Genomic DNA, 281999 nt, shown 5'->3' on the forward strand with positions numbered 1-281999 from the left:
ACAGCTTTGCCTCTATCATTAGTTGTCTGCTAGTATAGAAACTAAAAACAGTAATACGTGCAAAGCCCTGTCAGGTCCAAGCTCCCTCCTCATGCCCACCCACTGTGACACTGAACAAGTTTTGCCTGCAGTTAAGAATGGTGAGACTGCAGAGTAAATCCAGAAGAGGGTGCTACAGTACAAGTTTCCATAGGGATCCCAGCTGTTGCTCCCAGTTGCTTTCAAAATGGGAGAATTGTTGTCTGTCACAGTGGCTCCTCTAGAGCATTAGGAGACAAGACTGACTGATAGGGATGTTGTATTCTGGTCAGTAGGAGATGAATGGCTACTACCAGCTAGAAAAAAAATGAACAGACCAGAAAGAACGACTGAGATTTCCAGGAAGCATACTTGAGCTTCTTGCCAATGGGGAGAGCTAGAATTGAGCTAGGGTTTGGAAAAGTACATAGCTGGACCTGCTGTTATGGAGTCTTGAATGCAGCAGCTTGGTGAGTGATCCTGTTGCCCAGGAAAACCCAGGAAAAGCCCAGTAGGCGGGCGGGCAGTTTTTATCCAAGTCCAAAGCTGGTTTCTCTTGCTAGGGACCTAATGAGAGGGGGCAGCTCCAATTACAACAAAGATCTGAAGGAGGTTCCAAGGCCTGATGGGTTTACTATACCTACGTTCTGGATTGTACACGGAGAGGGGGTGCTCTGGTTTTAAACCCCCAGCTTCCTAGTGGACTTTTACTGGACTGCCTCAATATATTTTTAGCGCTCAAGGTCAAAAATCTCAACTTACATACACTAAAATGGGGCACAATGCAGCCAGACATTCACTTGTGCAACCTAAGAGAAATGAATTGGCACTAACATGCTCTTGGAACTATTCTAATTGCAAAGAGACTTACGTTGGAAAAACTTCCTGCTGCATTGTACCCCACAACTTGGATCTCCTCCTTAACGGCATTTAAAATCCACCACCAAGGGCAGCCACTTTCCTTGTCTCGTGGTAAGGCTGCCTCTCCTGCCACTACAACAGATAGTAGGATCCAATCAAAGTTTTATTCCTTCAGCCTATTAAGTGGGAATAATGGTGAGGGTCTCATGGGGGGGAGTATACATAGACAACTACATAAACTTAGAATTCAACCTTTCACCTTACATGCTGTTTTCTGTATCCAGAGGGGTTTTCTTTTATATAGGGGAGTGATCTCCCCCACAGCTACAATATGAAATGGTACAGTCGTTTTACCACCTCATTTCGCTCTTTGCATCAACCATAGGTTCAAGGTCTCTGCATTTTATCATGGTGCTCCTAGTTGCCTGTTTGCGGCAGAGAGTGAAAAGGATGCCAGCAAAAAGTGAGTAAACCCCAACAGTAACAGGCAACACTAACTCTCATGGCTATGTGAAGATCTGCTGATGAAATTCCAAAGCTCCAAAGGCATTTTGAGACGGCTGCCGGTCACTATGCCAGTCCAACTTGTGGAGGAGCATGCACAAAGGCTCTGTCCCGTCATCTGCCAACAAACCAATGAGCCGAGAGTTGTTCTTCATCCATCCGTGTTCTATTTATTGACCAAGTAACACAGTAGAGCAATGATTATCAAAATATTTTTTTACTTAAATCTCAACATTTTTTATATATTTATATATATATATAGTACATCAAAAATATACATTGAACCATCAGAGGGTGGAGTGGGGACAACATACTGGCCAAGTCCCTACATTTGCCTTGAGTTTTTCTTTCACGTTTATTTTAAAGGATTAAACATAGTTGCACATTACTCCCTTTAAAAAAAAATTACATTGGGGGTAGGGTGGGGCACGCACACTACTGAGAGCTATGGCCTATGCGCCCTACCTACCACCTGGAGTACATTATATGCTATTTTTAAAGGCATTAATGCTTTGGATACAAAGGAAAAGGACTATAGAAGAAAGCATCCACTGTGTTCCTAAAGCAGCCTCTTGCTATGTTATTATTAGCAGAAGGAATGGCTTCAAGGGGTTAAAGTGCTGAGTGTATCAAAACACCAGCGCCAGAGCAGCAGCGGAGTGCTGCTGCCTTTAGGCCAAGAGTCTGATTGGAAGGTCTTATGGCTTCACACAGTGGTAAGATAACACATGAAGCTGTAGGCAGCACCGCTTGGATCCAAAGTGTGCTCAACACTTGGTATGTGACTCCCTACATTTCCTAGGCCTACCAATGTGAGCAGGGCAATGAAGAGCGGAGGCAGGACAAACAATCCATGAGGCTAGGGTTGAAGGATTTTCAAAGAGAAGAAAAGGAAGCACAGGCATAGGAACAACTGGTTGGCAAGCCTAGGACTACTCAGGAAGAGAGGCACAGTGATGAGCTGCTACAGTCAGCTCAGAATCATGAGGAAGGGAAGCATGTTGATAAACCAACTGGAAGTGAACCTAAAACTATAAAGAAAGGTAAGGACAAATGATGGGCCGAACCCAGAACACTTTTTCAGGGAAGAAAATGGCTTAAAGGCCAGAGATTTTTGCCTCACTTCAATTTTATCTCCAATGCCGTATTTTATAAATGCTGACTGCTCTGTAAGATGCGTGCTATCAGAGGTGTAAATTTCTTCAGCTATTTTTGCAATCTAGCTTTATAAATAGCCCATCATGGGTAATTCTAGTCTGTAAATAGCTTAATACCAGGAATGCAAACATTTGACTTATTTGTGATCTACATGCTCTCTATTTGCCTGATGAATTATTTGAAACTCAGAAAGTTTGCATATTCCTGTACCAACCTAGGGATGCCTTCACATGTAAGATGGCAACAAGTGTGTGGAGACACACAGTAGGAAGCCCAAGCGAACTGTGTACCTGTATCATACACCCTGTTAAATATGTGTTTGTCAATGCATGCATTACAGGTACCTGTAAAAAATCTTCGGTGTGCACACTACAAATGTAGTGAGAAGTGACCCTAGGTTGGCTCAATAAAAGATACAATTTTACCTATTTTGTATCTCCAGAAAGGGAAGCACAGTGATGTACCATTGTAAAACTTGGAATAGAAAGCACAGTGATAGGCCAAATGTCAGGAGGGTTGAGACTTATACAGGAAAATAAACGGTAATGGGCTTATCTTAGGAGAGCCCTGAATTAAAAAGAAACAGTGACAGGCCAATGGGTTGGTGAAATTAGAGCCATACAAGGAGGGTGGCATCAGCTAAATCGACAACCTTACAGAAAGTTAGTGTTCAGGAACATACACGGGCCATTGTAAAAGGGAACCTACAACAGAAAGGCATCAGAAACTGAAGCTGATGCAACAGGAAATCAAGAATGTTGGGGAGTGTAGCAGCTGGGGATTATGTTTTCAATCAATTTGGCGTTTTGAGAGTATCATGCCACTGGTCACACTATAGAAACATAATACATTAATACCCTCCAAGTTTAGCAGGAGACCTTCTAGTTCTACCCGTGAGTTTTCCTCTCCTAAATTAAGTTAGACCCATTCTCTTAGTGAGGGCAATGCAATGCCATAGGGTGAAGCTGGCTTTCTTTCTTCATGCTATGTTATGGGCAGAGGGGTGGCATCTCATGACTGTGGTTAGAGTGTTGGACTATGACCTGGGAGACCAGGGTTCAAATCCCCACACAGCCATGAAGCGCATTGGATGACTTTGGGCCAGTCACTGCCTCAGCCTTAGAGGAAGGCAATGGTAAACCACCTCTGAATACCACTTACCATGAAAACCCAATTCATAGGGTTGCCACAAGTCGGGATCGACTTGAAAACAGCCCATCCAAACATCGCATAAATGAAGCAAGACTTCTGATCCCTGAATGTAGCAAAAATTTACAGACATAATTTTCTTTTGTGTTTTGCAACGTTTCCCTACAATAGTCACTGGGTGAGAAAATAAAACAAAAACATTTTATAAAGGCAAACACACAAAATAAAGACACTTTCTTTTTTTGTAGCAAGCTTGCCATGGCTGCAGAAATGGGTAGGTGGCGAACACCACAAAAATAGTATCCACACCCATAAGACTGTTTGGAGAGTTCACTGAATCATTATAGTATTGGCATCAAGGTACCAGTTCTCATGGACAACATTCCCACCATCACCACCACCTCCAATACTACTCTTCCCCTAGTAGATGGATCAGCTTCTTTGCACAAGTGGGTAAACTAGAGGTGGCTACCTAATGTAACATCAAAACAGACTCAATCCCCAAACAAATTAGGTGAAAATGTTTTATGCATTTACCTGTCATAGCTCTTCAAACTTTCTAGGGCTGGGGATAAGCTCTCCCAGTACTGAATTTAGTAGTTCTCTCTGCTTTCTTAGAAAATCTGCTAGCCCTCTATCTCCAACTCTGCTTTCTTCACCCTCTTCTGATGGGATGAGTAATCTCCAGCCTAATAAGGCCCAGCACAGGTCCCAATTGGGTCTGTGGGTCCATTTCCCCCATACCACACCCACCTGCTGCACACCTAGAGTTGTGAAGGCCTGGGAAAAAACCTTTCCCGCTCCAGTTTCCCTCCAAAATGTTCCAGCCCAAAAAAACAATAGAAAAATTGGAAAAAAACTATTTCCCGATTTCCCCCCATTTTTTTCTAGGCCTTCATACCTCTATCCACACCTGACACCTTATGTGACATCAGGTGTGGGGCAAGTGGAAATGTGGCTGCCAAGGAACAACTGGGAGTCTTCAAGTGCTTCCTATTGCTCCTTGGCAAAGGAGGATTGCTGTCAGTGCTGATCAACCGATCTGCGATAAAAGCAAGCCTGCATTCATTGGCTGCATAAGGGAGTTCCCCATCAGGAACTTCATAGCATACCTAGAGGGCTTCCTGTAAGTAAGTATGTTTGGTGCTTACAGGAAGCCTTCTGGGATCTGCACTTACAGCAAGCCCCAAAGCATAAATAACCCTTTGCCTGACTAGAATTGAAGCTGCCAATGCAAAGATCTTCATTCTAGGTACGGCTGAAGCCGTGGCCACACAGGATTTGGGGGTGGGGTGACACTTGGTGTTATTGTGATGTCAGACTGATAGGCCCCGCCTACCCGACAAAATGGCCCATGAGGGATCAGGGCGGTTAGGATTTGGCCCACAAGCCAGATCCTATTCCCCACCCCTGCTCCAACCCAACTATACAACTTTCTTTGTCCTATCAGTTTCTTTCTCTTGTATAGGATGAAGCATTGAGTTCTTTTGTACACTAGGGCAGCTACTGAGGGTTTGTCCACATGGAAACTCCCTCTGTTCTTGGATGAGCATTGCAGACACTTCATTCATGCCAACTGACACAATACAATACCAACATTGTTGATACATGTATCAGGAAAATCTGTATTCTTAGATGTACGGATTTTTCAGACTAAGGCATTAATCTGATCCTTTGTTGCCGGGTAGAGTGGGCTCATATCTGGTATTACATGCTGCATCTATTGCTGGAAGCAGAATCCGAAAGCCTCGTGGAATCTTCTGCAATGCCAGTGGGCCACTAAGGAGTGCCCCTTTAACTAGCCACCCTTCTCATCCAATTTACTGATTTTGCCTGTCCATATATAACCTATATAAGTCATCTGTGGCACTTTCACAATCTAGGAGTTTAATGTCCTAATTTACATTTTGCTTCCCTGGCCACCTGAAAGTGATTCTTACTTGACACTGGTGAGCAGGTGTGACTATTTAAAGGTATCTATTAAGTGTGACATGAAACTGTATGCCATCCTGGGATAATCTTGTGAGCAGCAGCTAAAAAAGGTAAAATTTTCACATCACACTTCACAGGGACAATGCACATATTTTCTCTTATATGGAGAAGGCGCAACTCTAGGTCTGCCACCCAATTAAAGAAAATTTAAGTCAAATATCAATTAAAAACACACACATTTGTGTGTGACACAATAGTTCTGAAGCAAAAAGCTGATTTTTTCCCTTAGATGATATACGTCTTGTAACAAACATAACCTTAGAAAGGGCATTCTCTCCTGTGTCTGAGAGAATGAGAAATACCTGTTCTAAAATGATGGCTGCCTTACAAATGGGTTTTTGTAAGCAGGGCCAGCCCGCCTATTAGACAAGGTGAGCCCCTTGCTGCAGGTAGCAGATTGGGAGGGGTGGTAGATCAATGTCCCCTGGCTTACCTGCCACTAGTGTCTTTGCCCACACACAGAGCCAGCCACTGCTGTTTTGCAGGCTGGCCAGCTGACTGTTATTGCTGTGATGACTGCTTAAGATTCTAGGAGTGCTACCACTATTTTGCCACTGCAGCCTGTCTTGGTCACCTGTGACTTGGTCTGAGGCAGGATCCTTCCTCAGAATGAGGCACTATGGGTGAGGTGGAGTGCCTGTTTAAAGTTTCACAATTTATTATTGTGAAAACTTTAAAAACTGTATTTGCTGATGTCACAGCAAAAACAGCAAAACTTTAAACAGTATTTGCCATTGCAAAGGTGCTCTCCAAGGCCACTTTGCCTACACCATATCACTGAGGGCGGATCTTATGTTCTTCAGAGTGAGACCAAAGGCAGCAGCAGCAGCAGCAGCAGCAGCGGATGCTGGAGGAGACTGTCATGATGCACACGGAGGCGGCAGCAGCTAGTGCACCTTGCCTCAGGCTGTGAAATGTATTCCACCATTAGTATAGTAACTTTTAAATCATTAACCTTACATGCCTTCTTCTCGATGTAGAGGAAAGCATGTCATGTATGGGACAGCACTCTTGATAAATACTGGAATGGTCTAGTCTGCAATAACTCAGGGCATTCCAGAGTATTGGCTGGGATGCTGGAGCAATGATGGCTCTATGTCAGTGGGGCAGTGGAATCCACGCTAGGTTTAGTCCAAACTTTCAAAGAGCTGCTTTGTTCAGACTAAAACACAGAGCGGATTCCACTGCCCCACTGACATGGAGCCATCAGCTGCCACTGTGTTGGAAGTGAATCTTTCATAAATACTACACTCCTCTACACTTGTTTAGGCTATCTTCCCAGCTACTACCGTTCTTGTTGCAACCTCCTATGTTTAATCTACCATATCCAGTGGCCCTGATCCAAGTAAAGTTAGTCATCATCACCAAGCCTGCAATCCTAAACAAAATTACTAGGAAGTAAGCCCCACTGAATACACTGTGACTTTCTTCTGAGTAAACATGCATAGTGTCATGCTAATTGAAACCAACAGAAACAGTTAGTTGTAAACAGCGATGGTTTTCAATTGGAATAACACATTGGATAGAACAGGGAATCTGGATCCAGAAAGAATGCATGGCTATGAACATACCGGGAAGGGGGGGTGTTCTATAAGGAGCTGCCACAGGATCCTCAGAACAAAAGTGTGATTTTATCCACCACTTTTTTTTAGGGGGAGTAGAGATTGAGAGGAATGCTTGAAATTAGCTGGAAGGATCTGGATGACTGCAAACTTTCTGCAGTCCCTATCTCTGTGTCTCTTTACCACCACACAGGTATGGTCTGCCCAAGGTTCACTGTATTCCACCCTAACCCAACTGTGACAAGATGCTGGTACTACAAAGAAACAACAGACAAACGCAAAGATCTAGACCCTGAGACTTCAAATGTGCTTCCTATAGCAACCATAACTCCATCTGGAGTCAAGCGAACCTGTCCCGGTTTCTTGAGCGAACATGTTTTAATTGTTTTTAATTCAGTGTGTCACAAATGGAAATTATTTTAGTGTCCTCCTGGGGGGACATTTTGCACCTGCAACAAGGATGTCACTACAGCAGGGAGACTATGGCCTTTTGCATATATGTATCTGCCACAGCCTCCCTCCTTGTCACCTGGGTAGAAACAAGCACAGTGCAGGAATCAGAAAAAGGTGTAGAAGCCAAAGAAGAAGTGAGCCACTCCATTAGTATTTTGCATAGATTGGAATGGTTCATTGCTTTATTGTGGCGTTCCAGCGGTGTCCATGAATATCCTTGGGGGGCAGCTGCTGGGTGTTTGCAGCAAGGGGTGACCTCAAGTTAATGGGTTTGTAAGACAAGTTTGTTGACACATCTTTCAAACACTGTCAAATAAAATACCGCTATTGTCCTCAAAAAATGTCATTGCATTGGATGACCCAGCACAGCAGACTCTTCAGAATTTCCACAGTGGCCAGGCCAGATGCCTTTGGAAAGTTCATAGGCAGGACATGAAGGTCAGGGTCATCCACACTTATTGTTTATCCTCAGTGTCTGGTATCCCCAGGGTCTAAATTAAGGACAGTCTTTAGGATTTATGGCACCCAAAGCAAGAAAGAGATTTTTCAGAAGAGTCAGTTTCAGTCAGGAGGACTGCCCAGCACTTGAGTGCTGCTGGCTTGTGGAGTGGGGCCATAGCTTAAGTGTGAAGCCCATGCTTGCTAAGTGTAATGTGCCAAGTTCATTCTGCCATCTCTAATTAAAGGAGCTTGAGTGGACCTCTGTCCGAGACTAGGGAGAGTTTGGAGAGCTGAGTGGCCAGTCACAGGAGACAGGGCTAGGCTAAGTGAGGAGGTAGACAGAGAGCATAGCAGGAGGGGATCTACCACTTGGCTGGGAAGTGGGTGGATGGGGAAGATGCAGTGACAAGGTGGGGTAGGGCTTGGGCGCAGAGGGAGGCTGCAGGACCAGGTGGATAGGACTGCTGGAACCCCATAGCTTTGGGTCTGGTCTCTTGATTCACCTGTCAGTTTGTGGCACAAGTACCACTTTTTGCTCTTCAACAAGGTCTGCTGATGCTCCAATCAAGGGGAAGAGACTATATATATATCTGTATGTGCAAGTTTGTGTGTGTGTTTTAGGGCTCTCTCTCTCTTTACTACAGGATTGTCTGGCTAATTGAAAAGGATTTCTGATACTGTTCATGTCCCTGTATTTTGTAGGATGAATACAGTTTACCAAGTGGTAATTTTACTATGATGTGCTTGTCATCAGTTGGTATAGTGGTTGCTTGTATTGTCCTGCCAAGTGGTGGGGAAAATTTACCAAGCCCTCTCCTGTTTCCAAGATCCGATGGAGAAACGTGCCAAGTGCTAAGATGATACAGACAACCAACCATTAACCAAGTGGTTACATGCACACTGTTGTACCTTGTACATGGTCACTTGTATTCATCCATATTGACTTCAAAAAGGATCTTACATTTTTTCACATGGCCCCCTTAAATAAGATTATTTTTCCTGCCTTGCTTTTCCAGGAGTATCTGAAAGCAATCTTGCAGAAATCCAGAAAATAATGCACAGTATCTTCTCAAACTGCCAAACAGACCTGTGCAAGGGGAAAAAGAACAAATTAAGACTGATTCCAATGTAATGCTTAGTGTCCATTCCCCCAAACCTGTGCACTGCCAATACAATATATATTTTTCTATTTTCCTTTGGGCATTAGCTTACAACTAAAAGCAGGCAACCAACATTTCCTTCCTCAGCAGATGGATTTTGTTCTTGCTTTGTACTTTCTGATTGCCGTAATTTCGGCACACACACCCAGGTCAAATTGCTATTGATTCTGGAGGGTTCTCCCTTCGCCTTCCTGACAGCATATGGTCTGCTTCACTTGCTAAAATAATCTGGAGCTTTGTGCTTTATAGGTACCTAATTCCAGTTTATGGTATGGATTGTGCAGGCTGATGTCCTACCTTGTGGCACAGAATCAATCTTATGATTCTATGCATGGCCGGTGCCAGGCATGCTGAGGCCCTTGGGCACCAGTCTACCCCGGGCCCTGGCACCTGCATGCATGCCCCACCTACCTTTCCCTTGAAGTGAATGCTGCCCACGCTGTGCGTTTCCCTAAGGGGCTGATGCCTCTGCCGCCATGTTGGTTGATGGCACGCATGTGTGCTACGTGCATTGCGGGTCTGCGTGGTAGTAGGGGGTACCTGGGAGCTCCCTCTCTGCGATCTGCAGCAGGGTCGGGAGCTGACGCTGCCACAGATTGTGGGAGCGCTACCCACCCACACCTAAGGAGGGGCCCTTCAGGGGCCCCTCGGCCAGGGCCCAACCTGGCCACCCTCTGGCGCCAGCCCTGATTCTATGAACTCACTGGCTGATGTTTACAGTGAGCCTGAAGTATCCAGGGATCTGACTTCAGCTCCCAGGATTTTCTAGGAATAAGCTGTATGAGTCACCCATTTGTGTTAAGTGTTTTCAAGCATGTTGAAGGAATTGCTTTATTTCTTTATTATTAAATTTATATCCCATGCTTCCTCCCAGAGGGAGCCCAAAAAAGATCTATGAAGGATACAAAAACATTACATTGGAACTGGTTCTTGGTAAGGTGTTCCCAAGAGTAGCCTTCTATTCACTGGACTCTGCAAACAAAAGCAGAGATCCAGGTATCCCCATACGTCAACAATATCTGCTACTTAAAATGCTCCCTGACATTCATCTTTCAACCAAACCTCCTTCCCCAGCTAAGTGGTGTCCAACTAGACCCCACTAGGGGGCTGATCCACATTACACTGGCATTAATATGCAAAACATCCAAGGGGAAACTAGCATCTCCAAGCACTCAAGGACATGTGGTAGACATTTATGGCTCCCTGGTATACATTCACTGTGTGTTTACAGGCCTTTATGTTCCCTACACGTTCTGCAATGCTCACCACAGTTAACACTGTTGTATGTGTGACAAACGTGACTGCCACGTAAAGTAAGAATGGGCCTAACTGCTGAGAAGATCCTGGCTCTGGATCCCTCTCTCCCAAAACATATCTAAATCCAACTCTCTTTCGAAAGCTGTGGATACATTAAAAAAGCCAGTTTTGGCTTACCTTGCCCCTACAACTTACGCAATACTCCTCTCTCTCTCTCACTCGCACATACATACACACACACGCACACTAACCCAGAGCAGAAAGCAGAATCTTGGATTTCCAGCTCCTCAGCTGAAAATCATTTGGTCATTTTAAAACTTTTTTTAAAAAGGTTTTTTCCACCTGGGGTTGAACATTAAGGCTTGAGATGGTGGAGAGGATTAACTCATGCTACTTTTGTGTGTATGTGTGTCAATAACTTCATCGGTATGGGAGGTACCTTCTTTGTGCACACCCTCAATTCTTCTTTGTCTTTCTACTCACGAACCAGCTTCCTTCACTACTATAGGAATATTTTGGCACCTCTCTTTGAAAGGAGAAAATTAAATCTTGAAGAGCCTCAGGGCCAAATAGATATGACATGGGAGTTATGTGACCGGAACTCCTGGAGTCTTTTTAATTTCAGAAAGCAGCAGTGGGGGCAGGAAGCGACCTGGATCAGGGTCATGGCATGGAGAGAGCAGAACTAGCACTCCCCTTCCCCAATCTAAAGCTGACCTCCCCACAGTAGCTTTTTGAAAAAGTCAGGCGTTCCAATCCCACATCACAACTTCTCTGGCCCTCTAGTTATCTACATCTCAGTTATCCACTCTCAAATTCCCAGTTACTGGAACTCTCGTGGCTCCTGAATCACAAAAGCCCTCTGTAAATGGCACTTCAAGGTGTCCAGACTTCTAATTTCCCAAATGTTTTTGACATGTTCCCCACCCAGCCATCTGGACAAGTGGGACTGTGCTCTGGGGTGAATGACAAATGCCAGAAAGCCTGGTGCATTGTAGGACTGCCTGAAATGAGGAGGGATGAGAGCTTGGATGGGTGGAGGGGGATTCTCTCTCACTCCAAAGTGTAATTGAGATAATGACACAGGTGGAAACCCAGATAAAAATAATGGTGCTTAAAAGAAGGTTTTTGGATTTGCCTTTGCTCAGAGGACAGTCCGATTAAGACACCTTCCCTCCACAATTTCCCCTGTACTGCTTTCCCTTGATCTTTACCACATTGGTTAACTAACTGAACCAAAAACAGTGCTGAGGTTCTCTAATAGGGGGCAAAGACGATGGGGCCTGTAGCTGCTCGCACAGGGCCTGGAGGGGTTCGGAAAAGCGCTGGTCCAAAGATGGGAGCTTGGAAGAGGGTAGCGGCGGCTGGTCGGAGTGTAAGCGGACTGGGCAGAGCACACATGGTGGCTGGGGTGAGGGGGCCCGGCAGGAACCGTGCAGCCAAAGTCTTCGTAAGGTGCTTCTGCAGAGCCAGTTTGGACTGTGGGAGGAAGAGAAGGAGGGAGGGTGCAGAGACACAGAGAGAGAGATACACACACTACGTGAACCAGCAAACTGCAAAGGAGAGGGGAAACACAGACTATTATGGCTTTAAATCTCTGATTATGTTCAGCTAGGCCAAGGTAGGCCTCAAGACCAGAATCTGTTTTGAAAGCCCTGGCTCAGCCCTGGAAGATGTGAACTAACAATAAAGCCAAGAGTGTTCCTGAGCACATACAGAGATCAATTCTGCCATACTGAGCAAAAGGGAAAACCCTCACCACATATGAGACTGTGGACTTGGCTTCCAATTCTATGCTGTAACGTCTGAAGCAAAGTCTCAAGCCCTGACAAAACTCTCTTTAGGTTCCTAAAAACCTAGTAAATTACTGAGAATTTACTCGCAATCTCATTGTTGCCCTGGACCCCGGATTCAGGTTATAGTCAATACATCCCAGCCAATAACATTGGATCCCTCCACCCCCTGCAATTCAAACAAACGTGGATAAAATGTGCCTTCCTACAATTTGATATCTAACATTTAATTTGTGATTTAAAAATCTGATTTTAATCAAAGATTAAAGCAAAGAGTCTCAAACATCCAAGAGTTGGTATGCTTCTTTACTTTTAAAGGCAGACTTCACTGTTACTCCTGCAAAGTTGTAACTTCTAAAGTGGTCAAGAATAAAAATTATCCACCTGCTGTGTTTCTGCATGTGTTGCTTCCTACTCTAGGCTTGACTGCTGTACAGGAGGGGACAAGCCCAGAGCAGCAACTCATGTAGAGATATAATAGGCAGCCCCGTCTAAAGGCATGTACTTCTGCTGCATCTCTGCACAGAATGATACAATCACGGCAAGAACTGAGGAACTGAGTTGTCAAACCTCAATGACAGAGCACATGCTTTGCGTGCACAAGGTCTCAGGTTCAATCCCTGGCATCTCCAAATACGGTTCCAGGGAAAGGCTCCTGCCTGAAACCCTGCGGAGCTGCTGCCAGTCAGTGTGGACAATAATGAGCTTGCTGGACCAGTCATCTGACTTGGTATAAGGCAGCCTCCTGTGTTCTTAGCAGTTATTGCAGTTTGGGGAATGCTGAGTGGAATGAGGCAAGGCCAGAGCAGTAAATCTTCCAGAGATGGAGCAGGCAGTGGTTGGGCATTTTGGGCTCACGTGAGCTTTTCATTATCTAATACGTTTCTTACTTGCGGCCCACTAGCAGTTGTTTTACTGCATGCTAGTGGCTCCCAAACATTGCTTGAGAATGCCTGGGTTAGATATCATTGTTATATGATCTTCTAATTTCCCCGCTGGATCAGACCAAACACAGCCCAGTTAGTACAGTGCTCTGTCTCCAACCATAAAGAAGCCACGTGCAAAGGCCAGGTGGGGTGGGGGCAAGGCTCCTGTATCTTTAACAGCTAAGGAAACAAGGGAATTTCAGCAGATGCAGCTCTCCTTAACCTTGTAGAACATGCTGTATCTGCTGAGATTTCCCACTTCCGCACAGCTATTACAGCTTCTACCCAGAGATGCTCAGACGGTGGCAACAAGAGAATGGGCCTTTTCTGCCCAGTTATGGAATGCTTGGTCCAGGGAAGGTTGCCTGGCACTGACTCTGACATCGTTTTAGCATCAGGTGAAACTGTGCATTTTTCTGGGCATTTGAACAATATTAATGGCCCAGCTTTTAGTGGCTGTTTCTGGTGTAGTGTTTGTTTTTGTGTTGGATGGCTGGATATTCTGATTTTCAGTTGATTTTGGATGAACACTTTTATTTGTATTGTTTTTATAGCTATTATGTATTTTTGAATTTTACTTTTCTTCTAAATTACTTTGTGACTCCTTTTGGTTGTGTGAAGCAATATATAAAAGTAATGAACCAAACGAAAACTATTTTAGATACTGAAACCGTGTCATTTTTTTTTAAAAAAAGCAGAGCACAATGTAGGTATCCACCCTTTTGCTATTGGTTCCCAGCAGTATCCTCTCTCTTAAACATGAAAGTTCTACTATTAGATAGCCACTAATGGTTTTATCCTCCCTGAAGTTGTCTAATCGTTTTAAAACAGCCATCAGTGCTGGTGGCCATCACCAGGCCAGGCACCAGCAGACAGCCAAGTTGAGCACTGCCCAAGGGCTCCTGCAACTGAGAGGGGCCCTTGCTGCTCAGGCTTGGTAGGTGTAGCTCCCGCTCCACGCTAGGATAGGGTTGTGGAGCATGTACCCCACAACACGATGCTGGAGCGGATTACTAAGTGGGAGCCACATTCCTAGGCAACACTATGCCGCCACCTGGCCGTGCTATTTCCCGCATCAGCGTGCTACGCATGCAAGCTTGCCATAACCCAAGAAGGCAACTGGGGCATCAACCCCCCCCCCCATCTTGGGTGATGGCAGGTGTGTGTGCACAGCTGGTTAGTGTGCTGACACAACCAGGCCTATTCAAGCCCTTGGCAGTGGCAGTTGCGTCACTGTGTTGTTGCCACCTTCGAGGCCCTGCTGCATTCTGGTACCCAAGGGCTCACTGTAGTCTGGTGCTGGCCCAGGCCATCAAAACATCCTGCTGCAATTAATTCCATTAAATTCTTTATGCACTGCTAGAAGACAGAGAAAAGGAAAAGGGTACACTGGGATTTGTAACTCGTTGGCCTGTTGTCAAGCGCTCTATTGCTGAACTAGTGCCCTCCTCTCATGTATACTGTTCTCTCTCTCTAATTCCAAATGTTTCTACTGGCAATACCTGCAGTTTCGCTGTAGCCTGTTCAGCACCTAGACCTAATTCTCAACAGACCAAGAAGGTGCTTAGGCTCCCCAGATTAAATCAGCACCCAGGGGAAACTCCACCCTCTCTTTAAGAGATCTCCAATAAGCCATGCAGTTGGCTGGCACCTTTGTTGATAAGTACCTTCAGAATACTCACTGCCAGGGCCGTGTTCTTCTGCAGCTTGCTGTACGGGCTGTATTTGGGCTTTGGTGGCTTTCCTGCCAGCCTGTCCTTGTGCCGCCTGCTGTTCATATGCTATGGGTGGAGAAATAAAAACTCTCAGAGTTACTAATTAAATAGTAGGCCTAGGATCCTGTCAGCCTATCCTTGTGCCGCCTGCTCTTCATGTGCTATGGGTGGAGAAATAAAAACTCTCAGTTCCTAATTAAATTGCAGGCCTAGAATTTCCCTCCGAAAGTGTAATCTAGTTCAGAGTTGGATAGAAGATCAACTGAGGTCCATTGTTAGACCACTCATCAGTGCAGAACCTGTGGCCCTGCAAATATTGTTGGGCTTCAACCCCCCCATAGTCCCTAAAGTTGTATTGGAATTGCTTTATAAGATGTTGTTAAAGCTTAGTTTTAAAGATGCTTTTAAAGATGTTTTAATATGTTTTTAAAGATGTTTTGTTTTAATATATTTTAAAGTTTGTATTTAAGATGTTTTAGAGTTGTTTTTAGTGTTTTGTTTGCAGCCATGGGCTCCTTCTGGGAGGAAGGGCGGGATATACACATGTACAATATTAGAAGAAATTCACACTAAAATGCTGAATTTCATTAGGACATCTTTTTTAAAAAATCGGAAACTGGAAATGTGGAGAACTGAACTTCAGAGTGGAAAAATGGAAGTGAAACCAGAAACGATGGATTGTTCCAATCCCAGTTGCATGTACCATTAACCCTAACAACCCTTCTTGGACTGGAAAGGCCATTCTTGGGGTGTTTTCTAGAGAGCAAATATGCATTTGAAACCGCAATGGGGAAAAGTTGCTTTAGCGGCTATTTGAAGTACAGAAATGCAGGGTGGGAAAATGAGTGTTCTTCTTTGGCAATCCTGATTGCACCTCCAAAAACAGCTTTTCTTGTGTAAAGCAGATCAGAAGGTTGATATTTTATGTATCTGCATGTAACTTTCTGTTTGGTACCAATTCAAATGGGTTAAATCTATGGATGGGGGAGAAATTTAATTCAGTTTGCATTTAAAGCCAAATCCATCAAATCCATGTTTTCCAGAACAATATGAGAACCAAAACAAAGCCATCCTTCAAAATTTGCACTTATCTGAATTTTGTGATGCAGTTCTCCAACCAAAAGGTGTTTACAAATATACATATATTAGGGGGAATAGTGCACAAAAATGAACATATTCATGAAAACAACATACCAAAATGCATTATATTAGGAGACATTTCTGACAAAAAATGTGTACATTAATCAAAACTGCATACAAAAATGTGTTTATTAGGAAAAAAATGCACTAAAATGCTGAAGAATTTCCATGAGGATTTTTTTTTTAATTGTCAATTGCTACAGAAATGAGAACTGAATTTCAGATTGGAAAAATGAGAGAGACCTGAAACTGACAGATTCTTCTGTCCCTAGTTAAATCTAATGAAATTTCAGCTTACAGTGACATTTCACCTCTAACTTCACTGAGCATCGGAATTAGGGCTCAGCCAAAACTGGAGAAAGATGCACTTTTTGCAGACTCTTCTGGCAATAGCTAAAATGCTCCCTTTGTGAGTTTTGGGGAGTAACATCTAAGGAGGTCAAAAGTGCTTTCACATTTGAGTGACAACCATGAGATGCAGAATCATTGCTTTAACACTGAAATACCTTTGTTTTCTTCAGGGGAAGTTATGAAATGGCTATGTAGAGTGCTGATGTTTACATGATCCCCAACTGGCTGGAATCACTCAAGGAACCCTAAAATAACGGAAGCAAAGCAGCCACGGGGGGGGGGGTAGCAATGGCTGTGAATAGCCCTGAATAGCCAAGAAGAAAGTTTCATTTGTGGATTTTTTTTCCAGGCAAGATATTTGGGTCCCCTAAATATGCTTCTCACAGCCCTCATCATAAAACTATGGCCAATCAGACCAGCTGAAGGAGAAAGCCTTTCCTACTTAGACCATTCTGCTTGCTTACCTGATTGAGCTGGGTTTCTGAGTTGACAAAGATCTCGCACACCTGGCATTGGAAGGCCTTGTTTTGGATGCTAAGTCTGCCTTTGCTGCCAATCCGCTTAGGCTTGTGCCCCACTCGAGAGAGGATCTTCCCCCTGCCTCGCCTTGGCAAAACTGCCTGGCCTTCTAGCATAGACTTGTGCTTTGCTCCTGAGAAAGAAAGAGAAGATGAGTTAAAGCAGCAGCAGCAGTGACCACTTGGCTCTTGCATACTGCTAAGTGTGAGGGTTTGGAGGATAAGAGGTAAGTATGGTGTCAAAGGGTATCAGAATAAATGCAGCTGTATAGGAAAAAAAAATCTCCCCACTGCTGCTGCAGTGGAAATGTTAGCCCTAGTCAGTGCTTTCTTAGCCAGTCTCCTAGGGTTATCGACTAACTCTCATTGGCTCTGCATAGCAGTGAATGCATTACGGTCTGAAAATTAAGGGTGCAATCAAATCTGTTTGTCCTTTGTTATTCCATTGAGAGAAAGGTCTGCACAGAATTTAAAAGCAACTTATCGACTAAGAAATCACAAAGAAGCAAGCAAGCAAGCTTTCCAAGTTCATAAAAATTCTTCATCAGGCTAGACACAGCGAAAAAAAAAAGAAAAAGAGAATGGTGGTGGAAGAAGAAACAGATGTTACTAACCATGACAAAAAGCCCAGGTCTGCAGCATGGAATAGTTTTAGACAGTGGAGGCTGGACTGCTAGGGCGAATGGGGCACTGACCCACCAATCTCAGTTTGCCCTCAGCCAGCCCTCACCCACCTTTTTTACTTACAAGCAGACCAGGGGGTGGAATTGCCTGTCAGCTTTCTTAGTCTCATTGTTGCCTTTTGTAGAAGTCAGCAGGGAGGAGGATGTGGCAAAACGAGAATTAGTTAGCTCTGTCTGTCATTGGCTCTGGCTCCACCTACCGTTGGCCTCCCTGCCTTCCGCCCTATCAGTCCCAATGGGCACCAGCCACCACTGGTTTTAGATGGAATGGAGATGGTGTTAAAAGAGACCTACAGCTTGTTGCAAGAAGATCTCAGGTTGCACAGTAGGCTACAGGAAAAGAAAAGCATAGCTACTCTTTCTCATATTCAAAATATAAATGTCAGACGTTTTTGTCTGATTAGAATCTGGAATTCCAACTTGAATCTCCAGTCATCAAAGAGCTATTGGTTATGAAGATATTTGAAAATATGTAAGTGGCAGTCTTGCAAATAAGTCCTCAAAAGTTACTAGTCAACCCACACTTACCCATGAAGTTATCTGTGGCTAAAAATGAAAAAGAACCAGTTGCTATCAAGTTTCCCTACCTAGTCACCTGGAGGCAACTCTTACTCACCTGAGGCAAATTGGTGAGTGGCTATTTCGAAGCCTGGGAGGCAGCACAGCAAAAGACTGCTGTGTTCAAGGCAGGAGGTTTCTGTGCTCTTTTCCACTCTCACAGCTTTCATGTCACATTTTCCACTCCAAATACAACCTACTGAGTTTCTCCGTATGTAACATTAAACCATAGTTTAAAATAAACTATGGTTTAACAAGCCCAAGCACTTTGCTCTTCCTCTGTGCCACCCAGGGGAGGAAACAAGCCAGGAACAAGACAGAGTCTGGCGTGATGTTACACATCAACTCAGTCTTGTGGTTTGTTTATCTCCAAAAAAACCACAAGTAGAAGCCAAAGTTTGTTCTTATGTTTGTCAAACCATAGTTTATTTTAAAGGTTGTATACGAACTGGACAGTTGTCTGCTAACATCCCCAAATCTTCTTCTGCACTGCTGCATGCCCCAAAATTGTAAACTGAGCCAAACTAACTTTCTGAACAGAATACACAGTTATTGATGAGGCTATTTGCCTAAAATTATGTAAATCAGAATCCTTTAATTTTAGCACAAAAGCTGGGTTTCCTTGATGTAAAATTTGGTGAATAGTTTTTGTTTTTAGTGGGGAAATCTGGAAAAATATGGGCTTAAAGATAGGTCTACATTTTTACCAACCTCAGATATCACAGTAAACTGATAGCAATATGCTATACCCTCAGGCTGTGTACAGATAATTATTTTTGTGCAGCAAGAAGAATAACTCCCCTCCTCTACTGCTACCATGGCACTCACTCTTTTAACATCAGTAGCTAGATAACTATACAAACACATTTGGCTGTGAATCCTCATGGACTGCATGCAATAGGCTCCAAACACACAAGAGTATATTATGGCAGTGCTGGCTATACTTTGCATAGCTAGTTTGAGCTTTTCCAGGATTTAGCTTGATGCAAGCCCATGGAGAGCTTCCTTACCAGAGTTGTGAGCATCAAGCTGAGAGGCAGAGTTGACTGTCACCTTGCAAGTGGGACAGTATAAGTGCTGTTTGTTTTTCTTCCCCTCTTTCTCCATGTCTGATACTGAGCTGATAGGTCTGTCCGATTCAGTGGCTGGAGTTTCTGCTCCAGGTGCTGCAGAGGATGATGCCACACTTGCAGTGTCTGGAGCTCCTTCCGAGGGCTCTGAAGCGGGTGGGGAGACCAGGGAAAGAATGCCACTACGTAGCTCTGCAGTTGACTCCTCTACAGGGGACATCAGCATGAGGCTGCAGGGCTCTGCCGTTGGCTGGTTCAATCCCAGCAGGCCCTTGGATGGTGCTAACAAAAAGAACAAATGTTTTATTTTTGTTTGAAGGATGTTGCTGTTTCTGCAGATCATCAAAGCCTTCAGATGACTAACATTTACTTCCATTACAGGAACACCTTAACTGAGATTACTCTTCCACAATACTGCATGCATTCGGTCCCCAGCACCTTACCAATTCTTCTGGCTTGCAAATGGCAGCTGCTATCCATACTGCAAAGCTCATTTGGTGATCCCTCTCTTCCTGTCCCAAGAACAACTGCTACCTTCTCTAGATGGGATCTTGGCCACTAAAGAGTCAGGAACACAGAAAGCTGCCCTATACTGAGTCAGACCATTTGCCCATCTAGCTCAGTACTGCCCACACTTTCTGGCCGCTGCTCTTCAGGGTTTCAGACTGGGGACATTCCCAGTCTTACCTGGAGATGTTGGGGACTGAACCTGGGACCTTCTGCATGCAAAGCAGATGCTCTACCACTGAGCTATGATCCTTCCCTACAGTGTCCTCTTCTCAGCTGATCATCTTCAGAGGCCCAGGTCCTCCTGAAGTTGGTGAGTGATGAAAGAGGGGCTTTTTCATCCATATCTGGAATGACCTCCTCATAGGAGACCTGTCTAGCATTAAGTGTGATGTCCTTTCAGTGCCAGCTGACATCAATTTATTTGCTCTGGCCTTTGCCTTCTTCTCTGTGACAGCCCTTCAGGTATCAGGAGGCCTGATGTCATTCATTCATTCATTCTCTCTCTCACACACACACCTTTAAAGTGGCAGATAAGGACCAGATTGGGACTGTGGATGGTTGGGCTAACGGGGAAAAGGTTTGCCTACGCCATTTTCCGACTGAAAAAATCATCTCTCTTTCAGAGCTGCTATTTGTAGCTTCCAAGGGCAAACCTCCCGCTAGAAGTGGTTAGCAGCTTGCGGGGAGGGATTTTCAGTGGAAAAATGGTGCCCTCACTCATTGTATTTCTGATCCAAAAAGGGGGTGGGGATACACAAGAGATAAAGTGATGTGTTCAATGTCATGTCTAGTTTGACTAAAACTAACTAAATAATCCTCATATACCATCTTATGTTGCCTTAAAAATGCAGCCAGATTCTGACTCAATCCATTTTTCAAGTGGAGAGACTTTCCACAATCTCAGAGTGCCTCCTCGTAGGCCAAAAAGCAGCACTTTGCAGGCAGCCACTGACCTGCATTGCCGTTGCTGGTGTCTCCGCTGAGGTCAAGTGTGGTGTTAAAGTCTGCAGCTGGTTTGTCTTGGCTGCTGCTGCGACTGTCAGCTGTCTTTTGCTTGCTTTTCACTGCTTCAATGGCTTTGAGTCTCCGGGCATGCTTATGGCCTCTGTAATGTGCCTCAGCTTGATTCTGAGAGATACAAATACGGGGATGGTGTGTGAAAAGAGGGAAGAGTGGTATTAAAAGGCCATTCTACATTTTGTAATATCAAAGAAAGGCTGTGACACAAAGTCCACTTTTTAGCTGGTGGAACTGCACTTCAAAGATGGGTTTATCTTGCTGTTGCTATAGTAGCTATCTCTCTACCACCTTGCCGTCTCCCCCCCATTTATTCTGAGGTGTTGAAGAACACCACAGCAGAAGAAAATTTGGATTTTTACCCCCTGCATCAGTTTGTGTGCACAGTCCCTTCCCAACCCTGGAAGGAAACGTCCTTGGAAAAAGCAAGAAGGGTCCAGGCCATTCAGCAGGTGGAACAACAAAACTGACCATGTCAAATTCTCCAAAAGTGAACGTGACCTAGACTTGCTTTTTAAGCGCAATGAGGATAAAATGTGGCGTTAGGGATTCTTCCCACAGTCTAAAGACATTTCCCCAAGGGAAAAAAAAGTGATGGAAAATTAGTGCTGGGAAGAGTTCCACATGCCTACCTCCTCATTCTGTGTGCACTGCAAGGGGTCTGCAGCCCCCTCTCCCTCAAACATTATGCAAGCTAAGATGAACTGCTGAGTAGCACCCTCATTTTAATTCAGACTGGATTTAAGTTTCCATGAATTTGCCGCAGAGCTATTCATTCTAGCGACAATGGGGAGAATTGTCTCTGACTGCTAAACACACAAGCGTTGGGGAGGGGGGCACTCAGCATTCTTTTGTATAATTTTTTAAAAAAAATTATCAGCATTGCACAGGCAGGGGACATGAAGTGTGTGTGTTAATTTATTCAACCTTCCCACAGAAAGGTGGAGAAGGATAAACACACACACACGAGGCCTGCCTGCCTGTGAACATACATGGCATGTTAGACATATACCCTGGGGAGTGACAATAATAGATAGTTAAGTCCTTCTCCTCCACCACCACCTAAAGGATATATATTTAGCTATATTATTTTATTTTATATGGTGAAGCTGTCCGCTGTATGCATTCTGTTTGAAGCGTCACATTTTTATTTTCTTTTGCCCAAAAGCTCCTTTTGAAACAAGCAATGGGTTGCATTTAATCAGAGACAACGTGCCTTATCTCCACTTTGCCAGGCAACGAACAATGCCAGGAATTGAATTATATGGGTGTGCAGTGAGAGGGAGGGAGAGGGTGAAAATTGTCAGAGTATAACATGGGAAGCTTATAGCAAAAAAAGCAGGGGATGGAGGGGCAGCGGGGTGGAGCCAAGAAAGACACACTGCTTTGCAGGATGACCACAGTATAGCATATAGCAGAGAACTGAAGGTCACCTAGCCTGATTGTGAGGCCCGGGTCCTGAACAGTCTAGGGCAGGGCAAGGCAACAAGAAGAGGAGTAGCAATGCAAAAGCTGATTTGTATCTTAGAAGATGAGAAGGGAGCGAGTCTGAACCAGAAGCTTTTACAGGGGCAAAAGAGCATTGCTATATGCACTGTGGCCTATTGGCAGTAAGAAGCTTCCTTGGCTAGCTCTCTGCTGCAGTTCCTTCCTTTTGCCAGAGCCAAGTAATGCCACCCAGGCTGAAAAGAACATGAGAGTGTGACTACACAAGCATCCTTGCCAGTGGTGGCTGGTGGCTCCATGTCAGTGGGGCAGTGGGATCCACTCTAGATTTTAGCCCAAACTTTCAAGAAGCTGTTCAAGGTGCTGTGCATCCTTTCCATCAGCATTTTCTTTGCTTGAATTTGAATTTGAAGGATTGGTATGTGGGGTGAGTCTCCTTCTCTCCTGACACATCCAAGTTGCCCACCCACCTGCCTATCCCAGCTCCAGAGGGGTAAGTCTTACCGCAGAGTTGAATCTGAGGTGGCAAATATTGCAAGAGATGAACTGCTTCTTCTTGAGTAGATTGGGGACACCAAAAGTGTGGTTGATGACTGCTTTCTGTACTGGATCCATCTGGAAAGGAGTGTTTGGAGAAAAACAGACTTGAATTAACCCTATGCTTCAGAGAGAACGAAGACTAGATCAATGGATTTAAAAAATGTTCTGCATGAGGGCACCCATTCCACATTTACCTTTTTGCCTAGGATTACATGCACACCTGCCACAGAACCCCTGTGCATTGAAGAGGACTATCGAGGGGGGGATGTTTTAAGATGCACACCGTTCTTGCAAGGTGCTGGCCCAGCTTATTGGGCCTTATTGTTGCCCCATATGAGCTGAAAATGCACCCTAGAACATCCTCAACAGTCTCCCAGCTGCGTGTTTTTGAGGAAACAAGGGGAGCTTGCCATCCATTACTGATCTTCTAAAGGAGCAACAACAGATAAACTCCTTTTGGACTATAATACCCACCCAGTGAAATGAAGAAACAGATCAACAAGGTCAGATTAGTGCCCAGGTATAATCTATTCCAGGACAGACCTAGAAGAGAAAATGACAGAACACCATCTGCCACCTATAGCTCCTACCTATAACCATGTCAACGTATCATCAAGGATCTCCAGCCCATCCTGGGTAATGATGCTTCCCTCTCATAGTCCTTGGGTGGTAGTAGGCCAGTCCTTGCTTACAGGCAGTCCCCTAACCTAAAACACTTACCTACCAGAAACAATAGGCCATATAACATTCACACAAACACAGGGATCAGATCATGTTGCAAACCAGATTCCAATGGCTTCCCCAAGCCACACTATTACTGGGCCTAACAATATTAGCCACAGCATCATGGTTTCATTCATCCACTTATCTTCCAATGAGACATTATCTATCTGCCAGCAATGTCCTTCTACATAAGACAAACAGGCCGGTCTCTATGTGAGATGGATATAAATCTAACATCAGAAATGGCAGTTATTCGAGAATCAGTGGGGGAACATTTCAATCTCTCCAGGGCACCCTGGCTCTGACCTTCAGGAGGCTCTTCTTGAACAAAAGAATTTCAAAAGGGACAACCACACCACATGAGCAGCTGAATTACAATTCATCATTCAGTTTTAACACCTGTGGCCTGAATTAGGATAACAGGTTTTTGTCACGCTAAACCTGTTAATTAGCTTACTATTGCCAGGATGTTTGTGCTATCACCAAAATTGTGAATGGTCACTGTTAATAACATAATTGCCAAAGTCTGTACTTTTATTTTTTGTATTCTTACATTTATAAGCTACCTTTCTTCCATCATCAAATCCAATGTGGTGCATATGCCATTTCATTTCCCTCTGACATCACTGTATTCAATCCCCTCCCCCCCACTATGTGTACAGTAGGGCCCCGCTTTACAGCGATTTGCTTTACAGTGATTCACTAATACAGCGGTCTCAATTAGACGCAATTAGACTAAAGCCCCACTCATACAGCCCTTGTTCCGCTTTTACGGCGGTTTTCGGGCATCGCGCACCATTCTATTCAATGGGTTCCGCTTTACAGCGGTTTTCACTTTACAGCAGGGGTCCAGAACGTAACCCGCCATATGAGTGGGGCCCTACTGTATATATGCCAGCAACTAAGGACACCATTTTACACATCTGATGAGGTGGATTGTAGTCCATGAAATTTATCTCAAAATAAATGTGTTGGTCTTTAAAGTGCCACAAGTGTATATAGGGGAGAACCTCAGTTCAGTCTGCATTTTAATGTGAACCTACCTAATTTGCCTTTCCTGAAACAAAATGCAAATGGAACATAAGAACCTACTGGATCAGGACAGTGGCCCATCTAATCCAGCATCCTGTTCTCACAGATGCCAACCAGATGCCCACGGGAAGCCTGCAAGCAGGACCTTAGTGCAACAGCACTCCTTCCTCCTGTGGCTTCCAGCAACTGGTTTTCAGAAGCATACTGCCTCTGACTATGGAAGCAGAGGACAGCCATCATGGATAGTAGCCACTGATAGCCTTATCCTCCATAAATTTGTCTACCCTTCTTTTAAAGCTATCCAAGTTGGTGGCCTTCACTGCCTCTTGCGGGAGCAAATTCCACAGTTTAACTATGCACTGCGCATCTATCTTTCAAAATCCACACTTCTACAAATTCTGTGATGTAATTTTCCAACCAAAAAATGTGCAAAGAAATTTGTATATTGGGGAAAGTGTGCACAAAAATGCATATCTTAGTGAAAATATACAACAATGCTGCTTGCAATAATGTGTACATGAGGTAAAATTTCATACAAAATGTGTATATTAGGATAAATACACCCTACAGTACTGACTTTTAAAAAATCACAAACTCATGTGGATATATGGTGAACTGAACTTCATTTCATTCCTTTGGTTTTTTCTCTTAGAAGGTGTTCAAACATCCGCAATACGTTCAAACAAAATGGTTGCATTAAGTAACACAAAAACAGATTAGAGCAGGGAACAGAGAGGTGAAAGGGGGGAAGGGGAAAAAAAGCTAGTATAAAAAATAATGTGTGTGTTTGAGCACAACCATTATAATACAAGTATTGTTCTCTTAGCCCTGTGGCTCTGGAAGATTATCTTATCCGAGGCTGGCTGTCAGGAAGAGGGAAAAGAGATTGAGGTTTGAAGGCGATCGTATTTCTCAACAAAGCTATTTAGTTGTCCAGACAGGTGCATCGGTCTAGCAGGCAAAGTGTGCAGACAAGGGAATCATTATCTGGACCCCTAAATTCCATCCCCAAAGGGAGTAGAACTGGCAACAGAAAGTGATTAATGAAGTGGTGCCTTCCCATGCTCGTGATGAAATTTTTACTCACTCATCTGGAATAAAAGTGAAGAGGCATATGCAGAGTCTGAGGCAGGAAGAATGGTGGTGATGGTTGTGGGTCAGAGGGTGGTATGCTCAGAACAACATCCACCTGGTGCAGGGATGCAGTACGAGTTGGAGGCAGGCCCATTATCTGATCATGGGAGGGAAAAGGGAGAAGGGGGGGAGGAGAAGGAATCTGTGCAAGCAATCTCTTTCTCTGGGCCTTGAGGACATATATTCCATTTCTCAATTTGTTACTGATTCTTTTCTCCAATTAAAAAGCAACCATATAGGACACAATCAGAAAATAAGAGCTGTCACTTGCTGGACAGATTAGCTCAGCAACATCTTTCCAAAAGCAGCCAACCAGGTGGCCCCTGGAAAGTTAATAAGCAGGGCACGTATGTGATGGCTTTACCCTGTTTTTCACCAGCACCAGCCATTCTGAGGCAGGTATGCCACTTCTGTACACGGAGGCTCCATTTAAAGCATGGCTGATAATATGCATGAATTTGTCTAATCCTTTTCAAAAGTTATCTTTAAATTATAAGCCTGTAGTCAGGGTTTGTTCTAGGTCTCTGATGCTAAAATCCTAAATGTGTTTGCTTCAGAAGTAAGCTACTCCTGGATAAGCGTGCACAGCCTAATTTTGGTACAGTGCCTTAATCTGGGAAAGGGTGCTGATGACAATAATTACCATTGTTATCACAGCAAGTAGCTATCACCACATCTTGGGGCCATGATTGCCACAATTTATTTATATTTAATTTATTTATAAAATGTTATCAATCGACTTTCCACAAAATGAGATGTACAATTTCCCCATTCTAAAGTCAATCAGTTACGACACAGTAAAGCAATAAAATAAATGAATAACAAATTGGCAAACAGCAGCAACAATAATTCAAGCAATTCAACATAAAAGCCACAGGGTGAGTTAGGAGGCTTTTAAAACTTGAAATGTAACAGTGAGCGGGCCTGACAGATTTTCCTGGGGAGCTGGATCTAAAGCAGCAATGCTACACATAGAAGGAGCCATTCCACAAGCCCGCCCTCTAAGACTATAGCGTATGAAGCACCAGTGCCTGGAGAAAGGCCTTAGCAGCTATTATCAAATATAGGATACACCTTTTGCTGTTGCTTTTGAACCTACTGCCAATTTTAGGTTATGTTCTAACATCAGATATCCACTGGGATCAACTGGACCAACCCAATGTACCAACAAGATAGGGGATGCTGATCAAAAAGGATGCTCATAGCCAGCCCTAAAGGTGTCCAAATTCTGCACCCAAACAAAGATTTCCAAATATAAACAGCCTATCAATGGGGTCATGCAGGCTCCTGAGATTTTCTAGCCTTACTCCTTTACCCTAAAGGTAAGATCCTTCATGAACTAGCTTACTGTCCCCTGCCTGCTCTTTGGAGTAGAAATGGTTAAGCCAATGGATCCTGAGCACTGCTGACATTTTGGAGTTGCTTGAGAATCCCAACACTTCCATTTTCAAAACCATGCAGGCAGACAGTTACACTTTCCCTTCCTATCGATATATGCAAAATCCCAATTAAAGAAGACAAAACACATGTTCTAATTCTCCTCTAAGAGAAAAACTAAAAACCTCCATTGCAATTCTGATAAACTGTAGCTGCATCTCCTTTCCTTAAAACGGTACTTACCTACTAATTCCTCCTATTCTTGATGTATTGTTCCAGAGAGTTTGCTGGAAAGATCTTTCTGCCCCACCCTACAGCTCAGGGAGCAAACTGTCAGAAAACCGAAGAGCATATTTTGCGGAAAGAGGATTCCAAGAGTAAAAAACAAAAACAAAAAAACTCCACTTTATAACTAATTTGTGTTGACTCAAATTACTTGTTTTATCCCTGGGATGTTCCCACTGACATATAAATAGAGACTGTTGTATTAAACTTCCTATCAAAACTGGAGGTCAGTGATGGATAAGCAAACAGAGACATGGGAGAGGCTCAAACCATGCCTTTTTGGAAGTTGCCGTTAAATCTTCCAGTTATTTGCACATTTGAGAGGACTTCAGGATACTTTCCAAGCGTGGAATTGTTTGGATAGGAACAGTTTCCACAGAATCACTGAACTGAAAGGGTTATGTAGGCCAGCAGTTTTCAACTGGAGAGTCAGGAGAATCTATATATGGATTTGCATATCAAGCTGGGGGGGGGGGTTGTAAAGAAAAAGGGAAATATGGAGGAGAAAAGGTAAACTAATGCCAACATGGTCTGAAATACAAACTTCCCAGTTTGGAACTTCTGGGTTACTTAGGAATCAAGGCCAAAATTCAGGCTCAGCTCAAAACTAGCTTAGTTCCAGCCCTTTCTCTGAACCTCACTGTGTCCTTGAATATATCAGCAGCAGTAAGACTGGAAAGAGCCAAATCTGAGTTTTATACATGAGAAGGGTCCAGCTGGATTAGGCCACAGGCTTATATAGTCCAGCATCCTGTTTCTCACAGTGGCCAACCAGATGCCCATGGGAAGCCCGTGAGGGCAAAAAATAGCCCTCTCATACTGTTTTTCCCCAGCAACTGGTAAATAGGAAGACAGGAAGCTGTCTTATACTGGGCCAGACCATTGTTCCATCTGGCTCACTATTGTCCTCACTGACTGGCAGCAGCTCTCCGGGATTTCAGATACGGGTCTCCCCTAGCCCTATCTGGAAATGCCAAAAGATGAACCTGGCACCGTCTACATGCCTTATCCATCAAAAAACAACAGAAAAGAAGTGACAAAGAGGTTTATAAATTACAGTAACAACAATATTGGCACTGTTACATTACATTAAAATACAGCATATCAGACAAAATATAAACACCGTAAAACAAATCAGCATCAGAGAAACCAGTTTTTTTTAACACAGCCATTTCTAAAGAAAAAAAATACATCTTTACTTAATGCTGAAACACTGTGAATGAAGGAGTCAAATCAAATCTTTATTACCGTCAATGACCAGTGTTAAAGTAGGAGACAGCTGTATCTCAAATGGGAATGAGATCCACAGCCGGGGTGCCATAAAAGAGAAGGCCCTCGTTCATGTTGTCACACAAGCCTCAGCTGTCAAGGGACTAAAAGCATGGCCTCCTCCTCTTCACCTCTTAGGGCACAGGTTGGCAGATTGTGGGAGAGGCATTCCTTCAAATACTTAGATCCAAAGGCATATAACACTTTATATACCTTAAACTGGGTCTCACAGCGAACAGGCAACCAGTGTAACTCACTGAAGATTGATGAAACATGATCCCATTTAGTGGCACCACCAGTCAATAACCTGGTAGCCAGATTCTGCACCAGTTACAATGTCCGGATCGTCTTCAAGGGCAGCCCTACTACATAGAGTGCATCAGAATGGTCTAAACACGAGGTTACTAGAGCATGTACTACTACAGCTAGACTATGTAGGAAGTTCAATAGCTGCCTAACCACATATAGTGGAAATAAGACACTCCTTGCCACTAAGGCTACCTGGGTCTCAAGTGACAACAATGACTCTTGGAGCCCCCCCAAGCTATGAACCTGTTCCTTAAGGGAGAGAGCAACTCCATCCAGAACAGGTAATCTACTCCACTCCTGGACCTGGGAACTACCCACCACCAGCACCTCCATCTTGTTGGGATTCAGTCTCAGTTTATTGACCCTCATCCAGATACTGCCTCTAGATACTGTTCAAACGACTGAATAGCCTCTCCTGATTCTGACGGAACTGAGAGAAAGAGTTGGGTATTATCCACGCATTGATGACACTGTTCTCCAAATCCCCAAATGACAACTCCCAATGGCTTCATATAGCTATTTAAAAGCATGGGGGACATGATGGCACCCGGTGGAACCCCACAACTGAAATGCCAGGGGGCTGGGCAGAAATCTCCCAATGCCACTGTCTGATATTCATCCTGCAGACAGGAGTGGAACCATTGCAGTATAGTGCCATCAATTCCCAATCCACAGTCTAGAACAGCCTTCACCTACAGCTCCCATCAGCCCCAGACAACACAGCTGATGGGAGTTGGAAAAGGCTGGACTAGATAATCCACTTCCTCCAGACATACCTGAAGCTGACCAGCTTCCACCTTCTCAATCACCTTACCCAGAAACGAGACATTTCTGTCCAGGTGGTGGCTGTCTGATAGATGGCCACAAAAGCTAACAAAAATAAAAAGGAGCCTTGCTGTGCAGGCTGAAGTCGAAGCTGGGTCGCAGGTCTGAAAAGATAGAAGACTACTAATCTAGCCTGACATGCTTTGCTTATCTGAACCCTCACTGGAACTAAGGAAGATTATTTGACACAAAAAGTACCTCAAATGTTTCTGTAACTTTATCAGGTCATGATGGGCTATAAGTACTTGCACGCAAATGTAGACAGATGTGGGTGTCTCTCTAGCTGGGGATCCCTGACATCAGAGGCTTGAGTTGGAAGGTGAACGCTGGGAGCAGAAGGTACTGACTTGCCAGTGGTGGCTGGTGGCGCCATGTCAGTGGAATCTGCCCTGTGTTTTAATCCAAATTTTTAAGGAATTTTCTTGAAAGTCCGGACTAAACCCCAGGGTGGATTCCATTGCCCCATTGACATGGAAGCCACCAGCCGCCACTGTTGACTGCTCTGTTCACTAGGCAAGAGCAAAAGGCTTAGCTCTTAACGTGGGGCCAGCAAATCCAGAGGGTGCGCACTGTCTGCCAATTTCAGAGACTGGTGCAGCACATCATAATTCCCTTCCACACTTGAAAGGGGCTTTGAGGCCTAATTAGACACAGCCCACAGCAGCTCACTAGATTTATGTCCCAGCCCCAGGACCTCAAGGTCCCTGGTTCAATCTCCAGGCTTTTCCCTGGGAAGAAGATGCTACACCCCCCGCAGAAAGCTTATTCAGTTGCTTTGGAAACAGATGATGCAGGGCAACACCACGGATCCCTAATTGAAATAAAATGCTGAAGTTGGTTCTTTTACATGTAGATTATATGTAAGTCACCTGGCACCATAATCCAAATGGGAGAATTTACTATGATGAGCACAAGTTCTGGGGATGACGTCCTAGAAGGCCTTAAAATACAACTTATTTTTTATTAGTTTGGAATGTTTTTGCAAAGCAAACTACTCAGAACTATGAGAGGTTTCGTTTATTTGGCTTAGTCTGGAATAGGTATTCTGCCTTGAGGCATGGCAAGTTGAAAAGGTGATTCTGCAGGAGCCTTCTTCCAATTTTCTGATTTTGTATGCAGTAGTAACATAGCACTGCCTAAGGACATAATATTGTTACCTTAAGATCTAGGTAGGAGCTCCAGCTGCCAGAAAGAATCTCCAGTAAGTCCTTGTAGCAGATTAGGCAGAGGAAGAAAGTAAAATGAACACAGTTCAGATTTCTAGAAGTCAACCAAGCAAGGATGTTGTGACCCTCAGTCTCCTGTTAAGCAACATTTCCCTTTCTTTTGTCTTTCTTTCTAACTTTTATCCCACTTTCTCATTCAGAAAAAGGAAAGCGAGTAAGAGCTCCTCCAGAAGCCCTTACTGAGCCTTCATCCTGCTTTCCTTCCACAAAGCTTATGCATAGGTTAGATTATATCAGGCCTTTACTGAACATTTTGTTCAGATTTGTATGCAGCTTTATGATAATGATAATTCATCCTGCATTGATCCTGCTTTGCTTGTGGGGTGTTTACACATCTTTCAGTTAATAATTTCTTCACCCCACATTTTTTTCAGTGCATTTCCCCATCACTTTCTATACTGCAAAGAGCCTGTTTCTTCTTAAAAGTGGGTTTGTTGTGCTAGGATAACAGAGTGCTTTAATTGCGTAAACCAAAATTTATGGTATGCACTTGAATTCCTCCCGTAAAATAGTGACAGCCTGGAGGCACCCTAACAAAATGAAAATCAACAACAAAACAATAACTAATTCTCAAAACATGAACAGAAAAACATCACATCCGCAGGCAAATCAATAAAAGGTAGGCACAGCCCCCAATGCCACAACAAGGAAGGAAACAGAACCAGCAGCCAGCCAATACCAAAGTCCTCTAGAAAAAGCCAGGTTTCAGCCAGGTGCCTAAAAGCTCAGCACTGGGTCTAGGTGAACTTCTGTAGAAAGGTCATTCTATAGCTGCTGGCACAACCAAAGAGGCTCTGCTCTTTGTGAACACCTGCTGTGCTACATTTGATGAGGAATCACAGAACAGGACCTCAGATCTTGAATGGAGTATACGGAGGGTGGGTGGTGGAGGACTCTGTATTTCTTAAGGTACCCATGCCTCAAGCCATGTAGGCTTTAAAGGGAAGAACCAACACCTCAAATTGCATTTGGGAACAAATAAGAAACCAGTGCAGATTGAACAGCACCAGAGTAACGTGCTCTGACTGTCAAACCCCAGACGTTAGTCTGGACTGGAGGCAGCATCTTGCACTAGTTTAAGTTTCCATATGCTTTTAAGGGCAGCTCCACATAGCCCTGTCTGGAGATTACTAAGTGTGAATGACCATAGCCAGATCTTACTTTTCCAGGAAATCACACTAGCCAAAGCTGGTAAAAATGTACTAGTAGTCACTGCCGCCACCTGAGCATCCAAAAGCAGTGCTTGAGAAAGTAACATCCCAGGTTGTAAACCTGTATTTTAAGGGGCAATGCAGACTGACGGATCCAGACTGATGATGCTGTAGGATTACCGCTAACAGCCTGTATGCTTACTTCTGTGCCACAACATAATACCTGCTCAACCTGTTGTTATGTGCCTTCAAGTCCATTATGACTTATGGAGACCCCATGAATCAGCAACCTCCAACAGCATCTGTCGTGAACCAGCTCAACCTGTAGGACTGTAAATAAGCAGGACTACTACAAAGATACAGTTTCCAGCCCTCTGTCTTCTAAAGGGAAATGATTCTGTGAAGGCTGGAGCCTTAGGTTCCCCAAAGCTCAGGAAACAAAAAATGCAAGTGTGAAACGCATGACTAAGTTCAGCAAGCATGAAGTTTCACAAAGTAATACCCTTTCGCTACCTTCATTTGATTTCTTTTTCATCAGTTTGTGTAGTTTGGACAAAAGCAATGTAGGTTTGATTGGTTAAAGGGTGTCCAGGTAACCAATTCACAATAATGAATTGTTCCCAGCCTAACATGTCATATGGCAAGGGAGAGACACATGCGGCCCTCCACGTGCTGCTGAAGTACAACTCCTGTCATCCTTGGCCACTGGCCATGTTGGCAGGGACTGATGGAAGTTTTAGTTCAGCAACCTCTGGAGGGCCAAAGGTTTGTCCCCCTGTCGTATGGGACCTTATTTGTGCAGATTTTAAAAAATGAGAAATTCTGAACCCTTAAGTGTAGAACTTTGGAAATATGAGGGGCCACCACCAAAAATAGCAGCCCCATGTTGAGTTCCCTGCTTCCTCTTTGTAACATCAAGTACAACTCTCCCCATGCCCTGACATCATTATGTAGTACATTTCCCCATCACCACCAGCAGAAGCCAATGGTGTGGAGCAGAATATGTGGAAAGTTGTACTGCATATAGGGGTGCCTCTGCACAATATGTCTCATCCTGCAGAATTGTAAACGAGGGGTGGGACTCATCACAGGGCTCTCCTTTGCAGAAAAAGCACCATACATGTTGTAATATTTAGTTCTATCCAATGTTAGGGAGGAAAGAAACCTGATAAACACTGTTGTGAATTATCTGGCCATTCTTCTAGTTAAGGGCCAATCCACATTTAGAAGTCCTCCAGAAGTGATGTAAAAAAATTCTTAAGCTGAAATTTGGGGCTTTCTAGTTTAGAAAAAGACAACTGGGGGTGGGGAAGGCATAACAAGGTGTTAATAAAATATGTATTATGTTGGAAATTGGATAGAGAGAAATGTTTCTCCTCTAACAACATGAGAAATTAGGGTCACCCAATAAGATTGGGTCAATTCAGTAGAGGCAAAAAAGTACTTTTTATGCAACAGTTATGGAATTTGCTACCACAAGATGTGGTGATTTAAAACTGGAGCAGACAAATTAATGGGGGACAGATCTACAGTGGCTATCAGCCATGATCGCAAAATGGAACCTCTATGCTCAGAGGCAGCATATCACTGATTATCAGATACTAGGGTCAGAAACAGGAGAGGACTGTCAATTTCATGCCTTGCTTGTAGACTTTTTGAGAACATCTGGCCAATGTGGGAAACAGGCTACCTGACTGGCTGGACCCTTGGAATGGTTCAGCAGAGCTGCTGCTTCTGTTCTTATGAAAGGCAACCAAGAGAATGATACCACAGCACTCCTTGGAGAACATCTTCCCCATAATTTTAGACTCTCTGAGGACTGATAATCCAGCTATTATTTCTCCCTTCCATAATGCAAGAAAAGCTAAATTTGCAAAGGAATCAAAGTAAAATTTCCAGGAAATGAATGGAAGAGGAACGTCAGCTGAATACCCCTTCCTGGGAATCCCCAGCTATCTCCTGACTACCAAAGACCACCCAACAGCGACAACCTTATCAAATTGACCATTCCCATGGTACCATAACAATCCTCAGTGACCTTCATGTCCCTTGTTAACTGTAGTCAGACAGCTCAAGCTTTCCATCTGTAACAAAAGAAGGCTGGTATAACTTGATGAGCATGAGCGGGTGTGTGAAGGCATCCTGCACTTGCAGTATTTCTATAGATACCACACATAACTCCAGCCCTGAGCATGTGCATTCTGGGTGACCTTGAAGTCAGCAGATCAACAGGAGAAATTATGAAATGAATGAACAGAGAGGGCTGGAAGGAAGCAGTGGCACATCAGCGATAACGTTGTGGGGCAAGGGATGGCTCCATCTCACATTTTAACCCAGGAGATGAGGGGGTTTTGCAGTTAGCTGATCCTAATTGGCTGACTAGGGTACCGCTCTGCAGGGGGGAAAGCACTTTGGGCTGTCTCTCTTCTCTGATTGGAAGATGCCTTCCACTCAATGACATTTACAGCAGGTCAATGAGGTCAAGACAAACTCACCGTATTGAAGTTGGGGAAGAGGTTAAGCGGGGGCGCCCCATTGAGGCGGAAGGTCAGAAAATGCTTGATGTCCAGTGGCGAATGTAAAGACCGACCTGGGATGGGCAGCGATGTCAAGAGAGAGCTATTGTGACTGGCTGGACCTAAGGGCCAAAAAGAGAAGGGAGATGAGAATTATTGCTGGTTTATAAAAGGAAACAGATTGGAAGGAGAAAGAGACTGGCTTATCTTGCATTCCAAAGCATAAATGACGTGCTGCGAGAATGGCTAGTGAAATAAGTAAGCCCAAAATATATACCTCACAGCAGAGAAAGCTGCTCATCGCATGTGTTTTTTCTGTTATGCCATTTGTAATCGTATTTTCATTGATTTATTGCTGTGTGTCCCCAGTGCAGACACACAGCAGAATAATTACCCACCCCAGCAAATGAGAGAATTCAGTCACTCCCAAAACCAGGGATGCAACATAAATACCAGTCCACACATGAGGCTGACTACTACATCCATGTATGAGTCACCACTCTGGACTTGCTTGCTTTTAGTCATGAGGTACACCCAGATCAGAGACTCACGCAGATGTATGAGAGATATTCACTCTGAGGGCAGGTCATTATTACCCTTGCACAGTCTTTAGCTAAGTCTTTTCACATGTGAGAGTGTAAGCATGCCTACAATTTTGATTTTTTTAAAAAGGGCACTTCAGAAGTTTGAGAAGCACTGCTTTAATTATTCATTTCATACAGAAATGGGCTGGGCTTTGTCCCTGGCCATGATGCAGCAAGCAGATTTTCTAAAGGCATAATGGTCCAGCCATGCTGATGCTAATTATTGGCCCTAAAAGTGCCCATCACTTTGGTCCTCTACAAAGAAAAACATCAAATGAATGCCAGCTATGGGGACCGAAAGTGATCACTTGGTGGATTACAGACTCCGTAGGGAAAGAAAAGCAGTAACTGGAGGAATGTATTAGCTATCTTGGGTAGAAATATACAAAAACTATTCATATCATGCAGCAAAAGGGAAAGTGTGAGCAGCTGTTTTTCCCTTACTTTTTAACTAGTATCTATTCCCATAATTGAAAATGGCCAGCATAATCTCTTACTATATTTCTTTCCTCTAGACTGGCCATACCCAGCTCCTCTGGCTTTCCCTTAAAACAGTTTGCTTTCTTAGATCCATGTTGTCCCCCTTTAAGTTCCCCTCTGAACCTTTTCTAGTAGTTGATCCCTTGTAAAACACAAATTTTTGGTGATCTCTGCACCACAAAAAGATCACTGCGTGCAAGGTTATTTCAGTGTATTTTCTTGCCCTAAATGACATTTACTTTGGCTGTCCTTGCCCCAACATTTTGTTGTGGGGGGCAGTTGTGTGGTCCTCTCAAGGCCTTTCCTAATTGTTGCTCCTTTTCTGTCTTCCACAGAAATGAATACTTCTTTTACCTGTGGAGGGGCTTTTCTGAATGGTGGGGGGAGCAGCAATGATTATACACTTTCTAATTTTGTGTTATGCCATGCCCCCATGGCAGTCATTTTGTGACTGGCACCTACATCACTTCCTCAAAATTAAAAATGTGCCCACTGGTGCAAAAAGATTGGCGACCCTTGAAATAGAGTGAAGGGAAGGGGCTGCAATTTAGGAAAACCTATACCTGGAACAGCAATCTGGATTAGGGAGGAAAAAATCCTTCTCAAGAGTTTAACTTTGTTTCCTTTTTCCTGCCCTATACAAACGTTGTTATTACTATGACTTACTTACTTAATTAGATTTATATCTTGCCCTTCCTCCCAGTAGGAGCCCAGGGTGGCTACTTAATTTTTTATATCCCACTCTTTCTCCCAGTGCAGCTAACATCCGTAAAATACAATCAACATACAAGCAATAACTAAAATAAACATCAATCTATACCGACTATAAAAATATAACACAGACAATTATAATTTGACTATTGAGCTCTACTCTGGTTATATTCAAAAAGACTGAGCAAACAAAAGTGTTTTAAATTGTTACCTGAATGACAGCAATCTAGGGGACAACTGTACAGGGAGTAAATTCCATAGACAGAGTGCCACCCCTGAAAAGATCCTGTCTTGTATCATTGCCCACTGGCCATATGTGGTGGAAGTACTATGAGCAGGGCCTACCCTGTCAATCTCAGAGCAAAGGCCAGCAGGTACTGGGAAGGCACTCCTAAGTACTTGGGCCCAACCTGTTCAGGAATTTTATACACCAATACTCCCTACCCACTCATTCATGAAGTTAACTGGGGGACCTTGGGCCAGTCACTGTTTCTCAGCCTAACCTACCTCACGGTGGTTGTGAGGATAACCATGTTTGTATGCCACCCTGAGCTACTTAGAGGAAAGGTGGAACATGAATGTAATAATAACATAAATATAGTAAATAGTATCAATGCTTTGAATTGGGCCCAGTAGCTCACTGTCCACCAGTGCAGTGCTTTACAGACCAGCTTCATATGATTAGGGATGGGATCCATTGGGCAGTGCTAGTTCAAAAGCATTCCATTGACCTAACACGATGGTATCGATTTGAGTTTGTTCTTTGTCCTAGCCACTGCTTTTACCATTCTTTTTTTCCCCTCGCAAAAAATAATGATATTAATGTAAATATTTTGAAAGGAAATATTGATACTTTTAAAGGAAATATTGATATTTTGAAAGGAAATATTGACAAATGAAAGGAAATATTGACAAATGAAAGGAAATATTGACAAATGAAAGGAAATATTGACAAAATTATCTTTCTTAATATTAATATTTTAAAGGTGGATTTAAAAAAACTAATAATTCTGTTTTCAAAAACAGTTGTGGAAAATCGCTACATAAAAATTGGATCCACAATGATAAGCAAATTAATGGAAAATTCGGTACCAAATCCAAATTGGGTGGAATTCTAGCACATCCCTACATATGATTCCTTCTTGCTGCCCCATATAGCAACTTGCCAGTGGCATTCTGCATTAACTGCAGCTTCTGGACTGTTTTCAAGGGCAGTCCTATGTAGAGCACATTGTAACAGCCCAATTGAGAGATTTGCATTTATTTAATTATTTAAATATTTATATATCACTTTTTACAAAATGTATCAAAGATGCTTACAACAATGTAAAACAAAACACCATAAAATCACACAAGAAATATGCACATCACACATATAATAGACCAAAAATAAATGACACCACAGATATGAAAAAGTCACAGCTACAGTGATGATGTCCTAGGTGAGGCAATGGGGCAAAGTTAATCCAAAGATACTGCCCATCACCAGAAATCTTCAGCTAGTCGCTATCCTATTTCATATGCATAGGGAATGCTTCTGATATTCTCTTCATCCGCATTTCTCTTTAGGTTCTGGAGTTACCTGGCTGTTTTCAAAGTGAGACAAGGAGATTAGTAATTCTCCATTGGCTCTGGCTTTTCCTTCCACGTTTTGTACAGAGAACTGTGTATGTGCAGTTTACTGAATAGTTTAGATTACTGACTCACTCTGACAACATTACCAATCCATATGTGAGCATTGATAGGGCAGTGTTATGCAGTATTTTACTGATGTGTATATGTACTTCTGTCTTGATAAAAACTTCACGAAAAAGTAAATTGACACAGTAGTATCAACATTCTCTGTGCATGGTGTTTTCTCAACGTGCAGGAATGCACACATACATCAGTAAAACACTGCAGAGACAGGAATTGTGATGCAACCACACTGTGGTGCAGCTAGGGCTGGACCTTGGGCCAAAATCCAGGGCAGTGCAGCTCCCCCCATGACTCCAGAGAGAGCAGCAGATGATGGGGGGTATGGCAAACGGGCCCCATGTCGGCACACTTTTGTCTTGTGCTCTAACAAGGTAACAATGAGGAGAGGAGTAATATTAATTGCATGCTTCTCAACTGAAGTGATACATATGGCTGTCTAAAGCCTCCCCCCCGAGACCGTTGAGTCCAGGTTTAAGGTACCAAGGGCTGTGAGCACATCAGTTGCCTACAGCAAAGTGTTTCCATTGGCCACTCCTGGAGGGGCAACGGGTTGCTCTGCTGATTAGTTGCAAAATCTGTATGAAGCAGGGTTGCCACATCAGAGACTCCAGTTTTTGGAGGTCCTCCCTAGTTCTCTGGGTGAGTCACCTTAATCTCTAGATTCTTACCTTTCATTTTAAAAAAAAATAAGTTTCTAGGTGGTCTGGTTCAAGAGATATACACCAAAATGTCAGCTCCACCCCCCCACACAACTTGTTAGAAGTCAGCTGCTCCAATCCCCACCTTTTCAGGTTTTTAGCCAATAAGTGAAGTCAGGGTTGTGACTGACCTCCAGACAATAGCTAGAACCCGTTGCAAATCTTGAAAACAGTTTCCTTTTCCTGTTTGTCTGCACATCAGAAGCTGAGTGAGTGTATAATACGTTATACTTTTCTAATTATAGGAGTCGAACAAGTTAAAAATTTACTAAGTTGTTCAAGAGGGCAGTTTATCTAATTCATAGCCTGTTTTGAAAACCTTCCCAATATGAAATTTTAATTCATTACCCACTTTTCTGGGAGTAAAGCTGCAATGCTAATCCCACATACTTGGGAGTAAATCCCACTGAATTCAGTAGGGCTTACTTTTGAGTAGACATGGTTAGAATTGTGATATAAATCAATGAGACTTTTGAGGGAACATAGCAAAGGATTGCTATGTTCTCTCATCCTCCAATGCTTTTTTTGTTTTTAAAGCAACTAGGCAAGGCTTACTTAGAATTATTATTAGAATTAGAATGTATTATGTGCTCTTCACCCAAAGGTCAATTCTTTTATTTGGTAGGAAACTAATACTGATTTTTTTTAAAAAAAATGCAATGACCAACTGGTTTTGACAATAAACTATTATATAGTATGTATGTATCTCTACATCTCCAGTGTGTGTGAACATGGAATCTTTCCAACAACCTTGTGAGGTAGGGTTGGAAACCAAGGCAGCTTACAACAAGAACTAAATTCATTTAAACTCCGATAACCATTAAACAAGTATAAAACAGTTGCAAAACAGCTTTAGGTGGCATGATTCTGAATTTTGGGTTGGGTGAGTGAAGTTCCTTATCATTTGAGGTTGCAGTCCTGTACATGATTCCCTGTTTGAATACGTTGAATACACTGAGATTTGCTTCTGAGCAAACCTGCAGAGGATTGCACTATAAATATCTTTACAGGCTGTGTAAATAATAAGTATCTTTGACATGCATATTTATATAAATATTTCTTCATACTATGTCTCAATATGTATCTGATTTCACACTATGGTTGTACATTATTATTTCCTCTACATTTAAGTGTGCCCTTCTTGCTTGGGGTGGTCATGGTACCCCTCCATTGCTTTCACCCTGAGGGACAGATTAGGCTGAGAGATAGTGAGCAGCCCATGGTCACCAAGTAAACTTGGTAGCTGATTTCCATTTTAAAAAATAATTAAAATGATTTATATGCAGGCAAAGTTTATGAAGTAATGCAGATCCACATAATACATTTAAAGCACATCCAACTCACATTTAAAGCGTATAACTTCCCCTCAAAGAATCCTGGGAAGTATAATTTCCCCCTCAGTTATAGTTCCCACTACCCTTAACAAACTACAATTCCCATGATTCTGTGGTGGGATTTATATGCTTCAAAAGTATGTTGAATGTGCTTTAAATGCATGGTGTCAATCTGCCCTAGGTATGGTGCGCATTGATTAGTGAATTGAAAAGAGCAATTTTAAAAGATAATTTTTAAACAAGGGAAGGGCTGTAGCTCAGTGGTATGGCACATACCTTGCATGCAAAGGTCCAAAATCCAATCTCTGGAAAAAACTATTAGGAATCTTGAAAAGCCAATGCTAGTCCATGTCATCTGTACTAGCTAGATAGTACCAACTGGCCTAAGGCAAATTCCTTTGTTCCTTAAAGAGGAAAGAGACCCAAGAGCACAGTCACTCTGAAATTTATTTATGTATTTTACTTACAACATTTATATACCACTTTATTGTAAAAAACCTCAAAGCAGTTTACAGAAGGAATTAAAATTAAAAGATAGCTATTTTCTCCTCTTGGACCACATAGTTCTGGATGAAGTGGGGATTGTAACACACACAACAAATTGCAGAGCAAACACATACTATACAGATTGTGACACAAGTTTCCATAAACTAGAGCCCACTCATCTTACCCACAAAAGCTCATGCCACAACCAGTTCTATAAACAATTATTGTATAACATTATTATTATTGCATCAAAAGTTTGTATAGGACAAGAGAAGTTTCTAAATAAAAATAGGATTGTACACACATCTGCTTTTTAAAGGACCACAAGCCTCTTGTACATTTGTTGAGCCAGAACAGGGATTATGACAGCAGAAACAGGGTCAGGTAATTCCTCACACATTACTTAATATGATGTATGAGTTTAGGATTTTATACACCACAGCAGTTACCCGTTCTCCCAGTCCCAGATCAGTCACACCCATACGCTATTATTTTTAGCATTAACAGCTTGTACGCCTTTTTAAAAAAAGCAGTGTGTGTGTGTGTGTGTGTGTGTGTGTGTGTGTGTGTGTGTGTGTGTGTGAGAGAGAGAGAGAGAGAGAGAGAGAGAGAGAGAGAGAGAGAGAGAGAGAGAGAGAGAGAGAGTCGCTCCCTTTTCCAAATACAACACACTCATTTACATGCTCCAGGGGCCTTCCCTTTTCCTACCCGTCCCTGACAGTGTCCTCCTACGTACACACACACCAAACATACAGACGCTCCTTCACACTCACCCGGCCTCCCGCCTGGCTGCGGAACATGTTGTAATCGTGCCCGGCATGCTCACCTTGGTGAAAGCACTCGGCGCAGAGGCTCATGCATGGCGAGATGCCGCAGGTTCGGCAGCAGTAGGCCGCAGAGCGTGGCCGAGTCATAGGCCCTCACCCCCTGCACGAAGCTGTCCCAGGGCTCGCCGCCCGCCAGCAGGCAACAGCACCAAGTCAGCGCCTCAGACACCGCCTCACTACTGCTGCCCCCATGCAAGTTGCTAAATATATTTATGCAATACAACAGAAATGTAAGGGCCTCTCCCAGCACTAATCTTCAAATTCTGTTAACAACAGCCTTCCTAAAGTTATATTATATGCTCATCATTATGTACTATCTTTCTTTTGTATCACCCTCTCCTATGGGTCTATCGACTGTAAATAAAGATTTGAAATTGTGTAAACACTACTGCTGCCTGCTGAAGGGCTCGGCACCTGCTCCAAGAGCGCCTGAAGTTCCCCGGCAGCCTCACTGTCCTCAGCAGCGCTGAAGCTGAGGGCCGCTTTCAGGCACGCTGCTGTTGCCTGCTTCTCCTGGACACTTGCTCCAGCTCCGACCCATTTCCAGGCTTAGGGGCGCCTGTGGCGCCCCTCAAGCATTGCGCCCTCCTGCCACACTTACTTTGCTTTACTGTGTTACGCTGGCCCTGGCCAGGCTGCTCGGGTGCCATCTCCTAGCAACCGCGCCTGGCCCTGCCCGCTCCCGAGACGGTGCCCAAGCGGCCTGGGAGCCTCAGCAGGAGCCACGAAGAGGCGGTGCGGAGGCCGGGCCGGGCCGGGCCAGCTCCTCAGCCCCGGACTCCCCCTGGAGCTGGAGCGCCGACGAGCTAAGCGGCTGGGTTGGGGAGGAATCGGCCGCTCAGCTGACCTGCTTCCCGGTGCCTAGGGGCAGGGCGGCTCTGGTGTCACCCCTCTCATGGTGTCACCCGGGTGCAGCCCGCACCCTCCACACCCCCTTAGTGATGCCCCTGGTGTGAAACAAGGATGCCTTTTGGCTCCCACCCTTTTTAATATTTATGATTTGGTGCCTTGGATAGCTCGAGCAGATTCCCCTTCCCCAGTAATTAGGAACAGAAAGATCTTTATCCTGATGTATGAGGACGATTTGGTGCTCATCTCCCTTTCTCGCTTGGGCCTTAAAAACCTTTTGGATGCATTTAGCGCTTACTGTAAACTTGAACATCTAGCAATAAATTACTCTAAGACTAAAAGTATGGTCTTTGGTAAACACAGTCCAAGGTACAAATGGACTTTAGATCAACAGGTCATAGAGCAAGTCCGTTCATTTAGATATTTGGACATCATCTCCAGCGAGTCCCTCTCATGGAAGTGGCACAGAGAGGTGACGAAACTGAAAGCAGAGAAAATGATAGGAGCATTGATGAAGTTCTATTACAACAAGGGAGGACAGTTGATTGAACTTGCCTTAAAAAATTTATGTAGTAAAGTGATTACACAACTGCTTTACGGTGCAGAAATATGAGGGTTTGATATTGATTTTATTTATTTGTTTTATTTATTTGTTGAATTTCTATACCGCCCGACTAGCATAGCTCTCTGGGCGGTGTACAACAGAAAAAATATAAATATATACAATAAAATCCTATAATTCAGTGCGAGGAACACGTAAGTAAAAATCCACAAATCTAAAATAAATTAAAACATACTTAAAAGACTAAAATGCCTGAGAAAAGAGGAAGGTTTTAACTTGGTGCCGAAAAGATAACAACGTCGGCGCCAAGCGCACCTCATCGGGAAGACTATTCCACAGTTTGGGGGCCACCACTGAGAAGGCCCTAGTTCTTGTTACCATCCTCCGAGCTTCCCCATGAGTCGGAACTCGGAGGAGGGCCTTCGATGTTGATCGTAGTGTACGGGCAGGTTCATATCGGGAGAGGCGTTCCAGCAGGTATTGTGGTCCTGCACCGTATAAGGCTTTATAGGTTAAAACCAGCACTTTAAATTTGGAAACATATTGGTAGCCAGTGCAAGCGGGCCAGAACAGGTGTTATATGTTCAGACCGCCTGGTCCTCGTAATCAGTCTGGCTGCCGCATTCTGCACAAGCTGTAGCTTCCGAACCATCTTTAAAGGCAGCCCTACATAGAGCACATTGCAGTAATCCAGTCGAGAGGTTACCAGAGCATGGACAACTGAGGTGAGGTCCTCCCTGTCCAGATATGGACGTAGCTGGGCTACCAATCGAAGTTGGTAGAACGCATTCCGTGCCACCGAGGCTACTTGAGCCTCGAATGACAGGGAAGGGTCTAAAAATACTCCCAAACTACGAACCCGCTCCTTCAGGGGGAGTGTAACCCCGTCCAGAACAGGGTGAATATCCACCATCTGATCAGAGAAACCCCCCACCAACAGCATCTCAGTCCTGTCTGGATTGAGCCTCAGTTTATTAGCTCTCATCCAGTCCATTATCGCAGCCAGGCAACGGTTCAGGACATTGACAGCCTCACCTGAAGAGGATGAAAAGGAGAAGTAGAGCTGCGTGTCATCAGCGTACTGATGGCGGCGCACTCCAAAACTCCTGATGACCGCACCCAGCGGCTTCATGTAGATGTTAAAAAGCATGGGAGACAAAACCGACCCCTGCGGGACTCCACATTGGAGAGCCCACAGTGTCGAGCAATGTTCCCCCAGCACTACCTTCTGGAGACGACCCGCCAAGTAGGAGCGGAACCACTGCCAAGCTGTGCCCCCAACTCCCAACTCCACGAGCCTCTCCAGAAGGATACCATGGTCGATGGTATCAAAAGCCGCTGAGAGATCAAGGAGAATCAACAGAGTAACACTCCCTCCGTTCCTCTCCCGACATAGGTCATCGTACAGGGCGACCAAGGCTGTCTCAGTACCGAAACCAGGCCTAAAACCCGATTGAAATGGATCTAGATAATCGGTTTCATCCAATAGCACCTGGAGCTGGCCAGCAACCACTCGTTCCAAGATCTTGCCCAGGAATGGAACATTCGCGACTGGTCTATAACTATTAAGATTTTCAGGGTCCAAGGAGGATTTTTTCAGGAGTGGTCTCACTACCGCCTCTTTCAGACGGCCAGGGACCACTCCCTCTCATAAAGAGGCATTTATCACTTCCCTGGCCCAGACAGCTGTTCCATCCCTGCTAGTTTTTATAAGCCAAGAGGGGCAAGGATCTAGAACAGAAGTGGTTGCACGGACCTGTCCAAGCACCTTGTCCACGTCCTCGAGCTGAACCAACTGAAACTCATCCAATAAAACATGACAGGACTGTGCTCCGGACACCTCATTCGGATCAACTGTTATAAACTGGGAGTCTAAGTCCCGGCGGATGCATAGGATCTTATTCTGGAAGTGCCCAGCAAACTCATTACAGCGGGCTACTGATGATACTATCGAGTCCTTAGGGCCTGAATGAAGTAGCCCCCGGACAACTCTAAAGAGCTCCACTGGTCGGCAAAGAGATGACTTAATAGTGGCAGCAAAATATTGTTTTTTCGCCACCCTCACCGCTCCTAAGTACAACTTAATAGAGGCACTTACCAGTGCATAATTGCATCCGTCGGGAGTTCGCCTCCACCTCCGCTCAAGCCACCTCCTATCTTGCTTCATCGCTCTCAGCTCTGGGGTGTACCATGGAGCTGTATGAGCTCTGCACAGGAGAGGGTGCGCAGGAGCAATCGTGTCAACAGCCCGGGTCATCTCCGCATTCCACAGTTCAACCAGGGCGTCGACAGGAGCGCCAGTCTTATCAGCTGGAAAATCCCCCAGAGCCCTTTGAAAACCTTCCAGATTCATTAGTCTCTGGGGGCAGGCCAATTTAATAGGTCCCCCACCCTTGCAGAGGGGAAAAGCCGCTGTAAGTCTGAACTTCAACAAGCGGTGATCTGTCCATGACAAAGGGAGAGATGTAAAACTCCCCACATCCAGATCACCATCTCCATGTCCAGTAGCAAAAATAAGATCTAGAGTACGCCCCGACACGTGAGTTGGGTCACTAACATATTGGGACAGCCCCATGGTTGTCATGGAGACCATGAAGTCCTGAGCCGCCCCAGACAAAGTAGCCTCGGCATGGATGTTGACATCCCCCAGTACCAATGGTCTGGGGGATCTCAGCAATACCTCCGAGACCACTTCCGTCAGCTCAGTTAGGGAAGCTGTTGGGCAGCAGGGTGGGCGGTACACCAACAAGATTCCCAGTCTGTCCCTTTGACCCAACACAAGGTGCAAACACTCCAGGCCAGTAGCTACATGAACATGGTGCTTGATGAGAGGGATGGAACTCCTATAGACCACAGCAACCCCACCTCCCCGACCCTCGGATCTACCATGGTGCTGAACCAGGTACCCAGGTGGGCAGAGCTGGGAGAGACTGGCTCCTCCCTGCTCACCCACCCAGGTCTCGGTTATGCATGCCAGATCGGCTGCCTCATCCACAATCAAATCATGGACAAGGGAGATTTTATTATGTACCGATCTGTCATTTAAGAGCAGCAACTGGAGATCCGAGAGTTGGCTGAGAGGGCAACCAACAACCCTGCGGATGTGAGAAGGACCGGAACAAGGCACAGCCACTACTTGTCTGGGCCGCGTTCCCCTTACCTGGCATGTCCTTGACACAGCGCCATACCTCCCTCTGCCCGTCACTACACTAATTGGGGCCCCGACAAGTCCTCCCGTTTGGTGGAAAAACCTCTTTCCCAGTCACATAATAAAAATTTTAGATATACAAACTCACGTATTCACTCGCAGCAAACACAATCACAGATACACACCCACACATTCCTTCACAACCAAACACACAAAACACAATCCCACACTTTATACAAGCAGGCACTGACGTCCGATGATGTTAAAAATGTTGGAAATGCGTCAATATTCTCTTCGGAGCAGGCAGCGTCGTCACCAGCAGGAATCAAGCTCTTATTAAAGATAGTCCAATTTCTGCTCCCATCCACCACATAGAGCAGAGGAGGCGTAGATAGCAAGTAGCGAGTCACCGCAGACTCATCCACCGCCTCATCCACAAGCCCCAGACTGAACCGAAGCAACACACCAGGTATCAAGTCCAAGCCGCAACGCCAAGCCCCAGAAATCCACGCAAGGGCGGTGCCAAGCGGCCCAGCACAACGCCAACAGTCAACAGAAACAAGGCGCCTACGCCCCCAGAACAGCAACTCGTCCACTGAAACCAGCGTCTCCTCGAGCCGAGACGAACAAGCTGGGGGGGGAGGACACCTCACCACCCCCTGAACAGCGTACCCGACCCGACCAAGCAGCAAGGACGGGGCCAGCGAGCCGCCGAGCAGAAACTCCCAAACAAAAGCTCACGCCGCAGACGAGCCAGCCTCTCCCGACCAGCACCAAGATCACAAACAAAGCACCGCAGCCGCCAAGGAAACGCCGAGGAAGCACAGAGACGTTATAAAATAGCTGCAGTATTGCCATGTATGTTTCTATCAGCTTCTTTCAGTTTCGTTCAGTTCCGTTCAGTTCTTTCTTTCTTTCTAATTAACGGCGTGTATAACTGCATTTAACTAAGTCAGTATCAGAGAGCTCCTTGACTTAGCATCCTGCTCCGACGCCATCTTCATCATGGGTTCTGCAGGAGCTAATGATACCATTAAAACCCTGGAAACTGTACAGAATAAATTTTTCTGAAAACTTTACTCTCTTCCATCAGGAACTCCGGCAGCTTTCTTGCGAACTGAATCTGGTTGGCCATCAATAAAGACTAGAGTGGAGTGGGTACAGTTAAAGTATTTTAAACGAATAGCCACTGTATTAAATGAATGCCTTCCAGCATTGTGCTATATGGAATTGAATAACAATCAAAATTGGAAGTTAACTTCCCACAGGCTCTTATACAGTTACTACCTCCCTGAGCTGAACTCTCTCTTGGGTATGGATAAGAGGCATTTAAGGGACTGGCTTTTTTGGATAGATGCTGGAAGGGACTTACAATTAATTAAGATTTCCAGATTTTCCCCATGGTTCTCTTCGGTGAAAACTGAACATTTTAGAGCCAGTTATTTGACAAAATTAATGCCAGTTTCCCTAAGAAATGCTTTTATGGAACTATGTTTCCAAGTCATGCCAACTGCAGTACTAGATAGACGCTACAAAAAGGTGCCATTTGAAAATAGATTGTGTATTTGCGACCAAGGTCAGGTGGAGGACATTGTTCATTATATGTTAATTTGTCCCCTGTATATGGGCACCCAAGTGAGAGATTCTTGAAACCTTTGTTGTTGTCTCAGGGAAGTGGGAATGCCCTTGTAGAATCAGTACAATTCCTCCTGAGCGATAATGATGGTTATGTGACATACAAAGTGGCTCCTTTTGCGCTTGCTGTGAAAAAGATTAGAAAGAAAGAACTAGATAAAATTGCTACAAATTGTTTTCTTGTATATTATTGGTTGCAACAACAATTTGTTCGCTGCATACGTTTATATACCTCTATGTTTTTATGTTTTTAATATATTTGTCATGGCCTTTGGCTAGTCCAGTAAATTGATTGATTAATTAAAGCAAAAAATGACAATGAAAAACAAGGACAGCAGGGCTACAATTATTTACTTAATATATGGAATGTAGCCTTTTCTTTCTTTCCTTTTTTTTAACTTTTAGAAGCAAGTTTCTAGACCTCAAGGTTATGGAGGAAGCCATCCAAAAATGTACTGACAGTTTTTGAAAATTGCTTAGAAGCCCAGAGCATGGGTGGACCAGGAGCAGGTAATCTCACCAGACTACCACTGGAACCGATGAGAGCTTTTTGCCATACTGGGGACAGGGGTGGTGGTCCACAATAATTGCAGAGAAGGGTTAAACTTCCCCATCCCGTATGCTATGGTCTTAATTGAGTTTGTGCACCCCCTGCTTAGTTTTAACTCTTTCAAAACCCCTGACATTGCTTCAAGTGGTACATTTTATTATTATATTATTATTATTAATTAAATTTATATCTCGCCCTTCTTCCCAGAAGGAGCCCAGGGCAGCAATAAAAAACACTGAAAACAACTTTAAAATATCTTAAAAACAAAACACCTTTAAAAAACTAATGAATAGTTAAGGCCCAAGTGTAAAAATGCTCTGTTCTCAGAGGAGCACCTGCACCAACCAGCACCCTACTACATGAAATACTCATCTAGGTTTGGTTCCTAATTGGATAGAATAATAACCTAGAACAGTGACTCATGCAGATATACAGCAAACAACTCTGACAGCAGGTAATCTTTCTACACCTCTGCATCAGAAGCATCCAGTAATAGCCAATAATGAGGTGCAGCAAAATTAATTAACCTTTCACAGTTGAGACTGATTCGACGCGGAGGAGACTGGAACAGTGAATCTTTCAGAGATGCAATAAGAAAGTCTCTGTTCCAGTTGGGTACTTCGGGCTCGCAGGAGATTTATTTCTTGTAGCAAACTAGTATTTCTTTCATGGAACACAGTTTTGAAATTACTGCTCTCCAGAGTGGCAGTTTTATTACATATTTGTGGCAATGCATATGGTATTGGAATCAATATGGTGGAGATTTGGATAAGTTAACCTAGACTTAAAACAGTGTGATCTTCTTTATATTAATATCTTTTATTGCCCAAACCCCTTTCCCCCAGGATGCAAGTGCTGCCGAAGTACAAGGCTTCTGCATCCTGACAATCAACTTTTTTCATTTTACAAAGAAAATTTCCTGTGCCTTGCTTATGAAAAGAAGGCTTGAAAGTGCGCAAGTCTTGTCCCAGATCCTTCTGGCAGGGACCTTAATCCAGATTTGCTTGCTCTGGAAGTCACACGGCACCTGGATACACTGGAGACAGAAAGCAGGTTTCCTTCCAGACTGGTGTTACTGAGGGTGTAATAAGAGCTTGGAAAAGTTACTTTTTTGAACTACAACTCCCATCAGCCCAATCCAGTGGCCATGCTGGCTGGGGCTGATGGGAGTTGTAGTTCAAAAAAGTAACTTTTCCAAGATAATTCATGCTGCAGAACATGCAATAATAGTGTATTAGTGGTGGATTTATACTGGGTTATCCACACATAATTCTGCTTTATCAGTTGTTCTGTGATGCTTCCCTAATATTACCATATTAGTGCCATCTGCCAGAGCACTCTTGCACTCTAGGCAGGACAACCCCCCCCCACAATATTTGTGGTATAAAAAGTTATAGGATTTTAGCAGGAAACTATAAAACATGCATCTATTGCAAATGAAGCAGTATGTGCACCCTGAAACCTTTGCAGGCCCAAACAGTATTGAATGTGGGATTGAAGATAACTGCCCCAATACCATCATGAGCATAATCTGGAGGGGCGCCTCTCTCCACTTCCTCCACACTTATCTGAGGCAGTTTGTTTGCTTATAGCCACCAGTGGAGAAAGCAAAGGGGCAGAATTTGAGGACATTCAACAGTGCCAAGCATATAACTCTAAACCAAAGTGCCATCTTCTTTAAATTCCTCATACCTCCATTTGATGAGCAGGGCATGGGAACTTCAGAGATGCTAGTACCAGTACCTGGCCTGGGCCATTTTGAAGTAACATCTGTGAACCCTGGGAGCTCTTCTGAGGTCTTGATTCTGACCTGGAAACCTGCTATGTGGTATGACCTACCCGTTCTCTGCATCTTGTTACCTGTTTGTGATCACTGTCTGCTCTCTTTGGGTATTATTGCCCAGCGTTCCACAGGTCTCCAGAAAAGGGCAATGTTCTCTCGATCAAAGGTTCCCAAGCCAGAGACTTGCTAAACAGCATTTCCAATGATTTGTGCAGCTCCTTATCCAATTCCCAGGATTAACAAGTGTACAATTAGGTAAAATAAACACCCATACGCAAAACTCTGCTCAATTTACACAATTCATAGAAGCAGGAGACTACTGCACTTCTTCCCCTAGAATCTGGGGTGACACTGGTGTAATGAGGTTTGGGGTTTTTTCTTAATGCAGAGAACACACCACTTGGTCTGTTCCCACATTTTAGTACAGCTCCCAACTCTTTCTTCACAGTTCCCACAAGGGTGAAGTGAGGAAATAGAGACTACAAAATTCCAAGTTCTGCATGTTCTACCAAAGCATCCAAAATATTGTTAGTGATAAAGCAAATTATCTGAGCAAATAATATATCTGTTTGCAACATTTAGTCCAACTGGAGAAATGCCATGGCAGAATTAGAAATCTGACTGCAGGACTCCTGCACTACACAAAGCAAGTTTTTGTATCCCCCTCCCTGATTTGTTGCTCACTCAAAGGTTTTGCTGTTGTCTTCTTTTGTATGTAAATATTTGAGCAAGCAACACTTATTACTGCCATTATTACTGCCATATGTAAATAAATATGTAAATATTTGATTGATTGATTGATTGATTGTCTTGCATATGGACTATCACCCACACCGGTCTTTGTGCTACGGTAGGAAGACTCACATCAGGTGTTTCCATCTGAAGGCGCACTTTTTGGACTATACAGACGAGAAGCCTTATTGTAACTGAGTTAGTCTCTGTGTTATTGTTTAGCTTTCTTGCTTAGTGTTTTGGGGGTTTTGATGTTTTATATGTTTTTTGCTTTGTACGTCGCTCAGAGTGGCTGGGTAGCCAGCCAGATGAGCGACTAAGAAACCGAATAAATAAATAAAATAAAAATTGACTGATTGACTGGGTTTATTTATATGCCACCTTTCCACAGTGACCTGCGCCCAAAGTGGCTTACAACAAGCACTCAAAATAAAAGCACTGGGGTAGGGGAGAGAAGTCAGTTCACAAAACATAGCAATACATTCAAATCAGACAAAAATAAACAATTTATTTTTATTTGAGCAAGCAACACTTATTACTGCCATTGAGAACATCTTGCAGCGTAGGCTGGCAAACATGATTTGATTCTCTGTATTAAAACAAACCTTATTACATTCCCAATTGTTAGAATATTGCCAATGTAACAACATCTCTTCCCAACCCATTCATTTATGCCATGGAATTACTGTGCACAGTTTTCTGAACAAAAAATGAGTATTAGTGGGCAAGATTCTTTATGGGATGAGACTACAGCAGGTTCTAAAGCTGGAGCCTAACACATTATCAGGCAGGAATTCAGCCTGTACACCACAAAAAAGCTGTAGACGAAGTACAGGGTAACATAAGTCAAACCATTAAATAAGGCAGTTGGAACAGCAATAGGCCAAAGTAGGTCAGGTGGTAAAGCTGATCTCTATAAGAGCTTTTACTTCAGATTTGGGCTACATAAGCACTCTGTTCTATTATTTCTTCCAACAGATCACTCTTGCCTTATGTCACCACACTCAAATTTGCCTTGTTCCTAGGACCTTGCCTCCTGTCATGAGATCCAGATCTGGCATTCTTTCCCATGACATTAAGGGGAAGAGATTTGTCTGTGATGAGGATCGTAGTGTGAGCAGATGGAGCACAACTAAAAATGTAAAATGGCCCTCATAGGGCGTCTGGACAGCTCTGGGAGAACCAAGAGTGTAGCAAAACAATTTTCATTGGGTGGGCAGACACAAAAAATGGGGGGGGGACAGAAGGGTTGGAGCACTGGTGACTAGAAAAGAGGTTTCTGGGGGAAAATTTTCATAGGCAATGACAAAAATAAACCCCAGTTTATGCATTTTAATTAGGAACTATGACTTGTGAAGTTTACAAAAAAGCAAATCAATTTATAATACAATATTCTCCACATGCAAAATAGTTGTGTAAATTAAACAGTGACTAGGAAGGAAATGTATATTGTGCAAGTCATCCTACCATAATGATCTGAACTATTAATAAAGTCTAATGTGCTGTGATTCTCTGCAAACTTGCAGAGGAACTGTTCACTTGAAATTCCTTCAAATATGTTACTTTCAAAAGCCAAGATTACTATGTTTGCTTTTCTCGGATGAACCACTGAATGCCTGTATGGTGTCAACATGTGTGTCAAAGTTGAGAATGAATTTTCACACACAGCTGTAGATACAAAAAAAGGGGAGTCCTGCAACATACAAAGTGCACATGTGTGGAAAGGCTTCCTTGTACCGGTACAATGTTTTAGTAAGCTTTTGAACTGTTAGTTCAGTTCTCCTGAGGCTGCTGCTTCCCGGAATTAACTACCCTGGTGTCCTTTGCCATGCCAAGAAAGCAGTTAAGAGAACTTTCACTTTAAAAATTAAATTAATACCTGTAATCACTTTTCGTAAGGAAATGCTTGACAGCACGCTGTAAAGGAACTATACGTCTCTCTGAACTACAGGTGCTAGAATCAACTGTACAAGCACACAATCTCTGTTCTATAGAAAGGCCCTGGGCCAGCCAGCTAACACTGCTTCTGATGGCTCTACCAGAAAATCTCACACATCCTATTTTGGTAGTACATGCATGAGAAAAGTTAAATAAGGTGAATTATTTATAATGATAATTTGCACAGTTGGGTAGAGATCTAAAACTGGCACCTAAGGCTCTAGTCACATTATATTCTTCAAAACCATTTTGAAATGGAGCCAGCTTTAAAGGATTGAAAGGATATATTTTTCAACTTTTTACATAAACTAGAGAAGAAATGTCCCCAGAGATGCACACACACACACACAATATTCCAGCTCCCCATTGCCTGGGCTAAGTTAGTGAGGTCTCATTAGGCTTCCTGGGCTTTGGAGAGCCAGCTCACTCACCTCTTTGCTTCTTCTCAAGTCCTGCCCTGGACTAGGTTAGGCTGCTGCATAGTCTTGGCCCAAAGGCCTAGGCACACCCATGCACTAATAACCACCTACAGAGGCTGGCTGGGAACTACGGGGAGGGGGAGATGCTCTGCAGTGCATAACAATACCATCCTTCCCACTTTTCCTTCCTCCAACTGCAAACCCTTAGATTTGCCAACTCCGTCCCCCATCCGTCAAGATTTGTGTTCACTTCATCCACACTTTAACTCTTGTATTTGCTGTGTTCACATTTCCTTGGTAATTTTGCCCTGCCCCTCTCTTTGGATGCCTAAACTGTATTTGTAAAAGCTCAACTGACATTTCAAATTACTGCAATGCTAGAAATTTGGGGACTGAAGGAAAATTTCATTTGGGGGAGGAATTATCATTTGGAGGCCAATGCCCTCATTCCCCCTCCCCCAATCGCTATACTCCTGGGGAGAACCCATTTTTGTAATTTAGAATCTTGCTTAGAAGATTCTACATGGTATTATCTTGCCTGCCTCTTCTCATTGCTTTTATAGTCCTGCACCTGCATCATGAAGCACCTCAGTCTCTCTATAAATGTATTAGCCAGATGATGATATTTCTCCCACTCTCATAATACTAACACCTGGGGGTCATCCAATGAAGCTGAAAGCTGGAAGATTCAGGAGAGACAAAAGAAAGCACTTCTTCACACAGCACATAGTGAAACTGTGGCATTTGCTCCCACCAGATACAGCAAATGGCCACCAATACAGCAATCGTTTAAAAGATTAGACAAGTTCACTGAGAACAGGGCTATCTAAGCTATGCCTCCACAGTTGGAGGCAGAATGCCTCTTTATACCAGTTGATGGGAATCACAAGTGGGGAGAGGGCTCTTACACTCAGGGTCCTGCTTACAGGCTTTCCATAGGCATCTAGTTGGCCACTACGAGAGCAGAATGCTGTAGTAGAGGGGCGTTTAAGAAGAATCCTGCTTGATCAGACTATGTTCTTATTTAAAGGGGCTCAGAAGTGCCACCTCTCCCTTAATCCCAGCTGAGTAACCGTGCACCCCCAAGGCCCTCCTACCTCACCATTTTGGGTAGTGCCAGGGACTTACCTCTTCACTAGTGGTTTCCCTTTCCTTTTCTTCTACTTCAGATTTTGCTTTCCTTAAGAGTGTTCCTTTTCCCCTCAGTCCCAACACTCAGCCTATTAAGGCATCCCTTCAGGCCGATGGGGTACCACCGGCTATCCTGTTGTGCTTGCCAGGGTCCCCTCAACTGCTCGTCCTTTTCCTCTTCTGATTCATTTGCCTGCCTGCCATTTAGTCCTGGAGTAATGTTGATATTCCCCTGGGACATGCAGAAGGCATCCGCATGTCAGCAATGCTACATCACATCTACCGTGTCTGTGCTTATGTTCTGCCAAGTTTGTTGCCCTGTGGAGCTGCCAAGGAGCGACATGTTTCCCAATATTAGCATTAGAAACCACCAATAGGTATGCAGTGAGGAGCAGATTTGATTCTTGATGGCACCTATTTTCTATGTGATAACAGTCTTAGACAGACAACTGAGAGGGGGGATAAACCTACCCACTAAAAAAGATGCCAGGGTCTCCATAGGTAGAGAGCTAGTATACCCCACCCGCATCCCAATGATGTACCTGGATGCATTCCTTTTATTTTCTCCGTTACCATTCACAACTATGGGGAAATGCAACATATATTATTGCTAGTAAGGGCAAAACTTATGGGATCTGAGTGGGGATGTGCTCGAATTCCGCCCAATTTGAATTTTCCATTAATCTGCTTATTCTCTATCATTGCAGATTGGATTTTTATGTAGTGATTTTCCACGGATATTTTCAAAAATGATTTTTAACATAAAAATCCACCTCTAAACTATCGATATAAAGAATAATAATTTTATCTATATTTCTTTTCATTTATCAGAATGTCCTTTCAAACTATCAATATTTCTATTAAAAATATCAATTATTAATATATATTTTTTGTGAGGGAAAAAGGATTATTAAAAGCAGCAGCTAACTAACAAAAAATGAACTCAATTTGATACCGGCCTGTTGGTCAACAGAATACTTTTGAACCAACAAATCCCATCCCTAGACCAAAGTGACTGAGCTGTGCAATGTATCTCTCCGAGCTCAAACACAGGCATGGTGTAGAATGCACCATTTTATATTCAGATGTGGTAACTGTATTCATTTTTAAAACGATTACAGCACACATCTTGGTTCCCCAAAATATGCAGCATTTACTATTTTGGACTCTGGCACATATCAGCATGGTCATGAGAGTCAGTCCCAGTTCCTAATAAACCAGACAGTATTATGCTACCCCAAAGATGCATGCATCTAATGAACAAGCTCCAAGCAGAAAATGTTAAGACGTCAAGACAAAATAAATACCTCAGTTATTCAATAAGATGTGCTTGGAGGGTAGATATGATTGGGGAGTACCTTGACTACATAGATGGACTGTGGTCTACTTCTCAAGGTAGGCTGCTGACCTCAAAGTTACCTGCTTCAACAAAAGCTGAAGTGCCACCTCAAAGGGAGGCAAGAACAGAATTCAATTTGATTCCATTGAATTCAGACGTATGCAATAAGTGATTGGCTTTGGGTGTCAAATTAGAATATTTATAAAGATTGTATTATCATCAATTACTGCTGCTGTGAATGAGACACTCTCTTACCTTGCTTTCGGCCTTCACGTAGAAATGTGACCAATTTACTGCAACATCACATTTCATGCCCTTTTGATCAAGTATGCACTGATGGCGCACTTTCCCTGTCCTCATGCGTGTATATATAGAGATATTCACGTGCATTATGTATATATTCACTAATACGCAAAAAACCTTGCGGTTTAAGAATGTACCTATAGCCCACAGATATTTCTACCAGACTTTAAAAAGCAGGGAAATTGGGCAGTTATAGTGAATGCACCAGGGGAGCAGGAGACCTGACCTCCTCTCTGAGATATTGTACTGCCCTACAAAGTTGTCAAAATGCAAACACAATTTGGGTTGGTCTTTCACAGTCCAATCCACTTGCTGTGTAGCTTGGAAGAATTTGGTAACATGTGCCTCTGAGCATATGGTGAGTGGTGGCAACATCTGTCATCTCCAAAGATGGAGAATTATATTTTTGTATGTTTGTTGGTGTTCTTCTTACTTTGCTTCTTTCCTGTGTTACTAATGTTTCTACAGAGAATCTAAACCAGAAAATTTCCCCCCTCCTTATTCATCCTAGAAATCTGCGTCAAATGTATTTTTATTAATTTCAAAGCCTTTTTATTGGTCACTGTCATGTGATGGTGAAGACAGCCTTTTGTGTTTTATATTGGAGGTTATGTTATATTTCTATTTTGGGTGCATTAACAGTTGAATCTGAAACTGCAGTTTGATGTAAAATCAGACTGATCACAATATGTTGCTACTTCAGCAATGACTCTAGCTGTTGGAAAAAAGAGGATGCATGTTTTCAGCCTGCTATGTTTAAACCACTTTATTTAAGGCAAGGTGTTCACGATCAATTAAAAACATAGAGCACATCTAGAATTTTGCTAGAATATATTTCACCTTCCACTGTCTTATCTTGTGCAAATTGAGATACTTCTGAGGTCCACTGGAGACTATTTTGCAGATGTCAGTGCCATTATTCCACAATTACGTTTGGAGTTTTTTTAGTATATATTTTGCAAAGTGTTGCTGTACTTCACATATTCATAGAAACAAAAGCAAAAGAAAATGATTTCCTATAGGAAACTTCACTAAAATTACAGAGTAAATCAGACATATTTAAAGTGACCATCTCAACTATATCAACTGTCTTAATAATGTTGCTTCCTCCCTGCTAAAACAAGATCAGCACAGGACATATCTTCTTTCTATTATTTGGGCTGATTACAGGTGTTGCCACCACTCACCATATGCTCAGAGGCACATGTTACCAAATTCTTCCAAGCTACACAGCAAGTGGATTGAACTGTGAAAGACCAACCCAAATTGTGTTTGCATTTTGACAACTTTGTAGGGCAGTACAATATCTCAGAGAGGAGTTCAGGTCTCCTGCTCCCCTGGTGCATTCACTATATCTGCCCAATTTCCCTGCTTTTTAAAGTTTGGTAGAAATATCTGTGGGCTATAGGTACATTCTTAAACCGCAAGGTTTTTTGCGTATTAGTGAATTTCCTTGCTTTTTAATCCAGGAGGTAAGAAATGGGATCCTGCACAAGTTTGCTGAGAATGGATTGATCATTTGCATGCTTATTGAGTTAAGTGGGATTTACACACACACACACAAACACACACACACACACACGTCAATCATGCTTAGGATAGGTGAAACTGACCACAGGGGATGGGGAAGGGAGGAGGGGGAGGAGTGGAAAGGCAGAGGGGAGGACTGGGATGGGAGCAGGCAGGAGGGGGAGGGGAGAAGAAGGACAGATGTGGTCATTTGCATGTTTATTGAGTTCAGTGGGATTTACTCCCTTGCAATCATGCTTAGGATAGGTAAAACTGACCAGGCTGGGCCTGGCAACCAAGATGTCTTCTGTATCTTTCAAAGTTGGGGAAGGGAGAATTCTACCTTGTGGTTTTTCCCATTACATTGTTGCAAGAACACCTGCACTTGGCTGACTTTCTCTTCCACTAAAGATACAGGATCAGTCTCAGGCCCTGAACCTGGCAACCCTACCTCCCACCCAAATTTAAAACAAAGCTGTCCCTGGCCACATCCACACCGGGCCTCTATTACACTTTGGACAATCATTATTTATTTATCTATTTATTTAGTGTATTTATATACTGCCCCATAGCCGAAGCTCTCTGGGTGGTTTACAATAACTAAAAACATTAAAAACAAATATACAAATTTAAAAACACATCTTTTAAAAACAATTTAAAAGAATTTATCATGGCTTCTCTCAAAGCCATGGCTCAAAGCCAATCATGGCTTCTCTCAAAGAATCCTGAGAAGTGTAGTTAGGGAAGGGTGCTGAGAGTTGCTAGGAGACGCCCTGTTCCTCTCACAGACCTTCAATCAGAGTGGCTGACTGTTAACCATTCTCTCAGGGGAATAGGAGTCTCCTCTCAGCACCCTTCACAAACTACACTTCCCAGGATTCTTTGAGGGAAGCCCTGACTGTCTCAAGTGAAATCAAGTCTGGTATGGGTGTGGCCCTCTTATTAGCCAAGCCCAGTAGCTGTGAGGCTTTTAGAACACTGACAGTTGGTCCTTACTGAGCATGCTCCGCGTTATAATAGGCTTCCAGCCAAAATTTCTTAAATTAATTAAAAACCAACCAGGCATTTTTTTAACTTTTAAACTGCAGTAGATGAAGGTCAGAGTATGGGGCAAGGTCAGTATTAGGATTACAGGTACTCTGTGAACATGGCTGATTTTTAATGAATTTCAACAGATTATGAGAACTCTGGCAGAAAAAAGTCCAAAAGGGCTGTGAGGTTTTTCTCTCTCTTTTTAGACTTTGAACTCTCGATTCTCTCTGACTGTTTTGTGTATTGCCATGGAAATTGACAGGGTTGTTAAGCAAGTGTTTCTGAGTTCAGAACTATAAGTTTTGTAAGGTTTTGTTTTGAAATGAGCTTATGGGAAGCATCAGAATGGCATGCAGGGGTATTTTCTATTTAACATGGTGGAATGTGAAAAATCCATGCTGGCTATAGTATACAGCCACTCTCGTGGCTGTATAAAAACCTTTCAGTTTAGGGGGAAAATGGGCTCTTGTCCTGAAAAAGCTTACACCACACACAAAAAAAGTATGTTCTTTGAGGTGCTACAAAACTCTTGTTTCTTCTTCACAAAGTGGTTGGGAAGCTACCAAGACTTTTCTAATCACCTTGGAGGAAGAGTTGAACATATTAAAAAACAGAATAAGCCATTCTGCCTCTGGGCTTGGCTGTTAGACAATCCTCTAGTTCCTAGATCTTGGTTTCATTCAAAATAAGGGTATTATTCTTATTTATTTGATTGTTACATTAGGCTAGGGTTGCCAGGTCAGAAGCATCCCAAACCCTGAGATTTCAGAGGCGGATCCTAGAGATGTCATGGGGGCATGCCCTGGTGATGTCATAGGGGATGTGTCCTAGTGACGTCATTAAGCATGATACATTAAGCATCAACCACACTTGCTTGGAGCATACCACTCAAAAATTTTAAAAAAATCTCTGATTGGAAATTACGATAGAAAGTTAAATGAGGATGTTTCCAGGTCCAGCTGAAGTGATGGGATCATTCCTTATTACCTGCTTAGATATCCTGGGTAAGGAACATTTAAATTAGCCTACTTGCTTCTGGCAATAAGGGTTCAAGTGCCCTCAGGCCAGGCCGGTCACAAGAACGCCGTTGTAGGAAGAAAGTCTAGTGTTGTAGAGATGTTAGATGGGAGCACTCAGGAGTAAAGATGGATGCCCCTGAAGGCTGCAATTCTAAAAGCACTAAGGGAGTAAGCCCCATAGAATTCAACAGGACTTACTTCTGTGTAGATATTGCTAGGATTGTGCTGTTGGTAAGTCTTGACTAGGAATCCTCTGCAATGATATCCATATCAAAGCAGGGTTGGCAACCCCCTGCCTGACGTTTAACATGGCTGCTCCAAACCTCTTTACAGACTTGACCCTTCACTGCAGAGAGACATCTGAGAAATGAGTAAGAGTGAAGAAGATTCTCTACTCTTTCCTGCCTACTCTGCGGGCTGCTATAAACTCAGTTTGACAGCCAACATAATTCCAGTGAGTAATAATTGACAGAGAGAAAATACACATGGTTTGGTCTACCTTCACAGGCAGTAGAAGCCACATTTCCCAATATATGAATTCTCTTTTACCACTATTGGACAAGAAACAAACGATCATGCAAATAACAAGGTGCATCATCAGTGGGTTTAAGGGGGTTGAGCTGAGCAAATGGAACCACTGCTGTTGCTTCTATGGATGTAAGTGAGAAAGGTCTGAGGTAAATGAAATGCAAAAAGAAAATGAAAAACAAAAGACAGTGATGATTTCCTAAATGCAGTACCATACCAACCACAATAAGATTCCTATGAGTAAAACAGAAAACTCAGCATTCCACAACCAGTCAGGGTTCCTAACCAAAGCTAAAAAAAATCCTGGCAGCCAGTCAGCTGAGGTCACAGAAATCCCCATGCAGTACAGCCTGACCCCAGGGCTGCAGTTCATGCAGAATGCTGTGGCACAATTGCTGACATGAGTGAAACCCTGTCAGCACATAATATCTCTGCACCGAAATCTGCACTGATTGTCCATTTGCTACCAGGCCAAGTTCAGAGTGTGCTCTTCCATGTTACGGGTTCCACATAGTACTTGTTCTGCTCTTGTAAGAAATCGATCCTTTAGTGTGGCAGTACCTACACTTTGGAACTCCCTGCCTATTTACATTAGGCAAGTGCCTTCATTGTACTCTTTTTGGCATCTGCTAAAGACATTTTTGTTTAGGCAAGCCTACCCAGGCATGTAGAAGCTATTATGTTTTTTTTTCTGTTTTTAACTCATTGTTGGTTTTATTATTTTGAATGTTTTTAAATATCTGTCTAACTGTTCTTGCCAATATTTTTATTGTTTCTATACACCACTTTTTACAATAAAGCAGTATATAAATGTTGTAAATAAAATATATAAATAAATTTCTGAGTCACTGTGACCCTTGGTTCTCTTTCCTCTTTTATACTTAGTCAGGCCACTTGGTACCATCTAGCTCAGTACTGCTGACATGGACTAGCATTGGCTCTCCAGGATTCCAGGCAATAGTCTCTTCCAGAGATTGAATTTTGGACCTTTGCATGCAAAGCATGTGCCCTACCACTGAGCTACAGCCCTGTTTAAAAAAGTATATTTTAAAATTGTTCTTTTAATTTCACTAATGAATGCACAGCATACAAGGGCAGATCCACATAATACATATAAAGCACATGAATCCCACCACAGAATCCTGGGAATTGTAGTTTGTTAAGGGAGGTGGGAACTATAACTGTAAGAGGGAAACTACACTTCCCAGGATTCTTTGGGGACATCATGCACTTTATATGTGGGTTGGATGTGCTTTAAATGCGTTATGTGGATCTGCATTACTTCATAAACTTTGCCTGCACATAGATCTTTTTAATTAAATTTTAAAATGGAACTAAGATGCAAAGTGTTCTGGGTGACCATGGGCTATGCACCATCCCTCAGTCTAATCTGCTCCTCAGGGTGAAAGCTGCAATCCTATGCATGTTTACTCAATGTATTCAATGGGGCTTACTCAGACAATGAAGCATGCACAGGACTGCAATTCAGTGATAAGGAACTTCACTCACCCAATCCAAAATTCAGAATCGTGTCACGTTAAGCTGTTTTGCAACTGTTTTATACTTGTTTTATGGGATTTTAAATTTATTTCTGGTTGTGAGCTGCCTTGGTTTCCAACCCTATCTCACAGGGTCGTTTGCAAGGCTCCATATACACACACACTGGAGATGTAAAAATACATACACCCCATATAATAGTTTATTATTAAAACCAGTTGGCCATTTCAGAACATTTTTTTTAAAAAAACAAGTATTTGTTTCCTGCCAAATAAAAGCAGTGACACCTAAGTAAGCCCTCCCTAATTGCTTAAAAAAAAGGATCGGAGGGGGAGAGAAAGATTTACAATTCAGTCCTTTTCTGTGTTCACTCAAAATTCCAACTGATTTTCAGCACAATCCTAACCACGTCTACTCAAAAGTAAGTCCTACTGAATTCAATGGGGTTAGCTCCCAGGTATGTGGAATTAGCACTGCAGCTTTACTCCCAGAAAAGCTTCATACTGGGAAGGTTTTCAAAACAGGTTATGAATAAGACAAATAAACTGTCGTCTTCCAGTAAAATTTAAACTCGTTTGACTCCTTAATTAGAAAAGTATAACACTCCTGCATGTACGCTTTTAAAAACTTCTGTTCAAAATATATTTGAAAGATAAAATGTATAATATACCATTTCTGCAAGTAATTAAAAAACCCTGCATGTATACTTTTATGCCTGGAAGATCCTGCTGTGATATTCTGTTGTAGTGCAAGCCTATGCATGTTTACTCAGAAGCAAGTCCCAATCCTATACAGAGAAAATACTCTTTATGCTGCTGAAAGCTATATATTTACTGAATTCCTTATGTGAGATAAGCAGGAAAAGGAAACTGTGAGTTTAGCTATTGCCTGGGGTCAACAAATCTTGTCAATCACAACCCTGACTTCACTTATTGGCTAAAAACCTGAAGGGATTAGAGCAGCCGGTAGTAACAGAAGTTGCGGGCGTGGGTGTGACATTTTGGTTTGTATCTTTTGAACCAGACCACCTAGAAACTTAATTTTTTTTAAATGAAAGCTAAGAGTCCAGATTAGATTAAGATGAGTCACCCAGAGAGGACCCCCAAAAACCAAAGTCTCCTGGCGAAAACCAAACACCTGGCAACCCTAGATTAGGCTAACCTTTTGGGTTATTTTTTAAACAGGCCTGTACTTAGCCTGTCCTCTCCTCTCTCTCCTTCCCTGAATGCAATTTCTTGTCAGTGATATTCATATACAGCAGCTGTGGGATGTATTTTTAGCAGTTAATTTAGACACTTAATTAAAAGGATTTGCTTCAACAAGAACGGGGAGGTCTTTGGAGACCTAGATAGAATGACACAATCTTAGTGGAGACGAACCACTTCCTTGCTCAGCCACAAGGAAGGAAGGCACTTGCTGGGTAAAGAGGTTTATATTAGGAGAAACCATCCTTTTCTTGATTTATTGCAAGCTGGGCAGGATGACAGATGAAGGGGAACAAGGCTAGGAGCGAACGCAGCACAAGTGTTTGGACTGATATTTTTGTTCCAGGAAGACATAGGGTTAGATCAAAAGATTCACTTGTGGGAGGGGGTGTAGATAGTGACTTTCCTAGCCCCTCCCCTGCCTGGCAGCTCCCCCTCCCCAAAAGCTCCCTCTGCTGCCATTCATGTTTATGTTGAAAGCTGGAGGTGAATATACTAAGTTGCATCTAGAGATTCACCTGCAGAAGGGGGTAAGCTGAAAGTGACTTTCTCACCGCACCTCTCCCTGACAGCGCCCCAAAAAGGCTCTCCTGAGGGCTGGGGAATCCTGATGAATGGACTGGGCCATGTCATGAGAGCTGAGGGGAAAGGGGAAGATTGCAGAAAATTGAGGAGAGGCCACTCATAGGTGCCTCCACCTGATGTCCCAACAATTTCCCCCTTTCTCTTCCGTCTCCCACCAGTACAGCCCAACCCATTCATAGCATCTTGTATTTGGAATGTCCTCCTTAGAGTAACTCACCAGGTCACAAATGTTTTTTGGTTTGTTTTTTGGTGGCAATTGAAACCTTTTAAAAATTTGCCCAGGATGTTTTGTAACTGGTTTTAGTATTGTCTTTACAGCTTTATTGGATTTTATTAATTGTGCGGCTGCTACTCTTGAGCTTTTATTGCCCTATATTTATTTATTAAATTTTTTTTAATATTTATTATTTTAATTTGTCTCATCTCTCTGTTAGTGAGTCTGTGAAGTTGAGAGACGCAGTCTACGTCTGTAGCTGAGTATGAAGAATTTTCAAAGAAGAATTTTTGAAGATCTTTTCATTTTGCTGTTATACTGAAGATATGAGAGAAATGGCTCTCTCTTACCTATCCTTAAGGCAGGATTGAAATAACTATTTTTTATTATTATTTGCAGTTGGAAGCTAGGATTAATGCACTGGGCAAAATTCTGATCCTTTAACTGAAGTCAATGGCACAACTCCCTTTAATTTTAAATGAAGCAGGATTGCAGCCTTCATTTCCTACAGCAGGCAGTGTTGGCAGGAAGAGTTCTTATATGGCATTTAAAGCGTGGTTACTGTTTGCCTGGGAAAGAAATGGGTTAGTTGGTGATCTACAATTTTTGACACAAGGACTCCAGCAGCAGGATCCAAGTCCCCTACTCTACATCACCATGACACCCTACTCCACAAAAAGAGATGCTGGCCTTCTTTCTGTCTGATCTAGCTTCTCAGCAAAGACTAAGATGCTCTTCAATTTCCCATCCCTGTGTGCCTACTTGCCTATATATCACCAGGCCTTGAGAGGCAATGGATGTGTCATTCTCAGCTGATCAATGGGCCACACATAGGAACACAAGGGAAACTCTCATGCATATAGGGCAGTGTGTCTTCTCTCCCACTACCCAACCCTGCTACCTTGTTCCAGAGAGCAGAAATCTTGTTCTTTTCTTCCCAGACAGCAAACATTGTATGGAAAGCAATGCAGCACCTCTTACTTTCACCCGTATCCTGGACACATACACAGCACCTTCCTCTTTGGGACAGCATGCAACATCATCTGGAGTTCCCTGGACATCATGTTATGAGCAAGCAGAACCCAAAAGGTCCTATATAGTCTCTCCTGCATTCTCTAAACCACCCCTAGGAACTGCATTTCCTCCCAGCCTTCTCCCTCCATTCCCAGTAAAACTTTTTGAGCTACGGTCTGATTGACTATGCTGGCATACCCCACCAAGAAAGGGGCTGGAATGGCAGCAAAAGGAGGACAGGATGTGGCCAAATTGATCAGAGGCACTGAAGGATTTGCAAGATGAATGGTAAGAGATTAGGTTATCTTCTCTATTTGTGTTCTGCCAGAAATAAAGAACATTCTCTTTAAGCAAGGTTTTGATCCTGTTGTTCCTTAATTTAATTTATTGACTGTTAGCTTGGTTCTTTGTGCTCTTGCTCTCTGATGCAATTGTGCTGTAATGATATATTGCTACTTTTGTGCTTGTTTTTATATTTTGCAATTATATTGGAGCAGCTTCTTTTTTTAGGGGGAAAAGATAGGGTTTTTTGCATAAACATAAATTAATATAATACAGTATAAATTAATATAATATAATAAATAATGAATATATATATATATAAATAAATATACATTTTTGTATGAATAAATATAAAAAGAATTGGAAAGGCAGTGTTTGCCTTGGGGAGGGGGAGGATTCCCAGTCCTAGAGAACACACAGTAGAACTGAGGCCAGAGGACCAGAACTATACAGACTAGAGGAATTTCCAGACAACCTGTTTATTGAGCATTCATCCCAATTTGCTTGCAGGGAGATTAGATGACATGTGGCTATTTACTGAGCATTCACTCCAATTTGTTTGTGGTGAGGTTAGGTGATGATGCAATAAATTAAGTGTTATCTCACACTTTCTGCTGCATTTTTCCATCACTTAGCTTGTCGCAAAAAGCCTGATCTTTGAGGGAATTGGATTTGTTGAACAAGATCTCGCAATCATCTATAATTGCGCAACCTGAATTTGCCATTATGTGACTGAATCCAACTGGAAAATAGCAACAAATCTGGAAGCGCTCAAGGGCTCAGCACCAAATAGATCAGTGACAATTATAGAATAGTCGGTACATAGTGTATTCTCCTTCTCCACCCACACCTAGAAGAGTCTGTGGTGTCCCTTTCCTTTCCCAGAATGCCGCAGAAGCAATACCCGATATCTCTGCTCTCCAATATGGGAACCGATTTATTTACCAGTTATACCAAGTTGCTACATACACAGTAAAGAGTAAGCTCAGAAGAAAAGTGACAGGAGAACTTGGATAAAATAGAAGACACATCCTTCCCTCTTTTTCAGATACAACAAATCTTTCTCAAATGCAAGAAACTCGTGTTAGGACTTGTTATACACATAATTTGGGAACCTGAAATTCACTGTAGTTAAGGATGGAACAAGATGATTGTTTGATGCTTAGGGTGGCAGGAAGAAGAAGAGCACCTCAGTCTTTAAAGTCTTTAGTTAAAATGTAAGGCATCCCCCCTCTCTCCCCCAGCCCTCAGTCTAGTAATCTCAGCAAACACTGTTTTCAGTTCAAATTGTGTTCTTCATGTCCCTTTCTAAATCTTACTTGACATGTGCTGTTATAAAGTCCATTTCTCTCATGCTGATATAATATTAAATGGCTAAAGTAAAATCAAACAAATTGAGGGTTGGTCCATCAATGACAATTTTCACGATGCTGGACAATTCCTGGTTTTCTTTATATCCTACCCTTCATCACTTTTGTGATTCCACAGTGGGTAATGACAATTTGAAAAATTAACACAAAAGCATAATGATAATTTTGTTGGTTGGTTTAAATTGTACACTATCCTGGGAGTCTTCCACTGAAGGATAGTCCATAAATAGATGATTAACAAAATGTTGCAGTTAGCTGATTAAGGCTACATACTACCCGTTTGAAGAAGGGGAAATCATTCAGTGCCTGCTTGCTTCCCACCACACAGGAATACATCTGCAAAAGGAAGTTCAGTTCATCCACACCATAGCTTCCAATTTCATCTAAAGAGCGAGAATAGCACTTGGGATTAAATAAAGTAGAGAAAGAGTTGACCACTTCCAGAGAACTGCTAGGGAATATATCCTTCAGTTTGCACTGGAGACTGTCTAGATAAGTGTCCTTGAAATGTTCAAAGTTTGTCAAGTGTATCTTGGAACAGTCACTCAGTTCCACCCCTTTGTAGCAGAACCTACTCCCTACATCCTGGTACTCAAAGTGGTACTGTTCACTGAGCTTGTTAAGGAAGTCTTTGAAGTTGTGGCCATTGGCTTTCTTCTGGTTTTGGAGGCTGATGGTGGTGGCAGACAACAGGCTTCAATATGGAGAGATCAAAGTCCTCTAACTGGAAGAATCAGTTTAGTTTCTGGAAGATGGGCAAGGTGTCCAGAAGTAGTTTAGTGAAAGCAACAAAATGGAATTTCTTCAGCTCCTCACAGAGATCAAATGCCGATGGAGATCTCTCTGACTCTCCAGCTGAAGCAACAAGGCTGACAGAGAGAAAATACACATGGTTTGGTCTACCTTCACAGGCAGTAGAAGCCACATTTCCCAATATATGAATTCTCTTTTACCACTATTGGACAAGAAACAAACGATCATGCAAATAACAAGGTGCATCATCAGTGGGTTTAAGGGGGTTGAGCTGTGTAAATATAGGGAATATAGGGCTCTGAACCTGCCAGAAATACCCCCCGAATATAAGAGCTTAAAACAGAATTATAAAAACCTGATTAAACGGAAAAAGATGGAGGCTTAGTCTCAATACTGGCAGCACCAGATTATGGCGTCTAGGTGTAAAAACACTTCCCTTTTTTGGAAGTTAGTTGCCAGAGGGTGGCCCAACTCTCAAAATATTTTAGATTTTCACATACTGGTGAATGTGTGGGAATCCCATTTTTATAAAATCTATTCTAGTGGCCAAAATAAATCAAACTATCCTGAGATCCCTCTAAGAGATCTCCCAAGCTGGCCCCCAGTCACTGAGAGAGAAGTGACCTTTTTAATGGCCAGCATGAGGACAGGCAAAGCTCCGGGATCTGACAACATCATGGCCGAAATGTTTAAAGCCGATCCAAAATGGTGGGCCCCCATATTGGCAACACTGTTTACAAGTATCGATCAGACAGCCATTATTCCAGAGGACTGGGGCTTGGCCATCATTGTCCCTATATTTAAGAAAGGAAATAGAGCGGACCCGGCAAATTATAGACCTATAAGCCTATTAAGTGTAGTCAGTAAATTATATGCGAAGCACTTGCTCGAGAAACTTCAATCTTGGCTTGAACAAAATAACATTCTCGAGGATGAGCAAGCCGGCTTTAGAGCAAACCGCTCTACTACAGATCACCTTTTAGTTTTAAACCATCTTATAGATAAATATTCAAAGAACCCTGGGGGTGCTTTATTTGCGGCATTTATAGATTTTAAGTCTGCGTTCGATCTCATTCCCAGGGACAAACTGTGGGCAAAATTGGAAAGTACAAACATTGATCGGAGACTTTTAGTTCTGATATGACGGCTTTATCAAAAAACTCAGATTCGTGTTAGATGCAACAGGGCAGGAAATTTAACAGGACCAATATCCACAGAAAACGGTGTTAAACAAGGCTGCATATTAGCCCCTACTTTATTTAATTTTTATGTGAACTCCCTAATTAGGAAATTAGCCGAAATACCATCGCACCATCCTACATTATCAAACAGACCAATAACATCATTGATGTATGCAGATGATGCCGTATTAATTTCTCTCTCCCGCGTCGGGCTCAAACGTCTTCTTGTAGCCCTGGACAATTATTGTAAGAACGAATCCCTGGTTCTTAATTATGAAAAAACCAAGGTGTTAGTTTTTACAAGAAAGCGGAGGAAACATAATTGGTGCCTTGATGGCAATGCAATAGAACAAGTATCTTCCTATAGATACTTAGGCATCACCTTGCATTCTACGGGCAAGTGGCATAATCAGATGGAAAATGCACAAATTAAAGCCCAAAGATGCGTAAAAGCCCTTCTTTCTTTTTATTATAACAAGGGAGGGCAGCATATATCATCAATCATAAAGGTATTTACGGCCAAAATTGTTTCTCAAATACTTTATGGAGCCCAGGCCGGCACGTACTCAAATTTTACCTTACTGGAAACCGTGCAAACTAAATTTCTTAGAACTATCCTGGGCATCCCCCTGTGCCTCCCAAACAACATTTTGCGTCTGGAAGCCAGACTTCCCAAAATTGAAACCTGTATTTGGATCTTGAAGCTTAAATATTGGCTAAAGTTAGTATTTCTTCCGACTGGATTGGCTCCTCTTGTTCTTACTGATTCTTTTCAATCTGACTGGAAGAAATCTATAGAGACAAAAATCACTTCTTTGGGTTTATCTCCATCTGTTCTGCTCTCAGTAGGATATCATCAAGCTAGCCTATTAATCACACAAAGAAATCTAGACATGGATGTTCAAACCCAGCAGGCTAATGTTAATTTCAATGTAGATTCATATGTCATACCCTATATGCTAGCTAACCATCTGAAGAGCTTAGAAAATCCCAGAACCAGAAAAGCTTTTACATTGGCCAAATATAATATGCTACCTTCAGCCATATTAGAAGGTAGATATAAGAATATCCCATTATTGGAACGTGTGTGCCCTTGTGACACTGGAGCCTTAGAAAATGTTGGCCACGTTTTATTGGAATGCAAATTTTATAATGAGACAAGACAGCGTCTTATCTTTCCCCTTATTCAGAAATTCCCCGGTCGGGATTCTGCGTTTTTAACAAAATACCTTTTAGCAGATGTGGATCCCAGGGTTACGCTTGCGACTGCGAGATTTTGCGCTGCAGCTATAAAACAGCGTGCCTGGGTGCTTGCACAAGGTCCTTTCTAAGTATATTTTTAACTTTCATATCAAATAATACTGTATTTCTTTTAAATTAGAGTCATTGCACTGTTTTGTATTACACTGTACTCTATGATATTGCTTTGCTGGTCTCGGACCGTTACAATAAATACTTACTTACTTACTTATCTTAAACCATGCCACAGGGTCATGTGTCCATGTTGCCTTCCATTTGATAGGTCTTGTCCACTTGCTTAGGGTAACAATTATAATTGTCAGCTAAGTCATCATTGGTTTGTGTCAGTTATATCTGGCAGAGGATGAACATCTCTCTGCAGTCACAGAAACACTGCTTCAGGTGTACAGTGATCCCTATTGGGCAAGGCATATATCACCCCAATTTTGTGATCCATACAGCAGACATTAGGATACATTATTCCTCCCACTTTCCCCAATATACTGATCTTTATTTAATAGGGTCGGAATATCCAGGTGTGATATGGATATTTTAGAAATTGGGGGGGGGGGTTGCTTTCTAAAGGCACATCTGCCTTGTACATCTGACTACCATGCAAAAGCAGGATTGTCCAATTTTGCATGAACTTGCCTCCATTTGCATACTAAAGACTGTTTTTGCTCATTTATAATTTCATCATTTCCTTCCAAGCAGCACTGCTACAAAGCCTGGATGCATTTCATTCCATTTTGTTGAAATATTTTAATCACTAACCCCACCCCAATCCCCTCACTCCCTTTTTAAAGAAAGCAAATTCTCAGAGAGAGAATGTATGTGTATGTGTGTGTGTGTATGTGAAAAAGAGAGATAACATGAGAGAGAAATCTAATTAGCATGTTTATCTGCCATAAAACAGAGACCCTTATTTATGCAAAACAACTGGTAAATGCTCAAGATCAGGCAAACAAATTAATTTGATTTTAATAGGCATGAAATGCTGGTAAAATGAAAAGAGTTTCCCGCTCCTTCTTCTTACTCTGAGCTCTCATTGCTTTGGCCGGGTGGCTGTATTTATGGACCAGCTTAGAACGTGGAAAAAGCATTTGATTTTAACAGGAAACCTCCCAAAGAGAGTTGTCTAATATGCTAATTTAAGTTGCTTTTCTTTATTATATGGCTCAGTATTTCACTATCATGGGCCTTTTATTTAAAAAGAAAAAAAGTATAAATTTTAAAGACTCTTTAGAGTTAGTGATTTCACTATGATGCCACTGAAAAGACATGAAGTAGGCACACACATTTATCCATGATAAACAATTAAGATTTATGTTAACTGTGTGTTAAACGGGGGGAGGGGTATTGAATCATACCAGACCACAATCTACACTTAAAACAACACATCACATTGGAATGACAATTTTGTGAGTATGCTGCATTTCTTTCTACATACCCCAGAATTCCTTGTTTTGGGCAACTGAACACATTTGAATCTAGTTTCAAATGCTTATATGGATTTATTGTGTAACCACCTCCCAACTTTGTTTGAGCCCTATTTTTATTCCCTATTTCTCTGACCCTTCTAGCAACATAAACTAAACTCTGTATCTTCCCATTCCTCTCTAGCAGTGGAAAGGCTAACATAGGATACCGTCTAAGAATATGGGGATAATTCTGGCCTAACCTTATGAGGCCGTTACAAGGATTACTGAAATCAAGGTATTCAACATATACTAATACTCCAAATGCTATATAAATGCTGAAATGTGATAATTACGCCTCTCCCGATACAAACCCACCAGTACACTACGCTCAACATCTAAGGCCCTCCTCCAGGTGCCTACTCCAAGGGAAGCTCGGAGGGTGGCAACAAGGGAGAGGGCCTTCTCAGCGGTGGCCCCCAAATTATGGAACGATATTTTGCGACAAGGTGCGCCTGGCGCCATCACTGTTATCTTTTCTCTTCTCCCAGGCATTTTAGCATGTGTTTTAAATTGTTTTAAATTTTCTAATTCTGTTTTAAATTGTTTTTAAAAGATGTGTTTTAAATTTGTATATTTGTTTTTAATGTTTTTAGTTACTGTAAACCGGCCAGAAAACTTCATCTATGGGGCGGTATACAAATACAATAAATAAATAAATATTACCAGCACTCTCTTTTCTGTACATACACATGCACACAGAGAGCACTTGAGGCAACACACACACAGAGGCATGCACTACCAGATACACACCTGCATGGATGCTGCTGGAATGGCAGTATCAGCTGTGCTCAGAGGTCAGCAGCGCTGGGCAGAAATTGAACCTCTGCAACTCAAGCAGAAAGAGGAGCATTTCTCATCTGGAAACTCCTCCTTGGCCATGAGTAGATGGTGGTGAAGATGGCTATTTTGATAGGGTTGACTTCCATTTTGACATCTGAATTCAGCACCTGGTGGTTTTGCACCTGTGCTTCAAAGGCCAACTGCTCTCTATTGACTGCCAGGGTCTGCTGGTGAGCCCCTGAGGTGACATAAGAGGGCATGGTGCTGGAAGTTATCCGTGCCCACAGTAAAGGCATTCTCAGCTTTGCCATGTTGTTTCTCACAAGGGCCTGGTGGCACTCGTTGCAGAACATGAGCTTCTGTTCAGAGTCAAATTCCAACCAGGTGAATTCATCCTTCCAGTGCTCATTGAAATACTGCTTACACTTCTTATTTGAATTGCAAGTTTCCCCAGCAGGCTTTTTCCCAGGGAGCACCATAGCTTGTTCCTGGGCTGGGGAACCAAACACTATGGAGGAGAAACAGAATTTTTGTTTCCCTCGCAGGAGGAGAAGCATCCTTTTACATATAATTTAGAAAGGAAGGTCTATTTACCACTTCCCTGGTTTGACAGGAGACGAAAGAGACAATGGGGAAAAAGGGGTTAGGAAACTGACAGATCTTGCCCAACTTCTCTAGTTAGCTATTTGTTTTAATGGTTAAAGGCATAAAAGAGAGACAACTACGCACTGTGAACAAAACTTAAGATGCCCTCAGTGCTAAAGCTTTTCACAGGGGAAGCAGATCTGTGCTAAGATGTTCCTCTGTACTTAAGCCATATCATTAACCTCTACTTTCTTTGGCATTTTTTGTCCATCAGGTTTGCTGCTCTGTGCTCTCTGAAACATGCAAAACCAGATTTTTGGCAGCCAGGGCAGGGGTGGAGAGACCAGGAAGAGTGAACCATTGTAGGCAGAATCTAGTGAAATATTCTGTGCAAACCCTGTTGAAATGAATGGGAGTCATGCAAGAGACTAACAGTGTCCTTGAGCAGTGGGACATCCTGCTAGGTTGTATCCCATGGAAGCATCTGAACAATTCTGAAAACTAAGCTAGCCAACAAAACGTGTGCACGTCTGAACCTCCAGGGATTTGAGTACAGCTGTAATGTTAAATTTTGCATGGAGCAGGAATGAAGAAACTGAACTAAATTTTATTCTGTGTCTGAGCAATCACACATAAATCTTTGTGCCAAGAGCTCAAAACCTACTACTGGCCAGTATGCATTTGAAGAACAGGATCCCACCCTGAAACAATCAAAAGCACCTCACAGGCGGCATCATTACCTGCTTACATTTCAAAACTGAGAAGATGTGGATTAGGCTGCTTCCAGACTCCACCCTCCTCTGGTTATGGTAGCATTTCTGTGGGGTGTGCAAAACAGTGGCAGTAGCTAACCTTCTCATTTGCACTAATTATTAGTGACTCCTGCCTTGACTTTGAAGCTTCCATACGATTTACCTCTTCCACCAGTTACACTCACCAAATCCTAACCCAAAAAATGGGTTTGTGTCATATTTCCACTCACTGAGAACATATTTCTAAAAATATGTATAACATCAAGACCCTTCATACTGCTATGAAGAAACAGATTTTCAATTCTATTCCATCTATGCAAGTGGCATCCTAGGGCCAAATGACACATGATTAATGTGTTTAAACTTACATGCTTAACTTGGCTGCACTTTTCTCTTGAAGAGAAAGCAACCATGGGGCCATTTCAGAACATGCTCCTGATCTGAATCGGGGCCCACACCTACTTTCTGCTGAAAATCACTCCCTCTTGGTTGTATCAACTTGGAAGGAACACGTTACATTCCCTGCCCACTATTCAAGACTGTGGATGCCTCAGTTCTACCATACAGGTGCAGAAATTTGGCACCGTGCAAAAAATTCAGCATCCCAAGAATCTCAGCTTTAATTCATTCTCTTTTTTTAAAAGCAAGGTTGTAGCTTTCATGACTACAAATATCTAAGCTAAAGTACAAAGGCAAAGCAGAGCAGTGGGGGTGAACAAGAATGCCAATAGTTGCCTTTTCCCGTAACTTTTTAAAACTCAATTATCTGCTGAACACAACATCTGAAGAGGCTGTGGCATCCCAACAAGACATCAATAATAGCAAAAGCACAATAGAGTATATAAAACACCAAAACCACAGATTACACACAGTTCGCAGATTACAGATTTTCTTGAGTGCAGATTTTTGCTTCTGTATTGTGAAGCACACAACTCCTCCTGTAAGACCTATTTCAGACAGGAGCAACTGAAAAAGATCCTAACAAGAGGAAGGAATTATCCTCTTCAACTGGAGGTAAGGATGCACAAAGTTACAGAAAATGTCTTACTTTATTGTATGTTCCAGGGTGAGCCTTAGAACTGAAAGCAAGGCTGTTGGGCTCAGTTCCTAAAGTCCCACATCCCTGCTGCAAAGAACTCTCAGAAAAGGGAACTGAGCACTCCAATGATCTTTCCAAATGAAAAGCAGGAAAGATTGGAGGACAAATCAGGGTGGACCATAAACTGCTGTGTAAGAAGGCTTGCAAGTAGGTACGAGATGATCACATTCATTAGACTGTTAAAAATGTTATATATACTACAGAAAAATTAAATATCAGTTTCGCCCTTCAAGCAGTATCTCAGGGTCAAACTTACACATGAAGCTAGAATATCTTTGATCAAGAACTCCTTTTTTGTTTGGGGGGGAGGGATACGTGCAAATACTGCCATGGGACTAGGAGGGATGGGGAACCATAGCCCTTTCTCCACAGGCTCTTCTTGTGACCATAAAACATACACACACACACCTGCAGCCTTACCACCACCCATATAGGGGGGAGGGGGAGGATACAGGTAAGTGTTGGAAAGTGGCTGTGGGAGCAGTTGATTACAAAACAGCCCACAGGAGGAGGAGTTAAACTGCCTACAATGCTGTTGCAATCCAATCGGCACCCTACACCCACCCCAGCCTTCCATCCTTAAAACAAAACAAAATGCCTGCCCTGGAGATCAATTATGGATCTCCTCATGTCACATGTTGTTTAGCCCCACAACCCCTCCCCCTATATCTGTCTACAAGACTTAGAATCTGGACAGAATCTCCCTTCTCCAATAAGTGTCTCTTTGTGAAACAGCTCAGGTAAAGTCTGCTAACATGCTGCATATTGTCCTTATAAAAACACATTTTTAATATCCTTCTGGTGCCTGATATTGCTATATCAGTTTTGGGTGAGGGGACATGCAACACTCTCAATTCCCCAACCTGTAACAATTGCCCCTCTTTAAAAAGGATCTGCAAACTCTCCCCCCCCCGCTTGTCCAATATGCCTCCTTAATGATGGATACATACTTTCCCCCCCCCTTAGCTGCCACTGGAAAACTTCACTGATTTTTTAAAAAAGATTTAGTTACCTGGAACAAGGCAAGGCAAAAGTCACACTAAAAAGACATACACCCAAATTTCATCCACTTCCATCACAGGCATATTTCCAGTGATTCAGTTTGTAAAACCTGCAAAGGAATGTCAACCTTCTTCCCCCAGCCCGCTGGCACCTTCACTCCTCCAGTTTTTCTCTGCTGAAAATAAATCAGAGGATTTATACTCCTCTGTCTCTCAACCACAGACACACAGACCCCTCTATCGGGCTACAGAAGCAGCCATTTTTTGACTCTGTTTCTGGTGCTCACTGGCAGCTGTAGCGACCACTAGTGGAGAGTAGGCAATTTATGGTGAGGGTGGTCACAAAGAGAACTTGGAAGATATCATCGACTGTGTGGAAACATTTAAAAAGGCATTGTTTCCGAGAAAGAAAAGTAACACACTATGTAAGACTGTGGAGACTTCAGTCTGAGCATCACTGTTTCCAAGAAGATGCTGACAATCAAGCAACGATTGCGATAAAAGCCTTCAGAACATGAAAACACTGAGGAAAAAAATCCACAGCAGAGAGGGCGAACAAGAGAAAATAAAAGTAGCAATCCTGTATGTGTCTCGTCAGAGGTGCAGGCCTGGTGTCAGCACTTTTGGGCAGCTGCCAAGGGCTCGGCACTTTAGCGGGGCCGACTCCCAAGGCATACCCTGGGCCCTTTGAGCAGTGTCAAGTAGCAAGCTGCCATTTATATTTCCCATAATGCCTCGGACATGGCACCATTCTGGGCCACTGTTTAAAGTTTGAAATGGTGACTTGATGCCCAGCACTGACCGGAATACAGGAAGCTGCCTTCTGCATTCAAAGCAGACTGGAGAACTGCCATGGTTGCCACCAGGTAAGCTCACTGACATAAAAGGGGATTCATCAGAGGATACTTTGCCAAAGACCCCCTTAAACCTGGAGGTGGCCTTGCTCTCATGTATTGCTTGTGGAATTCCCAGGGTTGGCCAGGTGTACTAGATGGGCTAGTGTTCTGAGCAAGCAGGGCTCTTCTGTTTATTCTGTTTTGCGACTGTCACTTTATGTACCACAACAGAAAAATTTGAAAATGTGGCACTTCACACACACACCCCTTGAAACTTGGGACGTGAAGCGGCAAAGTAGTTCGGCACTTAATGTCAAGGTATAGATGGGGCAAAAATTAATGTTTCATACCTTCACAATCTTCAACCAGCCTTGTATTGGGAGAGAGGGGTTTGCTATGGTTTGCTATGGTTGCTACTTATATACATATACCTATACATACAATATTCTATTATAGACAACAGCTGGTCCCTTGGAACATTTGTCAGCTGATGGGGGGGATCCCGGCTCTAGCCTCATATTTTCCTCAGCATTTGCTTCTTTAAAAAGACTTAAGTTCATAACCTTGTTGAATAGAAGGAAAAAACAATTCAGACAATGATAACCTGATGTCTCATGTGTATGAAAAACTGATCATGAAAGGGGTGAGAGAAAATGGTGTCTGTAAGGAGGGATGGGGCACAACTTTCCTCATTTGTCCGTCCATCCGTCCCTCTCTCTCTCTCTCACACACACACAGACAGACACGTATGTGGGGAGATGTGGGAGTCTTGTCTCCTACACTTGTATGATAGACCCTCAAGCCCTCTGTCACATAAGTCTATTTATTTAAAGACATCCTACATATTTTAGGGTGATTTGTCCCTCAGTTCCTTAGGAGTACCAAGAGGTATGAAGACAGGACAAATATATAGCAGGGAATGGGAGATCCTCGGTATAGACACCCACACATAGCACTGGGCAAGGGGCTCCTAACCTATATTTCTTGGAACTGAGAAGGGAGAGCTTGCATCTCTACTTGGGCGTTAAAGAGGATACATAAATATAAAAAGAGTTTCCGGAGGTCAGCAAAAAGGAGCAGGGCAGAGAGGGTTAGGGATTAGGAGAACACAAAAAGAGGATTTCTGAGAGAGGCAAATGCTCGGAAACAAAACAGGCAAAGACAGCAATTAAACCCAGAGGTAACAAAGCCAAAACCCAGAACTGGATGTAGAAAGAGAAAGAAGTGGAGTTCAATTAGAGCAGACCACATCCACGCAATACATTTAAAGCATTCTTTTACCACTTTAAGGCTACATGCACACAATACATTTAAAGCACATGACTTCCCCCCAAAGAATCCTGGGAACTGTAGTGTGTTACGGGTACTGGGATCTGTAGCTCTGTAAGAGATAAACTACAGTTCCCAGGATCCTTTTGGGGAAGCCATGTGCTTTAAATGTACACTCTCCACCCCAAGAATCTTGGGAACTGTAGTTTGTTAAAAGGTACAGAGAGTTGTTAGAAGAACTCTCAAAGAGCTACAATTTCGAGCACCTTTAACAAACTATAGTCCACAAGATTCTTTGGGTAAGTCATGACAGTTCAGGTGGTATCTGGAGTGCTTTAAATGTGTGGTGTAGATGTGACCACAAATGAAATGGAAAGGGTACCCCTGAGTCAGATAGTCCATCCCCATGAGGTGCTCACTGCCTAGTTTTGAGCATTCTGCAAGACAGGCGTAGGGAGGGAATAGTGAATATATATCTCACCTGCCACTGCCTGGCTACCACATCTGGAAAAAATTGGTTGTGGCTATTGTTACTAATACTCTTATGGCATTGCTAATTATTTTTGCATAATACATTAAGCAATGGAATGCATAATGAACTTGTGGAAGTCATTGCCATAAAGTGCGTACTCATGAATAGTTACTTTGTTACAGGACTTTAAAACGGAAGATTAGACAAATTTGTAGAAGGCGGATCCTTCAATAGCTTCAGGCCATGATGGAACCTCTACATTCAGAGGATGTATAAACACCAGGGGGATAGATATTTCCATTATGCCCTGCTTGTTTGCTTCTTAGTTGCCTCTGGCTGGTGCATGCTGCATACAGAGCTGGATGTGTGGTCCAGCCAGGCGATTCTTAGAATTTTGTGGCTGCTGTTTCACAGTATAGTATGTGCAGTACAGATTATTGAATCAACAGGGGCTATGTCTAGAGTGTATCTACAATTATGCTAGGTGGTCATGAAAGAGGCAAGAAGCAGAGGATAGACAAAAAAATTCTAGAGTCCTACTCATCAAGGACTTCACCAGAGAGCTCCTTCATAATCATAATCCTTCACAAATTAAAAAAAAGTAAACTGGGTGTATCCATATTCTTGCTATGAAGACACAGACTGAATCTCTTTTCTGATTTTGGGTGCCCTTGTACCAATACCAGTCTCACTATAGCAGTTTGTTTCAAAGGGTCTCTATAATTTTAGGTATAGTGTATTTTAGGTATATAATAAAAAACAGCATTCTTCTATTTTTGAAGGTCACAAAAAAAGTTTAATGAAAACAGGCACAGCAAGGCTAATCATGGAACTGCTGCTAGGGACATGTGCACACACCCTTTTCCAGATCAAGGGCAAGCTGGGTGTCCCCTCCTGTTTGAATAATGGAACAACCAACCATATCTCCTAAATTTTCAGACCATTCCTGGAAATTGTGTAATGCACCTTGAATACTGGGGAACAGATTTTTGGTGCCTTCATTTATGTCGGCTTCATAGAGGCGGGAGATGCTGTTAGCCTGCATCACGCGGTCCCAAGCAGAGAGCCAGTTGCAGCAGGCTCAGTGATCCGTGATGGTGAGAGCAACTTCAGGGTAGCTACAGGAGCTGCTGGCCATATTCTGTCAAGCTAGATAGAAGATGTTGTTCTGAAATAAAGAATGCTTCTGACAAGGATCCTCCATTCTAACTGCATTCCCACCGTCCCAACCCCTGGAAGGACTTCGCTGACTTTTTCTCAAACAGAAACAGCAAGAAGGAACATAGGAAGCTGCCTTATATCGAGTCAAGCCATTGGTTCATCCAGCTCAGTGCTGCCTACACTGCCTGGCAAGGGCATCAGACCAGGATCTTTCCCAGCACTACCTGAAGATGCCAAGGACCAAACCTGGGACCTTTTGTCCTGCAAAGCACATCCTCCATCACTATTGTAAAAGTGTACTAGAAGAACAGAGACTGGGAAAAATTATTATTGAGTTCCAGAATAACAATGCATGCACTTTCTGCACTGAAATAGTAGTGTGTGGGTGCATGTGTAAATGCAAATTATAACCTGCTTTTCCCCTCCAAACTGAGCTGCTCAGGACAACCAACAAATATAAAAACATAAGACAACAAATATCAATAATATAGAAAGAACAGCAATATCAATAATATAGAAAGAACAGGTGGTGGGCTGGATGACGGCCAATAAACTGAGTCTGAATCCTAGCAAGATGGAGGCACTGTGGGTTGGTGGTTCCCAAGTTTGGATAATTGGTCAGCTGCCCGCTTTGGATGGGGTCATACTCCCTCTGAAAGAGCAGGTCCCTAGTCTAGGGGTGCTCCTGGATCCATCTTTGTCACTAGAGGCCCAAGTGACCTCAGTGGCTAGGAGTACCTTTTACCAGCTTTAGCTGGTAAGACAGCTGCGGCCATTTCTGGACCGGGATAGCCTGACCACTGTTGTCCACGCACTGGTAACCTCCAGGCTGGATTACTGTAATGCGCTCTATGTGGGGCTGCCCTTGAGGTTGGTCCAGAAGCTGAAGCTGATGCAAAATGCAGCGGTGACACTGCTCACTGGGACAGGGTATTGCCAACATGTCACCCGCTGCTGAAAGAATTGCACTGGCTACCCATATGCTACTGGGCCAAGTTCAAGGTTTCAGTTTTGGTGTACAAAGTCCTATACAACTCGGGATCAGGATACCTGAAAGACCGTCTTACCCCTTATATACCCCGTCGATCACTACGCTGTGCAAGTGAGGGCCTTCTGCAGATACCATCTTATCAGGAGGTTCATTCTGCACAAAATAGGAAACAGACCTTTAGCGTGGCAGCACCTACCCTCCGGAATTCCCTCCCCTTAAATATTAGGCAGGCACAATCTCTGCTATCTTTTCGGCACCTTTTGAAGACTTTCCTCTTTCAACAAGCCTTTTGAGACCTATCCCAGTCTGCGTCTGTGTTAGAATTGCTTTTTAATACGTTTTTTTAAATAATATGTTTTTAACCCTTTTTAAAAAAGATGTTTTTAAAGCTTTTTTAAAAATGTTTTTCGTGTTGTTCTGTTTTAATGTATTTTATGATGTTTTAAAGTGTTTTTAGTGTTTCTGTTTGCCGCCATGGGCTCCTGCTGGGAGGAAGGGAGGCATATAAATAAATAAATAAATAAATAAAACATCAACAAACAACGGAACAGCCAGAGTAAGGCAGAAGAACCTAAGCAGCTGTTCTAAAACATTTTTTTACACAAGGCATAATTAACACATGAAATTAATTACTACAGTGTTTCTCTTTTTCTTTTTTTATATTATTTTTGAGAAGTTTTAGAACAAACATGAACAGTGATTACAAATTAAACCACATCCAAATGTACAAACAGATCACACAACCCACAGGTAAGGTAAGTGTCCCTTCATTTTTTCTACCGGTGTTTCTCAATCAGTGGGCTGGAACTCACCAGTGGGCCCTGGGCAACTTTTAAGGTGAGTCTCAGTGCCACAGCCTGCCCAGTGCTTCCTCACTTGCCTTCCCACATCCTAGCTGTGTGTGCAATCGCCTTTTGACTGGACCAATGCCAACATCAGCAACTATTTGCATGCTGAGTAAAGGTGGCTGAACGAGAGGCGAAGGGGTGGTGGCAGCAGGAGAAGGAAGTTTCCCCTCCTCTGATGGGAAAGGACCAGAAGAGATGCTGAATGAAACTAGAAAGTGAGATACTGTACAAAGTTAATATTTTTTTATTATTAATACAATCTGGGAAATTAAAAAACAAACAGAGGTTAGAAAAGAAGGGGATAAGAGAAGAAAGCTGTTATAAGAAGTAGTGAATATAAAAGGGCCGGGAAGGAGTGAAGAAAGAAACTGGCAGTTGGAGGAGGGGAACTCAGGTACAAGAGCATGAAAAGAGAATGGGAGAAGAAAGTATGGGGGATGGGTAAAGGCATTTGGGAGTGGAAAGCGAAAAGTATGGACAAAAAAAGCTTTCTCCGCTTAGAATCTCTGGATCAGCAAATTCTGCCTAAAATAGGGAGGCCAAGTCACAATATCTCCAGAACAATTGTCTATACTTGAGCTTGAGGAAAGCGGGGCTATGTGATTCCTTGCCAAAAGGAAAGCACTGTGGTAAATTACTAATTTCCAAAGAAGGATTAGGTATCATTAGAAAATATTAGTAATCTACTGAAACTCTGCTTTCATCCGCCACAATTTTATGACTGGTGGACCTCTGTAATTTTCAGATGCTTCCAGTGGGCCCTAGGGGTAGAAGGTTTGAGAATCCCTGCACCACAATATGTGAGGATGGGTTAGGTGACTTGAACAATTATTAAAAAGGGGAGGAATCCTACCTTCTTTGAATTTGCCTATGAACAGCCATGATAGTTAAATGGAATCTCCATATGCAGAAGCAGCATATCTGTAAATGCTGGGGGGGGGGACACTGAGGGAACATTGCCCTACTGGAAAAAGGATGCTAGAATAGATAGATCTTTAAGTTTGGTCCACCAGGGCTCTTCATATGTTCTGTCTAGTATAACTTTATGCAAATTCCAGCAACAGCATATAATATATATCCTTACTGGATCCCAGAGAGAAAAGGCTCCCATGGAATCTGAATCCCTAAAGGATTGTGCAAGCTGAGAAATAAGAGTTAGGATGCATGCCTACAAAGACTTAGATTGGTTTAATAGTACTATAACATCTCTCTAAGGAAGATAGATGGTGGGGAATCTTTTAAAGATGGATTTCAGCACCATTGCCAATCTATAATTCCCAAGAAACTTGGGGAAAGTCCATAACAATAAAATGGTATAAAAATGTAAGTTTGTACTGCAGATATGCTGAGTTTAAGAAGAGCTTGAGTACTTTGAGTACATGCAAGAGGGATCTTGGAATTATTGTTGATCACAAATTGAATATGAGTCAACAGTGCAATGTGGCTGCAAAAAAGGCAAATGCTATTTTAGGCTGCATTAACAGAAGTATAGTTTGCAGATTGCATGAAGTACTAGTTCCCCTCTATTCAGCACGGGTTAGGCCTCATCTTGAGTACTGCATCCAGTTCTAGACACCGCAGTTTTAGAAGGATGCAGACAAACTGGAACAGATTCAGATGAGGGCAGTAAGGATGATCAGGGGACTGAAAACAAAGTCCTATGAGGACAGACTGAAAGAATGGGGCATGTTTGGCCCTGAGAAGAAAAGACTGAGGGAAGATATGATAGCACTCTTCAAGCAGTTGAAAGGTTGTCACACACGGGAGGGCCAGGATCTCTTCTCAATCATCCCAGAGTGCAGGACACGGAATAATGGGCTCAAGTTGCAGGAAGCCAGATTTCAGCTGAACTTCAGGAAAAACTTCCTTACTTTTATAGCCGTACAACAATGGAATCAATGACCTAGGGAGGTGGTGGGCTCTCCAACACTGGAGGTGTTCAAGAGGCAGCTGGACAGCCACCTGTCAGGTATGCTTTAAGAAGGATTGCAGCAGTTGGAATCGATGGCGTTATAGGCCTTTCCAACTCTACTGTTCTATGATTCTACCCTTTTAATGTGTGGGTCCAAAATCTGTTGCCTTTTTGGGGACAATGACTGAAGTGAAGCCCTTGCCCCCAACGTATCTTCTACAGAAAAGGTAACAACCATAAGGTTGCAGGTCTGAAATCAGTGGCCCTAACTGAAAAGTGTAATCAACAGCACAATTCTTTTAAGCATACCCAGAAGTAAATCTCGAGTACAATGGAACTTGCTCCAAGGTGAGTGGGTGTAGGATTGCAGCTTCAGAAGCACATTCCAGTGATAAGCTCCCCACCTACAACAAGACAAATAAGGCAGATAGCGCTTGGAAAAAAATCTTGAAGAATCTGAGCCGTGCCCCAGGATTTGAAGGAGATTTGTGTCCTTGATAGGCCCAACACATTGCTAAAACCTTCATCATTCACAGGAACCAGCAGACCAAAAATCTGACTTATCTGTGCTGAAGAATGCATCTCTGTGACAGGTACATAATATGGAACCCATCAGAAGAGGGGAGCAAGCTTAATCTTCACCTGAGGGCAGAAGAACAAGGAAGCTCAAGGAAAAAAAAGAAGGTAATTGTCCAATTCCAGCTCTGTCTCTTCTAACCCCTGCAGCAATATGGGTCTCTGCCTTCCCATCCCCACAAAAACAAACTGGGGAAAACAAAGAGGAAGCAACTGTGCTCCATGAGAAAATAAAAGAGACACCCTTCCTTCCCAGGGTCAAAGACAGAGGATACAACTCCCATACTGGGAAGGGTTTAATCTGTAAATTATAAACTGAGTTTGTTACAGCCAAAAGAGTTACTGGATGGAAAGAGAAGAAAAGGCAAAAGACAGGCAAAAGATACTTAGCAATGACACAGCAAAATAACTGGCGCAGATTAGACATAGTTTCTGTACTGGGGTTGTTGGTAATCCAAAGGAATGCCAATAAAAGTAACCAATCAAAGACTCTAACACTTAGATACTATGGCTGTTGCTTTTAGGTTGTATTATTAGTACTGGTAGTGGCATTATTTGCTCCATGTGAGAAAGGTGATTGCTACAAACTACACACTCAAGTCAACAGATTTATGAAACACCTTTTCTCAGGATGCCTGCTACTAGCAACCAGATGTTCACGCTGAAACATTTCAAATAGATATTCCCTTTGGAGTTTTAACAAAAGGAGAAAATCCCACACTAAGCTAAAATAGGGACTTCCGGGAAGGGTGACTTAGCCTGTGCCTGCTTTTGAGACGGGCTCCTGCCTCAAAAGAAGCTTATTCAGATATATCAGTCAGATTTTTTCTTTTTTTGACTGATTAAACTTCTCCCGGGTAGGGAGAAACGAAGAGATTAACCTCAAAGCCTATTTTTGTTGGGACGACCAGATCTCATTAATTTATGGGACGAGGTCCAGCCGACGAAGGTGAGACGGATTTTTAACAACAAGCTCTATCTGGAAAAGCGAACGTTCATCTTATCTTCTAAGAGAGAACGCACTAACAGGCAAGCACCCTTCTTTCTATATTTTTCTTTTACTTGACTTAAATTGTTGCTGTTTAAAAGAGATTTGCCAGATTGATCGGTTTTTGACATCTCACTGGGGAGCCATAACTTCTCTCTGCTACTCACTAATTAATAGCTTATCTCTGTTTTTGTTGCAAAAAGCTGTCCTGGATTTGCATTCTAAAGATATACACAGAAGAGGGATTTCTATTCCAGATTTTTATTTTGAAGAATATTATATTGTTTGAGACTACTCTCTTTTTGGTCTATTTTATTTTGACGAATCTGTTTTCTGACGACCGCCATTAATTGTTTCGATCCTGGGAACTGCATTTTGTTTACTTAAGCATGGAGAGATAAGGCTGTCTGCTCTGTTTATACTGTGATGTCACCAAGTTTGGAGTATTAACCCAATTGTTGCTGAAATAAGAAGTGGTTTTCCTATATTTTTCTTTTAAAATGGCAATTAAGAAAGTGGCTGAGAAGCTGGAAATAACTATGTTTCAGAAAATAATGGATGAGATTGAGATAACGAAACAAAACCTGCGACAGGGTTGTAAGGAGCTGAAAATTGAATTGAGTAAAATGAAGCAGGAGATTAAAGATATAGGGGTCCCTGTGAGAGAGGTGACCCTGGAAGGGGTCCCTGTGAGAGAGGAGACCCCGGAGATTGGAACAAACGTGGAACAGGAAAAAGATTTGGAGTCTATGGACTTTAGAAACAAAATTTATTGTTTGGAGACACAGGAGATTAAAGACATAGGGGTCCTTGTGAGAGAGGAGACCCTGGAGACTGGAACAGGGGTCCCTGTGAGAGAGGAGACCCTGGAGACTGGAACAGGGGTCCCTGTGAGAGAGGAGATCCCGGAGATTGGAACAAACGTGGAACAGGAACAAGATTTGGAGTCTATGGACTTTAGAAATAAAATCTATTGTTTGGAACTCAATGTTATCTCTGAAGAAATTAATGAAGATTCTAGAGATAAAGTTATCAATGGCATGGATAATCTTCTGGACTGGAATGATGTGATGGAGCCCAATATAGAGAAAATCTATGGAATTAACTGCAGCCATGTGACAATGGAAAAACTTTCAAGAGATGACCCAGTGTATTTTGAAAAAAAGAACAGAGATATGATTTTACAGCAGTATTTCAGCAACCTATTCAGAATGGATGGCAAGAAAATATTTGGGATAGAGGTAATTCCCATCAGACTCTTACTATATGACTATGGCTTTGACAGCAAGATTATTATGGAATACTGACAATGGAAGATTGGATACTGAAATTACTGGACTTAACAAGACTACTGAAGATGGAAGATGGAAAATGGAACTAATAGGGATAATAGAACAATGGCTACTGAAATTACTGAACCTAACAGATTCTGATGTGATGGATTAATTGAAATGTTTATTTTGACTATGGTTATGACAACAAGATTATCATAATTAGTAATGAGATGGATTAATCGATATGCTTATCTGGAAAAAAAAAATTGATAGATATATTTCTTAAAGAATTGAAACCTCTCTTTGACTTTTTGTGGAAAGAATAAAGTAATGTTTATGAGATTTGATGATTAAGTAAGATAACTATTGGAGGAAAGTGATTTTATAATATGACTTAAGAGACAGGATTGTTATATATTATAGACTTATAACTGATTTGATCTTTGACAAATGGGAAGTCAATATTTTACTCTTTATTTTTTATTTTTGTTTTTTTTTTTCTTTTTTTCTTTTTGTTTAACTATTTTTGATTTTGTTTTTTGTCTTTGAATGTTTTATGATTTTGTCTTGTATGTTTTATGAAAATCTGAATAAAAATTATTGAAAAATAAAAACTAAGCTAAAATAGGGATCTTTCCTGAGACTTCTTAGCTACAGTTGTTAAGATGATTATTAAATGTATAACCTGTCCCAATTAAGACTCAGGATCAGTGCATTAAATGGACATACAAAATCCCATTATAACAGAGTAATACTTTAAATCGGGTTAGGATGCAAATGATCTTCCCTAAAATCTCTGACAATCTTAACCCCCACCACACCCAATAACCTCTCTTTCCTTCTCTTTCTCTGTCATTTGCTGGAAACAATAATTCTCTAAATTACCATTCCAGCAATTCAAAGATTCAAAAGAAGGGAGATTTCTTTGGCATAATGCTAGAAAGTTTTGAATATTCTCCTTGTTTGGACAGCAGGAATTGTTCTCCTGTTCTACCAAACCATCTCTGTAGATAAGGTCATTTGATGCTCAATGGCTAGCAAAGCAGCTCAAAACTTATTTTTGCCAAACATACAACTTCATCATTGTGGACTTAACTCCAACATTTCAGAGAATGCTAGAGGGTGACAATCTGGAAGAATGGTTAATTTTAACACTATTATGGGGAAAGCAAAAAAAGTTATATAATGTCTTTTTACAAGAGAGTAGAATTACACTAATTTCCTAGACCTGCTGCTCCACAGAAGAAATCTACCCAAATGCTAGGGGGGAGTTTCCGATTTAGCTGGGGAGGACTGGTTGCGGTATGTAGGATTGAGTTTGAAGGTCCCAATCTTACAGGCCAGAATTGCTATGAATGTCTCCTTTTCTTTCTTGCTGTATACAAAAGGAAAAGTTACTACCTTCTGAGATTTTCCAGAATGTCAGCCTCTGGGAACATGACAGAGCACTTGCACAACCAGCTCAGTCCATGAAAGAGAGAGAGAAACAAAGAGAATAAACTTATGGTTGAAATCAGCCATGTCTCAAATAATAATTTTGAATCTTAAAATTAAGTTTTCTGCCGTTTGAACTAAAGGTATGGCTTTGCAGACCACTGATGATGATAGACCTAAGACTCCATATTGTAAATCTACAAAGAGCTACACATTACACTGGGACACCAAAGCTCTGGGCTTTCTGTATAACAGCAGTTGTGCATGTGCTACAAACATGCTAAGTTATCTGTCCCAGGCCAGGGTCTTTAGCACAGTCAAATACATATAAGCCATCAGCACTGGCTCTCTGCCAACAGATGGCAGCCACACCATAAGTGGAATCAGCATAAATGGCATAATCCAAACAAGTTAAGGCAGGCACCAGCTCTGCTATCTTTTTGGTGCCTTTTGAAGACTTTCCTCTTTCAACAAGCCTTTTAAGTTGAGACCTATCCCAGTCTGCATCTGTGTCAGAATTGTTTAATTTTTTTTAATAATGTTTTTAACCCTTTTTTAAGGTTGTTTTTTTAAAATGTTTTTAATGCTGTTTTGTTTTAATGTATTTTAAGATCTGTTTTTATGATGTTTTAAGTTGTTTTAGTGCTTTGTTTGCTGCCCTGGGCTCCTGCTGGGAGGAAGGGCGGGATACAAATTAATTAAATAAATAAATAAGTTAAAATCGTATGCAATTTAATACCTTACTATTTTGCAAGTGCTGCCACATGGACGTGTCATGAACAATTACAAAACCGGAGGTTGTTCAGACCCAATCTACAGCAATTTAAAAGATGTCGGAAAGTAGCCCAATGCACACTGAAGGAAGGGCTTCCACCATAACCTCTACTGGCAGCAACATCCTCTCTCCCTACTCCATTTTTATTGTAATGGTGGTTTTTTAACATCCAGGCTGACAAAGAGTTCTCTGAAATTCAATAACTAGTTCATTACTTTGTGACTTTTGGCTGGTCCTAGTAAGATATTATACTACTATTACTGTTAAGCATCTAAAATGAAACTTTGCAAACATGCAGAAACCAGTATATTTTGAGAGCCAGTGTGGTGGGCTTCAGATTCCCATTCTGCAATTAAACTGATGTGATGGCCTTGAGTAAGTCACTATTTCACACCCTAACAGGATTGTTGCAAGGATACTATTGAGGAAGGGCACAAATGTGATAGGTAACAGTACAGGAAATATTTAATTTCAGTGTGAATTCCATTCCCAAAATACAGTTCAGCATTAGTCAGACTATTGGAGCACTTCACATAGCCACTCCAGCAACCATCTCCCCCTCTCATCAGAACATAAGCCTAAAAGTTCAACACGGGTAATATGGGGTATTTTAAGAGCAGACACGTAAGATATTTTGAGTTTAATGAACATTTTTTAAAAAATGGAACTTTGATCCTAACACATATATAATTAAGTAAATGTAGAAATACACTCTTACACCAAAAATAAAATCATAAACCAGCAGTTAAAATGTATATAAAGTGTAAGGTTCAGACTGAGATCTTGATTTGTTAGTTCTCCATGCAAAATGCCATTTTGAACAGTTGCAGAATGGACATGGTTTCAGGATGTCTTGGCAGCTGCCTCTGTATTCTGGAATTCCTCACAAATTGGCCTGAGCAGTTTCCAGGAGATCCTTCATATTAGTCAGTTCTTAAATTGTCTTCCCTGCTTCCCCACTAAGGTTCCCAAAAGCAGCTTAACAATTATAAAAGAACAAAACAACACACTACAATGCAATAAATCAATTTAGCAGATAAAGAGCCTTTAAAACTGTTTATTTAGAAGTGGTTACCTTTCCATTTCACCAGCATGGCTTGGGAAAACATTGCCAAGAAGGGATTAAGGGAAGATACAAACTCTAGCCAGGCCTGCCGTTTGGAATAAACCTAAACGTTGCCAAGTCTCCTGAGATGCAGAGTGTGGAGCCTTGGAGATCAAAGGGAGTGCGTGGCGGACCTGGGGGGTTACAGCCCTGTTGGGGTGTGACAAGAGCTTAGTGGTACCTGGTCAGCACAGAAAACAGCACATGTTGGGTGGGGAGAAGAATCTGTCCATGCTTTGGTGCCTCAAACAGAGAGAGAGAGAAAGAGAGAGAGAGCTGGGTGGGTTGGTGCGTGCAGAGAAGAATCTGTCCAGAGAGAGAAAGAATGAAATGGATAGCAAGAGCTCTACAGCTGAGCAGAAAGTAACCCTAAATCTTCAAGTCAAACTCAGAGTCATTGCAATCCTAACACTGGATCCATGAAGCAAGGAGGGGGCCCTTTCCCCAAGACTGTGCGCCACTCATATGACTTCCATCAACTATCCCTAGAGATGTAAAAGTGCCAGAAATGTTGAAGCTGTGGAATAAAACCATCCTTTCCCTAATGTTTCCAGGGTTTTTTTTCTGGGCCTTCACATCTCTAACTATCCCTCCTCACCATGACTCTCAGGCATACAGGAGGCCAACAGCTAAAATAGATTAAAGGACATGGAAGTAATCAACCACTCACTGAGGGAGGGCAGGTTTAAAAAAAAGCCCAGATCTGGCCCATTGTGGAGATTAAATGGACCACAGAAAGTGAAGAAGAGAGGTTTAACTGACCTTTCTTTTCGTATAAACTGTATATATAATAGGCAGTGGAATGCAGCTTTGATTCCAACCCAAAGAAGAGACAAACCAGGTAAAAGGATATTTTTTATTAGTGCAGCGTAGGTAGGCATGAGGAAGCTTTTGAGTTTAACTCTGGCCCCTCCAGACATTCTATTTATCAAGCATTCGTTATGATTTGTGCTCACAACGCTATCAGGGCGGTCATACACGATCCCACTTTCAATACTATTTATGCCTGCAAAGATTTAGGGGCAGTCATACTCCTTTATTTCCAATCGGTGCATATTCTGTAACTTGCTGCTAAAATCCCATAGCTTTTCATACAAACCATTGGGGATGGGGGGGGGGCTGTCCTGCTTGTGTTGCACTACAGCTCCTCTGGGCAGCAAAAATGTGATTACATTGGGGAAGCATCACAGAACAACTAATGGTGCAGAATAAATTCACCACTAATACACTATTATTGTGCCAACAACATGTTGCAGAATGCACCTCCAATAAAACAGCAGTCTGGAGGGGTCCTTCCTCAGGCATATTCTTCAGTATGGAGAGAAGCTGGATTACAGGTGACTAAAATGTGTGCAGCAACTGGTAGCAAAACCGTACAAGTAGCCTACTGCCAATAATGCATAAGCTTGTGACTATGCAGACAACCTTTTATTCTGCAGTGCACATTTGTAAGGTTGAAAAAGCAAGATTACCAACCCAGAATAAACAGTTAGGCAAGAAATCCTGAAGCAAAAATATTATTAGCCAAGATAAGGTCAAGCAAAAATATCTGCTAGAATTTAAAAGCTAAATAATATAAGGAAAATTTAATCAAATACCAAGTAGTGCCTCTGAAGGAAAAGAAGACAAGAAAGCTGGTTGTTGTCTCAGAGAAATTGATTAGTTTATTGTTATTAGTTCATCATTAGACAACAAGCAAGAATTGAGACCATTTTAACATTACAATCAAAATATGCAGACAAAGAAAACAGATCTGGGGACTCATTTTAAATCAAAATCTATAACAATAAACTGAAAAGATTTATGCTGTAATGTTGTGCACAATTATTTGAGAGTAATTCCCACTGAGTATAATGGGGCTAACCTCTGAGTAAACTTGTATAAGGGCAGATTAATCCAATAGGCTTTATGACAAACTCTAAAATTAATATTAATCAAACATTCAGGTCTATTCAGACCTTTCAGCAAAAAAATTAAGAAAACAAACTTTTAATATTTTCCACTGCAATTTAATCACAAAATTAAATTTCAATTCTGCTTTACATCTAAATGAATTATTTTTCATTTCACTTAGTCTCACACAGTTAAGTTTCATACTGACATTTATTTCTGGAAAAGATTACGAAAGCTGATAATATTGGGAACCAAACTGACAACTAATGATTACAATGCATGGGCATGAGAAGATTTTAATGTCAGTTATGTTTTGGGTATTTTGGCATCTTGTAATAGTGAACTGTACAGAAGATATTGGATTCTTACCTAAAAATTATGCAACATGGCTTTCCCATCCTCTCCTCCCACCACAGCCTCCTGCACCCCCTCTCCCTGGGGGTTGAGGGACCCCTCAGGAAAGGCCTGTGATGATGAGGCTACAGAGCAAGAGAAGAGTCTCCAAAAAGCAAGCAGAGCTCCCACTCATGCAAGATATCTCTTCCCAATTTCCTTTGATTCCCACCTTCCACTGCAGATCCAGAGGTTTCATCCTAGGCCTTTCATGAGTGTCCTCTGACTAGTGGTGGTGGGGTTGAGAAACCTTTCACTCATGTTACTTTTTTGCAAACACTTAATTTGACATCGATGTATCACTAGACGTATACATGGATTGAGCTACCTAACTACATTTAATCTGAATGTCTCATTTACACATGGTGAAATTTATTCATTTTATCATTTTCTTTCTGGAAGAGCTTCTTTGTGTTGTAAAAAAAACTGCATACATAATTTTTTATTGCTTAAATTTTTTTAATCACAATTCACATATATACACACAGAGAGAGGTTTCTGCTACCTTACTATTCTAACAGAAGAGTTCAATCAAACTTAAGCTTTCACAACGATGTAGTAGGCTGGCCTGATTAAAAATGCAGTTTTGTCTACTTCATTCCTTTCATTCATTTAGTGCAGTTTATATTAATTTGTTAAACCATTTCATTGAACCCATGTTGTATAGTCCATTTTTGCTGTTCTTTCCACAGATTTCTCAGCTTTTTTGAGAGAGGCTAATCAGATCTGCAGCATTATTCTAAACATGGACGCACCACTGGTCTACACAAGGCCATCAGTATAGTTTTCTACAATGTTCTGTACCTCTTGCTCTTTTAGCAACTTCAGCATAGCACATTACAAACTTTTATATTTGGGCATGACACAATATGATTGTTGTGATCAAGAGAACAGAAGACTGGATGCATCATGCCACTGTATTTGTGCTTGGTGTACAAGCTAGGGGTGGCACACAGATCCATGCTGGGGAATATAGGTTTCCACAGGGATGACTATGGAAATAATCAGATCCTCCCCCTGCTCCCTATCACAGAATTTGAGCACTCAGCACAGCAAATCCGTGTTTGAAAATATTTTATTGTACATGTAGACTGGAGAGAAGGTATCCAAAAGCTATTTTTCAATTTTAAGTAATTATGAAAGAAAATTACAGTCTGTTTCTTTTGTTTGTGTGTGCACGTATGTCATAAAGTACAAGCCTTTTGTTCCAATATAAGACTATCTTTTAAAGCACTTACCACAAATCAGTTTTTTTCAGACAAAGATCATTAATGCTACCTTGTGATCTTTTCATTTTTTAAAAATCTAATACAACAGGGAGGGAGGTGAATTCCCAGTTTTTGGTTTTGTCATTTCAACAAGGGAAAATATGAACCCTCTCCAGGTTCCTTCCCACTTTTCTTCAAAAGATCCGAGATGTCTGTTTTTCTGATATGTTTTCCTACAACAAGGGAGCAAACTGAAAGCCAAAGCAAGTAGGACCTAGCAAATATTTCCAGATATATTATCTCAGCAATGGTTACATGTGCTAGGACTCCAAGGAAAGGCTGCTTCATGTGAGACAAGGGCGGGCAGCACCGATTATTCAAAACATTTAAGCGGTTCATGCGAGACAGCTGACATGCAACGCTACCTATGAAAAATAGTGCCATCTAAAAGGGCCCAAATGAAGAAGATGGCTGACTTTCTTACACTTAATGATCTTATAAAACACACACACAAAAACAACTGGACAGATCCGGGCAGAAGGCATTAAGAATGGTACAGCATGAGCTCATGCAGTCAGAGGGAGGGCCAGAAGAATTTTATATCACTTTGTCTATATAACATATACAGAACACACATAATGCTGTTCAGAATGGCCATTGCCTCTCATGAACAGCAAGGAGATGACTGAAATCTCATATTCTGAAAGCCACATCAGCTTCATAAGTGAAAGCTAATGATGTGCAAAGCCTGCTAAACAATCCCCCACTGGCACATATATGGGGGAGAGGACACCTTAGTTCTTTGAGATGCTGCCCTTTCAGCAGGATTTATTTGGACACCAAAGGCAGAGGAATCTAAAACTCAGAGCAAGACCTCAAGCTGCTTAATTATGTTTTTGCTACCCATGCTTCATCTCCTTCCAGGTTTTTGGTGTGCGTGCATGTGCGCACATGCACACACACACAAATTCCTGCTGCAGAGTTGCATTCCATTCCAGGTCAACTAATCAATAAATAATTGCAGTTACCATCACCAAAATATAACATCCCCCACCTAGAAAAAGGCCAGAAAATGCTTCAAATGTGCAGAAAAAAGAGAGAGCAAAGAGTAGCCGGTGACTGCTATCTGCTTTCGTGTTGATTTCTCTAGCAGGGGTAGGATCTATGTTAGCCAAACAAAAGCCCCCACTCAATCCATACTTGTAAATGTAAGATGTAAAAAGATGAAGAGTGTATAAATGTGTTTTCCACTGAAGAGGAATTTGGAAATGAGGATTCATCAAAAGTGACATGGCTCACTCTGTTTTATGGAAAAAAGCAGGCATGTTATTAAATGGAGGGACATGAAGGCAGTCAAGAGATTCCTATGCTCTCCATCCCAGAATTCTTTTTGTTCGTGTTGGGGGGGGGAATCAGTTATTTTCTGTAATTCCCTCTTAGATTTTTTAAAATATTTGAACTCATTGTAAATGATAGGAAAACTGTATTTCTAAATCTGGCATGGGTGATTACATTAATAGTTGATCTTATTTTAATTTAGAACCAATGCAAATAATGTTTTGATGAAATGGCAATATTTTTAAACATATTGCACACATTTTCTAATGCAAATATTTCCTCATCCTCTTCCATTCTATTATGGAGTCTGTTCCCTGTACTAATATGCTAGCTTAAAAAGGAGGAAAGAAAAGGGGGAAAGAAATTACTGGGGCCAGGGGGCATGAAGAAAGGAAAGAGAACAAGGATCAAAAAGGCAGAGAGGAATAGGAAAGAAAAACAGGAGAGAAAAGGTACATAAAAATGGATACTAAAGAGTGTCCAAGGTGCTCACAACCTCTGTGAGGATCAACTGAACAATGACAATCAGATGCGTCAAAACAGCAAGTTGCATTTTTTTAGTGGATCTAACATGCCGACCATCTAATCCATGTTTTCACCTGTACTTGGATTAAAATTTCATTACATGCCGCAATCAATCGACTTGCATAAGGTTTTTTTTAAAGGAACTGGCAATTTGCCATCTACAGAGATGCAGGAACGTTCACAAAATTGATGCAAGACAGCAGCAGTCATTGGGAAAGTCAACTTGGGTTGTCCTTAATATGTAAAGAATGGCTGCATGAATTACACAAAAGGTACGTTCAAGGAGGACACACACACACCCCTCTTAGAAGTGGAGAACTCCTAGACTTTGTCAAACAGTTCAGGGAAAGATACTCATTTGCTAATGACAGCCAATATCCTCTTCTGTTCTTCTGCCTAAGATTCTTAACAGACGGAGGAGCTACACCTTGATTTAACTGTATATTTAGCAACTACAATGTCCTAGCTTTGAAAACTCTATGAAAGTGCTCTCTCTTGCTCTCTGTAAGTGACTGAAAACCTTCATACTCACTGCCTACAAGACGCCAGCCATGCCTTTCATACAGACACTCCAGGACTCTCCTTTAGCTTTTGCCTATGTAACATCCCACTGGTTCAGTCACCTTCTCAGCAATAAGGCAAGGCAGGTGAAAACATCAATGCCTTCCTGTGCTGCCAGACCTCTACATCACACACACCATGGAAAGAAAAACAATCCTCTTCTAAATTAATGTGCACTACTTTCCATTGTTTTGTTGGGGGCAGGAGCGGCGGCTCAGAGAGAGAAGAAACACATACAATTCATAAATTTTTCATCCAAAATGGGAAAGCAGAAGGCAGTGAAAGAAAGTTGTGTGGCACTCACCTAGAAGCATTGCAACAGAGCTGGCGTCCCTCCAGAGCTAGCCGCTTCTTCGTATTTGGCAATACTGTGTGCAAACGAGGTCTTGCTTCTTCCCAAAGCCCTCCGTGCGCCGTGCAAGTGCTGCGCCAGCCCTCACCCCGCCACCAACCACTGTGCCTCCCCCTTGAGCCGATACACTTACACCTCAATTAAAAGCTTAACGCTCGGCTGATCAGTGCCCTAAAGGAGGTAACAGCAGCCACGCTTTCCCAGTCATTGGCCCAAGCAGGACAGATGGAAAAATTAGCCTCCCTAACTGCTCTCAGCAGAGGTCCATGCAAACAAAGATGAGGTATTAACATCAAAATTGGATGGGGAAAAGGGGGGAGAGAAGGGGGGAACATCCACCACTCTTTTTGCTGTTCAAAGCCTAAAGAACACACAAGCAGTGTTCCACTGCCACTAAAACAAATCTGGCTAGAAACGCTGCCAAAAGCAAATAAACTTTCAGTCAGACATACACACCCCTCCCACTCAAAGTATCTCACATGCCCTTGCAATTTTTTAAACATTCCCTGACACTTTAGTATTGGACATTTCAACTGGACACCGGCTAGCAGCTGTTGATGACTTCTCTTCCCTCCCCTGCCAGCACAACTTGCTTAACCTTTTATTGTTGCTTTCATTAATGGAGATCATGTGGCAATGAGTTCCATGCATAATGAACAGCAGTGTCTTTGATCCCACGGCTTATGTGAGAACTGATGTAATCCCACAGAGTAACCAAAAGCCTGCCTGTTTTACCCTCACATAGCACCTCAGTTTCCTCTCCAGCTGTGAAATGGGAATATCAGTTAAGAGTTCTGGAGAACTCAAAACCTTGCATACTATTTTGTGGTATTTTGGATGGACTAATAAAGGTATCTAATATAGATGTTGGAGCCTCCTGCAGGGTTGATCCAAGGATGAATGAGATAAAAACAATAAAGCCTTGCACATTCAGCATGTGTCCTATAAAATTATGTAAAGAAAATTTCAGTTCAGGTCAGAACACCAGTCCACTGACTGACTTATTTGAAAATGTAACCAAAGTGTGGGTCAACCTGGCACAGCAAATGGAGTTTTAGATTAGGTCAAATAGTATCTTGGTTCAAATCCCTGCTCCAAATGGCCTTGACTCTCAGTTTAACCTCACATCATAGGGTTGCTATTAGGATTATAGGAGATATCCCTTAATTATGCCACCCTAGTTTAGCACCACTCCAGTGGTGTTTCCAAATCTACTTCTTTAATTTCTCACATACAAATGAATGGCTGCCATTCACTCCTAATGCACTTGGGGCAAAAATCTGCCTAGCCAACTGGGTGGCCCAGCCTACACTAACAGAATCCACTCTGGTGGAAGAGCACACAGATGTACTTGAGTACCACAGAGTCTTTGCAATATGGAGGTCCTCCCTACCCACACACAGAATTCTCATCATGATTCCAGCAAGTTATAACAGATGTCAAAAGAAATTATTTTAAACATACAGCATCATAATGCCCACAGTGTTAAAAGGCATAACAGCAGCAGGTTTGTTGAGAGAGGGAGGGAATTTTAATAATGAAACACAGGAAGCTGCCTTATACTGAGTCAAGACCATTGATTGGTCCATCTAGTTCAGTATTGTCTACACTGACTAGCTGTGACTCTCCAGGGTTTCAGACAGGAGTCTTTCCCAGCTCTACCTGGAGACACCAGATATTGAATCGGGGACCTTCTGAAGACAGAACATGTGTTCTACCACTGGGGTACTGCTCCTGTGGCTTTAACAGTAACCTGACATGGACACCTTTAACAGGTTATGCTTTGTCCATCCATCACCTTGTCTCTATGCCCGGAAAAGCATAGCCTGCTATATTTCTGTGTTATCAGGCTGATACTCAAGGCAAAAGGTAAGTAAAGGTGCTGTGCCCAAGCTTTGCCTTGCACTATAGCAACCTATGTGGAACAGTCCCAATAAAGGGGATGTATGAGGAAACTGGAAACATATCAAGATCCTACTAGATACCCAACATTGTACCCTAAAATTTGGAATCTGCTTGTGTTTTTTGCTGAACAGGCTTAAAGTGTCCATAAGTATTTTTCATAGAGTTGTTTTTTTAAATTGCCACTCAGGAATTTTTGCTGTCAAGACCCTCCTGCGTCTCCCTCCCCCCTTTCTTAGGACCTCTTTAACAAATCTGTCTGGAGCAGACTAAGGCTATGGACACACATCTAGTTATACTGGTGTCAGTGCATCTCCACCTCTGTGTTGTGAATCTAGGGACACCCAAAATCAGTGAAACTCTGCCCCTTTTTTACTCAAAATCTGGGATTTTTGAGATCGGATGTGTTTCCCATCAATCCAGCTTCACACCGACTTCAAAACTGTTTGGTCAATCAAGCCATTGCGACTCTAAGGTGTGTCCAATGAAAGCAGTTTGCTGTGGGCAGGCTTAAATGGTCACGGACCAGTAGTGGAGCTGGGTGTATTCCAATCTAACAATAAAGATATGTACAGCTGGGTGCAGATTCGCTTCAAGTTGCACCCAGACAAAGCAGTCTTGTTGCTTTTTAAGGAAACTGTGTGCACATAGCTTAACTGATTGATCCGGGGGGGGGGGGAGGAGAGAAAATATTTCTCCTAATTCTTGGCTCAACCAAGACCACTAGCTTCTCTATGCAAATTTTCTTTCCTTAGTAATTCTAGGGGCCATAGGAAGGAGAGCAGGATGATGGGGAAGAAGATTAGGATCCAAATTAATAAAGCTGAAAGAAATGTCTCTCTTACTCTCCCCCCCCTTAGCTAGCGCTGTAACTGGAGAATATGTAATCAGAATAAAGACTCAGGTGTTAAACTGGGCTGGGGAAGATATTCTGTCTTTCATCATGGAAAGGCCAAGGAGTCAGCCTCTGCTTTTTAAAAGTATACAAATGTCAAGGGATGTATGCATAGTATTTCTTTTAAAAAAAAAAACTACTGAAGACAAACTATAGAGCAGAAAGCAGAGGTATGGCCCTGTCTTTCATCGTCACATACTTTACATATTGATTCAGAAATACTATCCCCATGCTTAAATATTACAGCTGTCAACCAACTGAATTAAGTTAAGAGTTTTGCAGCATAATCCTAATCACGTCTACTTAGAAGTAAATCCTACTGAATTTAATGAGGCTTACTCCTAGGTAAGTGGGGTCAGGATTACAGTTTTAATCAATTTGTGTTTGAGTAACATAATAGCTTTGAAAAAGGCATATTTTCATTAAAAAATATATGCATGCATATACTGTAACAGACATCACCAATATGGTTTTTTTTAACTACTTGTATTAGATTTTTTAAAATTGTTTCCTGGTTAATCTAATTGAATAAAAGGTTGTTAGGCTGCAATCCAATGCATACTTAGCTGGGACTAAGCTCCAATGACCACAGCAGGGCTCACTTTCAAGTAAACATGTTTAGGATTGTGTTAGATAGTTATTAATCTAATAGCTAAACACGTTTCTGCAAACAGATTTGCTGTATCAGGGGCCCAAAAGCATTCTGTACAGCATAACTGGTAGGAGGGGCGTAGTCATCCAGGGTCTTGGGGAGGTCTTAGACCCCTTACTTTTTTCAGAGCAGGGTCTCAGAAGGGTTCCAGTGTCTCCAGCATCCTATGAGACAATCGGCATGAAAGGAAGACTGCATGAGTCACCAATAAGAGTCTTCTAACCAGCTTCCTTGTCCTTTCCTGCTGATTGGACCCAACCAAAGTGAAAGGTGAGTCAGCCAATGAGAAGACTCTTCTCAGCAGCTAACACGCTCCCCTTTCACGCTGATTGGCTCCTAGGGATATCTGTTCTTGTGGGAGAAGGTTTAAAAAGGATCTCATTCTTAACCCAGCAGCAAAAGGGGGGGCATGGTTGTGAGTAACATGAAGGGACCCTGCACTTCTGAATTTGCAGCTACTCTACTGACTGGGAGAAGGAAGTGTCAGAACGGGCACAAGCTGCTAAGGGAATTCTTTACACATTTAAATCTTGAATGTTAGGCAGTGCAAGCCCTTTGAACAAAAATGCAACGTGTGATAGCAAACATACACTTTTCACTTTGGAATCCATGTTTTCCTTTTGCTTAGCTTTAAAAGAAAACAATGGGAAGGAAAGGAATATCTGCTTAAATTTAAAGTACACATGACTGTGCATAAGCAAAGAAGGCTCTGCTCTCTGATGGAGGGGCGATTTTTTTTTTAAACAGAAGCACTGACTTCTCTGTTATCAGATGAAAACCACTGGCCCATCCAGTGCCCCCTTCCCCTAATCATGCAGGCACCCAACCAGCTAACGGATGTGGAGCAGGTTGATGAAAGGCAAACATTCCTTAGCTATGAATGAGCTACCTGTGTGGCTAAGACAGAGGAGACTTGCAAGAAGTCAGGCAGGGCCAGTTTCCACCTCAGTGAGAATTTCTACTCTGTATTTTGCTCTATATTATTAATTGACATGATGGATTTCTCCCCCACGACAGTTGTAAAATTAGCATATCAAAGCTAGGATTTATCACCAGGTACTGCTGTTGTGAATGGTAACTGTGCTTATCTTGTATACATTTGAGATTTTTACAAATATCTCATAGACCTACAGTGCCTCTTCTTTTTGCGCTGCTGTTTCACAACTCACTCACCCAACATATATGTCTTTATGTGTGTGATACTCTCTCTCTCTCACACACACTATTTTATACTTATATATACACACATACATACACACACTTATGCATGTATATATCTGCCCAAATGAAAGCAATACTCCATATATTGGTGAGTATCTGAGCATCTGGGTGCTTGCTACTCACTCCTTTGGGTCCCTCGAGACAGCTGAAGTCCCTAGTAAGTGCTGCAAGGACTGGGACCCCTGCCTGACCCTGGCTAGAGAGAGGCTGCAGTTAATCTTGCAGCCTCTTGCATCAGCTGCTGGCTGGGGCAGAAGGCATAAAAGCCCAGCTGCCCTTGGGTGGTGGGTCTGCCACCAAAGGGGGTTGCCCTTTGGGGAGCCCCCTAGGGAGTCCCGAGGGCAAGGGCACTACCCCTCTTCTATTACCTTTTCTTTTTTCTTTTTAATTTGTTTTCTTTTAAACCAATCTAGAGGAGACTGGTGATGGGGAGGGTGTGTGGTGCATGTATAGTTCCTGCACAGGGTAGGAACCGGTGCAGTGAACTGAATGATAAAAGAAAGTCGCCAGATGCCTTCAGAGTGAGAGTCTGTAAATGGCAGCAGGCTGGCCCTCCCAGAGTGTGGGACAGGAGAGGAAGTAGATGGGCCCTGTGTGAAAAAGTCTGAATGGGTATGACTGTTCCCAATTCTTGCAGATGCCTACTGGGATAATTGGCTCCGGCAGGCTTTGTTGGTGGGCTCGTGTTGAGTCCGTATCAGGTGTTTAGGAGGAGTATTAGTACAGAGAAACATGGGTGATGCCACCCCAATTTCAGTGATTACGGGTAGAGGGAAATATAGCCATGGGGAGGTGGTGAATTACCACAGAAGACGAGGGCAAGGCTATCTATGTCTTGTTCTTCACTCCCACTGCTCTCATGGATGGGTTCCTCATTGCTCATCTGCTGTGCCCACTGGCCTGTGTGTGTTGTTGTTTAACGTCAGATCGGCACACAATAAGACCACACTCATCCATGATTTGATTGTGGATGAAGGTGCTGATTTGGTGTGCACTACCAAGACCTGGGTGGGTGAGCTTGGAGGAGTTGATCTGACCCAACGTTGCCCACCTGGATACTCGATGCAACACCAGCACAGGCTGCAGGGACGGGGGGAAGGAGTTGCTGTGGTCTACAGAACTTCCATCTCTGTCACCAGGAAACCACTCTGTCTTGGAGCTGGCTGTGATGGCCTGCACCTGGTGTTGGGCCAAGTAGACAGTAAACTAGGGTTGCTGCTGGTGTATTGTCCACCCTGCTGCCCGGCAGCTTCTCTCACTGAGCTGGCAGAAGCCGTCTTGGCTGTGGTGTTGGAGGAGCCCAGAACGATAGTGCTGGGTGCTTTCAATGTCCATGCTGAGGCTTCCTCTAGTGTTCTGGCTTGGGACTTCATGGCCTCCATGACGACCATGGGGCTGTCTCAAGTTGTTACTGGCCCAACACATAGTGCAGGGCACACCCTCGACTTGGTTTTTGCTCCAGATGGAGGAAGGGGTGGTCTGGAGGTAGGGTGGTGGTGGATGTCACCCCACTGTCATGGTCAGATCACTTCCTGGTGAAGTTTAGACTTATGGCTCTGATCCTTCCCTGCAGGGGTGGTGGACAGGTTAAGATAGTCTGCCCCCGGAGCCTAATGGAATCCACAGGATTCCTGAATGCCCTGGGGGAGTTCCCAGTAGATACAGCAGGTGACCCTGTTGAAGCCCTTGTCACGCTGTGCAACAGCAAGACACGTCGGGCTCTTGACGTGGTTGCCCCTGAGCACCCTCTCTAGCATTGTGGAGCCTGACTTGCAACTTGGTAAACCAGTGAGCTAAGGGCAATGAAACAGGCTGGATGACGACTACAGTGCAAGTGGCAAAAGACATGCTGTGAGGCTGATCAGGCACGAGTAAAACATCATAACTGTGCCTACTGTGTGGCGGTGAGGGCGACGAAGAAGGCCCACTTCTCTGCCTCTATCACATCCTCAAGCAGCCATCCGGTGGAGCTTTTCCTTATTGTCAGGGGTCTGTTGACATCAACTCCAGGAAATGGAGTTTTAGACCCTTCAGAGGCCCACTGTGAATTATTTGCAAGGCACTTTGAGGGTAAAGTTGCTCACCTCCGTAGCAGTCTTGATGCCCCATCCACATCTACTGTAGTCCCCAATCAGGTGTCCAGTGCAACGACTGCTGCAACTTCTTGGGAACGGTTTCAGTTGATGCGGCCTGATGACGTAGACAAGGTGCTTGCGATGATGCGGCCAGCAACGTGTCCTCTTGACCCTTGCCCTTCTTGGCTTATTAACGCTTGCCGAGGGGGCCTGAGCGAGTGGATCCAGGGTGTAGTCAATGCATCATTGTGGGACAGAGTGATTCCGGCTGCCTTGAAAGAGACGGTGATCTGACCACTCCTGAAGAAGCCCACCCTGGACCCACTGGTTTGTGACAACTACCGACCAGTTGCAAATACCCCCTTTTTAGGGAAGGTGATTGAGAGGGTTGTGGCGCAACAATTGCAAATACTCTTGGATGAAACAGATTATCTTGACCCATCCCAGTCTGAGTTCAGGCCTGGTTATGGGACTGAATTGGCCTTGGTCGCCCTGATGGATGACCTTTATCGGGAGAAGGACAGGGGAGTGTGACCCTGTTATTCTTACTTGATCTCTCAGCGGCTTTTGATACCATTGACCATGGTATCCTTCTGGGTCGACTTGGTGAGATGGGTACTGGAGGCACTGTTTTACAGTGGTTCCGATCCTATCTCCAGGGTCGCTCTCAGAGAATAGCATTGGGTGACTGTCTTTCGGCCCCCTGGCAGTTGCGATGATTGGTTCAATTTTCCCGGGCTTATTCTTGCACATGCGCAAAAGTGCAGATACGTGATTGGCTGGAATGAGGAGAAGGGGCAAGGGGAAACGCCCAAGAACCGCCCATCAGCTGTAAAGTCCGCGGTATTGCATCCTAACTCCTGAATGCACAGCGGATGATTCCCGATATTAAACAGCAAATCGCATTTTTGCCGGTATGGCAAGGAGCGGATTTAACCCGCGAAAATGCGTAACAGCGCAAGACGTCATTTGGACGACCGAAAAATAATGAACACACATAGCGGGCGTGTCACACATTTTGCAGTTGTCTGGATGAGCCCTGAGACTGGGCCAAAGGAGAAGTTAACAACCACTAATTCTCCCTGCTTTGCTCATCTGGAACCAGCTGTGGTTGTCGAAAAGCAGTCAAACAGACTGAACCAGGTAACCGAAAGTATTTAATAGCCTGTCCACATTAGACAGGCTGGTGCTGCAATTTGGTTTTATTACAAAACAACTGTCACTAATCATGAACGGGGGAGGGGGGCACAGGATGACAACACAAAAAACCACTGGACTGCAACAGCCTGACAATTTTGTCTGGCTGAACTGTAAAAAGTGAGTTAACAAAGGATAACAATTCCAGAGAAAAGGGCTGGTGTGGAAGAACCTCGAAAGCTGCAAGGCGGGTTGCTTCTGTTGCAACAGACTAAGACTGCGTACACACTAACCCATTTGTAGCACAAAAATGTAGTTTCTCTCAATCTTGAATCATTCATGCTCATCTTCAACATGCTGCTTTCAATTTATTTTATTTATTAAATTTATATCCTGCCCCTTCTCCCAATAGGAGCCCAGACTGATTCTAGATCCTGCTGTCCACAAGAGTCGGTGTGGTTACTTACCATGTGCTTGAAACCCCTCTCCTTGATTAGGTTATCCGTACCTTTTCCTCTCATATGCCCCAGGTGAATGAAGAAGAAAGTTGTGATTGCGATCCTGGCACACACCCATACACAAAGTCACTGGGCAAGTATGGCTACATCCCCATTGCTGGGGTTGCCTACATCTGTTGAATCTGTTTTCAAATGAACATACTGTGGCAGGGGACAACCTTTTTGGACCAGGGGACTCATTTCAAAATGTGAGAGTGTGCGGAGGGTGCCAAACATAAAATGGCTGCCATGGGGGGGCATAACACAAAATTGGAGAGAGTACAATCATCACTCCCTCCTTCCTCCAACGATCTCATGTTTGCCATGGGAAGTCAGCTATCTTCTGCTGGTCCTCTGTGGAGATAAAGCTGTTATAGACAGAAGAATCCTATTTTCCCCATTGACAATCCTAAATGAAAGCCTAGGCTGCCATCCTATACCCACTTACCTGGGAGTAAGCTCCATTAAACACAAAGATTACTACAGAAGCAGACATGTATACCACTGCACTGTAAGTTAACTATACAGTAATTTCTTAATGTGTGCCTGGAAATCAACTCCTGCATAGCCAGGCCTATCCCTTTGCAAACTTTTCACATTTGAATTTGCCATTTAGGAAGGGGATTCTTTAGCATCCACCCACAATTACTTTGCAGAAGTATTTGCTGCAACAACAAAAACCTCTTGGAATGACCTGATCTAAGATGAACCCGCCATAGGAAAGATGAATCCTGGTTGCTAGGGGAAAAAAGGAAGAACAAATTACAGAGATCCTACTAGAAAATAAGACAGAAGCAGGAAAAGTACACTAAGGGGGAGGAGGAAAACAGAAACTCTTTAGGACTCCAAGGATTCCTCTTACCTGGTGTCCAAACAACTCACATATCAATCACAGTTCAGACTACACTCATTGGCTAAAAACAATGACAGGTGGGAGCACCAAGGCTGGCTCATTTCACAGAAATCACTTACAAAGGTACCTGCATATTTTGCTTCATAACTTTCTTTCTATTAGGACTAGATACTCACTTTTTAAAATAAATAAAAGCACAGAGTCCACGGTTCCTGTGAGGGGTGCCAATGAAGGCCTTAGCAAGAACCACAGTTCCCAGGGGCACCAGGCTGGTGACCCCACACTGTGAGGTAATGCAGAATCAATCTACAATGACCCTTTCATTTCAGAATGAAACCAGTTTCTCAAAAAGTGCTTTTCAGTGGCAAAGTATATACAATAGATCTAGGTTGTATGTTGACTATGTTTAAAAAACCGCACACAGTCTCCATTGATTCTAGAACAAAATGTTGTGTTTATAGTCCTTGGGAATTCACACTTATGGTAACATATTCACCCCAATCACATAAGCAGTGGCCATTTCCACTGTCTTCCTATTTTTTAAGTCTCCGATGCTCACCAAACTGTTTGATTTTATTCTGATCAAATTAATCAAAAGCATCCCGTGTGTCCATGTTTTAGGAAGAAAAGTGGGAACCTGCCTATGCCGCAGTCCCACAAGTTCCATTTATATGGTGCCTATGTCCCTCCACCCCACATGGCAAAGGTCCTGAGTTGAGGATTGGCTAACATTTCATACAGTAAAATGCTATACAAGTGATAAAACAGGAATAAGCATCCATAAAAAATTCCATTCAGGTAAATGTGAGTGTACAGACAACTAGAGTCTGGTAAGAAGTAATAAATGGGAATAGAGCAACTAATAATTTAATCCAGGTTAACAGCTATGGAACTTGATCCATACACAAACCACCTCTACCAGAAAAATCTCTCCTCTATTTCTCATTGAGAAACCAAGTAGAGATGCTGCCTTCACATCCACAGGGAATATAAACAGCTCTGATCTAAGTGTGTGTAATTAGCACTCATTATAATCACACTAGCCCTTAACAGGTATCAAGGGTCAGTTAAGCAAGGGGCTTTTTAATCCATCTCATTTCAATGGTATCTGCTCTGCTGAACAGGTTGGCATGGAAACCGCTCGGGATGATAACCGATTTCCATTCCATTAGCTAGACATGGAGTGGGCTGCTCCTCCAAAGCACTTCTCTATGGTCTGTAGATTCTTAATGGATTCCCAAGCATACCAACACCATTTTTTTCAAAGACAGGGTTCTAGTCCTCATGACTATGGGTAGATGTCCTACCTAACAAAAACAGTTTTTATTACTTACTTTATTAAGAGGAATACATCCATTATCTGTAATGTGGTATTATCTGGTTTATTAAAATTCCACACAAAAATTTGGTGCCTCAGCTATAGTGCAATGTGGCGCTTTTTTCCTCCCTCCTTTCCTCTGGAGCAACAAGGACTTCTACAATCAGAGACAGCATGTCACATGATGTAGAGTTTTGCCCAAAATACATTTCTCTTGTTAAGCATGTATGCATCCGAAGCACCTACACACTAGTTCCTTTGCATGTATGCTCAGGCCAACCTGGCAGATCATAGCTTGTGACTGTTTTTGATGGTGGTATTGTCCTATTTTTAGATATGCCTTACCTGTGTGTCACAGAAAGCTCACCTATGTTGGGTAGTATGTCCTACAGAAATGGGGGCCAAGTTAACAAAGAAATCTTAAGGGACCAGAATTAAATTCCACAAGGGTCATCACTCCCGTTTGTTTTCATTTGCTGCTTGCATTTCTGTGTCTTCTAACAAGTCATTCCAAATCATGGAAATATCCTTTCCTTCTATAATCTGCTCAGATCCCCTGCTTCAGTACTCTATGCTAAAAAAATTAAATTCTGTGCCAAGAAAAGGGAATTCTGCAACTAATATACATCATGCAAGTACAACAAATTTGCATGATATATCTTATCTGCATGATTTGTTCTGGATTGTTCTGGAGTAAATATCTATGCAAAGCACAGAGGCCCCACCAGGAACTACTGGAAATCTTTTTCAGCCACCACTTTGGCTGAAATTTCAGCAGCCACAGCCACACTTTAAGCATATTGTCACAGCCTTAAGATATTGCTTTATTAAAAAATAAAGAGATTCTCAGGGAGCTGAAATCTGTACCCTCCATCACATTCTGTAGGTTTTTTTCTATCCTTGTGGAATCACAGCACGCACCTAACCCAATACTCACTCTTTCAGTACAATCTTTTCTGAACCACTTCAGTCTCACAGACTGGCTTGCTCCTTTGCTATCTCTTGAAGGATACTTCATGCTACAGTATTCTGCAATAGAGTGAAGCTCATGTGTAAGGTTTTCATGTCCACTAATAGCACCCATGACATTTTCCTCTCCAAATGCTACACATGAGTTTTTCTTTCCTTGTGTCCTTTCTGAGGAATTGCATCCAATCACTATCCATCCATCATTTACCCTTCATAAATCACTTTAAGGTTTAAAAGGTGATGAATCTCTGCTTGAAGGCTGACATTTTGAGTGCAGTTTTCCAGCATATATACAGAAAGAAAAAAATTACATATAAGGATTCACATTTTTCCTCGACTCTCACCAATGCCATCTCCGCTAGAAAGGTACAGTAGCACAGTGGTTCAGAAACTGAACCAGGAATCAGAAAGTCCCCAATTCAGACCTCATATTTACCATAAACACATTGGGTTGTCTTAGACAAGCCACTCTCTCTCTCTCACTATTGCAATACTCTGTCCCAGGAGTGGAGAACCTATTGTCCTCCAGATATTATTGGGATAAACCCCCCATCATTCCTGGCTATTGGCCATCCCAGCTGGGGCTGATGGGAGGTGGAATATGAGACATCTGGGAGGCAACAGGTTCCCTGCCCCTGCTCTGTCCCATCTGTAAAGTAGGGACAATATCAACCTACCTTATAGGGTTGTCATATGGATTCAATGGCCTGGTTCAGATGTTAACATTAAAGAATATTTGTTATGGGGAAAAGCTTTCACAAGCCATGAGTTGAGTGCTCCTGCTGTCCTTCACGGTTTGTTCCTGGCTTGCTTTAACTAACTTTAGTCGGCACAAACCAGTTTCCTAAGTTTGGACGTAATCAGAATTTTCTAAAACAAAAGCTTTCTATCACCTCACATTCACCGAGGGGAAGTGTGTGACCACAAGGCTTGTGCAGGTTTATTCCTGTAATGTTAAGCTATGGTTTTGTGTTATGTCTAAACCAGCTTAATGTATATGAAGCTTTGATCATATTATTATTATTTATCAATCCTGTAATATCTCTCCTCCATCTCTGCATGTCCATTAAACACTGATTGATATTCTAGCAAGAGCAGGGTAAAGAGTCTGCCCATCCTTAAGAGCAGACCATCCTATTTTCATATCTCATGCCTCTCCTGGTTTGAGCCCTTTAGCTTTTTAAAATTACTATACAAGGCTAAGATTGGTAGGGACCCTAGAACATAAGAAGACCCCTGCTGGTGCTGGATCAGGCCAATGGCCCATCTAGTCCAGCATCCTGTTCTCACTGTGGCCAGCCAGATGCCCGTGGGAAACCTGCAAGCAGGACCGGAGCGCAACAACATGCTCCCCACCTGCGATTCCCAGCAACTGGCATTCACCTCTGACCATGAAGGTAGAACATGGGCCATCCAAGTTGGTGGCCATCGCTCCATCTTGGAGGAGTGGATTCCAGAGGTTAACTATGCGCTGAATCTTCCAGCATTCAGCTTCATTAGATGTCCTCAAATTCTAGGGTTATAAGAGAGGGAGAAAAACTTTTCTGTGTCGAAAAAACTTTTCTCTGTCCGCTTTCCTCACACCATGCATAACTTTATACACCTCTATAATGTCCTCTCTTATTCACCTCTTCTCGAAATGTAAAAGCCTCAAATGTTGTAATCTTTCCTCACAGAGAAGTTGCTACATCCCTTTGATTATTTTGGTTGCCTTTTTCTGAACCCTTTCTAGCCCCACAACATCCTTTTTGGGGTGAGGTAACCAGAACTATTCACAGTATTCTACGTTCGGTCGCACTATAGATTTATTTTCAGTTCCTTTCCTAAAGACTCCTAGTGTGGAATTGGCCTTTTTGGTAGCAGCCTTTTTGGTAGATAAGGTCCAGCCAACAATGCCGGACGGACTTCCGAACAAGCTCTATCTGTATAAGCGATACGTTTATCTTTTCTTTAAAGAGAGAACGGACTAACAGGCAAGCACCCTTCTTTCTATTATTTTTTTTACTTGGTTTAAATTGTTGCAGCAAAAGGAGATTTGTCAGATTGATCGGCTTTGGAAAACTTCTGGGTGAGCTATAACTCTTCTCTGTTATTCACGAAATTAACAGCTTATCTCTGTTTCTGTCGCAAAAAGCTGTCCTGGAAGTGCATTCTAAAGATAATAAACAGAAGAGGGATTTCTATTCCTGATTTCTATTCCGAGGAATATTATATTGTCTGGGACTATTCTCTTTTTGGTCTATTTTATTTTGACGAATCTGCTTCTTCACGACGCCACTAACTGTTTTGATGCTGGGAACTAAATTTGTTTTGCATTCTTGAACATAGAGAGATAAGGCAGGTTGCTCTGTTTATACTGTGATGTCATCAAGCCTGGAATATTAACCCAATTGTTGCTGAAATAAGAAGTGGTTCTTCTTTATTTTTGTTTTGCTTTGTTTTCGTGGTTTTAAAAATGGCAATCAAGAAAGTGGCTGAGAATCTGGAAGTAACTATGTTTCAGAAAATAATGGATGAGATTGAGATAACGAAACAAACCCTGCGACAGGGTAGTAAGGAGCTGAAAATTGAACTGAGCAAAATGACGCAGGAGCTTAAAGAAATAGGGGATCCTGTGAGAGAGGAGAATGAGATCAGAGATGAGAAAAGAAAAAATAAAGGGAAGATACAAGCCCTGGAGATTGGAACAAATGTGGAATTGGAAAAAGATCTGGAGTTTATGGATTTTAGAAATAAAATCTACTGTTTGGAATTTAACGTTATCTTTGAAGAAATTAATGAAGATATTAGAGATAAAGTTATCAATGGCTTGGATAATCTTCTGGACTGGAATGATGTGATGGAGCTTGATATAGAGAAAATCTATGGAATTAACTGCAGCCATGTGACAATGGAAAAACTCTCAAGAGATGAGCCAGTGCATTTTGTAAAAAAGAAGAACACAGATATGACTTTACAACAGTATTTCAGCAACTTATTCAGAATGGATGGCAAGAAAATATTTGGGATAGAGGAAATTCCCATCAGACTCTTATTATATGACTATGGCTACAACAGCAAGATTATTATGGAATACTGATAATGGAAGATTGGACACTGAAATTACTGGACTTAACAGGACTATTGAAGATGGAAGATGGAACTAATAGGGATAATGGAATAATGGCTATTGAAATTATTGGACCTAACAGATTCTGATGAGATGGATTAATCGAAATGTTTATTTGTACTATGGTTATGACAATAAGATTATTATAATTATTAACGAGATGGATTAATTGACATGTTTATTTGGAGAAAAATTGATAGATATATTTCTTAAAGAATTGAAACCTCTCTTTGACTTTCTGTGGAAAGAATAAAGTAATGTTTATGAGATTTGATGATTAATTAAGATAACTACTGGAGGAAAGTGATTTTATAATATGATTTAAGAGACAGGATTGTTATATATTGTAGACCTATAACTGATTTGATATGTGACAAATGGGAAGTCAACATTTTTTTTTGTTTAATCATTTTTGTTTTGTTTTGTTTTTTGTCTTTGAATGTTTTATGATTTTGTTTTCTATGTTTTATGAAAATTTGAATAAAAATTATTGTAAAAAAAAATAAAACAAAAGCTTTCTATCACCTCACATTCACCGAGGGGAAGTGTGTGACCACAAGGCTTGTGCAGGTTTATTCCTGTAATGTTAAGCTATGGTTTTGTGTTATGTCTAAACCAGCTTAATGTATATGAAGCTTTGATCATATTATTATTATTTATCAATCCTGTAATATCTCTCCTCCATCTCTGCATGTCCATTAAACACTGATTGATATTCTAGCAAGAGCAGGGTAAAGAGTCTGCCCATCCTTAAGAGCAGACCATCCTATTTTCATATCTCATGCCTCTCCTGGTTTGAGCCCTTTAGCTTTTTAAAATTACTATACAAGGCTAAGATTGGTAGGGACCCTAGAACATAAGAAGACCCCTGCTGGTGCTGGATCAGGCCAATGGCCCATCTAGTCCAGCATCCTGTTCTCACTGTGGCCAGCCAGATGCCCGTGGGAAACCTGCAAGCAGGACCGGAGCGCAACAACATGCTCCCCACCTGCGATTCCCAGCAACTGGCATTCACCTCTGACCATGAAGGTAGAACATGGGCCATCCAAGTTGGTGGCCATCGCTCCATCTTGGAGGAGTGGATTCCAGAGGTTAACTATGCGCTGAATCTTCCAGCATTCAGCTTCATTAGATGTCCTCAAATTCTAGGGTTATAAGAGAGGGAGAAAAACTTTTCTGTGTCGAAAAAACTTTTCTCTGTCCGCTTTCCTCACACCATGCATAACTTTATACACCTCTATAATGTCCTCTCTTATTCACCTCTTCTCGAAATGTAAAAGCCTCAAATGTTGTAATCTTTCCTCACAGAGAAGTTGCTACATCCCTTTGATTATTTTGGTTGCCTTTTTCTGAACCCTTTCTAGCCCCACAACATCCTTTTTGGGGTGAGGTAACCAGAACTATTCACAGTATTCTACGTTCGGTCGCACTATAGATTTATTTTCAGTTCCTTTCCTAAAGACTCCTAGTGTGGAATTGGCCTTTTTGGTAGCAGCCTCTTGCTATTTTCAGCTTGGCTAAAACTGCTTTGCTTTTCTGCCTGCTCATTATGCTCCACTTCTGAGGCAGCAGGAACAGCCAGGCTCTTCCTCTGCTCCACCAGGTCCCATCCTCTGCCCGCTCTCCCCAGCCAGGCACCTCTGCTCTACCAGACTCCACCCCTTGATCAATCAGGAATCACCTTTTAGTTCCCAGACCCTGAACCTTAGGACACCTGGTTAACTCTAGTGTCTGGTTCAGATGACTATATATCCTAGCTATTCTGCAGCATAAAGCAATGTTGTTGTGATGGGGGGAGGATGCAATTTTAACACAGCCCCCAGCAGTTTCAACAACCCTGTGACGTAGGCTGGGCTGAGAGACTATGACTAGCCCAAGGTCACCCAGTGAGCTTCATGGCTGAGTGGGGCTTTAAACCATGGTCTCCCAGGTCCTAGTCCAACAATATAACTACTACACTACACTGGCCTTTACTTGTGAATACATTCTCTAGACTATGGGTTGTTCAAACTGTTTAGGTCTCCAATTGCAGCAACATCACTGGAAGACACAGGGCAGCTGGGCCATATGACTGCCTGACCTAAAGTGTATTTTTAAGGAGGAGGCGAGGAGAGAGGTTTCCACTGAATGCTTCCAAAGGGCTTTCAAACAGCCCAGCTCTGTGCTTTGAAGTCCTGATTGTTGGACTTCCCATCACCAGACATCACTAACATGTCAAGTGATTGAAAGTGGGTGGCCCTGTCTGTCAAATTTGGACTGCCAAGGGGTGGGGAGATCATGATCTGACCTGCCTACCAGAAATTAACTCAAGGGTGGGGAACTTTTCTGATAGGCAGGTCAGATCATGATCTCCCCACCAATTTTTAAAAAGGGATCCAGAGGGGATTTGGGAAATTACAGGCTGGTTAACTTAATGTCTCTTCTAGGAAAACTGGTGGAAAACATTATTAAAGATAGAATTGCCAAGTATATAGAAGAACAAAACTTGCTGAAGTAAAACCAGCATGGCTTCTTCAAGGGTAAGACCTGACATTAACCCAAGGGTGGGGAACTTGAGTCAGGTCTTACCCTTGAAGAAGCCATGCTGGTTTTACTTCAGCAAGATTTGTTCTTCTATATACTTGGTAATTCTATCTTTAATAATGCTTTCCACCAGTTTTCCTAGAAGAGACATTAAGCTAACCAGCCTGTAATTTCCCAAATCCCCTCTGGATCCCTTTTTAAAAATTGGTCTTATGTTGGCTACTTTCCAGTCCTTGGGGATGCAGGTTGAGCTTAGGGTCAAGTTACGTACTGCACTGTATTTTTGGTAGAAGATCAGTAATTTCACATTTGAGTTCGTTAAGAACTCTTGGGCAGATGCAGGAGGATCCCTCCGCCTGTGCTGCCTCTGAGACGGGCTCCCGTCTTGGATGAAACTTATCCAGTTTTAAATTCAGTCAGAAGGGTTTTTTCTGACTGGGGATGATTTCTTCCGGATAAGGAAGAAGCGTGAGATCTGCCACATAGTTTTGTTTTGATTGTTGGAGCCTGGAATTCGTCAGAATTGTCTGTCTTCCAGCAGTTCAGACAGAGCGAGGATTTTATGCTAGCTCAGCTGGATAAGTGACCCGTTTTTTTTTTAACGGACTAGCAGGCAAACCTCCTGTCTACATTTATCACTTTCTTATCTATATAGCTAAAGATATTTGTCAAAGTAACAGCAATTAAGATAACCTAGATGAGGTAAGACTTTCCTTCTTTATTTACGGAACTAAGGGGGAAGAAAATATAAATAGCTTATCTTTTTTTTTTATTATTGCAAAAAGCTGACATGGAAAATTGCGTTTTAAAGATTACAACGGATGAGAGCTTTCTGATTGGGAGAGATAAGAAATCTTTTTGATTTACAAGACTTTTGTGTAATATATATAAGGGACTATTTTTTCTGATCTACTTTTTTGTTGTTGTTGTTGACGAATCTGCTCATTCTCTCTGCTACTAGTTATTTGAACGCTGTGAACTAAAAGCTGTTTTTGCACTTCTGGACATTTAAGAGATAAGGACTGTCTAGCGTGTGACGTTAGTTGGTTGGAAAGATTAACTCCTTTGTAACTGGATAAAGAAATAAACTGCTCTTTGCTTGGGACATTGAAAATTGAAGGAGTTTTGTTCTTTTGGTTTTAAGAATGGCAATTAAGAAGATCATGGATGTACAAGAAGGGACTTTATTTCTAGACATGCTTCAGAAAATAATGGATGGGATTAACTCAATAAAACAAGAACTGAGAAATAATAGACAAGCGTGGAGAACTGAATTTCATGAAATGAGACAGGAGCTGAAAGAAACTCAGGATTCTATGAGAAAGGAGAATAAAGATAGATCTGGAAAACAAAAAAAGGATGAAAGAGAAATTAAAGGCAAGGTTCAATCTATGGAGATTGGCTTAAATATGGACATGAAAAAAGATTTGGATTTCCTGGTTGTGACGGATCCTGGAGATAAATATTACAGTTTGGAATACAGCGCTGTCTCTGAAGGAATTGAAGAGATTGGAGATAAAGATATTATCGGTTCAAAAAAATTCCTGGACTGGAAGGATTTGATGGAACTTGAAATGGAGAAAGTTAATAGAATTAATCCCTGTTTTGTGTCAATGGAAAAACCTTCAAGAAATGTACTAGTGTATCATGTGGAAAAGAGGAGCAGAGATGCGGCTTTGAAACAATACTTCAGTGTTACGTTTGGATTTGATGGTAAGAAAATATCTGTGATGGAGGAAATTCCTATCAGACTTTTATTATATGACTATGACAGCAAGATTTTTGGGTGCGTAAAGATGGAAGATGGACCCAATATGGATAATGACAGAAGAGCGATTTGAAACTACTGGACTCAGTAGATTTGATGAGTTGGATTAATTGACATGTTTATTTAGAAAAAAAAATTGATTGACATATATCTCAAGGATTGGAAACTTCTCTTTGACTTTTTGTGGAAGATTAAAATGATATGATGTTAATGAGATTTGAAACCAACTAAGATAACTGCTGGAGGAAGGTGATTTTATAATCTATTAAGAGATAGGTCTGTTATATATTATAGATTTATAGTTGAATTATAGTGTTTTGAAATTACTGGATTTAGTAGATTTGATGAGCTGGATTAATTGGCATGTTTATTTAGAAAAAAATGGATTGATATATATCTCAAGGATTGGAAACTTCTCTTTGACTTTTTGTGGAATATTAAAATGATATGATGTTAATGAGATTTGAAACCAACTAAGATAACCGCTGGAGGAAGGTGATTTTATAATCTATTAAGAGATAGGTTTGTTATATATTATAGATTTATAGCTGAACTATGACAAATCGGAAGTCAATATTTTTATATATATGTATTTTTTTTGTATTGTATTAGTTATTGATTTGTGTTGTTTTCTTTTTGTATTATTTTGGTTTTGAAAATTAGAATAAAAATTAATTGAAAAAAAAAAAGAACTCTTGGGCAGATGCCAGTTTTTATTTTGTCATTAAGGTCTAAATCTTTGTCTCTTGACACCATTTGCCTCATTTCCTCAGACACCCTTCCTGAGAAAGTTACGCAACAGGATCTGCTCTACATCATCTCCAACACAAACACAAGAAACCCTTGACCCTCCCTCCCTTGAGCGCTTTGCTTATGCCAGATGACTTAAATGGGGTGCAGATAGCAGCAAGGACAAAATGGTGCTTTACTAGAAAGCCAAACTGGTATCTGGAGAACCCTGGAAAGAGATGATGTTGTGTGGTGTATAGGGATGTGCTAAAATTCCACCTAATTCAGATTTGGTACTGAATTTTCCGATAATTTGCTTATTCTTTATCATTGCCGATTGGATTTTCCATTGCTTTTACACGATTAAGTTTTCCATGGCTAGTTTCAAAAATGATTTTTTTAAAAAGACCTGCCTTTAAAATATTGATATTCCGACAAATCGGAAGTCAACTATTTTATTTTCATTTTTTGTTGATGTATTGTTATGTTTTTTTGACTTTGTTTTGTTTGTTTTTGGAAAAATTTGAATAAAAATTATTAAAAACAAGAATGATAATTTTATTGATATTTCCTTTCATTTTTCAATACTTCCTTTCAAAAACTTGATATTTCTTTTCAAAATATAGATATTAATATCTCTCTATATATTTTGTGGGGGGAAACAGATCAGTAAAGGCAGCAGCTAACGAACTCAAATCGATATAGGCCTGTTGGGTTGATGGAATGTTTTCAAACCAACACTGGTCAATGGATCCCATCCCTAGTGGTTCTTGACAGGATTTTAATCTCATATTGTATCACTGAACTCCATAAATGGTTTTCAGCACTGAGGCTATTTTAGGCACTGAGGCCATTTTATTTTATTCTTAAAAATATATATTCACATTAGTGCATTATATGTAAACAAGTAAAACAACAACAACAAAAACTAGTCAAGAAAAACAAAAGATCCGTGTATGGAGAAAAGAGCTACAGTCTTTAATTCTGGAATGCTTTTGATGGCCAAGCTGAAAAGGGGTCTCCTTTTGGCAATTTTTCATGCACCCCTGGGAAAGGAAGTGAACAGGTGTTCATGAGGTCAGACATCCTGGAGGAGCGCACATCCCAACCACTGAGGCAACCAATCCAATTCTATTTTATGGTGCTGAACTGCAGCAATGAAACGGCTGTAGCACAGCATGACCAAACAGAAAGTGCTGGCCTGTTTTTTTGGCAATAGGATCACGCTCCCTCCTCCCCACCCCCAAATGAGGGCATTGCTACTTTGTTCGCCATCAGTGACATCATCATGTAGCCAATCTAAGCGGCTACTGCATGCTGCGATGTCATCATATTGCCTACAAGATTTCTGATTGGCTAAGATCACTCAAGGGGAGATGAAATAAAGTGGGGGTGAGAGAATGACCCTGAAGTAATGGCTCAAACAACTGTAAACAGTTACAAAAAAACAGAACTGGGGGATTTGGAGGGAGGTTCAAAGGCAAACATTTGTTATAGCCCCAATTCTGCTTCAATTTCAAACTTTCTGATTTCAAACTTTCTGATTACACCAAATGCAGCCAAATATTATCTGCAATACCTGATTAGTTATGATGGCTGAAATGGTCTAAGAATCAAGCTCCCAAAAAAGGTTGTGAAATCAAGGCAGTTGGTATCTCCAAGCTGATGACTGGGAATGAGCAGAAAGTAATCCCCAGAATGTGTTGGGATTCTAGCAGCTCAGTCCCAAGACAGGTTTCTTATCCAGCCCTCCCCCCATCCTCCACTCATCCTGTACCCTTTATCATTATACTATGTATTTCTCTGCCCCACTAGCAGCAGCCACTGATGAGAAAACATGAGCTGAAGTTGTACTACACATTAAGAAGTGTGAGGAGGGACCATGGCTTGAAGGCTGCTTGTTTTAGCAGAGGCACCATATTCCTTTAGTTCTGCAGCACTAAGATGCACCTCTACATCAGAGATTTTAATTCTTCAAGTTATTCATTGTTTGACGTTCATATAATACTGTTGTTACTAGCCCAACCAGGGCTGGCCCAAACCAACCAACCCCTTGATAGCTAGGGGCATCAGAAAGAGCATCAAGGGCAGTCTAGAAAATTCTTATGGGTTGGGAGAACAACTCCACCTGCTCTCAAATGTTGGGAAATAAGGGTCTGGGCCATGGTATCCCAACCACAACTTACCCAGCTATAACCTTTTCCCTTCATTCCATCCACCTAAGGACCAGAGGAAAGGAACTGCAATCAGGAAAACCCTGATTGATGGTGAGTCATTAATTTTTGCCTAGGGCAGTAACCCTGGCTCAATATGAGGTGGAATGCCATTTTTCAAGATTGACACTGATTTTTGTAACCATCCAAGCAACTCTCAACATTCAACCCTCTCTTGAAGCTATCATGTCCTCTGGAACCATGACAATCCACCTTAGGAAGAAGAGGTCACTCCTGGTCCCTTTCACCAAAGACTTCCACAGTTTTTCATTTGGCCAACTTCATTCCATCCCTCCACTCACACAAACTGTAGTCCTTTTCTGCACTTTTTTTAAAAAAATCCCTTTATCTAATGAAGCCTGTCAGCTGGCATTATAATCACGGTTGTGCTCAGCCGTCGCAGGCAAATGAGCCCTCCCAGCCTCTCTTACAGGCCAGCTGTACCCTTTGCTGTTTCTGCCAAAAACTCTCCCTCTGCCACAATGCAAAATGAAATTGCTTAGCCCCCTCCCCTCTGCACAAAAATAAGAGCAGGAAATCAGCAAATAATTTCCAAAATCAGGTGCTGATAATTTCCTGCTTTTATATTGGTGCAGAGGGGATGGGGGGAGGGAAGAGAGGGCTAAGCAGAGCAAAGCATACTAGTGAATTATTTTCCTGCTTTGAAGTAAAAACAAGTGAAATTATTTGGCAACTTTAAATACTTTCCTGAGTTCTGTTGTGGGTTATGGGCAATGCAGAAAGGATACGATCTTTGAATGAAAAAATATGAATAAAAAGGGGAAAAGAATATGGAAGGATGTTGAAGCAAGTGGAAATACAGCATTTAGCCTTTGGAAGGACAAAAACGATTCAAGTAAGCTGCAAGCCTAACTATGCTTAGGCAAAAGTGAACATAACCAGGGACAGAGAACTCCTGTCGACTCTCATCTCCCCAGCACTGTAACATCCAGCAAAAGATGATGTGCAACATGACATCATCTCACTCAGAGTTCTCCTGACCCTTGCCAGCACCAGCCAATGAAGCAGAGCAAGGACAGGGAAAGTTCTGAGCATGATGATATCACATTAGATATTGTCTTTTAATAGATGCTAATGGGTGATGTAGGTGAGAGAAGTAGCTTGGTAGAAGCCACATTTCCCTGTAATAATGCCTGGTTTGGGCCTACTAGTTTGAGTTGAAAGTAGCCACTACAGAGAGATCATGTGACTGTCCAAGAGCGTCAAGCCCATGACTCCTCTTCCCATCCCCCAGCAGCATTTACTACTCTGCCACCATGGGCTCCTGCTGGGAGGAAGGGTGGGATATAAATCAAATAATAATAAAAATAAAATAATCTAAACACTTGACATTCCCTGCTCTCACAAGCAGCAGTGAAAACGTGCTGAGGGGGTAAGGAAACTTGCAGTGCAATGAAGTCACATTTTGTTTCAGTAGACTTCGTTTGAGTTCACAGGTCAGGAGGAGGAGGAGGAGATGCAGGGCTGCTGCTTTCAGTGGTGAACTCATGATTTCCATAGCATCTTGTTCCAGCCTGGAAGAGGTGGGGAAAAGTAACGTAGGGTAACCCACTACTGCATATATAACAGGCTGATAAATTCAGGAACAATTTTTTTAAAAGCAGATGGTCAAATACAGAAAAGGTTGTTCAAACCTTGCAAAGCATCACTGCAATAGGCTGCAGCCTACACGAGCCCTAAGGAGGACACCTTTCCTGCCCCAAAATGTTACACTGTGGATTTGATCAGATGCAAACAGACAGGGCCCAAGGCAAGCCTGCTTGGGGAACTCAAGCTGTGGCAGTTGTGGATGTTTGCTGACTTTTCGGGGCCATGGATTGTGGGGGGTGGGCTGAGATGCAATAGAGAAGTATGGAAAATCATAAACACCAGATTAAATTCTTACACCTTGCATCTCAGCAACACCTAAATCAACAAGCCTGTTAGAAAGGCCATTTATGAATAATCTATAACAGGGCTGGCTCACAAATGCCCCACCCATTTCACACACCAATTTGCAGGAAAAATGTGGTGGTGGGAGTTTGAGGGATTTTCAGGATGGTACCACATTTTGAGGAATCTTACTGCCACCAAGATGAGTTCCAGGCAGCAGCAGTGAGTTTTGTTCTACTCTCCCTGAAATTGTCTCCTTTTCACACACACATTTCTTCACCATTGAAATTCCATCGAGAACTTTTGGCTCAACCTTCTATATCAGCCTTTCCCAACCAGTGTGCCTCCAGATGTTGTTGGACCACAATTCCCATCTTTCCTGACCATTGGCAATGCTGGCTGAGGCGGATGGGAGTTGTGGTCCAACAACAGCTGGAGGCACACTGGTTGGGAAAGGCGGTTCTATATAATACAAAATCCACTTCACACTTCTCTTTTTGTTTGTGACACTTCAGTGTGACCAAGGCTGCTTCCACACTAGGGCTCTTTAGGGTTGCTGAGGCACAGCTTTTTCACAAATGTACAGCTTAAAATTGGACCCACAACACTATGTCTCCACAGTGTGGAGTGCTCCTGTTCACTGTTCCAGTCACTCCCCCATGATACTACAATCCATTCTCCCTCCTGCTTAGCTTCTCATTCCCCATCCCCCCAAAAACAGTCAGTCAGCATTCCATGACCACGGAGTTTGCTCATACTTTTTTGGGGAGGAGGGGGTATGTTTTCCTCCCCACCAGTTTTTCTTAATTGTACTTCTGCAAACCTAGAGGTTCCTCAAGCTGCCTGATTCCTCCTCTCTCGTCCATAGTTGGTGCTGTTTGGGCTGCATAAGCATTGGCACTCATGCCTAAACATCAGAAATAGAAGGAATGGTTATATTATCTAGCAATTCCAATCTCCACAGATCCTAATAGAATGTAAACAGGTTCAGCAAAAGGATCCAGCAACTTTTATTAGAAACGTTCTCCCAGTGACGTCTGCTTCTATGGTTTTCTGATCAGTGCAGCCTGGTATTACTGATGAATTCCCTTTAACTGCCCTGTAATTACCCAGTTCCTCTTCCCTGAGAGCAGAGAGGCTTTTGCTACTAGCTTCTTCTTTTTTATATAGCAAATTATCCCAATACAAAAGAAAATAAATGGGGGGAAATTAGGAAGTTATTGTTTGTTTATTTATTAAATTTATATCCCGCTCTTCCTCCCAGAACGAGCCCAGAGCAGCAAACAAAACACTACAAACAGTCCAAAATCTTAAACATATTTTAAAACTTATTAAAACAAAACATCTTTATAATATTAAAACAAAACATCTTTAAAAACATCTTTAAAACAAAATGTATTTAAAAACATATTTAAAAAAAAGCTTTAAAAACATCTTGAAAAGTAAGTCCACCACACGCACAGACTGAGATAAGATTTCTACTTAAAAGGCTTGTTGAAAGAGGAAGGTCTTCAGTAGGCACCGAAAAGACAACAGAGATGGTGCTTATCTAATATTTAAGGGGAGGGAATTCCAACGGGTAAGTGCCACTACGCTAAAGGTCCACTCCCTATGTTGTGTGGAACAGATCTTCTGGTAAGATGGAATCTGCAGGAGGCCCTCACCTGCAGAGCACAGTGATCGACTGCATATATAAGGGGTAAGACAATCAGGTATCCTGGTCCCAAGCTGTATAGGGCTTTATAAACCAAAACCAGAAACTTGAACTTGGCCCAGTAGCTAATGAGCAGCCAATGCAATTCTTTCAGCAGCGGGGTGATATGCTGGCAATACTCTTCCTCAGGGAGCAGTCACATCACCGCATTTTGCACGAGCTTCAGCTTCCGAATCAACCTCAAGGGCAGCTCCAAGTAGAGCGCATTACAGTAATCCAGCCTGGAGGTTACCAGTGCATGGACAACAGTGGTCAGGCTATTCCGGTCCAGAAATGGCCACAGATGTCTTACCAGCTGAAGCTGGTAAAAGGCACTCCTAGCCACTGAGGGCACCTGGGCCTCTAGGGACAAAGATAGATCCAGGAGCACCACTAGACTACGAACCTGCTGTTTCAGAGGGAATATGACCCCATCCAAAGCAGGCAACTGATAAATTATCTGAAGTCGGGAACCCCAACCCATAGTGCCACCGTTTTACTAGTCTATTAATTAAAGTCTATTCCCTACAGGGAACAGGAACTGACTAATTACATGGTAAACAGTAATTAGTTAAGCTTGGTTATGCTAAACTGGAAGCAATTAGAAGCACAAAAAATTATTTCCAGAGAAGGAATCTTCTAATTAAAGGCACAATAATCCTGAACCAATTTAATAGTCTTATCTAATCTATACTTAAACAGACTGGTGCTACAACTATATTTTATTTGTTATTTTTTAATCTCTACAAATCAGGTCTTACAAAAGGCAGAAGGAAAACCTGGAATTCAACGGGTTTCCAACAATGTCATGTGAATTCTCTCTAAAGTGTAAGGAAGGTGGTAATTCCAAACTATACAGCTACTGTGGAAGCACCTCTAGAATAGAAGCAACTCCAAGTACCATGTCTCTCATTTGCAAAAAATGGGAGCCCTTCTTCCCCTTCAAATAAAATCTAAATTTCTGTTGCCACATTATGTGTGCAACTGCCTGTTCTTTCAGCACTATATATACATGAAAAGTATCCTTATAAAGAACATGCTTGTCCTGGCTCCCACCCAAAATGAACAACAGATGCACTTACTTACAAGTAAAGATGTGAACTTTTATTATAGCAGTCTAACAGTACAAACTCAGCAGCTAGAAAGCCCAGAATCTTGTCCAGGTGCTCGAAGGAGGCAAAGAAGAGCAAGGACTAAGATTCAGGAGCCCAAAATTAGCAGCAAGAGCTCCAAGACTGCATGGCAGCTGTGAAGTTGTTCTAACAACTTTCCTCGCCTCCCTGCCAAGCTTTTAAGCAGAGGGGGAGAATGCCCAGCTACTTGCAAGAGTCCATGTGAGAATCCCACATCTGCAAGCAGGTGCTCTGCCTAGGGGTCAGATCTTCTCTTTTCTCTTGATGTGCCACCTCTCCCTGGGAGACAGCACTGGGCTCACCTCCCCCCTCTGAATCCTCCTCCCGTACCAGAACAGGTCACACACCCCTGAGCCCTTCTCGTCCTCTATGGGCAGGGAAGGAGCAGCCCCTGGGTCTCCCACCTTGTTAGCAGTTCTGGGCACATATAGGGGTGGGGGGTGGCTTTATAAAGAGGTTTCTTTTTCATTGTTTCACACACACCCTTCCTCCCATTCCAAGTCCTCATCCTGAAATGCCTCCCACTCCTGGTCTGAATCAGAGTGTTCAGAGGGAATCAGGACAATATTCCTTCTCTCACCCCCTCCTGAATCCTGAGTTGGAACGGGGGGGGGGGAGGAAGTGACCAATACACGATCCACAGGTTCCACAACAGTCCCTTTAACCAGCTTCAGATATCCTAAAATAGAGCTCCTGTGGTCCCCTTAATTGCAGCCCTGTCAACATGGTTAAAGGAGGAGAGATGCTGGTGAGCCGAGTCTAGCTGTGCTGTGTATTGCTCTGCTATCCCCACCAGACTCCACACAGACACTGGAAAACTGTGCGGAAATGCAAAGCATGCTTCCACCAGTGCAGCTTGTTTACTGCACCCAATTCCCATGTTATTCTGCAGTCCAGGAACAGGGACATCCTGTCAGAGGCTGTCAGTACAGAAACTGAGGAACTATTAGACAAAGAGCAGATAGGTCCAATCAAGCCCGGCCCAAAGACCCTCGTTTCTGATTGGAATCCCTGAAATAATAATGATGATTAAGAAACTGAGGTTTATTGAGCTCAATATTGGGGGGAAAGTAGATGTATCAAAAGTGATGGGTTGACAACTTAAGGGGTGGACTCTTCCTTATTCTCCATCCATTATTTTAGTAGATTTCATTACTAAAATATTGGATGGAGAATAGGGAAAAGGAGGAGGAAAAGGTGTTAAAATGCATTGTTTGGGCATATTTTGTTTATACTAAAAAGATTCAGTTCTAGGAGTAATTAATTGGATTAAATGAACAAACGATTAAGGAATAAGTCAAGTGTTTACTGTGAGCTAAACTGATGCAGAGGTTATTTATTTATTAATGTAAACGTGCAAACTCCAGGTTTTGGAGGGCTCTTGGGAAAGGTGCCCTCAGTGGGACCCCTCCTTGAGTGTCCCTCATCTCTTCACTGATATCCCCAGTGCCCATTCACCTATCCTCTCCCTTGGCGTGCAATCTGCAAAACTGTCCAGGGGAGAGTGTAAGGAACATGAAGGATGGCTGCTCTGTCTACCCACTCTTGTTGCTTCTCCCATGCACAGAGAGGGCAGTTGAACAGAAAGTGACAGCACACAAGGAGCAAAAACAAGACAGCTTGGAGAGGCTGAGGGCAGGATTTAAACAGGAGTCCCCCTGCAAGTATGTGGGCCTCAGCAGATGCCCAAGATGATGTTGACCCTGTATGGAAATGTAAGAAGAAGGGTAAGTGTTGATAATTTAGAGTAAATATTAAGATATTTTGAATCATAGTTTTGTATTTGGTGAATGTATACACTTAAATAAGTGTGAAATTGTTTTTTTAAAAAGAAAAAAGGCTTATTTAAGGAAGGGGAAAGCAGGCAGGAGATACATAACCGTACAAAAATTAAACGGTGCACATGTATGGCAGTGAATGAGATGGGACTGACAGCAGGATGGTACTGAGTCCATTGCAACAGCAGTGCTACAAGCTCTAACTGGAATCTATTCAGGAGAAGCACCACTGACCCACTTACTAAATTCCCCCCACCCCAGGCAGAATGCAGGCTGGTGACAGTTTTTGCTTACAAGATACTGAAGTGAATAAACAGCAAATCATATTCATTCCCTCCAATTCACACAGCAAAATGCATAGCATTTTTATGAGCTGCTTTGTCACCCGTTGGAAAAAGATGCCAGCCAAGCAAAAACAAGCTAGCACGCTACCCCCAAGCTCAGCTTTGCCATTCTAAATTCATGCTCGAAGAAGTTGGCAAAGATTACTAGTAACGAGGCCGATGGTGGCATTTTTAACCAATGTCATAAACCAGAAAACAGAGGTGACACAGCATTGATCACAACAGCATTATTTTTTGCCCCTGCTTACCTCTCTGTTTATCACTGTGATTTTGTCTTGAACTGGCATCAGACAGACAACCACATGCTCCTTTAGAAGGAACACAATATACACTTAATTCACAATCCCATACATGTCGACTCAGTATTCAGTCCAATGGGGCTTACACCCAGATAAAGTGGGTATAGGATTGATTGCAGCCTAAGAATGTCTATGACTAAAGTGAACCATAGATTGTATGTGATGGAGAGAAACAAAAACTCAGCACTCCATTATCACAAGCAATGCTTAAGTCAGCTTTTGCGTTTCCCATGTGTACAATTTGAATGTAAAACCTACATAGGCTAGAATATACATTTGATTTTGAAATAATCCTCTTTTGCTTTCTACATGGCATTATTACTTTCACAGATGAAAAATCGTTCTTAGACTCAAGGCAGACACAATGCTGCCCGACCTTCTAACTATGATTAGCTCAGGAGCAGCCCACAGGCTAGCACACTCTCCCCCACTCCCTACTCTTGTTTAGGAGTCCTGTCCTCCCCGCCCGCTACTTCCCTTTCATTTTCCCAAGCCAATCATAGTTGGCATTATTACTAAACCATTGTTTGCAGTCATGGTTAGGAGTGGCTTTGCAAACTGTAATTTGAACTAAACCATAGTTACCAAAAATAAATATGAAGATTCAACCCTAACCATGGATTGCAACAAAAAAGGAAAGGGAGGAGAAAATCTGCATGGAAGAGGGATGTGGAAGCCCCATGGTTATTACTGTTTGCAGAAGACCTTAGCAGCACCTCTTAGAACACCCATGTTATACTTATTTCTTTAAATCTGATGATCAACTATCCCATATTTAGGGTATTCAAAACCATTAAACATTTTAGTTGACTAGTCATCAGCTCATTAACCAATTTATCTGTCATATTTAAATAAAAGTCATTATTACCAGTATCTCAAAATAGATGCCCTCTTGAGATTTCAAAGTTAGTGAGAAGTGTGAGATAATAAAAACTATTTGTCAGAAAGAAAGACCATAATCTTAAAGTTGTCATCATCATTGTCGTCGTCATCACTGATTAATCCACTACAGATTTAACAACACAAGACAAGGTTCCTGCCCAAAGGAGCAAACAATCTAAAATTTTACACAGGGAAGCAACAGAGGAAGGAGGGAAGGACCTCTTTCTTGAGCATTCATCCTGATTTGTTTGCAGGGAGATTAGATGATGTTAGCTATTTAATGGGCATTCATTCCAATCTATGGGGAGGTTAGATGACGTTACATCAACGTGAGCATTATCCCACATTTCCCAGTGCATTTTCTCTTCACCTTCCCTATCACAAAGAGCCTGATCTTTTGGGGAAGTGGATTTGTTGTGGAAGATCTCCCTATCAACTACAACTATGCAAAATGAATTTGTCGATATGCGATTGAATTCCACCCCAGAACAGCGACAATTCAGAAGCACCCTTAGCTTCAAGCAGAGGATGAGAACATAGTGAATTAAGCCAAAGGCTTCACAGAAAATGTGAGTTTTGAGAGCTGAAGGAAACACCACACAGGTATTCTGGGAGGGAATTCCAGACATAAGGGGCATCAAGGCAGAACGGTGTAAGAAAGTAAGAAACATTTGGACAGCTGAGGTGATGATTACTGCCTGATGGTGGTGGGAAACCCTATAATCATGCAGGTTGCCCCTTTGAGTTTGTTGAGGGGTTGGATTAAGAAAAATACTGTGGTTGTGGTGATGTTTTTAAGGACGCATCACAGTTCAAGCTCTCCATCAAACTTCCTGGAGGACACATGGGTAGACTTGGACCTTACCTTGGCTTGGCAGGACTTTGCCTTTGTTGAGCTGCTTGAGGCGCTTCTGGTGAGACTTGCCATTGTAGTGGATCTGGGCTTGGACTGCTGAATTGAGCTGGATATTGCACACCTCACAGAGTGTGAATGATGAGTGCTTTTTTTCTCTTTTTGTGCGCTGCTCTGGTGGGCATCCTATACCAGGGCTCTCTGTGAGGTTCTCACAGATGCTGCTCCCAGGGGAGTGAGATGGGCTCAGGGGCCGCTTCATCCCTATTGGGAGAGGGGGAGAAGAAGAAAAATAGCATCTGCCTGATTAAACACACCCAATGAATTTGGGGGACAAAAGCCATAATTATAGCTTTAGTTCCCTTCTATACTGAGCCCCTTTTGTGCTGGTCATCAAGTTACAAAACCACTAGCACTACAAAGAAGCCACCTCTAGATGGAGTAAACTGCCTTTGCTTTAGCCTACATGGCAGCTTAATTCAGCTGAAATCACTGCTAGATATAACTGCAAGAATTACATCTTTATTTCACCACTCTGTCACACGCCCTCTTTGCTACACGGTGGAACTTTAAGCAACCTTTACATATCCATTTTTCTTTGGAGGACAGAGCACTGGAGACATTGGCATCTAACTCTGCAATGATCTGTTCCTTGCCATCTCCAAATGCTATCTAAAGCCCAAATTTACACAGTGATATTCCCAAGGTTAGTGAGTTTGAAACAGACCAGCTTTAGGTGTATTGATATGTTCAAGGGGTGATTCAGAGATTTTTTGATGCAGGAAGAGAGAACTGGGGGTTCTCTCCACTCACTTCTTTTTCATTTCATGGTATGTGATAACACAAAACAATTGCAAGGTGGTTATCTCTAGGTGAGCAAAGTTCACACTTACCTAGAGAAACAATGACGTTAATAATTGAAAGATAATCAACAAAGGGATGAGATTGAAACACCCTGGATTTCACTCATTTGCAAACACAGGAGGTTTCATACTGAGAGCTAGTGCAGCATAAGGTTACAAATAGGACCTGAGAACTGGTTCTAATTACACCTCTGCTCCTTCCCATGTGCAGGATGAAGATGAAAGTGGCCTACCTTACAGGAGTGTTGTAAGGAGTACTGCAATTATGCAAAGGGCTTTTATATCCTTTAAATGTACGATATAAATGCTAAGTATTATTGTTATTGTGCCACAGTAACCATCAATGGATCTTGACTGAATACAGAAGGCAAGAATGCTCATATAGTTCACCCTTTTAATTCTTGTTCATGGATGAACACTTTTACTATTCTTATGTTTTATTTCCTGCTTATTCTATGGTATTTTGAACTTTAAAACTTTGATAAATTATTTTGTATTTTTAAATATCCTGTAAGTCCCTTTGAAGAAGTGATGAACAAACATAATAAACAAAACATAATAAAAATACTGGTGTTGTCCATGAATCTGCTTCAAACTAAAGGCTGTTCCATACATCATATGGCGGCAAGCCCAGGATTGGTGCTGAACAGACATTCAACTGGGCAGAAATGGCCAGTTTGGCTCAGTGAAATTTTGTCGGAAAGTGGAATTAAATCATTGCACTCTGCCAGACTCTGGCGTGAATTGTGGAAGCTGGAATGGGTCCCACAATCCACTGCAGGCATACATGAAAAAAGGTCTGGTATAATTTGTTTTCATTTTGCTTTATTTGGGGCATTTATACCTCAGATTTCCAACACCCAAGGCAGTGTACGTAAAATCATAATAAAATATTAGCAACAGATTGATTCCAAGATGATTTACAAGATTTTAAAACAACCCACACAAATACAGTACATATACATAAAACTACAAACAAAAGGTGAGACTATCAGGTAAAAAGAGCAGTCAACCTAAGAAAGGGAAAAAAGCAATAATGGTGCTAAGTGGTGAGGCCATTCCACGTGGGACTGGAAAAAATGCCCTCTCTAATTGCTACCAGCTTCACCTCAAGGAAGACACACAGGTATTCCTTCAGGTACCTGGGTCCCAAGCCATTTAGGGATTTAAAGCTAAGCACCAGCATTTTGAATAGGGCTCCAAAACAAACAGGCAATCAGTGAAGCACTTTTATAACTGGAAAAATATAATCTAAATGAACTGTCCAGTTAAAAGCTCTATTGTGCACGAGAGTAGCTTCCAAACCAATTTCGTAGGCAGCCACACGGTATAACACACTACAGTAGTCCTAGCAGGACGTTAACAATAAAATACAACAGTACAAACAAAATCATAACATCATAATGAAAAACAACATCAAGCAATACAAAAGATAAAAACAGAGCAGTAGCATTAAAAAAAAGCACTATCACAAATTAAAAGCTTCGGAAAAGAAAAAGGTCTTTGCTCGAAATGCAAAGAACATCAAGATAGGTGCCAGGTAAGCCTCCCCAGGAAGGAGTTTCCACAGATAGGATGCCACGACTGAAAATGTTCTTTCCCTGGTTGCCACATACCGCACCTCTAAATACAGAGACACTGGAGATGGGCCTCCAGTCTTAACATTATGATCATGGAGAGGCAGGCACTCCTTTAAATGGTGAGTCAGTGGTAGCCAACATGATGCTTTCCATTCCAGATATTGCTGAATTACGACAACCATCATTCCTGACCATCAGCCATGTTGGCTGAAGCTGATGGGAATTATAGTCTAACATCTAGAGCAGCACTTTGGCTATTCCAAGGCTATTCCAAAAAAATCACACACACCCCGCCCACCCTTGTTGCACAGGCTCGAATCCCCCAAATCCAGCATGACTGCAGCATTTTTATCAACCTCTTGCTACACTGGAGACCTCTCATGGGATGCAGAGTCTGTTCTACATCACATGATGGAAAGTTACTAATGCAGTAAGGTTTAAAGAACATCATCAGATTACTGAACTGGAGACCTTTAGGAAAAAAGTCAAGGATGTAGCAAGCTCACGGGACTGCTTTAGGCCATCTCCCATACCTCATTGTAGAAGGTCTGCATTTCATGAGAGAAAGTCCCTGATTCAGCAAGAAGATCAACACAATGCTCCTTTGCTGCAGCATAGCTCTTTGGGATGCAAAATGAAGGGTTGCATGAGACCTTCCACTCACATGCCCTATACATTCATATCAAGGAGGAAGAAGCAAATATACCTTTCCCCCTCCCCCCACTCCCTGCCTTTGTTTCCAAAGTGAGCCTGGAGCTTGCGCATAGCAGTGGGTCCATGGCCTGCTCCGTAAATGCTCCCATTCACAGTAGAAACTGTGGTTCTAGCCCAACATACCTGAGGGGATAGAACTCTGACCCATCCCCACACTTGACAGGGAACCATAACTAATTCCAGCTCCTTGACTACACCACGTTTGTTGAATTCACACTATTCACTAATAGGCAAAAAAACCTTTGCGGTTTAAGAACATACCTATAGTCAACAGATATTTCTATCAAACTTTAAAAAGCAGGGAAATTGAGCAGCTATAGTGAATGCACCAGGGGAACAGGAGATCTGACTTTCTTTCTGAGATATTGTACTGCCCTACAAATATGTAAAAATGCAAACACAGTTTGGGTTGGGTTTTCACAGTCTAATTCACTTCCTGTGTAGCTTGGAAGAATTTGGTAACATGTGCCTCAGAGGAGGGGGAAGGGAGAGGAGGAATAGGGGTGGGGAGGAAGGGGGGGGGAAGGGGATTGGGCAGGTGAGCCCTCGGCAGAGGGAAAGCCACTTTCCTTTCCAAAAGAAAAACATTGTGAATAGTATCATTGCTTTTCAGGGTTTTCTCCACCTTTTTATTCTACAGCAGACACATGTAGTCTCCCACCCTAATTTAAACCAAAGCCATTCCTGGCCACAACCATGCCAAACATTTATTTCACTTTAAACAGTCATGGTTTCCCCCACAAAATTCTGGGAAGTGTAGCTTGTGAAGGGTGCTCAGAGTTGTTAGGAGACGCCCTATTCCCCTCGCACAGCTACAATCCCCAGAATTCTCTGGGAAGAGGGGCTGACTGTTAAACCACTCTGACCACTGGAGAGCCCTGTCAGGGAAATAGGAGTCTCCTAACAACTCTCAGTACCGTTCACAAACTACACTTCCCAGGATTCTTTGGGGGAAGCCATGACTGTTTAAAATGGAATAAATGTCTGGTGTGGGTGTGGCCCCGATTAGCCAAGCCAAACAGCTGTTAGTCTGGCTTTTAGAACACTGACAGTTGATTCTTACTGAGCATGCCTGTGCTATCATAGACTCCAATGTTTCTTAAATTAATTAAAAATCAGCCAGGCATTTTTTTTTTAGCTTTTAAACTGCAGAAGAAAAAGGTCAGAGTATGGGGCAAGGTAAGTAATAGGATTACAGGTACTCTGTGAACATGGCTGATTTTAATGAATTTCAACAGATTATGAGAACTCACAGAAAAAAGTCCAACAGGGGTCTGGATGTTTTTCCGCGTTTTACTTTGAACTCCGAATTCTCTCTGAGTGTTTTGTGTATAGCCATGAGAACTTAAGAGGGTTGTTAAGCAAGCGTTTCTGAGTTCAGGACTATAAGTTTTGTAAGATTTTGTTTTGAAATGAGCTTATGGGAAGCAGCAGAATGGCATGGGTAGTATTTTCAATTTAACATGGTGGAATGTGAAAAATCCATGCTGGCTGTAGTATACAGGAGCTGATGGGAGTTGGAGTCCAACAACACTGGAGAGCCACGTGTTCCCAATCTCTGTCACAGAAATACATTAAATCCTCATAGAGCGGAAATCTAACGGTCATAATAATATGCTAGCAGTCAACCTGCATGCAAAAAATGCACACGCAAGCCAACTACTTGCATGAACAATCTGGCATCTAGATGTGTCAGAGGCTTCCATGTATTGTTGCCCTAATGTCTGCCCTTCTCATGTATAAAGCAGGGTGGAGTGGGGGCTGCTTTATATCAAAGGGGGCACATGGGTGAGGGAAGCTATAGTGTTCCTCCTCCCTATACTCAGTCATTTCAGGCATTTTTCTCCTAGCCCAGCTCACTTCCAGTACCAGGGAAGTAAAGGAGGGGAGGATTCAGCCCTCCTCCTCTCCCACCTCCTTTTGATGTTAAAATGACTTCACCTCCCAGTTTACATTCAGGCAGGCCTATGGCTGCCCCCATCATGTCTTGTTTGACTCTCAGGGTACTCTAGAATACTGGCTGCGATCAAGGAATGGATACTTCATTAGCACTACAACGCCACCTGAACCTCACACCCCTGGAACATGCAGACTGCCCCAAAATAGGACCGTTTACCCACCACGACCTTCTCACAGAATGTCCTGTAACATCCACACCATGGGGTGCCACAAGCAGAAAGCAGGTGCATAGCAGGAAATCATGTGGAAAGGACATGGCAGTGATGTTCCAGAGATCTCTGAGATGGGATGGCACTAGAGTTTAAAGCAAACAACAACATGAATAAGTTCTACAAGACTTTATAGCATGAGTGAAATTTGTGCAAAAAATAATAATACGGAACAAGATACAACATTGGTTGAAACTGCACTGAAAAGGTTAAGTTTTTAAGTGGGCTTTGAGATCCAAGGCACATGAGCAATCTTTCGCACCTTGCCAAGATCTCAGATGACCTCTGACCCAGATGTGCTATGGTGTGCCACTGAGTTTCCGGTGCATATATTTCATTAACTGTTTCCCCACAGGTGACCAGGTTATTTTTAATATTGGCAGAAATTAAAATTGGAAAGTTATCTGGACAAAATACTTTCTAAAGGCAACTGCTCTCTAAATAAAAGGATACACAGCCATTCAAATTAGCTTGGCCCACTATCACAGCTCCAATTACAGAGTTTTAAATAACCATTATCTATCGTGGATGCGCTCATCTCATTCACTTAATCTCTCTGGTGCCCGTTTGTCCCTCCTAGAATAGCTAGCCACTGCAATTTCTCTTTCTCTCCAAACAAATTAGTAGAATTAATAAAGAGAACTCTAGGTCTGATCATTAACATGGTAGCAGCCATGCTGGAGCTACATAAACAGCCTTGTACACGCTTCACCTAATACTCTGAAGGAAAACAAGACACACTCTGACAAACTTTCCTATGGAACAACTTATTGGAAAAGTTTTGCCTACAATTTGGGTCTTTCCAATGGTTTGAGGAGGAGGAGAACTGTAAAATAGGCATAAAAATGCATATACTACTGAAAATGACATTCAAAAATGTATTAGGGGAAATTGCATACAAAAATATGTCTATTAGGAGAAATTCATATTAAAATGCTGATGAATTTTCATGAGGACTTTAAAAAAATCACACACTTATTATGTGAATACGTGGACAACTGAACTTAAGACTGAAAAAATGAGAAATGGAGGGAAACTAAAATTGTCATTCACCCACCCCTATTAGGTGGCAACTGTGGTTACTTACTGGTTAGGGCAAATCACTTTGCCCATACTCACTTAAGAGTCACACTCTTTATCACTACTTCACTGCCTTCTCTAGAGCAGAAACCCTGGGCAGCCAAGGTGCTTTTGGCAAGTTTCTCTTTTTTTTTACCCTCAACTCAAGAAGACAGATGTCTATGCTGTAACAAGACCTTAAGTGGCCTGGGCTTTAAAATATAAAAGGAAGATCTTCCAGGAGCAGCTGTCAGAACAAGCAGCAATGTGAGGGGCAGGGGAGGGAGAAAGAGAATATGGATGATGGATAGCAAGAGATCCTTGACAGATGTCTAAATCTCTTTGAAATAAAAGAAGGTCAGAACTCAGAAGTCACACTCTGGGACAATTCCAGAAATCACTTTACATTAATATTTTTCAAGTACCCCCACTTCCAAGCAGGGCTGCTTTGACCACTATAGCAAAAAATGTAAACACAGAGATCTATTTCTCATCCCAACACAAACAACATGCAATAGGATACCAAGCCTATTCATTCTGCACTTTTATTTGCCTTCCCAAAGTATAAGCCTATGTAAAACACCATTCCCTTTTATCCAACAATCCAGTTATCTGAATGTGTTTGGGTGTTTCGTCTCCCATTGCCCCAGCCTGACAGACAGGTAAATCACAAGGTTGAAGAGGCACCACTATATAGTAAGTGAACTATCTGTTGTTATCCCCTCCACACCTTGCCCACAAAATTTTATTTTAGTGCATGCTGTTTGATTAGGTTCTTTTCTGCCTGACTTTCCAGCTGGGCAATCCTGTCATCTCTGCAAGATGGAGTTTACGAGTGCCTACAATGAATATATTTTTCCTGCCACTCCCTTAAAAACAGGCACACAGATTAGGCTATTTTTAAAACTTTAAATGCAGAACTGTGTGATGAATGCACACACCACGATTCAGTGCAATATCTTAATGTTCAAGAGAGATGTCAAAGAAAAAAGCAATGATAACAGTCAGCACCTCATTTTGCACACCCATTAATGGTAATTCTCTCTATTTCAGAAATTCAGAAATGAATGTGGATCCTTATGTAGCCAAAAGGGCACCATACACACAAGAGAGTGGTATCAACAGGCCTGGGTGAACTCTAGGTTTTGCAGAATTACAGACAAATCTTTAGAGGGGGGAAAAACCCAAGGGAGAGAATCCCTAAAACAGATCAACAAGGACAGGGCGTGTTCAGTGGGCAGGGAATGCTGACTGGCTGTTGGGAGAGGATGGAAAACTAGGTGGGAGGAGGAATGGAATGGAGTATCATGCAAGAGGGCACGGCTGGCTTACTGTAACACCTGACAGGAGAATTGTACACTACACAATTTTCTAACAGTTGCCACTTGTGTGATACTATCATTAAGCTTAGCCCTGGAAGGCTGTTCCACACCAGGAGCGAAGTCCTGAAATATACGAAATAATACTGACGAGCATGACTGAGCACATGTCTTTTCTTCACCGTTGAAGACTGTGCTGGGGAGATGGGGTTAGATGTGAATTCATGGGTAATCCCTAACCCCTCTCTTTTTAGAAATGAAGAACCCAACACAAAGGAGCTATGCAAATACTCAGGAAAGCAAACCACACTGTTACAAAGACTACACCTTTTGCTCAATTGGTTTCTTTTTCTTCCACGCTCTTCAATATGGTGGAGAACTCACTCCTCTCCTACTCTCTAGATACAACTAACTTTAAACAAAACGCATTCCCACTGAACAACAAACCAATTGTAGGAATTATAACCCCCTAACCATACTGGGCTGACAGTAAATCTGAAAACAGTAAGCAAGCTGTCAGGAAGAGAGTCCTCACCACCTCATTTGTAATCCTCTAAGGTCAGTTTTATAGCTCTCGTAATACAGTCCATAACCTGAGGTCTTTTCCCTATTTTAAATCTTAATAATGTCATAAAACACAACGCCGCTAAAAACAAAATTAAAGGGAAAAAGGTGGAGCGGGTGCATGGCAATGACAAATGGCTAGTGAGAATTCAGAATGGCAGAAATAAATCTAAAATGGGTCTGGTTTATAGACAAGACACAAGTAGATAACGGGAGGAGGATGCTCCTCAGGGACACCAACACACACTTTTAGGGGGAACGTTATGGAGGATAATTCCTGGTGACTGTATTTTTAGAACCTTGGACAACTCCTTAACCATTTAGCGTATGCCTATAAGGTTTTATTTGCTGGGGGAGGGGGGAGAGAGAGCGCAAAGGTCAGTTCATTCAGCCTTCTCTCGAAATGAAAAGCATTGCAAATATCTTGTGACTTCACCTTGCAAGTGTAGAAACTGGTGTTTGGCACCAAAAAAATCAGCATCCTGAGAATTGCAGTTTTTTTTCAAAAATAACTCTTTAATGATGCAAAGCAGAACAGGTCTCAGGACTCTGGGGGCCCTTGGGCATGAAACCCTCAGGAGCTCCCCCTAACCTGGAAAAGGCAGGACACAAAAAGGGAGATTTCTCTTAGGTTACAACTGATCTTTTTGGATACTCTGTACAAACTGAAAATGGTAACACTGTTAGGGCAGTGAACCTTCTGTTGATCTTGGAGCCCAAGCAAATGCCCAAACCTGAGCCAGGTTGGAGCCAACCCTGATGCAAACATAAGTTCAAAACCATGTGGGCTATTTCTGCTGAAATCACAGAAACTCAGGAAGATTTCCAATTGTTAGTGGTCTTTGCCCCTCACACAATGAAGAATAGCTCAGTCAGTTGTTTTTGCCAAGATAGCTAAAAATGGAAACTATATCCAGAGGCAAGAAATCTGCTGCTTCAAGGTGCTGGGGAACGGACACACCTGAGGATGACTTTCTCCACTGTGCCCTCCTTGTGAGCCTCCTGGAGGCATGTGGTCAGACACTGTGAAAGAGACAGTTGGTCAATTTGACAAATTAGGTGGGAATTAGGTTCATTCTCAGGTTCTCTTGTCAAGTGCTACTAAGTCCAGTTTGGTGGTTTATTTTAGAGTTTTGAAACAAAATCCAACATTACTACCGCCAATTTCTTATTTAAAAGCAATACCTGTCAAAAACTTAAAACATGAGTTGTATCATGTTTAAACGTGAGAGCTGTGGCTTCTTTTTCTCCCTCTTGAAAGTCATATAATATTAAGCAAATTTACAAAAGTGCCCTAGTTGCAGACAGGTTCTGTGTGAGCAGCTACTGGCACAAACTGGTAATGGCACAAACTGCAGTACGCATTAATTAACCAAACTGGGTAATTAATGGTATTACTCTGGGTTTGTAAAACTACTAATAAAGCCTGAAGGTAACATGATAGAAGTGTGTAAAATTATATACTTATATACACAATTATACAGGAGGACACTGAACTTGTCAAGGATTTCAATACCTTGGCCCAGTGATTAACTAAACTGGAGACAATAGTCAAGAAATCAGAAGAAGGCTAGGACTGGGGAGGGCAGCTATGAGAGAACTAGAAAAGGTCCTCAAATGCAAAGATGTATCACTGAACACTAAAGTCAGGATCATTCAGACCATGGTATTCCCGATCTCTATGTATGGATGTTAAGTTGAACAGTGAAAAAAGTGGATATTTTAAAAATCAGCTCATTTGAAATGTGGTGTTGGAGGAGAGCTTTGCAGATACCATGGACTGTGAAAAAGACAAATAATTGGGTGTTAGAACAAATTAAACTAGAACTATCATTAGAAGTTAAAGTGATGAAATTGAGGTTATCATACTTTGGACACATAATGAAAAGACCTGATTCACTAGAAAAGACAAGAATGCTGGGGAAAACAGAGGGGAGCAAAAAAAGAGGAAGGTCAAACAAGAAATGGATTGATCCATAAAGGAAGCCACAGACCTGAACTTACAAGATCTGAACAGGGTGGTTTACAAGAAATGCTCTTGGAGGTCGCTGATTCATAGGGTCACCATAAGTCATAATGGACTTGAAAGCACGTAACAACAACAGCAAAATTATACATAGCATGGAGAAAGTAGCAGAGAAAAGTTTTTCTCCCTCTCTCAAAACAGTAGAATTCTCATCCAATGAAGCTGGATGTTGGAAGATTCTCCCAACAGACAAAAGAAAGTATTTATTCACACAGTGCATAATAAATTATAGATTTGGCTCCCACGAGAGGCAGTGATGTCCACCAGCATGGATGGATTTAAAAGAGGATTAGACAAAATTCATGGATAAGGTTATCAATGGCTACTAGCCATGATGGCTGTGCTCTGCCTCCATGCTTCTGAATACCAGTTGCTAGAAACCGCAGGAGGAGAGAATGCTCTTGCACTCAGGTTCTGCTTGCGGGCTTCCCATGGGCAACTGGTTGGCCACTGTGAGAACAAGATGCCGGACTAGATAGGCCATTGGCCTGATCCAGCTGGCTCTCCTTATGTTCTCCTTATGTTCCAAACTTGAGTTGTATGAGCTTTTTAAACTGAGGTACAACCAAGCTACCGTGCAAGGTATCACACAGCCATCTAACCAGCACTTCTTCACCCTAACAATTAATATCTGCCTTCAAGGAAATCATTCCCCACTAGCTTGTCTGCCCATAGAACCACAGTAGATGCAAAGAAGCCTGGTCAAGGCTAGGTCATATTCAGTTGATATGGTGTGCTTGCAAGGTCTATACAACTTCTGTGCAAAGTGAGTGTGCACCCTTGACACACACTCAATACTACTTTGTTAGAGAGCAGCAGTGGGCTTTCATGGAAATTGATTGACTGATCTCATTGAGGTACCCCCAGGGTTCTGGATAAAACTGAGCATTCTCAGAGATGCCTATCCATCTCGATCCCCAAAAGTAACAAGGACAGAAGGAATATTACATGCAACACTTATGTAGATAGCTTGATCCATTGCAGAACTGCTTTTATATTTTGCATGCTCCTCCCAGTGTTTAAATCTGCCTCCCTGTGGTTAAGGCAACATGTTTATTCAGCATTCATCCCAATTTGCTTACACAAAGCTTACACAGTGGTTAAACTATGGCTCATCCTTATTGAGCATTCGTTCCAATTTGTTTACAAGGTAGCTATTTGTGACAATGAGCATTAATCCTGCATTCATCCTGATTTCATCCTAATCTTTTTTTAAAAAGATGTCTTGAAAGCTTTTTTTAAAAATGTTTTTAAAGATTTTTTTAATGTATTTAAAGTCTGTTTTTTATGATGTTTTAAAGTGTTTTTAGTGCTTTTGTTTGCTGCCCTGGGCTCCTGCTGGGAGGAAGGGCGGGATATAAATCAAATAATAAATAAATAAAATAAATAAATAAATTTGTTTGTGGGGTATTTACACCTTGTCCCATTAATAATTAGTTCATCCCACCCTTCTCAATGTATTTCCCAGTCATGACAGAGTCAACAGCAGATCTCCAGTATCTGGAAACTACAGACCAGTCAGCCTGACATCAATCTGTAGGAAAATTCTGGAACAGATTATAAAGCGGTCAGTCTGTAAGCAACGTGAAAACATTGCAGTGATTACTAGAAGCCAACATGGATTTATCAAGAACAAATCCTGCCAGATTCATCTTATCTCATTTTTTTTTAATTGAGTAACCTCCCTGGTTGACTGTGGGAATGCTGTGGACATAATATATCTCAACTTCAGCAAAGCTTTGTGAAAAAGAGCCCCATGATATTCTGATTAGCAAGTTAGCTAAATGTGAGCTGGATGAACTATCAGGTGGATCCACAGTTGGCTACAGAACCGTACTCAAAGAGTGCTTATTAATGGTTCCTTCTCAAACTGGGGGAAGGTAACAAGCGGGGAACTACAGGCTCAGTCCTCTTCAACATTTTTATTAATGACGTGGATAAGGAAGTGCAGGGAATACTTATCAAATTTGCAGATGATACAAACAATGAAATGAAATTGAACAGGGATAAGTGCAAAGTTTTACACTTACGAAAAAGAAACCAAATGCATAGTTATAAGATGGGGGATACTTGGCTCAGCAATACTACATACGAGAGGATCTTGGAATTGTTGATGATAAGCTAAATATAAGCCAACAGTACAATGAAGCTGCAAAAAAGGCAAATGCTATTTTAGGCTGCATTAACAGAAGTATAGTTTCCAAATCATGTGAAATCCTAGTTCCTCTCTATTCACCACTGGTTAGGTCTCATCTTGAGTACTGCGTCCAGTTCTGGACACCACACTTCAAGAAGGATGCAGACAAACTGAAACAGGTTCAAAGGAGGGCAACAAGGATGATCAAGGGACTGGAAACAAAGCCCTATGAGGAGAGACTGAAATAACTGAGCATGTTTAGCCTTGAGAAGACTGAGGGGAGATATGATAGCATTCTTCAAGTACTTGAAAGGTTGTCACACAGAGGAGGAGGGCCAGGATCTCTTCTCAATCGTCCCAGAGTGCAGGACAGGGAATAATGGGCTCAAGTTACAGGAAGCCGGATTTTGACTGAACATCAGGAAAAACTTCCGGTTAGAGCAGAATGACAATGGAATCAATTATCTAGGGAGGTGGTGAGTGCTGGAATAGGCAAATGTTGCATGTTCACTTTAAGGGATATTTGAGGAATATCCCGTGTACCTGTTTTACCATGATGTAACTTCCTAGTGGGTGGGGTTAGTTACCTGGTTTCCTCTTTCCTTTGTCCTGGGGATTCTTTGAATATTCTCCATTGCTGATCAATCCACCATTGAGAGAGGCCGCATGGTAGAGAGCATCAATACCAAAGACTAGAGATAGACTGAATACCTTCTATTTTCTTTCATCTAAGCTACAGCCTATGTTTCTAACATATGAAGAGGTTGTGAGTAAATGCTTTTATCTTTTACCTAAGAAGATTGTGTCTGTTGTTATTTATATAGAGAAAGGTGGGGCTGGTTACATTCTCACTCTGCTGCTTGTGTTTTTATATCTCTGCTAAGAAATAGGAGCAACCAAATTAGTTCCTATTTCTCTCTGGTATTTTTATAATACCGAACAGTGAGCTGGAAACATTCAAGAGGCAGTTGGATAGCCACCTGTTAGGCATGCTTTAAGTTGGATTGGTCCACTCAGTCTTCCATCTATTCGTGGTCGGTAAAATGAGTACCCGGCATATGCTGGGGGGTAAAGAAAGGCCGGGGAAGGAACTGGCAAATCCACCCCATATATACAGTCTGCCTAGTAAACGTTGCAAGACGTCACCCTAAGAGTCGGAAACTACTCGCACTACAAGTGCGGGGACACCTTTACCTTTACCTAATCATTCTTGTAGCTCTCCCTACAGGATCTCATACCAAGGTCCCTCTAGCCTAAGAATCTTCCAACATTAGCCAGCCAGATGTACTGATGCAGTGGTACATTTTTAAGTGCAGCAGCTTATCATGACAACCTCCATAGCCCTAACCTCAAGGACAGCCTAAAAATGCAGGCAGCTGGGCACAGAGAGAGAGAGAGACAGAGACAGAGAGGTGGAATATAGCATAAGACTTAATTGATTAGGATCAGCATAACTGCAAACAGTCACAAGCAGGCAGTGATGCTTACTTCTGACTGCATAGGTTCAACTTGTAAAATACACTGCACTTCAACAAAAAGCTCTTCAGCCACCTGAAATGAATTTTCATATAGCTGTCATAGCTAATTCCCATTGATAGATCTATTCCCCAGGAATTTGACTAGTGATAATCCTTTTGGGAGACATCCAAGTCAGTGGCTATGGATGTATTATTGTATTTAAATGTATTTTTGTAAACCACTTTGAGCATAGATCTGTGGAAAATGCAGTATATAAATAAACTATGACAATTCTGCAAACATTTCATCTGGAATATCTTTCTGAAAATCACTGTGCCCAAAACTGTATATAAATGTATGTATCAGAATAGAGTTTGCTAGAAATAGACAGTATTTTTTCCCAAAGACTTGAAGGCAGTTTGAAAAAGACGGATTCCTGCTCGTAGGGTCTAATTCATCTCACTTTCATCTTGACTGAATGAAACAGATTTAACGTTTTCTTTGTAGTTTAAACCTGCAACATCTGTTTGTACTGGAGTTTAGTACACATAACAGCAGACGGCAGAAATGAATAAGCTGGTAAGACTCGTGGTTGAAAGAATAAAGAAACCTAAGGTTTATTACTCTTGGGAAATACATGTGGCCATGTATGAGGTTAGCACTAAGGAGGAGGAGGAAGGAAGGAAGGAAGGCCTGAGAAAAACAATCTACATATCAACAAGTAACTAAAGAAGGAATCAGTGAGGGAGGAATAAGTTGCCTTTCTGTCTATTGCCTCCACTGGTTCAGGTTATTTGTTACAAGTGTTTACTCCCAACAGTTAGATCAGAAGCAAAAGTGTCTGTGCACACCAGTGTTTTTCAACCAAAGTTTGTGAGCATCCCCTGGAAGGTTCCACTAAATTTTACAACCTCCCACATCAAGCCCTTAACTTTCCTCTTATACTTTTCAATAGAGTATTTATTACCAGTTTTTGCTTTGCTTTTTTCTACCTTGAGGGGCAAAAATTGGGGTTGGGATTCTGCAGGATATAACATGGTAGAGGGGTTCTTTAACCAAAAACAGGTTGAAACTGCTGGTATACACTACAGAAGTGGTGCCTCCCTTAAAAGTCTTATTGGCTGCTTCCAGACATTAGGCAACAGTACAATTATGTCTTCCACTGTTCAAAATGCATTTTCATATAGTCTAAACGCCAAAAGACAATGAAAACAGAATAAAATGCTGACTGTCTTTCCTACAGCAAACAGTGACTAATGCCAAATAAAAAGATCAACCACTGCCCATAGATATAGCTGTACTGGGACACACAAGGTGAACTGAAAAGAATCCGTTGCTAGGCTTGAACACGCTTCCATACTGCTGAGACATACGTCAGCCAAGGTACTTGTCACAACTGCTCTCAGAGCATGCACAAACCCAGCAACACCTGCCAACTGCCTAGCAACACTTTCCCTTCACCCCAGAGGTGCAGGGCAACTATGGTAGAATGCTGAAGGTGTTAGGCCCTTTTCAAGTGATTTCTCAGAGGATGGTGGATGTGGGAAAATTGGTTCTTCACAAAGAAGCATACCTCTAGAATAAGGGTCGCTAACCTGTGTCCTTCAAATGTTGCTGGACAACAGCTCCCATCATCCCTGACTACTGGCCATCCTGGCTAGGGCTGATAGGAGTTGGAGTTCAACATCTGGAGGGCCATAGTTTAGCCACCCTTGTACTAGAGACTCAGGTCACAACTGAGCCAAGTTTAAATGATTACTGAGTTTGATTACCAAATCACAAAACCACTGAGTTGGAAGAATGAGTCAACTGAATCCAATCAAGTTCACTAATATAGGAGCTTGCACAGCCTGCACTGAACATTGGTCCAAATTTGCACACTGGAGAGAGTTAACCTGTTCTGCTCAGGCAATGGCAGAAAGATGAAACTGCAAGGATTTAGAGAAGGCTTCTCCCAACCTGGCACTCTCCAGATGTTGACTAAGTCAAGAAGCATTACATTGTGTTTTTTCCTCCAGAGAACTGAAATGCTATGAAAGAGAGATTGCTTCTAGCAGTGTGGACTCAGATTTACTATTGCACCTGAGCAAACCGACTGCCTAGGGAGGTGGTGGGATCCTCTTCGCTGGATGTCTTCAAGCAGAGGCTGGACAGCTATCTGCGGGAGATGCTCTAGCTGTGGATTTCCTGCTGTGAGCAGGGGGTTGGACTCGATGGCCTACAAGGCCCCTTCCAACTCTATGATTCTAAACAAGTTTTGCAGGTTCTTGTATTTTTCAAATAATGCAAAATCTGTTGCTGTCTACACCGTTGGCAAATGATGCCTCTGTCATCCCACCTTCAGCTTACTTTTAAAAAAACTATTTCTAGTTTCAGGTTGTGTACGCACTCCCGTTTGCTCTGCACCCAGTGTGCTCCCACCACCGGTTTTGGAAGCAGTTTATACACAACATTAGCCACAATCCATATCTATCTTATATCTATCCTGTTGTTTCTTATGGAATACTGTGTTTTGATGCATTTTCCCCAAAACTAGTTTCGATCCAAACTAAGGGGGGGAAATGACCTAGCTGCATTTAAGCTGGTAATGTGCACAGACAGCCTATGAGAAGAGGAGATTTTGTGGAATGACCCACAAGCAGGTTCCTGACCTGAGGATGTGCTGCAACACTGGTCCAGCACTAAGCAGGTTTTCTGTGTGCGTTTAAAGGAGGAGGGAGATATAGCTTAGTAGAAAGATATCGGGAGTTAGATCAAGAGAGTCATCAGGAAAAGCGTCCTAACCTATATTTTAGAATAAGTTTCTTAGGGAGATTGCAGTTTTTCCTTGGAGGTTTTCAAGAAAATGTTGTGCCTGAGGATCAATTGTGCCTCTTTTTAAACCTTTTGATACTGGTACCGTTGTTGTATTGAAATTTTAAAAACTGTATTTTATATTTTAAGTTTTGTAAAGCACCCAGAGGACTTGATTGATGGGCAGTATTACAATACTGTAAATAAAAACATATAAAGCAGTGCTATTGGGGGGGGCAGAGTTGCATTATCCCTATCTTTCTGCTGTAGGCCTCAGGCAAGGTTCACATGGAAGCTAAAATCCATATTGAATATGAAGCTTTTCCCTTCACAATAGAGTTCCATGGTTCACAAACGTTCGTCCTCTCTACCTTTCAATTTGCTGTTTTTCATTCACACACGTTCACATTTATTAGTATCACTGTTTCCTTGTGGCCCCGCCCCCAAATTTACATGTTAACTCCCTCCGGAACATCTCCATCACTAATCGAGAAGGGGAGGGGTGCAACTGACACAAAATTACTTTTTTTCTGTTGTCAGTTTCATTTCCTCTGGACAAAGCCCTTTTTTGTGAAGGAATGAAATGTTTATAATGCGCAGTGTGTACAGTAGGGCCCCACTCATACGGCGGGTTACATTCCAGACCCCCGCCAAAACGCAAAAATCCCTGGAAAGTGGGACACAGCCGGACTTCCGGGAAGGGTGACTTAGCCTGTGCCTGCTTTTGAGACGGGCTCCTGCCTCAAAAGAAGCTTATTCAGATATATCAGTCAGTTTTTTCTTTTTTTTTGACTGATTAAACTTCTCCCGGGTAGGGAGAAACGAAGAGATTAACCTCAAAGCCTATTTTTGTTGGGACGACCAGATCTCATTAATTTATGGGACGAGGTCCAGCCGACGAAGGTGGGACGGATTTTCAACAGCAAGCTCTATCTGTTAAAGCGAACGTTCATCTTATCTTCTAAGAGAGAACGCACTAACAGGCAAGCACCCTTCTTTCTATATTTTTCTTTTACTTGACTTAAATTGTTGCTGTTTAAAAGAGATTTGCCAGATTGATCGGTTTTTGACATCTCACTGGGGAGCCGTAACTTCTCTCTGCTACGCACTAATTAATAGCTTATCTCTGTTTTTGTTGCAAAAAGCTGTCCTGGATTTGCATTCTAAAGATACACACAGAAGAGGGATTTCTATTCCAGATTTTTATTTTGAAAAATATTATACTGTTTTGAGACTACTCTCTTTTTGGTCTATTTTATTTTGACGAATCTGTTTCTTGACGATTGCCATTAATTGTTTCGATCCTGGGAACTGCATTTTGTTTACTTAACTATTGGAGAGATAAGGCTGTCTGCTCTGTTTATACTGTGATGTCACCAAGTTTGGAGTATTAACCCAATTGTTGCTGAAATAAGAAGTGGTTTTCCTATATTTTTCTTTTAAAATGGCAATTAAGAAAGTGGCTGAGAATCTGGAAATAACTATGTTTCAGAAAATAATGGATGAGATTGAGATAACGAAAATTGAATTGAGTAAAATGAAGCAGGAGATTAAAGATATAAGGGTCCCTGTGAGAGAGGTGACCCTGGAAGGGGTCCCTGTGAGAGAGGAGACCCCGGAGATTGGAACAGGGGTCCCTGTGAGAGAGGAGACCCTGGAGACTGGAATAGGGGTCCCTGTGAGAGAGGAGATCCCGGAGATTGGAACAAACGTGGAACAGGAACAAGATTTGGAGTCTATGGACTTTAGAAATAAAATCTATTGTTTGGAACTCAATGTTATCTCTGAAGAAATTAATGAAGATTCTAGAGATAAAGTTATCAATGGCATGGATTATCTTCTGGACTGGAATGATGTGATGGAGCCCAATTTAGAGAAAATCTATGGAATTAACTGCAGCCATGTGACAATGGAAAAACTTTTAAGAGATGACCCAGTGTATTTTGAAAAAAAGAACAGAGATATGATTTTACAGCAGTATTTCAGCAACCTATTCAGAATGGATGGCAAGAAAATATTTGGGATAGAGGTAATTCCCATCAGACTCTTACTATATGACTATGGCTTTGACAGCAAGATTATTATGGAATACTGATAATGGAAGATTGGATATTGAAATTACTGGACTTAACAAGATTACTGAAGATGGAAGATGGAAAATGGAACTAATAGAGATAATAGAACAATGGCTACTGAAATTACTGAACCTAACAGATTCTGATGTGATGGATTAATTGAAATGTTTATTTTGACTATGGTTATGACAATAAGATTATCATAATTAGTAATGAGATGGATTAATCGATATGCTTATCTGGAAAAAAAAAATTGATAGATATATTTCTTAAAGAATTGAAATCTCTCTTTGACTTTTTGTGGAAAGAATAAAGTAATGTTTATGAGATTTGATGATTAAGTAAGATAACTACTGGAGGAAAGTGATTTTATAATATGACTTAAGAGACAGGATTGCTATATATTATAGACTTATAACTGATTTGATCTTTGACAAATGGGAAGTCAATATTTTACTCTTTATTTTTTATTTTTGTTTTTTTTTTTCTTTTTTTCTTTTTGTTTAACTATTTTTGATTTTGTTTTTTGTCTTTGAATGTTTTATGATTTTGTCTTGTATGTTTTATGAAAATTTGAATAAAAATTATTGAAAAAAAAAAGGAAAGTGGGACACAGCCCGAAGCCTGCTGCTGCTCCGGCACAATCAGCTGTACAGTACAGTTGATCATGCGCTTCAGCTGATCGCTGTCAGCTGGAGCGGAGCAGCTGGAGCTCTCCATGCTGCAGCAATCAGGTCAGCTGGAGCTCCAGCAGCCACGCTCCAGCTGACAGCACTTGGCCCCGGAAGCTCCCTGCTGATCGCCCTGCTGGCATCGTATTAGCAGAACACCGAAAAGCAGGGCCCTACTGTATATTTTTGTGTTTGTGTGTGTGTGTGCACACAACCTCTTTGTGAACAAGACCTTAGTTGCAACAGGGCTTCTGCAGGAGCTTTCCCCAGGCTGCATCCCAGCCGGAAAGTAAAATAGCAAGTAAACAGAGCGCATAGCTGGTTTAAAGGACCGAGGGAGGGAACTTGCTAGGTGGGATGTGGGGAAAAGGAAGGCTAGAGCATACGAGGACCAAGCGGGGGCTCCTCCTCTGCCGCCGCCACCCTCCCGGGGCTACCAAGGAGCGCGACAAGGATGGCAGCATACATCTAAGCATAACATACAAAAATATATGTTGAGATAAAAGTAAAAATAGGAAGTAAATGGAGTGCATTGCTGGTTTAAAGGACTGCGGGAGGGAACTTGTTCAGGGGGGAGAAGTGGGGGAAAGGGAGGCTACAGCGACCGAAAGTTTGTTCGTCAGCAGCAGGAAACAAAATGATGTCCATAGACAGTGTAGGGGGAGGAGAAAGGGAGGATCTCAAACGGCGAACAACCTGTACAGCCAAAAACCAGTGGAGAAAGTGACCACACAGCAGGTGGGCACCAAAGCGGATGTGGATTTTCAAACCAATTTTGGATTTTTATCGCATTGATTTAGCTCGGACTAAAAGGCAATAGCAGCTGAATGCACTCGCATTGCCAAAAACATCATGAAAACGGTCCAAATTAAAAGGATCTCCAAAAAGCACCAGATCCCCATTAACCCTCCATGTGAACGAACCCTCAATTTGTGTGCAGACCCTTGTGAAATATTTTCCTAGGATCAGTCAGTCAACTGCCCATACATTATTTCAGCTTTTCCTCTTTATTTATTTATCTATATTGTTTTAAATTTTTAAATTGTGTTTTAAATTGTTTTTTAAAAGATTTTAAATTGTATTTGTTTTTAGTTATTGTAAACCGCCCACCAAAAACTTCCCAGGAGGATTGCTCCGCCTGTGACTGCCTCTGAGACGAGCTCCCATTTCAGAGGAAGCTTTTTCAGTTTTAAAACCAGTCAGAAGAATTTTTTGACTGGTAAAAACTTTCTCCCAGGCAAGGGAGAAATGAAGAGATCACCCACAGAAGCTTCATTGTGTTTGTTGGGGACTGGAATTCATCAGGATCGCCTATGAATGAAGGTGTAGCCAGCAGCGTCTGACAGAGTCAGGGAATTCAAGCAAGCTCAAACTGCCTAAGCGAGACTTTTTTTTTTCTTTAAAGAAAAACGGATTTTAACAGGCAAGCATCCTTCTGTCTACTACTATCTACTATCACTCTTATCATTGTTACAGTAAAAGAGATTTGTTATAGAATCAGCAACAAAGAATCCCTGGGTGAGTTATACCTTTCTCTTTTATACATGGAATTAAGGAAGAAGAAAATCGAAATAGCTTATCTTTGTTTTTATTGCAAAAAGCTGGCATGGAATTGAGCATTATAAAGATATAAATGGATGAGGGGCATCTAATTTGAAGAGAAATATCTGATTAATATGAACATTTGAGTACTATTTGTTTGGGACTGTTTTTTCTGGTCTACTTTATTTTGACGAATCTGCTTATTCTTTATGCCACTAATTATTTTGATGCCGGGAACTAAGTTTGTTTTGCACTCTTGGTAACATAAGAGATAAGGCAGTCTGTCTAGAAGATGATGTCAACAGGCTTGGAATATTAACTCCTTTGTTGCTGGAAAAAGAAATAAATTGCTCTTTGCTTGAGAATAGTGGCTATATTGGAAATTGAAGGGGGTTTTTTTTTTTTGGTCTTAAGAATGACAATCAAGAAAGCAGCCGAGACCCTGGATGTACAGGAAGGGGTTCTCTCTTTAAACATGTTTCAGAAAATAATGGATGAGATTAAGATAACGAAACAAGAATTGAGACAGAGCAGACAAGAGATGAAAACTGAATTTGGCAAAATGAAACAGGAGCTGAAAGAAATAAAGGATTCTATGAGAAAAGAAGATATAACTGGACAAGCAACAGCAAATGAAAGAAAAATTAAAGGGAAGGTGCAAGTCCTGGAGATTGGAATAGATATATCAAATGTGGAATTTGAAAAAGATTTGGACTTTATAGCTGTGATGGATCCTGGTGACAAAGATTATTGCTTGGAATTCAGCGCTGTCTCTGAAGGAATTGGTGAAGATATCAGAGATAAATTTATCAATGTTTCAAAAAAATTTCTGGACTGGAATGATCTGATGGAACCTGAGATAGAGAAAGTTTATAGAATTAATTCCAGATATGTGACATTGGAAAAACTCTCAAGAGATGTGCTAGTGCACCCCGTAAAAAAGAAGAACAGAGATATGACTTTACAACAATATTTCAGTAACACAGTCAGAATTGATGGCAAGAAAATATTTGTGATGAAGGAAATTCCTATCAGACTCTTACTATATGACTATGACAGCAGAATTATGTGTGCAAGGATGGACGATGGAAGATGGAACAAACACTGATAATGGAAAAATAGCTGTTGAAACTACTGGATTTATTAGACTTGAATAGATGGATTAGTTGACATGTCTATTTGGAGAAAAATCGATAGAAATATTTCTCAAGAACTGGAAACCTCTCTTTGACTTTTTGTGGAAAGAATAAAATGATATGATGTTAATGAGATTTAATGATTAACCAAGATAACCACTGGAGGAAAGTGATTTTGTAATATATTAAGGGACAGGTTTGTTATATACTATAGACCTATAGCTGATTTAAGACAAATCGGAAGTCAATATTTTTATTGTATTAATTAATTTGTTCTTTTTGTTTTTGTTTTGTTTTGTTTTAGAAATCTGAATAAAAAAATTATATTAAAAAAAAAAAGTAAACCGCCCAGAGAGCTTTGGCTATGGGGCGGTATACAAGTTTAATAAATAAATAATAAATAAATAAATATGAAAAGTATTTATAACCTGCCCTTCATCCATATGGATACCAAGGAGGAATACATAGAAAAAACAATGATTATACAACAATACCATCATTTTCAAACACAACAAATGAAGGCAGCTAAAATCAACCCACAGCAGAGTGGGCTAAACAATCAACATTATGGCTGCAGTCCGAACCATGTCTACTCAGAAGCAAGCCTCATGTCATAAAATGAGGCTTACTCCCAGTTAGGATTGTAGCCCAAAACTCTTAAAATGCCTGGGCAAACAAATGTCTTTAACTGAGATAGAGATGTCAGCTCTTCTATAATGCAAACCCTTAGGTCAGTGGTTCCCAACCTTTATGAGTACAGGACTCCCTTTATAAGCTCAAAAATTGTGACCCCTACAATCCTAATTGTAATTTTAGCCTCTGTTAACTGAAAAAATGGTGCATGGCAAAATCACATCGCAAAATATTCCTTTCCATAAAAAGCTCCCTGCAGACAGGGAGGTATTGCTTTCTTTCCTTAATGAAAAGGCCCAATCAAATTGGTATCCCCCTCCCCCACAGTCTGTATAGTCCTGTCTCCCAACACCAGTGGGTTATAGTGTTGGACTAAGATCCAGGTTCAAATCCCCACCCAGCCATAAAGCCCACTGGATGACCTTGGGCCAGGCACAGTCTCTCAGCCTGACCTATCTCACAGTGTTGGTGTAAGGATAAAATAGAAAGGGGGGGACTATGCGCACCACCTTAAGCAACTTGGAGGAAAGGTGGCATATAAATGCAACAATTAATTAAATAAATAAATAAATACATTTAAGCTGTAGTATGTGGACCTCAGTCTCAGCCACCTGTTGAGCTTTTAAAAAATAAAATAATAATTATAATAATAAAGCAGCAATGTGGTAATGGCGGGGATGCTAGATTGTGAAGACGAAAGGGTGGATAGATTGAGTAGGCGGGTTACTGCTTTTAGGCCTTGGGATGATCTCCAGAACTGATGACTTGATTATTGTACACTTGGGAGACTGAGAGTGGAGCAGAAGACAGATCAGTGCAGGCATGCATACAAACACATCTACCCCTCCTGCAAGCATCTGCAGATGTGCATGCATTTGGGCACGTGGTAGGGAGGAAGCCCTCAACTGCCGCAGCATCTTGGAGAGAGAGATTGGGAGGGCAGAGTGTAGGTGGAAGAAAGGGCACACAGCCTCAGAGATGGGGGGGCAAGCAAGTCCTGAGCTTCCTCACTGCTCCCTGACTCCGTCTGGGCCAAAGGTGGGATGTGGGTGGCAACGGAAATAAGAATAACTTTTAAAAGGAGATGGCAGTGAATCAGAAGCCAAGGAAGGCAGGCAAACTGGCTGCAAGGCAGGAAGGGGGAAAGCAGCCTTGTTTCTTTTTGCTTCACAAAAATGCCTCTCCTCTCGTTCTGAGTAAGGGTATCGTCAGCAGTGGCAGTGTGAGGAGATGGGAGTCAGGATAGTAATCTCCTCTTCTTCCTGGTAGCTCTACCCTCAGCCTCCTTTGGTGTCTGCCATGTGCTTTATAGGCAGATGCCTGTCCTCGGCACACCTGAAAGACGCTCTAGCACTTCGGAAAACCTTCCCCTCTCGTTTGGCGCAAGGGGAGGTGTTGTCTGTAGCGTTAGTGGAGAGCAGACAGTGTCCAGGGAGTGAAGACTTTTTTTAAAAATAATAATAAATAATTCTTTTCTTTACTGTTGGTGGCCCCCTCTGGATTACTTCACGGCCCCCAGGTTGGGAACCACTGCCTTATGTTTCACAGCCATGCAGATTTCTAGGACCTAAACACTCCCTACTCATACCATTTATAATAAATCAGAGTTTCCCCTTCCCTTTTTAATTTAATGTAAAGCACACTGCAAATGATCAGCAAACTGGAGTGCATGAGGCTTTTTTATCTAGGAAAAAAGAGATAACTACAAGTGCAGGCTGGGCATCAGAGGTTCATTCAACTATCCAGAGAATGGGGAATGTTTTTTGTTCACTTTCATAACAACAACACTAGCCATCCAGTGAAATTGATAGGGAGGAAATTCAGAACAGAAAATATAATTTGGTATTGTATGAAATAACTTTGCTACCAGAAGATGTAATGATGGCCACTAGCTTGAACAGCTTAAAAAAACAACTGGATCAGCCACATACACGGAGAATGGTATTCTCCATGACAGCTAAATGGAACCTCCATGTTCACAGATATACCTCTGCTGTTGACAAACATGATGGAGTGGTTGCTTTCTTGCCCTTTTAAGCTTTCAGGCAACAGCCACTAGAAAAATCTAAGACCCCTTAAACCGCTGGAAACAGAAACCAGATGGATCCTTGACCTGATCTGGCAGTGCTGTTTTTAAAGAGGCTTCTACAATTTTCTAAAATTCTATTCAAAACATGCAGGAAGATTTCATTCAGCTCAGTACATGCACAGCACATGACAACAGAACAGCATGCTTACAAATCAGAAGACACAAGTCTCAGCAAAAACACCCTGCAATGCTAAAGTCTAACAGAACAGAAAACTAGTTTTAAAATTCTATTTTTAGCAGCACTCTTAACTGAAAATGTTTCCGGTCATTTAGTCTGAAGGAGAAAAAGGTAACTGACTTCTTGACTACCTTTGAGGAGTTGTTAAAATCAAACTTCCCAGTTAATTCAAGCCCAGTGTTGAAAAAAGGGATGCCTTAGTATCTTTAGTCTAATGTGTCAGGACAGGAGTCTCACCGTCAATGTTGCCAAATTTGACAGTTTCCACCCTTTGATTGGTGTAGCCTGTTCCACCTCGTCTAAGCAAAGGACGACCAGGGAGAAAGAGTCGGTGCCCTAATTGCAAAGATCCAGTCAAGATTTCCTGATTTATTTATTTTTTCTTCCAGATTGGAATTCTTTCCATGCAAGTTCTAATATTGCAAACTAAAAATCAGTGGCCACTTTTTTTCACCAGAGGGGGTTTCCCAGGCAAGTCTTGGACTAAGGCGCCTGCAAGAAAAAATGACAGTCTTTAAACTTGGTTACAAGGCAGAACAGGTGCCAACTGGTGCTCATTTGTAACCGCAGCAATCACTGCTTGCCAAGAGCATGCGGAATGCACTTGACATCAGACCTATAAGAGAGAGATGGAGGGGTGGATGGATGGGAAGTCATCTCATGCCGTCCCCTGAAGGTCATGCCTGAGATCATACTCGGACATTTGCCATTAAAAAAATCTAAGACCCCTTGAACTGCTTGGAAATGCACTTGAACTGTCTGCTCCATTTGGCTTTGCCTAAGTGTGTGTGGTTAGTCAGTGGTGCCAGGGGAGGCATTCTGCACATGCTCAGGGTCACTTTTATTACTTCACATATTGAGTTTGGCTATCATAGTTGAAACCTGCAGATTCTGAGACTGAACACCAGCACAAATTGAGTCCTCCTGTGTTTAGGTAAACCTACTGATGTGTGGGACCAATGGATTAATCTGAGTGAAGTGACCATTTTCATCAACAAAGGAGCCCGTCAGCCAGTTTACTCTGCCCAAGCATATGAAGGTCAGCACCACAGAACAAAAGAAGAGTTGGCAGCTGGGGAAACTGCTAAGATGCAGCCAAGGGAGCCCAGAGTTGGGATCAGTGGCGGCTGGATGGCTCCTTGTCAGTGCAGCAGTGGAGTCAGTTCTGGATTTTAGTCTGAGCTTTCAAGGAACTGTCCAACCCGGAGCCGATTCCACTGCCACATGGAGCCACCAGATGTCACTGGTTTGGATTCTGGGACATCATCAGATATTTCAACAGACTCATAGCTGGCTGGCTCCAGGTGGGGCAATGTAGGACAGTTACCACAGCCCTAAGGCCAAGAGGAAACACACTGAGGTCAGAGAATGCTGGACCAAAAAAGTTTCCATGGAAACACCATGTGGTTTTTACTTTCTGCTTTTCTTAATTAAGGATCCCTAGAGTTTTATTCTGGATTGTTGCTGAACAGAAAGGTCTGGCATTACACAGGTAGCCCAAGAGACTGCAGTATATGGCACTGCTCCAGGGTAGCAATGCCATGGAGAATTATGAAGGTGCCTTTTAAGTTACACCACAGAGTTAGGGGCAAACCAGACATGCTGTTAAATTCAAATTTGCATTTCACATGCACATCTTAAAGAATGCACACAGCAGCCATTGATGGGGATGATAATTATTAGGACCACAGCAGGTGAGGAGAGTGGAGTTTAACCCTTTCCTTCCCTGCTACAGATCTGTCAAAAATCACTCCTTTGGACTCACTATTTGCAATGGGAAGAAGTCCCTCATTGGCACAAATTCTTCTTTAGAACTCAGTAAAGGAGAAAGCACAGACCCACATGTGACCGATTTACAACATTAGATTTTCTGATGTGTATATTTATTTACTGCAATGTTGCAATGTCAAGCTTCTAATGCTGGCAAAGAACGTACTGTGAACACTAAAAAGAAAATTAGCTGATCTGTCTTTGTCCCAAGACTCTGTGGCTACTCAATGTAGAAATATTTTCTTACAGATCAGGAAAGAACAGTGACAACCAACAAAAGCTTCAACTGCCAGTTTTTGCTTGGTGAGAGGCGTGATCATATTTATCTCCTATATTAGGCGAGAGAGAAAACATCTTCTATTTAGAAATATTTGGCCTCAATTCACTGCAACAGTTTTTATTTGCAAACACATTATGTTCTGTAGCACATCTACAAATGAATGCTAAATCTGGTTTATAAGAAAGATTCCCCCACTGCCATCACCACATTTCACCAACTCATTGAAAGCAGCAAGTGCTCTGTGTCTTCATAACAAATGTGATTAAGCTCCAATTTAACTAATGAAAAATCCTAAAGGAATAAAAATAAACATCAACTCAGTAGTACTAAAAACCAAAAGGTACAAATATCTCATCAAGGCTGCCAAGGGGGAGGGGGACTTCCTTTATATTTAAACCCAATGCTTGACATCACAGAATCCATTCGAGTGGAGCAGACAGAGACTTTCTACCCGTCAAAAAGTTAAATGGCAAGTCAAAGCTTCTTCTCATTACATTTTATCAATCTATGAATTGATGGTGGAGCAGAACATTTCCAATACTGACACATCACCATTCTAGCCATGGTTAATAAATTTCAAGATCTTCCTCTGGGACAATTTCACTGAGGTGCCCAAATGCTATTATGTGACCACATTTTAATTTGTGAATTTGAAAAGCTGTATTTATGTCAGTTCTGGTATATGAAGGAGAGCCTATTGGGTGTGCTTGCACCACCCCAATGCTTTCTGGGAAGGTCAAGCTGTCCCTCCTCTAGTTCTCTAGCTGGCAGACCTAAGGAACGGCTACAGCTCTGTTGGCTAAGAATAATCATTCAACCTATTTGAGTCTTAGTTTAACTACTACATGATCTTTATATGACACTGCTAAGTAATATCATCTGGAGATATGGAGTGAGGTATTGCCGATATGGTTATGGCACCCAACTCTATTTCTCCTTTAACATCTGATTCAGGTGAAGCAGTGGATGTGCTAAACAAGTGTGCTGATTAGGCTTGCCAGGTCTCTGGTTTTCACCCAGAGACGCTGGGTTTTTGGGGTCCTCTCCAGATCTCCAGGTGAGTCAGCCGAATCTCCAGACTCTCAGCTTTCATTTAAAAAAAAATTCTCGGTGGTCTGGTTCAAGAGTTATATACCAAAACGTCAGCCGTCACCCTCTGCAACTTCTGTTAAATGAGCTTGTAGCTGGCTGCTCTAACCCCACACTTTCAGGCTTCTGGCCAATAAATGAAGTCAGGGTTGTGATTGACAAGGGATTTGTTGACCTCCAGCCAATAGCCAGAACCCATTACAAGGCCAGAAAACTGTGGTATTTTCATGGTTTATAGCCTTCCCTCTGTGTGCAGGTCAGGAGATGTAGAACAAAAAAATCACAGCAGGATATTGGTAAGCAATTGTTTACTGTAAACAATTTCAGTTATAATAAGAGTGTACATGCAGGGTTTTTTTTAATTATTTGAAAAAAATAGCATATAATATTTGAACAGAAATTTAAAAGAAGTGTACATGCAACTTGTTTAAATTTTCCTGGGCTGTTGGAGAGGGCAGTTTATTTGTTTAATTCATAGTCTGTTTTGAAAACCTTCCTAATATGAAGCTTTAATCCTATACTCGCTTTTCTGGGAGTAAACCTGCAATGCAAATCCCACATACCGGGAGTAAACCCAACTGAATGAAACAGGATTTACTTTTGAGTAGACATGGTTAGGATTGTGCTGTAAATCAATGGGACTTTTGAGTGCACATAGCAAAAGATTGTGTTTGTGTTACAAATATTCCTCTCCTCTTCCAATCCTATTTTTTAAAGCAATTATGCAGGACTTACCTAGGTGTCACTGCTTTTATTTTGTAGGAAACGAATTCTGATTTTTTAAAAAAAATAATAATTTTGGATTGGGTGAATGAAGTTCCTTATCACTTTAGGTTGCAGTCCTGTGCACACCTCCCTGTTTGAGTAAGCCCCATTGAATACACTGGGACTTACTTTTGAGGAAACATGCATAGGAGAGCCAATGCTAGTCCATGTCATCAGTACTGAGCTACATGGTACCCAATGGCCTGACTTGGCATAAGGCACATTCCTTTGTTCCTAAGAGAGGAAAGAGATTTAAGGGCCACAGTGACTCTGAAATGTATTTATGTATTTTATTTACAACATTTATATACCGCTTCATTGTAAAAAAAACCCTCAAAGCATTTTACAGAAGGAATTAAAACAACAAAATTATTGGCAAAGACAGGTATTTAAAAACATGCAAAATAATAAAGTCAACAATGAGTTCAAAACAAATAAAAAACATAATAGCTTCTATATGCCTGAATAGGCTTGCCTAAACAAAAATCTTTAGTAGGTGCCAAAAAGAGTTCAATGAAAACAACTGCCTAATGTCAACAGGCAGGGAGTTCCAAAGCACAAGTGCTGCCACACTACAGAACAAGTACTATGTGGAACTCGTAACATGGAAAGCACACCTTGAACTTGGCCTGGTAGCAAATCAGCAACCAATGCAGATTTCAGAGCAGAGGAATTATGTGCTAATAGCGTCTCAGTCATGTTAGCAATCATGCCACAGCACTCTGCACTAACTGCAGCCTCTGGATCAGATTGTGCTGCATGGGGATTTCTGTGACCTTGGCTGATTGGGTGCCAGGATTTTTTTTTAGTTTTGGTTAGGAACCTTGACTGGTTGTGGGATGCTCAGTTTTCTGCCTTACTCATAGGAATCTTGTTGTGGTTGGTATGGTATTGCATTTAGGAAATCATCACTGTTTTTTCTTTTTCTTTTTCTATTTGCATATCATTTATTTCTGACCTCACTCCCTTACATCCATAAAAGCAACAACAGTGGTCCCATGTGCTCAGCTCAACCCTCTCAAACCCACTGATGATGCACCTTGTTGGGTGCATGAGGGTTTCTTTCTTGCCCAATAGCGGTAAAAGAGAATTCACATATTAGGAAGTGTGGCCTCAACTGCTGTTGTTCTTAAGCTACTGCGTGTGAATGTAGACCAAACCATGTGTGTTTTCTCTCTGTCAATTATTACTCACTGGAATTGGGTTGGCTGTCAAAGTGAGTTTATAGTGGCCCACAGGGTGGACAGAAAAGGGTAGAAAATCTTCTTACTCTTATTCATTTCTCAGACCTCCCTCTGCAATGAAGGGTCAAGTCTGTAAAGAGGTTTGGAGCAGCCACATTAGTTCTACAGAGCTTAGTCCCTTAAAAAATGTGCTTAGAACTGAAGCCTTCAGGGGCACCCATCTTTACTCCTGTATGCTCCCATCTAACATCTCTATAACAGTAGGCTCCTTTCTTCCTACAACGGCTTTTTGGTGACTGTCCTGGCCTGAGGGCACTTAAACCCTTCTTGACAGAAGCAAGTAGGCTAGATAAAATGTTTCTTACACAGGATCTCTAAATAGGTAAGAAGAAATGATCCTGTCACTTCAGCTAGACCTGGAAATACCCTCATTTAGCTAAGATTTTTATCTTAATTTCCAATCAGAGATTTTTTGTTTGTTTGGGTGGTATGCTGGAAGCAACTGTGGTTGATGCTTAATGACATCACTAGGGCCCGCCCCTGAAATCTCAGGGTTTGGGATGCTTCTGAGCTGGCAACCCTAGTGCTAATGGATCAGATGCGGGCCAATAAACTGAAACATTTTGTTGTACTTCCCCCAAAAAAACTTTTTAAAACTTTGGCTGTGCTGCCACCAACATCATTTTTCTTTCCCAGAGTACAATGCTAGAGTGCATGGCAGGGACTGAAGCTCTACAGCTGCCGCCATGTTACACCAGTAAAGCCATTGGCTTTGAAATGAAAAGAAGTGGCAGAAGACTTTTGTCTGGAAGCTGGAAAGAACAAAATGAGATTAAACAAGGCAGTAAGCTCTCCACAACATGGCAATTTTGGGGGTCATGCCAGGACTTAAATTTGTAACCCCCAGAACTAAGCTGAAAAAGCCATTCTTCAACTCGTGCAAATGGGGGTTGTCCTTCTGGTCCGCCCCTACTGGATGTCCAAGTGGCCTCTGTGGCACAAATTACCTTTTATCAGCTTCACCTGGTGCACCAACTGCAACCTTCTGCTGCTTTCCTCCTGTTTCATTTTTCTTGTTATAATTTTTATTTTGTTATTTTTGTAAGTCACCCTGATACATTTCATTGTAGGGTAGACTATAATAAACAATATTAATGAATAAAAACGTTTCCATCAATTAGAATAAGTGACAATTGGTGGTAGAAGGGAGGGATCAACAATTGGCCAGCTCAGCAACCATCAGGCCACAGTCAGAGTTTAACTCTGTGTCTATCTTCTTATATATAAATAACTGGGTCAAAATTTGCCCCCTTGTGCGCACCATTGCTCAAGCCCCAACATAAGACCAAGAACAGCTTCATAAAATAGTATACCGTGACATTGGCTCTCCACCCCCATGAAACCTCTAGTCTTATTTTTAAAGAGATGGCAAACTGCTCCCATTTAACCTATTATGGAAGCAAAGGTCAATGTTTTTGGCTCCCTCTCTCTTCAACAGCCAGTCCAAACCATACTGGAACTTTGCCTCCATTTTTATTTATTTATTGTTCTTGGCCTCTGTCCATAAATCTATAAAATGGACACAATAGTGATCTCCCCAATGTCATTCTTGTGGGATAAGCAAGCTAATCTGCAGATTTAAATTTTCCTATAATAAGAAGCTGATAAGAGGGCATGCTAATATAGAATATAACTTTTTAAAAAAAATATCGGCTTTTCATTTCTGAAATAAAGGACTACAAAATTTTGATATATACCTTATGTTCACAAGAACATAATTTAAGCATGTGCAGATTATCATGAATCATCTATGAGAGGCAAGTTCCTCAGAAAAACCTGACAAAGTAATTTTCACTGCAAAATATTAATTTAGTGGCAAATTCCTGTTATAAAACTAGAAGGGTGTTTGCAAACTATTCATGGTACATGATTGACATCAGTAAACACAAACATGACTTAGCATTTCTTTCACCTAAGGAGACAAGGAACAGTTGGGATGAAGCCTCCTTCCTCCTGCCAGGAAGGCAGTCAATTGCAAGCACTTCTGTTGACAGACCTTTTGATTGCTACACTACTTTTACAATGGATGGCGCTGGTGCACTTCCCAACATCCACACCATTCAGTGCTTAAAAAAGACAGTGGGCGTGCAACCTGATTTAGCCAACCGTGCAAGATGGGCTCTTGCAAGTGCTCTGCTCAGCTGCTGTGAGAACATATACACACACACCATTCCTAAAATTAAATCTCTCAGACCTCTTGAGAGATGGCAATCAGCTCTCTTGGAACGTGCGAGAGCTGGCTTGCTCTCATCAGCGTAATGAACATGTGTGACCTTCATTGGTGACCGGCACATAAATCCAGAAATTATTAGATGGGTGTTTAAATGTATGACTCGGGGCTTTTAAAGTTCTAGTCTCCACCTTAAGCTCTGGCTAGTGATAATATTTCTCAGCACTCCTCACCTTTAGCCTATCCACTCATGTTTGAGTACCACTTACCTACTTTTATAAACACACACTTATTAGCACCAACACTATGCTAGGTGCTGTACAGAGCCCTTAAGTGGAATGCTTCCTGCCCAAAGGCGATGCAATCTATCTTGGGCAAATAAGACTGAGGTTCTTGAGGATGGAATATTATTTATTTAATAATAAATAAATAAACTAACAGTCAATGAAATCCATAGCAAGCAATAAAAACAAGAGCTCCAACATAATTCACTAACAAGCAGCATGAAAATGTTACAAATTAATTCAAAGGATTTAAGAACTTTTGACAGGTACATCACCAAAAGTATCAGGAGGATCAACCAAAACATGCCAGAGAGAGATTAAAACCAACCTCTTATAACTAAATTTCTAAAAAAGAAAGATGTTTACAATGTGGCATAAGGCCTAAAAGAGAGAGAGGAAGCAAAGTGGGCTTCCCTAGGTAGGGAGCAGAGCTTGGAAAAGTTACTTTTTTTGAACTACAACTCCCATCAGCCCAATCAGTGGTCATGCTGGCTGGGGCTGATGGGAGTTGTAGTTCAAAAAAAGTAACTTTTCCACTCTCTGGTAGGGAGTTCCAGAGCCTAGGCATGGCCAAAGAGAAGGCCTCTCTAATCCCAAATGAATGGACATCAGACATCGGTAGGACATATAAAAGGGTCTCTAATAATTGTGTTACTGAGCAGGCAGACATATAGGAGAAGAGAAGGCAGTCCTTCAGGTGACCCAGTCCCAAACTGTTTAAAGCTTTAAAGGTCATCATCAGTACTTTTAGAGATAGGGGGAGAAATTCACATTTAAAGATGAATCTATCAAATCCACAATTTCTGAAACAATATGAGAAACAAAACACAACCATCCTTTGAAATGTGCATGTATCCAAATTTTGTGATGCCATTATCCAACCAATCAATGTTAACAAAAGTGTATATAGTAGGAGAAACTGCAAAAAAAATTGAATACATTAGTGAAAATGACATACAAAAATGCATTATGGTAGGAAAAATTGCTTCATAGAATCATAGAGTTGGAAGGGGCCTATAAGGCCATTGAGTCCAACTCCCTGCTCAATTAGAGCATACCCAACAGGTGCCTGTCCAGCTGCTTCTTGAAGGCCTCCAGTGTTGGAGAGCCCACCACCTCCCTAGGTAATTGGTTCCTTTGTCATACCACTCTAACAGTTAGGAAACTTTTCCTGATGTTCAGTTGAAATCTGGCTTCCTGTAACTTGAGCCCATCGTTCCGTGTCCTGCACATTGGGACGATCGAGAAGAGATCCTGGCCCTCCTCTTGCAAAACTGAGAACATTAGGCAAAACTTTATGCAAAAATGGGTTTGAGATATGCACACCAAAATGCTGAAGAATTTTCATGAATATTTTTTTGTAAAATTGCAAATTGCTGCAGAAAACTGAATGTAAGATTAGAAGAATAAGAAACAGAGAGAAACAAAATTGACAGATTCTTCCATCCCTACTTTTATTAGGGTCAAAAACAGACCAGAAGCCAATAAAGCTGCTTCAACAAAGGCATTGCTGGGTGTTGCTGACATTCAATTATTTTCTTTTGTAAACTTAGAGAGGTTGGACGACTGAGCCTGCTGCACACGGCCCAGAGGCACTGGGGGAGATGAAGACGGCAGCTACACCTGGAACCTCAGCACTCTGTGCCCAGCCACTCAAGCTTCCCCAGAAGCAAAAAAAAGAGAAATATAGTGTAGTGAATTGATGTCAGCTCCAGTATACCTATGCTGGGGGCCAATGATAGCCCCATTATCCAGCACCTCATTGGTCCCCATCACCTCCTGCTGACACCTGGGCTTTGGGACAATCCCCTCCTATTAGATTTTACCAGCCATGATGGGCAGGGATTGAGAGGGCATGCAGTTGGCTTCACTACTGCAAGCGCACTGTCCATGTCTTCAGGCTTTAACAACTTAACTGGATCCCACAGGCTATAGCTCAATGGTAATGCTATCCTGGGCTTTGGGAAAAAGCTATCCTTATCATGGGTGTTACCTTGGCATCTGGGCACCAGGCCTTCAGATTATTAGCTGTATGGGTATGTGTCCGTTTTACATGATATTCTTAATGGTTTTAAATGTTTTTAGATTTTTAAATATGGTTGTTGTTATTTTATAATATTGTTTTACCACTTTGGTGTTTGTTGCCGGGGCTCCTTTGGGAGAAAGGGTGGGACAAACTAAGAAGAAGATGTTCTAAAATTCAACACTGTGAATCTGAGTTTACAAGAGTCCACCCTCATCCAAGCCAGGCTAAACTCCTATTTCTCAATTAGCATTTTGACTTTTCCATAAGCTGCATAGCACTGGAAGGGGTGGGAAAGAAAAGCGTCCTTTGCTTCCCCCCCTTCTGAAACTCCACCCTCCCTTACAAAGCCTGAAGAGGACTATATGGTTCCTGTTGCAGGCTGGCTGCAGTCCGGAACAGGAGCACTCCTTTTAGGGTCTCGGGCTAAATCAGAACATTTTGCTGAAGATCCCTCCTGTTTATATATAAAGTAAAACCCGTAGCACTGTCTCTGGACTTCTTACTCCCTCAAGGAAACAGGAAGCACATGATGTCAGAAATGGAATGCCCAGGATACCTAAAGAATTGATTCCTCCTATACCAGCCTGCCCACTCCTGAAGAACTGCTGGGGAGGCTCTTACCCACATCCCAATGGTGGCCAAGGCACAACATGGGAGACAGCTTTCTCTGTGGCCATACCGAGATGATGGAACTTGCCTCAGAAGAAGCACTTTGGCCCCCATCTCCTTGCCTTCCATTATCTAGCCAATACATTTTTATTTGGGCAGGCATTTGACCTGCCAAGTTAGTGGGTTTTAGGACTAAGCCCTTGTTTTTAAGCAGTTTCTACCTGCTTACCTGTCACCATTTACTGCTTTATACTGTTTTATTGAATTGTACTGTATTTATTATTTTTTAACTTGCATGATATTGTGGCTTTACATTGTTGCAAGCAGCTCTGGTCATCCATTTCCTTTTGAGATAATTTGTGTGTTGCTAAAGTAGCCAACATGGAGCAACTAATAGCACTTCTAAAAGGTCAGAGTAGCCTGACAGCAATCCCAGCATCAAATGGAGGCTCTTGAAGGAAGCCTGGAAACCTCTTAAATGCAAGTGAAGCTGACCATACTATAGTGTCCCACTGCAAGGGGATGAAAGCCTTGTTAACTGAGTAGCCCATGATTTGGAAGCCCAGCTGAAGAAAACTCAGCTGGGACTGGCCAAGGAAATCCACAAGGCAGATGAGCCTCTTGAGCAACTTAACAAGACAAGCCTGTCCAAAAGGGATGGGTTCCACTTGAACTGCAATGGAACCAGTGTGCTGGCACGTAGTATCAAAGAGATGACAGAGTACCTTTTGAACAGACTTATGGCAGGAGTGAGAAGCCTCTGGCCTGCGGGCCAAATCTGGCCTAGAACGGATCCCAATTTTGCCTGCGATGCCATTTTCTCCAAACTACACAATCCTGCCCCAAACCTGATGTCATATGTAACATCAGGTGTGGGACAGGTAAAGACATGGCTAGATCATCCACACAACTGAGTTTCCTAGCCGATCCCTGCAGAAAGCAGCTTTGCCAGTTCTATGCTCAGCACATGAGAAGAGACTGTCAGGTGGTGGGTGTGACAAGCCACTTGTCACTCACCTGGCATTATGAAATCAGGTGACTGACCAGTGGGTTGTCATGCCCACCTGTCAAAGTTGGCCCGAGGCAGTGGGGACAGACAAGGATTTGGCCCACCAGGCCAAAATCACTTAGAGGTTTCTCACAATCAAGTAGTATATAAATTTTGTTAAATAAATATATTAATAGACTAGCAAGATGGCGGTACTATGGGTTGGTGATTCCCAAGTTCAGATATTCTATCAGTTGCCTGCTTTGGATGGGGTCATATTTATTTATTTTATTTATGGTATTTATATACCGCCTCATAGCCAAAGCTCTCTGGGCGGTTTACAGTAATTCCTTCTGACAGAGCAGGTTCGTAGTTTGGGGGTATTCCTGGATCCATCTTTGTCACTATAGGCCCAGGTGACCACAGTGGCTAAGAGTGCCTTTTACCAGCTTCAGCTGGTAAGACATCTGCAGCCATTTCTGGACCGGAATACCTGACCACTGCTGTCCATGCACAGGTAACCTCCAGGCTGGATTACTGTAATGCGCTCTATGTGGGGCTGCCCTTGAGGTTGGTTCGGAAGCTGAAGCTGGTGCAAAATGCGGTGATGCGACTGCTGTCATGGCCCCGTCAGAGGACTCCTCAGATGAGGACGACTCGGGAGTAACAGCAGCAGACCCAGGAGCAGCAGGAGACACGGAGGAGCCTCCTGAGAATCCAGCTCCTTCTGCCCCTCAGCTGCAGAGCACCCCAGGGACAGCAGAGGCCCTGCAGCCAGACACAGACAGTGAACAGGATTCTCCCCCCTCACCTGCAGAACGTAGACAGCAGAAGGTCAGGCAGAAGAGAGGCAGGCCTGTCTCCTTAAGGCCCAAACGCTGAGGGCTCACACCTGCTGTCAACCTTGCTCTTTATAAGGCACACCTTGGCTGCAGCTTGTTGCTGACTGCAACGTCAGGCGTGGCTTGTGTGTTCCTAGTTTCCTGGCACCCTCTTTCGGACTGACCCCTTGGCACTTGATCCCGGACCTCTATTGACCTCACTTCTGGACTCCTGACTCGGCAAGTACGCTTCGGACAAGCCTGGCCCTTATCAGCTCCCCTCCTCCTAGACCTGGCAGATTTATGACCAGACTGCCGGCTAAGGACTTTGCTTCCCTGCCAACCACCCAGGAATTTCCAGCCCCCCCCACCGGCACTGCTGATGCAGTGTAGAGCTGACAGTTTGCAGTCAGCCCCAAACAAAGCAGCAAAAGGACCCCTATGCCCTGGCCCAGCAGCGAGAGCTCCAGTCCGGGACGGCCGCCCGGGACAGCCCCTTTTCCTTGCATCAGGGCCTCTTGTACCACCGGAACCGGTTGTACGTTCCCCCGGGAGCTCTGCGGGGAGAGGTGCTCCACCTCTGCCATGACAGCCAGCCTGCAGGGCATTTTGGAACGTATAAAACCCTCCACCTGGTCCTACGGGATTTCTGATGGCCCCGGGTCCAAGTGGACGTCAAGGACTATGTAGCGGCCTGTGATACCTGCCAGCGAGCCAAGAGCCACCCCGGCAAGCCCCCGGGGCTCCTGCTCCCACTGCCTACCCCCCCAGGGCCCTGGCGCTCGGTCTCCCTGGATTTTATCACGGACTTGCCAGCCTCCCGGGGAATGACCACCATCCTCGTAGTTGTAGACCTGTTCACCAAGATGGCCCATTTCCTCCCCTGTGCCGGACTACCCTCTGCCCCAGAAACTGCGCAACTGTTTTTGACCCAGGTTTTCCGGTTGCACGGCCTCCCCGACCACCTGATCTTTGACCGAGGAGCCCAGTTCACCGCCCGGTTCTGGCAGGCCCTGTTTCGGGCCCTGCACGTCCAGATCCACTTGTCCTCCGCCCACCCCCTCAATCAGATGGACAAACAGAACGTACCAATGCCACCGTCGAACAATACCTGCGGTGTTACACCTGCTTCCAGCAGGACAATTGGGTGGATCTGTTACCGCTGGCGGAGTTTGCATATAATAACTCTGTGCATGCCTCCACGCGCCAGACCCCGTTCTTTGCCTCCTACGACTACCACCCCTGATTCTTCCCCTCAGTGCGACCCCCGTCGCCGGTCCCCGCTGCGGATGTCATGCTGCAGGAGTTGCAGGCCCTGCAGGCAGTCCTGAAGGAGCAGCTGGAGCAGGCCAAGGACACGTATAAGCGCTTTGCTGACCGCCACCGCCAACCAGGCCCGCCGCTGAAGGTAGGGAACCGGGTATGGCTCTCAACCAAATTCCTGCGTTCGCAACGGCCGTCTCACAAGCTGGAGGCTCGGAATGCAGGTCCCTTCCGGATCACCCAGCAAATTAACCCGGTGGCGTTCCGGCTCCAACTCCCTACCTCCTTCCGCATTCACCCTGTCTTCCATAGATCACTGCTGACTCCCGCTCTCCCACCTCACCCTTTGAGTAGTCAACCACGGCTCCCACCACCGATACAAGTCAACGGGAAAGAGGAATTCGAAGTGGTGCAGATCCTGGACTCCCGGAGGCATCGGGGCCGCCTCCAGTACCTCACAGACTGGCAGGGGTATGGCCCTGAGGAACGCTCATGGGAAGAGGCGACGCAGGTGCATGCCCCTCGTCTGGTCCGGCGCTTCCACCAGCGCTACCCGGATAAGCCGGGCCCCGGCGGGAGGCGGAGGGTTGGTCGTGGGGCGGGGGATAGTGTCATGGCCCCATCAGAGGACTCCTCAGATGAGGACGACTCGGGAGTAACAGCAGCAGACCCAGGAGCAGCAGGAGACACGGAGGAGCCTCCTGAGAATCCAGCTCCTTCTGCCCCTCAGCTGCAGAGCACCCCAGGGACAGCAGAGGCCCTGCAGTCAGACACAGACAGTGAACAGGATACTCCCCCCTCACCTGCAGAACGTAGACAGCAGAAGGTCAGGCAGAAGAGAGGCAGGCCTGTCTCCTTAAGGCCCAAACGCTGAGGGCTCACACCTGCTGTCAACCTTGCTCTTTATAAGGCACACCTTGGCTGCAGCTTGTTGCTGACTGCAACGTCAGGCGTGGCTTGTGTGTTCCTAGTTTCCTGGCACCCTCTTTCGGACTGACCCCTTGGCACTTGATCCCGGACCTCTACTGACCTCACTTCTGGACTCCTGACTCGGCAAGTACGCTTCGGACAAGCCTGGCCCTTATCAGCTCCCCTCCTCCTAGACCTGGCAGATTTATGACCAGACTGCCAGCTAAGGACTTTGCTTCCCTGCCAACCACCCAGGAATTTCCAGCCCCCCCCCACCGGCACTGCTGATGCAGTGTAGAGCTGACAGTTTGCAGTCAGCCCCAAACAAAGCAGCAAAAGGACCCCTATGCCCTGGCCCAGCAGCGAGAGCTCCAGTCCGGGACGGCCGCCCGGGACAGCCCCTTTTCCTTGCATCAGGGCCTCTTGTACCACCGGAACCGGTTGTACGTTCCCCCGGGAGCTCTGCGGGGAGAGGTGCTCCACCTCTGCCATGACAGCCAGCCTGCAGGGCATTTTGGAACGTATAAAACCCTCCACCTGGTCCTCCTGACGCAGTGTAGAGCTGACAACTGCTCCCTAAGGAAGGGTATTGCCAACATATCGTCCTGCTGCTGAAAAAATTGCATTAGCTGCCCATAAGCTACTGGGCCAAGTTCAAGGTTCTGGTTTTGGTGTATAAAGCCCTATACAGCTTGGGACCAGCATACCTGATCGTCTTACCCCTTATATATGCAGTCGATCACTGTGCTCTGCAGGTCAGGGCCTCCTGCAGATACCATCTTATTAGTCGATCTGTTCCGCACAACATAAGGAGCTCATTCATGTTGTGGCACCTCCCCTTTGGAATTTCCTCCCCTTAAATCGTTGTTATCTTTTCGGTGCCTACTGAAAACCTTCCTCTTTCAACAAGCCTTTTAAGTACAGACCTTATCCCAGTCTGTTGGAATTGCTTTTTAAGATGTTTTTAAAGCTTTTTTAAAAAGATGTTTTTACAGATGTTTTGTTTTAATATGTTTTTAAAGATGTTTTGTTGTAATATATTTTAAAGTCTGTTTTTATGATGTTTTAGAGTGTTTTTAGTGCTTTTGTTTGCCACCTTGGGCTCCTACTTGGAGGAAGAGAAGGATATAAATCTAATAAATAATAATAATAAATTATTGCTATTGCCTAATAAAGAAAGCAAGTGTGGCGTAGTGGTTAAGGTGCTGGACTACGACCTGGGAGACCAGGGTTTGAATCCCTACACAGCCATGAAGCTCACTGGGTGACCTTGGGCCAGTCACTGCGTCTCAGCCTCAGAGGGAGGCAATGGTAAACCCCCTCTGAATACCGCTTACCATGAAAACCCTATTCTTAGGGTCACCATAAGTCGGGATTGACTTGAAGGCAGTTCATTTCATTTTCATTGCCTAATAAGCCAACTTCACAAATGTGTGTATATTGTTTAAAAACCTGAAAAAAATGTTGCAGTGTCATGGCACTGCAGTTCTGGATTCTATCCTCTCCATTCTGTCCCTTCCCACTATCCCCAGTCTGTCAGTATTCTGTGGCTACTGAGCACACCTAGACCCCAATGGATAATTTTTGGAGTTCTGCCTTAGGAATTTTCCTAAAGGATCAGGTTACCCCAAGTCTGCCAATGCCTCCCTCTCTGGGTGCCAGTTTGACTAAATAAACGACACTCAGACTCAAGAATGGAAATAAGAATGGTAACGATGCCAGCTGTTTTTCACTCTTTACAACATTCTGCAAATTGTGAGAGTACTCACTCATGGCCTTGGCTGTAGCTGCTGTTGCTTCTGTAGCTACTGGGCCCAGCTGGGTACTTTCCTCTGATGGCAGATACACCTCGCATAGAAACGAGACTTGGCTGGCAATCTTCTGCTCAGATGACAGTCCCTTTACAGCTGATTGCACCAGTCTCGATGCAGCTGCTGAATTTCCTTTCTGGTCTCCCTCCCCGACAGACTCAAATTATCTCCCCTCCCCTCCAACAGAGCTTTCCCTCTTGACTTTCAGTCTCTCAGACAGACATCTCACTCTGCATCTCCCCCTTTTTCCTTCCACTTCCACAGCATTCTTCCCATCTCCAGGGTAACCAGTCACTTGCTCAAGTTCCAACACCCCCAACTAGCCCCTTCTCATACAAGGCTCACTCCAAGGGCTTCAACAGGAGGATGTGCTTCTGTTTTACATCCATGGTGGCTTTACACAGTAACACGGAGATGTGCTTTGCCCTTAACCCAGAGCAGCTCAAAGCTCAAAGCAGGAAGGTGGAGATGGGAAGGTCCTTGTTCCCACAGTGTTTAATGTGGAAGAGCCCACTCTGTATTAAGGTGCAAGCTAAAGCCTTCGTCCTATTAGCTTTTTCTTTATTTTCTATCCCACAAGCTTCAGCAGACAGTGCTCTCATCAGATGGCTAACAGAAGGTGATAAAACACACTAGCAGCTGCCTTAGCAGTCCTTAACTTCAGCAACATGGGAGCTGGCTCAAGTTATAATGTGCTCTTTTCTCCAGAGAGTCCAAAGATAAGAAGAAAATTTACACAATTTATTTCTGGACTAAAGATGTGAGGAAAGGAAGAAAACCAAGATTTCCTTGCTTGCCTGCCTGGAGGGGATTTTTTTTGACAACAGTTAATGGGGTAAGTGGATATTACCAAGCCTGCCCCCATCTAATGCAAGATGCAGAAAAGCTGAGCCAGAAACCAGGAACAAGTCCTCAAACTCCCTGGCATTGCTGTGCTCCACCTCCTTATTCAGTCCAGGGCAGGCTGCAAGAGCTAGATATTTTGAGCAGAGGAATGAGCAAGGAGACACCCTCCAAGGGACCTATTCATGCCTCCCTTGCCAGTGTCAGGTCTGATTATTGCTGTAAAGCAAACAAATCCTGCCCTGCTGGGTCCCCATTAACATTCTCAGCTGGGGTCATTTGTTCACACCTACGTTAAAAAGGCACTTTTTTGCAGCAGAAGCACAACAAGAGCCAAATCCCCCCTTTCCCTTTAATTGTTTTGTTTCTGGCTTCAGAAATAGCATTATTTAAAAAGAAAGTACAATTAGAACACGGATGGCAATTCCACTGGTGTCTGTGATTTCCAGGCAGATCCACACCATACATTTAAACCACATCCAATGCACATTTCAAACACATGACATCCCCAAAAGACTCATGGGAACTGTAGTTTGTTAAGGGTACTGGGAATTTGTAGATCTGTAAAGGGAAAACTGGACAGCCAGTGTGGTGCAGTGGTTAACGTGTTGGACTACGACCTGGAAGACCAGGGTTCGAATTCCCACATAGCCATGAAGCTCACTGGGTGACCTTGGGCCAGTCACTGCCTCTCAGCCTCATGAAAACCCTATTCATAGGGTCGCCATAAGTCGGAATCGACTTGAAGGCAGTACATTTACATTAAAGGGAAAACCACAGTTCCCAGGATTCTTTGGGGGAAGTCACATGATTTAAATGTGCATTGGATGTGCTTTACAGATAGGTGGAGGACAAAGATGAACCTGGAGGAAAAGGGGGAAGTGGGATACCTGTTCTGCTCTGCTAGACTTTGAGAGAAACAGAGGGCATATCTCCAAGATAATCGATGGGTGATAAAAGGGAAGATGACAAGGAACAAGGCAAGACAGAAAGGACAAAAGTTGTAAGGTTAGCAGAGTGAATCCCTAAGGAGGGTTTAGCCCAGAATATGTTTCCAGGGACAGAGGGACTAAAGGAACCCTGATGTGAAGAAGGCAACAGGGATTGGGAGGGGTCATCTTCAAAGCAAGACTTCTGTAGTTGAACAGCCACAACCTGATGGATGGATTAGTGTGGTGGGGTAATTCTTACCTTACAAATTACAGTGGAATTTCGTTTGGCATTTCCTCCCTGTTATTTCCCTATTCAAAATGTTATGTTATGTTAATGTTTATTTATATCCCACCTTTCAGCCGCAAGGCCCTCAAGGGGGCTTACAGAAAAAGTAAACACAAATATAAAAATACATCAACAAGGCAATACATCAAAAAAGCAATGCATCAATAAGTAATACATGGTACAAAAAATTAAATTAAATAGCAAATAACATTATATTAAGGAAAAAAATGGCCAAGCCATTTCATATACAGAGTTCCCTTGCAGGGGCAGGGGTTGGAGTGATATGAAGGGCACAATAGCAGGGGGACAGGTTAAGGTTAATCACTCACACTCAGGGCTTATCCAAACGGAGCGGGATAATCCACGGTTTCCATATTTGGTTTGTCATCTGATAGTCCTCACTTTGCCTTTTAGTTCGCTCTCGCAATTAAAAAAACCGCTTTTTTGCACCCGCACACGCAGCGGTAAGACTCCTATATTCTTTTCGCTTTTTCCAAGCTCCGCCTCTAAAACCTCCCCCTATCAACCAATTGGTCAGCAAAAAAATTACGTATGCTCCTCTCCCCCTTTGCAACGAAGCACAATATGGCTGTAAAGGAGTTCTCCCCTAGAAGGAAAGGCTGCTGGTTGGTTTCAGCCTGCCTTCCCAAGGAGAATGAAATTGACACCCTTTTCTTGTTTGCATTTGTGGTATTACACTTAAAGGAATGTATGCTTTTCTGATTTGAAGCAAAAACCCCAGCAAGTAGAATGAAATTGACAAGGCTTTGGGAGGCAGGCTGAAACCGACCACCCCCCATTGCAGATCTCACCCAGAGTGGCTGCCCAGCGTGTAGGCTGGCAAAAAATAAAATGCATCTGCGCAGTAGTTGCAGACCCCCCCCAACACCTGAGCATTGCGATGATTGGTTCCATTTTCCTGGGCTTATTCTCGCACATGCGCAAAAGTGCAGATACGTGATTGGCTGGAATGAGGAGAAGGGGCAAGGGGAAACGCCCAAGAACTGCCCATCAGCTGTAAAGTCCGCGGTATTGCATCCTAACTCCTGAAGGCACAGCGGATGATTCCCGATTTTAAAGAGCAAATCCCAATTTGCCGGTATTGCAAGGAGCGGATTTAACCCGCGAAAATGCGTAACAGCGCCAGACATCATTTGGACGACCGAAAAATAATGAACACACATAGCAGGCGTGTCACACATTTTGCAGTCACCTGGATGAGCCCTCACTCATTCACACAAACACATATACACCTCACAATACACATAGGGAAGGGCAAATCTGTCAATTCTGGCTTCTCATTTTTCAAGTCTTAAATTCAGTTCTCCACATTGCCACATGAGTTTGCAATTTTTTTTTAAAAAGTCCTCATGAAAATTCATCAGTATCTAATGCAAATTTTTGTAAGCAATTTCCTCTAATATACACATTCTTGCAAAGCAATTTTCTCTAATACAATGCATTTTTGTATGTTATTTTTATTATTATTATTATTAACTTTATTTATACCCCGCCGTTTTTCCAAATTGGATTTTTTTGCTAATATATGCATTATTATGCAAACATTACCCTAATATATGTATTTCTGTACACATTATTTGGCTTAAGAACTGCATTCTAAAACTGGGCAAATTTTGAAGGGCAAATTTTGAAAGATGGCTGTGTTTTGGTTAGCATATTGTTTTGGAAACTGCAAGTTCTGTAGGCTTGCCTTCGAATGTAAACTAAATCTGATTTCTCTTCCATCTGTGCCCACACAAATATATATTAAAAATAAATTTAAAAACAACCCACCTACCATTGGAAGACTCTTTATCTCTCCAACATTTTTTCTAGTTTGGCCCTCACAAGAGTAGTTATTAGCAGAAGGTATGCCACTATAGGAAAAGGCAGCAAGGACTATTATGTGCTCACATGCATAGAAGCCTACAGAGGGTGAGTGGTGAAGAGAAAGACTTCCACATTAAGAAAAGATTTAAACTTAATCTAAACGTGCATACCTCTTATCCACAGAAGCTTGGAAAAGCCACAGAATGTGGTCTTGTCTACAGAATTCAGCCCCTGCAGTTGTGAAAATAGTGTAAAGGAAATTCTTGGTGCGCTCTTAGAACCAGAGGAGTTGCTGAATAAAGTTTTTTTAATAGAGCAGAACCAGAATAATTTATGCAAAATAAGGGAAATGGCACAAATTTGCATACTTTCCACAGGTTGCAGAATTAGGGTTCTTTTGCTACCCCGGCATCAAATTTTTCTATTACTGTTTATTACAAGATATACAGACGACTCCTCACAGCGTACCATTCCTTCTTGCCCTTAAAGTGACTTTGGGGGTTGGTTAGGGGATCAGTTGTTGTTCTGTCTCTTTAAAAAGTTGCACAACAATTAGGAAATGCAACTTCCCTTGATTTAGTTTATCATTCTGGATTTAATCCTGCTGAAATTCTGTGTGCTATTTTACTCGCTGTTGTCTTTGACAGTTCACAGGAAGGGGTGAGTGGGGCAGCAGCTGATGTGTAAGTCATTTTAAGTGGAGTACGCAATGCTTAGAATAAGGCTAGCAACAATTGTAAAAACAAAGAGGAAGAAGCAAGGGGGGTGTTAAGAGATGGACAGAAAGGACAGGCAAGCATGTCAAGAGGGCAATTCAGTGAGGCATTAATTGTTAATGTGAAATGTGACTTTAGCAAAACCACAAGAAGCCAGTGCCAACCTTACTCAGCACCTCAAAAGCCTCCTCAGGCAGCATAACTCAACACCACTCCTGATTAAAAGGAGTAATTGCTAATTGAGCATCTCTCAGCAGCCGTGGGTTGCACTTTTCAAGCCATCTGGAGTTGGAAACGAGCTTTTCCCTCTCCTTTGCCTTTCCTACTAGTCATGCCGTTTTGATGTGATTAGCATTCCTCTGATGTTCTCTCTGAACAGCACACTTAATACTGCTTTAGACTCTGCCAGAGAGGAAAGCAGCGACTGCCTTATCAGTGATGACTCAGTTGATAATTTTTGCTCTCACCCGCCCTTCTGGCTTCTCTTTCACACTTGCTTTTTGTCTCCGGAAACACTGCCGTGCAGTCAAAACGCTCACATGACAATCTTCCCTGCAGCAGGTTTGCTACTTCCAATCCTTTCCTATGCCTTTATAAGAAAAAAAAAAGGCTGGCAACTCAAAATCCCAGACTCCTCAATCAAGATCCACGGGTAAAAAGGAGCTTATGGTCCTTCACAGCGGTTGCTCTTGTCACTGTGGCCTCCCATGTCACAACATGTTGTATAGACTAAAAAAAGTCAAGGTTAAACTCCTCTTAATAATTTTGTACAATGGTGTGCAAGGAACATCCATCAACCTCCTTGTGAGTACCCTGGAATAAATAAAGTACCCCCAGTGATACCTTTACTAGTATAGAGCAGAATGATCCAGCCGTGATATTTTTCTCATGAGTCACTAGTTTACAAATACTCTTATAATTTTTGTTATATGATATCATCACTTTGGAGCCTAAAGCACTGTTACATGAGCACTGGATAGGTTTATTATTATTTTATTTATTCAATTTATATCCCATCCTTCCTCCCAAAGGAGCTTGTTTTGTAAACAAATAATATTGTTATCCACAATAACCACTAAACCCTGCTCAACGGTGCCGCTACAGAGACCAAGGGACAAATTACTGAGATAAACGCAGTTTTAAAAAAGGTTGTTTAATTTGGAGCCTTATTTTGAAGAAACAGTAGCTGCAGTTTCCCTCAATTTGTAATGTGTTCCCACTTTCCTGCACCACTTTCCTGCCAAACATCCCCCTCACCTGGCTGCTATATGCTTCCAAATGTGCCATTTGCAGTAAACAGTACCTCTAGTACCATGGCGCAGAGTGGTAAGCGGCGGTAATGCAGCCAAAGCTCTGCTCACGGCCGGAGTTCGATTCCAACAGAAGGAGGAAGTCAAATCTCCGGTAAAAGGGGTCGAGGTCCACTCAGCCTTCCATCCATCTGTGGTCGGTAAAATGAGTACCCGGCATATGCTGAGGGGTAAAGAAAGGCTGGGGAAGGAACTGGCAATCCCACCCCATATATACAGTCTGCCTAGTAAACATCGCAAGACATCACCCTAAGAGTCGGAAATGACTCGCACTATAAGTGCGGGGACACCTTTACCTTTAAGGAGCCGCCACCAGCCAGGGAAGATTTTCAAGGGGGAAATCAGGGCCCTGCAGCTGCTTTTCCTTCAGAATAAAAATGGCAGTGGTAAACACTTTAAAAAAAATGTTTTTATTGTAAGGTATAGTTTCTCCCTCTGAATGTTTTCATGCTTGAAACTTGTCACCTTTGAGCACTGTGAAGACTTGTTAATTAGTAAGAGAGTGATTTATTATACAAATTAGCATTCTGGCCAACACAGCATTTACATTTACAATGCAAACTGACTGAACATACCCTCAGAGTCCAGAAAGTGCAGAGCACCCCAAGTTGCTTCTACTCAGGATCAGTAATTCACAGCCAGAATCAAACTTATTTCCATTTGCAAACCCTCATCAGCACCATCCGTGGGGCTTCAGGGGAACCTCCTGCATCATCAACTGGCTTCATCCTGTATAATTAGAGCTTTCATGGGAAACAATTTATCCCCCACAATATTCATGAGGGATAGTTATTGGGCTCTTACAATTTGTTTAAAAAACCTTAATTTCTCATACATTCGGCTACATTCAGGACTCAGTCCTAGATTGCCCAACTGGAGCCATATGCTCCAAGCACTGGACTTCTTCAAGAAGCTCTAATGCATCTGATAGGTTTCATGGACACACAGGCCACATAGTGAACAGTCTGGTTCTTGGCTAAGCCCCTTCCATCCCGTAATGAAAGATTCCCCCAAAAAATGCCACCAAAGAGGCAAAACAAGACATGGGGGGGGGTCAGCAACACTACTGCAAAGTCCCAGTGCATGAAGACAAAAATGAGGCAGCATGAGGGATCCAACAGCTGCAAAAGAATGTTCTCACACACATGCACAAAAACAGCTGTGTAGAAGATACTGTACTTCTAACCAATGCATTTCAAGATATACACAGCTGGGCTTTTTTGCTGGCAACAGAGAAAATTCATCACAGGCTGTTGTGGAAAAGTACTACACGTGAAATTAAATTAACCACTAAACAGGTTTTCTAAGGCCCAGAGTGATGTAGTTCTCCTCAAGTGAAACTGGTAAAAGGGTAAGTCAGACTCAACCACACACATCAGCCAATTTTATGCTAATCCTCCGACACCTCCCCATTTTCTCCAGTAATGGGACTCTCCTACTGTTTGTTGGCTTCAAGAGCCACTCTACCTTGTTCAATCTAGAGACAATCAATTCCCCATCTGCAGCAGCATTTTCTATGATTGATGAACCACAAATGACAGCTACCAGAGCAAAATATTTATTTAAACATTATTCATTCACTGCTTATTTCCAAGGACCCACTATATAAGTGCCATAAAAAAATGCTGTTGTATTATGCTTCTTAGAAAAAGATCAGCAAAAAAAGATGCCTTTGCTTTAGGAATTAGCCCACTTTTATCCATGATTTCACAAATGAAAGTACTTAAGCAGTCTTGTTTGCAAAATTATATGTCCAAATTAAAGTTTCTGAACCTTGCGATTGTGGAGGTTAATTGTATAAAAGGCCTACAAAAGGCTCTGGTATTTAAAGGCTGTAGGTTCTGTGTCCTGCATGGTTATTTGGGGAGTTAGGATAGCATAACAGTCAAGAGAAATGCTAGCCACAAGCAAGGAGGCTCCTCATTCAATTCTGAGGTCAACAGAAAACTAATGAAGTGGCCTTAGATGAACTTCTCTCTTCCAGCCACAGCCTTCCAGCCCAACATAAGAATAATATTTATTTTTAAAACATTTATGCCATTTCCAAATGCTCAAAGGAGCTCACAAAACTTAAATGCCAGAAAAAACATTAAAAATAAAAAAGCAATACAGTTAACCTCTGAAGACACAAAGGCTAGGCCCTGATTTGATAGCCACAGCTGGCACCTGGGCTGATATAGGAAGAGTCAGTCCCTCGTATAGGCCGAGACCTGAGGTTGCAAATGGCTTTTTAAGTCAAAATCAGCACCTGGAGTTAAACCTCAAAGCACACAGACAGACAGCACAACTAGCACAGCACAGGTCAAATACGCTCTCCACATTGCCCACCAACAGTTGGGCAGCAGCATTCTACACGAGGTGGAGCTTCCAAGGACAGTTCAAGGTCAGCTGCATATTGAGTGTATTATAGTAGTCTACCCTAGAGGTTACAAAACCATGGGTTAGTGTGGTGAGGCCATCCCTATCCAGGAAGGTCAGGACCTACCTAACAGATGTATTAACCATGACACTCCTGGTCAGGAGCACCCAGAGGCAGGTGCAGGGGATACTGATGTACCAGGCTCAGAGCCAGCAGGGGGCCCAAACTCTGAGATTTCATTTTTTTTAAAAAAGGTCAGTCTCTCGTGGAGATGTTAAGGCCCAGGGGAAAAAACAACAAAAGAGAGCTGAAAATATACTTAATTGAAAAGAGTTTAAATTTATCTGAATGCAGAAAGTTGAACCATTTTTAATTGCAACTGTTTATCTTCATCTGTTATGTAAATCGTAATTTAATTCCTACTAATCTGATGCTTTGTTGCAACCTCCCCAACCGTAGCTTAGCTAGCCACTAAATTGTTTTTTTTCTTTTCCCCACCCCTCCCTACCCTCTCAGCAAAATGGTAACAGCAACATCTAACACATGGAGGTATTTTCACACTGCAAGTTCTTCTGAGAAAAAAAAATGTAATTAGCAAATGCTGCCAAATGCATTTCCAAATGCTACTAGGATGACAAAACACATCCTTGCATGTAAGAAGTATCCTGCAGACATTAAAAAAATCATTCATGAATCTAGGCGAGGACCATAATGATGAAATTGCAAGTAGCTTTTCCTAATGTTTCCATTCCAGAAGTACTTGTTCTGCTCATTCTGTAACATTAGCATAATCACAAATGGCTGCCCTATCACCATCCCCAAATAATGCAAACAACTGCATCCAAAAAATACTCAATACCTTCATTTGTAGAAAAGATGACACCTGAAGATCAGGAAAAAATTGACCAAGCTCTTGCAAGAGCAATATATTCTTCTGGAACCCCACTGTCAATAACTGAAAATGCATACTGGCAGAAAGCTTTTAAACTACTAAGACCATCATACCGTTTGCCTAGCAGACATTATTTGAGCAAGCCTCTTTTAGTGAGAAAAAGAATGGGTAATGGAAGCTGTGCAAGGAAAAGTCAACGAAGCACTGCTTCTTGCAGTACTTACAGATGGATGGACAAATATGAGCGGAGAAGGAATAATAAATTCTGTGATAACACCTGAACCAGTTTTTTTTACACAAGTATTGAAACAGGAGGGAACAGACATACTGCAGAGCATATCAGTTGTAGAATATGTAAAGTCATACAGAAGATTGAGAGGAGTAAAGTATTTGCTTTGCTGACTGACAGTGCAAGTAATATAAAAGCAGCATGGGAGATCATAATGGATAAATATCCACATATTACTGCAATAGGATGAGCATCTCATGGACTAAACTTGCTTCTTAATGACATCATGAAACTGGACACTCTCCAAAGCATCTATAGAAGAGCAAAACAAGTTATAAAACATGTAAAAGCTACTCATATTGTAGCTGCTGCCTTCGAGAAGTAGCAAGAAGACGATAACACAAAGAATAAAAAAGCAACACGGAAGCTCTGTAGTTTAGAGATTCCAAGGGCTAGAAAATGAGACAGAAGCTGGAAAAGTGCACTAAAGGAGAGGGGAAACCAGCACCTCTACAGGACCCCAGGGATTCCTGCCGCCTGGTGTCCAAAAAACTCACGTTGAAAGGCAGGAACGAGCCAGGCTGACTCATCATAGAAATAGTTTAGAAGGGTACCTGCACATTTTGCCTCATAACTTTCTTTCTAGGGGAGCAGAGACTAGAGGTATAAAATGGAAGCCATGGGAAAAAACATTTTTACCATTTGGGTGGGGACAGAAATTTTGGGAAGAATTGAAAACGGTGCTAGCACTCTTTACAAATTGAAAGTCAGACTGTTACTTTAGGAACATAAAATGTATTACGTATAACTTGGTTTGGAGTGGAGATTGACACTGGTGCATGTTGCCGGGAGGAAATAATTATCATTTATTTTATTTATTAGTCACTTTTTACAATAAAAAAATCTCAAAACTTGACAAAAATAAAATACCACACATACAAACTATTTAAAACCAAAGAAAAGTTTAAATCACTGATAATACTACATAAAATGCTCATCCAGCAATATTAGTAAGGACCAAGTACTACCCACTCCACTAAAAGATTATTACCATCACAGGAAGCAACTTTTCTTAACCGAAGGCCTGGGTAAACAGAAAGATATTAGCCTGGTGCCTAAAAACTGATAGTGATGGCACTAGCACATCTCCCTGAAAAGAGCATTCCACAATGGGGGGGGGGACAATTTTAAATCCTTTTCTCATATGGCCACCCTCCGCACCTCCTTTGGGCACACAGAAAAGGTCCTCTGATGAAGATCACAGGTTCATATGGGAGGACCTTGAGGTATTACAGTCCTGAGGCATATAGGGCTTTAAACATTCAAACCCATAATTAAGCCCAGAAACAAATCAGTAGCCAATGCAGTCAGGCCAGAATCAATGTGATATGTTCAGACGTTCTGGTCCCAGTCAATCTGGCTTCTGAATTCAGCACTAGCTGCATTTCCAAACTGCCTTTCATGGCAGCCCCATGTATATCACATTGCAGTAATCTAACCAAGAGGCTGCCAGAGCACAGCCAACTGAAGCTAGGTTATCCCTGTCCAAAAGTTCTCAAGGAAAGCACAAAAATACTCTTCTTCCATGATTCTGGAACCTGAGATATTAAGCCTTCTCCTAAAACCTTCAGATCAGACTCTGAAACTTAGCAATTCTATTTTATACTGATATCCTAAATGTAAATGTACTGCCTTCAAGTCGATTCCGGATTATGGCGACCCTATGAATAGGGTTTTCATGAGGCTGAGAAGCTTCATGGCTATGTGGGGATTCAAACCCTGAGTCCATCACCTTAACCCCTACACCACACTGTCTCTCACTGATATCCTACAGTTGTTTAAATTGTGATTCAATCAATTGTAATGTGCTTTGAAGGCCTATTGAGGACTAAATGTACCCTTGCACTGCTCTTGTTCATTAAGTGGGGGTCACAAAGTAATTGCCCTAGTGCATTATCCTCCATATGTCAGAGCCCATCCCTTCACCCTTAATGGTGGGGGCATTGCTAGGTACTTAAATGCCTTGGGACACAAATTTGCATGTCATTTGCATATGCTAATGTATAGGTGCCTCTCGGCAAATTAAAATGACAAGTGGCTGGGGTCTTCCTGCAGTTTATGGCTGACCTATAAGCAAGGTGTATGTGGGGTGGGGGAGAGGGATTAACTTTTTAAAAATGGAGGGAAAGGGGCAGATTATCTGGGACTTAGCAATACCCCTGTTTAAAGGTGCTCAAAGTTGACTGTTAAAGGTAAGGATCAAGAACCCAATGCCACAGAAATTATTAATGCAGAGCCTTAATAGGAAGGGTCACCCTTTTGAGGAAGTCCCAAAACACTATTTCCAGCAGGAAGGGTGCCCTCCAGATCAGTAGCTTTCCTTCTCCAACTGAAGCGAGCTGGAGCCTCATGCTTTCTGCCCCCAGTGATTGGTTTTTGCACAGGAATCAAGGCAGCTCTTGTAGACACGGCAAAGACCTTGAGTCCAGTGTACAAAACATTTCTCTCATCTTTCTCAGTAACCCCCCTGTGCACCCTCTGGAACACACCCTCTTTCCCTGCATACAAGCACTTTCCTGTACCTAGGTAAAGCTGGGCAGGGAGCGGGGGCTCCACAGCCAAGGCCTCACTGTTTACAGCTTGTCTGTTCTTTATCCAGCTTTCTTGGAAACTGATGCCCACAAACTCCCTCTTGACCTGTTTTTACAAAGAAGGCTATGAAAGAGAGATGGCCCAAGGGTCCCTCATAAAAGGTGACTGTTTACAAGGTTGACGAGTCTGGCATATTCTGAAGACATGAACATAACCGCCAATATTCTACAGATGAAATAGGGACATGATTGTTATACCTTTTTTCTCGTACCAAATATTCCCCCCACACAATATTACACATTGCTGAAGACTCTACTCCACCTACTGTACATAGCAAAAATTTACACTGTGATAGTTTGCCCTCCCCTGATTTAAAAACCAAACACAGAAAGGCATTTGTTGTTAAAATATACTAGAAAAACAGAAATTGGCCAACCATGTTGAAACAGTTCAAAATACAGACCTCAGCAGTTAACACTTTGTGAAATGGCAGGCTGTGCATGGTGCATTCACACATACTTTATATTATGCATGTAGACTTTATATGTAGGGACAAGTCACACCCTCCTCCACTTTCTAGAGAACCTGGAACAGGATTCGATTCCCAAAGAATGGCAACTGTGTCAACTTACATTAATATTTCAAAGGACCATTCCCCAAAAGCAGAAAACAGGGACAATAACATACAAGGAGAGAAGGGAGGGGAAGAGATTGACTGACAGTGAACTCATAAGGACACAATGATTTCAGCATCATCAGCCAACTTCTTACCTCCTCCCTTTCCTTCCTTTGTTTGCCATCTAGCCTGAGGAAGATTTTTTGAGAACTTGAAAAACTTGCATACTATTTTTGTGACATTTTGGATGCCCTTATAAATGTAAAAACATTGCCCTAACATAGATTTTTTAATTTTTTCTTATGGATCAACATGGCTACCTCTACTTTTTACAAGAGGCAGTTTAAGGACATACATACATTCTTTCCACCACGGGGAAAACACCACATGCCCATTTTCCTTCCTGTCTTGTTCCATAGTCCCAACATCAAAAGGCTTTTCTCAGGTGTATTTTTTTTTTAAGTGTAGGATAGCTAGAATCTCTTAAATGTATATCCACTCTATTAAATGTTTGGCTCATCCGCCTAGTTCCCACACCCTACTGAAACCTAGCCTTTAACTAAGTTGAAGCATGTGTTAACTAAAGCAATCACATATTCATTTCCTGCGTACCCTCTCCCTGTTGTTTCCCCTGTATCGAATTTTAGGTTATAAGATGCTTGGAGGAGGGACCTGTCCTCTCATATTCTTGCACACCAATTGTACTATAGTAACAATAAATATTCTCTATGGATGTGAAAGTTGGACAGTGAAAAAAGCTGATAGAAAAATCAACGCATTTGAAATGTGTTGGAGAAGAGCTTTGCAGATACCATGGACTGCAAAAAAGACAAATAATTGGGTGTTAGAACAAATTAAACCAGAACTATCACTAGAAGCTAAAATTATGAAACTGAGGTTATCATACTTTGGACACATAATGAGAAGACATGATTCATTAGAAAAGATAATAATGCTTGGAAAAACAGAAGGAAGTAGAAAAAGAGGAAGGCCAAACAAGAGATGGATTGATTCCATAAAGGAAGCCACAGACCTGAACTTACAAGACCTGAACAGGGTGGTTCATGACAGATGCTCTTGGCGGTCACTGATTCATAGGGTCGCCATAAGATGTAGTCGACTTGGAGGCACATAACAACAACAACAAACAATAAATATATAGCAATATGTGAGTGGGCTCTCTATCCTCATCCAGCCTCCCTTCCTTCTCTTTCGCCCTCCTGTTTCATATGCTGCAGTATTTGACAAAGGACACGACTGATGCTTCCTTTATGTAAAGGGCATTTGTACACAATATGCTAAAAGTACCTTACACATTTCTGTAATGTATAAACCTGCATTTGATCAAATGTGCAATTGACTTTTTAGAATGTCTCTTTTCACTTTCTGTCCCATATTAACAACATTCATATAACAGGAAATCTCAGGGTTCATTCACTCCTTATTCCTCATTCTCAAGTGTAATAAAGATTAAGTACACTGAATTGCATAAGCTCATTTTCATCTCTGTCAGAGCTGGCGTAACCAGAAAGGCACCACAACTCTTAAGGAAAATTATCTGAGGAAATGCACACACAACCTGGTCTGAGGGGAATTGTTTGCCTTGTTTTAACTGATTTGTAGCCTCTTTATCCCCACATTCCATTGCATCCTCAAGAAGCCATCCAGAAGGTTTTTTCCAAATATGTGAGGCTTGCTAAAACTTCTGTCCCAGCAAATAGTATGTTGGAACACTCAGATGCCCACCATGATAAAATCAGAGGGAAAATTACTCCGCTCAATAGCAATCTGAATGCCATTGCTGGGACAGATCGAGGTGAACAAAATTGAAAAGTGCAATCCTGTGCTTGCTTACTCTTAAGTGAGTCTCAGCATTCTGGGTGTCCCACTCCACAGTTGCAGAACTCCCTTCCTCTTAAGACAGTAGTGAGAAAACTGTGATCCTCCAGATGCTATTTGAATCCCATCAGCCCCAGCCTGCATGGCCAATAGTCAGGGATGATGGGAGTCAGAGTCCATCAACATCTGAAGAGCCACAGGTTCAAAGACTAAATCAAATTACCATTTCCAGGAGGCGTAGCAATGTTAACCTCTTGCAGCAAAAGTAAATTTTGTGGCACCTTAAATACTGAAAATGCTGTTAAGCTTTACGCACTTCCCCACAGTGAGAAGTTCCACAGGGCCTGCTTTCTTTGAGAAATGCCCTGCAAACTTACAGTTAGGGATGCAAGGCATAGTTTTCCATTTCGCGCTGTGTTCGTCACATGCAACACTGTCACATCATCACATCCTGCTGGGAGGAAGGGTGGGATATAAATCAAATAATAAATAAATTAAATAAATAAATGCATCACTGTTCCCATTCTGCTATTGTCCACCTTCAGCCAAAAATTCTGCTATTGTCCATCTTCAGCGATCCACTGTGGCGAAATGACATAACTTACATAATTTATATAATTACGTTAATTACATCATCACCCCATTCATATCAATGCAAAGGAAACACAATGGAAATGGGGGGATGCAATCAATTACAAACAGTTTGCAGACTGAAAGCAACAACAGCAAATACTGACTGCAGTTGCTGGATTGATTTCTGTTCTAGACATAGGATGAATAAATGAACATTGGCAATTTCCAATCTCATTTCCATTTTTGTCAGAATTCTCCAGCATCCCTATTTATGGTAACTTTGTAATATTTGTTTTATTTAGCAGATCAATGCTCCTAGAGCAGGCGACAGAACTGCTAACTCTACAGATTCCCAGAGAGTAACTTGTGCACCCTACCTCCTGCTACCCTCCCCCCTGGACTGCATCTTGGTTTAAGATAAACTCTAGCTAGAAACTCGCTCTATTCACCAATTCTATAGGAATTCAAAACCCAAATCTGGCTTCAAACTCTCTCCCTGACCACTCCAACTAGCTTCCCCAATTCTTATGGGTATTACATTGCAAAAACCAGAGAGGGATTTCCAGCTATCAGGAATACATTTCTTGTAATTAATTCCCATTGATGAAACAGCCAATCATGGAATTAGCAAGCAATCAGTCTACCAAAGGATGGTCTCCCAGCGTCTTTTGCAAATGCAGCAAGGTTTCTGTTTTTATTGTATTTTCCCCCTACACCAAGTGTGGGGAACCTTTGGTCTTTCACATGTTGCTGAACTACAACTCTCATCATCCCTGGATATTGGCCATGCTTGTTGGGGCTGATGGGATTTGTAGTTCAGAAACGTCTCCATACCTGCCCTATACTCCCCCTGAGCTTTGCAAAGTTGTGGAATAGAAATGTAATGCATGTGCAGAGGCAGTAAGAAAACAGGCAGTGTGTGTGTGTATATATTAAACAGGTTCACTAGTCTGGGAGTGAGGTAGCAGACAAGTCAAGCCCCACTGTAAAATTCCAGGATCTTGACAGTAACCCCCCCTTTCAGTCTAAACCAACATTTCCCTGTGGTCTCCAGACATCCCTGAATTGCAATCTTCTCTTTACTCTAGCGGACATTAATCCAATTGCCCTTTAATCTTCCCTTTAAAACTCTTTCATAATGATGATGAAAAATTAGGCCCCAGATGAGTCTGCTAATACCTCTTGAAAATTTGGAGCTGAGCCATTTATAATCTTGTGTGTGTGTTTTAAAAAAATGTGCACACTTGTGAGCTAAAATACAAGAGTTTCTACAGCTTCTATCACTGTAAGAATTCAACTTTTAAAGGTGGTTGTGGCCAACAACACACCTTGCATTACCCCCAAAACCATAAATCATATCACTGGAGAAATCATGAAGACAAGTAATTTTCTTTAGATCATTAAAAAAAAGAGGACTGGAAGGAACTAAAAGGCCATCAGTTCCAACCTGTACATTGGCAGACCTGTATAGATAAAAAAAAATGATGGCTAACCCACTGTAATAAAATGTATTTACTTTTACAGGGCCACCAATGTATATGGCACTTTATTTGATTAGCAAAAGAAACAGATCTCTGCTTCAAGGTGCATACAGTTTAATATTTGAAAATAGAGAGGAAAGAGACAGGCAAGGATAATAAATGTTGAATGTGAGAAAATGCATTTACACATTCACAGGCTTCATTTATTGGTGGTGCAAGCTGTGAGATAAGCAAGGCTTTCATTTTGAATGCCTCATAAAATAACCAAAAATATAGGCACTCTAGAGGAATAAGTGCATGTAATTTAAAATACCAGGGTGGAGGGTGTATGTGTAACTGCCCTTCTCAAATAACATATTCTCTCTCAGAGAGAAAAATCTAGATAGATGCAAGGTAAAAATAAGAAAGACCAGATAGGTTCAAGGCTACCAAACCTTGCCACAAGAAACTACTGCAAGTTTCCCAAATTGGGGCTGTGAGCATACTAGTTGCCTACAGCAAAGAGTTTCCATTAGCCACACCTGCAATGGGTTGATCTTCCAATCAGTTGCAAAATCTATTTGAAGTTGAATTAAAAATCGCACTCAAGCAGATCCGAGCAGTAGAAAGGGGCAGGGTTTGACTAGTGTTGTGTGCCCCCGTTTTCAGAAGAAAGAGGTGGAGATGCACTGGAAATGACAGAACAGTGAGTGTGCCACTACCCAGAGGCTCAAGTCTGTCCCCAGAGAATGCCAAGGTTTGACTTGCCTGTTTCCTGTGTTTTTTTTTTTAAAAAAAACCCTTTCCAAATGATGTAAAAAGCTGCCTCTAGACACAGTCAATCTTTTGTGTTGATTAAATACTTTCAACAGTTCAATTGAGTGTAAAATAACTGCTGTCTTGACCAAAAAAGCAAACAGTTTCTCTTACCCACCTCCCTTCTCTCTGAAAACTTTCTGTCTTCCAAGGAGTCCAGCAGAACTGTGTAAACTAACAGAAGTCAGCTATTAAGGGAGGGATGGGGGTAGCAGGGGCAGAGGTGGAGCATAAAGCACTACTTTAAACAGGGGAAAGAGCAAACTAAGCCATCATCAGTAGATTGTTGTAGCCAAAATGGTGCAACTGTTCCCTTAAACAATCTCTTTTTTTTTAAAGAAAAAAGAAAAAGTTTGACAACACTAGCAGATGTCCAGAATATAAATACCACAGTAGTTTGACAAACTGATGGTTTTTAGTACTGATGGGGTTGCAAGCAGATTCATCTCAGTTTCATTCATCTGATGAATTGGACTCTAGACCACAAAAGATGCCATAATAAATAAAGAAAATAAAAAAGAACACAAACTCTGGCAAAAGAAATGCAAGAAGACAATAAGGGATGCTAAAAAAGAATTTGAGGAGCACATTGCTAAGAACATAAAAACCAACAACAAAAAATTCTATAAATACATTCAAAGCAGGAGACCATCTAGGGAGACGATTGGACCCTTGGATGATAAGGGAGTCAAAGGTGTACTAAAGAACGATAAGGAGATTGCAGAGAAGCTAAATGAATTCTTTGCATCTGTCTTCACAGTGGAAGATATAGGGCAGATCCCTGAACCTGAACTAACATTTGCAGGAAGGGATTCTGAGGAACTGAGACAAATAGTGGTAACGAGAGAGGAAGTTCTAAGCTTAATGGACAATATAAAAACTGACAAATCACTGGGCCCGGATGGCATCCACCCGAGAGTTCTCAAAGAACTCAAAGGTGAAATTGCTGATCTGCTAACTAAAATATGTAACTTGTCCCTTGGGTCCTCCTCCGTGCCTGAGGACTGGAAAGTGGCAAATGTAACGCCAATCTTCAAAAAGGGATCCAGAGGGGATCCCGGAAATTACAGGCCAGTTAGCTTAACTTCTGTCCCTGGAAAACTGGTAGAAAGTATTATTAAAGCTAGATTAACTAAGCACATAGAAGAACAAGCCTTGCTGAAGCAGAGCCAGCATGGCTTCTGCAAGGGAAAGTCCTGTCTCAGTAACCTATTAGAATTCTTTGAGAGTGTCAACAAGCATATAGATAGAGGTGATCCAGTGGACATAGTGTACTTAGACTTTCAAAATGCGTTTGACAAGGTACCTCACCAAACGCTTCTGAGGAAGCTTAGCAGTCATGGAATAAGAGGAGAGGTCCTCTTGTGGATAAGGAATTGGTTAAGAAGCAGAAAGCAGAGAGTAGGAATAAATGGACAGTTCTCCCAATGGAGGGCTGTAGAAAGTGGAGTCCCTCAAGGATCGGTATTGGGACCTGTACTTTTCAACTTGTTCATTAATGACCTAGAATTAGGAGTGAGCAGTGAAGTGGCCAAGTTTGCTGACGTCACTAAATTGTTCAGGGTTGTTAAAACAAAAAGGGATTGCGAAGAGCTCCAAAAAGACCTCTCCAAACTGAGTGAATGGGCGGAAAAATGGCAAATGCAATTCAATATAAACAAGTGTAAAATTATGCATATTGGAGCAAAAAATCTGAATTTCACATATACGCTCATGGGGTCTGAACTGGCGGTGACCGACCAGGAGAGAGACCTCGGGGTTGTAGTGGACAGCACGATGAAAATGTCGACCCAGTGTGCGGCAGCTGTGAAAAAGGCAAATTCCATGCTAGCAATAATTAGGAAAGGTATTGAAAATAAAACAGCCGATATCATAATGCCGTTGTATAAATCTATGGTGCGGCCGCATTTGGAATACTGTGTACAGTTCTGGTCGCCTCATCTCAAAAAGGATATTATAGAGTTGGAAAAGGTTCAGAAGAGGGCAACCAGAATGATCAAGGGGATGGAGCGACTCCCTTACGAGGAAAGGTTGCAGCATTTGGGGCTTTTTAGTTTAGAGAAAAGGCGGGTCAGAGGAGACATGATAGAAGTGTATAAAATTATGCATGGCATTGAGAAAGTGGATAGAGAAAAGTTCTTCTCCCTCTCTCATAATACTAGAACTCGTGGACATTCAAAGAAGCTGAATGTTGGAAGATTCAGGACAGACAAAAGGAAGTACTTCTTTACTCAGCGCATAGTTAAACTATGGAATTTGCTCCCACAAGATGCAGTAATGGCCACCAGCTTGGATGGCTTTAAAAGAAGATTAGACAAATTCATGGAGGACAGGGCTATCAATGGCTACTAGCTGTGATGGCTGTGCTCTGCCACCCTAGTCAGAGGCAGCATGCTTCTGAAAACCAGTTGCCGGAAGCCTCAGGAGGGGAGAGTGTTCTTGCACTCGGGTCCTGCTTGCGGGCTTCCCCCAGGCACCTGGTTGGCCACTGTGAGAACAGGATGCTGGACTAGATGGGCCACTGGCCTGATCCAGCAGGCTCTTCTTATGTTCTTATGTTCTTATGTCCATCTTTAAGGCTACAACAGAACAGACTAACATGTCTACCTCCCTGGAAGCTGTATCTGAACCGTCTCTCTATGAAGAAGCACAAACCTGGAGAAGCAAACTGACTCATGTCCAAGTTAAATAACAGAACTAGCTAAAAGTCAAGGACCATCAGAAGGGATGGAGTCAGACTGCACAACAATGGCACCTCCTACCAGCTGGCCAAGCGGTGGAGGAAGACAAAATGTGATGGAACAATTTAGTCCTTGCAATATAATCTGCTCTGAACCAGCTGCTTAATTAATTGCAAAGGTTACTTTACTTCTCCCCACCCCGCCAAAATTGTTTGGAAAATTACTAAACCTGCTTCCAGATGGGAGCTTATTGTGAAATTGATGCCACTCAAGCTACACAAGTTTTTCGCAGCATTACACTCTGTTATCAAAATTCCAGCCTGGTACTTTTCTTTTTTAACATTTAATCCAGATTTCCCCTTAACACAGAAAATACGATAAGTGAAAATAATGTTATACTTCTATAATCACTGCTGGTGTGGAAGCTCATTAGCACTTTTTTTGGTAGGCAGCACACATGTGGTGACATGTCAGTGGGTGGACTCGATCACCATGACTCCTGTTGCTCCTTGCCTGAGCACAACCTAGCTGTTTTGTTTCTGATGGCCCAAATGATACAAGGATACCAATTTCTAACAACTGCTGCATGCTGAAGGCATGTCCGAAACTGTCTGCTTGTAGTATATGCAAGGGATTACCTCAAAGGCTGTAATCACAGTACACACCAGTCTTTTTAAAAACACACACACACACACACAGAGGTCTTGTGCAAGGCCTCTGTTACTCTTCATTCTTGCACAAGCCTTACACATGTTCGGTAAACATCATTCTTGCTCAGCACCTCAGCATTAAAAAATTAAATGAAAATTGACCTCCCCAGGCAAAAAAATAGGCACATTTTGCGATATAGTTAAGCTGGAAACATTTGTTCTTGCATGGTTGCTGAGATTTATATATACATATTCAAAAGTGTGTACATGTGCCCAGAACTAAAAAGGAAGTAGAAGGTGGGCAAAGAGCGAGTATGGGGAGGTGGGACAGAAAACACAGTCCAGATATGTTCTTCTCAAGCTCTGCCCACTGCTGTGGAATAGCAATGAATCTCCATGACTGAAACATTGGGAATACGTGGAAGCCAATGTGCCAAACATGTGCACAGGAAAAATGAGATCTTTAGGCACTATTTGTGATATAAGGCCTCTATCTGGAATCACCCTAAATTACTGGAAGTGCTTGAGAAGGCTCTGATTAGAAATACAGCAAATCTGCTTAAGAGATAGATAGGGTCCAAAGTGGCAGGGACAGTGAATTCAGCCTTCACCAACCTGGTGCCCTCAGATGTTTTGGACTACCATCAGCCCCAGCCAACATCACCAAGGGTCAGAGATGTGAGTTGTACAGTAGGACCCCGCTTACCGGTGCTTCGCTTACCGGCGTTCTGCTAATGCAGCGGCTTTCATTTTCTATTTTAAAGCCGCTTTTTGCTCTTTTGCGACGTTTTGCGTCATTTTCGCGCGACGGCCCCATTATAGTCTATGGGTTCTGCTTTATGGCGATTTCCGCTTTACGGCGGGGGCCTGGTCCCTAACCCGCCGTATAAGTGGAGCCCTACTGTAGTCCAAAACATTCCCTCCTGCACCTGTTTAATCTTTAAAACTGTTACAGCGGTAGGTACCGTTTTCCTGATTTAAGTTATCCCTCTCTCTCAACCTCCTGTTTACTAGGTGGGGTTAAAAAACTTCAGGTATCTGTATTCAGATGAAATTCAACACACACACCAAACAGGAGCAAATTATTTAAAATAAAAACAAAATGTCAGAAGATCTAACCACAGATCTCTCACTTAATGTGTTTCAGACTGAACGTTCTTCCCAGCCAGTGACAGGTTTACTTTGGTATTAAAGATATGAGAAATACAAAAGCCCATCTGAGCAACACTTGTGAAAACAACTCTAACCTTGCCTCCATATAATTTAAAACCCATTATTCCCTGCATTTTCCTCAGTGAATAGGTTGAATCATTATTCCCCCTCTTTGTCCAATATCTTTTAAGGTGCTTGAAGAAACTAAGAATATCCCATCCCCCATCATTCATTTTACTTTTCTCTAAGCTAAACATACTGAGCTCTCTCAATCATGCACTCCTCCTCACAAGATTTGTCTTCTAGGACGGTGTACATCTTTGCATCTCTCTTCCAAATGCTTTCCAGATTATCAACGTTCTCCTGGAAATCTGGTGCCCAGGTCTGAAAACCAAATGGAGGTCTTTATTTCCTAAAACCTGCAACTGCCTAATGAAGCTGTCACCTCAGAGGGGAATTAAAACTTCAAAAACACAGGCCCTTTCCAGTCTGGGCCTCAACCAAAAGGGTGTTTTATTTTCGTCTCCCCTAACTTCCTCTTCCACCAAACCAGCTCCTTTCCATTATATGCCAATAAACATTTTTAAAAGAAAACAAGTCTCCATTTCACACCATGAATTCAGTAGTCCCATAAAATGCACTAATAAGACAAATACCAATTCAAAAAGATTACTTAGAATTCCCCTAGGAACGAACAGCTGATATAATGGGCCTGACAATGTTAACATTTTCCTCTCTCATTTGCACGAACGGAATATACATACATATATGCACAAAGCACCGTAAACTACAAGTTCACAGCCTCCCATCCCAGGAATATCTTTTAACAAAACCCGTGTCACTGCTAACCCAACCAATTACTTATTTTGTTCTTAACCTCATTTCTGTGGGCATGTCCACACTACAAATGGGGTTTAACTGTCATAGTGCCCTGTCCAGGATTGCCAGTTCCATAAGAAAAAAAACCCTGAAAAAAGAATCTATTAAAAACCAGAGACAACATGGCAATACAAGATTCTCTAGAAACATAATCTGCCACGGTCATGTCTGGGAGAAAGATGGGGATGCATTTGGGGGTACCAAAATGCCACATGACAAACTCTCAAATATACCTTTCTCCTGGCTTTTCATGAATGTTTGTAACAACATTGTTCCTCTGCTGCTCCACTAGTGCAATTTTTCCTTCTCCCTAGCTGACAGTTGCTGCGTAATACTAGCAAATCAGGGATCATGTAGCAAGCCATGTCACACTGCTAATGTAACCAATCAAATTTGGCTATGCAGCATCCTCACTATTAAGAAACAAAGCCTCATTACCGTCATTGGAATGTGTGTGTTTTATTACAGAGATTTCATTGCCCATCCTCATAATGCAGGGCCAGGTAAGGGAACGTCACCCAGGTGCCTAGATAACACAAAGTTGTGGTCTCTTCCCCCCACCATTTCATCTGAGACCCAACCACCATTCTTGAAGCACTGCTGAAATGGGGCTTGCATTTTACAGCCCATAAAGCAGAGCTCCACCTCAGCCCTAATTAACAGCAAAAAAGAGAGTCCAATAAACTCTTATTTATACTCAATGCATACTCAGAATATATTACCATTGGTCTGCTCCAAACCTTTCAGGACCCATTTAATCAAGTGTCCTGGCTATAGCTCCCTCATTGTCAGTAAAATTCAGAAATGTTCATTGTGTATATACTCATGTACCTTCTAACTCCATTTTCACACATGACACTGTAAACCATGTTTAATTAGGGATGTAGGAGAATTCCAACAGAAATGGGAATGAAAACTGCCAGTTCCCTTATTTGTCCCATATCTGGAAGAGAAGTCAATCCAGCAAATACAAATGGTATTTGCCATTTTTGTTTTCCATTTGCAAACAATATGTAATTGATTGGTTTTTTTACTCCATTTGCATTGCATTTCCTTTGCACTGAAATGAATGGCATGGAACAAATTGATTGATTACATAAAATTTCGCTACAGTGGACAGTGAGACAAATAGCATGGTTTTTGTGGCCATGCTGGCTGGGGCTGATGGGAGTTGTAGTTTAAAAAAGTAACTTTTCCAAGCTCTGAGCAAGATCCAGTTGCTTAGCTACATTCCCCTGCTTTAGAGAACCTTGGCTGGAGCAGCTGCTTGGGGCTGACACAAAGGAAAAACCAGGGACCAAGAGCGAGAAATGCTGTATGAATAATCCTGACTTCATACGGACAGCATTTTATTTTTGATCCTGTACCAGGCCTGGGGTGTGATTTTATTTTGTTAATTCTTTTGTAATCCTTTTTGAAAGCCTCACGTGGCTACAAAGTGGGATATAAGCATTGTACTAAATAAAAAGTGTCAGGAGTGTGAAGCTTACAAACCCAGCTTACTGAGCTCCTGAGGACTATGTATACTCAGGCCTTAAAACCCTTTTGTATCACAGAACGGAAGAGGACTGTACATCAGGCCACTGACCTGGCAGGCTGAATGAGGTCTCCGCATTGGCCAAGGCTAACAACAACCCCAAAGCTGGCCTTCTACCCTTGCCTGGTCGACAGAACACTACCATCTGCATGTAGCATTTCAGTCTCAAAATACCATCCTAACTTGACCCTACACAACTCTAGAAGCAGTAGCAGAAACCCTGACTTGGAAATTCCCCATCCCATGTCTGGATTCAGGTACTACTGGCCATATATCCAGCCTGGCCCAGCCTATATATAGATTGTACATTCCTATTCATGCAGGTTTTATAACTGCACTGTGGACTTTTTAAAGCAAAAAAACTTTTAGCCCGTCTTCATGTCCATTTGTTTAGTTCTAGGTCCATCCCAATCACGCATAAAGAGGGTTAGTACTAGGCCTTACTTTTAGAGCAACAGGGGCATATGGTGGGGAGGAGAGTACTAAACCTTTTTCATAGCTTACCAAATTCTTCCAAGCTACACAGGAAGTGGATTGGACTGTGAAAGACCAACCCAAATTCTGTTTGCATTTTGACAAATTTGTAGGGCAGTACAGTATCTCAGAGAGGAGGTGAGGTCTCCTGCTCCCCTGGTGCATTCATGATAGCTGCCCAGTTTCCCTGCTTTTTAAAGTTTGGTAGAAATATCTATGGGCTATAGGTACATTCTTAAACGGCAAAGTTTTTTGCCTATTAGTGAATTTATCTGCTTTTTAATCCAGCAGGTAAGAAATGGGATGTTGTGCTAGTTTGCTGAAAATGGATTGATCATTCGCATGCTTATTGAGTTCAATGGGATTTACTCCCCTGCAATCATGCTTGGAATAGGTGAAACTGACCACAGGGGATGGGGAGGGGGGGAGGGGAGGAAGGGCAGAGGGGAGGAGGGGGAGGGGAGCAGGCAGGAGGGGGAGGGGAGGAGGACATGTCTGATCATTTGCATGTTTATTGAGTTCAGTGGGATCATGCTTAGGATAAAACTGACGGGGGGAGGGAGGGCTGGAGTGGGCAGGGGAGGAGGAAGAAGGACGAGGGGAGGGGAGGGAGAGGGGAAGGAGGGGAAAGGCAGGTCTGATCATTTTCATGATTATTGAGTTAATGGGATTTACTCCTATGCAATCATGGTTAGGATGGGTAAAACTGACCATGGGGAGGAGGAAGGGGAAGGAGTGGATTGGAGGGAGCAAAGGAAGGGGGAGCAGGTTTGCCTGCTTATAGAGTTCAATGGTATTGACTCCTGTGCAATCATGCTTAAGATAGGTAAAACTGACCATGGGGAAGAGGAAGGGGAAGGAGGCGATTGGAAGAGGATGGGGATGGTAGAGAGGGGCAAATGAAGGGGAAGGAAAGGGGCAAGAGGGAGGGGCTAGGAGGGAGGAGAAGGGAGGATGGGTTTGATCAGTTGCTTACTTTTTTAGTTCAATTGGATTTATTTCTGTGCAATCATATTTGAAAATGGAAATGGACTGCCTTCAAGTCGATCCCAACTTATGGCAACCCTATGAATAAGGTTTTCATGTTAAACAGTATTCAGAGGTGGTTTTACCATTGCCTTCCTCTGAGGCTGAGAGGCAGTGACTGGCCCAAGGTCACCCAGTGAGCTTCATGGCTGTGTGGAGATTCGCACTCTGGTCTCCCAGGTTGTACTCCAACAATGACCCGGGGGAGGGGCAGGGAGGGGAGGAGGAGGGAAGGAGATTGGGTGGGTGGGCACTGGGCAGAGGGGAAGCCCCTTACCTTTCCAAAAGGAAAATATTGTGAACAGTAGCATTGCTTTTCAGCATTTCTCCCACCTTTTTATTCTACAGCAGGCACATGTAGCCTCCCACCCAAATTTAAACCAAAGCTGTCCCTGGCCACATCCACTCCAGGCCTTTATTTCACCTTGGAGAGTCATGGCTTCTCTCAAAGAATCCTGAGAAGTGTAGTTAGGGAAGGGTGCTGAGAGTTGCTAGGAGACGCCCTGTTCCCCTCACAGGCCTTCAATCAGAGTGGCTGACTGTTAAACCACTCTGGCCACTGAAACTCTGTCAGTGGAATAGGAATTCCTCTTAGCACCCTTCATAAACTACACTTCCCAGGATTCTTTGAGGGAAGCCATGACTGTCTCAAGTGAAATCAAAGTCTGGTGTGGGTGTGGCCCCCTGATTAGCCAAGCCAAGCAGCTGTGAGTCTGGCTTTTAGAACACTGACAGTTGGTTCTTACTGAGCATACCAACACTATCATTGGGTTCAAGCCAAAATTTCTTAAATTAATTAAAAATCAGCCAGGCATTTTTTTAACTTTTAAACTGCAGAAGATGAAGGTCAGAGTATGGGGCAAGGTCAGTAATAGGATTACAGGTACTCTGTGAACATGGCTGATTTTTAATGAATTTCAACAGAGTATGAGAACTCTGACAGAAAAAAGTCCAAAAGGACTCTGGTTTTTTTTCTCTTTTTAGACTTTGAACTCTCTATTCTCTCTGACTGTTTTGTGTATTGCCATGAAAATTTAGAGGGTTGTTAAGCAAGCGTTTCTGAGTTCAGGACTATAAGTTTTGTTTGTTCTGAAATGAGCTTATGGGAAGCATCAGAATGGCATGGGGGTTATTTTCAATTTAACATTGCGGAATGTGAAAAATCCACGCTGGCTACAGTATACAGCCACTCTTATGGCTGTATAATATTGAAACCTGTTGCAATCCTCTCCTACATTAAAGGTAAAAACACACTCCCATAATAACAGTGAAGATTCAGGGAACAATTTTAGATTCATTTATTTACTGTGTTTGTGTGTGGATGTTTAACTTTAGCAGGTATTCCAATTGCTGAAAGTGGCATAAAGAAGAATGAAGAGAACCGTTTATGAACCCAATGAATGTGTACATGGATTGAAATGATGGCTTTTATTGTTGTTGCTTTTAAGCCTAAAAGCTCAGTTGAAAAAGGGGAAGGGAAGTAAACGTGACAGATAAAACATACCTCTCTGTGGTGGTCAGCATTCCAAAAGGCAAAAAGCCCAGCCAAGTCATAAATTAGAAATGGTGGTGTTAGGGAGTTTCCCTTCATGGGCTGTTACCAGCTTTGGATTGGGAAAGCAGGCTTGTCTGTGCCAGTGGTTCAAAAAACAAGGCAAGCAACACCTTAAGAGATGGGTATGTGTCTTCCTCTTTATGCTCAATTATTCTTCCATTTGGGAGAGGGTAGATTTGCTATCAGAAACATGTCTGAAAATGAGGCTGTATGTACTTTTAAACACAATTTGCATTCAGCAAATACTGATACATGACTGGTTACCATTGGATCCCTGTCACTCACAATGCAAGAACTGTCAAAGCATATGAAGGTGCATTTTCTACATTCTTTCATGAACACCCACACTGGAAATCCCCCACATCCCCCTGTTCAAGTGAAGCATTCTGTTGTTTATGTCAGTTGGCTTACAATCTGGGGACTAAAATTACTATCAGGAGATGGATTTCATGTGCAGAGTTTGCATACAACTATCTCCACAAGGACAGCCTTGCTGTTCCCGCAACTGCCATAGGCTAATATCCTTCTGATAAAAGGCCTACAGATGTGGAGGAAATTGGTTGTTTCTTTGAGGGCATGCAGACTGAGCAGCACTTCGAGCCTGTTTCCTTCTTTGATTCCTTGATAAACAGTTTGAGGGCATATTACCAGTTCTTGCTAATTAAGCCTCCAGGCATACTTCCAAGAAACTTTTCAAACATACAGGAGTTCTTTATGACCCATTTGTGGGACATGTAAAGAAGCTCTTGTTGGTCCTCACCAGTGCAAGCTGACATTTCTTAAGGCTATAAGCACACTAGTCTCCTACAGCAAGTGTTTCCATTGGCCACACCTGGAGGAGGAGCTGGTTGATCTGCCAATCATTGAGAATCTCTTTGAAGCAAATTTTAAAAAATGCAATCAAGATGATCCCACCAGGTTTCACAGTAAAAATGAACAGGGTTTAACTAGTGTAATGTGCCCCGTTTTCAGAAAAGAGAGGTGGAGATGCACCAGAGCCAGCAGAATAGTAAATATGTCTCTACCCTGAGATTATGGACATAATTCTTGAGAGCTGATGAAGAAACTGCAATTGCTACTTGAGAAGATTCAACTGAAGAAGAGCATCAGGACAAGAAACAGCCTTTGTATGTCTCAATCAGTCCTAAATTAACAGACAGGACTTGGCAGGCTTCACTGCGCTATCCCAGAGTTGTACATTTTGACTGTTTGTTTTGTATGATTAAAGCCTTCTTTCTAGGTTCCAAGCAAAGAAATAAGATGTTTCCAACGAAGGAGTGGGGTGGGGAGGGGAGGAACGCTACAAGCTACTTCACTCGTATAAAATCACAGCTTGCGGGAAAGAGGTAGGCAAACTTTCAAAAAGGTACTCAAATGCAAGAGGCATCTTAAAAGGCATGCCCTGTCCAAGATCTCAATGCCTGGATTGTGTATTGCAAAAAGCTGAGAGTGGGGAATGGCTTGTTTTGAGTATAAAATGGGTAGCAAACTGAAAAGTTTACGAAGGGTGGGGACAAATTCCAGGAAAGATTTTGCTGACATAAGAGCTGAAAGATACTTTTTTTTAACAAAATGCAGACTTTGCTGACAGCCTAGCAACACTAACTAATGGGTCTGTTTATGGAAGTGTGCAAACTTTGTAATAATCCTATTTTTCAGTAATAACACCCAACATAACTGCCTTGAGCAAACAGCATGAGCCAGCATCAGCTTCCAAAACGACAACTGTTCAGCTCTTTAAAAAAACAAAAATTTTGGAATGCACACCTGCAGATACTTATTCTAATAAATATATAAATTTGCCTCTCTCAATGGTCATCAAAGTAGCTTCATTTGCTAGTAGGAAAAATAAGCTGGGACCCTTGATTGCTTGTTTCAGCTGATTTCTGTCACAGGAGGTATTGTGAGATCAGAAAACTCTTGTTTACCACAATCACTTAGAGAAATAACACCGCTGAATTCAACTGCAGTTATTTTCAACCCTTGTCAAATGGTCTCATCCCTTATGGTAACTTGTAATTGGCTTGAGCCACTCTCTACAGACCTTTCCTGTACTCCTTGATCTGCCCATAGCTTCCCCACAATCACAGCATTGTCTGTTTTCCTCCACCAAATATGTCATGTCCTGTATCTCCCATGTGATTAGTAAGTGCTGTCAATTTCTCTCTCCCTCACTCGCACACTTCTATGCTAAGTGCCATGAACAGGTATCCTTAAACTAGAGATGAGAAAAATGCCCCTGAGGAATTTCACTAGTGTTATCAAAACTCTTATAGCGTCCCTTGAGATTCACTGCTGTTCTGGCTGCCAACAGTTTATTCCATGTGGGTGGGTGGGAAATACACTGCCTTAATTTTCAAGCACAGTTGGAAAAAATGTAAGCTGGAATCTTGAAATTCTATGCTGCATACTTTTTTTTAACCTGCATATTTCAGTCCAGACCCACGGGTAAGGTTTCTACCACACACGCATGCAGCATACTATTCTTCAATAATCCATTCCATGCCATTTTAAAGGGAATTTAAAACCACCACAAGCACTAACCTACATTACATAAGTAGCCAAATTAATTGAATAATGTATCTGGAGACACGATAGGATGGCTGATCTTTTCTGTTTGCAGATTATTTCTCTTGGTTTGCCACTTCCGATCACTGGACTTAATTTGCCAAAGACATAATTACTTCATGGGTACAAAGCTATAAATGTTATAAATCAACTGCCAAGGTTCTCAAATCTCACTCCCTCATGAGATTCTAACAGGAAGCCCAGCTTGAAGGATCTCTTCCACTGTGCTACCATCAATGGTGCACTCAATCCAGGATTATGGGGCATAAATCCAGGGCCACACTCAGCAGAATGAGGAACAACCCCCCCCAAAAAATGAAGCAGGGCTCGCTTTTAACATTTACCCATTTTGAAGCAATCAATCCATATTTCTACCTAAGGAACCACTCTCTACAGACCTTTACTGCACTCCTTGTTCTGCCCATAGCAGTCTAAAATTACCTATGTGGCTGAGGGGATGCACTGGAATCTCAAGTTAGAGCTACAAGAGACCCTTGTTTGAAACCCTGGAGAGCCACTGCGAATCAGCACAGACAATTCACTGTGTGACTCATAACACGGCAGTTTCCTAGGTTCTCAAGTGCCATGGGTCCAAATGCAAACAGGTTTACATGGGCAAACGCAGGCTGATAGAGCAGCAATATCCTCCCTTATTATGTCTTACTATTCAGTTCCCCCATACAGCTGAAAACCTCCCACATGGACCCAGTGATGTAGGAACTGCCCAAAACACAACAAAATCATAACACTTACTAGCAACAGAATTTTGGTTGCTTTTTATAATGAAGTTTGGTTTTCTGTTAAGGAACTGGAGGGCTGCAACTGGTCTGCATTTTTAAAAACTGCCCCAACTGTGTTTTATGTAGTCACTTTGAAAAAGTTACTGGCGTTGGTCAAATTCTCTCTTTTTAAAAGCTTTCTGTACGAGACATAAAAGAAAAAAACAACAGATTGATGTCAAATAAATGGATTCAAAGGACAAGAAGAAAGCTATCTGATGGAAGAAATTCATATTCAGATCATTTTTTATTCCCACCATCACAACCACATAACAAATGATTTATGCTGTTTTAGGGAAAGAGAAATTAAAGACATCAGAATCTGGATCTGGCATACTCATACAAATACTTGCTTAATGTTAATCAACAAAAATTAAGAAGGTAGGGAGGTTTTTTTAAAAAAAATTCAATGCTGAATTTCAGAAGTAAAATCTGAAATTGCATTCCAAAATGCTGCCCCCCCCCAAACTGAATTTGTATGAAAGCTTCTTCAGGTTCTAGCACAGATCCAGTTTCCCTCAATAACCTTGACTGCAGAGCTCAGTACTGAGATTTGCAAGGGGGACAGCTTGAGTAACACTGTCCCCAACTATGACACCTACAGCTGTAGCTACACTTCTCAGGTATATGGGAGAATAATATGCATTAACAAAAATGTATTTTCTATCCCTTCATTTTTCATAACTGATTTGTTGCAACGAAGAGGCCCTTAGAAGATGATCCTGGGTCAGCAACTTGGGCGGGTAAGCACTGTCCCTGATGTAGCTTGCATCTCTAGACCACCCGAAAATCTTTGCCATGGAACAGCTGGGTTGGGATTTTTTGGTCCTTCACTGTCCAGTAAAGTGACAAGTTTGCAACAATTTGTGATTACAAGGCACTCATGAAGCAAATGGGAATACAGTTCCTTCATACAGGCAGCCTACAATTCCCAATCAAGGACAAGCTCTTTCAGAAGATTAATAGATGTGTCAAATCTCTGTTGTGTGGCAAATCTCTGCACCAGAATAGTTATACTATTACCAGTTCGCCCTACTGGTGCCCTTGAGAAAGGGAGGTAGTGTCCCATGTTATTTTATAGTGGTTGTAGAACTATGGGTGCTGAAGACTTTTCAAATTTAGGATGTAATCCAAACACAGAGAACATCAAGAATGGAAGTAAAGTTTTCATTAACCTGATGAATTTGTACATACAAAAGACAATTATTTGCCACAGTTATTAGCAAACTATGGTTGATGGAAAATGGTTGGTGCTGTGTTAGCTCCAGAGCTCGTGATACAGTATAGGTCAGCTGATAATTTAAATTAGATTAGCTTTTGTTGAGGTGTGGGGATAAGTTCATCCAACACAGGACTCTTTATCAGGCTTATGGGTTGAGTTCTGCATAACTGTTGCCTAAAGAAGCTGTCTGATGAAAAGTTATGTCTAACTTAAAGTTTATATGATGTTCTCCAGAAACAACATTTGTCATCCAATTTCACCGCACTAAAGTCTGGAAAAGGCTCCAGTGGCACAGAATTCTTCATCAACCTAATGAAGAATTCTGCTCAGTACCTAATGAATTCCAAAGTATACATATTTCAAAGCTAACACAAGCAGATTGTGTAAAAGATACTATTATGCTGGGTTTCCCCATTCAAAAGCTCTGTAATGAAACCTCTTCATCCATTGTAACAATTTGCAGTCTTTTTCAGTTAAATATATCTGTTCCCAAGGTAGTCTACTTGGCCAGAACAGGTAAGGAAATATATATTATTGATCCAACTTCTGCCAACACAGAACCATGCGACGTTTTTAGTTACACAAAAATGTTCCTTAAGACCAATAAATAGTTCTGCATAGCAGCTGAGACTTGAGTAGTTCAAAAAGCTTGTATTGCATGTATCTACAGCAAAAGAAGTTAGGGCAACTCGGTTATCTTACCCATTCTAGCTCATTAGTGAAGTGCTTGTGTAACTCAAAAGACTGCATATCATACTGAAATTTGTGTACTATGAGATATGTGCTTTTTCAATTACCCAACTGAGAGCTCTGTGAAGTCAAACCTTGCATACTCTTACACTAAGCATCTATTAGAGGCAGATGTATTTGGGGTTGTATTCCATTAAGTTTACTCACAGTTTGTCCACTGAAATTAATCGACCAAAATTAGTCATGTCCATTAGTTTCAATGGGTCTACTCTCAGGAATAATGTTGGATACAAGCCTTTGTTTGCAAAAGTATTCAAGTTTCAAGCTAACATAGCACATGTTGTCAAGCTGGGGGGGGGGCTCTAAAGTAGTGATGTGGTCTTTATATCCTACCTGGCCACTAGCTAGGTCTCCAGTATTCAGAAACTTACAATTAAGAACGAGAAACCAAGTTTCAGACGCTTAAAATTCACCAAAATAGTCTTGTAAGGAGCAATACTCCAACAAATAGGGATTAATTATTGCCTATCTTTCTGGCCGTATCTCTCCATTTGACGCATGTCATGTGTTATTCAATTCAACAACTTGCCCCAGGTTCCATGGTTCAGATCTGAAATTACTTGCAACCATAGTCAAGCCTTTTTTAAAAGAAGTGTCCCACTACAGCATTCCCCTATAAAATGACCATTCTGGCTTCACTAACGCACAAGCAAACATTCCCAGTACATACTTATTCCCACCCTTTTGGGCTCTCCATAACGCACTTTCCATCTGAAACATGGCTTTAATTGACCGCTGATCAGCAGCATACTAATATCTTGCTCATAAAAAATAAAACTAAATACAGGAAAATCAAAACTAGAGAGGGCAACTCCATCCCGTTCTGGGGAACATATAAGGTTTATTCAAAAGTTCCCTTTGCTCTGGTCTTACAGAAACTGGGACATTCAGAGGGTAAAAACTAGATGAGAAAGAAAGAGGGACAGTTGGAAGAGAGACAGGCAAGAAAGAAAAATGCAAAAGAAATAAAAACAGGGAGGGAGAAAAATAGAGGCAGAAAACATGAAAAAAATAAGAGGAGAAAATAGACGGTAGGTTGATAGAGAAAGGTAAAGAGCAAATGAATGGAGGAGAGTGAGATGTACGAGTACCGATTGACAGAGGCACAAGGATTCCACAGAGAATACATAGATAGGTAGGTGGGTGGGTAGACGAGCCAATCCTCCTTCCCTCTTTCGAAAATGTTCCCCTCCTGCGTAGGGCAGATAGAAGTCTTATGCGTGCTCCAAAAGCCCACTTTTCCACGCACACCTGCTTATGAGTTAATGGAGTAGCAAAGACAGGTCCCGCCTCCCTTGTCTTGCACAGCTATACTAGATTCTTCAAAGAGGGAGAAGCATGCAAACACCCAGATCCACAAAAAGCTTCATTAGCGATTGATACCTCTGTGCTGTTGTACTATACCCTCTCTCTCTATCTCTTTCCCCTTTACCTGGCCAGCTGCTGCTCAGCTGGGCATCGCTTGTAACATCTTCTCCTCCCGTGCAGATTAGCCGCCCAGCTCGCTCTAAGGCAGAGCTCGCATGCAAACGCTGCGCGCCAGCCTCCACAAACCCTTGGGGACGCGCACGCGCGCTATCCTGGCTTGTGGGGGTGTAGCTGATACCCCGCCTAGCGCTACCGTTGGAAAGCTGACCCGGGCAGCGGGCGAAGCGCGACAGCTGCATCAATTAGCACGGGGTGTGTGTGCGTGTTTGCAGCATGCAAAATAAGGTTTCTTGCATTCAACAAGCCAGCAGCGGAGAGCGTTTGTGTGTTTAGCCTAATAACTAAAGGGGGCGCCGAGGAGGACAACCAAAATAGGGATGGTGGGGCCCCTTCCGTACAAGGATGGCTGAAAAGGTTGCTAAAGGTGGGGGACAGGGCCGACTGAAGATGAGCAGCAAATTGTCGCCCACGCCCCCCTCAAGGTGCATAACTATTCAAGGCCTGCTAAGTTATTTTGGTAGCTGAAGCAGAGGATCGCACAAACATGTCTTCTCTCTACCTGGCATTAAAAATGCAGTAGTAACAAGTAACATTGTACTACCGTTCCAAAGCCATCTGCCTGAGGTAGTCACCTCAACTCCAGTTAACGACAGGACCCTCCCTTATAGAGGAACTGAGACTGTAAAGGCTTACAAACTTATGAAGAGATGAAGAAAGTGGACAGGATTCCACCACCACCCCATTGTCAGCAGATGCCATGGTGCCCGCAAAGGCCTCCTAAGGGTCATCCAGAATCTGAGCTCCCCCCCCAAAAAAAGTCTCTAGCCCCCTAGGAAAAAAGTTATGAAGCAAAGCATGCAGGTATTCTTCTATATGATGTCTGTGAAATGAGCCAGCTTGGCTGGTCCCACCTGTCAGTGTTTTTGGCCAGTGAGTGAAGTCAAAGTGGTGATAGATGAGTGAATTGTTTGGACAACAGGCAATAGGAATTCCTGGGGTCCTAAAGAGCTGCTGTTTTGCCCTCCCTTTAGTGCACTTTTCCTACTTCTTTTTTCCTAGTCCTTGGAATCTCCATAGTTTGTCCTTTCCCCTGTCAGTCAGGATGTATCTTTCCTGCGCGCTGGGGCTGTGAACACACAAGCAGCATTTCCATTAGCCACACCTGGAGGGGAAACATTTGATCTACCAATCAGTTATGAGATCTCTTCAAAGCTGATTTTTTTTTCAAACAAAATGCACTCATGCTGATTCTGCCAGGTTTTATAGTAGGGGTGGGGTTTGACTGGCATTATATGACCCCATTTTCAAAAGAGAGAAGTGGAGATGCACTGGAACCAGCAGAACAGTGAGTATGTTTTTACCACAAGTAAGGTTCAGCTGACATTAGGTAGTGTCTAGAAATTATTTTCTGTAAATACTACTGTACAATAAGTGTGGGTGAATGTTAAATAATCCCCTTCCCCCAAAAGGCAAATGTGAAAACTTTGCAAAGGCTTAGGAATGTCTTCGCAGGAGCTAAAGACCAGGGACTCATTAATTCACTGTATAGTTAATTTACAGTACAATGGTATACATGTCTACTCAGAAGTAAGTATTTGTGTTTAATGGGACTTCCATGTCAGTGGGTACAGGATGGCAGCCTAGGCTTTGGTTTAGGCTGGGTTAGCATTGGGGAAAAACAGGTCACTTATGCTTTTAACAGCTGTGTGGTAGGCAAAAATTCAGCAGGTCAAGTCTTTCTAGTATGGAAATACAATTACGTGAAAAGCTTTGCCATGACTGTGCTCTAATTTTGTGTTATGCCAAGCCCCTGGTGGGAGCCATTTTATGACTGTCCCCAGCACTCTCTCATGCTCTCTGCTCTAAAGACAGTAGAATTGGGAGTGTTGCCCAATTAAGCCAAGAGCCAGTAGATTCAGGAGAAACAAAATAACACAGTTCTCATCGCACATTATTTGCTGTGACAAAATGTGCTGATTGGCATAGGCATAGAATACTTTAAAGGGGGATTATGGCTGTAAAAGCAGTGGAACATACTTCTGAGTAGACATGTATAGGATTGGGTTAACTTCATTGTCTGAATTCATATCTGAATCATAGAAGGTCCCTGTTAACTCTTTAGTCATCTTGTCAATCCCCTTGCTCAATTCAAGATCAGTAAGACAGGATGCAAGTACTGCATCCCTTGACAGGTGGCCCTTGAAGCGTCTGCTATCCAGCAAAGGAGAGCCCATAACCTCCTGAGGCAGTCTACCCACTGTCAAAACAACTCAAACAGGTAGGAGATTTCTCTTAATGTTTAGCTGAAATCTGCTTCCCTATGATTTCCACCCGTTACTCTGGTTCTGCCTTCTGGAGCACAACTCCATGCCTAACATTTCATTAATCTCATTACATGCTTTTTCTACATTTGTGTGGACCATGAAATATATACATCTTAGTATTTTAAGGGACAGCATGATGTCAGTGCCAGCTTCCCATGGACATTTAGTGTCACCAACAGATCAGCTTTTCAGCACCTTGATATGCATGAATTAGCAAGTGAGACTTTTTATGGCAACAAAATAAACATTATCACCTGCTAATCTATGCTGATCGAACTACTTTTAAAGGCAACTGCATGCCCACCATGGAGGCCTTTGGTTGCAAGTTATTGGGGAGCGGGTAGAATGGAACAATGAAAAAATGGGTAGTGAACTGGGTAAAAAAAATCCAGATTTTGAAAAGCCTTTGGAAAACTCTTGTATCCTAGGGGAAAAAAACAGTTAATAAATCACACAGAGTCAACCATTGATGGTCCAGAATGGGTTGGTTGGGGGTGGGAATCCTGAACTGTGTAGTTGGGGGTGATGAAAGGCTCACATTATGCCAACTGTCCTGGACTGGGGCCACTTAATAATGTTGATCAACAGCAGCATCTGTTATGAAAATACTTTAATGAGCGCACAGGCCTGCAAGACTTCATATAAAGCAAATACCTCCAGAATCCTTTGCTGTTCACACTCACCTGGCAACCATCTCTGCCAAATCTAGCAAACCATGCTCAGCCATCAAAAAGCCTTTACTACAGTACGTATATGTGTGTGTGTTTTATTTTTTTCAAGCATGTAATGCAATTTGGTGTAACCAACAGTTTTCCATCCAGGCACGCCACATTCTGCAAAAATCAACAAGTGCCAGAATCCAGCTACTCTAGAAGCTAAGGGTAGGAAAGGAATATAGATATATATAATTATATTGCCCTTTCACATTCCCGGAAAGAGGGTGTTTGCTTTTTAAGTAAGGATAAATTGGCTACTGGATGTTTTATTTAAAACTCCTTTTGCCAAGCTGCTTTATTATTAATTACACTACAGCATCCAAAAGTTCAAGGCTTTAAAAGCCACGGGGTGGGCAGCTACAAAAAAAACCAAGTTCCTTGCCTCAACCCATACCCCTGCCCAGAAACAAACCGACTTATTTTCAATGTGCACACTAGTTTTACTTATCTGATAGTTAGATCTTTTTGCTGCCCTTGGGCTCCTACTGGGAGGAAGGGTGGGATATAAATCAAATAATAAATAAAATAATAGATGGATACATTCCAAGGGCAAACAGCAGCATTGAAACAGATTTATGTGCCCCCAGTTGTAGCTCATTGGTATCAGGAAGACTCTCCCTCCTCCAACACTTTTTGAGAGTTCCTTTCTTTGGGAATCATGTACTGCCCCAAATGGAAATAAGATGTCTGGTGGTAGTGTTTAGCATCCAGTGAAGATTTGATGGATTGGTTTGCTCATGTTCAGAATCTAATTTTCACGTGTGCAGGCACAAAAAGAATATGATTCACTTCTGCTTGCTAATTTATTTTTTTATCTGCCTCTGTTCCTGTGCATTTCAACAGCTGCATGGCCAATGGTCAAGGATTATGAGAGTTGTCATCCAGCAACATCTGGAGGGCCACCTGTTCCCTTGTACCCCTGTGTTAGACAATGAAAAATGAAATGAACTGCCTTCAAGTTGATTCCGACTTATGGTGACCCTATGAATAGAGTTTTCATGGTAAGCGGTATTCAGAGGTGGTTTTACCATCGCCTTCCTCTGAGGCGAGGAAGAGGCAGTGACTGGCCCAAGGTCACCTAGTGAGCTTCATGGCTGTGTGGGGATTCCAACCCTGGTCTCCCAGGTCATAGTCCAACACTCAAATCACTACACCACACTGGCTCTCTAGTGTTAGACATTAGCAGGTTATAATGCTGATCCCCATTCCATGGAAAGCTTCACCTGCCAATTCCTGCAGATCAAGCTGCTGTTAAAGACACAAGGACAGGCCAAACATATTTTAATTTTGGTCAGTAACTCTACAGGTTGGTAGCCCTACATCGGGTGAAGAACCTCCAATCCAGGAACCTAATTAGGCCTGGCATAGTCCCAATTTGGCCCAGAAGACAGTTTCCCCACTCAGCAGCCCTACATCTGCTATCTCACTTGATATCAAGTGTGGGGCAGCTAGAGATCAGGCTAAAGTATACTCCTGATTGTTCCTTGGCAAGCAAGGCTTGCTGTCAGCACTGTTGATGGTGCTGACAGAAAACCCTCTGGGATCAGCTGTGCTACACAGTTCCTGTTGCGGAATTCTATAGTACAGCCAATCCTTGCCCAAAGTCAGCATGCTGTAAGTGCTGTGCTTGATTTCCCGATGGGGAATTCCATAGTGCAGCCAATCTCTGCCCAAAGTGGGTTGCTATAATTGATGAAATCACCATAACACTGTAACAGGAGCCCTGTTGGATCAAATCACAGGTACATCTAGTCCACCATGTTGTTTCCTACAGCATCCAATGAGATACTTTCAGGAAGTCTACAATCAGGAATGGGCAGTAGTTTTCTTTTACTGCTCCCACCTGCTGCAATTGATATTTGGTGGCATTTAGACTAGAAACCTGTGCACAGTGACCGTCTTGTTTTACATTTTTTACAGTGCATAGAAAAATGTATATTATAATATTCCAACCTAGTCACTATAGATGGTAAGAGAACCACAGAACTGTGCCTGCCAACTTGTTTACTTGCACTCCAGGATCTCACTTGTCAGGCTTAAACCAGACTGTCCCTTTTGGCAGGGCTGGAACAACAAAATGTTATCCTAAGAGATGTGTTCCATGATCCCTTGTGATGCTGGCTAGCCCTAGGGTACTCAACAGTCAACACTTAGCTCACCCACACTGGCAACCACAGCATGTGATCCAAGAGCTACACCTAAGGCAGGGTCGCCATACTGCTTAAGAAGGCCTTTCGCGGCACATCTGGCAGGTGGCCCAGACTCTGAGCTTTCTTTTTTTTTCAAAAATAGATAAGTCTCTAGCCCTCCTAGAAATAAAGCTAGGATCCCTGCTAAGCAATTTTTGTGAAATGAGCCAGCCTGGCTGCTCCTGCCTGTCCGTATTATTAGCCAATGGGTGAAGTCAGTGCTGTGATTGATAAGTGAATTGTTTGGACACCAGGCAATAGGAATTCCTGGGGTCTTAAAGAGCTGCTATTTTCCCCTTCCTTTTAGTGCACTTTTCCTGCTTCTGTAACTTATAGGTTGTACAAAAAGTAGTATGTTAAATATGTGCGCTCCAAAATCTGTACTATACAATATCTTTTGGAGGACAATTTATACCTCCTCCAGAATTATTAACTGTCATTCAGCATTTTCTGTGGTTCCATTAAAGTAGTCTAGTGTTCATTGAACAGCAATGAAGTGAAATAAAGTGCAGAAAAAAGTGAAGAGCTTACATTCTGCTGGCAATTATAAATAAAATTATTACTTTTTAAGAACCCTTCCCTCAAAAGCAGGGAGTGCTCCCATGTTGGCCAATCTTTTTTTTTTTAATCAATGCAATATGTTTTTCTCCTCCTCTATAAATAATTACAGATGCTCTAATGGATCTCATGCCTTAGCTGTCAAGATGCTGATAGCAATACTATAGCTGGCTTACTTATCCAAAGAGGAAAAAATGATAGAGCCAGTATTTTGCTACCATCACTACTTGTATGCAGCTTTGTTCTTTCATAGTGCTCTACAAACATTTTAAGTCTATGCTAGAGGCTATTTTGTGTTTAATACTTTCCCAGAAAAAGTGATGTTCTTTGTGAGAAATTATTTAAACACATACCATAAAAACAGTCTTTGCATTTTATTTGATTTGCAATCATTCTAAAGCCAATATTGGAGGGGTTTGTAGAACTAAGAAGGAGGAGTTGTGTGTGAAAGAGGATGGGAGCAGTATAGGGAAGGCAGGTGAATCCACAGTAGTCTGTAAGTCTTCCTCTAGAGCCGTCCATTCAGTTTGGGTACATCCTGCCCCCCAAGCTCAAGAAGGAAAAACTATGTCTGAGGGACCTAGGACAGTAGCTCCAGGACATGGGAGGCTTTCAGGACCAGGAAACACAGCAGGAATAAGCAGAGGTAGGGCAAGAAACAGAGTTTATAAACTGCAAGCCTGCAACCAAAATGCAGTAACAGGAAGGGGATATTTATATAGTGACAGGAAAGAGCAGGAATCCAATCATAGGGCCCCTCCAGACTGATGTTTTTCCCGTGTATTCTGCAGCATATCACTGACACAATAATACTGCATGAGGAGTACATTTACACATAATTCTACTTCATTAGTTGTTTTGTGATGCTTCCCCCATATTACCACATTATTGCCATGTAGAGTGGAAATGAAGCAGTATGTCTTCCCTGAAAAATTTGCAGGCGCAAACAGTGATGAGAGCAGAATCGCATATAATCTCCCTGTAACCATCATTAACACAAACCATCATAAATGCAAGATAAAACTCAACTGGCAGCATATGAAAAAGTGGCCTTCCATAAACACAAGAAAAATGGGGAGTTCTCAGATATATGGACTCCTTGTACAAATCTATTTGTCTGAGCAGCGCTAAGTTGGTCTGGATGACCACACACCACACACCACACACCACACACCACACACCACACACCACACACCACACACCACACACCACACACCACACACCACACACCACACACCACACACCACACACCACACACCACACACTCTCCCTCTCCATGTTTGCACATAACGCATCGTTGTGATTTACTGTGATTTATATTGATTTACTGTATTTGTCTGGGGTTTGTGTGTACAGAGGATGGTGAACATCTATTTGAGAATGAGATGGATGATAATTAAGATTACTAATTTTAAAATGAACAAGTTGGACCATATATGCCCAGGAGAAACAAAACAAACATTTAAGGTAAACATGTGAAATTGTGCAGTTGTTTGTGGCTATAGTTGACAGTACCTGGCTCAATTCTATGGCATGCTGTAGGGGACGATCCCCTGGTGGTGTGGAAGTGTCATTTGGGGGGGGTGGTGGCTCGGTGCTTATTTTTGGGTGCACAGCTACAGCTCCTTTATTCATAACAGCAGGCTGCGGACATTGCACATTAATGTGCTTTGGGCAAAGACAATACCTTTTACCCCAGGGAATGATGATGCATCTCAAAGGGGAGAGTTTCCTGGTGATGGAGATGTGGGATATTAGGTATCATAACTCATATTTTGTGATGTAGTGCCAAACAAACTATCTAAGCTATTCACTAGAAACTAAGAACTGGGCACCAAATTCAGCATCATAAAAAACACATAAGACAGTGATACTTGCAAGGTCATCACCTATTTTCCAATATCTGAGGCATAGATCTTGTAAAGATCTTGTACTTGGGATAGAGACACACTCACTGTTCTGCCAGTTCCAGTGCATCTTCACCTCTCTTCTGAAAACGGGCACACAATGCTAATCAAATCCTGCCCCCTTTTACTGTAAAACCTGGTGGGATCAGCTTGAATGCAGTTTTTCTTTTTAATTCCCTTCAAAGAGATTTCACAACTGATTGGTAGATCAATCCATTCCCCCTCCAGGTGTGGCCAGTGGAAACCCTTTGCTGTAGGCGACTAGTGTGCTCACAGACTTAGTACCAATTTTGGTCCTGGCTCACGTACTAAAGAGGAAGATGAGTTAATGACTAGAATAGGGGAAACTACTCTGGGCACAGGGAATGGTATATCAGAATGCAAGGAGATGTGTGTGTGAGGAGATGAAGTGGGACAACAACATGACCTTATATGGAATGCTAGGGTTACCAACCGTACTCTTTTAAGAGTACATGTACTCTTTTTGAGATGGTGCAACAGCATACTCTTACTTTTCACTTATTGAAGCCAAATGTACTCTTTTTGAAATGACAAAATGATGGTAACCCTATGGAATGCAAAGAATTAGAAGAGGGTATAAAGGAGGTGATGTCGTTTCAGGGCAAAGAACTGGTAGATTTAATTATCTTGGATAAACTATAAACCACTTTCAGCATAATCTGGTTATGGAAAATTGGTCTTTTTAAAAAAAGAATTAGAAGCTTGATGTGGAGAGAATGACAGGAAGGCAGCAAAAAGCCTTAAGGGGGGAATTGATTCATTCATAGATCAAGAAAAGTTTTCAAGAGGCATCATGAATTGAACGAAGAGGGGAACACTTGGTTTCAGGGTGCAAACTGCAGTGTCTTATCTTGCTGGTGCAGTACTGTATCTCCTTGGGCTGGCCTAGTTCTTTCACTGTTCTGCCTCTTCTCCCTGACGTTCTATTTACAGTGATGCCATTTCATTTCTGCTTTGCAGAATCTTCTTTTGATACCAAATCTCTCCAAGCCCTATGAGGAGAGACTGAAAGAACTGGGCATGTTTAGCCTGAAGAAGGGAAGATATGATAGCACTCTTCAAGTACATGAAAGGTTGTCACACAGAGGAGGGCTGGGATCTCTTCTCAATCATCCCAGAGTGCAGGACATGGAATAATGGGCTCAAGTTGCAGGAAGCCACATTTCAACTGGACATCAGGAAAAACTTCCTAACTGTTAGAGCCATACGACGATGGAACCAATTACCTAGAGAGGTAGTGGGCTCTCCGACACTGGAGGCATTCATGAGGCAGCGGGACAGCCATCTGCCGGGAATGCTTTGATTTGGATTCCTGCATTGAGCAGGGGGTTGGACTTGATGGCCTTATAAGCCCCTTCCAACTCTACTATTCTATGATTCTATGTCTCTAATTGGGCACTTCTGAAAAACAGGTCCATGAGGCTGCTAGGCCTGTGCAGGGCCCTTTTTTCTTTGGGAAAAGCAGAAGCATGCTGCAAAGGCATCAGAGGTAGCTGCTATGGGATGATGAGATTGCAGTGTCCTCTCCCTCACAGATAGGAGGGGAAAATCTACAAGCCACACATTGTTGTGGTTGTGGTTGTTTGCATTTATTAGTCACTTCTTTCACAAGAAGTAACCCAAAATTACTTACCTCGTGAAAGAAATATGAAAACAAAGTATAAAAAACTAAAAAGCCCCTCTGTAATATATTTAAAAGGAAAACTCTTAACCCACCCCACTAAAAAGATGAGTAAAAAAGAGGCCACAAATAATACCCTCCAGATGAAGTGTCAAAAGCATGGGTAAATAAAAATGTTTTTGCCTGCCACTTAAAAACAGATAATGATGGTGACAGACATGCTTCTCTTGGAAGAACTTTCCACAAGCAGGGTGCCACCACAGAGAAGGCACCTCCCTTAAAGGGGGCAACATGGAGAAGGACCTCAGATTATGAACGCTGGGTCTGGGTTGGTTCATGTGGGGAGAGGCAGTCCTTGAAATATTGGGGTCCCTAAGCCACATAAGCCTTTATAGGTCAAAACCAGCACTTTGAATTGAGCTTGGAAGCTAACTGGTAGTCAGTGCATTTGTGCCAGAATTTGTTTTAATACTTGGACCATCTTATCCCAGTCAGCATTCTGCACCAGCTGCAATTTCAGAAATGTCTTCAAAGGCAGTCCCACGTATAACACATTGCAGTAAGCCTAGAGGATACCAGAGTGTAGACAACAGAAGTTAGGCTATCCCTGTCCAGATAGGGGCACAGGTGGCCACCAGTTGAAGCTGATGGAAGGCACTTCATGCCACCAAGGCCACTTGAGCGTCAAGTGACAGTAATGGATCCAGAAGTACCCCCAAGCTATGCTCATCCTTCTAAGGGAATGTAACCCATTCAGAGCAGGATAGATCCCTTCCATCTGATCTAGGGAACCACCCACTAACTGCACCTCAGTATTATACTATTCTATGATTTGAATTAAAATTCAGTTTATTAGTTCAGTTTATTAGTTCTCATCCAGTTCATTACCAAAACCAGACATCAGTCAAGCATATTCAGCGGCACACCTGCAGATATAAAGGAGAAACAGAGCTGCATATCATCAGTTTCATCATGAAACTGCTGATGTTTCATGTAGATATTAAACAGCATGGGGGATAAAATCAAACCCAGTAGAACCCCACACTGAAGGCTCAATGGGGCCAAACAATACCACCACCTCTACCTGCTCTCTGTGTCTCTTTAGTTCTCAACTTCTCCAGCCTAGAATAAAAACACAAGCCTCTCTTTGGCTCCAGGATGGGGGGAGGGAGGGCATCTCCCCTGAAAAGGGTTCCAATAGCCACAGGATCGCTCTTGGCCACATCCTTTTGGATATGCAGATTGCCTATTCAGTAAGTCCATTAACTCACAGGCTGGCCTGGCTAAATTATTAGATTAACAAAGGAGACTAGTCTGACCAGTGGAGCTGTACATGCCACTTCCACATTCAAAGTTACAGGCTTGAAGGGGGGGCAAAGAAATCATCCATCTCAACTCTCAAGCCTATAACAATACCATGGTTGATGTTATCAAAAGCAGCTGAGAGGTCAAGGAGGATAAACACGGATACATTCTTCCTGTCTCTCTCCCAACAAAAGTCATAATGGAGACTAACCAAGGCAGTTTCTGTGCCAAAACCGAGCTTAAACCCCAATTGAAATGGCTCTAGAAAATCATTTTCATGCAAGAGACCCTGGATCTGGCCCACAACCACCCACTCAGGAACCTTGTCCAAGAAGGGTACATTAGCAACTGGTTGATAATTATTTAGATTTCCCAAATCCAGGGAAGGTCTTAAGGAGTGATCTTACCATTGCCTTCTTTAAGCAGGCAGGGACCACCCCCTCTTGCAAGGAGGCATTGCTCACTTCCCTGGCCCAGTCAGCCGTCCTGTCCCTACTAGTTTCATCAGCCATGAGAGTCAAGAGTACAAATGGTTGCCCAAACCAAGTGGCTTGTCCACATCCTCAGGTCTTACTAACTGAAACTCATCCAGCACAATAGGACTAGATAATGTTCTGGCCATCACTTGAGATTCATCTGCTAAAGCAACAGAATTGTGATCTGGGTGGATGTAAGTAATTTTTGTCCTCAAAATGTTTGTGAAGGATTGATCATTGATTTTAGTCTAATGTTCACAGTTCTCTCCATTGCACTTTCAACTGCCCAACTGCTACTGACCTTATGTATCAGTTTCTTTACAAGCGGCACTCTTCTGATTAGGGGAGTAGCCTTTCTTGGGTTGCTGTTTTTACATTTGTCTTTCATTGCACTTTCTTTGTCTTTATTTCTTGCACTCTTTGTATGTTTCATCCTTAGGGTTGGCAGGTTTCTTAGATCAGGAGTGGGTAGAACTGATGCTTGTGGGATCTAATTTTTTTTTATCAGAACTCCAATATACATAACTGGAGATGGGCAAAAGCCATACATTTAAAATTAAATCATTCTAAGCTGAGGAATGCGTTTTAAATACCAGAACTAAGCTAAGCTCACAGTCTTTTAACACAAAGATCTACTCCCCCACCCCACCCCTTCTTTCTTCATTTCAGCAGTGTAATTCTGGGGGTGGGGAGTCATTTTGTTGCTGTTCTTCAGAATCAGAAATCCTTACTGATTTGAAGTATATCACCTAGAGATCTATCAGCAGATCCTGATCTACCTTAGACCCAGCATTTCAAGGCTTTAGCGTTCTTCTCGGCTCAAAAGGGAACAGTTAAAAACCTAAGAGTGAACATCCTGTAGCATGAGGGCCATTCCCTCTGTTCTCTTCCCATTTTAAATTAAACACCCACACACCTTTCCCAACATGCTCTCCCTGTCTTAATATTTTTCTCTCTGCGTTGGTGAGAATAACTGAAAACTAGGTACCAATACATTTATTTTGGAAACATGGGAAAGGAGCCATTTATTCTGGGCTGGATACCAATGAGAAGGAGTGGCTTAAGATCTGTTTTTAAAATGAGCCTGGATAAAAGTCACCTCCAGTAAGGCGTTCTAATCTAAAATCATAATGATCTATAAAAATCTGTGCTACGATGAAGAGGAGATGAAGAGGAGATTTTGCAGTAACCAATAAACTTCACTTGATGGAAGGATACTTAGCTTTTGACCATTGTAGCTTTCTCAGATTCCCTTGCAGTAGTGCCACACTCACTGCTTGGAGCAAAGCCAAAATAGTCCTGAGGCATGTACAGAGCTGCAGATGAACTGAGCTTCATGGCAACAACCCTGCTCCAGAAGGTACCACTCCTGAGCTTTCATGCTCCACTTCCTGAATATCAGAGTCTATCCCTCAGTAGACCTGGCAATTATGAACATTTCACATATACAAAGGGCAGTGCAAGAATAACTAAGGGACAAAAGATGCAAAATGGGATAAACGATAGGCTACAGCACCTACTATAGCTTTGCTAAGCTGTATGTGCAGCAGCCTATTGCTTCAACTACTTGCCTGGGGCATTTATTTGCAAATAGATCTGTTCAGAAGTAGGCATAAATAGTCCAGAGCAATTCCACTCCTGCTTCAAATAGTATCTGGAGCATCTGTTTTGAAAGATCTGATTGTGAATAAGCACCCAACCTACCTTTCATATGACAGAATTGCAGAAGACAGGATCTTGTCCTTACATTTCAAATTGTACATGATTTGAAATATATTTGATATTTCATCTCTGCCATATTCCCAGATTAATTACACCTAGGAATGTCTTTTCAAAGACAGAACATTGGAAGGAAAAAGGCCTGTGCACAAATGCACCATCTAGTGGTGATGCTTGCAGTAACTATTGAAGACAACTAAAAACCAATCAAAATAACTGACCCAGAATTCAAGCTTTATCTGGAAGTTTAATGAATGGTGATATGGATTTAGATCTTGATAATGGCAAAAGAATTAAAGGTACACTTTAAGGCAATAGGCAATGCCTCTTCAGCCATGCCCCTTGTGATAATAAGAACTCTTAATTTTGCCTCTGGCTTGCTTCACACATTTTTTAAAAAAGAGTGTACACCTAAAAATGTTAAGTTTTTTTTATTATATGTGTTTATATATGCATGCATGTATAGATAGATAGGCATATATGCACTACATACATATAATAAAGGGTACTATATATGTATAAATACAGATGTTTTATAGGAATTAACAGAAATAAATATAGAATTAAATATGTATTAGTTAAGCATTGTTATTTAAAGTTGCAAATAGAATAAGTGCTGTTTTTGATCTTGCTTGCATTCAGATTCGTTTGCCTAGTAAGCTTTTTCCTTTTTTCTTACTGTTGCATGTTTGCAATGTATTCATTAGTTTTTTTAAGTTTTTTTTTTTAAATAGTAAAATGTTAAGAGTGAATGTGACAAATACTTGCTGGCAAACACATGTACAGGTATGCTTAACCAGAAGGGCAAGATTGGCCTGCTGAATATATAATTGGTGGCAAACTTGGGTATGCAACAGCAGCTTAATGTAAGAGATGGTTCTTATGCAATTTTTCTCCAATAACAGAATAGTCAGGATGGCTTTCTCTTATTAAATCTACCATTCCTAATGCCCTATAAAGTACGTGTCCAACACATACAGCACTTACCAGCTCATGACACCTGGCATACGTGTAATTATTTGCAGCTGTTAATTTTACTGTTTTAGGAAATCCCAATCAAGACAAGGCTGTGAGGCTCACTGTGTATGTGTAGTCTGGTGCAGAGACTGATGGTAACAGGACCCAACTGGATAAAGTAGCAGCATGAACAAAAGCAGAACTCAGTGCTAAAGGTTGCAGCTCCCCCCACCAAAAGGTAGTGGCATTAGTTCTTCCAGATGACAGCTTTCCCCAGAAATTGTAGTGCTTTGACACACAGTGCTTCAGCATGCTAGAGACTCAAAGTGAGGGGATATGCAAACGTGTCATTAAACTGATAGAGGCAGTCTTCTACTTTGTAGAAAGGGAAGCTTTTAGACTTAGTTATTATAAACCGCCCAGAGAGCTTCGGCTATGGGGCGGTATCTAAATACAATAAATAAATAAATAAAAAGATGATGCCGTTTTTAATTGTAGTGGAGCTTGAATGGGGAAGATCTACCTATGGAGGATATCTGTTGGCTAGCACCCACTTCCCTATCCAGATAAGTTTTGCAGCTTTTAAAATAAAACAGGGTGAGAGGAGAAGGCTGGGACATAGAAATGAAAAAAAAATGGGCATGCATTGCTTTATTTATTTTTAAGGTGCACAGCCTGTCTAATGCATGAGAGAAAGTTGGAGACTGACAGCTGAACAGTGTTGGATTTCCTGGTATGTACTCAGTGTGTTCCCTGATGTCCGCACAATGGAGAGATGCAAATTTATATTTGCATTTTCCCTATCTTGTCACATTAAATCAAGAATGAGAAGAGGTGCATTAAGTGGAGAACTGCAGGGTGTATGTTGGATATGGATGACGTGATGTGGACAAAGTAGGAGACATCCATTCTTGGTGTTTACAAAACACACTTTAAAATTCTATGTGTATACAGCCTAAGTCTGTCATACAGGTTACATTATCAAATTGTTCTCATCCCACTGGTGAAGAGCCCTCTCTGACCTCTCTTCTTATATATGATGTCTGACTTCACTAGCAACAACCGTGTAAACCCACCAGTGTCCCCTGCCAGTCCCCCTGATAGCAGGTATCCTGTTCTGTGAGGTATATGTTTACATAGATATTCCCTTGATTTCTTGACCTTAGTCTCCTATTTTTAATTGCTGTATTGTTTAATGGAACTGTTTTGTTGTGTATTTTAATTATGGATATTTACATTTCAATGGTTTGTGTAACTTGGTATTTATACTTTGTAAACTACCTTGAAGTCTATTTTGGCATTAAGCAGCAAATAACATCAACAAATACATTTTTTGTTTCTGTTACACACACACACACACACACACACACACACACACACATTCTGGGAACCCTAGTATCTGCAGAACACCTTGCAAAGATATTCTGGCCATTGCCTCTTGCTGTATTTTGTTTTGCCTTGTGTTGTGTCTTGACTTATGCTGTTTGCTTCTGTGCACATTTTCAGTCCACACAGACAAGATCAGCACAAGAAAGATTAAGAACACAGTGAGGGACAAATGGCAGCTTGAAGCACTTCCTTGTGAGTTGATCTGCCAGCAGATAAAGGTTTAGGCTACCGCTTAACACAGCAATCAGACCCTGTCCTCATGAGCAGAAATGCTGGCAGAAAAGTGCTTCAAGCTGCTACTGGAAACAACAGGGGCACTTCTTCACAAGTAGCTTTACTAAGAAATGAGCATATCAACCTGCCTTTTCAAAGAGCAAGCCATACAGCCTTGTGACAAATGTTGCAGAAACGTGAGTATATATTTAATGAAGGACTATTTCAGGATAAAATCTGCAAAGCGGATTTTGGACAGTCTTTTATGTGGGCCAACAAGTTCAGAACTCAGGGTCTCAGCTTTTTCAGGATGAATTCCAGGTCTGACCACAAATTTTATTTTTGTGTGATACGATTCCAGATGGGGGGCAAGAGTTGCCAACTTTTTAACTGTCCCTGTCCCTTTTCTTTACCTGTTCTTCCCCCCCCCCAGTAATTAAAAAAATAAAAGTAATAGTAATAGTAATCCATTAGAATCCACTAACCAAGATACTATAGGATTTGGCAGAAGCTCAGCTACACCAAGAAAACACAAGATACCCTGCGCTGCCATGACAAATTTGCTGGTAGAATGCCCTTAGATATACTACCGGAATGGCCCAAACGGTGGAGTTGTGAGTGGCACCCGGGTGACACCATGGAAGAACACACTTGTACTGCATCCTGTACCCCTTCTATCCATAGCCATGTCCTGTTGACAGTGCAATTTTACACTAGTCCTGGATCCAGCACTAATAATTTCCCTCTCACTGATTTCAATTTGAAGTTTTTTAAAAAACAGCTGCCCACACACATTGATGATCATCCTGCTTACATCACCATGACAGAGCATAGGATATGGTATAATACACTTTTCCAGTACACCACCATGGCTATATAGCCTCGCACATAGAAACCACAGCTCTAATGGCAGTGTATGGCACTGTCTATCCTGTGCATACATACTTAGAGCAAACAAGGGGGAATCTGGTTGAGGGGAAACTATGAGGGAAGGGCAGTTTGTACAAATTGGCCTCACAACACGTATGGGAACTTGAGCACATACTAATCGTTCTCTCTCTAGAATCTTAATAGTTTCCTTGCTTTGGGACTCCAGACCAGATACCTAACGCAAACTCCACTCCACCAGGATATGTTCTACTCCTATGGAACACTGCATATCCCTTCACTGTAGATTTCAGCACATTTATATATATATATATATATATATTAGAAATGGTGAAAGACATGGGAAGAAACACAGATAAGTCTGAGCTCTGCAAGCACCTTAAGGTGCTAGCTCTCTCCCTAGAGATCTGATGCAGGAGCAATGGGCTTTGGCTGTGCTGGAGTGTTTAAGCTGTGAATCCACCTGTGTCCAACCTGTTTATTTGTAAATAAATCAAATATTACAAAACCCCAGGAAGCCCCCAGTTACTGCCTTTGAAAACTGAACCTAGGTAAGCACTGTGTCCCTGAAACGCCATTGCTCAGAAAAAAGGGATGAGCATAACAGTTTTAACCTCTCCCTTATCTAAAGAACTCTATAAAGCCTCTATAGCACATATGTTCAAGGGTTTCTAGATATTTTGTATATAGCTTAAAACACAGCCCTGTGCACATACAAATAAAGCAGCCTGTCACATACAAATAAAGCCAATTAAGATTTTCCCATCACTTTCTCACCATGTCAGAAAAAGCTTATCAGTGTCCTTTTATTTCCTTTCCCAATGAAATTTCACACCAGGTAGTTCCCTTCAGTCTCTCTTCCTTCTTGCACATGGTGTCCGGACAGTGCCAGTGAGCTAACGTCGGCTGCTTGGTGTGCCACCAAGTCACTAACTGCCTGTGTGTTGAGTCATATACTTTGGTGAAAGTGAATGTCGTCAGTCAGGGGCTTAATAACCTTTGCAATTTATTTGAAAATAGGAAGCAATGTAAACTCATCATGTTTTCAAAACCCGATTAACCAGGGGGGAAGGTGATGACACCAGTGTGCTCAAGACAGCAAGTAAAAGAGAGCACCCCAACTCATTTAGCAGCCTAAATAAGCACCATCAAACAGCCATCCTGTAGCACTGCCATAATCACAGCTCTGAAAGAGACACATTGATAACTATTGTACAAAGGGGCAGTCAATCAATACCTGGATTTGAAAAAACATTTTCAGTATGCCATACAGCGTCTGGCTTAAAGGACTGTGGGACCTTCATTTTTTATTAAAGATGGTGATGGTTAGGAGATCAGTCATAAACAGGGCTGTTATGCTATTAAAGATACTGGTTAGTCAATCATATAACTTTACTATATTACCCAGTTAAAACTTCATGAATTTGCATATGAATAATATTTTTGATAGCATAAACCATTACGTTCTCTCTCTCTCTCTCTCTCTCTCTCTCTCTCTCTCTCTCTCTGTGTGTGTGTGTGTGTGTGAGAGAGAGAGAGAGAGAGAGAGAGAGAGAGGTCTCTTCTAAGATGATACCTGCCATACATTTTCATAAGGATCTGTCTTTAAAATTATAGACAATTACAAAAAAATGCTTCCCAGTTCATTAGGAGCATGTTTTTCATCAAGTGGTTTTAAATCAGCCTTGCAAACAAGCTCACAAAATTTACTTGCCTACCAGTAATAACAACAACAACAACATCTCCTGTTAAGAGGCTATAGCATGATTTCCCTGTCAGCTGCAGTGGAAGGGAAGTCCCCTGTTTCAAGGCAGCATGGAAATGCATCCTTCTAGACTCTTACCAGGCTAAGTAAAACAAATTGCCTTTTACCAAGTGGAGTGCCAAAGAAGAGACAGATTGCCCTGTACCTCCTCCACCATCCCATTTGGTTGGCTGCATGGAATTCCTGGTTGGCTATGTTTTAAATCAGTTGTAGGGAACCTCCAGCTCCCAGGTCAGACTTGGCCTGTCAGTTCTCACCCTTTGGCTTGCCAGGCCTTTTGGGGCAAGCCGTGCCCCACCCACTTTACATCTGACATCATACATGATGTCAGGTATGGGGCAAATAAGGAACAATTGGGACCTTAAAGTGAACTCCTGATTGTTCCTTTGCTAGAGCAAGGTTCGCTCCCATTGCTCATCAGGTGATGAGTGTGCACCTTGTTCCAGTAGGGGGAAGTGGTTTCCACTGAAGAGGAAAATATCTAGTTTAGCAACAGTGTCAATTAAAACTACTTCTCCCTCCGAGGGTTGGTCCTTGAAATTCTGAAAAGCAATAGTTCAATGAGCAGTGCAGGGCTCTTTGAAAGCCATTTTGCAGGCAGCCCCATCCTGCTCTTCAAACCTCTGGTATTTGGAGGTGAAAGAGGAGTGCAGGGCTGTTTGAAGTCCTTACAGTTGGTGATTCAAAGTGCAGCGTCGCCTCACATCATAACAATCAACTAAGGCTACAATCCTATACTCCCTTATTTGGCAGCAAGTCCATTTAATTTACTAGTTGCTTCTGAGGATACATGAATAGGATTGCATTGTAAATGTTGCAGCACTCTTCCTAAAGCAGGTGGTTAACCTGTGGCCGTCCAGATGTTTGTGGGACTACAGCTCTCAGCATCCCTGACATGCTGGTTAGGGTTGATAGAGTACAACAACATCTGGAAGGTCACAGGTTAGCCATTCTTGTCCTGAAATATGTCAAGGAAAAGGGAGAAAAAACTATTGTGCTATTTTCCATGCTAACAAGAAATGTTCTTCTAGGGACAGCATGATCCTTATAATGAGCACAATGTGCCTTATTTCCAGAGTCTCAGCTTTCATTTTTTTTTAAATTAAGTTTTTAGGTGGTCTGGTTCATGAGATACACACCAAAACTTCAGCCGCTGCCCCCTGCAACTTCTGTGAAATGACCTCGTAGCTGGCTGCTTTAACCCCGCCCTTTCAGGTTTGTAACCAATAGATGAAGTAATGGTTGTGATTGACAATTTGTTGACCTCCAGGCAGTAGTTAGACCCTATTGCAAGGCCAGAAAATGGTTGTTTTTTTTCCTGCTTATCTAAAAATAAATTAAGGATATAGTTTTCGGTCTTTTTCTCTTTTGTGTGCAAAGTCAAACAAGTTTAAATTTTCCTGGGCTGTTGAAGAAGGCAGTGTTTTGAAAACCTTCCTAATATGAAGCTTTAATCCAATGCTTGCTTTTCTGGGAGTAAAGCTGCAATGCTCATCCCACATACCCATAAACCCCATTGAATAGGACTTACTTTTCAGTAGACATGGTTAGGATTGTGGTATACATTAATGGGACTTTTAAGTGAACATAGCAAAGAATTGTATCTCTGTTGTAAATCTTTCTCTCCCTCTCCAATCCTATTTTTTAAAGTAATTAGGCAGGGTTTACTTAGCTATCACTGCTTTTATTATGTAGGAAACTAATACTGATTTTTTTTAATGTTCTGCAATGACCAATTGGTTTTGAAGATAAACTATTATATGGGGAGTATGTATTTTTACATCTCGTGTGTGAGAGTGTGAGAGTGTGAGAGAGAGAGTGTGAGAGAGTGTGAGAGAGAGTGTGAGAGAGAGAGTGTGAGAGTGTGAGAGAGAGTGTGTGAGTGTGTGAGTGTGTGAGTGAGAGAGTGAGTGAGAGAGTGAGAGAGAGAAGTTGCGACCCTGGGCTCCTGCTGGGAGGAAGGGCGGGATATAAATAATAAATAAATAAATAAATAAATATAAAAACCAAGTATAACAGTTGTAAAATGGCATGATTCTGAATTTGGTGTTGGGTGAGTGAAGTTCCTTCCACTTGAGGTTGCAGTTCAATGCACGCTTCCGTTTGAGTAAGGCCCATTGAATACATTGGGACTTGCTTCTGAGTAAACAAATATAGGATTGCACTATAAATATATTTACAAGTTGTGTAAATTAAAAACGTCTTTGGCAGTCATGCTTATATAAATATTTTTTCATATTATGTCCTGATAAATTTCTGATTTCACATTATGGTTGTACATTATTATTTCGTCTACATTTTAAGTGTGCTCTTCTTCCTTGGGGTGGTCTTGGTTCCCCTCTGTTGTTTTCATCCTGAGGGGCAGATTAGGCTGAGAGATGGTGAGTAGCCCATGGTCATCCAGTAAACTTTATAGCTCATTTCCATTTTAAAAAATTAATTAAAACAATTGATATGCAGGCAAAGTTTGTGAAGTAGATCCACACAATACATTTAAAGCAATCCATCTTGCATTTAAAGCGCATTACTTCCCCCCCAAAATCCTGGGAAGTATAGTTTCCCCCTCACAGTTATAGTTCCCACCACTCTTAACAAACTACAGTTCCCATGATTCATGTGCTTCAAATGTGTATTGAATGTGCTTTAAATGAATGGTGTGGATCTGCCCTGGTTATGATGTGTATTCATTCGTTAATTGAAAATAACAATTTTAAAAGATACTTTTTTAAAGAGAGGAAGGGCTGTAGCTCAGTGGTAGGGCATATGCTTTGCATGCAAAGGTCCAAAATTAAATCTCTGGTAAAGATTACAGCCTGGAATCCTGGAGAGCCAATGCTAGTCCATATCAGCAGTACTGAGCTAGATGGTACCAAATGGCCAATGTCTGTATAAGGCAGATTCCTTTGTTTCTAAAACTTGAAAGAGACCCAAGGGCCACAGTGACTCCTAAATTTATTTATGTATTTTATTTACAACACTTATATACCACTTTATTGTAAAAAACAAACAAACTCAAAGAGGTTTACAGAAGGAATTAAAACAATAACATTGTTGGCAAAAACAGTTAAAGACAGGTATTAAAATATTCAAAATAATAAAACCAACAATGAGTTTAAAACAAATAAAAAACATAATGGCTTCTACATGCCTGGGTAGGCTTGCCTAAATAAAAATGTTTTTATGGGTGCTGAAAAGAGTACAATGAAGGCATCTGCCTAATGTCAGTAGGCAGGGAGTTCCAAAGTGTAGGTGCTGCCACACTAAAGGGCTGATTTCTTACAGGAGCACAACAGGTACTATGTGGCACCTGTAACATGGAAAGCACTCCTTGAACTTGGCCTGGTAGCAAATCAGCAACCAGTGCAGATTTCAGAGCAGAGGTATTATGTGCTGATAGGGTCTCACTCATGTTAGCAATCATGCCACAGCACTCTGTACTAACTGCAGCCTCTGGGCCAGGTTGTGCTGCATGGGGATTTCTGTGACCTCTGCTGATTGGCTGCCAGGATTTTTTTAGTTTTGGTTTTTGGTTAGGAACCCTGACTGCTTGTCGGATGCTAGGTTTTCTGCCTTACTCATAGGAATCTTGTTGTGGTTGGTATGGTATTGCATTTATGAAATCATCACTATTTTTCTTTTTCTATTTGCATTTAATTACCTTTAACGTCACTTCCTTACACCCATGGAAGCAACAACAGTGGTTCCATGCACTCAGCTCAACCCCCTTAAACCTGCTGATTATGCACCTTGTCGGTTGAATGATAGTTTGTTTCTTGCACAATAGTGGTAAAAGATAATTCACATAATGGGAAGTGTGGCTGCAATTGCTGTTGTTTCCAAGCTGCTGCCTATGAAGGTAGACCAAACCATGTGTGTTTTGTCTCTGTCAGTTGTTACTCACTGGAATTGAGTTGGCTGTCAAAGTGAGTTTATCACAGCCCACAGCATAGACAGAGAAAAGAATCTTCTTAACTCTTACTCATTTCTCAAACCTCTCTCTGCAGTGAAGGGTCAAGTCTGTAAAGAAGTTTGGAACAACCATATTAAAAGGCGGGGGCAGGGCATTCCAGGCAGGGGGTTGCCAACCCTTGTTGGATATGGACATCTCTCCAGAGGATCCCTAGCCAAGCTTTACCAACAGCACAATCTAAACCATATATCCTCAGAAGTAAGTCCTGCTGACTTCTAAGGGGCTTAGTCCCTTAGTAAGTGTGCTTAGAACTGCAGCTTTCAGGGGCATCTGTCTTTACTCCTGAGTGCTTCCATCTAATATCTCCACAACACTAGGCTCCTTTCTTCCTACTATGGCCTTCTGGTGACTGGCATGACCTGAGGGCACTTAAACCCTTCTTGACAGGAGCAAGTAGGCTAGATTAAATATTCCCTACCCAGGCGCTCTAAACAGGTGAGAAGGAATGATCCCATCATTTCAGCTGGACCGGCAAACACCATCTTTTAGCTAAGATTTCTATCTTAATTTCCAGTCAGATAAATGTTTTTGTTTGAATGGTATGCTCCAAACAACTGTGCTTGATGCTCAATGTATCATGCATAATGACACCACTAGGGCCTACCCCTGAAATCTCAGGGTTTGGGATGCTTCTGACCTGGCAACCCTACCATCATCACTTAAAGAAACTGATGTGTAAAGTTGTCTTACTCTTCTCAAATCAATGTCTGTCACAAAGGCTCTCATATGTTTGATACAGGCTCCTGTTACAATGCTCTCCAGTTTTCCTGAGCTTTTAAAAATTAAACTCATGGGGACACAATGCATTTGAGGTCACCTTCAAAAGTCTCAGGGCCTTTGCTGGGTAATGGTGGCCCTGGGGAAATTTTTTGAAAAAGCAGACAGTCATTTTCTCTTTCCTTGCAGCAAATATACCAAGGAAAACATGGCCAGAGATGTGCTATTAGTATTCATAAAAGCCTCAGGAAAGTGACAAGAGTGGTTAAAAAAAAAATCCTTCCAAAACACAACCAAGGGCCTCAAAAATATGAGAACTGATGCAACCAACATGGGACATGAAAATTGTCAGTTTCAGCCCATACTGTGTTAGAGAAAATTCAATGAAGCTTCTGCACAGATGGTATAACATACCTGTGATGCTACTTTATATGAAATAAAACGCAAACATATATATGTTGGAGATGCTGTAACACTAAAGGTATGTGTCCAATGATAAATATATTCTGGAAAACAGTTTTTAAAGAAATGGGGGGGGAAGCCTCCTTTATAGCTCTTTTACATTTATATGAGGAACAAAACAAAGAACACGGGAGTAAAGAACTAATATGATTTATGTTGACAGCAGTCAGGTTAACTGTAACTAAACATTGGAAAGACTTTAAAAAGTGCAAACAATGAATATTGGTTTTCTAATATTTTTGGCAATGGTTGAAAAGGTGACACAAAAATAGATAAAAGCAGCAAAATGACACTCCAAAAACAATACCTTCATTACTGGATGATATTATTTTATTATGTGCACAAACAAAAAAAGAAGGCGGTAGTAGGGAACCATCATCATCCATGAGGCATGCAGTACTGGCATCTCTGGGTGGCTCTGGATTGGCTAGCATTGGAGCAGTGGATGCTAAGGGCGTGGCCTTCTGCGAGGGTCGCCAGGTCTCAGAGTTTGACTCAAAAGTTTCAGGGTATCGGCTTCCTTCTCAGGGGCTCCAGAGCTAGAAGCAAAGAGTACAGGCTATTTTCTGCTTGGCTGCAGTGCTTTTGTGATTAACTTCCCTTCCAGATCTATTAGGTTTCACCCTGACCTACCAAGCATGGTTCAGCCACTAGGTGAGTTCCCATATGACACTTCCAGTCCAGGCCTCCTGCAGCCTGTCAACTCTACCGTCTGGCTCGTTTGGCAGAGCAGTATGTTCTGCTTGCTGGATTCCAGTTTCAGCTCAGCCTGTTGTCAGATGGCTTAAACCCAATCCTGAAGGCTATGCACATCTGCTTGAGACTAGAGTGTCTTGCTTCCAGGTACAAGTCTGACCATCCAACATTCAAAAACCATTGAGCTGAGTTATATCAAGCAGGATTGCTGCCCAACTCTGGAGTCTCGTACAGCTGAAGAGCTGCTGAAGTCAAACCGCACCATTCTACATCTCTTCAGATTGCAGAGAGGACATGTATTAGGAAAGTGTCAACTAGAAAGTATGTCTGTGTTTTAAAAAAAATTAAAAGGAGAGAAAACATACCAGTTTCAGGACACATTTCCCTACACAATTAATATTTTCAAAGGCTTTTGTGTCCCCTCTGATGCAAAGGTATTTTGAAGCATATTCATTTGATGAATGGGTAAAGAAAAATTAAGAAGAGAGCTGGTAAGTAAAGCTGGATCCTGGGTGGCTGCTGTACATCCCAATGGTAGATGAAAGCTCCGTGGCAATGCTAAGATGGGGACTGAAGGTCTCCATTAATTATGAATTGTCTACACTTATCACCCAAATAAAAATTCAAGATAAAACTTTACATCTGGAAGTACCTCAGCTGTATAAATATTTTGTAAGCAACAGCACAAACACTGCAGAGTACTTGGGAAAGAGAGAGAGAGATGCGAGCATGGAGGTTTTCTTAAGATTTAATTTTGCAGAATCAAAATTGCAGGAATTAAAGCCCCCTAAACAGGTGGAAGTTACTCAGTAATTAATTAATTAATAAAATACACTCTGTACGTGCTCAGGTGTACCTTTTAACCAGTTTACAGGCACAAATAAAACTCATTCCCACTAGCAAATTATTGACTAAGCATTCTGATTCCAGTCCTGACAGAGAACTATTCTGAAGCAAATTCTGAAGGCTGTGTCTTGCATCAAGTCTCAAAGCCAATTAATTATTCTGCTACTAGTGAAAAGCCCACCAAATGGGGAATATGTAGAGAGTACACATTGATCATAGTTTTTTCACTAATAGGCAAAAAACCTTGTGGTTTAAGAACGTACCTATAGCCAACAGATATTTCTATCAAACTTTAAAAAGCAGGGAAATTGGGCATCTCTAGTGAATGCACCAGGGGAACAGGAGACCTGACATCCTCTCTGAGATATTGTACTGCCCTACAAATTTATCAATATGCAAACACAATTTGGGATGGTCTTTCACAGTCCAATCCACTTCCCGTGTAGCTTGGTGTCAAACACGGTGGGTTCACAGTAGCCAGCAACTAATTAACATACCAGCCACTGCCAGACCATAAATCTGCTAGGCAGGAGGAACCAGGTGAGCAGCCAGCGTGTTTACCATTTGGGAAGTGCCGAAGAAGGATGCAGGGGAGTTGAGTCCTTAAGGTAGTCCACATGTCCAGAAACCAAGAGATCTGATCAGGCAGAGCAGGGTCTGAGGCACATGTCAACAGGGGAGCTGGAGCAATGTCTGCAGCAAGGCTTGACATTGACTCTAAGAAGAAATCTCCCTTTCCTTCCAATCTTATATGCTCGGTGTTTGAGGCCAGGTACTTACAATCAGCCTGTGTTCTTGCGAGCTCTCCTGTTTCTTAATCGAGCTGATTGCCTTTGTTCCTGCAACACCTGTTGGCGTCTTCTCTCTGCTGGGGAAGGGGCAGCCTCCTGGTCACTTCCTGACTCTTGACAGGTGGGCTCCCTCAGGGGCTTGCCCTTGGTCTGGTGAAGGATCCTGAGCTGTCTCCTTGCTTGTCCCCTCTCCAGGGTCTGCGGTCTCCCATTCCTCTTCCTCCTGTGGGGGGCATGATACTTGGAAGAATTTGGTAACATGTGCCTCTGAGCATATGGTGTGTGTTGGCAACACCTGCCATCTCCAAAGATGGAGAATTATATTTTTGTATGTTTGTTGGTGTTCTTACTTTGCTTCTTTCCTGTGTTACTAATGTTTCTACAGAGAATCTAATCTAGAAAAGTTTGTTTCCCTCATTATTCATCGTACAAATCTGTGTCAAATGTATGTTTATTAATTTCAAAGCCTTCTTATTGGTCAATGTCATATGATGGTGAAGACAGGCTTTTGTGTTTCAAACTGGAGGTTATGTTCTATTTCTATTTTGGGTGCAGTAACAGTTGAATTTGAAACTGCAGTTTCATGTAAAATCAGATGGATTACAATATGTTTATTTATCTATTTGTTATTTGATTTATATCCTGCCCTTCCTCCCAGCAGGAGCCCAGGGCAGCAAACAGAAGCTCTAAAAACACTTTAAAACATCATAAAAACAGACCTTAAAATACATTAAAACAAAACAATGTTAAAAACATTTTTTAAAAGCTTTAAAAACATCTTTTAAAAAAGGGCTAAAACATTATTTAAAAAACATATTAACAAGCAATTGTAATACAGATGCACACTGGGATAGGTCTCAACTTAAAAGGCTTGTTGAAAGAGGAAACCTACTACTTACTGCTTAAGCAATGACTCTAACTGTTGGAAAAAAGAGAATGCATGTTTTCAGCCTGCTATGTTTAAACCACTTCATTTAAGGCAAGGTGGGCATGGTCAATTAAAAACATAGAGCATACCTAGAATATTTTTCACCTCCCACTGTTTTATCTTGTGCAAATTGAGACACTCCTGATGTCCACTGGAGACTATTCTGCAGAAGAGTGAACTGTCAGTACCATTATTCCACAATTATTTTTGGAGATTTTTTTAGTGTACATTCTGCAAAGTGTTGCTGTACTTCACATATTCACAGGAATAGAAACAAAAGAAAATGATTTCCTATAGGAAACTTCACTAAAATTGCAAAGTAAATCAGACATATTTAAAGTGACTTATCTGAACGATATCAACTGTCTTACTAATGTTGCTTCCTCCCTGCTAAAACAAGATCAGCACAGCACATCTTTTCTATTATTTGGGCTGATTGCAGGTGTTGCCACCACTCACCATATGCTCAGAGGCACATATTACCAAATTCTTCCAAGCTACACAGGAAGTGGATTGGACTGTGAAAGACCAACCCAAATTGAGTTTGTATTTTGACAAATTTGTAGGGCAGTCCAATATCTCAGAGAGGAGGTCAGGTCTCCTGCTCCCCTGGTGCATTCACTATAGCTGCCCAATTTCCCTGCTTTTTAAAGTTTGATAGAAATATCAGTGGGCTATAGGTATGTTCTTAAACCGCAAGGTTTTTTGCTTATTAGTGAATTTATATGCATTTTAATCTGGGAGGTAAGAAATGGGATGCTGTGCAAGTTTGCTGAGAATGGATTGATCATTTGCATGCTTACTGAGTTCAGTTGGATTTACTCCCCCGCAATCATGCTTAGGACAGATGAAACTGACCACAGGGGACGGGGAGAGGAGGAGGAGGGAGGGGAGGAAGGGCAGAGAGGAGGAGCGGGAGGGGAGCAAGCAGGAGGAGGAGAAGGACAGGTTTGATCATTTGCATGTTTATTGAGTTCAGTGGGATTTACTCCTGTACAATCATGCTTAGGATAGGTAAAACTGACCATGGGGGGAGGAGGAAGGGGAAGGAGTGGATGGGAGGGGGGGCAAAGGAAGGGGGAGGGGAGGGCAGTTTGATTATTTGCGTGCTTATAGAGTTCAATGGTATTTACTCCCATGCGATCATGCTTAAGATAGGTAAAACTGACCATGGGAAGGAGCAAGGGGCGGAGGGGAAATGGGAAGGAAGGGATTGGAAGGGGATAGGGATGGAGGGACAAAGAAAGAGGGAGGGAAGGGGCAAGAGCGAGGGCATAGGAGGGAGGAGTAGGGAGGGTGGGTGGGTTTGATCATTTGCATACTTTTTGAGTTCAATTGGATTTATTTCTGTGCAATCATGTTTGAAAATGGAAATCCCCACTTATGGCGACCCTATGAATAGGGTTTTAATAGGGAACAGTATTCAGAGGTGGTTTTACAATTGTCTTCCTCTGAGGCTGAGAGGCAGTGACTGTCCCAAGGTCACCCAGTGAGCTTCATGGCTGTGTGGGGATTTGAACCCTGGTCTCCCAGGTCGTAGACCAACACTGACCCGGGGGGAGGGGCAGGGAGGGTAGGAGGAAGGGGAGGGGAGGAGATTGGGTGAGTGAGCACAGGGCAGAGGGGAAGCCCCTTTCCTTTCCAAAAGGAAAACATTGTAAACAGTATCATTGCTTTTCAGCATTTCCCCCACCTTTTTATTCTACAGCAGGCACATGTAGCCTCCCACCCAAACTGCGAGTCTGGCTTTTAGAACACTGACAGTTGGTTCTTACTGAGCATGCCCGACACTATCATTCAGGTCAATGAAAAATTTATTAAATTAATTAAAAATCAGCCAGACATTTTTTTAACTTTTAAACTGCAGAAGATGAAGGTCAGAGTATGGGGCAAGGTCAGTTATAGGATTACAGGTGCTCTGTGAAAATGGCTGGTTTTTAATGAATTTCAACAGATTATGAGAACTCTGACAGAAAAAGTCCAAAAGGGCTCTGGGTTCCCCCCCCTTTTTAGACTTTCACTTCTCTATTCTCTCTGACTGTTTTGTGTATTGCCATGAAAATTTAAAGGGTTGTTAAGCAAGCATTTTTGAGTACAGAACTATAAGTTTTATAAGGTTTTGTTTTGAAATGAGCTTATGGGAAGCATCAGAATGGCATGGGGGTATTTTCAATTTGTCATTGCAGAATGTGAAAAATCTACACTGGCTATAGTATATAGCCAAGAGACCTTTATCTCTAGCCTTACAAGATCCTTTTTTATATAGGGTTATTAGAACTACAGCGTTCTCTAGAGGCGATGTCAGCTCTTCACTGAGACAGCAGTGTCGGTGGGGGTGCAGGCAAGGCTGGAGATTCCTTGGTAATTGCCAGGCCGTAAGTCCTCAGCCAGCAGCTTGGCTATAAATCTGCCAGGCTAGCAAGGAGGAAGCAAGCTAAGGGCAGAGGCCGTTCAAAGCTTACGTGCCAAGCCAGAAATCCAGAAGAGACGTCAGTGAAGGTCCGGGTCTAGTTTGCCGAGAGATCAGTCCAAGTCAAGGTTCAGGGGATAGGAAGACACACAGTGGTCACGCCTGACATTGTAGTCAGCAACAAGCTGAAGCCAAGGTTTGACTTTTAAGGAGCAGGTTTGTCAGCAGGTGTGAGCCATCAGCGTTTTGGCCTTAAGTGGACAGGCCTGCCCCTCTTCTGCCTGACCTTCTGTTGTCTACGTTCTGCAGGTGAGGGGGGAGTATCCTGTTCACTGACTGCGTCTGGCTCAAGGGCTTCAGCTGTGTCTGGGGTGCTCTGCAGCTGAGGGGGAGGAGCTGGGTTCTCAGGAGTTTCCTCCATTTCTCCTTCTGAGTCTGCTGCTTCTGGGTCTGCTGCTGTTACTCCTGAGTCATCCTCATCTGATGAGTCCTCTGACGGGGCCATGACAGGCGACTAGGCAGCTGTGTGTGAATCTGCTCTGTTAACACAGAAAGGGGAGGTTGTGGTGTTTCCATTAAAAGGAAGGAGCAGGGGGAGGGAAGTGAACATTCCCCCCTTCACTGCATTCAACTTCTTCAGGGGTGGGGAATCCTTTTCAGCCCAAGGGCCACATTTCTTACAAGGGACACTGCCAGTGGTGGGCTGGGCCAGAGGAAAAAGTGCGTGGAGTAACAAGTATAAATGTTACCTTTGCACCGTAGACTAGCTTCTGCACACACTCACTAGGGATAGGATCTGTTGGTCAGTGCTGGTTTGAAAGCATTCTGTAGACCCAACAGATCTGTATCAATTTGAGTTCTTTGTCTGCTAGTCGCTGCTTTTACCAATCCGTTTTTTCCCTCGCAAAAGAAATATCACTATTTTGAAAGGATTTTTTTTAAAATCAAGTTTTGAATATAGCAGCAGAAAATCGTAGCATAAAAGTCCTATCCACAATTATAGAGACTAAGCGAATTAATGGAAAATTCACTACCAAATCCAAATTGGGGAGAATTCTATCACATTCCTAACATTTACATACCCATTTCTAAACAAGCAAGGCTCATCATTAGAGTTCATGGATACATTCCAACCAGGCAAAAATATTTAAGGTGTGAAGCAGGGCAGTGAGGGGTGTGGCCTGGGGAAAGGGTGTGTGGCCTGTGGAGAGTTCCAAAGGCTATTTAGAGAGGCTGGCCTGAGGTTCCACACCTCTGAACTACTTGGCGCAGTCTCCCCCCCCCCGAAGGTTGGCTTCAATAGGGAAAAAATTGCTTAAAGTAGTACAGTTCAATGAAATAATGAGGGAGATTAACAAATTGTTATTATTTATTATTATTGTATTTTTACTCCCAGAAAGAGGTGCCTGTGGGATTTTCTGCCTCAGGAGCCAGCATAACTTGACTGGCCTTGGATACTATGCATGTTGACTTTTGAGAGTTGGTCTTTTAGCTACTCCTGGCCTTTGTTTAGTAAATGCTTGCTGTTTTAATTTGTCTTGTATCAATTTTGTATTCTGATGTTTTGTACTGGTCTCTGACCGTAAGAATAAATTCATTCATTCACTTTTGGGGTGGGCTGCAGTAGCATTCGCTGTTCTGAACTTCCACCTCAGGCAGCAAAATGTCTCAGGCCAGTGCTATGTTCCCCCCCCCTCCCCACGAAAGCCCCTTTTTGGGTAAAGAGTAGACATTTTAATTTTTAGCCCCTTAGTTAATATTTCCTAACACTGGTTTCCCCGTTTTTCACTGTCTCTCACAATTAACACTGATTGACTTTTATATATTTTGATTGACTTTTATATAACTCAGCCAGTTGTATGCAATATATTCCCCCTGTGTGGCAGCCATGAGCCAATTTGCTCCCATCACTGTTTTTACCTCATGGATCTCCTGTATCAACTCCTTATTTACGCTAAGTCTCATGTGTGCCATTATTTTCAGTGTTTTTGGTAAAAAAAAGTGAGGTGCTGGTACTCAAGCATTGACAAAAGTGCTGTGGGTGTCAGGGATAACTGCAGGACACCTATTCGACATAAAGAAATCACAATCATTGAACAGTAGAGCTGGAAGGGGCCTAATAAGGCCATCGAGTCCAACCCCTTGCTCAATGCAGGAATCCAAGTTAAAGCATACCCAACAGGGGGCTCTCCAGCTGCCTCTTGAATGCTGCCAATGCTGGAGAGTCCACCACTTCTCTAGGTCACTGGTTCCATTGTCATACTGCTCTAACAGTTTGGAGTTTTTCCTGATGTTCATCTGAAATCTGGCTTCCTGTAACTTGAGACCATTATTCTGTGTCCTGTACGCTGGGACGATCCAGAAGAGAGCCTGGCCCCTCTGTGTGACACCTTTCAAGTACATGAGGAGTTCTATCTTATCTCCCCGCAGTATTCTCTTCTCAAGGCTAAACATGCCCAGTTCTTTCAGTCTCACCTCATAGGGCTTTGTTTCCAGTCCCAATTATCCTCGTTGCCCTCCTCTGAACCTGTTCCAGTTTATCTTCATCCTTCTTAAAGTACAGTGACCAGAACTGGATGCAGTACTCAAGATGAGGCCTAAGCAGTGCCACATAGAGGGGAACTGATACATCACGTAATTTGGAAACTATACTTTTGTTAATGCAGCCTAAAATAGCATATGCCTTTTTTGCAACCACAAGATCCATCTCACAAGTAGTATTGCTGAGCCAAGTATGCCCCATCTATAACAGTGCATTTGGTTTCTCTTTCCTTGGTGTAGAACTTTACACTTATCCCTGTTAATTTCATTCTGTTTTCAGCCCAATGCTCCAGCCTATCAAGATCACTTTGAATTTTGTTTCTGTCCTCCAGGCCATTAACTGTCCCTTCCAATTTTGTATAAGCTGCAAATCTAGTAAGCATTCCCTGCACCTCCTCATCCAAGTCATTAATAAAAACATTGAAGAGCTCTGGGACCAAGGACTGTGGTACCCCACTTGTTAATTGTCCCCAGTTTGAGAAGGAACTACTGAAATCTAAGACTAGTGGCTCAGGAGATGGAGGAAGAAGGGTCAAGTCTGGGCTAGAAGAATGAAAGGGGGAAAAAATCAGGCATCTTTAAAATCCAGCCTATTTTCCTTTCTTGCTTTGAGGAATAATTCAAAATGGTATCTTGAGTCTGACCCGTGGATTCATTTGTCTTGTGTGTGTGTCATGTGCCTTCAAGTCGATTACGACTTATGGCAACCCTATGAATTCGCAACCTCCTATAGCATCTGTTGTAAACCACCCTGTTCAGATCTTGTAAGTTCTCTGTGGCTTCCTTTATGGAAACAATCCAATTCTTGTTCTTTTTCTACTCCCTTCTGTTTTTACCAGTATTATTGTCTTTTCTAGTGAATCATGTCTTCTCATTATATGTCCAAAGTATGATAACCTCAGTTTCATCATTTTAGCTTCCATTGATAGTTCTGGTTTAATTTGTTCTAACACCCAATTATTTGTCTTTTTCGCAGTCCATGGTATCCGCAAACCTCTCCTCCATTTCAAATGAGTTTATTTTTCTCTTATCCACTTTTTTCACTGTCCAACTTTCGCATCCATAAATAGAGATCGGGAATACCATGGTCTGAATGATCCTGACTTTGGTCTAAATCCAGCTTGACATCTCCATATATGGTAAGAGCCTTTGTTGTAGAATCTTGAGCATTACTTTACTTGCATGGGATATTAAGGCAATAGTTCAATAATTACTGCATTCCCTGGGATCCCTTTGTGATGTTCCTATATATTAGTGTATATATGGTAAGTGCTGGTTGTTTAGAGTATACATGGTAAGTAGTGAAAGAGGAGGGGGAGTGAATGGGCAATAGAATGCTTGATGATTGGCTGAATGTTTAAAATGGCTGACAGTATAAATGAAAGGATGACAGGTAAATCTGTGTGAATGTGAGGTGGTGAATTGTGGAATCTGGGGGGAGAAGAGAAAGAGTGGATTGCTTGGTGGGGTTTAGAGAGTTGTTTACCAGGAGGGAGGTGGAGTTCAGATTAGTATTGAGTAAAACCATATGCTTATGTGCCTTAAGAAGAAATCTTGTTAATCTTGTTAGCTTTGTTATCTGTAATAAATACTTAATTTGGTTTACCAAAGGCCTGATCCTTGGCTGGGGTTTCACAGACCAGAAGGGAGGGTAAGGTAATGACCAAGGCTGAAGGGGAACTGTAACAAATGGTGGCAGCGGTGAAGAGAATAACAATACCAGTATTCAGAGTCTCTGGGAATACTAGTATTAGGACGTGACTGGTGGTTGCCTAGCAGGGGGATCTGTTGAGATCTGTGCTAGAGCGGGGAGAGAAACCATAAGAGAGAGCGGTCCGGACTGGTGGAGTCCCTGGTGGTGCCTAGTGACAGGCAGTAGCCACGCGCAGGTAGGAACCTGACAGGGAGAGCCAGGGAAGGACGCATCACACCCTTCTTTGGAATTGTGATGTATATTGAATGCTTCCAGTCTATGGGCCATTGTTTTCCATATTTGTTGACAAGTTTTTGTCAAAATTTGGACAGATTCAGTCTCAGTAACTTGTAGCAACTCTATTGGTATGCCATCTATTCCTGGTGATTTGTTTCTTCCAAGTATTATAAGAGCAGCTTTCACCTCACATTCTAAAATTTCTGGTTCTTCATCATACGGTTCCTCCGTGAATGAATCTGTCATCCTTGCATCTCTTTTATATTGTTCTTCAGTGTATTGCTTCCATCTTCCTTTTATTTCATCTCGATCAGTCAGTGTGTTCCCCTGTTGATTATGCAACATCCCTACTCTTGGTTTAAATTTCCCTTTCATTTCTCTAATCTTTTGGAATAGGGGCCTTGTTTACCTTTTTGTTGTCTATTTCTATACAATAACTGTTGTAATAGTTCTCTTTGTCCCTATGTACTAGTCGCTGTATTATTGCATTTAGGGTTCTGACTGAGTTTCTATCTCCTTTTGTTTTTGCTTTCCTTCTATCTTTAACCATTTTAAGAGTTTTGTCAGTCATCCATTGAAGTTTGTCTCTCTTTTTAATTAGAGGTATTGTCTTTTTGCATTCTTCCCTGATAATATGATTTGGTGAGGGTGCTGAGAATTGTGTATTGGTGATCCCCAGCATCTCCCTGAGGAGAGAGACCCAGCTATTAAATCACCTTACATCTCTGGTGTACGTATGCCCTAATACAAGAATGTTTAGTACCCTAGCTTGCCAAATTAAATAACTGTATACACAGAGCAGAAAGGTTCTGAGCTTTTCAGACCCACCCTGCCCTTTTCGCCTCATTATCAAAAGCTGGCTCTGCTGGACTGGCCCGTTTCAACAGATTGCTGCTGCTCCTTGCTCAGCCACCTGAGCATGAAAGTGACAATTTAATTGGGAAATCAGTTCTGTTTGCCAGTGCACTAAAAGCCTACCTAACTCTTTTGACTAGTGAGTGCCCTTGATCTCACTATCCACATACACTGAAATGTTAGGTCTAGTGGTGGTTGGTGCCCATTGGGACTGGTGGAGAGGTCAACAGTAGGTGGAACCTGAGTCAATGACTAGGCAGAGTCAACTACTAGTTTTGTCCCCTTCCTCCTCTCTACTAGTAACAACACTGAGACTAAGGAAGAGAAAGCTGACAGCCAGTGCCACACCCTGGACTCTATGTAGGTAAGAAGGCAGATGGGTGGGGGGTGGCTGAGGGCAGACCAAGGATGGTGGGGGCAATGCTCCATTTGCCATAATGGACCAGCCTCCACTGGTTAGGATATTGCAGCCATAGATGCTGAATGTTTTTGGAAACAGAAAAACCTATTTACTAGTCCTCATTGTTTGAAGCTTGGGCAAAGATTAAACACATATGCTGGAGATTCAGAAATCAAACAGTGTCACCAACGGGGCCTCCAGCAATCAGTGAGAGCAGCCTTCAGGGCTCTGCACAATTTGTGCCTCCTCCTGTTTCACAAATCCTTATTCTCAGTATTTTATTCTCAATCCCATCCCTGCAGTAAACATACAAATAAGTTTGCTTCTAAATGAGGAATGTAGGTGCCTTTGCACAGAATGATTGTTTAGAAGCAAGGTCTCTAATAGGCAACTAGAGGGGATAGACTCCTGGGATCTCTTCCACAAACTTCTGGATTCTTTCCCTCCATGATCAAAACCTCTCTGGCAGCTTTTATTTTCTTCTCAGCAAAGCTGTTATCAGAATGGTGCAGCGGGGAAAAGAGTTTAGCTTCTCTCTGATACAATCAATAATGCCAGAAGACATTACAGCTGACCTCCATTCCTATCGTTTCCAATCCTATCATGCATGCTAGCTGACTGACTGAGAAACTACAAACTCATTTTGGGGTGAATGCTTTCCCCACTTTTTCTCCTGCCTCATTTCAAGTCACAATTGCTGCAACTTTTAAAAGAAAATTATGTACACATCAACAGAGGGCTTTTAAGGCAGAATAGAATAGGGGTAGCAATGTGGTGCCCTCCTGATGTTGTTCGACTCCAGCTCCCATCATCCCTGACCATAGGCCATGCTGGCTGGGGATTATGGGAGCGGTAGGGATGGGGGAGAAATTAGATTCAATTCGCATTCTGTTGTACACCGCCCAGAGAGCTATTACTAGTCGGGCGGTATAAAAAATTAATAAATAAATAATAAAATAAATAAATTAAAGGGGAGTCTACTTAATTCACCCTTCCTGAAACATCCTTTGAAATTCACCCTTCCCCAAATGTTGCAATGCATTCTCCAGCCAAGTAATGCATACAAAAATGCGTATGTTGGGGGTATATGCAGAAAAATGCATTTATTACTTTAAAAAGGTAAAGGTGTCCCCGCACTTGTAGTGCGAGTCGTTTCTGACTCTTAGGGTGCCGTCTTGCGATGTTTACTAGGCAGACTGTATATATGGGGTGGGATTGCCAGTTCCTTCCCTGGCCTTTCTTTAACCCCCAGTGTATGCCGGGTACTCATTTTACCAACCACGGATGGATGGAAGGCTGAGTGGACCTTGACCCCTTTTACCGGAGATTCTACTTCCTCCTTCCGTTGGAATCGAACTCCGGCTGTGAGCAGAGCTTCGGCTGTGTTACCGCCACTTACCACTCTGCGCCACGGAGGATCTCTATTTATTACTTAAAACAACCTACAAAATGTATTAGGGAAAGTTACTCTGCAAAAATGTGTATATTAAGCAAAATTGCATACAAAGATGAGTATATTAGGAGAAATCTGTGCTAAAATGCTGATAAGAACTTTTTTAAAATAAACAAACAAACTGATATGGAGAACTGAATTTAAGATTGGAAAAAATAGAAACTGAGATGAACCAAAACTGACAATTTAACTAATCCTATATGAGTAAACCAGATTGACTGAATAGCATTCTGTTGGATTCTGGGACATGCACATTTTTGAATTTTACAGGATTATTCATTTGGCAGTATGGCAAAAAGCTCTGCAATGTAAAAGCTCTTCTCAAATTCAAATTCAGAAGCACTCTTTGCTTAATATTTAACATATTTGAGGCCATGGCTCTGGCTTTAAACACATTTTTGGGGGATTGGCAGTATCCCAGTATAAATTAAGCCCTGTCTAGATAATTTCCCCCCATTTTGTAGGTCTGATCTTGCCTGACACGAGAAGAATCATGCATCAACATTGGCTCTCCATTACTATCATTCCTGTAATGGGGCCAACCCAATAGACAGTACGAGGCAGTTTCCTGCATGGGGTGCCAGAATTCCAGGAACTCCAAGCTAATCGGGAATGTGGAACTGAGGCAATTGTGTCCCTGCTCCCCATGTTTTCCCAATTGCAGTCCCACTTGCCAGGCCTGGCCCAAGACATTCTGTTGCAAGCAGCACTTCCTCCCAGCAAGTGTATAGTATCCAAAGCTGGCCAAGTTATTTTGGCACCTGAGACAGAAAATCACACAAACACCTCTCTTCTTCCCTGCTAGTAAAAATATAATAACAACAAATAACTACCAATCTACTGTCCTTGCACAGCACCGAAGTCAGCAGCTTGAGATGGCCGTCTCACTCCGCCTAATGGTAGGTGTAGCCCTGCCCAGAGGAAGGGTTCACACTTTATATGACAGGGCAGTATAAGGGATACTGCAGTCAGGAAAACTCTTGAGGGCACGCACAAAGAGAGGACTGGGCAGGGCAAACTGCTCACCTCAGACAGCAAAATAACTAAAACCAAATCTAGCCAGAGTCCCTCCCTACATTTCTTTCCACGCTCCCCTCCACCGCTCAGACTTGCTGCTGCTCAGAACATGCTCTTGATTTCCTGAAGGTTACCTCTGCCTTCGGGGCTAAGAAAATGTCAAGCAGGCCGATTCCACATCTGCTCCAGAAATAACTGTTTCCCTGAAGAATAAACCTAATTTTATTTTATGTCATAACTTTGAACAGCCACTGCTGTGCATTCAAGCAACTCCCTTCATTCTTCTCATGATGCTAACATGGAAATCTGGGTGTATTGAGCAAGCCGATGGCATGAGCAACCCAAAAGGAAGATTCCCCTTGGATGATATTATTTTAAAAATGGGATATACTCCTAATATTATCCCATAGTGAGTTCTCTTTGTTGAATTATTATTAGACTAGAAAATTCTGGTGAGCTCACTGGATACATTTCTGGCGTAAACAAGGCATGCCAGTAATTACAGACATCTCAAAGGCAGAGTTAGGGTACTCTAAGCAGCTCTTTGTCTAGGTCAGCGTTCCACAACCTGGTATCATCCAGATGTTTGGACTACAAATCCCATCAGATGGCTGGGTGTTGGGAACTGGTCCAAAATGTCTGGGGGGCACCAGAGTTGGGGAAGCTGACCTAGGTCATAAAGAAGCTGGATGTAGCAAGACCTAGCTGCGAGGTATAAAGAAGTGAAACAAGTTAGAGCTGATTCAATCGATCAGCTAGCTCCACCATTTGTCTCTAATACATTTGTGATCTGCTTCTGCCAGAATTTCCTTAAAGGTGTGATCTCCAGGCAGGTTTGAATTGCAGCAACTTTAATTTTAGAAGTGAAATTCTCCAGGTGAGCCATAATTACCTCCTTAAAAAAGAAGTGCTGTGGGTCAAATCTAAAGGATAGCTGCACTACCTTTTTTGATTCCAAAGTTCATCTGCAACAGCCAATATGTGGCAGGAGGGACTGGTTATTTGGTAAAAAAAGAGAAAGGCCCTCTGTTCTTGTTCAGAGGCACAAGAATTACTGCATATGTTTTAATCTGCAGTACTAGACAACAGGTTTCAGGGCAAAGCCCCCACAAGCCCTGGCTCAAAAAAGGCTTGAAGGTAAGCAATGGGGAAGGATGGGAAAGTAGGGAACAATGGAAGGTCATAGGGCTATGGGGGGGATGCACAGCAGAATTCTACCCAGTAGTGCTTGAGTGCTCCACTGGCTGTTTCTGTGCCATCCCCAGAGCTTAGATTTTATGGAGAGGTCACCTTTGGTGAGAGGCTGCTGCATACCCCATGCCTGGGTGGCTGGGAACAGTATCTCATTTCTTTCTCAATTAGCTCCTGATTAGCACCATCCCTTGGCCCCTGGCCAGCCTCCATTTAATGTACTATTAATAATTCATTTCTCAGATAACAGGAAGACAATGAGAGACAGGGCTGGTTAGGACTGTGTTCCAGAATCAAATTGTCACCGGAACAAGAAAATAGGCTTAATGCCAGAGAACAGAGCAGACAGAAAGTGGGCTAGAGGCTGGGGACAACTAAGAACCCCTAAATGTCCAGTCTCCATTAAAAAGAAAAAGGGAGTCTCAGAAAGTGGCCGTCTTGAGGTCATGAAGTGAATCCATGGCAAATATTCTCTCCATGAAAAAAATAACGCTGATTCTCAGACATGGTAGGGCTTTATGTAGGTTTTCAGCCAGCAAATTGTGTATGTGTGCATCTATCTCAGCAAAAAACCCACCACAAGTCAATATCAGGTGTTCTAGCAACTGAAATAAGAGTTATTTGCCACTGTAGCAGGATGTCAGGAATTCTACCAGTATATCTATATGGCCAGCTGGTAGCAGCAGAAATGGATCACAAACCACTCAAGAACATACTCAAAAAATCCTCTTCCCCTCAGCCCCACCAAGACATTGACATATGATACTGAACCTGCAAAGATACAATCTTATTAATCAAATGTGAGCCCAGAAAAGAAATCTCAATTGTAGATCTCCTATCTTGAAATTTTGCAGACACAAGATAAAAAAAGCAGAGGACGGCATAGAATAATAGGTGCACAGGTTTCTATGACACCTGCATTTGCGAGCAGGCTGGTTTAAATAGCAGGCGACAAAGTGCTCCTTCATTCACTTTCCAATGGGAAACCACAATGACAGGATAGCTCATTCACAAACAGGCTTCCAAGGCGGTCAGGGCCTTTTGGAATGACAGAGGTGACCAATCTGTAGAAAATGGCATGTCAGTCAAGGGAGAGAAGATAGTGATGCCAAGACAGACGGATGCACCCAGAGATCCTGCAAAGTATTAATACAGGACATCTCGAAACTGGACCCTGCAAACAGGCAAAGGATGCACTGCACTGGTCCAGTCTGAATGCAATGACTGAAGATATTGTCTCAAAGTATAGATCTGTGCATAATAGCAAATACAGAACTGCAAAGAAGAGATGACAGTCCAGAATCCACATAACAGGGCCTGTTAAGTGTTAGCAATGGATCTGTACCAACAGATGACAATCAAGGTGCACAGAACTTGTATTTTGTTCTTACAGACTACTTCAAGGTAACACCACTACAAAACTCCCTTGCAAGCACTTTTTACAGAATTACACCATGGTTAAATTTGCTAGGCACATTTGCAATGAGTTAATTTCAGACAACTGGCCTCAGTGCACAACAGGCAGAATTCCCAGTTTGCACAAGACCAGGAATTTATTCACATGATTACCAGGCCATGTTACCACAAGTGACAAGTCAATGGTCTAGTTGAACTATATGTGTTGATCAGATAGCAATGCTAATAATGCAGAGACCATGGGTTCAAGGCCTATGAGGGTAGATAGAAGCCTGTGCATTCTCTTCCCTATCCCAGATAAAACCATCTGTTTGCTTTGGTCAAAAGGGATCCACACATACAAAAAAAGATTTTGAGAATACAGATGTCAGCCCCATTGCATTTGATAAGGACTCATCACTAGAGCTAGTGTCCCTGCTACTCTGCTTGTCTGGGCCCATTTCCTCCTAAGGCGGATGGTATCAAAAGGCTGGCCTTGGTCCCATTCTCTGGCCAGTAAAAGAGGGCAGGAATGTTGGTGTCAACTACTGGCTAAGTGAGCACTTTACAATTTTAATTCCTCTCCCTCCACATGGTGAAGCAGAAAGGTTGTAGGACAGGGCCACCCCCAATTTCCTTCCTTATCCCTACAGAGCCCATTTCTTGTGTTTGGCTTGCTCTTCTGCGGCAGAGGTGAGGAACCTGTGGTCCTCCAGATGTTGCTGGACTACAACCCTTACCATCCCTAACTATTGGCCATGCTGGCAACTCCATCCTGGGCACTGGAGTCTGTAGCAGAAGGCCCTGAGTTCAATCCCCAGCATCTCCAGGTAGAGCTGGGAAAGACTGCTGCCTGAAACCCTGAATAGCCACTGCCAGTCAGTGTAGATAATACTGAGCTAGATGGACCAACGCTCTGACTCAGTGGTCTGTTCCTATGTAATAGCTGGAGGGTTGCAGGATTCCCATTCATGCTAGTTATGACTCTTGCTTTGGATGTGAGAGGTCATGGTTTCAATTCCCAGACAAGTCAGTGCATCAGAAGATACTTCTCTTCCTTTCTTGAAAAAGCCTCCATCCAAATATGTGTTCTTGTGGTACTTCTTCTTGGCGATCACTCGTGACCGAGTAAGATTGTCTTCCAAAATATGGTCTTTAACAATGGATCCATCTGAATCTGTATCCACCGCCGATGTACCAGTCCATGACTAGGGGCTTCTGGATTTCACAGTCCTGCCCCGGCCGCCATTTGCCGATCACCATGGGACTTCTGTTGTGGAAGACGCCTGTGCGTGAATTTGTTTTATGTGGGGAGATCGGTGCACCACAATCAACACACAATCTTGACAGAAAAAGGCTTTGATCCAATGGCATGGGTACCACAATTGGAAGTCCTTTATCTGCTGCAGCCTTCATCCGCCTTCACAGCTGTTGTAACATACACATTGTTATCCTCTGCCTGTTCTGCCGTTGACGCATTCTTGGACCGTTCTTTGTCTGGTTCCTCTCCCTTGACCTTACCGCCATGGGTGACCCTGCTGGGAGTACATGACTCCCGACGGCATCGCTCACAGGGTTCATTGGAACACGCAAGCCCACTCACCGCTACAAGGTGACAATCCAGTCTATATGACACAGTTTGCAGAAGAGCCTAGCAAGGGCCCTACAACTGCAATTATATATGATTTTTTAAATCAAATGACAAGCACAGAGCAAAGAAACTAAATAAATGACTTGAACTACAAAAGTTGGGCACCAGATGGCAATAGGGATCATGAAGAAACAGGTGCAATTTTACAGGACTTGTTCACCTGAAAAAAAGCAGCTTTTAAAAAATATTTTATTATACGAATTAAAAAAATCAATAATTACATTATCATAGGAAAACAGCGAGTCAGTTAGCTTAACACAGTCAATACTCTCTTTATAATACCCATATAACACTCAATATGTCTTGACTTGAACTTTTTAATATGTTTTGTTCAGTTCTAGGATGTCACGCATACTTGCAAAGTCTCTAAAGCATCTTTATACTTTTAAATTTATCCTATGTTTGTAATTTGTGCCCGAATACAGCTTTGCCATTCTTGTTTTTTGCTTAGCAACTGAGGTTTCAGTGAGACAAGCCACAGTCCCTGAGAGATGTAATGCTTAGCCAAGGATCATGGTTTGCTGTTTTCCTCAGTGATGGGGAAGAGCAAAGCAGAAGTGATCTATACATTCAGGGAAAACCATCCATCATCACACCTTACTGTGACATGTAAACACAGTGACTGACTAAAGGTCACCAATAACATCACTTGATTTTGCATGCATTTTGACATTTTCCTTCAAACTTCTGAATAACTTTGTAACTCTAGCCACATAGTTTGGGATAAAGTTATTAATGCTTGCTTGCTTGGCTCTGCCCTAATAAGGAGGACTTCTAAAGACACACAAAAAATAATAATGCAAGGCAATATCTTAATTGCTGCAATCCTTCCTAGCCTGTGACCTGCTATCTTTTCATACCTTGCTGATTCTTAATTAAGGAATCAACATTACTATCAACTAGTTCTGCAAAATCCCAAAGTATTGTAATCTCTAAATATCACTTGCCTCTTTCCTTCTATTTTTAATTTTGTTGTGACTTTCACTTCCCTCGATTGGTGCTCTATAATAACTATCAGTATTTCAGATTTGTCCAACCATACTTTTTATCGTACAGAGAGCGAGGAGACTGAAGAAAGCTTAAAATAATAAAAAAACCTCCAACAACTTAAAACCATAAACATTTCAGAGGAATAAACATACAAGCAGACCGTCTTACATTTCTCATGCCTGGGATTGTTCCTTATGTCCCACTTCCACTTTAATAATAAAATTTAATAAAAGTAAATCGTTTTAAATGTTGGGGTGAGTGGAAATCCGTTGAATGTTGTTCTTGGAACAAAGTCATTTTGGCTTCTCTGTCAGTTCTATAAGAAACTTGCTGCTTCTTACAGCATTGATGGATAAACTGAAACACAGAGCCTGAAATACAAAAACAACCCTGAAATACAAAGCCTGAAAAAAATCCCCTTCTCCTCTTCTTGTAAAACCACCACTACCTTCTCTGGCTACTGTGTCTCATATATACCAGTTCCAACCTACAGAGGGAGAGTGCTGTTGCTTATGCAGCCAAAATGGAACTAGCCACACACAAGAGGGAGGTATCAGTCGGCTTGGGAAAACCCCAAAGTTTGCAGGAGTACAAAGAAAAAAAAATCTTTAGCTAATATCCAGTGGAGGGGGGAATCCTCTTCTTCCAAAAAAAAAAAAAAGCCCAACTCAGTGGCCATGCAACGCTGACTGTCAGGAGGAAATTCAGTTAGCTAGGGCGGAGGGGGAATGGGATTAAGTGACTAGAATCCTGAACAGGGAGCACTCCATACTGCAACGTTTTGTTGCAGGTCCTACTTGTGAATTCTATAAACATAATTGAAATGGGGATTCTGGAGGAAAACATTTACAACCAGACACAGTGCATACGTATGGATAGCCAAGTCTCACAGAGTCTGTCAGAATACACCAGAATACTACAGGCATATATTTTCACAATTCTACAGCAAAAGAATATGTTGCACCTTTTTCCAGCCTTCAGCTGTTTAAAGTTGGAGCTGCAACATGTAGAAAAACGGCTTTTAACTGCTGACTGCAATCCGAGATTCAGGAGTATTCATGACTAGGAACATGTCAAGGGAGACAGGGCATGGATACAAAACAACTGTGGAGAATTTCTATTAAGCGTAAGAAAAAGCCAATGAAGAATCCACAACAGCATTGCCTTTTTAAGGCAGACACAGAGCTGCTTTCTAGTGTGTAGCTCAACAGTTAAAAATACTCAAATTTTGTTACACAAGAGGACAGGACATGTTAGTTGCATTTAGTTCCTATTGAAGTCTATGTGACTTAAGTTATGAAGTTTTCACACCCACATATATTTTAAGGCCTTTATAAATCCCTAGAGCTTCACACTTTCAAAGAGTTTAAAAATACTCACCATTTATAGCAAATATATCCTTAAATATACTTAACACAAAAGCAAGATTACAAAAATATGACTGTTAATCTTCCTCATTCACATAAATATTTAAGTTGTGACCAACCGAAAAATCTGGTTCTTTAGGTAGGTGCACAGCTGGTTCATTAAGTCTCTGTTCTGTCCCTCAATCCAGTGCATTTCTATTAAGAAATCATCCACTTCTTTCTTCACAGTTAGCACACACTTAAAAAGGAACCATTCACTTGAGATGTTGGCACTCTGTCCAGTTTCAACAGCTAAGCTATTATCGTCAAAGGCCTTGAACCCGTCCTCCTTTCCATCCCTAAAATCTTCTAAGTTTCCTAAAACAACAGCCGATTCCTCTGCTTTGTTGTTTTCGTCAATGTGTTCTTGGATGCTTTCTTCTTTAATACCAGGAGTGCTATTTAGGCTGTCTTCTTCTGGTGACTCAAGGTTGCAACCAAATACTATGGATGCTTTTTTAGCAGGTTCATCTTTGCTACCTTCTATGGTGTCGCCTGAATTGTTTTGGCTCTGTTCTTCTGTGGCTTGCAGGAAATCTACAGATGCTCGAGGAAGTTCACGTAGCTGCCTCACTCTATCCCTCTTCTTTCTCCTTAAGTGAATCCAGGAGTTTTCGACAGCTGTCAGAAACAAGCTGACTTCATCTTTTCCACAGGGAATACATTTATGCTGAACCTGTTGAAGCAAACACACAAAAGCTTAGCGCGATTCACTGAGGTCATTTGCTCTTTCCTGAAGTAACATCACGTTAAAATAAGAAAAGAGGGAATGTCATAGCAAATATTACCTTCAGGTCAGTGAGAATTTTTCCGATCCATGCTGCAACTACTGCCATCCCTTCGACAGCATTTATTCCCACAGATGAAGCTTTGCTAGCTAACTCTTTTGTTGTCGATGCTAAGACCAGGAATGTGATTGGTTTACGAGGCTTTTCTAATTTTCTTTTCTTAGAAGGTGGTGACTGAGAAGGGAAAAGAAAACACACACATGTATCAGCAGCTGAACAGAATAATTAGAACTCAAATGAATATTAATAGAACTATTCAGAGTGCGAATAGAAAATGTGTAAATAACTTGTGTCAAGGGACTGGATCCTAAGGTATGTTAACTTAAAAGAAGTTCATGGAAGGAACGTTTTCAATTCTCTCCTCCTCCCAGCAACCCTCTGTGCTCCAACCTACATTGTTCAGAAGGGCCCCAAAGAGGCTTATGGCTGTTTGCTGCCAATGGCAACTGCTTGGCTGGCAATGACCCATGACAGGGCCTTTTCAGTGGTGGCTCCCCATCTACAGAATGTGCTCCCCAGTGAGGTGCATCTATTTCCATCATTACTGACTTTTAGAAGGAATCTGAAAACATTCCAGGCATTTGATGGCTGAAAGAAACTATTCCTGGCAATCTGGAGATCACTAGATGGAAGGATGTTTTTATCTGCGACTGTTCTCAGAATGTTTTATCTACAACTGTTTTTAGTATGTTTCAACTGTAACTATTTTTAGAAAGTTTTTAGAATGCTTTTGTTGTTGTTAAAATATTTTGTTGTTAATGTGTTTGTCACCCTGTGCTTCTTCGGGAGGAAGGGTGGGATATAAATTTAACAAATAAATAAAAAAATAATAGGGAGAAGAGGGAATGGGTAATGTTACTTCCGTAAACTTTCTCAAGTTCAGCTCTCTCAGGATTCAATCCAAGAACTATTTTGTAAAGCAACAGCAGCTAGAATTATGGACAATTAGTACTGGAAAGAAAGAAAATTTAAAAAATGGGGGAATAAGACACACAAATATGCTATTATTGCCAAATACATTACATAAGAATTGAGGAAGAAAATAAACTGTTCAGTTAACAACTGGCAATTTTTATCCCAATACTAAATAAAGCACATAATTCAGTTTCTGCTAAATTGGTATTCAGTCTTTTACAGAATAATTGTGACCCAAGATAATTTTACACTTCTGGAGAAGGGAAAAATAAGCTTTGGCCGGGGGGGGGGATGGAACAGAAATTTGATGATCAAACAAGAAGAGGGGAACAAAAAGAAGGCCATCACCTTCATGCCCGGCTTTTCAAACTGCAGATTTCAACAGGAGTTCCAACAAATTACGTATGTTGAGGGACGACAGCCTTACTTAAACTTAAAACTTAAGATTCAATTTCAATATAATTTCTGTGTCCTGATAAAAGGTAAGTTGTGTTGCTCTTGTTGTCCAAAACCCTGTAATGGGGATCCATCTTGCAGAAATCAGTCTTGAGCAAGTGGAAGGTTTGCTGCATATCAGGCAGAAGTCCAGCACTGAGATGGAGTGATGGAAGTTTCCCCTGTTGAATTTTTGCCTGTAATGTAGCTGTTAAAGGCACAGGAGGCCTCAAACTCATCCATGCGTCTCTCTCTCTTTTCTTAACTAGAATGTACCAATGAGTCTTATGCAGATAAGCCTCTTAGTACCTTCTGCCTGAGGAGAGAACTAAATGTGACTTCAAATGAGTGTAGGTTCCAAGGCCCATGTAAGCTGAAGTAATGCATATGTTTAGCGTGAGACCTGAAAAATCATCTTGACTGGCAGAAGCTAGTAAGGCAGAGACCCAGTTTGTATTCAACAGTGAGTACAACTATGGTGCAACATTAGTGAATGAGCGTCCCCCCTCCTTTGCCATGGCTTAGCATGAACGAGCAAACATGTTGGTTCTCAGAGCGAAGATGGCCCCTGCTATACTCCTTCCTCTTAAAAGCTGCCTCTGTGACCTTTCATCAAGCACACTAAGTCAGGTAAACAACAAGCCATGGCCAGGATCTGAAGACTCACTTAAGTAATTCCATGCAGCTGAAGAGGGATCTTTTTGGGTGTTTCTTGAACAAAAGTCTCCTTCGCTCCCACTCTGCCTACATAAGAAAAGTTGCTTTGGAAACTCAAGAGCTTGTGATGCATCCAGGGAGAGCCCCAAGTGATTCACAATGTAGACTCAAACAAGGTAATGAATCAGGGAAAGACACGCAGGCACTTACTGGCACTCTGACATTTTCATGGAAGCTCCAAGCCAAAGCCCACCTCATGGTGCGACCTTGACAGAATTCAGTGTGGGTGACTTTAGGAACCTGCACAAAGAAAAAACAGCCAGGGCTCTGAAAGTTATCTTCTTCACTAGCCTTACATCTTCAGAACACATTTGAAACAAGACCCCAAGACATTCCATGATGATGTTTTATTATTTCAGCTCAACATTAAAGCACTTCACCAAAAATGAAAGCCTGTGCAGACATTTCCTCCGAAGCTTCTGATCATGGGCAGGACAGGCAAACACCTTTCTGCCCAGTTCACAAGGAGCTAAATGAGGCTGGATCTACACTGCAGTAGAATCAGGCAGAAACAAGATGGTAAACTGATCCAAAGGCCAGGGCTGGTCTGAAGGCACAGTATGCAGCAATCTTGCTAAAGCTAAGCCCATCTAGGTCTGGCCAGTCCCTAGACATAGTCCACCTTGGATTCCTATGATTTATATAGTTTCCTATGAGTTCAATGGAGGAAAAGCAGGATATAAATGTAAACGGCACTGATTGTGCTACTTCAGAATGCAGGTAGGAGATCAGTTTGGAGTGCTCACCCATAGAATACAACTCCCTGTAGGTAGAAAGCTAGCACAACAGAGTGTAGACTAGTATTGGCATACTTATTTTCTTTTTGCAGAGCAGTGTGTTTTCTTTTAACATACAGGGGAGCATTAAAAACAGTACCACTTTATTCAACCTTGTTCAGACCAGGTTTTAAAACTTCTACAAAAGAGAAAGACTGTAAGCTGCCTAACTGCACAGATGGGAGAAAGGTCATCAACAGTTTCACTCAGGAAGAGGCAGCTCCCTTTTCTTCCCCATGTGTGCAACCCCACCACTGGGAGGCCAGCAAGCCGGCAGTTGTCATGGAATACTCCCAGGGAAATGGGCAGGGCTTCCAATAGCCACAGCTAGATGAACTACAGGGCTTCCAACAGCCGCAGCTAAGCTAGACGGGAAAGTCCTGCACCCAAAGGAGGTGTACATGTCCCACAGTACAGCCCACACTGGTTGCTGGTGTGAGTGCACCTTATCCCAAGACATACTGCTTCTTTTATTCAAGGTGCACTAAATTCTGTACTGCTAAAACTGTGCTGTCCGGACTGAGCCTGGCATCTTACACACACCTACATGGAATTAAGTGTCCTGGCTCTTGACCAAAGAAGTACTCTCAGGACTTGAACACTTGGTTTTGCAGTTTTCTTCCAGAGGTTAGGACAGGAATATAGCATCAAAACATATTAGGCATGAATCAGAACATCAGCAGGTGCACTAGGCTGTGGAAGCAACAGAACGCTGTCGCAACAAAGCTCTCACCCAAGACAATCTGAATAAAAGAGGGGGGTGGGCGGGCCCTCTGCTTGTAGAAACTAAATCTAGCACTTTCCAGTCTTTGAAGCAAGGTGGGGGATTCTCCTGGGAAAAGAGGATAATTTCTCAAGTTGTAACTGTCTTTTCTCCTGTCTGTGTGACCTTGGGGAAACTGTCAGCTCTGACTCTGAGAGATTCTCCCTCCTTATTTCTCTGGAATCGTCCATCAGATTCATTAAGACCTAGCTGCTACACAAATGAGTCTGGGCTAGGCGCCAGTGATGACGGTAGACTATATTCCTCACCTTCCACTGCGGGCTGAAGCCTTTCTCAGCAGAAACACTAATAGGACCACTGGGCACAGGGCTGACAGGGGGGTCAGGAAGATTTTCCTCCATGGTCTCACCAGACCCTTCTCCAACATATGCAACCACCCTCCCCAGTCTTCCAGTCCTGCCAAATGTTCTCCATAGGGCCATGACATTAACGGCCAGTGAAGTCAATGGGACCTTCTTTCAAGTAGTGCACTGGATGGATAGGGGTGCCAGATTCTCCAGCCTCTCAGTAAGGAACTGTATCCAGAGCTTGGAAAAGTTACTTTTTTGAACTACAACTCCCAGCAGCCCCAGCCAGCATGACCACTGGATTGGGCTGATGGGAGTTGTAGTTCAAAAAAGTAACTTTTCCAAGCTCTGACTGTATCACAGAAGTGTATTTTACACAAATAGAAAATGCAACTACAAACAGTATGCAATAGCTGTAGTATGTTTACAGAAATACTCACTCCGTGGATTCGAAGCTCCTCTTTCAGTGGTGCCAAGCTGCACTTTTTCCCCAACATGCAACTGTACCACCTGCAATAATAAAAATTACATTTCAGAACCAAATAGCTGAAAAGTACAGTTCAACTAATGAGGGCACCTACCTAAAGAGACAGAAGATTCAGAAGCCTTAAAATTGCGAAGGAAGGGGAGAGGACCTCTGCTTGGAAGCAGAGTTTTTGGACCAGGTAATTGTCAATTTGACTTTTCCAAAACAGTAAACTCCTTTTAGATCCTGGAGTGTGTAACATCCCATTCTGACTCTTGTCAGAGAAATTAAGCCTTTTGTTATAGCCTCTAATTGTTCTGCTGTGTTAAACAACTGAAGCAAGGATGGCTTGATGGAGAACAGCTTATGTTGCATGGAGCAAGGAAGAAGTCTCTTTGTGTAGAGTATAAAAACTTGTTTGGGTACTCCCTGCAGTACTATTCCCTCTGCTCTTACATCTTGCCCCAAATGGGACCCTGTAACTTTAAACAGGATTAATGATCTTGTTAATCTCTCCCTTCTAGAAAAGTGCTTCCAGGGGAATTTTTCAGGACTAACTCTGCCCAGTTTTTGCTAGGCTGTTCAACTATATAAATCAGCTTGGGATAGCGCAAAGGATTGGTAAGTATAGTTCTGCCTATACATAAGAAAGGCTTCAAAGCTGAGTCTAATAATTTCAGACAAATTAGTCATCTTACGATTGTCTCCAAAATATACTCAAAATACCTATTAATTAAACTGGGCAGCAGAAAGTTCAGTTGCCGCTGAAGAACAGACAGGATTTTTGAAGGGCAAATCCATGACTGATCAGTGTTTTGTTATGAAAGCACAGGATCCAAAAATACTCACAATAGGGCAGGAAGGAGTCATGTGTGTCTTTTAGGGACTTAAGTTCCATCTTTGGCCTTCTACATCTGTGGCAAACGCTGCCAGATACTGATATACTCTGCTGTTTAACATATATGTACAACCAAGCGAGGTCATCTGGGGATTTGGAGTGCATTGCCATCAGTATGCAGATAACATGCAACTCTGCTTCTCTTTTGCATCTAATGAAGGTGCAGTGGTTGGTGGTTAGCACTTGGCTGTAGTAATGGATGGAAGAGGGCCAAAAATCTGAAGCTCAATATAGAAATGACAAAGTCACTGTTAGCGGGTGGTTCCTCTGGCTAGATGTGTGGTGTTCAGCCTGTTCTGGATGGGACGGCACTCCTGGTAAAGCAAGAGTGGGGAACCTTTTTCAGCCAAAGGGCCACATTCCCTTCTGAGCAGCCTTATGGGGGCCACATTCTAGGAGTGGGCAAAGCAAGAGGCAGGAGTGAGCAGAGAAACAAAGTGAATGTTACTTTTGTATAGTAGACTAATTTCCACACACACCCCTCTATCCTCCATCCAACCAAGCAAAGCCGTGTTACCAGAGTTCAATGACACATTCCAGCCAAGCAAACACATTAAAAGCAGGGCTGGTGAGAGATGTGGCTTGGGAGGGTGTGTGGCCTCGGGAGAGGCCTGGGAGGCCACATTTAGGCCTGAGGTTCCCCATCCCTGTGCTAAAGGATCAAGCCTATAGTCCACTTTCATCATTATTTATTTATTTATGCTTATATCCCTCATTTCCTCCAAGAAGCAAAGATGGTGTACAAGTATGGTCCTCCCCCTCCCAAACTTATTCTCACAACAACCCTGTGAGGTAGGTTAGGCTGAGAAACAGTGATTGGCCTGAGTTTCATGGCTGAGCGGGAATTTGAACCCTGGTCTCCCAGGAACAAGTGCCCTTTTATCAACATTGGCTGGTATCCCAACTACAACTTATTGAATGAACTGGGTCAATTCTGCCAGAGAGTACTTTTGATCTTTAACCATGCTAGGAGCAAACAATCGATTTTGGAAGGAAAAGTAAGTAAGTAGATAATCAGCCCACTGATTATTTGATTTTTGGATATAGGGGAATTTTGTTTAATGTCCAACTTTCATGGAAACCACATTTGGATGGCACAAAGTTAGAGGTTTCTTAATCGATACATGCTTTGTTGAGATTTTCTATATTTCAAAGGGTTAGCCTGGTAGTTCCTCCAACCCATTTTTTAAAAAAATTAACAAAGTGGTGTATGGTGCCAACATATGGGGATATTCAATTTCTAACATGTCCAATGTGGAAGCAATGCAGAACTCTTTCCTGAGATGCCTACTAACACCTCCCTAAGGCATACCTGCTGCTTTTTTTTTTTTTTTTGAAACTAGCCTCTTACTGGTTGAAGTTTTGTAACCTGACTCTCTTGACTGCCAACTTTTTAAAAAATGCTTTGAACAACTGCAAGCTCCATCACATCAGTCATGGGTGAACTCCTCCAGGACTTTTTCCAAGCTTAAGATTGTTTCCATAAGTGCCCACTTTTCCTGTCTCCTACTAGAGCAAAATAGCTGCTCAGAGCAAAAAATGCATCTGTGTTCCAAGCACTGGGATTTGTACCATATTACAAGTATGTTTTCTTCACAGTGATTTCCACTGTGTATAAAACATTATTTGAACTGATATATTTTATTGCCCTCTGTCTAAGAAAATCACCCAGCTTTGTCTTTATAGTCTATGCCTTCCTTATGTGGAGGGGAGGTTTATTGATATTTCAAATGATCACAGATTCTGCATTTGTGGTTCAGTGGAGGGTAGAGAATGTTATCCGTTACCTATTAATTTGTTCTCCATATAATCAACCAAGGAGTAAATTTCTGTTGGAATAGACAAATGTTGCATGTTCCCTTTAAGGGATATTTGGGGAATATCCCATGTACCTGTTTTACCATGATGTAACTTCCTAATGGGTGGGGTTACTTACCTGACTTCCTCCTCCTTTGTCCTGGGGGATTTTTGAATATTCTCCTTTGCTGATCTATCCACCACTGAGAGAGGCCGCATGGCACAGATAATCCCTCTGAGAGCATCAATAATCAACCACTAAAATGAACTGAGACTCCTATTTTCTTTCTTCTAAGCTAGAGCCTATGTTCCTAACATACGAGGGCGTAAGTAAACATTCTTTTCTATTACCTAAAAGATTGCGTCTGTTGTTGTTTATATAGAGAAAGGTGGGGCTGGTTTATTCTCATTCTGCTGCTTGTATTTTTATATCTCTGCTAAGAAATAGGACCAACCAAATTAGTTCCTATTTCTCTGGTATGTTTATAATACTGAACAATTTCTTGCTAATATATTACCGTCTCTTGCTCATAGGCCTATAACAGATATGCATTCTTGTTTCAGACAACGGAACAATGTTATAACGAGGGTTAAGAAATTGGCACTGATGGCAAAGAAAACAGAGCACAGTAAAGAAGAGATAATGGGGTGCCCTCTTAATCATATTTAACATTTTAGAGGGTTTTGAAAAAGTTTTAAATAATTTGTTATAATTCCTGCAAAGACTGGAGAGGATTTATTTTGTTTTTAATGTGTAGCGGAGATACTGATATTGTCATTATAAGATACTATTTTGTATGCAGTTTGGATGATTTGTTTTTATTTTTAATGTTGGATTGTGATGGCCTTTGGCTGTAAGCAATAAAGGTTTATTTTATTTTATTTTATTTAAATTCCTACCGTAATCTTTTTTTAAGCTGCAGGCTATCATGGATGATTCTCTTGACAAATTCTAGCTCTCCTCCTTCAGCCATGATCTCAGTGATCCCTCCAGTGTTGACAGAGCTGGGAGGTGGTCTTCTGGGATTACGAGAATTTACTCCCTGGAAAAGACAGTGTTTGCATTGCAAAGATAAATTGTAAACAATCAGTTTGCAAGTTGCTATCCCTATGTACTGACCATTCTCTGCCAGTTAATTATGCTGTCAATTCACTTCCTCTCCTCTGCTCCCTTATATTCACTCCGTGTCACATCATCCTTGTCTACTGCAAAATAGCAACCACCACCACCCCACCCTCTTCTCTGTTTTCTTGGTTAAAACCCTGGTTCATGCTCTGGTTATCTCCTGCTTGAATAACTGCACCCGTCTTCCATTGAGCCTTGCCTTGATACTCCTCAGTTGGTTCCTCTATCTCAGGGATGGAAAACTTGCAGCCCTCCAGATGTTGTTGGACTCCAACTCCCATCAGCCCCAGCCAGCATGGCCAGTGGTCAGGGATGATGGAAGCTGATTCAAGCAATATTTGGAGGGCCACAGCTTCCCTGCCTACTCCTGTGTTAGACATTAGGAAGTGCTAATGCCTATCTTCGTGCCATGGAAAAGCTTCCCCTGCTGATTAAAGACACAACGACAGGCTAAACACAGTCAGTAACCCTACGTCCACCATCACCACCCTGACCATTTGTCTTTTACTTTTCCCTGCACCACCTGGTTTAACACCCAACTGTATTTAGAATTCTGCTGGAGCTCAATGAACATACAAGACCCTGGTTGATCAGGAATGGGGAACCTGTGGCTCCCCAGATGTTGGACCCCAGCTTTCATCAGCCAGTACAGCAAATGGAATGGGGTTTTGGGAGCTGTACTTACATCTGAAGGGCCAAAGGTTCCCCACCCTGCTCTATCCAAAACGTTCCTGGCCCGATCATTCATTTCTCATCATTCAGACTTTGCAATACTCATATCCAAATCCCTTCATGGCCTTCCCAACTTCTTCTGCATCCAACTTCTTGTCTTTACTTTTAAAGCCCGCAGAGCAATTCTCCAAACTCTTTTTCTATATTTATTTCCCATGATAGTATGTAGGAACATTTCCTCATGGCCTTTTTACTCCCTTACATTGCCCACTATTTACCACTCTCTGTTGTCGATTACCCTTCCATCTGCTCCTTTTGTTGCTCCCCTACTGTTAAAGTTCAGATTATAGGTTCCTGCTCCAAGGAACCCATCTCTATTTTTGCTAACAGAACTCTATAAAGCACCACTTATAGGCACTTCTTGTTATTAAGACAGCAACATCCTCATTGCTCAATATAGTTTGATTAGGTTGATTGCAACTCAGTCCTACTCAGAGTAGACCCACTTGCATGGAGCAGAGTCCACTTCGGCAGATGTATAACCCTTCATGCATCCGATGAAGTGGACTCTAAAGGCATTTCTTATAAATTTGTTAGCCTTTAAGATGCCATAAAGCTCTCTGTTGTACACATCTACTCCTCTGGGAATTTTATGTAGCAATATTCCTTCAACTATTACCATCGACGGAAACATAAGATAAACAGGATCAATTACAGTTAAGAGCAACTGTATCGTATGCTCTTGGAACCACATAGCTGGCCCAGCCCTTAGCTGTGGAGAGTTGTTGTTGTCGTCATCAAAGATTGCCCCCTGGGGTCCCTTGACCTCAGCACCCCAAGGGGGGTTTCTTGCTTCCGAGAACAGTTGCAACACCTTTGGGTCACTGCTTCCCAGGCAAACTCTCCCTCCTTTCAGGATTAAGTTCACGGTAGTAACTGCCACCACCCCTTTTCCAGCTTTCTACTCTGAGGAATGGGACCTCAGAGCACCAACAGAATTCCACGAGCAGACTACTTGTTATAGCCTCTACTCTGGAGCATTAAACCACACTAATCAACCTTAATCAGTAGTGTTCAGCGATCAAAGACTGGATTTAGAATCATTAGTTTCAAGCAATACACACCATTTATAAAAGGGTAGTTTTTTAAAAGAAGAGAAAGGTATATACAAAAAGAGAGCAGCAATTGTTTCCTCAAAGCAAGTCGCTCTCAGCCGGGCTACGAGAGATACATTGGCATAACAAAGGTGAGAGGTTCAATAGACAAAAGAACATAACAAAAGTTTCCTAGTCTAAGATTTTCTACTCACAGTACAGCAGCCTGGTTCCCAATGGCTTTTTACTGGAAATCCTTAGACAAGTCAAGGTAGATGGAAATAGGGAACAACAACTGAAGGATCATCCTTCATTTTTATGGAGTTTAGTAGTCAACAGGGAGGAGGGCCGATTAGCCATATTTGGCGCCCCTGCTGTGATCAGCTTCTTTGAAGATAAGGGGACTGGACAGCCCCACCCAGGGGTCCTGATCTACAATACCCCCTCTTCCTGACTTTTGATCTCAGGAAGCAGATAAGAGATAACAGCTAAGGTTCAGTTGCATCTTCTTGACATTTGTAAATTGCCTGTCTGGCACTGAGGAGCGTATCTTTCTCAATGGGGTGTCCCAGGGATCCACAAGACTCCCAGAATTCTCTCTGGTTGAACCATTTTAGCTTGACCAAAGTTAGCAAAGGTGGCAATTCTTGACAATTTATTATTATTATTATTATTATTATTATTATTATTATTATTTATTATACCCCTACCCTTCCTCCCAAAGGAGCATAGGGCGGCTTGTCTTGTTTTGTAGCTAAGTAGTGACTGGATGAAAACTATACATATGCTTAGGTTCTTTAGCATCCCCCAACTGTGTGGCGATGCAACATTCAATAAGCTTCAAGTGTTACAAATATGAAATATTTCAAATATGAGCATCTGTCAACACAAATAGGAGAGGCCCAGTGCAGATGATCAACAGTCAACATACCTTTGCTTCCAGCTGGTTAGCAAAAAAGGGAGGGTTGCACATGCAGAAATCATAGATGACTTCAGACTCTTCTTCTAAGGCATCCAGCAAGAGTGTTTTTTGTGGTACTTTAACCACTGAAAGAAAAGGAAACATGAAGGAAGAACCAGACATTAACTTAACTTTCACTTGAACTTCTAGAAATTGTTACGTGCTACTTGCAAACACAAAGACAAAGGCAAACCACTTTTACGTAAGTCGTATGCTTAAGATAATAACAGTATTATAATACTTTAACTGCATTTTATACATTCACAATAAAATGATGTATCTCACTATTGTTAGACCTTATGAAATAATTGCTCAGATGTGCATTGGTGATTTCACTGAAAGTAGTTAGAGGTCTACTTCAGAAGCAAAAGCTGAAGAACCACAACCCAAAAAGAAACAGCAGGAGAATGACAGAGCCAAATAAATCAGCCTTATGTTTGGCCTTTTAAAAGAAGTGCTGAGTAACTACAATGCAATCTACAACAGATATTGACAACTTTAGACAGCAGCAGACCTAACTACTCCCAAGACACTTCACTAGCCTGGACAGGCTCAAGGTCCAATTTACAAGTAGTTGTTGGCATGTAACTGCCATGTCAATAGGCAGTCCTGTCCCCCCTCTCTCAAAGTCTGGTAGCTGAGATAATCATTTTACAGTACTGGAAGTTGCACATTTCTCTTGAACTAACATGGCTGATCTCTGTATCAAAGGGATGTTCCTGAGACCTTTGATGCCAGACTTTTTATCCCTCTTTGGAGAGTGACGCACCGGATCTCTTTCACAGCTTAGGTCACCTAATCTCTGGCGTTGCCTGTATGCCCTTGGCCCTCTTCCTACTAACCACCCCTTTCCTCCCACCACCCATCTTACCCCTTTGTATTTGTCTCCATTCTTTATGGATTGGGTTGGTTGGAATGGTGGGTCGGCGTTTGGGGAATAGATTTCCTATTTACTGACACTAGTATTTAACAAATATCAAGAAAAAAATATATCTATATAAAACTCTGCATCTGAGCCCAAATGAATAGCCTCCAAATCACGCTACGAACTGATGATTTTGCCTGTATACAGACTCCTTAGTTGCAGAAGAATGGGACAAGAGGGATAAAATGATACCTTTTATAAGATCAGATAGGTTATTTTGCTCCACATTTTTCTTGGCATAGCTGAAACACACGTCATCCACCTCTGTTGCAATGAAATACCATCCATTCAAAGTTGCGCCAAGTAATGGGTAAATACAAGATGCCCCTGTTCCTACATCACGCCCAAGAAAATTGCAAAAGTTAAAAACAACAAAGAACAGCCAAAATATACAACCCATAATGCATTTTGTTAGAAGGCTACATATATTATTTTGCCAGTTAAGTAGCGAGTACTTCCAGGTAAAAACATGCCAAATTATTTTCTACTTAATGCCACTTTTTGAGAAGAAACTTCTCATCAAAAGAATCTACTCTACAAATGCCTTGCAGCACTTGATACCTGACAGGTATAATGAGGCAAGTACAGAACTGACATGGCAAGAACAGACTGTGTTTTCAACTCAGTCAGAACATTTACAATGCAATCCAATGCTTTTCCATTACGAAGTCAGGCTATTAGCAGATGGTACTTTGCAAAATCTCAGTGAAACAAACTTGAAAACCAAAGTTAGGCTGCAATCCTTTACTCAGTTATGCTAACGAGCCATGGAATATGGTGAAAACCCAACTACACCAGCATAACCCTACAGAAATCTCAACCACTGAAGATGATTGTTGTTGTTAATATGCCAGCAGAAACGTGGGCAGGACAGGGAAGGAACAAAGATATGCCAAATCTTCTCTCCTTCCCCCAAACCGTGATCCTGAGCCCAAAGCAAAAAGCACTGCCCCCCAACCACTCCTCCATTATGTAACATAGGATTCAGATTAACTCTGCTCCCAGTCAGAGCACACCCACAGCAGTTACAAAGGGAGCATGTGACTAAGGCAATAGCATACATGGCACTCAGGGGCTTTATGTCATGTATGTTGAGAATTCCAGTTTCTTTGGCCAAAAAACATGGCTCTGCCATGTAGAACTGTGGGTAAGATCTTGTTGCCGGGACAAGGCCTGTTCTCATTAGCAGGGACGTATCTCGTGACTGAAGCGACCTGGATTATCTGGTGAAAGTGGTGCTCAAGGTCACTAGGTCCGGCTAGCTGTGAGAAAGCACATCTACCAAGGCCCAAGTAGGCCCTTGGAAAGTTTTGTCCAAGAAGCCTCCTGATTAGCCCTTACATGAGTTGCCATGCTTTTTTTCCTGTAATAGTCCCTTCTTTTTTCTGGTGCTTCATACCTTCCTTGAAGCTGACAGCTTGGGTGATGTGTTATTCTGTTCCTGTGGGGTCGACATTTCTATGCTTTACTAGCATATGTGAGAGCTAGGAGTACTTAAGCTTTTTTTGTTTTATAATTCTCACTGGTGATTTATAGCTGTAACTTTTACAGGTGTTCCCGGTTCTTTTATGCTGCTGTTTTTATTCAGCTATATTTTTAATAGAGCTACCTCCTACGTGCTGGTGTGTGCTCTTTCAGGTAAGCCTTAGGACTAAATCCAGCATCTTGGCCATCCTTAGCTGCTACTGAGTAACTTGTTTGCTTAAGACTCCAGACAGTCTTGCTTTGAGCTCTTGGGACACCTGTTTGAGATTTGGGGGGATCCTGGTCCAAACTGGTGGACAGTGTTCTACCTTACAGGGTTAGCTTTGGCTCTAGGAAGTTGGCAACTGCTGTGTGCCTTACAAGGGCTGGTTCTCAGGTGTTTGTGATCCAGTGATTTTGACAATGTACACTAGAGCACATGAGGGGAAACTTTGGTGACAGAAGCTATGGAGAAAGGACAACTTTTGTAAACTTTGCAGTTCATACAAACAGTATTGCTAACACTTGTCTTCTCAAAGTTCTTCCAGGTATTGTATCTCAGGACTCTCAGACATAAATACCTAACAGCAACTCCATTTCATTATGAGGAAAAAGTACAATAGGTAAGCTAGGGAATGAGTGAGAAACAGCTTCTTCAAAAGGTTGAAAAGCCCACAGAGCCATGAGCTATTTTGTCAAGGTCACTCCCCAATTCAGAAACCTCGCCTCACTCAACCAGATGAGCCTATGTGTGTGGACCCCTCCAACATGTGTCTGATGGGAGGTCACATCCAGGACTTGAACCTGGGCCCCCCTGCATGTAAAACCTAACCTGTTCCACAGGACTAGGGCTCATGGAATCAGACTTTTTTTGGTGTCTACGATGGGGTCTGTAGGCTGGTAGTTACCAACTGGCCCATCCTAAACCGGTGCCTGGAGGCTGTGAAGGGCTGGATGTGGGCTAACAAACAGAAACTTAATCCAGGCAAGACGGAAGTACTGCTGGTCAAGGGAAAAACTGCATCAGGGACGGGGTTGCAACCTGTCCTGGATGGGGTTGCACTCCCCTTGAAGGAGCAGGTCCGCAGTTTGGGAGGCCTCCTGGATCCTGCCCTGCTGCTGGAATATTAGGTGGCTGCGGTAGCCAGGAGTGCTTTTGGCCAACTCAAACTGGTCTACCAGCTGCGTCCGTTCCTGGAGGCAGTTGACTTGTCCACAGTGACATATGCATTGGTGACATTGAGGCTTGATTACTGTAACACACTCTATGTGGGGCTGCCTTTGAAAACGGTTCGGAAATTGCAGTTGGTTCAAAATACAGCAGCCAGAATATTAACTGGAGCACGGCACAGGGAGTGTATCACCCCTGTGCTTTATCGACTCCACTGGCTCCCAATTTGTTTCCAGGCCCAATTCAAAGTGCTGATTCTGACCTTTAAAGCCCTAAACGGCCTTGGACCAATGTACCTAAGAAACCGCTTACGCCCATATGTACCCGTCTGGGATTTAAGATCATCTGCCTCTGTTCTCCTCTGCGTGCCTGGAGTGAAAGATGTTAGATGGACAGGCACGTGGGAGAGAGCTTTTTCAGCTGTGGCCCCCAAGCTCTGGAATACCCTACCCCAAGAAGTTCGCTCTGCTCCCTCCCTGTTGGTTTTCCAGAAACTTCTGAAAACGATCTTGTTCCAGAGAGCCTTTGGGAGAGACTAAAGGTAGAGCCTGACACTGATTTTATGTCTTCTACATTAAATTTTACCTTTGTAGTCCCTTTAGTACCAATCCCTATATATATATGTATGTATGTGTGAGAGACATATATATATATATAGTTTTATGTATTTTAATGTTTTTGTGATTTTACTGCTTACAATTTTATTATGTACATGTCTGATTTTATTTTTGTAAGCCGCCCTGAGTGCCCTATTATAGGGTAGAAGGGTGGGATAGAAATATTTTAAATAAATAAATAATAAATAAAATGATCAATCTGCCTCTTGTCGTGGCTAGGGAGCTGCACCCTGACACATGCAAGATGATCCGAGTCCCACAGCTCCTTCTGTTTGGCCTCCATCATGCTTGTTATTGGCCAGCCATGTAAAAACCAAGTGGGTCCTTATTCCTGCCATTCCCCATGGTTGGGCTTGAACTTGCATTTCCTGTTTCCCAACCCCATGCAGTGAGCTAATGAAGGCTGCTTCTGCAAGGAGCGCAACAGTGGCTTCCCCTGTTGCATGACCTAGTTTCTTCCTTTCCTTGCCTGGGAAAATGCTCCTCCTCCCCACCGTCTTGAACCCTTGACCCAGGTATGCATGTTCCCTCTGCAGGCTTCCATCAAAGAGAACTGTTTGGGGATAATATCACACACTGCCTGCCTTCTCTTTCCTTTTGACTGCAGAGATGGCACTTCTGAGTTCCTGCCTCTGTCACAGTAGCTCATGTCGTGGAGAGCGCTGTGATGTCATTGTGCCAAGTGGGCTATGTGTGGGGAGGGAGAGATCACAGAAGTGTCTCTCCACTGATGTGAAGGGATTGAGTGTCTGGCTTTCAGGGTGGCATAATCACTGTGCTGGCTCATGACTTGTGGGCACGAGTGGTTTGCCATATACAGTGGGGATATATATGGCTGTTGCTCCGTTCTGTGCTTTCTGGAGTATCATTCTTTTCGCCTCAACTCAAATGGCCCACATGTGTAGTGGGGCTATAGGACTGGTCTGGAAGTCACCAGCATGAAGCATACCTATGTCTATTCCCCATGTAACTGAACCCTTAGCCGCAGTGTCTTGCTGAGCAATCAGATCTTCGACCCAGTGGATGTAGTTAAGCCTCAAGGGAACTGTCGGAATGAGCCTTTCTAAGGGTATGTCAATTTGAAGTCCAAAGTCTTCTTTCAACAGGGTGCACGTCAGGGCTCTCACTGCTTCTGGATCCTTGAAGTTTACACTGAAAGGCACAAGGTACAGGAAAACTGAAGAATTCTGGTATTAGGTCTTGCATGAAGGGACACAGTGTGGGACGCATTATAGACAAAAAGCACAAAACAAAGAAAACGCCAGATGTAGTTATGTTCATCCTTGCACATAGGAACTGCAGAGAGTTTTCAAGGAACGACTGTAGTTCAGTGGGAGAACACATGCTATGCAGGTAGAAGGTCCCAGTATCTCCAGGGAGGGCGAAATGCCCCTGATTGTAACTGGAGACCCACTACCAGTCAGTGTGGATAATACTGAGCTGGATGGGCCAGTGGTCTGACTCAGTATAAGGCAGCTTCCTATGTTCTTAAGTTCCTCATTTCTGGCTCTCCCAGTTGCCAGTGCCACATGTGAAAGGGAAAGCAGCCCAGCAAGTAAGCCCCTCGGTGCTTCGTCATCTGAAAATTCACAACTAGCTCTGCTGGCTGCTACTATCTTCTTTCTTTCCCTTTGGCAGAGACAGGGACAAACAGGCTTCCTCCTTCTATAGGGCCTAACTCTGTCGCCCATTTAGATGACAAGGTGAGGTCCTCCCTGTTGACAAGTGGCAGGTACTCCACTCCAGGCATTTGCTACTGCTGGCCAGAGATTCACCGTCCCTTTCTCTTGCAAGACCACAGCCTGAGTGCACGGCACAGCACACAGAACTTGCAAGCAGAGTTCCAGGCAACAAATTTAACAAAATCTATCACTTGCTAGGAAGGACAGGCCACCTCAATAATTCCATCCCTGCTCCCCTTTTCCTTCTGCAGCCAACACAATAGCACTAACATTGTCTCAAACGCACAGTTAACATATCCTTATTTCACCAGCCCATTGGGGGGACTAATGTTTTAAAGGTTTTGTTGGGCTGCTATTTTTCTTGGTCAGTTTTGTACTTGCTGATTTTTTTTAATTAAATTTTAAACATTTGCTTTGATCATTTTTAAAGCCAAAAAGCAGCATTTTGTCAGGCACCACCACTCATTGTGATCTTAACCCACAGCCCCACCAGTCAAAACTGCCCTCCCCCACTAGAGGTCACTGATGACAGTTTGAAGCCCTATTTTGAGTATTACTATATTTTCCTTATTCCTGTATTAATGTAAGTTTATTTATTTATTTATTATTTGATTTATATCCCGACCTTCCTCCCAGCAGGTGCCCAGGGCGGCAAACAAAAGCACTAAAAGCACTTTAAAACATCATAAAAATACATTAAAACAAAGCAACTTTAAAAACATTTTTTAAAGTTTTAAAGACATCTTAAAAAAAGATTTTAAAAAAACATTGTTTAAAAAAGTTTTAAAAAATAAAAGCAATTCCAACACAAACAAGACATTCCTTTACCATCAACCACTGCACCCCTAACCTCATTGAAAACAACAACTGCCATGCACACAGTCCACTGATTCAACTTTAACTGAATACTATTTTCTTTTTAGTGGATCTAGGCCAGATTTATATTTAACACCTTGCTGGGCAGCCAAAGACAACCAGGAATTCCATGCAATCAAATGAGTGGGCTGGTGGAAGAGGATCAGATTGCTCCATTCCTCCTCACTTGGTTTCCACGCTAGTCATGGAGGAAGGAATGTTGAGTTGATGGAGGGGGAACAGACTGAGCTATTCCTGCTCCAGACCAGCTTGCTTGATATAATTTTTTAAAAAAAATTAACCTAAGAGGCTAGTGGAGAGCCAGTGTGGTGTAACGGTTAAGGTGTTGGACTACGACCTGGGGGACCAGGGTTCGAATCCCCACATAGCCATGAACTCACTGGGTGACCTTAGGCCAGTCACTGCCTCTCAGCCTCATGAAAACCCTATTCATAAGTTGGATTTGACTTGAAAGCAGTACATTTACATTTTTAAGAGGCTAGTATCCTGTTGTGAAACACTGACACTCTTTCAACCATTTTATGTTCTGTTTCTGGCTATGAACTGATTGCTTTCTATTTTAAAAGCTGGTTTAGCAGAAGGGTAAAAAATTCAGCCCCAAAAGCTGAATTTTAAGGAGGACCTAGAAATCTAAACAGAACTCAACTGCCCTTCTAACTGGCCAGGAGGTTGGGTAGGAATTATGTATACAAGTAAAACTGACAGAGAAAGAAGTGCTGAAAGAAGGCTGTAGTGGATCCAGTCTCCAAAAGTAGGAGAAGCTGAACACTAAGAGGCCTGGACACTACTTGACTGCTATGTTTTCACTTAGTTGGGAAACATTCTCTTTTGTTTTTATCTTGCTCTTACCACTAATTTTTCAAACTGTTAGTTTTCATCCCCTCAGCCCAAATACCTTACCAACATCTAACTTGTTTAACACATTTAGGTTGCTACCTTATCAATACCTTTAAGTAAATGTAGGAACAGAGGAAGCTGCCTCATACTGAGCCAGACCATCGGTCAATGTAGCTCAGTACTGCCTATGCTGACTGGCAGCAGCCCTCCAGGGTTTCAGATGGGATATACAGTATCCCAGCTCTACCTGGAGATGCCAGAGATTGAACCTGGGACCTTCTGCACCTAACACCAATGCTCTACCACTGAGCTATGGTCTTTTCAGTTTTGGAAAAACTTTGTCCAGAATCTTGTTATTGACCCCAAACCTAATTGCCTCACCATGCTACCCAGCATAGAAAGTTGGCTGGGCCAGAATGTTTCCAAAGGATAAAAGGTTGTTTTAGTGGAAGCGGCCAGAGAATAAGGAGATCCACTTGGTGGGACTGACCAAAGGGCTAGATCAGCAGCTCCCGAAGGAGGGAACTTCCCTCCTCTGTGGCCAGAATGGAACCAATGGCTACTAATCTCTTAGCAGGCTAGCAGCATTTTGTGGGCTTAATTTTCAAGGCTGAACTAGGCCAAAGTACCTGCAAATGAAGCAGAACTCACATTCTTTCCCCGTTTACTCTTCTCCCGCTTTAACCTCTAGATGGGTCAGTTTTTAAATGCTAAACTCCGCAGAGCAAAAGCTTGTCTTTTTGTCATCACATAAATTGTTTCCCTCATCCGTGGCTTATGTTACATAAATAAAAACAATATATGTTACACATATGGATGTTCTGACTTACCTCACTCTCCCCGACAAATTTATTTGCACGTGTTGTTTAAATTCAGGGTATTTGGACGCCAGATAAGCGAAATCAGGTGGCTTGTCCTTGTATCTGTTTCTTGCATGCATAGATTTGTTGAGGGCCATCCTGGCCCGGGCCCCCCTTTTTTTAGAAGACCAGTTGAAACGAAAGATTAGGGCCCTACAACGGACCACTGAACCGCGCTACTCCGCTCCCAGCAGGCGTGCATGCTCCCTCAACGCTACTCTTGCAAGAGACGGACCATCCCATCCTTCGTGCTCCCAGGAGACACACGACGTGACGAAGAGAAAGTCGCGGAGGAGATGGGAGACGCCAAAGCGCGACAGACGGCCTGCGCTTCCTCTACAACCCTATGGTGATCCTTTAAAAAGCGGCCTCTCTCCTAGAGACAAGGAAGTCTGTGGTCGATGGGCTGTGGTGTCATGCACATCTCTATGGTTAAAATCCATACGATCCCTTTAACATCTCTATGGTTAAAATCCCCCGCAGCAGCAGGAAGCGAAAGAGAGGTTGGGAGTTTCCTGCCATTCTCGCTCCTCTGTTGCTCGTTTCGGCGGGGACGGAATACGCGTCTTCATTTTTGGCAGCGGCTGCATGAGGGATTCACTCCAGACCAGGGGTCTCCTCCCTCGTCCTTCGCTCACCTACAGAAACGCCCAGAAAATTTAAACTCCGTAGCTAAGTGGGAGAGCATCTGCTGAAGGCCTCAGGTTCAATCCCCGGTCTGAAACCCTGGAGAGCCGCTGCCAGTCAGTGTAGATAGTACTGAGCTAGAGGGGCCATTGACATGACTCGATAGAAGGAAGCTTCCTTAAGTTTCCCATTTCAGTTTCTGGGCAAAGCGCGTGGCTGCTGCGCTTGACTAACTTTTTGCTCACGCGCAGCTTTGGCTAGCAACCAACCAGCGAAGGTAGCTGGAAGCAGCCGTTGACCAGGAGAGCAAAACAGTCTTACTGCTCCTTTTGCCTCCTACCCCTTCTCTACACCTCAGCATCTGTGTTGAGGGGCGGGAGAAGATGCTTCTGTGTACATGCAGATTGTGTTTTAACGGTTATAGAGCTGGGACTTCATGCTTCCAGCATGGCACAAAAAATGTATCTGATGTATATGGATCTTCTAGATTTTTACATGCGATCTCCCAAAGCCACAGTCAAATCACAGATTACATTCAGGCACAGATGACTTTTATGAAGTCACAGTGCTTCACGGCAACACTATGATGCCAAAATACAAATTGGAGGTAAAGATCCTCTGGATTTTTACATGGGACCTCGCAAAAATCACAGTCAACTCACAGCATATCCATATCCATGGACTGCATTATAAAAATTACAGATCTGCTGTAGCAACATAGTGCAAAAACATGGATCCTCTGGATTTTTATATTAGCTCCATCCCAAACCACAGTAAAATTACACATCTCATCTGTGCCCTTCACTACAATTTAAAAGTCATGAATCTGGGTCTTAAAGCCCCACTGCAGTGCAAAACACCAAACTGAGACATGGATCCTCTGGCATTGCAGAGGAGAGCACAAAACCACTGTCAAATCAGAGACAGTGTCTGCATCCACAGATTGCACCATGGATATTATACTTCATCATGGTGTAGAAACATGAATCTGGGACATAGTTTCTTTGGATTTACACAGAGGTTACCACCAAAATAATTAAATTGCATATCATATCCATGCCCTTGGATTGTTCCATAAAAATCACAGATGCACAGCTTTGCAGCATCGCCATTGGGCAAAGCATGGATCGATAACGGAGGTCTACTAGGAAGCACTGGATCTTTTAATGTTATGGTGCAGCTGGTGGTAAAAGATGTGAGAGTTGGAGATTATTGTTTTTAGAAGTGTTAAGGTTGTTAAATAAGTTATTTTTAGACGTTTTTACTTCTTTAGAAGTTTTACTTGTATTATGCTATTGACATGTTTGCCACCTTGGGCTCCTTGAGGAGGGAAGGGCAGGACATAAATAACAAGGGCATAATCTGATTTTGCAGTGGGCTGATTTTGCAGCTAATACCCTGGAGAAGAGAAACAAATTCAAAGTGATCTTGATAGGCTGGAGCATTGGGCTTAAAACAACAGAATGAAATTGAACAGCACAAAGTTCTACACCTAGGAAAAATAAACCAAATGCACAGTTATAAGATGGGGGATAATTGGCCCAGCAATACTACATGCAAGATGGATCTTGGAATTGTTGTTGATCACAAGCTGAATTTGAGCCAACAGTGCAATATGGTAATAAAAAAGGCAAATGCTATTTTGAGCAGCATTAACAGAATAATAGTTTCCAAATTGTGTGAAATACTAGTTCCCCTCTATTTGGCACTGGTTAGGCCTCATATTGACTACTGTGTCCACTTCTGGACTCGGCACGTTAAGAACGACGCAGACAAACTGGAACGGGTTCAGAGAAGGGCAACAGGGATGATCAGGGGACTGGGGAAAAAACCCTGTGAGGAGAGACTGAAGGAACTGGGTATGAGAAAAGAATACTGAGAGGAGATATGATAGCACTCTTCAAGTACTTGAAAAGTTGTCACACAGAGGAGGGCCAGGATCTCTTCTGGATCGTCCCAGAATGCAGGACCCTGAATAATGGGCTCAAGTTACAGGAAGCCAGGTTTCAAATGAACATCAGGAAAAGCTTCCTAACTGTACTACAGTGGAACCAATGATCTCGGGAGGTGGTGGGCTCTCCAACACTGGAGGCATTCAAGAGGTAGCTGGATAGCCACCTGTCACGTGTGCTTTAAGCCAGATTCGTGCACTGAGCAGGGGGTTGGACTTGATGGCCTTATAGGCCCCTTCCAACTGTACTATTCTATGATTCTATGATCCTGCCTGTGCCTTTAAAAATAAATCCCAGCCAAGAAACGCAATGTCCGATCTCCACCAGCTGTCCTTAGGGCACAAACCACGTTCTATAAAGAGAAGAAAATTACAACCTAGTAGAACATTGGTTTGTGTTGATGTCTGCGTTAGTGTCTGAGTCTAGGAATCTGGTGGTAGTATTTAGTTCCTATTAGTTAGTGTATCGATAGTTGTGTGAGAGTTAAATTGCTGAAAATGAAAATTATATTCCACTCAGTTCCTGGATCATTTTATATGATACTGTTCTGTTGCTCATACATTAAGTGGACAACCTTTTGTGGGGCAAGGGCCACATTTCTTCAGGGGATAGTGATCAGGAACTGTATACTGCTGGTAGAAAGGGAAAGCCAAAAGTGGGGTGGACCCTCCTGTCTTTAGTAATTAATTACTATCATTCTATTCAGCCTAAAACATCTAAGTTTCCTCACTGACTGGGAAACTGAGTGTGGGTTTCCACAGTCTTAGTCCAAAATTCTAACCATGACACCACAACTGATCTAGCCAACAATTTTTTAAAAAATGGTTCCAGGCTAGCATACATAAACATCTCAGGACATATTCTTGAGAAATCTAAATGCTTCTCCTAGTATATACAACCTTGCAAGAGATAGTCTTTTGCAAAATCAGGGCCTCTGACAGGTACCCTAGAAAGTCCTTGTCCATTCCTTGATGCTTCTGCTGGAAGGACAAGCACTGGAGTGTTTCTTTAGCCTTAATATGACCCCGGAAAAAAATTAATTGGCCTGGATACCATGGGGATGGGAACAGCTCTATTTATGGTGACAAACTCATCTTCCTGGATCTCAATTACTAAGAAACAAAGGGTTAAGAAGCAACTTAGCAGGCACTGAAAATAGCAAGACACAGTTAGAGACCTTGTCAATACTCAGGTAAATCACAGGTCTGTGCTCAGAACCTATTTATACCTCTCAGATGACAGCTGCTTTTCAAGATTAAGACTGCAGCGGAAACTTCTAGTGTCAATCAGGTGAAGACAAAGCATTAAGTACTTTGTTCTCTCATTAGTCATACAGGAGAACCAATTACTTTGGGGATTAAAAAAACATGTATGTGTATGATTGGTCAATGACCATAAATAAAAATGTATGTATGTATGTAATTACTTTGGGGTGTTACAAATTAACAAAGAGAGATGTAATCTGACCTTCCTCTCCAGTGATAGAAGAATTTGCAGACTTCTGTTCCAAATTTGCAGCTTTTTGAAGAATATGCCTGGCTAAAATATGTCTTGCACATATAATTGCTTTGAATTCCCACACCTGAAGTAATATTCACTAATAGGCAAAAAACATTGTGGTTTAAGAACATACCTATAGCACAGATATTTCTTTCAAACTTTAAAAAGCAGGGGAATTCTGCAGCTATCGTGACCTCCTCTCTGAGATACTGTACTGGCCTACAAATTTGTCAAAATGCAAAGACAATTTGGGTTGGTCTTTCACAGTTCAATCCACTTCCTGTGTAGCTTGGAAGAATTTGGTAACGTGCCTCTGAGCATATGGTGAGTGGTGGCAACACCTGCCATCTCCAAAGATGGAGAATTATATTTTTGTATGTTTGTTGGTGTTCTTACTTTGCTTCTCTCCTGTGTTACTATTGTTTCTACAGAGAATCTAATCTAGAAAATTTTATTTCCCTCATTATTCATCGTAGAAATCTGTATCAAATTTATTTTTATTAATTTCAAAGCCTTTTTATTGGCCAATGTCATATGATGTTGAAGACAGGCTTTTGTGTTTCAAACTGGAGGTTATGTTCTATTTCTCTTTTGGGTGCATTAACAACTGAATCTGAAACTGCAGTTTGATGTAAAATCAGACTGATTACAATACGTTGCTACTTCAGCAATGACTCTAGCTGTTGGAAAAAAGAGGATGCGTGTTTTCAGCCTGCTGTGTTTAAACCACTTCATTTAAGGCAAGGTGGGCACAGTCAGTTTGCCCATTAGTGAATTTCTCTGCTTTTTAATCCAGGAGATAATAAATGGAATCCTGTGCAAGTTTGCTAAGAATGGATTGATCATTTGCATGCTTATTGAGTTCAGTGGGATGTACTCCCCTACAATCATGCTTAGGATAGATGAAACTGACCATGGGGAGGGGAGGGGAGGAGGAGGAGGGAGGGGAGGAAGGGCAGAGGGGAGGAGGGGGAGGGGAGGAGAAGGACAGGTTTGATCATTTGCATGTTTATGGAGTTCAGTGTGGTTTACTTCCATGCAATCATGCTTAGGATGGGTAAAACAGACCGCGGGGAGGGAGGAAGGGCGGGCTGGAGTGGAGTAGGAAGAAGGAAGAAGGAAGAGGGGAGGAGGAAGGGAGAGGAGACAGGAAGGAGGGGAAAGGCAGGTCTGATCATTTGCATGCTTATTGAGTTCAATTGGATTTACTCCTATGCAATCTTGGTTAGGATAGGTAAAACTGACCATGGGGGAGGAGAAGAGGGAGGAGGAAGGGGAAGGAATGGATTCAGGGGGAGGGGGAAGGGAGGGCAGGTTTGATCATTTGCATGCATATAGAGTTCAATGGTATTTACTCCCATGCAATCATGCTTAAGATGGGTAAAACTGACCATGGGAAGGAGGAAGGGGAGGGGGATGAAGGAGGAAGGGGAGGGGGATGAAGGAGGAAGGGGAGGGGGATGAAGGAGGAAGGGGAGGGGGACGGAGGAGGAAAGGAAGGGGGAGGCAAGGGGGAGGGGATAGGGAGAAAGGAGGGTGAGTTTGATCATTTGCACACTTTGAGTTCAATAGGATTTATTTCTGTGCAATCATGTTTGAAAATGGAAATGGACTGCCTTCAAGTCGATCCCGACTTATGGCAACCCTATGAATAGGGTTTTCATAGTAAATGGTATTCAGAGGCTGAGATGCTGTGACTGGCCTAAGGTCACCCAGTGAGTTTCATGGCTGTGTGGGGATTTGAACCCTGGTCTCCCAGGTCGTAGTCCAATATTGACCCGGGGGAGGGAAGGAGATTGGGTGGGTGGGCACTGGGCAGAGGGGAAGCCCCTTTCCTTTCCAAAAGGAAAACATTCTGAACAGTAGCATTGCTTTTCAGCGTTTTCCCCACCTTTTTATTCTACAGCAGGCACATGTAACCTCCCACCCAAATTTAAACCAAAGCTGGCCACATCCACACCAGGCCTTTATTCTGGGAAGTGTAGTTAGTGAAGGGCGCTGAGAGTAGCTAGGAGACGCCATATTCCCCTCACAGACCTTCAATCAGAGTGGCTGACTGTTAAACCAGTCTGGACACGAGCTCTGTCAGTGGAATAGGAGTCTCCCCTCAGCACCCTTCACAAACTACACTTCCCAGGATTCTTTGGGGGAAGCCATGACTGTCTCACGTGAAATCAAAGCCTGGTGTGGGTGTGGCCCCCTGATTAGCCAAGCCAAGCAGCTATGAGTCTGGCTTTTAGAATACTGACAGTTGGTTCTTTACTGAGCATGCTCAACATTATGATTCAGTTCAATGCAAAATTTATTAAAAATCAGCCAGGCATTTTTTTTAACTTAAACTGCAGAAGATGAAGGTCAGAGTATGGGGCAAGGTCAGTAATAGGATTACAGGTACTCTGTGAACATGGCTGATTTTTAATGAATTTCAACAGATTATGAGAACTCTGACAGAAAAAAGTCCAACAGGGGTCTGGATGTTTTTCCCCCTCTTTTTAGACTTTGAACTCTCTATTCTCTCTGTTTTGTGTATTGCCATGAAAATTTAGAGGGTTGTTAAGCAAGCGTTTCTGAGTTCAGGACTATAAGTTTTGTAAGGTTTTGTTTTGAAATGAGCTTATGGGAAGCATCAGAATGGCATGGGCGGTATTTTCAATTTAACATTGCGGAAAGTCCACGCTGGCTATAGTATAGAGTCACTCTCGTGGCTGCATAAATGAAATCGCATCCTTATGGCATTTTGAACAATTGAATACAGTTAAGACACCATGCAAGTTTCTTTAATGCAGGCAGCATGCTCTTTTGGAAGAAATGAAAGACCTTAGTCTTTCAACAAGCCTTTTAAGTAGAGACCTTATCCCAGTATGCGTCTGTGTTAGAATTGCTTTTTAATATGTTTAATATGTAAACCTTTTGTTCAAAAATAGATGTTTTTAAAGCTTTTAAAATGTTTTTAAAGATGTTTTAATTAGTCTTTAATGGTTGTTTTGTTGTAATATATTTTAATATCTCTTTTTATGATATGGTAAAGTGTTTTTAGTGTTTTTGTTTGCTGCCCTGGGCTCCTACTGAAAGGAAGGGCGGGATATAAATCTGATATAGAAACAAATAAATGGATTGTCTCTTTTCTGTACAATCTTTAGCACACTGACAGAGCTCAATGAACATCCAAAATATTTTAGATCAAGGATAGGAAACCTGCAGCCCTCTGAATGTTGTTGGACTCCAACTTCCATCAGCTCCAGCCAGCATGGCAAATGGTCAGGGATGATGGGGTTTGTAGCCCGTAAGAAGAGCTTGCTGTTTCAGGACAGTGGCCCACATATGCTGAGACATATGTGTTAATCTTACAGTGCTTGATAAACGTATTAGGTGTGGCCCAAGTGGCTGCTCTACAAATCTCTAAGAGCAATGCATGGTGTGAAAATGCCGCTGATGTGGCTGCTGCCCTCGTTGAGTGTGTCGCTAGTTTAGTCGGCCGGGCTAACTTTAGCATAGGCCAGAGTGATACATGCCTTGATCCGTCTAGTGAGCGTGGATGAAGACACCACGTTTCCTAATCAGGCTGGGTGAAAGGACACAAACTATCTGTCTGACGTAGGTGTTTTGTTTTAGAGATGTAGACTTTGCACATCCAGCCAACGCTACGCCTTCTCTGTGGGGTGAACAGGGTTAGGACAAAAAGAAGGCAGCACTAGCTCTTGCTGACAGTGAAAAGAAGACAGTACTTTGGGACGAAAGGAACAGTACGTAGAACCACCCTATCTTTATGAAACACAGAAATTCCTATCGACAGACAGGGCATTCAGCTCAGACACGCTACGGGCCGAAGTAATGGCCACAAGAAAATACTTTAAAGGATAGGAGACTTAGAGAAATTTGACTTAGGGGTTCAAATGGGGGCTTCTGTAGGGCTATTAACACCTTGTGTAGGTCCCAAGTTGGGTAATGATGGATCGTAAGAGGTGCTGATACCGTTGCCCCACGAAGAAAGTGCTTGAGTAATGAGTAAGATCCAAGTGGTTTCTCAGGAGATGTGGACAGAACCGCTGAAAGGGCTGAAGCCTGACGTCTAAGAGTGTTTGGCCTAAGACCTAAGGATAAATCATCTTGTAGGAAACAGAGGATCTCATTGATACCCGCTTTCCTTGAGATCAGACCCTTCTTTTGAGACCACGATGAGAAGGCTTTCCACGTAGTCTCATATATTCTAATCGTGGAAGGGCATCTTGAGGCCATCATAGTTTCCAGCACCTGAAGTGGAATGCCTCTTTTTATGAGACATCGCCTCTCGATCTCCAGACATGAAGCACCAACGATCCTGGATCTGGGTGGCGAAGCTGTCCCTGTGACAACAGGTCTTCCCTGAGGGGAATTTGCCATGGGGAATTGATCGACAGATTTGAGTAGTTCTGGGAACCAGGGTCTCCTGGGGCACCAAGCAGCTATTAGTAGAACTGTTGCCCTTTCGGCTCGGATCTTTTGAAGTACCCTGGGTATGATCGGAATTGTTGGGAAGGCGTGGAGTTGTCCTTGAGGCCACTGGGAAGTCAGAGCATCTATGCCTTCTGCCTCTGGTGTCATATCTGGAGAAAAATCTTTTTACCTGGCGGTTGAGGTGAGTGGCGAATAGGTCCACTCCGACTCTGCCAAAGTGTCTCACAATTTCCTGGAATATCATTGGATGAAGCTTCCATTCTCTCTGATGTACCTTCTGTCTGCTGAGCCAATCTGCTTGGCAGTTGTCCTCCCCCTTGAGGTATTCTGCGAGGATCTAGTCCATGTGTATCTCCGCCCACTGAATAGTAAGGCAGCTTCCTTCTGTACTTGTGGGGAGCTGACGATTCAAATGACATTTGGCTGATACATTGTCTGTTCTGACCAGCACTGCATACCTTCTGTTCACTAAGTGCGCCAGTGCCAGTCGAACTGCACGTAGTTCCAGGAGATTGATTGGAAGTGCTGACTCCTGTGGAGACCATGTCTCTTGTATCATCTGGCTGTCGCAAATGGTTCCTCAGGTGATCAGGGTCCGTGGTGGGTCCTGGAATGGCACTCCTTTTAGTAGGTTTGGTTCGTAAGTCCACCATAGGAGAGAGTGACTGACAGCTGGAGATAGTGCCACCCTCCGGTGACGCTTGGTCGCAATATTGCTCTGAAAAGGTAGAAGTGCCCACTGGAGTGGTCGGGAGGGTTGATAGGTCCATGGGGTAGTTTGGTAGGTTGAGACCATCAACCCCAAGACTTTTACCAAATGCATAAGATCTGCTGATGGCAAAGATAGGAGCTGTGTGACAGCTGAAATTATCTTGTCCACTCTGTCCTGTGCTAACATTATGAGTCTCTGCTGCGAGTCTATGGTGGCCCCCAAATGTATTATGTGGTGTGTTGGAAAAAGCTGGCTTTTGGCTTGGTTGATGAGGAAGCTGTGGTCCTTGAGGCATGCTAGGGTGATGTGCAGATCTTCCCAAGCCTTGTGATGGGAACGAGACTACAGCAGAAAGTCGTCTAGGTAAGGAAAGACATGGATCCCCTTGCATCCTGAGGTGTGCCACCAGAGCAACCACGATCTTCGTGAATACTCTGGGGGCAGACGCCAGACTGAAGCCCATGGCCCTGAACTGGACATGCTCCTCCCCCACCACAAAGCGAAGGTAATGTCTGTGGGGCAGAAAAACAGGGATATGTAAATAGGCTTCCTTCAGATCGATGGATGAGAGGAAATTTCCCTTTCTCAATGCCTCCTTGATGGACAACAAAGTCTCCATGCGGAACCTGCTGTATTTTATGAACTGATTGAAAAATGGCCGCCGATTAGCAAAGACGTGTTTGCTGGAGCCGGAGCTGCATTTGGAAGAAATCTAATAGTAAGCAACTTCCCTTCACACTGAAACCAAGGGTTGCCAAGAGGAAAATTTTCCTAACCTTTAAACTCCAAAGAACGTCAGGAAAGTCAAGCTTTGAAGCAAGTACTCTACACAAAGAGGAAGATATGTCCGGTGACCCAGAACGCCCACGGAGGTAAAGATTTGCTTATAAATAAGTGGACCTAATGAATAGATAAACGACAAATAACTAACAAAGCAGGCTGGGAGCTATATCAGTTTTCCATTCCTTTAAATCTATTGACTACAAGCTCAAACAAATTGCTGCTCTTACCCTTTGAAGCTTGTTCCCGCCTTGGCGGCATTATCTTTTGGAGGTGTTAAAGCAACAGGTCAGCTGTAATTGAAGCCCAAACATTAATCTAAAAGGATGGTTTTCACCAGGAAAAAATACAAAGAACTTGGGATAGAACTGTGTACTGATATAGATGCCTCCCAAAATAAAGGAATGCAGACTAAGATAACACATTATTATAATGTAAAAGACACAACAAAGGAAGCAAGGCCTAGGAAGGGGGCGGAAGCTACAATAATATATGAGAACTGTAATAATGACTGGACGTTAAATAACTCCCTGACGTGGGTGTTAAATGCGGAGGATCCTTTAGGGCCAAATTTGGCTCAGGAACTAATAGCAGCTGTAGAGGAAGGTCCGATCTTTGAGACAATGGTACAGGGGAAGGAAATTAATGTCTCAGTTTTAAGTGACTTTAGTTCAATGCCCCCCCCTTGAATCCTCATCTATCTATGAAGAGCTCAAAACCAACTCCCCAGAACTTAAGCAATTCCAGGAAGAGGCAAAAGACTTCGATTTGAATAAACATCAACCTACTGTGATCAGTGAAAATTGGTGTCAAGTGGTGACACAATCCCTAATTCAAATTTCCAAATTCGTTGCTGAGTCGAACTCATTACTTTCTACACTAACAGATATAATTATTAAGAACGAATGCTCCCATAAAGAAGTGAAAGTAGACTTAATTACAAATTCGCAGGCTAGTCAAACTTCATACCTGAAACTTTCCCCTACTTGGGCAGTCAAAAAGATGAGTTTACAGACAGCCAAGCAACCTAAGAAGATTAAAAATATTAAAAATATTAAATCCTGTACAGTCTGACATAAATCTCGTATGAGATTTGATAAACTTTTCAAGTTAATGGATCCGCCGACGACTCCCACCAAGAGAAAAAAGAGGAGAAAGAGGAAATCTAGGAGAATAAAGATGAAAAAGAAGAAAAACGCAACCATTTCGGAGCAAATGAGACAAAATAACAAATCCACTGAGCAAGATCTTTCAAAGCTGGAGATCAATACCCTAACTTCACATCCCTCCTCACCCAACTATATTAAATTTCAACCACAACAATCAAAAAAGAACTCGGATAATTGCAAATTGGCTGAAGCTCACAAAATTAGAGCATGGGAACTGGTTTTAAGCAATGCGAAAGTGGCTATAATAAACTATCCTAAGCCCAAAGGAGCTCTAACTCAACTCCATCGAAGGAAGTACTTCCAATCCTTAATTGAACATATTATACCTGGAATAGATTGGTGTATGGAAGTTGCTTCGATAGAATATCTTTTTTATAATTATGTGGAAGCAAGAGCTAGAGTCACATTCCATGATAAAAAAAAAGCTAGTCTTCTGTATGAAAGTAGAAATTTACTCCTATCGCAGAACCTAATGCTTCATAGGGTTTTTGAAAATGTTGCTCCGATGCAAAGTTTATTACCATCGGTTTTAAATAGAATTAAATTGCGACCCCCAGAATTGATGATGGAGTCAAGGAAACAGGACTCTCAGATGGTGACTTCTAAGGATGTATCTATAAATACTGAGAAGACACAAGAAACCCATGTAAGAAATAATTCTATGCCTGCTCCAAATGAGGAAGAAATATTTTACATCCCAGAAGAACAACACCTACTGGAATCATATACCGCGCTTTCAATAGAAGCACAAATGGAAATTTTGGATAGTCTCGGAAAATTACTGACTACCCTAAAAGAGAAAAAAAAGGAGCAAACCGATGACTCCTGCATTAGCATTTCGAGCGGACGAACAAAAGTAGAGCCTACAGAAACAACAAAGCCACTTGTACCGTATTACACTGAAAAAGAGATCAAGGATTCTTGTGAAATATTAACAGGGAGGAATTCCAGACAAACAACAAGCATGCAAATTTCATTAATGACTAGCTCCTTGGATCAATCTTGCACTAAGCACTCCTTGCAATTGAAGACTGGGGAAAAAATATCACATGGAGAGCTACCGGATCTTCAGTCTGCCAGAACTTGACAAAGACCTTCCCCAAACTTACATCAATTAAAGATCACCTCTTGGAGTATAGCAGGGTGAAAGAACAAAGACTTAGATCCATATACCACTGCTTTTCTAGCACAATCTGAGAGGCTCGGAGGGTGGCGACAAGAAAGAGGGCCTTCTCAGTGGCGGCCCCCGAATTATGGAATAGTCTTCCTGACGAGGTATGCCTGGCGCCGACATTACTATCTTTTCGGCGCCAGGTTAAAACTTTCCTCTTTTCCCAGGCATTTTAGTATGTGTAAAAATGTTTATGTTTTAAATTTAAATTTTAAGCTTTTAAAAAAACTGTTTTAAATATGTGTTTCATTGTATTTTATGCTGATTGTTGTGAACCGCCCAGGGAGCTTCGGCTATGGGTGGTATATAAATTTAATAAAATGAAATGAAAAATGAAATTATATTTTTACAAGAAACCTGGGTAATGGGTGAGCTATACCTAGATGGTTACGCTCCTTTCCATTTAGATGCCAGCCAAAGTACCAGAGGTGGTCGTCCAAAAGGTGGTAATTGTATATTTGTATCAACTAGAATTAATGCTCAAATCATAAAGCTCGAACCCTTGACAAATCTAGCTGTAGCTGTAATTCTAAAACCTCCATTTTATTCCTTACTGCTTGTCAATGTATACTTACCTCCGAGTCAAGATAAAAAAGCCGCCATTAATAAAGTAGTAAGGTTGGAAGGATATTTAAAGAACCTAACTGCAATATATCCGGAAGCCGCATTAATAGTTGCTGGAGATTTTAACGCTAGATTAGGCTCGTCTGATGTTGCTTTATATACTAAATATCAAATGATTGCTCCCCCAATAGAAGGCCTTCTTAATATCCCCATAAGACAATCGAGAGATAGTGGCCTCAACTATACTGGCATTAGCTTGATGCAAAAGCTAACTAAACTAAATTTAATACTTTTAAACGGGCGTACCTGTGGGGACTTAGAAGGGGAATTTACTGACCTTTCATCAAGAGGAGCATCTCAAATCGACCTAGCCTTTGTATCACAGGAGCTGTTTCATTTAGTGGATAGTTTCAAGGTGGAGGATCGCCCGGAGAGCGACCACCGTCCTTTAAACATTGTACTAAACTGCAGCGTAATCCCCTTATTACTAGGATATCAGACCTTTATTAAAACAGATGTGGACATTCGACCGGGAAGGGTGAGATGGATACCTAAAGTAGAAAAAGAAATAAACGTACAGTTAAACTCCCCAGATATCTTAGTGATAAAAGATTTAATTATCGCAGCAGCTTATACCGAGGATCCACTTCCCTACTTCCAACAACTAGTAGTTTCTCTTCAAAAATCACTTCTAGTAATTTCCAACCTTAACAGGAAAAGTGCCCCCAAAAATTCAAAATCATGGTTTGACCAAGAATGCCGTGACAATAAAATACAGTTATCAACATACAAAGCTTATAAAGTAAATAGATCATCTGAACATCTTTCAATTTATTGTACGGCAAGGAAGCAATATAAGGATATGCTTAAAAGGAAAAAGAAAATAGAATTGAATAAAATTTGGCTACGCTTATTACATGCTTCCAAGTTAAAAAATTCTACTTTATTCTGGAGACTTGTAACATATAACTGGCCAAAGCCTTCACTCAACCTAGACTACCATATTGCTTCAGCTATCTGGGAAAATTACTTTGCCAGATTATATCAAAAGGACACTGATAATGGTACTATAATACACTATATGGAAAACGAAATCTCGGAATGGGCCCCGGTTTCTATAGCAGAGGTCCTTGACTTAATAGCCAAACTTAAACTGAGGAAAGCCCCTGGTAGTGACAACATTCCAGCGGAAGTGTTTAAATCAAACCCAGAATGGTGGGCCCCTCTGCTAGCGGCCCTTTTTACTTATATTAACAACTCAATGCAAATACCTAAAGAGTGGGGCCTCGCAATAATCATTCAGATATATAAAAAAGGTTCTCATACTGACCCAGCCAATTATAGACCAGTAAGTTTACTGAATATAATTAGTACACTCTATGCGACCCATCTGTATGATAAACTGAACGTCTGGGTGAAGCAAAAGAATTTATTGGCCCACGAACAAGCAGGTTTTAGGATCGGACGATCAGCTATTGACCAGGCCCTGGTTCTTTACCATCTAATATCTAAATATTCGACCAACCCAGATGCTGCGATGTTTACAGCTTTCATTGACTTAAAATCAGCGTTTGACTCTATCTCCCGAGAGAGACTTTGGGAGAAACTAAGCACTTTGGATATTGAGAAAAGGTTGCTACTATTGATTCGGGGATTATATGTGGACACATCCCTGCGGGTTAGGTGTAACAACAAGGGCCATTTATCAAATCCCATCCCCATGTTTAAAGGGGTAAAACAGGGATGTATTTTAGCTCCGCTATTATTTAATATATATATCAATGGGATAGTAGATTGCTTGGCCACCATCTCCTCCCATGCCCCGATACTAGCTGGCAATCCCAGATCCATACTGTTGTATGCTGACGACATAGTTTTATTGGCAAGAACCCCAATTGGTCTCAGACGCCTTTTAGCAACTTTGGCCACATTTTGTTCGAAGGAGTTGTTATCAATCAACTATGAGAAAACTAAGGTATTAATATTTTCAAAAAAAAGACTGAAACATCGCTGGCAAATTAACGGACTCAATCGAACAAGTAAATATTGTTAAGTATTTAGGTCTAACATTCTAATCGACTGGATCATGGCAAATGCAGATAAAGGCAACAGTTTGGAATGCAAAAAAAATGATGAGAGGTCTTTTATCATACTTTTTCAACAAAGGCGGCCAACTTTTTATCCCAGCAATCAAAGTATTTACCGCAAAAGTAATCCCACAACTACTCTATGGGGCACAAGTTAGTACTTATGAGAACTTTTCTGCCTTGGAATCGATACAAAACTCCTTGAGAACTATTTTCGCGGTCCCTAGTTGTATCCCCAGTTTTATTCTCAGACTTGAGGCAGGTTTACCAGCTATAGAATCTAAGATCTGGGCGCTGAGAATCACCACCTGGTTGAAATTGAAATTTGACCCCATTGGGCTCTCTCCACATATCTTGGGAGATAATTTTCAGTCCCCCTGGGAGAAGCTGATAATGGATAAAATTCTGAACCTGGGTTTTTCTATCTCTGTGATTCAAGAAATGGGCTACTTAAAAGCAAAGATGAACATTTTACAAAGAATTAAAGATATAGACTACCAACACCATTTAATGCAAGTTAGAAAACATAGGTATAATTTAAGTCCATTAACTCCAATGCCATATTTGTCCCATCTTACTATCCCCAGTTACCGCAGGGCATTTACCCTCGCAAGAATGAACATCCTACCTTCAATGCTTTTAGATGGTAGATTCAATAAAATTCCATATTGTGATAGGAAATGTCCTTGCGGTGGCGATGAGGTTGAATCAATTGCCCATGTGCTGTTACGCTGTCCATACTATCATGATCTTAGAAACCAGATCATTAAACCCATTCTTGACCACATACCTGGTAGAAGTGAGGAAAATTGCTTGGAGTATTTACTTGGAGATCAACGGCAACTAGTCACGGAGAAAGTCGCTAAATTCTGTGCAGCCGCTATTCCTTGCAGGAAAAAAATGGTTAAATGATCTTTGAAAATGAAATTCATTCGGGCCAATTTGTTTAGTTTTAAATAAGTTGAAATGATTTTTAGATAATTTTAATTAACATTTTATTTCCATTTTTATGGTGATATTGTATCTTGTATTCTTGTACTATCTGGTCTGTGACCGTAATAAATGATGACTGACTGACTGACTATGAACTGATTTAAGTTCTTTAAATTGAGTACCGCCCTGAAGGATCCGTCTTTTTTCGTGACGGTGAAGAATACAGAGTAGTTGCCTGAAAATCTCTCACTTATAGGGACACGTTGTATTGCTGCAATCTGCAAGAGGTGGGCAATTGCTTGTAGGGTCCTTTCCTGTTTGTCTGGAGATGTTGAGACAGGGGAGGGGATGAAGTTGGATGGAGAGAGGAGATGAATTCCAGTCTCAGACCGTATCACAGTGTGTGGAGCACCCATGGGTTGGAAGACATTTCCCTCCATCGGTGGGCAAAGTGTTGAAGGTGCCCTCCCACCTGCGGGGCCCTGGCTTCCAAATTGATGCTTATTCCCCTGAGACTGGGTTCCAAAACTTGATCTGTTGGGGAAAGGTTGTTGGCTTTTAGTCTGGGTATGTTGCCTATTCCAGAAGGGATGGCTGACACATGTCTCCCTTGTTCTTCCCAATGCCCGGGAACCTCGAAAGGACTGAGAAGGCAAATAAGGATGGAATGGTCTCGTAAAGAATTTCTTAGCCTCTCGTTTCTTGGCAGAAGGCAGAGCTTTCTTCTTTTCCTTCAATTCCAAAACTCCAGCTAGGGCGTCGTCACCAAATAATTTGCCACCTACATAAGGCTCAGATGCGAGATTAGAGCGGGCTGCAGTATCTGCCTCCCAATGTTGCAACCACAAGGTCCTTCAAGTGAAAACAACCACTGCTAAAGACCTTGCCGAAAACTGCATGGCAACCATGGATGCATCTGCCATAAAGGTCACTGCTCTTGACATTTTTAGAAGAGACTTCCGGGTTCAAGCCAGATCCTGCTGTGGTCCGTCCAATATGTCCTCTAGCCATAGCAGGGATGCTCTTGTGAAGACTGAGGAGGCTGCTGCAGCTCTGATGGAGAGGCACTGGCCTCATGAATTCTCCTATGGCCTAAATCCAGCTTGTGTTCTGACGCATCCTTGAGGTGAACATCCGAATCTTTCAGGTTCAGGGATGGATTTAGTAAATTGACAATGGGAGCATCTACTAGCGGGATTTTGAGTTGGTCCATAATGTGTTGTTCCAAGGTATAGTATTTGTTGGCAGTTGCTACAGATTTGAACTGCAGCGGGACATCAACTTGATCACTTTAGGAAGTAGTGATGGAAGTTTTAGCACCCTTGACTTGGGTTTCAGGTCTGGACACACCGCTGAAATTCTGGATGCTGGCGGATCCTCCAGAGAATTTAGACTGAGAGCCTCCATTGCCTTGCACAGGAGTGGAAGGAAATGAGCTTCCTGGAAAATCCTATTGGTTACTACCTCTTCATTCTTCCTCATCAAGGACAATCAACTCGTCAGGATCAATAGTTGCCTCACCCGGCGGGTGAGTATGTCTGCCTTGAG

At 42.3% G+C, this 281999-nt stretch overlaps 3 protein-coding genes across 10 annotated transcripts; all 3 read right to left on the bottom strand.

The window, feature by feature from the left end:
* Positions 1-1675: 1675 nt before the first annotated feature.
* On the bottom strand, positions 1676-200923 carry ZNF385C (zinc finger protein 385C). Of its 8 annotated transcripts, none has more exons than XM_061590907.1 (9): positions 200682-200923; positions 125662-125913; positions 34649-34791; positions 22787-22897; positions 20773-20947; positions 19250-19591; positions 16945-17132; positions 14957-15055; positions 1676-9225 (listed from the first exon to the last, which is right to left on the bottom strand). In XM_061590907.1, exons 1-9 carry the CDS (start codon positions 200914-200916, stop codon positions 9208-9210), a joined length of 1563 nt encoding a protein of 520 aa, XP_061446891.1. In that variant the 5' UTR covers positions 200917-200923; the 3' UTR covers positions 1676-9207. The 8 variants fall into 8 exon arrangements, with proteins under 8 accessions (XP_061446891.1, XP_061446888.1, XP_061446889.1 ...); XM_061590904.1 differs by having other exon boundaries at positions 1676-12034; XM_061590905.1 differs by having other exon boundaries at positions 14942-15055.
* Positions 65681-72044, bottom strand: C11H17orf113 (chromosome 11 C17orf113 homolog). The gene is given in 6 exon segments (XM_061590914.1): positions 65681-67000; positions 71536-71623; positions 71626-71666; positions 71669-71814; positions 71816-71879; positions 71882-72044. Coding segments are annotated over 5 exon segments (474 nt in total). The 3' UTR covers positions 65681-67000; positions 71536-71563.
* A 41225-nt stretch (positions 200924-242148) lies between the features above and the next one.
* Positions 242149-265288, bottom strand: METTL16 (methyltransferase 16, RNA N6-adenosine). The gene is made up of 9 exons (XM_061589843.1): positions 264493-265288; positions 261217-261419; positions 257208-257348; positions 256061-256176; positions 253138-253280; positions 249517-249586; positions 247380-247469; positions 245163-245336; positions 242149-245050 (listed from the first exon to the last, which is right to left on the bottom strand). The coding sequence occupies exons 1-9, from the start codon at positions 264618-264620 to the stop codon at positions 244439-244441; spliced, it is 1677 nt and encodes a 558-aa protein (XP_061445827.1). The 5' UTR covers positions 264621-265288; the 3' UTR covers positions 242149-244438.
* Positions 265289-281999: the final 16711 nt, after the last annotated feature.

The sequence above is a fragment of the Rhineura floridana genome, chromosome 11 (genome assembly GCF_030035675.1).
Source record: "Rhineura floridana isolate rRhiFlo1 chromosome 11, rRhiFlo1.hap2, whole genome shotgun sequence".
Taxonomy (NCBI): Eukaryota; Metazoa; Chordata; class Lepidosauria; order Squamata; family Rhineuridae; genus Rhineura; species Rhineura floridana.

What these genes read in the sequence shown, in the direction of transcription:
- METTL16 (XM_061589843.1), bottom strand. Translation starts at nt 264,620, where the DNA reads ATGGCCCTCAACAAATCTATGCATGCAAGAAACAGATACAAGGACAAG. An exon ending in CAGCTTAAAAAAAGATTACG is followed by an intron (nt 249,587 to 253,137) that starts GTAGGAATTTAA and finishes TTATTATTGCAG; the next exon opens with GTGGTACAGTTGCATGTTGG. An exon ending in ATGAAAATGTCAGAGTGCCA is followed by an intron (nt 245,337 to 247,379) that starts GTAAGTGCCTGC and finishes TTCCCTTCTCAG; the next exon opens with TCACCACCTTCTAAGAAAAG.
- ZNF385C (XM_061590903.1), bottom strand. Translation starts at nt 200,916, where the DNA reads ATGCAGCTGTCGCGCTTCGCCCGCTGCCCGGGTCAGCTTTCCAACGGT. An exon ending in CACCAGCAACGGCAATGCAG is followed by an intron (nt 19,592 to 20,772) that starts GTCAGTGGCTGC and finishes TCTTTTTGTTAG; the next exon opens with CACCATCCAAGGGCCTGCTG. An exon ending in GCTTGATGCTCACAACTCTG is followed by an intron (nt 17,133 to 19,249) that starts GTAAGGAAGCTC and finishes TTTCTTTCTCAG; the next exon opens with GAGCAAAGCACAAGTCTATG.